This window comes from Trichosurus vulpecula, chromosome 6 (assembly GCF_011100635.1).
Source record: "Trichosurus vulpecula isolate mTriVul1 chromosome 6, mTriVul1.pri, whole genome shotgun sequence".
In the NCBI taxonomy this organism is placed as follows: domain Eukaryota; kingdom Metazoa; phylum Chordata; class Mammalia; order Diprotodontia; family Phalangeridae; genus Trichosurus; species Trichosurus vulpecula.
Genome location: NC_050578.1, coordinates 5,906,434 through 6,114,912, shown reverse-complemented (window position 1 = coordinate 6,114,912; position 208,479 = coordinate 5,906,434). Strand labels below are relative to the sequence as shown.

At 43.3% G+C, this 208,479-nt stretch overlaps 2 protein-coding genes across 3 annotated transcripts; one reads left to right on the top strand and one right to left on the bottom strand.

Moving 5' to 3' along the window:
- Positions 1 to 83,048: 83,048 nt before the first annotated feature.
- LOC118853904 (cysteine and glycine-rich protein 2-like) lies at positions 83,049 to 83,923 on the bottom strand. The gene has a single exon (XM_036764138.1). The coding sequence runs from the start codon at positions 83,921 to 83,923 to the stop codon at positions 83,342 to 83,344; it is 582 nt and encodes a 193-aa protein (XP_036620033.1). The 3' UTR covers positions 83,049 to 83,341.
- Positions 83,924 to 90,318: 6,395 nt separating this feature from the next.
- On the top strand, positions 90,319 to 206,877 carry SEC24D (SEC24 homolog D, COPII coat complex component). 2 transcript variants are annotated; one of them, XM_036762721.1, is made up of 23 exons: positions 90,319 to 90,474; positions 96,890 to 97,052; positions 101,756 to 101,885; positions 111,961 to 112,109; positions 123,656 to 123,931; positions 127,398 to 127,531; positions 132,732 to 132,843; positions 135,630 to 135,757; positions 158,406 to 158,544; positions 161,813 to 161,928; positions 170,579 to 170,703; positions 177,236 to 177,427; positions 178,199 to 178,292; positions 184,411 to 184,527; positions 186,401 to 186,571; positions 189,889 to 189,985; positions 191,820 to 191,965; positions 193,285 to 193,423; positions 196,258 to 196,376; positions 197,756 to 197,935; positions 199,230 to 199,421; positions 201,873 to 201,962; positions 204,832 to 206,877. In XM_036762721.1, exons 2-23 carry the CDS (start codon positions 96,932 to 96,934, stop codon positions 204,970 to 204,972), a joined length of 3,108 nt encoding a protein of 1,035 aa, XP_036618616.1. In that variant the 5' UTR covers positions 90,319 to 90,474; positions 96,890 to 96,931; the 3' UTR covers positions 204,973 to 206,877. The 2 variants fall into 2 exon arrangements, with proteins under 2 accessions (XP_036618616.1, XP_036618617.1); XM_036762722.1 differs by having other exon boundaries at positions 90,397 to 90,474; positions 189,892 to 189,985.
- Positions 206,878 to 208,479: the final 1,602 nt, after the last annotated feature.

Genomic DNA, 208,479 nt, shown 5'->3' with positions numbered 1-208,479 from the left:
CCCACTGAGAGATAACTTGACAGACCCTTCCTGGGAGATATCCCTGGGACTCTGTGACTCCACCAAGGAATGTAAATGAGATTATCCCACTAGTACGATAACCTGACTGAATCTTTTGATCAGCCAGGACCTTTGTTCCTCTTCCCCCCTACTCTGTACCCCCATATCCTATATAAGCCAAGCCATCACCCCAACACATTTGCCATTGATTTGTGGTGCCGTACCCCGATGGCCGCCGGCTAATAAATTCTCCACTTAAAACTTATACTCTGTGGTGTGTCTCGCTCGCTTCTGGTACAACAGTATAATATGTCTTGTTTATTTTTGTCAGCCCAGATCTGCCTTCTCACACTTCCCACTCCGATCCACCTCTCCCCGCACCATTGAGAACCCAAGGGAAAAAAAGCCTTTACTGACATGTATATTCAGTCAAAACAAATTTCCACAATTGTTATGTCCAAAAAAATGCTTGATTCGTTCTTCCTTCTGAATCCTTCACCTCTCAGGCAGGAGGTAGGAGGAATGTTTCATCATCATGCTTTGGAATCTCAAATGGTCATCAGCACAACAGTATTCCATCTCAGTTATATACCACAACTTGTTCATACATTCCCCGATTTGTGATCACCCCCTCAGATTCCCATTCTTTACCATCTCAGAAAGAGCTATACAGTTATCCCTTCCACATCATGACTTTCCCCATCATGGTTTTCATATATCGCAGGTTGGCATAAGAATTTCAATGGGAATTTGGGGGGAGTTTGCAGAAGCCACAGATGACACATGAAGGCCAGCAGATGACATAGAGCCTATGATCAAATACTTAACCCAAATTTCACAATAAGGTACTGTAAACACCGCATAAAAGAAAAAGAAAAAATTCGGACTTCTATCAGAGAAAGAGAGAGCCCAAAATCTCTACACAGATTTTTCCGATCTCAGGGGGCACTATACCCCTGACCCACATGTTGTGGAAGGAAGAGCTGCAAACATTTTTTTCATCCTTAGACTTTGTTTTACTTAGCACTAATTCTCCCCTTCCTCTCCCCTCCCTTTCATTCCCTCCTCCCACCTTTTCTCTTTCCCTCCTATTTCCCTGTGATTGGAATGTATTTCTGTACCCAATTGTGTGTATATGTATGTATATTCTTCCTTCTTTTGACAGGTTCAAGTGAGAGCAAAGTTCAAGTGTCAGCGTCTCCCTTTCCCCCACTTTGTTTGTATGTATAGATGTCTATTTGAGTACCATGATGATGAGAGACTATTTTCCCTAATTTCCCTCCCTCCTCCTTGGTTCTCCTCCTTTCCATTCTTTTTTTAAGATCATCAAGATATTACAGAATCACTCCCAGACTGCCTCTATGAAACCTGCTGATCATAGGGTTGAGGAGATATGTACCCTTTCACTGTATTTGAATGTAAGCAGTTCATTCTTATTTAGTCCTTTGTCACTGTTCATTTGTATTTACCTTTTTATATTTCTCTTCAATCCTGTGTTTGCACTTCAAAATTTCTCTGCAGCTCTGTTCTTTTCATCAGGAATGCTTGGAAGTCCTCTATTTTATTAAAGATCTATTTTTATCCCTTGTAGATTATATTCTGTTATGCTGAGTCAATCATTCTTGGCTGCAAGCCCATATGCTTTGCCTTCTGGAATGCCATATTCCAAGCTCCCCACTCCTGTGGTATGCAATGGTGGCTGCTAAATTGTGTGTGATCCTGACTGTGGCTCCTCCATACTGGAAGTTTTTTGCTTTCTGGCTGCATGTGATATTTTTTTCCTATGATGTGGAAGCTCTGGATTTTGGCTATAATATTCCTGGGAGTTTTCATTATGGGGTTTCTTTCTGGAGGTAACAGATGAACTCTTTCTACTTATACTTTGCCCTGTGGTTCTAAGAGTTCTGAGCAGTTTTCTTTTAAAATTTCTTGAGATATGATACCTAGGCTCTTTTTTGAGTCATGGCATTCAGACAGTCCCATAATTTTTTTCTCCTCCATCTGTTTTCTAGATCAATTGTTTTAGCTACAAGATACATTCTCTCTTATTTTGACTTTGTATTTCCTATTACCTTGTATATTAGGAAGGCAGAATTTATGATTTCAAAGAGAATCTCATATGTGCCTAAAAGGTCCGGAACCGCAGGATATAAGGAATTCTCTAGGCAGAAGGCACGAGATCTAAAGCATGTATTTACACTCCACAATAACAAGCCCACAAACCAGCGTCCCCATTTTGATATTTTCATCAAAAGCTTCCAGGCCCAATAGGTCCGCCTTATAAGGGTAACCAGGAGGCCACAGAGAAGCAAGATGGTATAAGGCAAAATCGTATACATGCTTCCCCTCTACGGTAAGAAGATTACCCACTAGCCTCTAGTCAGCTCTGCTACCGGCAGCTCAGCTTCGGCTGTAGGTGTCTCTGGCTCCAACCGGAAAAGGAAAGGAGGATCTTCAAGCTGTCCTCTCCCCTCTTATAGAGTTTTTGACATCATCAAGCACCGCCTGAACGACCAGGGCCGATTGGTTCTTGACTTGGCCCCTCCCCCAGCGTAGACCACGTTAACACACCTCCCCTCAGCCAGCGCCACGACTCATCACACAGGAAGCTCTGGTCCTGCCCCGGAAGAGCAAGCCCCCGCGTCCAGGGAAGCTCAACGAGGTGAGCTGAGTCATTCAAAGAAAACAAAGTCCATTCTGGCTACACCTTGTGGAGACATTGGCTTCTATTGTCCCATTCAAATGTTCAGAGACTTTGTTTCTTGGACAGATTCTATACCTCTTATGCCAACCCATTAACTCCCTTTGCAATTCTTTTTTCCATAGCTCTCATTTCCTTTCCATTGTTTCTCTCAGGGGCTCCCATTCCATTCAAAAAGATTGTTTTAGGTCTTTCTTTAACTCTTGCTTCATCTCTTATAAGAATTCTAGTAGAGTTTATGCCAAGCTGTGTTTCTCTGAGGTTTTGCTTGTAGATAATTTAGTGATTCTCTTCTTCTGTACTTGTGTCTTGAGTATCCCTGCCACCATAATAGCTCATTAAGATGGAATTTTCCCCATTGTCCCAGCCTACTTCCTGACTTTAAGACTTGATGTTAAGGTCAGGCTCTGCCACATTTCTGGAGGGAAGTCTTAGGCTGGTCTTCTTGCTACTTTCTTGGGGTACTGAGTGTTGTGTTATTCCAGGGACTCAAGGACAGGCTCAGAATGTTCAAATTTTCGGAACTGCCCACCTGGTCTGATCCAGGGTAAAGTCCGATAGCTGCCCCCTGGTCTGAGTTCTGCAAGGTTCTAACCTGAGTTTGGATCTGAGCTAGAGTAAATGACTGCTGGACTTCTCCACACACACACATTGGCCAGCTGGAAAGCTCTATTGGCTCAGAGCCGCACAACGGTAGGCTCCCCTTTGTTTTGGGATTCCCACTCTGACTATCCCTCCAGGCTGGGCTATCTGCAGAAGTTGAGACTTTGCTTTGCTCCTGACGTCTGAGCCCCCCCACTCCTGCTGTTGCTGCTGCCTCTGGCTTCTGAATTTCCTCCTTTGACCCATAGGCCTTTCTACTGGGGAATGCCAGCCCCCTATAGATGTCCCCTTCTCACTCCACACTGGATCTGGAACCTGGGTGACCTGGGACTGGGTAATGGGAAACCAAGCTGCCAGTCTGTACCTGTCTCTGTCACAATGTCCCAGTATGGGTCTGGAGGGGGCCCTGTTCAGATCTGGGACCAGCTCTTGCCCAGGTGCACAGACTTTCCCTTGGTGCTGGAGTCCTCTGCAGCCTTCATTCACCCAATATGTCCCCAGTATCCCCAGACCTTCTTTTATGTTGACTTATGCCAACCTGTGCTAGACAAATAACTCACTGGGACTTTTTCTGGATTTCCTCATCAGGATTCCATCTAGTGCATTTTTTAGATCTGTTTTAAGAAAGGGGATGTGGCTGTACTGCTTTCTCTCATTCCACCATCTTGATTCCACCTTCCTGAAATGGAAAAAAAAAACATTTTTTCTTAAAAACCAATTTTGCTTACTCATGCCTACACTCCACAAACCAGCTGCCCTTCTCATAGACCCCAAATGGTGGGTACTCAAACCCACTGACCACTCTCTGAGGGTGGTAGCACACTTGTGCAGAGATCTCTGAGTTGTGGCCCCCAGAATGACAAGGGGAAGGGAGCTCTTCTCAGATGTGTAGTTCCAATATGTACTATTCTTGTTTCATTTCTGAGGCTGCAACATTGGGGCAGTTGGCCTGGTTTTCGCAGCCTCTCAGAGAGGAGCTATTTCCCCACAAGCCAGGCAAGTATTCCCTCAATTTAAAAATCTCATTTCCACCAGCTTACACTAATGGGGGAGTCATTGGGAGATACATGTAAAGGAGACAACCACAACTGTATTTGATCCCAGAAGCCCCAGAGAGCCCCTGGAGTTGAGTAGAGGAGTGACACGGCCACCCTGTGCCTTAGGAATATAAACTTGACAGCCACACGGAGAATGTATTGGAGTGCCTGGAGGGAGGAAAACAAAGGAGGAGGCTATGGTGATAACACAGGCAGGACATGGGGAGGGACTGGGCCAAGGTGAAGCAGTTGCTTTAACACATTACAGACCTGCAAGTATTTGAAGACAACTAAAAGCAACAATTTCAGGCTATTCATCGGATGGACAAATACTGACACTAACAAGAAGACAGGATGCATTGGAAAGGACCCTGATGTTGGGAAAGATTAAAGATAAAAAGAAAAAGGGAATGGCAGAGGATGACATGGATAAATGGTGTCATGGAAGCAACAAACATGGACTTGGACAGACTTTGGGAGATAGAGGAGGAGAGAAAGGCCAGGCACACCATGGTCCATGGGGTCACAAAGAGTCGGAAACAACTGAACGATTGAACAACGACAACACCAAAAAGCAACGATTCAGAACCCAGAGTACATGCCCAACAAATGTTTCCTGAGGGGAGTTTGAACTGAACAGAAAGGTTGGAGGACTACACCCTAGGTTTGGGTTTGGGCTGAGTGTGGAGTGATCACAGGGAAGGAACACAGCTTCCTACTTCTCAAATTTCTTTCATACCATCTATCAACATATTGTTATCTATGGGAGAGGTCCTTGATACATTTCGTTGGTTCCCAAATCCCAAAGTGTCATGAGTGATCCCTGACTAGCCAAATCTGAGGACCTTCTAGCATCCTCATACTTTTCATCACATTCATAACATACCTGACAAGTGGTCATTTGGTCTCTGCTTGAGAGGGAAGCAGCTGGTTGGTGGACCTGGAGGCAGGAAGAAGTAAGTCCAAATCCAGCCTCAAACACCTCCTAGCTCTGTGACCTTGAGAAAGTCACTTAACTTCTGTTTGCCTTAGTTTCCTCATCTGTAAAATGGGGATTATGATAGCCCCTATCTCCCAGATAATACTTATAAAGAGCATTGCAAACCATAAAGTCTACAATTTTTACTTCTCAGCTACATTTCACATTGTTGACCATGCTCTCCTCCTAAATACTCTCACTTTCTGTGTTTTCATAACACTGTTCTCTCCTGATTCTCTTCCTACCTCTGTGATTTCTCAGTCAGCCCCTTTTTCTTAAAATCCCCAGCTTCCTTCAATGATTGGCTCAAATCTACCTTCTCCATGAGGCTTTCTCTCACTTCTTCCCTGCCCCTCCACCCCCTTGAATACATGTTGTCTCTCTAATAGAACATAAGCTTCTCTAGGGCAGAATTGTTTCATTTTTGTCTTTGTATCACCATGCCTAGCAATCTACCTAACACACAGGTTGTTGTGTTTGTCTTTCGTTTTCGAAGAGGACCATGGAGTCAGGGAAATGATGACATGACTTGCAGTTGACTGATTTGAGTGAGGGAGGGCTGTGCAAAGTCACCAGCCTCACTTTCTCTTCCAGAGCCATCTGGATCCAGTGACCCGATATTCACCAGGATGACTGGAGATGGCCCACACAGTGAGTGCTTAATAAACGTTTATTTAACTTCTAGCATTGAGGAACTATGGATAGGCCCTGAAAGGCTGGGCTGTTACCTCTACTCCCTTCTCCATAAGGGGCCTCTTTGCTCTGGACCCATGCACTTGGTCTGGATCATGTTCAGTCTTTGGAGAATCTGAGGTTTCGTATTCTCACATTCCGCTTGCTGTGTTTCCCACCCTGGTGCCCTAGAGAAAATCCACTTATAGCTTAAGTAGTGGCTCATATCTAGGGTCTCTCTTAGTGTGGTACTGAATGTACAATATAAATCAGGTATGAGCCAGGTATTTATTTCCTATGTGCAAAATCAATTCTAAAAGACAAAAAAGACTCATAACACATATTGACAGACATACTTAAAACAGGATTCAGCTTATAACTATAGTTACACACTCTCAGGAGGCTGATACTTAAACCTCATCAGAACACTAAGTATTTTGCGGAGCAACCAAATAGATAAACCCCATTTCACAGTGACTCTGGCTTGGGTCCTCTTGTTGGTGCTGGTCTTCTGTACAACTGCTGGAATACATGACAGAAATTCCTTCCTCTGCCACCAGTCAACTCTAACCTCAAAATATCTAAGACCTCTGGGCCTCTCAAACTCACAAGGTTGCCTCCAAGACTGAATATGTCCATCCCAGGATAGGTAGTTGTTAACCTAAGATTAGAAAAGGATAAATGCCAAAGAGGAAGCCCAAACCCACGGTTTGGTTTGCCAAGACAGGACATGTGTTTTTGAAGCCATGTGCTCATTGCCACATAGTGACTGGGGTGGGAGACAAGGCAAGCTGCCTGTCTCCTGCTCCTCATGAGAAGTAATTCTAAGTGATCTTGACACGCTCTGAGGCCAAAAGAGAAGGAAATCCTAAGGGTGGAGGCACTCTCTTTTTAAATATCCACTGAGTCATCAGCTTTTCCTAATTAGCAACCAATGAGATGGTCTCACAATCTCAATGTGCCATGTCTCCTCAGCATAAGTCAGTCATATGTCAGCTACAAGAATAAAGGTCAGATTTATGGATGACCTGTTGAACAACTGTTATAACTAATTAAAGTGCCTTCCATACATCAAACTTTATGACAGAGTGTCATATTCTAGTTAGAAAAAAGTCAGGTATCACACTGTGCTTGATATCAGAGGGAACTCAAGGGTCCACTTAACCTCAACTGTGACATAAAGGGAAAGTTACATGGAATTTACCCAGATGATTTTCTGGAAGCACACTTGGGCTTTTCCATGAATTTTGTTTCCTAGTACCTTGTCTAATCTGGTTTTAAGTGCCCCAAGAGGAGGGATTTCCTGTCATCTTTCTTCTTTCTATCATAAGTAATTCTGCCAATGGCTCATTGATTTCATCACCAAAAATGTTTTTCTAATAGTACGCAGCTCCCAAATCTCTTCCAAGTTTTCTTCCTGATCCCTCCCTTCCTCAGAGGTTCCATTGCTTCTTTCCTCCTTTGGATGAAAGATGGTTATGATCAAGACCACTGGGCCAGAGGGATTCTTTTTCTCCAACAAGCCCCTGGGCAATCATTCAAAAACCATCTTGCTTTCTTCTCAAACTGGTATATGGATTTGCTTGTGAGAACATCCGGAAGTGAGGTTATGCAGAAAATACAGCTGCTTGGCTGAGTTCCACTAGATTTTATAAAAACATCAAGAAATCTTGACATTTGAGAAGGAGCGGCCATCTATTATAAAGTATTCTCAGATCCCATCTTCATTCATTAGCCATGCACATAATTGAAAGCTCCGTTTTTTCCTTCATAGAACATTTTCTTTTGGAAACATTTTTAAATGGCCAAGACAAATATAAGGAATTCCAAGAACTTCAGGAAGATTAGTATGAACTGATACAGAGTGAAATGGGTAACATGATGGGCATAATGACCATATCAGTGTAAAGGAGATGAAAGCTCACTAAACCTGAGTGGCTGGGTGGGAGGCAGGAGCAGAGGAGGAGAAATGGTCCTGAACAACAGTTGATAAAACAATTTCCCTCATGTCAGCATAGAGGCAGGGGCTACAAGGGTCGGCATGGTCATAGAACTGATTTGTTTTGCTCGGCTGTTTTTCTTTGTCGTGAGGGAGGCTTCAGTGCCTGGGGGAGTGGGGAATTAGTACTCAAAATGGCTGTGTTATAAAAAATAAATTCGTCAATAAAATTTCATTTCTTAAAATGATTATAAAAGCAACACGGTATCATGGAAAGAATGCTAGAATTGACCTGAGCTCAAAATGGGAGTAGCTGGGCAAGTCATCACCTCTCTGAGCCTGTTTCCTTTTCTATAAAATAGGAAAAATAAAAAAAGTAAAATGAGGGGGAATAAGACTTGGGAGCATGAACCTCAGGGGCAGCACATGAGGAGAGTCCTTCATAAGCCTTTAAGTTGCTTCTCAGCCATGCAACTTGACTAAGCCCTACTATGTGCCTGGTACTGTCCTAGGTCCTGAGGAGATGGAAACAAAAAAATGGGATCATTTCAATGTGAATGTGACATTATTCAAGTACTAAATCTAAAAACTGAAAGTAAGGTGTCTCTGCCAGTCACTGGAGGGCCAGTTGTTTGTTTGTTTGTGGTTTTTGTTTCTAACAAATGGCAGTGAAAGAAAACATTCAATCCTAGCCAAGACTTATTTTGCCTTTTGACTGTGCTAACTCGAATTCTTTGCCCCTCTAAACCTGAACAGAAGAGATAGAAAAGGAGCCTCAGATGTCATCTGTTCCAACCCCCTAGTTTTGACAAATGAGGAAATTAAGGCCCAGGAGAGTCAGATGACTTCTGGGAGGACACATAGGTAATGAATAAGGTGGGACTCAAACCCAGGTCCTCTGACTGATCTTTCCACTGTGCCACATGCTACAATGGTCACTAACAACTCCCCCTATAATAAGGTATCTATGGAAAATGCTAGCATGTCTCTCATTATGCAAACAGCACCAAAGAGAGCAGACCAAGACTTAGCCCCTTCCCAAAGTCAAACATGGCAAAGGCTGCCCAAAGACATGGAGGGCAATTCTCCACACTAAACTCCAACCAGCCTGGCTTTACCTGGCTTGTTTTGGAATCTATTTAATCCTATCCCAGAAATCATTGGGATCCAGATGTGGGAATAATAAGCAAGCCTCTACTCTAAGCTTAGGATCACTTGCCACAAAGGATGATGGTCAGGGCCCTTGCTCTTGGAGATAATCCTTCCAGACCCAGGAAGGGGGACAAGGAGGAGAGGAAGGTGCCTTTGTTGTTGTTGTCTGTTGTTTTATGAGGGTAGCATGAAAGGTGAAGCCTAAATGATGAAAAACATCTTATGCCATGCAGAGATAAAAAAACATTTCCAGTTCCTGCCCTGAGATTCAGTAACAACTATCAAAGAAGTAAATCTCAATATTTCAAGATAATATAAATAACCTTTGCTTAGAGTTTGAGTGAGAAGTTTGGTGCGTTTTAATTGAGGTGGTGGTGGGGGTAGGGGCAAGGTAAACATTCTTTAGTATAAACTACATTGGACTAAGCCTAAACAATCCACTTCTGTTCCAAATTCTAATTATCACATAGATGATAAATTTAAAACTGCATGAGACCCTAAAAAGATCATCATTCGTCACTTTTGTTCAGTCTTTTCAGTCATGTCCAACTCTCTATGACCCCATTTGGGGTTTTCTTGGCAGAAATACTGGAGTGGTTTGCCATTTCCTTCTTCAGCTCATTTTACAGATGAGGAAATTGAGGCAAACAGGGTTAAGTGACTTGCCCAGGGTCACCCAGCTTGCAAATGTCTGAGGTCATATTTGAACTCAGGTCCTCCTGACTCCAGGGCTGATGCTTTATCCACTGCAGAGCCACATAGAGGCATAAAGAACCCAAGTGACTTGGCCACAGTCATACAACTGTAAACAACTGAGCCAAGCCTTGAACCCAGATCTTCCTGACTCCAAGTCTAACATTCAACCCAGTCCACCATTCATATGGGAGAACATTCTGAATTCAGCAGGACCAGGAGGCTCCTGGCTGACACAGTTCAAAGGATGAGGATCAGATGTGCTTAGGAGCCTTGCGATCCTAACGGGAAGGCATCCACTCTCCAGAACACCAGTAGCTGAGCTGGGGAGACTGCCAGTCCAGCTCTGGTCTATAACAATGATTCCTTTAAACCAATGGAGAAGCTGAGCCTGTTGTTACTTTCACGCTTGGCCTAGCCTGACCTTTATCGTTCCATTTTCAAAGGGTAGATAATAATAACTACCTGCCCCTAAAGCCTGCAGGATGTGTGACATTTAACACAAGGGTGATTGCCAAGGTTCAAGCAAAGACCTTTTCTGTCATCACAGAACTGAAAAGAGCTCCATCTGCTTGCCTTCCTATGTGAGGACTAGGAAGCAAGAACAACCAGAGAGATGTCCCATTGGCAAAGCAGGGCTCCTCTCCTCCCCCCACCCTTTGCAGAGCATCCAGTCTCCCTCAGGAAGAATTATTCAATCTGATCAGGTGGCTGGTGGGGATTGGAGGTGAAGCCTGTGGTTAGAAAACAGGCTGAAAAGAGCCAGTTTATCATGAGTTACCACAGGGATCTCATCAAAGGAACTTTCTGTTCATCAACAATCCTCAATAACAAAGAAGAATTAATATAGGAAGGAAGGCGCCAAGCACTCATTACGGATCTACAATGTGCCTGGCCTCAGTGCTTTATAAATATCATTTCATTGAATCCTTCCAACCACCCTGGGAGGTTGGGGCAATGACGATCCTCATCCTACAATTGGAACTTGACCCAGGTGACAACTGAAGTGAAAGCAATCCATTGCAGTTGCCTTTAGCAAAATGAGGGAAATCAGAGATTCGACCTATAGTATATTTCCAAGATTATGTGTGTGTATATATATATATACACATATACACACACATATGTATATATGTATACACATATGTGTTTATATATATACACATATATGTTTATATATAAATGTATATATGTATATACACATACACACACACCCAGATTATCTAAGATCTAAGGCAGCTAGGTGGCTCAGTGGATAGAGCATCAGACCTGGAGACAGGGAGACCTGAGTTCAAATATGGCTTCAGACACTTACTAGCTGTGTGACCCTGAACAAGTCACTTACTCCTGTTTGCCTCAGTTTCCTCATCTGTCAAATGAGCTGGAGAAGGCAATGGCAAACTTCTCCAGTATCTTTGCCAAGAAAACCCCAAAATGGGGTCACAAAGAATCAACAACAAAAAAGATCACAGAATCTTAGAGTGAGAGCTGGTTGGGACTTCAAAAACATTCCATAACAACAGAAAAAAATGAATCCCCACCATAACATAGCTGTTACAGAGGTAGACGCTTTTATTATTTCCATTTTACTGTTGAAGAAACTGAGGTTAAAGGAGATTCAGTGACTTACCCAGGGTCACCATTACTAAGGTTAATTTGAACCATCCTGGTTCCAGGTCCATCGCTCTATCCACTGTACTACCTACTCACCATCATTTTCTGGAATTTCTCTGTCTCCCAGAGGGCAAATTCTCAAAATTCTGGTCTCTGATCACAATGATGATAATAGCACTTATGTATACAATCTCACTTGAGCCTCACAAAGACCCCGAGAAGTGCATTCTTTAGGAATATTGTCATCTCTACAGAGGAGGAAACTGCTCACAATGGCAGAGCTAGCAAGTGCCCGAGGCCATATTGGATCTCAAGCCCCTAGTCTTCATGCTCATGATAACCCTCGGTCCTTTGATGCTGCTCTAGACACATTTTATATTCCCTAATCAGGGAAAGAGTGAGTAAGAAGAGGCTGACACATCCTACAAAGAGAATATTTATTATCCTTCGAGGTATCTCCAGAGTCTCCATGTTTACCAAGAATAGACAAAGCTTCTGAAGTTAATACATGAAACCTGTGAGGCATTTCTGTGATTGGTCACCTTAAAAATGACAATTCATCCTCACCAAAGTGATTGAATGGATAGGTTCAATTCCCCACCATTTTTGTAGTGAGTTGTTCAAGGGTATTGATTTTTTTGTTGTTGTTTTTTTACTGGTCTTAGGATTATTTTGTGTATTTGTTTATTTAAATGATCAAAATAGTCTAGAATTCACTTCAGTTACTGGAAGAAAAAATTATGAAACAACTGGGAAATTATTTAGTTTTAGAAATATGAATCATGCTCAGTGAACACACAGAATACCTTCTTTCTTTTTAAAATGCTACACTAGTGCCCCCACCTTACAGCATGTATGACATGGTTTCCATGGTAAGTTATACCGAGCATATGAGATAGTCCCAGCTGTTTCAGATCAATACTGCTTATCATTTTAAGGAATGCTCCCTTTATTCCTATGCTCTCTAGTGTTTTTAAGAGAAGTAAGTGCTGTATTGCCCTGCTTGTTTCAAACCAACACCTGGAGGCTTGGTGAGTCTTAGTCCTCAAAGGTAATAAGGGGCTAGTACTATGTGATGACAAGGAGAGCAGAGAAGGATAAATCTAATGCTAAGTTTTTGCAAAAGTGCACATGGCCTCAACATGAAGATGATCTGACCTTCTACCCCTGGGTTTTGGCTTCCTCTTTCTTCTCCTCTCTTCCAAAACTCTCTACCAACAATGTGAGAAGCCTTTACACAGTTAATGACCTCAGAGGCCAACTGAATCCTAGGAAAGTGTCTGAATCTATAGAATTATACTGATATAGGGCCAGTTTGCAACATTCACATGACTATCACTTCCCAGTGACTCCCTCTACTCCCAAATAGAATCCTACCTTGTAATAAATAATTGCTTTTGGTTGAATTCTCCTTTTGCCATTTTTGGTATTAGGAATTTTATTTCTTTCCTGTTTTTTTTAATCAAATTCATTAATGGTTTCTGCATGTTGGTTTGTTTAAAAACCACCCCCTAGTTTTATGCATTAATTAAATGTATTGTTTGTTTTCAATTTTGTTCATATCCTTTAATTTTTATAACTTCTATTTTTATATTTGATTGAGGAGTCTGAATTTTTTTGCTTTCCTTATTTTTGAATTACATATCCATTTATTGATTGGTTCATCCTCTCTTCAATTGATGAAAGTGTTCATTGAAATAATTTTTTCCCTAAGAACTATTTTGGCTACATTTTATCAGTTTTGGTGTGTTTTATTAATTGTCATCCTTTTCTTTAATGAGATCATCTATAATTTCTATGATTTGTTCTTTGACCCACCGATTCTTTAATATTACTTAGGCTCCATTTATGTTTGAATCCTTTCTTCGAACTCCTCTTATTGATTATAACTTCACTGGGCCATGACCCACTCAAAGATGTATTTAATATTTCTGCTTTTCTGTATTTGTGAGGTTTTTATGCCCTAGTACATGGTTGGCTTTTATAAAGGTGTCATGCACAGCTGAGCAAGAAGTATATTCTTTTCTATTTCCATTCAATAGTTGACAGATATTTATCATATCTACATTTTGCAAAACTCTATTTAGGTCTTTGACTTCTTTCTTATTTATCTTTTTGTTATTTGTTTTGGTCTAAAGGGAGCATTTTAAAATCCCATCCAGCAAAGCCACCTCACCCAAAGAAAAGCCCAGTGGCTGAGCTACCAATTTGATCAAGCCTGACAATAGCTGTCCAGTGACAAAGTAGCCTTCTTTGACCTTCCTGGAAGCTGCAGTCCATTAGAAGTGTGGACTACTTCTCATTGTCTATCAACCCACCACCCCAAAGCAAAGCTGCCTTTCTGGCTCAGTTCTGTAACAGCCAAGCCTGGTAATGACCCAGCCCATCAGTGCATTGGCCTATCCAGCCAAGATGTCATGCCTTTTGAAGAGGTTGCCTGGTCAAGAAGCAGAGCAACTCTTCCAAAGTCAACAATGTATTTGAGAGCAAACACCATGAGGGTATTGGAGAGTTGTGACTTGCTTTGGCCACATATGTTGTCTCTAGGTTTTACTCACTATTGTTGTATTTTAAGTTCATGTCTCCTCTTCCCACTCCCGGACTTTGGGTTTATTTGTGGGAGAGTTTGCTCCTTATACTGGGAGTGGGGAATGCTTTATAAATGCTGTTCTTGCTATACTATTTGAGTAAATGCCTTTGCTAAAGAATTTAGTCTACTGGTTGATTGCAAAAAAGAAGTACACTGTGAGCACCTCACACACTGGTTTTAGGGAGCTAGTTAATTATATGGATACCCCTAAAACCTTGAAATTAGTAGCAGCCACCATTCTGGGGACCCAACTTACCAGTGTAGGTGCTGTTTGGGGGAATGAGACCACATGGGATAAGGAGAATATTAAAATTTTAATTAGCAGTATACACATTTTAGCTATTTGTAATGGGAGGTGTGATGAAGGACCTGTTCCTTCTACCTCCTGATTTATGTTGACTGGTTAGAAAAGGCAGCTGCCTCATTTTAACAAGAAAGGTCCTCATTGATTAAAAATTAATTCGTTCCTGGTAAAAGGGAATCTTCTATTGACCTTCAGATCTGGCTAAGCTTGAAATGTAAAGATACTATATAATCTAAGCAGGCTTAGATCTTAGCAAGATGAAAGAAACATAACTGGATGTATGTGGTTGGCCAGAATAAAAACAATAAAGAAAGCTTAAGAACCAATCAATGTACTGAAGGCTCTGGTCTTGTCCTGCACTCTTTGTCATGGGGAAAGGAACAGGATGAGTCCTGCTTCCATCTTTTTCCTAGTATAATATGTAACCATTGGAACTGTGCTCTTCTCTGCTGGCTGCCAGTGGACCTAGCAAAGCCACATGCATTTAATGCTAAATAAAGTCCAGAGACATACTAGTTACCCAAGAAATACCACTTGTTCCTGACACCTATGGTGCACAATTGCATAATATATCACCCTATCTCCCCTCAGTAATAGGATCATAGACTCCGAGCTACAGGGGGACATCATGTCCAATCTCCTTAACTTACAGATGAGAAAACTGAGACCCAGAGGAAGGAAGTGACTTATCTATTCCCAAATTCAAACATAAGAACTTCAAAACTCAAGTCTCTTTCTTCTAGCCCAGTGGCGGAGCTCTAAGAAATAGTAGATGGCAAGCCATTCTTTCCTTTTATCAGTAAAACATTCCTAAGATATTTAGTTTTGATTTAATGAGAAACCCTATTGTTTCAACAATCTGGCTAGCAGCTGTTGTGGGGGTGAAAGACCAACACAAGCCCAACAACAAGAATGCTGCCAAAGCCCAGGTTCTTTTGATCTGCTTTACTAAGGAAAGCAACATTAAGGGGTTAACAAGCTTACTTTAATTCAGCATACAAATACCATTCACTTAGTTCAGGGGAAAAAGCCAGCACCCTGAACTTCAGAGCAAATACAGACAAATTACAAATATCAACAGACAGACCAAATACAATTCATAGTTGCCAACATCTAGGTTCAGTCCGGGAGCTCATAACAAGGGCTGGCCTAGAGTCACACTTACCACCATGACTGTGGTTCAGAGCTCTGAAAAAGAGAAAGCCAGCCCCTGGTTTTATATCTTTTTCAGGGTCAAGGGTGAGTCACACATGCGGCTCACCCATGTGACCTAAAATCGTCACAAAGAGGCGACTTAAACCCACGTGGTCTAAAAGCCTCTGATGTTCCAAACATGTCACTCAAACCCATGTGTAAACTAGGCCTTCCTGGAGGCAAGGAAGTCACCAAGGACTCCCAATCTAATCAAGGAAACAAAGGCCAAACTCTTCAAGGGCACTTGGTTGAACTGAGTGCTAAGAGCCCATTTTGTTTGCCAACACAACTATTCAAAAAGAAGTGGGTTTTCTATGAAAACCTGGGTGGTCATGCTGGCTTGCAGACTTTCAACTTCACAGAAAAGTAACATCTCACATGACTTCCAAACTCAGTTCGGTCATTGACGTCCATTTTGCATTGTTCCATCAAGAAATTTCTGAGTCTAGAATTCTCTAAGATGCAGCTCTATTTTTTAGACCTCATTCTATTTTAGGGGCCAATTGCTCAACTGAGTCCCACAAAAGCCACTTTAGCTGTTTCTAGGGAGGGCTCCTTTCTGGTGGGTAAACGAAAGCAGACCAATTCCCCCTGGTTACCTTGAAGAAATGAGGGTACTTTGCCCCAACATGCATTTTGGATTACCATTTATTTGTTTATTGTCCTTTATTCCCTGGGACTAGCACTTATCTGCTCAGTATTTCCATCTGGTTACCATTTCCAGCAGTTTCCTGAGGAGGGAGGAGTTCCAGGGTGGCTGGTGTCTACTAGTCTCTAACCTGTCTCTCCACAGCACTAATGATGCTGAAACAGCTCTTTGGCTTGCCCTGGCCACCCTCCCCCCCTTCTAGTCTTTGGTTCTCTTCACTGTATTAAATTACCCAGAACTCTGCAGTGGCATCTATGAAAAATGCTTGCCTGAACACCCATGTGTATCTCTTTCAGGTATAAACTTGGCAAGCTTTTAGCTAAGGGGAAAGAAGTTTCTACCAATGACATGAGTTAACATAAAGCTGAATTGTCCATATTTTCTAGAACATAGCTCAAGAGCTGGAAAGGATCTCACAGGCCATTTAATTAAACCATCTTACTTTATAAATTAGGAAATTGATAGTAAGAATCAGGGACAGATTTGAACCCAGGTATTCTGACCAGCGATTTTTCTACTATTCAATTCAATTCAACTCAATTTAAACTTATTAATTGCCTACTAAGTGCTATTAAGTGCCTACTAAGTGCTAGGGACCATGGTATTAGAGAATCAAAGATAAAATTGTTCTCTGCCCTGAAGGAACTCACACATATTCCTCCAAAAATGAGTAAATACAATAGATGTTGTATCATTCACAGTCAAGGGATTTCCCCTTTCCACAAAAGGGCTCCTCCTTCCCTGGACTCAAACAAACTGGATTCCCTGGGGTCCTAGGAGATCACAATAGGCTTTTTCTTGCACTCTTAGGCTCCTTTCCTCATGTCTGAGCCACCTCAGTTTATGCTGGGGAAATTCTCTTAAATATTAAGTGTGGCATATGTTTATGGTCTCCCTAAAAGGAATTAAGATGGCACACTTCTGGAATGGCACCCAATACATGAGGTAGTTGATAACGTAGGTTCACAGAATTTGAGAAGTGAAAAAGGATTTAGCAGCCATCCAGTCTGCCCAGAGCTATGCTAGTAAAAAAGTTTAACAACTGACTCTGCAAAGAGAAAAAGCATATGCATGAACAGACACATGTTTAAGTTTAATCTTCATTATTAAAATTTATTCCATCACTTTCTTAAATCTAAACAATCAATGCAATAAGCCCTGATGTGTAACAACTGGCAATTTCCATGGTGGAAATGCTCAACTTGAAAAATCAACAGTCCACTCTTGTGAGCCAATACAAGCAGGCTTCGGCAAACCTGAGTCCAATCCAACACACCAAAGGAATCTCCACTATCGATAACCTACCAAGTAGCCACTCCAGCCTCTGTTTGAAGACTTCAGAAGGAAGGGCCCACCACCTCTCAAAGTAGCTCATTTAATTTCCAGGCAACTTTAACTGTTAGAAAGTCTCTCTCTCTCTCTCTCTCTCTCTCTCTCTCTCTCTCTCTCTCTCTCTTTCCCCCCCGCCCCCAGCATCATCGTCTCTCCCTGTCTGTCTCTGTCTCTTTCCCTTCTCTCTTATATATATTGTTAAACCTGGTTGAAGGAAACAACAGAGCTAGGTGATAGAAAAATCCATGTTGTTAAATATTTTCCCTTAAAGCATAGCTAAGCTAGCTTACTTGTACGTACAAGGAGTCAGAGTATAAACTCTGGCTGCCTGAACAAAGCAATGAGAAAACTTATATACGTTACTTTAGCAGACCTAGCAAGCCTGTATTACCTCATTTTTTTATGACCCCCATGTATGTTTAACCATGATACAAGAAGAGGATTTTCCTTAATGGAATAGAGTTGTAAAGGATGTTGACAAAAGTCAGTTGAAACTACAGCCCAGCGTCTCTGTGTCTCATTACATTCCATAACATATATACTTATACCTGTAGAATATTAAGCAAGGTAATCTCTCTTGGGGTTAGGGTAATGTCCTTAATGATCCGGCCTTGTTGACAGAGGTAAGGGTATTGCCTGAGCAAACTTTTAGAGAGAACAAAGAAGCCCAGGTCCTGGATCTTCATCCAGTTACTCATTAATTCAGGCTTTGGGTCTGGTTGAAATTTAGAAATGATATAAAATGGTATAATATTTTCCACATTTCCTCCTTTTGGTCAAAGGTAAGCTGAAAGCTTCACCTAAAGACCAATTAAGGTATGGAAAAACCTCTACCTTAAAAGTTCTAAAAATCCTTACCTAGGTGGATTCAGGTTTTTTTTTCTCTTTCTGTGTTTGGACATCCCCAGAGATGGACAGTAATTGTAAACTAACTGTAAACAAGCAGGGGGAGCAAGTTGCAAGGGGCAATAAGCCAAAGACACCAAAAGTACAGGTAAACAGTCTTGGGAATGCAAGGGACTCAGAAAGAGAGTTGTCCTTTGTACAGGTTCTGGTCCAGAGTCTTGGGAGGGGCTGCCTGCATCTGATGCTGTCCCCTTCAGGCTCTTTTGAAACCGGAGGGCAAGGTGTCCTATGGGCTCAGATGTTCACTCAGGAGCACGGGCAATCATCAGATGTGATAGAACACAACATAGCACAACATAGGTCCCAGCCATGCAGGGCTAAGTTCAAACAGTACAATAAATGGTTCTGTATCCCAGCCACACAGGGCTGAGTTTTTTTTTTTTTTTTTCAGATGCCTGATTGTAGTTATCTGGTTCCTAGATAGTAGAAGAGAATTCTGCTTCTCTGGTTCAGATCTATAAATTCTCAAACAATTCTGACTTAATATAACTTAGTACAATCACTTAAATTTAGTTCTCCCTTTTTTTTTACTTCAGAGTATTTCAGTTTATATATCATCTACTGTTTCTAACCTTACCTAAATTTTGTACCTGGTATAAGAATCCTTTAAAGTGTGAAGGTCCAACCATAAATTGAATTCATCTTCCTTTTAAAATTATCAGACAGATATTTTAATAAAGGAGATATGATTTCACTTGTACTATCTCATACAATTTTCTTGTACAAAAATCCACATTTAAGATATTATTACCAAAACACACATATTAGCTTGAATTTCCATGACTGATAAATTTTGGAGCCAATCATACACATCTGTATATAATTCTTAGAGGAATCAATTTGATCCTATTGCCTTTTCCTCAAAATTTGCTATCCTATTTAATTAGACATTCTATCACATTACATCTTTGCCTTATTACTTTGTCTAATCATTTCCTCCTTTTGGAGGATGTTATCTCTATATTCTTCTAATCTTTATTTGGTCATGAACATAGGTTAAAATTGTAAGCTATTCATTCCTGTATCCTATTATAATAACTCAGAGATATTCCAATATCCATCTATTACCTAGTAGATTTAGCATTGTGCTTACAAAACTTCCTGATAATATAAATTTGCTATGAAAGGGAAGAGGGACAATTTCATATATCTTAACAGAAGGAAAGAACTTCCTTAGCTCTGTTTGATTCCAGGTACCAGTCATATCTGTTAGCCAATCATATAGCCATTAGATGCTGAAAGCAGGGCGTAGGAGTAACCAGGTGGGGATTTTCCTTTTCAGAAAGGAAATAGCAGAATTGGGAAATAGAGTCAGGAAGATCCTACCTAGGTTGTGTCCAAGGTCGTCTTCAAGACTTTCTCCCAGGCATAGATATCCACCTTTAAGAATTCTCAGTCTGTAATGCCTGTCATACCATTACCGGCTTCACGTGACCTATACCTGTAATCAGAGCTTAAAACAATATTAAATTGTAGTCCCATGAAATCTTAAATAGCAAATAAATATCCTTCAGATAGGACTGTCCCAAATTTCATTGAGCTAATAATTATCAAATCAAGCTACATAACTTTTCTGTCTTCTAAAATACTTTCTCACACTCTCAACTTAACTTAAACCATTCGAAACTAGTATTCCTTTGGGACAGGAGAGGCTTAGCTAACTTCCATTTGTCCCTAAACTTTCTTATCTGCCTTTCCTAATTTCCCTCAACCTTAATTTACCTTTCCAAATCTTTCAAACCCATTACTCAGTCTTCATTTCAGCCATAAGACAAAACAACTCATAAGTTAGTACTTTCATTGTCATAACTGTGTATACTGGAATCCCATCCCAGCTTCTTAAACACACAAAGACACACACAAAAAAATTGTTTTTCGTGATAACTCATTCTAAAAAAAAAAGGGAACACTTATTAAAAAGATCTGCCATCTCACCTCCCCCTGAGGGTGGGTTCTTTTCCATCAGATGGCAAGCTTCACTAATAAGAACTGTATCCTTAAAACCTACATCCTCCTCGAAACCCAATCTTATCCTAAAAATGCATCACTTTTGCTGACTTTAAAAAGCCAGGTTTTTTTTAGGCTTCTGACCCCTACTGTTCTTTCTTTCAGTAAAAACTCAAATCCCAGTAATTGTTGCCCCTCCCCCTTCCTTCTTAAAGCAAAATAACCTTTAAACATTGGGATTCATTCATATTCCCAAAGTGCCATCACCAATTAGTCCATAAACCTCCAGATTAACATATACATAAATATATATTTTCAAAATGATAGACATCTCCTTCTTTTTCCTTAAAGCCAATTAACCCTTAAATGCTGGAATTCATTAACTAAGTTGGTGCCAAATGTCCTCATTCTCAAATATTGCCCAGAATTCCTAGATATTACAAAGTTGCTTAGTCAAAAGGTATTATAATGGGAGGACACTTAGTTTCTATAAATTACATACCCAATTAAATTTACCTTATCACAATAATAAGGTTTACCAGGACTTTAAAAACTTTTTCCATAAGAATTTCTCTACACAGAAAACCACACAAGATTGATAAGAATTCATGACTAGATGGTTTCAAAAGTTCTTGTTTCAGTTAATAACCTCAATTTCTTAATTAACTACAATTCTTGATCTAACAACATCCAGATTATAAGAGGAATTATTTTAATCACTAGTGGTAACATTTTAATTTCTAAGGCCCAATACTCTTAGCATTGTAAAAGATTACCACATTTTTCAATATTGCTGATACATCTGTTTGTCAAATTACACAATTTAGAAATGTACCAGTGCCCTAAACATAATTATGCATTTTAAAACTTGAAACAACCCATTTATCAGTTAGGTGAACATATTCCTAAATCTCCTTGCACAGAGAATCTTTCATCTCATCATTTGAAACTATAACTTTAAATCACCAGATATATTCTCATAATAGAAAACTTTTTCACACAGAAAGTCTGTTCTTATGGTTAAATATCAGTATTATTAATTATTTACTTGTTATAACCAAATACAGTTCCAAATTTTATCACATCCCTTTGAAAACCCAGTTCACATATATCAAAATCAGCTTAAAATTGCTCTAATATCATTTCTTACCACACAATGGTCTTCTCAAATTCCACAATCTAAGAGAATATTGGGAACACAATGCAAGTTTAGAAATACAGAAACAATAATTTTCAGATGACATCTATTGCATTTCCAGATTTCCACATATAGAAATTATTCAGCTTATTACTTTTGGTATTTAAAAACCACTCCAAATTAACAATTACATTAAATCAGAGAGAGATAATAATAACGTTGTATCTATCATATACCAGACTTTATGTTAAGCATTTTACAATCATTATCATTTTGATCCCGTAACAACCATCATTATTATTTTCCCTTTAAAACTCAGGAAACAGGTCAAACAGATTAAAATACAGTTTTGCAATTGGAACAAGAAGTGTGAAGTTACCTAGAGCAGAAGCTAGTATTCCAGTGGTGACAATTCTGGGAGTCAGAAAGTCCAAATCCATCTACCTCACCCTTCCCCCACAACTGCAGAAGTTACTGAGCCTAGGGCGGTTTGCAGCTGCTGGGGACAGAGTGGGCAGAATGCATAGGACCTGGGTGACAATTCCAAATTTTGCCAAAAAGGATGAGCTACAAAGGTACCTAGGGGCACAGGACTGTCAGAATACTGTCAGTGTGTGAATTTCTGTCCTTCTCCTCCTTTTCACCAGGTGGGGAAGGATGATTTAAGTTTTCCCTACAGTTCTCCGGCATTCTCTTCTCCTAATCTGATCTGGGAGGAGAGAGGAGTTTGTTTTAGGGGCTCTAACTTTTACTGCAGCTCTGGCTCTGTCAGAGACAAGACAATGGTGAAAGATTTCAATGATTTTATCTCAAGTAAACTTCACCTAAGTGATCAGCAAGAGTGAGCTCCTGGAGGGATTTTACAGTCTCAGGAGTTCTGTATCAAAATCCAACTAACCAATTTCCAAACTTTTAATGAATAATCAATCCCAGCATATGCTAAAATGTTTCAGCTCTATTTTTTCCTTCAAGTCTGGTTGGCCAGGCCAAACAAGGAGAAAAAAAAGAGTCTCTGTTTCCCTAACTGCAGCCTTAGAATTTTCTGGCTACCTGCGTTTCAGATTTTACCCGGTATAGACATTTCACAGCACACGCTCTCACACAGACAGTTAACAGACAATTAACAAAACAAATACAGAACAAATACAGACTGAGCTCAGAGTTCAAACAACAGAGAATTAGAAGCTTTCATGAGTTAGCTATTAGCACCCCTATGGTCTTTGGGGAAGTCTTGGCGTTCCTGATTTTTCTGACTCTCCATCCCTTAGGAAGGGGGAAAGGGGAGATGGAGGAGTACTAGGACAGGTAAAGGAAGGCGAGGAGTAAGGATAAAATGCATTTATCCTCCCCATAATCAGGGCCTTCAAGGGAAGGAAGCAGGAATAGGGCAGAATGCAAATACAGAGCCCTTAAGGGAAAGGGGGAAAGGGGCGGGGAGGGAAGAGAGAGAGGAGGCAACTGTAGCAGAACAGAGTTACCTCCCTCTGGATCAGAGCCCTTCCTGGGAGGCAGAAGGGGAGGGAAAAAACAAAGTTCAGTTTTTCTCCCCAGGACCAGAGCCTCCAAGGGAAGGAAGGGAAGGAAGGGAAGGAGTGGAGGAACGGTTGGACTTCTAATTCTAGTTTTTGACTGATCCATAGTTAATTTTCTAGATCAATCAGTGTTTCCAGGGGATCTATGTGCGTTTGACCGCAGATCTGTGTTTTACCACAGATTTGATCTCTGCCCCCAGAGCTAGCTTAAAGGGAATTTCTAGACTTCAACCAATTTTGTGGGAGTTCTTTTTGGAAGCTGGGAAGAGAGACAACTTACCCCCACCTTGTCAAGGCCAAAATTCCAGGAAAAATTAATCCTATGGCACCCAAAGGCATTGGCAAGGTTGGGCTGCATTGTCCCGTTTCCATCATTTCCATCCGACAGTCATGGCACCATAACTGTTAAACCTGAAAATTTGGTTGAAGGAAACAACAGAGCTAGGTGATAGAAAAATCCATGTTGTTTATTATTTTCCCTTAAAGCATAGCGAAGCTAGCTTACTTGTACATACAAGGAGTCAGAGTATAAACTCTGGCTGCCTGAACAAAGCAATGAGAAAACTTATATACGTTACTTTAGCAGACCTAGCAAGCCTGTATTACCTCATTTTTTTAATGACCCCCATGTATGTTTAACCATGATACAAGAAGAGGATTTTCCTTAATGGAATAGAGTTGTAAAGGATATTGACAAAAGTCAGTTGAGACTACAGCCCAGCGTCTCTGTGTCTCATTACATTCCATAACATAGTATATACCTGTAGAATATTAAGCAAGGTAATCTCTCTTGGGGTTAGGGTAATGTCCTTAATGATCCGGCCTTGTTGACAGAGGTAAGGGCATTGCCTGAGCAAACTTTTAGAGAGAACAAGAAGCCCAGGTCCTGGATCTTCATCCAGTTACTCATTAATTCAGGCTTTGGGTCTGGTTGAAATTTAGAAATGACATAAATAGTATAATATTTTCCACAATATATATATATATATATATATATATATACTATACCTCCACAGCAGTTCTTCTAAACCTTTTCACCACTCCTCAAGACTCTCTTAACTGCACCTACTCCTGGCTTCAAGCCTAAATGCCAACAGATCACTCTTGTTGCCCTCCCCATTCTATCGCTTATCTCCACTCTCTCCCTGTCTATGACTGCTTCCCTGATGCCTACAAACATGTCCATGTCTCTCCCATCCTGAAAAAAACCCTCACTTGATTCTTCCAACCCTGCTATCATCCCACATTTTTTCTGCCCTTTGTAGCTGAGCTTTGTGAAAAGACTGTCCACGTTAGGTGTCTCCACTTTCTCTCCTCTCACTCTCTTCTTAACCTCTTACAATCTGGCTTCTGACCTTATAATTTCACTGAAACTGGTCTCTCCAAAATTGCCAAGGATCCCTTAGTGGACTTTTCTCAATCCTCATTCTCCTAGTATCAGGGCGGGAGCTAGGGATGAGAGAAAAATTGTAAAAGGATTATCAAACTAATTGAGTAGGGAAGGAGAATGACCTGGGGGTCTGAAGATAATAGCTACCAGAAGTTTGGTTGGTGGTAGGTATGAATTGCATGATCCTCAAAGGAAGGGTGGTTACTGAGTGATGGAGGGTGGAGGAAAACCTGGAAGTAGCAATGGGGAGCAAGGAGGATTCCAACCCTCCACCTCAACCAGTGAACTGAGGAGAATGAAGTTCAGTCAGCACTAGAAAGGGTGTCCAGAGAGGGTGGGTCATCTGGGGGAAGGCAGATTTCAGTGACAGCCAGTCCATGGAAGGAGTGAGAGAAGAAAAGATTTAGGATGAAAGTAAGTCTGTTGCCTATTGAACAGGCATTCCCGACCACAATGGAAGGGGAGGGTAGTATTTGGTTGAAACTTTGAGGTGGGAGAGGACTAAGGAATCAGGTGATGGGGATGGGGTTGAGATGCTCATCTACAGGGGTTCAGAATCTCTGGGATGGGAAGTATATGACCAGATGTGAGAAATCCTCCACTTGATCCAGCACCATCTCATTTGAAAGACTTTTGCCATCTTTGTCCTGGCAATTAACTAATTGCCAGTTCAAGTTCCCCTTCCTGCTCTCAATTTCTCTGTTTGGACTCTAGCTATCAGAGTCAAAGGGAGTGAGCCTTTAGCTGGGGGCGTGGCACTTACAGTTTACTGTTGGATTACTGATAGAAAGGCAGCATGGTACGCAGTGCTAAACATAGTCAGGGAGTCCTAGGTTTGATCTGACCCTGAAGCCTACTGATGAGGGCACAGTCTCTGGGAACCCCTTGAACTCTCCTTGAATCTTGCCACTCGACCTGGCCTTGGCCTGAGGCTATAACCATTAAGCCCAAATGCCTACCTTGCCCAGTCCTCTATTGTCCAGCTGTTTCCCACCCTTAATCCTATTTCCCATCCTTAAACCTGATCAAAATATCTATACCCTAGCTCTATATCCTAGCCCTTTATGGGTTGTCATTTCCATATAGCCTTCAGCTATTTCCCCCACCCTGGAGTCTGACCTCATCCCAGTCCCTTCAAGCTCCTCCTTAGACTCCTCCTTAAGTCTCTCCCTAGACCCCTCCTCTGGTCACCCCAGACCACCCCTCAATCCCTCCCACAACCTTTGTGTATATAATCTCCATCTTGCCTCCATGAAGGCGGTCAGAACCAATCTAGCTCAGATGGGTCTGGCCCTTTTTCCTTACAGGCGTCGCAAGGGGTGGGATCTCTCGGGGCAGGCTTATTTGGCTAACTCTTAATAAACTTTATCCCTTCCCTTGGCTGAGAAGGCTTGAGTCGAATTCTTTCAGCAGGACCCGGCGTGTCGGTACTTTGGGGTGTCGAGCACCTCTCACCCCAAACCCTCATCATTTATGGTTCCCTGAACCGGGAAGCACTGCTAATCTCAAGTTCTTCTCCAGCCAAGACTGAAGGTATGTGAGCCTCCCCCTCTCCCAATCTCCCTCCTCGCTCTCCAAACATTTTGGATGTGCTTCTCGGGCCTGACCTCAGCAGGTCCCAGTGGGTTGGACAGCTTGGTCCAGTGGTCTCAGTGAGTCGGACAGTCACACTGTCCTGGTCAACCTGACGCTCTCTGGTGGTTCTCAGTGGGTCGGACAGCTTGGTCCAGTGGTCTCAGTGAGTCGGACAGTCACACTGTCCTGGTCAACTCAACCTGACGCTATCAGGTGGTTCTCGGTCCAGTGGTCATGTCGAAGGACATGGACGGATGCCCCATCCGGAAGCATGTGCCAGATCCTTTCAATTGTTTCGGCGCTGGGAATTTGGGAAAGTTTCAGGTACCTTCTGTATATTTTGTTTTCTTGTTTTATTTTGTTTGTCTCCCGACAATTACTCCTAACTTCTCCTTTACTAAGGAGGAAGGAATTTCCAGCCGAAGGGACCCTATGCCCTGCCTCTACTGCAGACCCTGCAACATCTATCACCATGGGCCCTATCCCCAAGGCAATCCCTACTCAGGTTCCAGCCTCGGGCCCTGCCCCCACGGCAATATCTCCTCCCCTAGCCCCTCTCTCTGAGGTAGCACCCACTTGGGTCTCTGGGGTATCTTCCCCTCTGACCTCTACCCCTCCTCAGGTACTAGCTGATCTCCCTTGCCAGGCAGATGCCCTGGCCTTGCAGTCTAATCTACCTCAGCCGCAAGCTCCAGGTCCCACAGCGCCTTCAAGGCTTTTTCCCCTGAGGGAAATGCCTGCCTCCCCTGCTGGGACAAGGAGATTGCATGTTCCATTCTCCATTTCAGATCTCATCCAAATTAAAGAAAAACTGGGGAGATACTCAGAAGATCCCACTAAGTTTACTGAGGGTTTTAGGGATCTGTCCCTACAATTTGAACTTTCTTGGTGTGATTTGCATATCCTTTTCTCTACCTGTTGTACCGCTGAGGAGAAGAGGAGAATATGGGAACACGCTCAAAAATTTGGGGACAGTTTGGCTAGCAATAACCCCATAAAATATCCCCCAGGAACAGCTGCTGTTCCAACTAGTGACCCAGGATGGCATTATCAAAGGAGTGAGGATAGAGAAAAGAGAGACCATATGGAAATTTGCCTGTTAGAAGGCCTAAGAACTGCATTTCAAAAGCAAATAAATTTTCAAAAAATTAGGGAGATTACTCAGGGAGAAAAAGAAAACCTTGTTCTTTTCCAAGCCCGGCTAGTAGAAGCTATTAAGAAGTATTCAAATTTGGATCCTGATTCTATTGAAGGGGCGGCAATACTTAACATGTATTTCATTAATCAGTCTGCCCCAGATATTAGGAGGAAACTGCAGAAATTGGCAATGGGACCCCAAACACCTCAGGCCCAATTACTGGAGACAGCATTCGGAGTGTTCAATAATAGAGACTTAGTCCAGGCAGAGGAAAAAGCCAGAGACAGAGAACATGCCCAATTCTTGGCGGCTGCCATGGCCAGGAGATTGCCGGAGGGTGCTTCTGGCAACTTTGGCAAAGGGGAAACCTGCTTTCGATGTCACAAGGAGGGTCACTGGTCTAAGGAGTGCCCCTCTAGGGCGCCCCCCTGGAAGAAGCCTCTAGGATCCACGCCTCCGGGACCATGCCCAGCATGTCCCCGAGGTTGGAAAAGTGGTAGAGCCTCCTCCCAGCACCCTGTCCTCCAGTCTTCTCAAGACTCGGAAGGAGGGGAAAGCCTGGGGCTTGGCTGTGCTCCCACTTTCTCCACCTCTCTCGAGGAGCCCTGGGCAAAATCGAGGCAGAAGGTAAGGTTACCCACTTTATCACGGCTATGTTCTCTTGTTTTAACTAATTGCTCTGGCCCCACATGCCCCTCGACCCATCAGGTCATGGGCATCAAGGATCTGTTGTCTGAACACTCCTTCTCTGGCCCTGCCCCCTTTTGGGGAAGGGACCTGATGGTGAAGTTGGGAAGCCAATTTTCTATAGTTAAACCTCATAACTCCCTTTTCCCCCTGTTTCCCAGACCTCCCCATGTTCCCCCAGAGGCGTGGGAGAGGGTTGAGCCAATTGTTTGGGATCAGGGAATTCCTGGGCAAGCTACTTCTGCCACCCCAGCCATAGTTCCCCTCCATAGCCTTCAATATCCAATTAAGCCCAAGGCTTGGGAGGGACGGCAACCATTAATTGGCACTCAAGGCCCTGACTCACTGCCTCTAGAGTGGGGCCCCTACCCAGCACAAGCTTTTGGGACTTTGAAAACTAAACTGACCACCACTCCAGCATTAGCTTTACCTAATCTAGAAAAACCTTTCACTCTCTATGTTGATGAAAGGAGAGGACAGGCTTTGGGAATTCTAATCCAGTCCTTAGAATCTGACCCCTGTTTTCCAAAACAATTAGATTCTCTGGCTGCTACAGCCATTCCAATTGAGGAAGCTTCTAAGCCTCTAGCAGACCAGCCCCTAGAAGCTCTGCCTTGCCAGAGCACCCTGGAAGCAGAGGGCCACCAGTGCCTGGCTAACCACAGGCTCACCAAACATCAAACCTTGCTCTTAGATATCCCCGACCTTATTTGGATGTGCTACATACTCCTGAACCCCGAAGCAGAACAAGTGGTTAGGGGAGCTAGGTACGAAATAGTCATCTTTAATTCCCACCAGGGATATTGTCCTTTCTCTGTACTCCTGTACTGTCTGTTTTGTTGTTTGCTTAACTTCCTTGCCAGGTTTGTCTCCTCCAGTCTCCAAGCCATCAACTTCCAGATGACTGTGCACCCCTTGAACTGGACCCATCAAGCCAGCTCTACGCCCCTTGTCAGCAGGAAGCAATTCCACAAGCTGAGACCTTCGTCCCTGACCCCAAAAGAATTTGGGTCCCATTTGTTTGAGGGGGGAATGATGAGGGCACAGTCTCTGGGAACCCCTTGAACTCTCCTTGAATCTTGCCACTCGACCTGGCCTTGGCCTGAGGCTATAACCATTAAGCCCAAATGCCTACCTTGCCCAGTCCTCTATTGTCCAGCTGTTTCCCACCCTTAATCCTATTTCCCATCCTTAAACCTGATCAAAATATCTATACCCTAGCTCTATACCCTAGCCCTTTATGGGTTGTCATTTCCATATAGCCTTCAGCTATTTCCCCCACCCTGGAGTCTGACCTCATCCCAGTCCCTTCAAGCTCCTCCTTAGACTCCTCCTTAAGTCTCTCCCTAGACCCCTCCTCTGGTCACCCCAGACCACCCCTCAATCCCTCCCACAACCTTTGTGTATATAATCTCCATCTTGCCTCCATGAAGGCGGTCAGAACCAATCTAGCTCAGATGGGTCTGGCCCTTTTTCCTTACAGGCGTCGCAAGGGGTGGGATCTCTCGGGGCAGGCTTATTTGGCTAACTCTTAATAAACTTTATCCCTTCCCTTGGCTGAGAAGGCTTGAGTCGAATTCTTTCAGCAGGACCCGGCGTGTCGGTACTTTGGGGTGTCGAGCACCTCTCACCCCAAACCCTCATCACCTACTAGCTGCATGACCCTGGGCAAGTGACAAACTTCAGTGGGCTGCATGAAACAGAGAGCAAATACTCCCCAGGACACTTGACCTTCAGAGCTCTTGCAAAACACAGATCAGTCAACTAGCATGTATTAAATATGTTGTTGGGCTAAGAATTCTTACTCTAACTGATGAGGTGTTTGTGCTTGGACCCTACATCCTAACAGCCTCTGCTTGGGTGCCTGTGCCTGAACCCCAATTCCAAAGTGCATCCAGCTCTCATAAACACAGCTAGTTCCCAAAACATTCTATCCCAGGCTGTCTCTCTCTAGCCAAAGGGCAGCCTGCCCCAACTTATCTCTGCTTCTTCCTTTGTAAGCAGCTATGTATGTGCAACTATAGATTGAATTCCAGATGCTGATAATTGACTGTAAACTGAGTCATAACCCTATTTACTATTCACTGCCCTTTCTAACATGTATCTTAGAGATAGTATTTTATCTAACAAGACACTAGATGAGAAAATATTCCCTTTAGCCCCAACTAAGAGTGAACTTAGTGAGGTTTCACAGTAAAGACCCCCCCCCCACCCCCGTAATCCCCTAGTGGGTTATTTCCTAGAGAACTCTGGGTAATATGCCTGTGAGGTAGATACTAAATGTGCATGTTCCTTTAAGAACTGACCACTCCTTGAACACGCCCTAAACCACTCCCTAATCCCACCCCCAAACACTTAACTGACATGCCCCCCCCCCTTAATCCCCTATTAGCTTCTATAAAGATTCTCTCTGCACCCCTGTATGGTTGCAGGTTCCCTAAGAACTCTTGCCTGCTGAAAAAATGTAATAAATCTTTGCCTCCTTGACTTAAAGAATGCTTATGTCCACGCATTCATTCCAGGCGGCCTTGCCCTGGGAACTTTGGTTTGGGATCTCTGCATCCCTGGGTTTCTTCCCCCCCCCCCCCCCCACATAACCACAGTCATGAGAGATACACACACAATAATAATAATAACGCAATGGCATCAAGGCTCAAATGGAGGGGGGTGATGTTAACCCCTCCCTTTGGCAAATAAGTAATATTCGTATTCATAAACCACTTTGAAAACCTTAAAACAATCTATAAGATGTCAACACTATCTATAGTGGAAAGAACACTGGACTCAGGGCTAGGAAAGACAGGTTCAAATCCTGCCTCAGACATTCATTCACTTCTCATCCTTAAAAAGGGGATCATTGTGACAAGGGGGTCAATCTCCCATGGCTGTAATAAGAAATAACTGAGATCATATGCATAAAGTGCTGTATAAATAAATGCCAGCTATCCCTACTCCCTCTTTCTACTCTTGTCCCACTGTGTCCAGACACTCCAAAGCGTAACCTGAAGCAAGAGTCTTTGTTACTCCATGATGGAGTTCCTTCCTTTCTTCTCCTCACCCCCTCCCTGCCTTTTCCTTGCCTAGAAGGGAGGAGTTACATCTACTGAAAAGGGCCCTGAATTTCAAGTCAGAAAACCTGGGCCAAAGTCCCTGTTCAACCAGGGGCGCGTCCCTCTCCCTCCCTGGCCTGCAGCATCCTTATCTGTAAAATGAGGACTTGAATTAAGTGATCTCTGGGTCTTTTCTAGTCCTAATTCCTAAGATCCTAGAGCAAGATACTCTTTTCTTTATCTCTGACTCCTCCCCAAGCTCTCTGATTAGAGTTCACTGCTCTGCTTTCAAGGTTTCCCAAGCATTCACTTCACAGTGCCCTGGCTACTTTTGCTGACAAGAGAATGGGAACTTCTTTTAAAAATCCAACAGAGAAATTATGAAGGCAAGTGCACAAGTTTATCACCATACTCCTCCTTGGGAAGGTCCTTCCTCTTAGAAGAATCTGATTTCATAGCTGGTAGTAGCCCTGGGTACCTTTCGAAGTCAATTTCATTTTGTTGGTGTATTTCACTTTCCTGGACATGTCCAAAATGATCACGGGGGCATTTGTTTGGGTCACATTGGTTGTAATCAGTGTGAATGTGCTTGGCCGTATGTGTGTGTGTGTGTGTGAGTGTGTGTGTGAGAAAGCCAATTCCTTCAAAGTTATGAGGTGTCCCCAGCTAGTTTGTAAAAGGATTCAGATGAGTCAGCAGCAACCCCCAACAGTAATCTCACGTTCCTGAATCCAAATGGCCTCAAAGTTGCAGCTCTACCAGCCAAGGTCCTTCTCCAGCATTGGGCGAGGATGCTCACTATCAGCTGGAATCCTGACCTCCTGGCAGCTCCTTCTGAAGAACGCAGAAACCCAGCCCGGCGTAAAAATTCATGAGGTCAATCGGAAACAAACGGGACATTTTCTTCTAGAGAGAGCACCTCCCCACCCCCACTGCCAACTGACTTGTCCTTTCCTAGTATTTGGTGTGAACCCATCTGGCCTTACATCAAACCAGACTCTTTCCAATGGGTCTCAGAAAACAATTCTATTAACGGGATTTTATTATAGAAAGAACACTGGACCTAGAGTCAGGAAAACGTGAGTTCAAATACAGCCTCAACGCTTACTATCTGTGATGACCCTGGGCAAGTCACTTACTCACTTTCCTCATCTATAAAATGGAAGTAATCATAATTACTCCAAGGGATCAAAAGAGAGAGATAACACATGGAAACTTGCTTTGTAAACTTTAGAGCACTTTATAAATGCTAGCTAGTTATTATCATCTACAGCAGGAAAACATGGGATATTATTTTCATGGTGTTCAAGGGTTTGGAGGAAGCCACCACAGTCAGTAAATCTTCTACTAGGGTAGTGTTTCTGAAGAGATCAGGGAACTACATGCTTTTAGGGGTGCTTGAGACCCCAAATTACCAGCATGCCAGGTCCTGCTTGAAAGAATTAGACTCAAGCCTTCTCACAGCCAATGAGAGACAAAGTTTATTACAGGTTTGCCATATTGGGTTGCCAGATTCCATCTGAGGTAGATGGAATCTGAGCGCCTTAATGAAGGCAAGATGAGACTTATATACAGGAAGATTGTGGGAGGGATCTAGGGTGGTCCTGGGGTGATGGAAGGAGGTGTTTAGGGAGGGTCTTGAGGAGTCTAAGGAGGAGCTTGATGGGACTGGGATGAGGTCAGACTCCAGGAACCAGAGAATTAAGGATTAAGGGTGAGAAGTAACTGAAGGCTACCTGGAGATAACAGACTACATAGGGCTAGGCTACTTTAAGAGTAACAGATTTGGGCATAGACACTTTGACAAGATCAAGGGTGGAAACTAGCCTGACAATGGAGGGCTAGGCCAACCTAGCCTAGAGATTTGAGCCTGGTAATAAGGAAAGGCTTATGGCCTCAGGCAAACGCCTCCTCTAGTGGGAAGATTCAAGGGAAGTTCAAGGGGGCTCCCACAATCTAAACTTCATCATTTCTTCTCCATTTGACTCAGCAAATATCAAAGTGCCTACTATGTGCAAAGAGTTATGCAAGGGGTGCTGAGGATACAAAACAAAACAAAAACAAAAAGAAATAGTCCTTACCTGGAGGATGGAAGAGGAGGTGGCAGGCTATGAAGTGAACATAAATAAATAAATACAAAGCATTTGGAAAGTGATTTTTGGAGGAAATACAGTTTTAAAGACCCTAGGGCCACTCTAGAGAACATCAAATTTAACCTCCTCATTTAACTGGTGAGGAAACTGGGCAAACAGAGGTTAAGTGATTTGTCCAAGGTCACACAGCTAGTACCTGTTGGAGGCACAATTTGAACTCAGGTCTTCCTGCGTGTGCACGTTCTGTGCCTCATTCATTGTGCCATGGTCCCTTAGGGAAAGAACCATGCCACCCTGAGAGTCATACGACTTTGTATGGTTTGTGAAGCCATTGTGGGTGTCAAAGGAAGAAGAGAGACAAGTAGTTTTGTTGAAGTGTCCAAAAGCAAGAGGAATTTTTGTTACATAAGGAGATAGATGGAAATGTCTCTAGTCAAAAGCGTTAGATTCCATGAATAGAAATATAACTGGATGCTCCGCAATCATAATGACCAATCTTGGCCCCAGAGAAGAGCTGAGAAAATGACCCACCGTCCTTTTGTTGGAAGGGTGAAATACCCCAGGTGAAGAATGTTGCCTAGGCTATTAGAAGGTGTCCTTTTGCTCAAATAGCTTACTCTGCCTTTTCTTTATTTCAAGGAAAGGTTCATTGTGGAGAGTCTAGAGGAAGGATCTATTAAAAAATACCTATGGTATAAAAACAACAAAAGGTATTAATTAAACTTGGGAGGAAAAAAGAAAAAAATGTCTCAGGCAATTTTTTGATCCTGAAGGCAAGGAAAAAAGCATTTTAACTCCAGCATGGAAATTCCATCCCACACATTAGTTATGAGAATAAACTTGAGATTTAGTCATCCTCAGCTGAGAGAATAGAGAAGAATCCTGAGGTGGGGAGAAAAATTCTGTTCAACAAACACTGATTAAACATCTGCTTTAAGTGGGGAGGGGTACTGATCTTTGGAGGAGATACAGAGATCAGATACCACCAGGTCCCTGTCTGGGGGGAAAGAGGAGAGGAGAAGGATCAGTGAAGCATTTTAGCCTGTCCAGGAATTCTGAAAAACTGATTCCCGGAGTAGTTAGGAGACCTGTCTATGATCATACAGGTCATAAGTGTCTAAGCCAGGATTCATTCACATACATTCATCTTCATTCAGCAACCACTTTTTTAATAAAGCGCCTACGATGTGCCCAGTACAATGAAAGGCAATGGGATTACAGAGAGAAAATTCTACTGGAGGAAGCTCCATGTGCACATATAAGTAAATACCAAAGACAGGGAGGCATAGGGACTCTGATTCATTGGTAGAAGAAACTTATTCTACCAGGGAAGATCTATACCTACTTCACAACCCATACTCCTAGAGATCTGCTTGGGAACCAAGAGGTTTAGTGACTTGCCCAAGGTCACATAGCCAGGATGTCAGAGGTAGGATTTGAACCTAGGGCTTCTTCACCTCAAGGCTGGCTAATCACTTGCCTACTGCCCCTCAACCAAATATAAAATATATAAAAAATAAGGATAAAGGAATTTAGGAGGCTACTAACAACTGGGTTGATTAAGAAAGGTCTTGAGATGGCTCTTGAGCTGTCTGAATAGAAGGGCTAAGCAAAGAAGGAAAACATTCCTGATATTTTAACAAAGGCTTGGAGAGGGCACATAGAATAATGTGTATGTGTGACTCAGTGAGATTTTAGCAAAAGCTAAAGGTCTGTAAGGGCTAAGAGAAAGAGACATTGGAAGAAAAAGAGGAAAGACTTCAGCCAGAAAACTATTTTTTTCTACCTTAGTAAGGGGAGTATCAGAAGTAAAGATGAATGAACTAAAACCAATCACCCTAAGACAAGATGAGGTGGCTTAAGTGGGGAAGGGATTTTTGAGAGGTAAAATATTTGTTGAAAGGAGAGGCGAGCCTTCTCCCTTCTCTAGCCAGAATGTGACAACAACCTCAGGAGAGATATTTTAAGGGAGTCAGATGGTAAGAGCTTCTGGTGATACTAAGGATAACTCTCTCTGGCTGAAGGTATTGAAAAAGATTACCCTTGCCCCTCCCCCATTTTTTGAAAGAAAGAAAGAAAACAGTTACCCAGTGAAAAAGGCAGAAATATGAACTTTGGAGGACTCTCTGGAGAGAGAAAGCTCATTAAGGCCCCTAGGATTAGAGTTCTGAGTCACCTCGGTCATATGTGCACCCCACTACATGTGTCTAATGACTATTAAATCCAAAGTTCATACCTATTCTTCTCCCTCCTAAGCCCGAGGTGTGTTTATGAGAGACTATGCTCCTAAGGAAAGAGTGTTCTCCTGATATTCAAGCAAAACACTTTCCAATCACTCTCCTTGATATACCATTAGAAAATACCTTTGCTAAAGAGTTGAGAGGACAGTTTAAGGGGAGGCTCATGATCTAGCAGCAACTTCATCATTGTCATCAACATCTACAATATAGGAAAATGGGATGTTCTATTGGTTGTAGTCAGGGCTTTCCTGGGAGGGGCGATAACCATCCTTTTGGGGACTCAACCAGTCCATGGCATTGTGAATTGGGTGAGTGAGCTCCAAAACACTGTTACATGAGGAAAAGCAAGTACACCAGTTTGGCTGGACTATAGTGTTCATAAAAGGGAATAATGGAAAATCCATCCAGAAAGGCAAGTCAGAGCCAGATCATTAATGGTTTTAAATACAGAAGAGAGAATTTTTAAAAAAATGTCCTGGGGCAATTGGGAGGAACATATCTAGGTCACCTGACTTCGAAGCCAGTGTTCTTTTCCTGGCCCACTGTCTGTGCTGGTGCCAGCAGTGCCAACTCAAAACTCTAAAGGCAAAGGGGACTTTGCCAAATTACCGAAGGGGCGCCTCTAACAAATGAATGAATGTGTGTATGTTCTATAACCATTTCCTGTCCACTCATATGGAAAAACAAACAAACAAACAAACAAGAAAAGTCTTTTGGTTGGCTTCTGAGCTGGAAGTGAATGTGCATTCGGATGGCATGAACTGGCCAAATCACCTTTCTCTTTCTTGATAATGATTGTATCAATGTCTGCCTTAAGCCTCCAGGTGAGGAAAGGTAGTAATCCACTCTTCCCACCTGGGCTAATATGTGACCAAGAGCATGGTGAATATTTATCTTTGCTATATCTATTCTTTCCTGCTCTTTGGTGACAGAATATTTAGAATGGATCCGGCAAGGACCTTCTGAGCTTCAAAAGATATGGAGAAACCAGTAGCCATAGGTCCATACCAGAGTTTGCCAGCATCCACACCCCATGTGCCCTATGGCCCTAAGGAGCTGCCTTATTGGCCTAACCCAGCTGTGGGTCAACACTTTAACAGCATGACCTATGAGCAAGGGCACATTCCCATCTACCAACTATACTATTAAGAGGCAAAGCCAATGGGGCAAAGGCTTCATGGGAACCACTTAAAGTTCAAGGCCATTCTCCCCAGGGATGAAGGTGGTAAAAGGGAGAGTGTATCCCTGGTATTGGAGGGAAAATGCTTTGCAATTTCTGGTCCCACTATTTTTTCTAATAAATATCTTTTTGTTTTGCCAATTGATGTTCACTGGCTACAATGAGATCGGGACATTAATCACTGGGTCTATCACAGATAAAGGTAATAATAGATAAAGGTAGCTAGATGGCTTAGTGGATAGAACACTTGACTTAGAGTCAGAAAGGAAGGAATTTAAATCCTGCCTCACATACTTACCAGCTGTGGGACCCCTGTTAAGTCATTTAACCTCTGGCCCAGTTTCCTCATCTGTAAAGTAGAGATAATAGTACCTGCCTCTCAGGGTTGTTGTGATGATAAAATGAGATGATATTTTAAACTAAATTACAAAAATTAACAGACTCCATAAATACTAGATATTATTAGAAAGGAGAAATACTAACTGTAACTGATATTGATTATGCTGAGGAGATATTAAGTGACAATTGACATCGGGGGCAACACACTAGAATGAGGGCTTGAACCAATAACACTAGAAGAATCATTCCAATCCCTCAGGGTTATCCCTAGCATTTGGGTGGGTGGGTGGGGGGCAGTGGGAAGGACTGAGCTACCCTCTGGAGACTCAACTTGCTAGTGAGTGTGTAAGTTGGAACAGGCAAAAATAGGGAACTCTGCAGGCCTATATGAAGTCTTAACATCACTTATTAGCATGAATAATGTCTGAGTTAAGAAATTATAGTAACAAAGATTTTATTTAAGATAACAAAATCAACATATCTAAATTTATGATACATGGGCAAAATAATGAATATTATTTAATTAGTTCATTAAGACAAATTTGAGTCTGTGAAGTTTAGGAGGGGCAACATGGTGTGGTAGAAAGAACGCTGCATGTGGAGCTCAAAGACAGGTTCAAATCTAGCTGTGGCACACACTGCCTATGCGACCAACAGGTGAATCATGTCACCTCCTTGGGCCTCAGTCATCTCATTTATAAAATGAGGGAGATATGGACTAAATGATTTCTAAGATCTTCAAGCTCTAAATCTATAATTCTGTGAATTGTATTATTAAGAAGTAAAAAAGAGATTGAATTTAGAGAAACTAGAAAGCAAACATGTTAATAACTAAAAGCAAGCACCAAGAAGAAATACATAAAGTCAAAGAAGAAATCATCAAAGTAGAAAACAAGGCAGAGCCAAGATGGCAGCTGGAAAGCAGGGACTAGTGTGAGCTCCCCGCCAAGTCCCTCCAAAAACCTATAAAAAATGGCTCTGAACCAATTCTAGAACTGCAGAACCCACAAAACAGCAGAGGGAAGCAGGACAGCCTGGATGGTCTCTGGGTGAGGTCTATCCCACACGGAGCTGGGAGCTGGGAGCAGAGCAGAACCCAGCTTGAACTGCTTGGACCAACCAGACCAGAAGCTGGGGGGAGCACACCCTAGCGCCCTGAATCAGTGAGCTGCAGCAGTTACCAGACTTCTCAACCCACAAACACCAAATAAAACAGAGAAGGTTAGTGGGAAAAGGTGCTGGGGACAGAGTGTAAGAAGGAGTTCGAGGTTCAGCCACCACCCCAGGGGCAGCGGAGGTGGGGCAGCTACAGAACTACAGCTGCAGTTGCTTCCGGCCCCAGGCCCACCTGGTGGGAGGAATTAAGTGGTAGATCAGAGGAGGAGTACAGAGCCTGCTGAAGATCTAAGTCCAGTCTGGGTTGGGGGTTCTTGGGGAAGGAGGAGTGCTGGTGTGGCAGAGATGGCGCATCCCCCCAAGCTTGGAACATAGTTCTCTTAACTCCATAAGCAGTCATACCCTGCTGAAAAACTCAAGGGTCAAGTTAGTTGGCTGGGAACATGGCCAGGCAGCAAAAATGCACCCAGATTCAGTCTCAGACTTTGGAATCTTTCTTTGGTGACAAAGAAGACCAAAACATACAGCCAGAAGAAGTCAACAAAGTCAAAGAGCCTACAACAAAAGCCTCCAAGAAAAACATGAACTGGTCTGTTTCAACAACCTGGCTGGCAGCTTCTGTGGGGGTATAAGATTCACCCACAGCCAGCACCTAGAAAGCTGCCAACACCACAGGTTCTTTCGATCTGCTTAATTAAGGAAAGCAAGGTGAAGGGGTTGACAAGCTTACTTTTAATTCAAATATCATTCAGTTAGTTCAGGGGGAAAAAACCAGCACCCTGAACTTCAAAACAAAATGCAAACAAATTACAGACATTAACAGACTTTGTCTGATTCAAGTCCCAACAGATAGTTACCAGAGTTCAACAAAGTTTCAACATCCAGGTTTACAAGCTGGAGGGCTCCTTAACTACAGCTGCCCAGAGTCTCCTCATCAACACCATCTCCAGAGCCCCACACCAATGGCTCTGCCCTCCCTTCTTATAGGGCTTCAGACATTAAACATCATCTGAATCACCAGAGCTCAGGCTCTGGTGATTGGTTCTTGAGTTGGCCCCTCCCCTTAGGACCCTGGGAGGTTCACATCCACATGGATTACATTAACACCTAATGGGTTTTGGGTCTGGGGCTTAGCACCTAGTATAAAGTTCACTGAGATAAATTGAGTTACTCAAAGAAAACAAAGGCCATTCTGGTTACATGGTCTCAGGCCATGGAAGAGCTAAAAAAGGATTTGGAAAAGCAAGTTAGAGAAGTTGAGGAAAAATTGGGAAGAGAAATGAGAAGGATGCGAGAAAACCATGAAAAACAAGTCAATGACTTGTTAAAGGAGACCCAAAAAATACTGAAAAATACACTGAAGAAAACAATACCTTAAAAAATAGACTAACTCAAATGGCAAAAGAGCTCCAAAAAGCCAATGAGGAGAAAAATGCCTTGAAAGGCAGAATTAGCCAAATGGAAAAGGAGGTACAAAAGACCACTGAAGAAAATACTACCTTAAAAATTAGATTGGAGCAAGTGGAAGCTAGTGACTTTATGAGAAATCAAGATATTATAAAACAGAACCAAAGGAATGAAAAAATGGAAGACAATGTAAAATATCTCATTGGAAAAACCACTGACCTGGAAAATAGATCCAGGAGAGATAATTTAAAAATTATTGGACTACCTGAAAGCCATGATCAAAAAAAGAGCCTAGATATCATCTTTCAAGAAATTATCAAGGAGAACTGCCCTGATATTCTAGAGCCACAGGGCAAAATAGAAATTGAAAGAATCCACAGATCGCCTCCTCAAATAGATCCCAGAAAGAAATCTCCTAGGAATATTGTTGCCAAATTCCAGAGCTCCCAGATCAAGGAGAAAATACTGCAAGCAGCCAGAAAGAAACAATTTGAGTACTGTGGAAACACAATCAGAATAATCCAAGATCTAGCAGCTTCTACATTAAGAGATCGAAGGGCTCAGAATACGATATTCCAGAGGTCAATGGAGTTAGGATTAAAACCAAGAATCACCTACCCAGCAAAACTGAGTATCATGCTCCAAGGCAAAATATGGATTTTCAATAAAATAGAGGACTTTCAAGCTTTCTCAGTGAAAAGACCAGAGCTGAATAGAAAATTTGACTTTCAAACACAAGAATCAAGAGAAGCATGAAAAGGTAATCAAGAAAAAGAACAAGAAAAAGAAATTGCAAGGGACTTACTAAAGTTGAACTGTTTTGTTTACATTCCTACGTGGAAAGATGATGTGTATGATTCATGAGACTTCAGTATTAGGGTAGCCGAAGGGAATATGCGTATATATATATATATATATATATATATATATATATATATATATATATATATTATATATATATATGTTTATGTATATATATACATATATATGTTTATGTATATATGTATATGTGAGTGTGTATGTATGTATATATGTGTATATATATATATATATATATATATAGAGAGAGAGAGAGAGAGAGAGAGAGAGAGAGAGAGAGAGAGCGGGCACAGGGTGAGTTGAAGATGAAGGGAAGATATCTAAAAGAAATAAAATAAAATTAAGGGATGAGAGAGGAATATATTGAGAGAGGGAGATAAGGAGAGATAGAATGGGGTAAATTATCTCACATAAAAGTGGCAAGAAAAAGCAGTTCTGCAGGAAGGGAAGAGAAGTCAGGTGAGGGGGAATGAGTGAATCATGCTCTCATCAGATTTGCCCTGAGGAGGGAATACCATGCATACTCAATTGGGTAACTTACCCCACAGGAAAAAAGGAGGAAGAAGAAGATAAAAAAGGGGGGATGATAGAAGGGAGGGCAGATGGGGGTGGAGGTAACCAAAAACAAACACTTTCGAAAGGGGACAGGGTCAAGGGAGAAAATTCAATAAAGGGGGATAGGTTAGGAAGGAGCAAAATATAGTGAGTCTTTCACAACATGAGTATTGTGGAAGGGTTATACATAATGATACTCATGTGACCTATGTTGAATTGCTTGCCTTCTTAAGGAGGGTGGGTGGGGAGGGAAGAGGGGAGAGAATTTGGAACTCAAAGTTTAAAAAACAGATGTTCAAAAAAAAAGTTTTTGCATGCAACTAGAAAATAAGCTACACAGGCAATGGGGCGTAGAAATTTATCTTGCCCTACAAGAAAGGAAGGGAAAAGGGGATGGGAGGGGAGCGGGGTGACAGAAGGGAGGGCTGACTGAACAGGGCAACCAGAATATACACCATCTTGGAGTGGGTGGGAGGGTAGAAATGGGAAGAAAATTTGTAATTCAAACTCTTGTGAAAATCAATGCTGAAAACTAAATGTATTAAATTTTTTAAAAAAAGTAGAAAACAAAATGATTAATTGATTAATTAATGAACCCAATGAAGGTGTGTGCCAAATGAAGCACCACCACTCTGTCCAGGTTCCACCATTTGATGGTGCCAAATGAAACAAAAAGCTGGATTTTTAAAAGACTGTTTAAATTAATGGGTCGGACTAGATGCCCTCTGAACTTCCTTCCAACTCTCAGACTCTGCGATTCTATTGGCAAATTCTCTCAAAAGGAGAAGAGTGAAAAACAAAATAATCCAATTAAGAAATAAGCTTGGAATACTACAACAAAAGTGAAAGAAATAAACCCACAAGAAAAAATCAGAGACTTTACATATTACTACATGCCCCCCAAACTGAGAATGGAAAAAGTATAGATGAATATTTTGACAAAAATAAAATATCCTGATTACCAAAATGGGAAATAGATAACCTAAATAAATCAACAATAGGAGGGAAAATGAAACAGGCCATTAATGAGTCATCCTATAAAAAGCTACCAAACAAGACAAATTCACCAAAAAAAAAAAATGTTATCAATCAATGAAGAATAACAAACTATTTTCAAAAATACAGATTCACAGCATCCTACCTAATTCTTTCTATGAGACAAATACATTTCTGGCCATATTTGCTTAGCAAAGCAAAAGAAAATTGTAGACAAACATCCTTAATCGATATCAATATTATTGTAAAATAGTAAAGAAAAAGCTGGTTAACCAAATACAGCAATATACTTAAAATGATTTGTGATGATCCAATTGGATCATACTTGGAGCTCAGAGTAGCCAAGAATACAAATACATTTAAATATTTTGAGAAAGTCAGTTCAATATGTCATATCCATATGAACAAACAAAAACTGTATGATTAAATTAATGGATACATGAAAGACCTATTACGTATTACAATACTCAAATACATAAAAAGCACAGAATTATGTTTTTAAACATACTTATTCAAAGCCAAGAGCTGACATTGTATATAATAAAGAAGCATAAGAGGCTCTTCCACCAGAATAGCAGCAAGAGCATCCTGTTCTCAACATTACTATTAGACATAGCTTATAAAATGAAAGCTACAGTAATTTAGCAAGAAAGAGAAATTTAGGGAATAAAGGAGGCATAGAAGAGACTTGACAAAAAGAAATAACCGAAATGATAAATGGCAGTGTGATGTCAGGAATATGTTAAATACAGGTTTTTTGAGAGCCTTGGAAATCCACAAAGCTACAAATTAGAGTGGGGTTTACTATTTTATTGATTGCCTAGACTTAAGAGAGCTCTAAAGAAAGTATTATAAGTATTATTAATATTATTAAAGTATTATAAATAATTCAGATTAAACTTAAAGGTGTATCACAACATTTTTTTTTTACAGAAACCTGGTTATTAAACATTTACCACCCCACTTCAAGGTACAGAGGCTAGAAAGCCAGACTCAGAACCCATAAGACCTGATTTCACATCCCACCTCTGAAATAGGGGCTATGTGACCCTGAACAAATCACAACCTCTCCATGTTCCCGGTCATTTTCTAAGACTATAAATGGTGCAGAAGATGCTGACCTTCCTCATCAGGAATTCCCTATACCAGTAAAATGACAGGTCTAGTCCCCCCACCCATACCCCAACACACATGGAAACAGACACAGACACAGACACACACACACACACACACACACACACACACACACACACACACACACTAGCATATAAACAATTTTTTCTTTTTGTTTTGTTTGATGGTCTCCCAGAGGCCATCAAAGAACCTGGACAGAGTGGTGGTGCTTTTCATCTGGAAGGGCATCTATTTCTCATTGGCATAGGGAAGAGGATACAATTCAATGCCAGGAAGAAGATCTTTGACTTTAAGGCAGAGGGGAATAGTGGTGACGCAGAGTGCTTGAGGGGCCACGAGGGACTATAGCCACTAATCTGAATGCAGAATTTGTCTAGTTGGAGGTTAACTAGGGGAGAGGACACCAACTGCCATTGTGAGGATGCAGAGAAAGGGTAGCACAGATGGAGGCACACTGCCTTTTTATTTGCCTTCATTTACTTCCTACTTTCACCAGTGAGAGAGAAGAGAGTAAAGAGAGAAAAAGCTACCAACTAAGGGCTAACATTAGCTAGGTTATCTCTTTTAACAGGGCTTTTGGGGTTTCCTGGGATGCATTTGAAATTGTATTAACACCAGATAGCTAACCGAATCCATGCCAATTCTGCTTACTTAAAGGCCTGGGAAGAGATTAGGAAGGAAAAGAATAAACCCTTGGGGAAGGATATCTAAATTTATGAACAGTTTATAAATCCAAGTTGGAGATCCCACTGTAAACTGGCTTGGGGGGAGGGGGAGTCAAGGGCTATATGTGAGAGAGAGAGAGAGAGTGCTAGGAAACGTGATCCAATTCAGCTATAGAAATTATGAAGCAAAACAAGGTAACTATTTATTTCCCCCTTTTCCAGAGAAACAGCAGAACAGCCTCTTCAGGGCCTGAAAAGAAAGCCATATCTCCACGAAGGGAGGAGGGAGTGAATGTTCTTCCCCACCCCCACCACAGCATACGCACTAGCAGACGAGAGACTCTCTGGCTAGTATGATTGACAGTTCTGCCTACCTTGTTCACTAGCACCACCTGGTGGTAAACATTTATCTTCATTGATTATTTCAAGTCCAAAATAAAGGGATTATTTTGATACCGTGACTATTCTCTTCACCATAGTGCTCTTAAGCAGCAATTTGCCAATATTTTCCATTAAAGCACGGCTTGACACAATGTCCAAGGCTCCTGAAGTCGATTCAGATTTTGACAAGACTAAACCTGCACATGCCAGGCACACAACTTGAGAAGCTTTAGATAAGCTTCTCCATAGACCATTCCATACAAGACCATTCCGATGGCATAAGGTGCACTAAGTTCCATCCCAAAGCACTGCTACCACAACTACATCTGTACAATGGTTATTGACAGCAGAGATTCCAGACACCATCACTTCCTGATTCTGATTCTCTGGATTAGTTGCATTTAGGGAATTTGTAGGTAAGAAGCTTACCCAACCCGTCGCCATGCAATCCTCAGTTATGCTCAAACCAATGGCCAGGCTAACACTGGGGCACATTACTAAGTATGCCTAGAAGCCACCATGAGAGGACTTTGGCCACAAAGCTTACAGGATTTGTCCCCATCTAGCCTGATCCTTCATGTTCAACAAAAGGAGTCAGTTCAAATGAACAGGAGAGCATCTCACGTCTTGACATTTTCCATCCAGACTTACCTTTGGAACTGGTGAGAATGCATTCCAGATGGGGAAAAGAAATGTAACATAATGGTTGGAGCACAAGGTTTGGATCCAGAAAAACCTGGGTTCGAGTAGACAGATCTCAGTGACCTTCTATGATTATGTTACTGGGGCTGTAATAATAGTGAAAGAAGATTCAAGAAAACTTGCAAGAAACAGTGGCTGAGAAAGAAACTTAGCCAAGTGGTGCAGTGGGTAGAGCCCTGGCTCTGGAGTCAGGAAGACCTGAGTTCAAATCTAGCTTTAGACACTAGTTATGTGATCCTGGGCAAGTCACTTAACTTCTTAGTTTCCTCATCTGTAAAATGGGGCTAAGAATAGCATCTACCTTTCCTCCCAGAGCTGTTGTGAGGATCGGTGAGATATCTGTAAAGTGCCCAGTACAGCGCCTGGCACATTGTAGACACTAAGTAAATGCTTGCTCCATGTCCCCTCCTTCTTCCGAGAGAGTGGGACAGGCTCCCCAGTATGGTTCCAGAAACTGTGTGTTTGCTCCAGCTTCTGCATGGCCCTGAGAGCACAGCCTCGGTGTCCTGACGCTCATTCCCCATTGCCTCCTCCCAGTCCGGGCCGTTGCTGAGGTTCTCCCTGTCTCTTCTCTCCTTTGCTGCTCAGGGCTTACTTTTGCTCGCTCCTCTGCCAGCTCCACATTCTGCTTCCACTCTTCGTCTTTTGGATCTGATGGCAAACTGGTCATTCAAGTCCAACTAAGTCTGTCCCAGGGCAGGATGAACTCTCTAAGAGGTCCAAGAGAGGAGAATTGGGGGATTTCCATCCTAGCCAATAAGTATCCATTTCCAGGATACATATTTCCTTGGCATCCCCAAAGACCAACCATGCTTGAGTGCACCTGTAACAGTCCTTAAGGATAACCCTCCTATAACTTCTAGTGGTGAGTCAGTCAGTCAATAAACATTTATTAAGCACGTACCATATGCCAGACACTGGGCCAAGCACTGATAATGATGACCTGGTCTGGAATTGCCATTATAAACCCCTCCCTTTCCATAAACAAATCCATGATTCAAGTATATGCTCAGTTCTACTTCATTTGTGTAATGTTGGCTGAACTCATGTAGATATTGACCACAGAGGGCCTTTTGAACCTACTCTTAAATCCTGCCTACTTCATAGTCTCCAACTGGAGGTAAACCAGTTTCAGCTACATTTGACAAATCCACTGGTGGTATATACTTGTTATCAGCCCTTATTATTGCTTTGTGAAATTATGTCTGTACATTTTGGATGTCCTTATCATGTCTGAGAATGTCTGTCAATCACTTTCCTCCTTAAGGAAATATGGCGGAGGCTCAAGGGCTACAATCCCAAATTTTCATTCCAACACTGGCAGTCTGGCTCCCCAGAGGAGGCTGACTATTTCTCCCACAAGAGTTTTAAGGGTACTTTAGGATTGGACATATCTTTCCAGTTCTATCACTCTGAATTTCCACCACACTACTCCCTCCATTCATTATCAATCTCCTAATTAGGTATTACAAAAATAGTTGGTATAAAAACATTCCCCTCCAGCTGGGGTACATTCTCCCACAAGTACAAATAGATCCAGGCAAAAGTGGGCTTGAGCATAAAGAACACATGTGACAAAGGTCCTAGTAGATAGAGTCCTTTTCTCTCCTTCATTATGACCAGTTTTGATTTGTACCAGGGTTGAATGGATAATTCAACATTAAGAAAACAGATAACCTAATTAAACATATTATAAAGGCAACCAAATCTATATAATTTTGCCTTTGACAAAGTAAAAATGTCATTTATGCCAAAAAATTCAAAGCATACATATATGGAAAGTCCAATTTTTAATATGATGAAAAGAATATGTCTAAAATCATGTTACCATTTTTTCCAATGGAAAATACCAGAAACTTTCCCAACAAATAGAGAAGGAAAACATGCTCTCTTTGCTCACTGGTATTTGACATAGTTCCAGAAATATTAGTGAGAGCAATAAGATAAAAGAAATAAGCTAAAGCTATCAGCACTGAGAAAGAAGAGATCACATTACGCCTATTTGCAGATGACAGGATAGTTTACTCAGAAAACTCTAGAGAGTCAGCAAAGAAGCTAACTGAAATAACTTTGCTAAGGTAGAAGGATACAAAATGAATCAAAAAAACCACCACCATTTCTACAGAGCAATAGCCAAATACAGGAAGAAAAAAAACATACAATGAAACCCTACTTAAAATAACTACTAAATGCACGAAATGTATAGGAGTTAATTTACCCAAACACATTCAAGACTTATGTAAATATAATTACAAAACACTCTTAAAGAAAGGAATAATTGGAGGGATATTCATTACTCATGGTTAGGCTGTACTAATATAATATATTTAATGCTATTATAATCAAACTGCCAAGGTTTGCTATGCAGAGCAAGATAAAGTAATAAAATTCTTTTGGAGGGGAAAATATATTTAGAATGTCAAGGAAAAAAATGGGGAGGGGAAGGAGGAATAATGGGGCAATAAAACCTCCAGACCTCAAATAATATTGTAAAGCAATAATTCTTGGTATGATTTAGTATTGGTTTAAAAAATAGAAATATAGATCTCTGAAACTCAATAAATAAGCAAGAATTAGAAGGAATAAAATTTGGCAACCTACTATTCAATAAACCTAAGAAAACAGACTTTTGGGAAAGGATTATTTTACAAGAACTGCTTAAGAGCATGTAAAGCAATATGTGAAAAATATATTTGAACCAGTATCTTACACCAAATACCACTATAAACTCAAAATGGATAATACAACCTATATGTTAAAGTGTTGTGTGCTTTTTTTTTGATGGCAGAAAATGGATATATGTGTCATATACCCTCCAGGTTCATACTGCCAACTCCATTGGATCCTCATAGGGCAGCTGGAGTTCTAGGGTAACCTTGAGTGGCTGGAGTTTCTGGTGCTACTGTCCATGAACTCCCTTAAACTCCCTTCAGGTTTGCTCCCCTATATTGATTAACCAGCTGATATCAACAAACTTCTACAGAGGAATAATTACTGAAAAGGTATAACAAGAACAAAAATTATTTTCTAAAATCTGCCAAACTGGGTGTCAACTTTCTTTGAAGCACATTCTCGTTGCATGGAGAAAGTAGGTTCAAACTTGCAGCACAAAAATCTATATATGGAATCTATGAGGTTAAGGGGTTCCTCCTCGACCTGGGACTCTTTTTCTCCTTTTGTGAAGGCCTTTTCAAGTTGATTTCTGAATGTGGCACAGCTAATGGATGAGCTGTTCCCTTGCTCAGCTAGGGCTAGGTCTTTTGGGGTCTCAGCCACTTGGTCAATCTATTGTTTGACTGGCTCAGGTAGGCTGATCTTCAGGAATGGGTCCCTGCTGGCCTCAGCTACTGTTGTCTCTAGTTCTAGAACTCCAGTTGTCTGTGGAACCAGAGATGGCTTTCATGGATCTCCCAAGCTTACTATTCACCTGGGCACTCCCATTTCAGAATACTCATTTGACTAAGACCAGGAAAAAAAGAAACACCTTAGAGACAAAAGAAACAAAAGTGCCATGCATTCATGGTCACATGGCAGCCACGTGGAACAGAGGACCTCTGCTGTTTGCTCACCCCCACTCTCTCATCAATGATCAGCAAGAAGCACAACAATCCCCCCAAAAAAAGACTAAAGGAGGAACATATTGGCCCCTTTGTATGTGAATTCAGTTCCAGCTCCATTAGTCCTCCCAGCTTTCAAATCAATTTGAAAACTGCCCATTACAACACAGCATCTCTATCATTCATGGCTAGAAACTGGCTACTCACATTTCATATGTTAGGTAGGAATAAGGCAGGAATATTACACATATAATGTAAAAATAACCAGGGAGAGGAAGCCTCAGCATCCTCTAAAGACTGGGCCTTCATTGGCTAGTTTCGCCATTATATAAGGATCTTTTACAACTATGGCTAGGGAAGAATTCTTAACCAAATAAGCAGATAGAGCAGATAATTTTGGTTATGTGAGATTATAAAACTTTTGCCTAAAAATTCATGTAACTAGCATAATAAGGGAAACTGTCTACTAAGGAAAAATAATCTTTGCATCAAATGTTACTAATAAGGGTCTGATATCTGAGATACATAGGGAGTTAATACAAATAATAAAGACAGAGCCATCCTCCAATTTCTAATTGGACAAAGGATATAAGTGGTTTGCAAAAGAAAAGTTGTAAATGCAAAGATGTAAGACAACTCCAAAAGACTCATGATTGAAAATGCTGTCCATATCCAGAAAAAAAAAAAAAACTATTGAGTCTGAATGCAGATCAAAGCATACTATTTGCTTTCTTTTTTTTTCTTTCTTCTTTCTCAATCTTCCTCCCACTGGTTCTAATTCTACTTTACAACATGACTAATTTGAAAATATGTTTAATATGAATGTATATGTAGAGCCTATATCAGATTGAATGCTGTCTTGGAGGAGGGGGAAGGGAGGGAGGGGAAGAAATTTTGGAACTCAAAATCTTGTGGAAGTGAATGTTGAAAACTAAAAATAAATGGTTTTTTTTTAAAAAAAGAGAAGATTTGCAAGCTATATTAAAGGCTGTTCCAAACCATTAATAATAATAAATACAAATTAAAACAAGTATAAAGTTATATCAAAATGGCAAAGATGAGAAAAGATGGAAAAGTTAGTGCTGGAGAGGAAAACCAGAATGCTAATACACTGCTAATACATTCTGGGATTTTGTCTAAACATTCTAGAATGAAATCTGGAATTATGCTTTTTTTTTAAAACGGGACTAAAAAATCCATTCCTCTTGATCTGGAGATCTTATTGCACAGATCCCATATTACCCCAAGAGGTCAAAGATAGAAAGGTTCCATTTATATACCAAAATATTCACGGCAACTCTTCTTTTGACTGCAAATAATTGATGTCAACATAGGTGAAAAGGAAGCAGAACCAGAGAAACAATATATACAATGATTACAGAAATGTGAAAAAAGGACAATAAAATGAAACTGAATGTCATAAAATTAAAATGATTAAGTTGATAAATTGCGAAAAGGTGCAACTCTGTTTTTCAGATGCAGAAAACTATGGGCGTGAGGTATCAAGTTGTAGCCAGAATGGACTTTGTTTTCTTTGAATGACTCAGCTCACCTCGTTGAGCTTCCCTGGACACTGGGGCTTGCTCTTCCAGGGCAGGACCAGGGCTTCCTGTGTGATGAGTCGTGGCGCTGGCTGAGGGGAGGTGTGTTAATGTGGTCTACACTGGGGGAGGGGCCAAGTCAAGAACCAATCGGCCCTGGTTGTTCAGGCAGTGCTTGATGATGTCAAAAACTCTATAAGAGGGGAGAGGACAGCTTGAAGATCCTCCTTTCCTTTTCCGGTTGGAGCCAGAGACACCTACAGCTGAAGCTGAGCTGCCGGTAGCAGAGCTGACTAGAGGCTAGTGGGTAATCTTCTTACCGTAGAGGGGAAGCATGTATACGATTTTGCCTTATACCATCTCGCTTCTCTGTGGCCTTCTGGTTACCCTTGTAAGGTAGACTTATTGGGCCTGGAAGCTTTTGATGAAAATATCAAAATGGGGACGCTGGTTTGTGGGCTTGTTATTGTGGAGTGTAAATACATGCTTTAGTTTTCCTGCCTTCTGCCTAGAGAATTCCTTATATCCTGCGGTTCCGGACCTTTTAGGCACATATGAGATTCTCTTTGAAATCATAAATTCTGCCTTCCTAATATATTTGGCGACGAGGTGGATGGGATCGCTAGATATAAGATCTCTGTTCAGAAGCAGAAGAACTTCAGAGGAAGAGATGAATATCCCAGGGTGGGAGGATCCATTTTATTCCTCCTTAGCAAAGGAATTAGCTAAAAAAGCCAGACCCTGTGAAAACTGGGAACCAAGGCTACAGAGAGGAGATCCTAAGGATTTGGAAAGGTGTTTACAAGAGGTTGGGATTCAGTCAGGGGCATCACTATCTAGGCAAAGCTGGATAGTGTTATCAGCCTACTGGCTAGTATATGAAAGATTGAGATTAAGTGAAAGAGATGGGGGCACTCCTACCCCACAGCAAGAACGGGAATCTCAGATAGCAGGAGAACAAATTGCTGCTCAAGAACCCACTGACTCAGATGAGAACTTTTCTATTAATGTGGCTAGGAGCAACAGGAGGCCAAATAAGCCAAGAGTGCATCCCAACTCAGCCCAGACCAAGCCTGACTGCCTGCTTTGTCCTTGCCATGGTGGCAGGGGAAGCGAGTGGGGGGAAAATGAGACAGTGTTAGGGGCTGAGACAGAAAACGGTACTAGGGTTCAGGACATCCCTCGCACAGAGAATGGGAGATGGTTAAATACTCAGACAAGTGTTCGTCCCGTAGAGAGGAGGAGGACAGAAACCAGAGGTGGCAATTTAGTTACAAGGGAATTTCAGGAAGATTTCTCACCACAAGAGGTCACAGATATTTTGAGTAGATTCAGCCAAAGAGTAGGAGAACCATTAATATCTTGGATGGTAAGGCTCAGTGATCAAGGGGCCGGTGGAATATTAGTAGATAAGAGGGACTGTATGAGATTCATAGGTATCAGCCACGATCCTCTAGTTCAGCAAGCTTTTAGGGAACATCATCAGCAAGGAGATGATGCTAGCAGGACTACTCTGTTGGCATTAGCTGCTGCGGGATGCAATAAGACATATACTAATGATTCTATGTGGCCCACTGAGCACAGACCCTGGTATTCACTTAAAGATTGTATCATGAGACTAAAGGAGGAGGTAATGAAGACTGCTATTATGACAGGAACTGCAGGCAAATATTACAATGATCGTATAGGAATCCCTCATAGGAATTTAATAATTAGGACAGCTCCCCCTGCTTATAAACAACTAACTTTGAATCTGTTACTTGGGGAAGTAGGGACCCATCTTACAGAGGTGATAAATAAGATTTTACAGTTACATGACTTAGGAGACTGGGGAAGGGATAGATCTCGAGAGAGAAGGGTGAATAGCCAGCAAACTTGGCGCCAAAATGGAGTGACAAGAAAAGAAATGTTCACTGCTCTATTGAGAGCAGGGATAGGTTTTGAAATGATAGATGGCATTCCAACCAATGAATTGTACAGGATGTACCGAGATAAAGGACTCAATAACAGGAGAGATAGGGAAATAAGAACTGCTCCTGCAAATGCTACAGATGGTGAACCTTCATACCCAAGTGAATCACATGCCAGGGAATACTAGGAAACAGGCCAGGCCCCAGCCCAAATTAAGGAAATACGTAAGCTGGATTGCAGACCTCACATTAACTTGACCATATATTGGAAAAATGGGTCAAGTACAGTAACTAGGGCATTAATAGACACTGGGGCTGAGGCCACCCTTATCTATGGGAATCCAGACAAATTCAGCCATGGAACTCCTATTACCATCATAGGACTAGGAGGGACTGAAGTATCAGCCAGACAAGTTAAATTGATGATGAAAATTGGACAGTTGCCCAAGAAAGAATATAGTGTGGTTATTGTGCCTATTCCTGAATACATCATTGGAATAGACATTTTGAAGGGTATGACCTTAAATTTACCTGAAGGGAAATACCAATTTTCTGTGAGGAAAATAGGCATTAATGCAGTCTTAGTGGGGAAAATCAAGATGGATCCAATCACTTTGCCTGAACCTTCTGAAGTAATTACTTTGAGGCAATATCGTGTGCCAGGTGGGCAAGATGAAATTGCCAACACTATAAGAGAATGTGTTGAGGCAGGAGTGTTAGTCCCTACAACTACTCAATGGAACAACCCTGTCTGGCCAGTCTGAAAGTCAGATGGGACATGGAGGATAACAGTAGATTATAGACAGCTGAACAAAGTGACTCTTCCCTTGTATGCTGTTGTTCCAGACATGGTTACTTTAATACAGAGAATACAAAAACATGAAGGGACTTGGTATGCAGTTATTGATTTGGCCAATGCCTTCTTTATGATCCCAATAGACCCTAAGCAATGGAACCAGTTTGCTTTTACTTGGAAGGCCGACAGTATACATTTACACGCCTGCCACAAGGATATATTCATAGCCCAACTATTTGCCACAGGATTGTAGCTGAGCATTTGGATGAATTAAAGCTACCTGGTGTACAGCTTACACATTACATAGATGACATCATGATACAGGGAAAGAATGTAAAAGAAGTGGAGGAGAGTTTAGCATTATTAACTGACCATATGAAAAGCAAAGGATGGGAAATCAACCCCGCAAAGGTTCAGGGGCCAGCTCAAACTGTAAAATTCTTGGGGATACAGTGGAATAGAGGACTGCGAGAAATTCTCCCACAAGCTCGACAAAAAATCCAGGATTTTCCCACCCCTACTAATAAGAAAGAGGCCCAAAAGTTCATAGGGCTATTTGGTTATTGGAGACACCACATCCCACATTTGGGACAGATTTTAAAACCCTTGTATAAAGTCACCAGAAAGAAATATGAATTCGATTGGGGCCTTGAACAAAGTAGAGCTTTTGAGGAAGCAAAGGCTGCTATACAATTAGCTCTAGACTTATGGCCTATGCAAAATGGGCCAGTGGAGTTACAAGTGACTGTACAAGATGACTATGCAAATTGGAGTCTGTGGCAAAAACAACAGAGCCGAAGTGTACCTTTAGGCTTTTGGTCAAGGAAACTGCCCTCATCTGGAGTGCAGTATACACCTTTTGAGAAGCAGCTGTTAGCTGCATATTGGGCTTTAGTAGAAACTGAGCAAATAACCCTGGGCCATGAAGTGATATTAAGGCCTGGAATTCCAATTATGACTTGGGTAATGAGTACCCCAGCTTCTCACAGAATTGGACATGCACAAGAGGCGAGCATAATCAAATGGAAGTGGTATATTCAGAATAGGTCCAGAGCAGGCAAAAGTGGAGTTTCTGCTTTACATGAATCGGTGGCGAACATTGGCACTGAGAGAAATGAAAAACCCATTGAATCTAAGCAACAGATGGTGCCATCCTTAGTGAAATGGAATAATGGGTATGATGGACTAAGTGTAGAACAGAAGAAACACGCTTGGTTTACTGACGGGACAGCAAAATATTTAGGACAGAAGAGACATTGGAAAGCAGTAGCCTATAACCACTGTACTAGGCGAACTCTGGAAAGTTCTGGGATAGGGGGAAGTAGCCAATATGCTGAACTGATGGCAGTACATCAGGCCATCAGAATGGAGAAGGGAGGACAGTGTCATATATTTACTGATTCATGGGCGGTAGCTAATGGATTAGCTACTTGGATGCCTATATGGAGGAATCAGAATTGGGAGATTCATGGCAAACAAGTTTGGGGTAAAGAGTTATGGCAAAATATATGGGACATGTCTTTGGTTACGGATTTATCAGTTTTTCATGTTGATGCTCACGCGACCCTGACCACACCAGAGCGTGAGTACAATGCACACGCGGATCGACTAGCAAAGATTGCCACTGAATGTATTGTCCCTACTCCAACTCCAACTGATGACTCAGCCTTAGCAAGATGGGTCCACCAGACCGCCGGTCATTTAGGGGTCCAGGCCACCCACAGATGGGCACAGGATCGGGGTATCAGTATCTCTCATGCGTTGTTAAAACAAATAACAGAGGGGTGTTGTATATGTCAATTAGAAAAAGAACGAACTCTTCCTAGGATAGTAACTGGAGAAATAGCAAGGGGAAAAGTTCCAGCCCAAATTTGGCAGATAGATTATATTGGCCCACTACCCCAGGATAAAGGATGTAAATATGTATGTACGTGTGTTGACACCTATTCAGGTGTACTAGTGGCTTGTCCTTATAAGGACGCAACTCAGAAAAACACCTGTAAAACCCTAGATATTGTAAGTTTATACTATGGAACCCCAATGCAGATTCAAAGTGACAATGGGTCACATTTCAAGGGCAAAGAAGTGAAAAGATATTGTGTGTTGAATAATATAGAATGGATATATCATATTCCATATTACCCACAAGCATCTGGGCTGATTGAAAGAATGAATGGATTGTTGAAAGAACAGCTGAGAAAATTAAGCTCTAATAATTCATATCAACATTGGAAGGATAATTTGTCTATTGCCTTACGTAATTTGAATAATAGGCCCTTAGGGGGGAGTACACCTCTAGCCAGAATGATGACCCCAAATTTGCAGATTAGAGAACAGCAAACACGTGAGATCCAAAATATTGAATTTTGGACTGTGAGGGAAGATGCCCTCCTACCATGTCCAGGAACACCTGGTTCGGCAGGATATGATTTACATTGTATGGAGAATTTTAGGTTGAATAGGAAAGAGATAAGAAAAACCCCTACTGGAGTATGTATGAGAATCCCCAAGAATAATTTTGGACAGATATTACCTAAACCAGGATTAGCAGCTCAAGGAGTACATGTATTGGCTGGAGTGATAGATTCGAATTATCAGGAAGAAATTGTTGTGACACTCCAGAATTTGGGTGAAAAACCTGTACAATTTGGTAGGAATGATAGGATAGTTCAAGTGATTATTATCCCCTGTGAAAAAATACCCTTTGTGAAAACTGACCCTCCTCCCAAAATAACTACTAGAGGGGCAAAAGGGGCTTGCTCCATTGATAGAATAAAGTTGGGAGCTAAGGTATGGGTAAAACGGAAGCCAGATGATATTCCAAAGGCTCCAGAAGTCATAGCCCATGGGAAGAACAACACTATAACAGTTGTCTATTCAGGGGAAGATAACTATCAAATCGTGCCCCTGAACCATATATTTTACCGTGAATAGGGCTATAATATTAGATTCACGGACCCCACAGGTATGGCTGATGCTGGTAATTGACACAAGCCACTCAGAGGGAAGGTGACTTTGTGTGATTAACGGATGAAAGTTTGTACATCTGAGGAAAGTCTGGGAGCACAATCCTAGTCTATCTAGGATGGGATCCTCCTGGTTTCCCTTGTACATCTGGGGAAAGGCTGGGAGGACAATCCTGGTCTCCATCTAGGGTGGGATCTTCTTGGCTTAGTTTCCTCATTGTGTTCCGTTTAAAAAGAAACATTTCCCATCTGAGTTTGGCTCTGATATTGGATCTCTGCATAACTGAAATTTCAACTAAACTGGAGATGATTTTATTTAAAGGATAATAGCCCATACTTGCCTACTCTTTTTGTTCTCTGTTTTAGTTAACCTTGTCGCTAGTTCTGTCTCCTGCAGGTTTAAGCACCCTGCAGTTTCCGGTGACTGCCTAAGCACGTAGCATTCTTGGAATTCCTGCCAGCTCGCTAAAGAACTGAACTCTGGAATGGGACTCTTTGGGGCAGGGACACCTCTACATCCAATTTCAGCAAGAAGAAGCTATGGAAAATGAGACCTTCACCCATTACCCCAAGATTTTGAGCCCCGATTGTTTGAGGGGGGGAATGATGATAGTGTTCTGTGTACTTATTTTGTGTTATCCTTGCTATATTGTTTTATTGTTATGATATTATTGATCCTACGTAATGGATACGAAGATCTAGGGGTGGACATTTGAATTATTAATAATTATTTTGGGATGATTGATTGAAGAGATTATCTGGCTGGGATCTAGGGGTGGATCACATTTGAATTGTAAACCAATATTTGGGAATGTCACTGAATGATATGTTTTGCTTTATTGTGAATGATATGTTTTAGTTTCCTGCATAATTGGATCACAATGTTCTAGGATATATAATTTAATTTGAATTATGATTGGATTGTGCATCCTAGAACATTGTGAGGGGTGGAGCGTAGCCAGAATGGACTTTGTTTTCTTTGAATGACTCAGCTTGCCTCGTTGAGCTTCCCTGGACGCTGGGGCTTGCTCTTCCGGGGCAGGACCAGAGCTTCCTGTGTGATGAGTCGTGGCGCTGGCTGACGGGAGGTGTGTTAACGTGGTCTACACTGGGGGAGGGGCCAAGTCAAGAACCAATCTGCCCTGGTCGTTCAGGTGGCGCTTGATGATGTCAAAAACTCTATAAGAGGGGAGAGGACAGCTTGAAGATCCTCCTTTCCTTTTCCGGTTGGAGCCAGAGACACCTACAGCCGAAGCTGAGCTGCCAGTAGCAGAGCTGACTAGAGGCTAGTGGGTAATCTTCTTACCGTAGAGGGGAAGCATGTATACGATTTTGCCTTATACCATCTCGCTTCTCTGTGGCCTTCTGGTTACCCTTGTAAGGCGGACTTATTGGGCCTGGAAGCTTTTGATGAAAATATCAAAATGGGGACGCTGGTTTGTGGGCTTGTTATTGTGGAGTGTAAATACATGCTTTAGTTCTCCTGCCTTCTGCCTAGAGAATTCCTTATATCCTGCAGTTCCGGACCTTTTAGGCACATATGAGATTCTCTTTGAAATCATAAATTCTGCCTTCCTAATATACAAGTGTACTGTCAGATGCAGGAGATGTGTTGGTTGGTTTTGTTGGATTGTTTTTCTTTTGTCTTTCCTTTTAAATCTTGTTAGAAAGGGTTGGAGAGAGAGAAATTCAGAAACAAATGTGAAGAAAAGGTTTGGACATTTGTTCTTGCTGTACCTTTAAAGTAAATACACCTTCGTAAAAGTGGTTAAATGGAATTGGGGTGCTTGTCATTGGCCTCTACTAATAGAAAAAAAACACAACAAGCAAAGACTCAAGCCAACGTCAAAAGAAAAGAGATAACCCCTCCCTGCCTCCACCTAAACTACTCAGGGTAGCCTAGAACCCTAAAGGGCAAATGTAGCCTTCCTCTGGGAGTAGGAGCAATGTAAAGTCTCTACACATCTAAAACTGTTTAAATTATGAAGTTAGACTAGGTTAGGCATGACCTAGAACACAAGGGACAAATGGAGAAGGGGGTATGAGCTCCTTAATCCAGGAATCTGTGCCTCTCTTAAAATCCTTTTGGCTTTTTTGATTTCTGTTTCTCATTGCTAAGTCACAATCCTCTTTGTGGTCCACTAAAACCTTGGGGTCTTTTTCAGATAAACTGCTATCTATTTATTCTTCTCCCATACTGTACTGTGAAATTGATTTTTTGAACCCAAATTTAAGGCTACATTTTCCTCCTCTTAAATATCACCTTTGCTCCTGCCTGGCAGAGTCGTTATGGAGCCTGACTAGCTCATCCAATGTGTTTGTATGGTCACTGCCCTTCCCAGCTTTATCTCATCTGCTAACTTAATTATACCATCTATGTCTCCATCCAAATAATTTATAAAAATGTTAAACAATGTAGGGCCAAGCTCAGGTCCCTCAGGCACTCTTCTTGAACCTTTGAGACCGTGTAGTAGCCAGCCCTCCCAACACTCACACAGCCAGCTGAGGTCTCACGGCCTCTCACCTGGATGACTGCAGTAGCACTTCTCTGCTTCAAGTCCCTCCTCATGCCAATCTGCCCAGTTACTTTAATGATTTTCCTTGGGCTCAGAACTATATTATTATTCAATAAACTCTTGTGGCTTCGTAATGTCTCTAGGATAAAATCCAAACCTCTATTTGGATTTCAAAGCACTTTACCACTTAGACTCAACCAACTTTCCAGCCCCACAATGCATCATTACCCTTCCCTAACTTCAGCCAAACTTATCCTCTCCTTGTTCTTCACAAACACTCCATCTCCCATTTCCAGGCTTTTGCCTTGGCTGAATCTTCTACCAGGAATGAATGCCACCCTCCTCTTGGCCTCCTAAAATTGCTCATTTGCTTCAAAATCCAGCTTTCTACAAGAAGACTTTCCTGACCCACCCCGCCCCAGCTGCTTGTGCTCTCCACCCTTAAATTTACCAAGTATTTATTTTGTATTTATTTCATCTAGGCTCAGACAATATATACATATTTTCTAAACATAAGCTCCCTGAGGGAAGCTAGTGTTCCATTTTGGGGCTGTTGTTTTTGATCTTTGTATCTCTAGCATCTAATACAGTGCTTGGCACATGTGTATTGGTAAGTAAGGTGGGACATTTTTACTGTTTTAGAATGCTAAATTATTTAAGTGTCTTTGATTGAGTCTTAATAGGTGCAAAGCTCCAGGCACATACCCTTTTGCTTACTAGGTACTAAACCCCAGGCCCACACCCTTTTGCTGATTAGATGTGAATCCTTCAGGCCCTGACAAAGGTACATAAGATCCAAGGTTGGCCTTTGATTTTTGGGGCTCTCAGTCACTGGAAGAGTGGCATGGGACTCTGGGCAGCTGCTTTAAGAACCTCCCAGCTTGTGAACCCAGATGTTGATGCTTTCCTGGTAACTATGAATTGTGATTTGGTCTGTTTTTATTGAGCATGTTTGTAATTTTTTGTACTTGCTCTGAAGCTCAGGTTGCTGGCTTTTCCTCCTGAACTATGTGAATGATATTTGTATGTGTGATTAAAGTGAGATTGTTAGCCCCTTAATGTTGCAGTTCAAAGAACCTATGTTAGCAGCCTTCTGTGTGCTGGTTGTTTTTGGTTTTGCATAGCCACAGCAGCTGCTAGTAGAATTGTTGTTACAACAGGATAAACAATAAATGCAAAAGTGCATTCTGATTGGTCAATCATTATTATTGTCCAAGGTCACAGAAGTAATCAGATGCCAAACAGGCATTCAGGGTAAACTACCACAAGGTTGTGGCTGCCTCCAGCAATGTCCCAACCTTTCAGAGAGAGAGCAGAGAAACAAATCGCTACAGAATTTCTCTCCGCAGGGCTGTCAGAGTGACTGGCTTTTAACCACTTATTAAATTTAACTGTTACTACTTAGAACAGCAATTGAGGTTTAGCTCCAGCACGACATTAGCTAAAATAATCTAATTATTCTAATTCCAACATCTTTAGCTTTTGGCTATATCTCCAGAGAAAGCATTGCTGGCAGACAAATCATCAGTTCAAAGGACCATCTGACTCAATGCATTCCTGAAACGTGTCTGGTCCAAGCCCATTGGGATTTGTGAGCTAGGATCAAGCCAGGGATGGGGCAGGGGCAGGAGATTCAGTCACAAAGAGAGGTGAGGGGGTGGAGAGCCACTGAGAAGTTAAGAAGAGGATCAGAAAATCCCAGGGCCAAGGACCCTAAGGAAATTGAGGGATACCTTGGGGATCCAGGTGAGCCCAGGAGTTCAGCTTGGTCTTGGATCTCACTAAAAAAGAAAAAGAAAAAGCTTCCAGCCTAGGACCTTGCCCCCTATATATTCATCTATTAAATATTTTAATTGAAATGAACTGATTGATCTGGTCCGAATATTCATGGCATAAGCCACCCCCACGGCCCCCCTACACACACACAGACAAATTACTAAAACCTCGTAGAGTGAAAGAGATTTTAAAGCCAGAAGGAAAGTCACTGAGCCCAACTTTCATTTTACAGATTATGAGCTGGGGCACAGTTTCATGGTTTATCTTGTTCCCTGATACTGTGGCTCAGAGGGTTCAAGAAGGTGCATGGGAGGAGGAAAGCCTGGGGAGAGATCTTCCAGTCTGATTCATTTCAGATTTGATAAATGTGGACAACATGGAAAATTCATATACATTAATCATCTCTCACAGAATCTCAGCTACTAGGATTGACTCTATGTAAGCAGGAATCACCAGTGAAACAGATCCAACAATAGATCATCCAGTCTGGTAAAGAGATCTCCAGGGAGGGGGAATCAGTTCCCCTTATCCTACTTATTATTCATTCTAATTTTGTGGCATCTCTAATTGTTAGAAAAGTCCACCTCCAACTCCCCATCACTCCCATGCCCCAGTAGAACCTAAGCTTCCTGAGGGCTCCGGCTGCTTTTTCTTTTGTCTTTGAATCCCCAGGGCCTCCCTCAGGACCCTCCACAACAAACACTGGTTGGAGTGCATTCCTTCAAACCTATCTTTGCCTCTTTTCCAAATGTACCCCTGACTCCTACTTCTGCTCTCTGGGGTCCAGCAGAACATTGTCATTAAAAATGATAGGAACTGGACTCGTGATTTCTTAGAATAAGGACTTCCCAGAGGAGGGAATTCCTTCCACACATGCAGGTCAGCACCTTCTTTGCAGCTCAACAGTCTGGAGAGTTGCCTCAGGCACTGAGATGTTAGTTAGGCCATGAGTGATGAGTACCACAGACAGCGCCATAGTCTGGAACCCAGGTCTTTCTGATGCAGGAGGGGGAGCAGTGGTGAGAGAGAGGGGGGGGGGTGACGCTTTATCTCTATTGCTAAATGTTAGTTATTTTTATCCATTGTCACCTCTTCTCTTTTAATGTAGAAAGGGTTTAAATCCTAAAGGATGTATTCGATAGACAACATGAATTGCCATTATGGGTCCTTTGAGATCTGCACATAAATAATGGTAGCAGTGGAGATCTCTGAGAGCATTACAGATAATTAGTACCTAATTTGGCAACCTCACTTATCCCTCCTAGGGTAGGCAGCTGAAAGACTAATAGTTTAGCCTCCTTGTTTGCAAGGCTGCTAATTAGCTGTCTGACATTTCACCTCTGCTCCAGTATTGTCTAGTCCAACATCAAGCATAATCTGTTGGTGGTCTCTCTGCTGGTGACTCTCCCCTGCGGCCTGTTTGCTTCTGCCGCTCCAGGCACCACAGCTACTTGAATAACCTTTCCCTTAAAGCCTTACTGAGGCTTAGGGGCTCTCTCCTGGCTGTGGCTCAAGTGCTTTGGGAGTATGGAAGATGTCAGTTGCCTTTTAAGATCTCACAAGACCCTCTTCAATGGAAAGAGGACACAGGAGCGAGATAACCGAGTGCAAGACACCACTTTGCCTAGGCAGAGCATGTGCTCATAGCTTGGGACTTGGTTGGGGGATCAGATAGGAGCCACCCTGCCTCACTAGACAGCCCAGACCCATCCTCACCCTTGTGTTTCAAATAGCCACAGAGTTCTAGCTCAACAGGCAATCAAAAGCCTTCTCAACATCCCACAGTCCAACCCCTGAGTCATCGCGGCCAACAGAAAGCATATTGGTGCATGCTCTGAAACTGGGCGCAGGGATGGAGCTCCAAGCACTTGGCTGGAATGCCAAGTAGACCCTAAGGGGGTGCCACTAGGGCGAACTACACTCTAACCATGTCAGACATTATGTGTTCTTTTACACTGGTCAAATTAGCTTTTATGTTGCTATGTTTAAAACGACCAAAATGTCTAAGGACTAAACACTTTAAAATATATAGAAGTATGGTAAATATAATACGTTTTAAAATTGGCAAATATTTTCTGTGGCTGTAGCATCAATCAAATTAGAATTAATAAATGACAAAAGTTGTACTTTCAACTTGGAGAAGGGTTTTGTGAAAAGGCCTTGTTATACTAGCTTTAAAATTCTTTTGTGGGTTCCAGCCAATGCTTTTTAATGTCTCATTTCTGTATTTTTATACTGCAATCACTTCCCAGATAAACACCCATACATAGTAGAGATATTCTCACACCAAAAACAAAAAAAGGCAAGCAATCTGATCCAGAGACCATGAATTTTGAAAGCAGACATGACATTCTTTACTTATAGCTGCCCCCACCCCCTCTCTGTAAGGAAGATGAAAGTGAATTTCTTCACCAGCCATATGAAACCAATGTGACCCGAATTGCATCTCATCTGAATCTGAATCCTGTTGTCATTTTAGACTCTCTTGCAAAACTCAAATAAATCTTCTGCTTGTGGTATAGAAACTAAATTACAAAAGTGCTTCTTCCACATAAATTTATATATAAATCCACATAATTTATATACAAATTCTCATATAAGCAACTCCAGTTTTTCCAGAACATCAATATATCCACATAATTAAAGGAAATACCAAAGCTCATTAAAAGAAATGCCCATTGAATCTGTCAACTTCTAAATACCAGTGGAAAATGAAAAGGGCTTGGAGTCAGGAAGCTTTAGTTGGAATCCTAGCTCAAATGCTTACTGTGTGACCCTGAGCTAGTCCCCTGACCTCTCTGAGTTTCCCCTTTTGTGAACAGGGTTTCTAAGAATTTTACCTCTGAGAGATATTGTGAGAAAAGCATTATAAACCTTAACAGCATTATAGAAATGAGTTTGATCCTGTTGCTTCAGCCAATGGAGGGCATATGCATTTTAACAAAGGACAATTTGCTTTGCCATATTGTTTCTTTTAAAAACTCCTTAATCTCATTCCATCAATTTAAAAAAAACAACTTGACTTCAGACAGGAAGAAATGTGATCTTCCATATTGAATGGCAAAGTAAGTAGAGGGATCATGCGTTCTGAATTATCCACAGCTGTATGGTGTTAGAAAGTCAAAACTCAAGCCTCTTTCTGTCAACAAAATATCAGACATCATTACTTAACCCTATCAAACTATTCTACAAAAAAGGAGAATATTTGATAGAAAATAAAATCAATTTGAGGAACCACACTATTTTTTTCAAATGAAAAGCTGCAGCCAACTAAAATGGGTAAATTCATCTGTACCATCCTATTTCAAGTCTATCATCCTGTCTTCCCATAACAAACTGCTGAAATGGGCTAGGAAGATAAGCAGTAAATAGGGGAAAGCTCGGGGCTTTTCAGAATCAGTGAGCAGCCCATCTTTCTCTTTTAAAAATTCTCTTTCTTCCCAGCCTTATATCAAATTATTCCCTTCCCTGCAAAAGCCCTCCCTCCCTCAAATCCAATTAAATTGCAAGTCATGGCACCATCTTCCTAATTCCACGGTCCTCTTCCAGAACAAAGGACAAATCACAACCACACAACCCCAACCAAACCAGCCTTCCCTCCATCCTCCACCTGTGCCATTTACCTGGCTGCTTCCATCCCTTTCCCAGTGCTGTGCCTTACACCTTATGGTCATCAGTTGAATTTCAATCAGTTCTTTAACATCCAACTCAAATGCAAACTCCTTTAGGAATTCTTCCTTGATCCACCCAGTCATTAATGGTCTTCCCTTTAAGATATCATGGGGTGCTTTGTTTGACATCTCTCAAATGTCCATATCATCTAATGGAGAGTAGAATAGAAGTCTCTGTGGTCTCTTATCTCCCTACTAAATCCTGAGCTCCTTTAGGACAGGGACCTTTTTATCTAAAATCTGTATCTCCCCAGGCCCAACCAATATATTCCAAAAACAATAGGTAATTATGAAGTAATTGATGAATGAATTACTCCAGACTTCCATTCTAGAAACAATAAACAAAATCATCACGTCCTGAACTCCTGTTACATACAAGGCATGGTGCCAAGCATAAGGATTACAAAGATAAACCATGAACCAGTTGTTGGTCTAAAAGATCTTACAGTTGGGGGAGGGGAAGAAGGAATGTATGTATAGATGTAAGCATACACCTGTAATCTTTCCACTGTTTAAGTTTGGAGAGTTAAGGAAAATATGAAAGAAGGAAGTGGTGCTCACTCCCTCCTGTGGCCCTTACCTTTGGAATCTGAATGTTGCCAGACAGTACAGATGTTTTATTTCTCTTCCCACTGGGGAGTCTCTAATCTCTAGTTACCAACTTTGACTCCACCCCTACACAAAGCTTTGTGCATGTGGCAGGGAGAGGGGAGGGAGAAAAGGGGAGCAATGAGGAAAGAAACAAGACTAAAATGGAACCCTCTCCTACCAGTAGTAGCCTTTAATTTACTTTAGCTTAAGGGCAGTGAAAAGAATTCCCATTTCTAACCAATTTGGGTACATTTATATAATATATTTTAAAATTCAATATCAAACCATTATGAGGTCTATACCCCAAAGAAAGTGAGGAAAGACCCATATATACAAAAATATTTATAGCAGCTCTGTTTGTGGTAGCAAAGAATTGGAAACTGAGGGGATGCCCAGCATTTGCAGAGTGGCTTAACAAAGGTGATAGAATACTATTGGGCTATAAGAAATGATGAAGGGTATGGTTTCAGAGAAATATGGATAGATTTGAACAAACAGATGCAAGATGAAAAGAGCAGAACCAGGAGAACAATTTATCCAATGACAACAATACTGAACAATCCACTTTGGAAGTCTTAGGAACTCTGATCAACACAATGACCAACCACAGTTTCAGAGGACTCATGATTAACCAGGATAAAAGAGACTGCTCACCTCTTGATACAAAACATAGATTAATATTTCTTTTCCAACCTGACCAAGGCAGAAATTTGTTTTGCCTCACTCTACATGGTTGTACGGGGAATTTTGTTGTTCTTGCATTCTCTTTGCAGGGAGGGATTGTGAGGTGTAATGAGAATTTTTAAATTTTTTATTTTTGTTTACTAATGTTTATTATTTTGGGTTCAGAGCAATTCCTTCTGCAACTGCTGGTTAACTGGAAGCCTGTCTTCTGTTAATAGTAACCTCACCTGACCAAAACCTGTTCCATAGGATGAAAAACTTTACTTAATGCCTTAAACATTCCTTAGCTAGGAAGCCAGAGGAAGAAGCTCAACTGTCCCTGACTCCTTGGTGACATGTAAATGTTCCCCTTCTATCAGCCTATTTGTGAGCCGTCTAGATGTAGTTTAACTTGCAACCTGACTTAGTTTAACTAGACTAGACTTAGTTTAACTGTTTAACTAGATTTGTTTATGTGTGAGATTATGACTATTTAACTAAATTTGTTCAACTTTTACGACATTGAAGAAAGCATGGGATTATGAATCTCATTAACTTTTATGGCCTAAGAGGAATGTACAAGATTGCAATATGTAAAAGAATTATTTCTCCATCATTCTAATGTAATTTTGTCTATAAGAGACTGTGTTAGAATCCTTATAATCATTCAGGTTTATTTTTTTTTTGCTCTGAAGCTTGAACATATGCTTAATCAGAATAAAACCTAGGCTTCTTTTTGCCTCTATAATTTCTGCAGAGTGGTAAATATATTTTGGTGGCAGTTTCCTATGACATGAACTCAGAAAGGAGCTATTTCTCTCAAAACAGGGAGAAAGTAGATCTTCATTTGATTTTAAAAAATAAATTTTAAAAGTCAACATCAAATAAGTTTCTCTCTCATTTTCTTGAATCTCCCAGTCAAGATAGAATTCTGGTGTTTTAAAATGGAAGGCAAGTAGTTCTGAATTTCTATACATACCAACTCCAACCACTATTCCTCTCATTTGCAGCTCTGCTGTTCACAAATAATAAAATATATAAGTAAAAGCAGTTGTGACCAATCATAATTTTATATGGAGAGTAAGCCAGCTTTAAAGCAATAGCCAAAACCACAAGTAAATAACTTTAAAGAAAGGAAAATCTTTGAATTGAATATCCATCATATGAGACAGAAAGAAAGAGGAGAAAGGGAAGGAAAGACACTACAACATGCACAGGAATTCTCGGTCAGGTTAAAGTTCAGTACCGATAAGACACACACCAAAGCTGTGCCTCTGTGGACAAAGGCACCAACCACTACGAGATGCCCAGCTGCACTCAACATCAGTCATGGCAGTGGTCCTTCTTCACTATATCTCCTCAATGTCTGTCTGTCTGTCTCCTCCATTCCTTGCTCTTGAAACATATGAGCCACTCTTCCATCTCTGTATCTCTGTGTACATCTTCCACAATAATCTCTTTGTCTTTCCTAGGATTGGAAGAAATAGTATTGTCTGTTTCAGAGTATAGTTCCCAGAAATTTATGCAGCTGGGCTTTGAGAACCTTCTCTTCCTACCTGCAGAAAAATAAGTTTCCTTTAAAAAAAAAAGCAAGCAAATCAACCCTCCTACATACATACATACATGCATGCATACATACATAAATACAAGGTATTTAGGAGGGGGAGACACTAACGTCTGGGTGGATTGATCAAGAAAGGCTTCATTTGCAAGGTGGTCTTTAAGGAAGTAAACTATACATGAGGCAGAGGTGAGTGCATTCCAGGCATGACAGATGGCCAGTGCAAAGGCCTCAATGAATTAATCCCAAAGCATTTATCACATGTTTATTAAGTGTCAAGATCATGCTAAGCATGAAGGGAAACAAAAACAGAAGAGAAGGTGAACTCTGTCCTCGATGAACTTACATTATAGTGAAGGAGACAATAAATATAGGGACTTAGTACTCAGAGCACTGTTAGTATGGAAAATTACAGAGATATTGTGTGAAGCCATAAGAGAATAGATTATTGTACCCTTTATAATAGCAATCACGGTATTGATTTGATTATAGTTTCAGACAGAGGACCCAAATGTGGCAGCAAGAGAGTTGTTGGAAAAATGGCAGAGATTTCCAGGGGTGGAGCCAAGATGGCAGCAGAGAGGAAGCACTAAGCTGAGCTCTCCTAACACTCCCCTCTAAATAACTTTAAAATAAAACCTCAAGTTGAATTCTGGAGTGGCAGAGCCAACAAAAGGTCAGAGTGAGACATTCTTACAGGTCAAGACAACTGAGGAGATCGGAAAGAGAGATCTGTGACATGGGGTGGAGGCTAGACAGGAGCCCATGTAGATGAAACACCAGTGGTGGGACTAAGTAATGGTAACAGATGCAGCCGCAGCCTAAATCACTATTGATTAGAGAAATGCAAATTAAAATAACTCTGAGGTACCATATCACACCTATCAGATTAGCTAACATGACGAAATAAGAAAGTGATGAATGCTGGAGAAGATATGGGAAAATTAGAACACTAATGCATTATTGGTAGAGTTGTGAATTAATCCAATCATTCTGGAGAGCAGTTTGGAACTATGCTCAAAGGGCTTTAAAAATGTGCATAGCCTTTGATCCAGCAATACCACTTTTAGGTCTGTATCCCAGACAGATCATAAAAAGTGAAAAGGAACCACATACACAAAAAATATTTATAATAACTCTTTTTGTAGTGGCAAAGAATATGAAACTGAAGGGATGCTGATCAATGGGGCAATAGCTGAACAAGTTGTGGTATATGAATGTAATAGAATACTTTTGTTCCATAAGAAATGATGAGCAGGCAGACTTCAGAAAAACCTGGAAAGATTCATATGAACTGATACTGAGTGAAGTGGGCAGAACCAGGAGAACATTATACACAGTAACAGCAACATTATGCTTTGATAGACTTAGCTCTTTTCAGCAATGAAATGATCTAAGACAATTCCAAAAGGCTCATGATGGAAAATGCTGTCCACTTGCAGAGAAAGAACTATGGAGTTCGAATGCAGATCGAAACAGACCATTTTCTCTTTTTTATCTTTTGTTTTTCCTTTCTCATGAATTTTGTTCTGATTCTTCTTTCACAACATGACTAATTTGGAAATATGTTTAATATGATTACACATGTATAGCCTATATCAGATTGCATGCCATCTTGGCTGGGGGGAGACACTTAGAATTCAAAATCTTATAAAAGTGAATGTTGACAACTAAAAATAAAAATTTTTTTAAAAAGAAGCTGCAGCAGCTTCAAGAGCTCTCAAGCCACAGATGGTGAAAGAACCTGGCAATTGGTCAGAAAAGGATTAGAGGACTTGGTGTGCTAGCAATGGGCACAGGGACAAATGCCATTTGGTAACTCAATTGCCTATATCTACTTCTGAGTCATAGTTCAAGGGCAGAGAGAAGTACCTTCACTCAGGAGGAAGCAGTTAACACTTTTGGTCACAAGGGTTTAGAGATACTGAGGACCACTATCACTTCCAATATCAAGGGAGGAGGGGCCCTGAGGAGCAGTATCAACTGCAATCCTAAGGAAGCTGGAGCCCTTCCTAGGTAAGAACAAGAGTGAAGACCAGGAAAGCAATGACTATACCTCTCCCCAGATCGTATCACCTTAGAAGCACTGAAAACTTCCAGACCACCAGAACTAGCTCTGAAAACAGCAGTTAGAAAAAGCCTGAAGTTTGAGACAATATCCCTCCACCTTACCTCCAATTCTCCAGTGCAAGGAACAGAGATCAACTTTAACATAAAATTCAAAATCAAGAAGTAGGGTGGGAAGATGAGAAAAACAAAAGAACTAGACTATAGTGACAGTGGCAAGCCCCAAACTCAGAAGCAGACAATGAAGTTAAAATAGCTATGAACAAAGCCTCAAAGAAAATGAAATATGAATTGGACACGAATCCAATAAGAATTCCTGGAAAGCTAAAAAAAAATATTTTCGGAATCAGAATGGTAGAGGAAAAATTAGGTAAAGAAATGAGAGCAAAAAAAGAAAATTTTGAAAGGATAATTAACAACTTGGTAAAAGAGACACAAAAAATACTGAAGAAAATAACACCTCAAAAAACAGAACTGGCCAAATTAAAAAAGAGGTACAAAATTTCACTTAAAAAGCAAACTTGATCAAATGGAAAAAGTGGTCTAAAACCTCACTGAAGAAAATAATTCTTTAAAAATTAGAATTGGGCAAGTGGGAGCTAATAACTCCATGACACATCAAGAAACAATCAAAGTCAAAAGAATAAAAAATAGAAGAAAGTGCAAAATATGTCATTGGAGAAAACAATTGACCTGAAAAATAGATCAAGGAGAAAGAATTTAAGAATTATTGGACTACCTCAAAGCCATGATCAAAGAAAGAGCCTAGACATCATATTTCAAAAAAATATATCAAGGAAGATTGCCCCACTATTCTAGAACTTTTATCATGCCAATTTTTGCACAAGATTTTCCCTTGATATCTCTAATTTCCTTGAAGAGATCACTCGTTTTTCCCATTCTGTTGTTTTCTTCCATGTATCTGCTTTGTCGTTTTAGAAAATCAAGGAAAAGTTTCAGACAAAAAAATGGCCATGATAAAAGACAAAAATAGTGGAGATTTAACAGAAGCAGAAGGGACTAAGAAGAGGTGGCAAGAAAACAAAAGAACTTTACAAGAAAAATCTTAACATCACAAACAACCACAATGGTGGAATTCTAGCTGAGTTATTTAAAACCCAAAAGATGATGTTGTGAAAGTGTTTTAAAATATGACAGCAAATTTGGAAAACTCAACAATTAACACTGGATTGGAAAAAAATCAGTTTACGTCCCAATCCTAAAGAAGGACAACGCCAAGGAAATGTCCAAATTACTGAACAACTGCATTCATTTCACACTCCAACAAGGCTATTCTTAATATTGTGCAAGCTAGGCTTCAGCAACATGTGAACTGAGAGCTACCAGGACAGCACGCTAGTTTTCAAGAGGCAGAGGAACTAGAGACCAAATTGCTAACTTTTGCTGGGTTATGGAGAAAGCAAGGAAGCTCCAGAAAAACATTTACTTCTGCTTCATTGACTACACTCAAGCCTTTGACTTATGGATCACAACAAAATGTGTCAAGTCTTCAGAGAGATGGGAGTGCCAGATTATCTTACTTGACTTTTGAGGAACCTGTATGAGGGCCAAGAAGCAACAGAAGCAAACACGATTGGTTTAAGATTAGAAAAGCTGTACAACAAGACTGTATATTGTCACCTTATTTATTTAACTTATATGCAGAGGACATTATAGGAAATCCCAGGCTGCAAGAATAAAAAGCTGAAATTAAGGCTGCCAAGAGAAGTATCAACAATCTCAAATATGCAGATGATACCCCTCTGGTGGCAGAAAATGAAGAGGAATTAAGAAGCCTCTTGATGACAGTGAAAAGGCTGGCTTGAAGCTTAACTTCAAAAAAACTAAGATCTCGGAAACTGGTTCTGTCACTTCCTAGCAAAGAGAAGGAGAAGAAATGGGAGCAGTGTCAGATACTACATCCTTGACCTCAAAAATCACTGCAAATGGCAACTGCAGCCATAAAATTATAAGACACTTGCTCCTTGGAAGGAAAGCTATGGAAACTGAACAGCATACCAAAAAGCAGAGACATCACCTTGCCGACAAAAGGCCATATAGTCAAAGCTATGGTTTTGCCAGTATGGTGTATGGATTATAAAGAAAGCTGAGTACACAGAATTAATACTTTTGAACTGTGATGCTGGAGGAGACTTTTGAAAATTCCTTGGATGGCAGGGAAGTCAAGTCAGTCAATACTTAATTAATTCAGGCCGTTTACTGGAAGGTCAAATACTGAAACCGAAGCTTAAATACTTTGACCGCATAATGAGAAGACAAGACTCATTGGAAGACTGGTGTTGAAGGCAAAAAGAAAAGGTGACAGCAGAGGGTGAGATGGATAAATAGTGTCATGGAAACATGAGTATGAACAAACTTTGAGAGATAGTAGAAGATAGTCTGACGTGCTATGATCCATGGAGTCACAAAGAGTTGGACATGACTGAATAACTGAGCAACAATAACAAATTCTAAAACTAGAGAGCAAAATAGAAATTGAAAGAATACACTGATTGCTACCCAAACTCTTAGGAATATTATAGCCAAATTCCAGAGCTCTCAGATCAAAGAGAAAATACTTCAAGCATTTAGAAAAAAAACCATTCAAATACCGTAGAGCCACAGTCATGATCACACAAGAATCAGCAGCTTCCACATTAAAGGAGCATAAGGTTTGGAATGTGATATTCCAGAAGGCAAAAGAGCTGGGATTACAAGAAGTAACCTACCCAGAAAGACTGAGTATAATCCTTCAGGGGGAAAACGCATAGAAATGAAATAGAGGACTTTCAAGCATTCCTGATGAAAAAACCAGAGCTAAATAGAAAAGGTGACTTTCAAATACAAGACTCAAGGGAAGCATGAAAGGAGTAAATAAGAAAGAAAAATCATAAGGGACTGAGTAAGCTTAAAGTGTTTACATTTCTATATGGGAAGGTGATACATGTAACTTCTAAGAACTTTATCATTATTAGGGCAGTTAGAAGGATTCTGCACAGAAAAAGAATGTAGGAGTGAGTTGATTACAATGGGATGTTGTAAAAATGGATAGATTAGAAAGAGGAATATAATGAGAGGAGAGAGGAAGAGTGGGGGAAATAATCTCATATAAAAAGGCTGCAAGGAATAGCTTTTACAGTAAAGGGGAAAATGTTGGGGGTGGGGGAGGCAACACTTGAACCTCACATATCTAAATTGGTTCAAAGAGGGGGATACACACACACACACACACACACACACACACACACACATTGGTAATAGAAACCAACCTTACCAAATGGTGAAGTAAGAGTGAAGTAGCCAGATAAGAGAAATGGAAGCAATATAATGGAGGGCAGATTAAAGGAGGAAGAACAAATTTTAGAGGAGGGATAGGGGAAGGAGGGGGAGAGAGAGAGCGAGAGAAAGAGAGAGAGAGAGAGAGAGAGAGAGAGAGAGAGAGAGAGAGAGACAGAAGAATATGGAAGGAAAAGCACAGTTAGTAGTCATAATTGTGAAGATGAACGAGATGAACTCACTCATAAAACAGAAACAGATAGTAGAATGGATTAGAAACCAAAATCTAACAATATATTGTTTACAACAAACAGTTGAAACAAAGAGTTAAAATAAGGGACTGAATCCATTATGCTTCATTTGATGAAAGGAAGGAAGGAAGGAAGGAAAGGAAAGGAAAGGAAAGGAAAGGAAAGGAAAGGAAAGGAAAGGAAAGGAAAGGAAAGGAAAGGAAAGGAAAGGAAAGGAAAGGAAAGGAAAGGAAAGGAAAGGAAAGGAAAGGAAAGGAAAGGAAAGGAAAGGAAAGGAAAGGAAAGGAAAGGAAAGGAAAGGAAAAGAAGAAATATGAACAAAGGCAGCCTAACAATACCTGATCTCAAAAAAGAAAGAAAGGCAGAGGTAGCAATCATGATATCAGACAAAACAAAAGCAAAACCAGACCTAATTAGAAGAGATAAGCAGGGAAATTACACCTTGCTAAAAGACAATAGACAAAATGAAGTAATAGTAATACTAAGCATATGCTCCAAATGGCATAGCATCCAAATTCTTAAAGAAAAGTTAAATGAATTACAGGGGGAAATAGAGAGTAAAACTATATTAGTGGAGAACCTCAACTTTTCCCTCTCAGAGGCAGATAAATGTATTAAAAAATAAGTAAAAAAAAGAAGTTAAGCATATGAATAGAATCAGAAAAGTTATGTATGATAGGCCTCTGGAAAAAATAAATGGAAATAAAAAGGAATATACCTTTTCTCAGTTGTACATGGTACTTTCACAACAATTGACCATGAATTAGGGCATAAAAATCTCACAAACATGGAGAAAAGCAGAAATATTAAATGCATCCTTTTCAGACCTTAATACAACAAAAATTACATTTAATAAAAGGCAATGGAAGCATAGATTAAAAATTGGAAACTAAATAATCCTAAACAATTAGTGAACAAATCATAAAGACAATCAATAACTTCATAAAGAAGAATGACAATGAGACAACATACCACAATTTGTGGGATACAGCCAAGGAAATACTTAGAGAAAAATATATATCTCTGAACACATACATAATAAAAAAGAGAGAGAGAGAAAGAACAGATCAGTGAATTTGGCATGCAACTTTAAAAAAAAACTAGAAAAAGAATAAATTAAAAATCCCCAATCAAATACCAAAATGGAAATTCTGAAAATCCATTTAATTAATAAACCAAGGAGTTGGTTTTATGGGGGGGGAACACAATAAAATACATAAACCATTGGTTAATTTGCTTTTAAAAAATAGGAAAAAACAAAATTATCAATCTCAAAAATGAAAAAATGAATGCACCACCAATGAAGATGAAATTAAAGTAATTATTAGGAGTTATTTTCCCAACTATATGCCAGTAAAACTGATAACCTAATTAAAATAGATGAATATTTACAAAAATATAAACTTCCCAGATTAACAGAAGAGAAAGTAGAATACTTAAGTAACCTAATCTTAGAAAAAAGAAATTGAACAAGCCATCAATGAACTCTGCCCCCCAAAAATTCCTTAGGACCAGATGGATTTACAAGTGAATTCTATCAAACATTTAAGGAACAATTAATCCCAACAAACCATTTTTTAAAATAGATAAAGAAGGAATTGTACTAAATTCCTTTTATGAAATAAACATGGCTTTGATTCCTAAACCTGGGAGAGCAAAAACAGAGAACAAAAACTATATAGACCAATTTTCTTAATGGAAGGATTTTGAATAAAATGCTTACAAGAAGGTTACAGCAATATATCACAAATATCCTATAGTATGACCACGTGGGATTTCTACCAGGAATACAGGTCTGGTTCAGTACTAGAAAAACTATCAGCATAATAGACCATATCAATAATAAACCAATAGACATCATATGATTATCTCAATAGATGCAGAAAAAGCCTTTGACAAAATACACTTATTGCTATTAAAAACACTAGAAAGCATAGGAATAGTGGAGTCTTTCTTAAAATGATAAGTAGTATCTGTCTGAAACCAAGAGCAAGTGCTACCTGCAATGAAGTAACTTGAAGCGTTCCCAATAGGATGAGGGAAACAAGGATGTCCATTGTCACCACTAGTATTCAATATTGTGCTAGAAATGCTAGCTATAGCAATAAGACAAGAAAAAGACACTGAAGGAATAAAAATAGGTGACAAGGAAACAAAACTATCACTCTTTGCAGATGATACAATGGTATACTTAGAGAACCCTAGAGAGTCAACTAAAAAACCAGTTGAAACAATTAATAACTCTAGCAAAGTTACAGGATATAAAATAAACTCACATAAATCATCAACATTTCTATATTTTATCAACAAATCCCTGTAGCAAGAGAAAAAAGAGAAATTCAATTTAAAATAATTGCAGACAGTATAAAATACTTGAGAGTTTACCTGCCAAGAGAAACTCAAGGACTATATGGGCACAATTACAAAATATTTTTCACACAAAGATAGATCTGAACAACCAGAAACATATTCATTTTTCATGGGTAGGCCGAGCCAATATAATAAATATGACAATTCTAGACAAATTAATTTATTCAGTGCCATACCAATCAACCAAAGAATTATTTTGTAGAGCTAGAAAAAAATAACAACAAAATTCGTTTGGAAGAACAAAAGGTCAAGACTATCAAGGGAATCAGTGGAAAAAAAAATATGAAGGAAGATAGCCTAACAACACCTGATCTCAAACTATACTATAAAGAAGTAATCATCAAAACAATCTGGTACTGGCTAAGAAGAAGAGTGGTGGATCAGTGGAATAGATTAGGTGCACAATACATAGTAGTAAATGACCAAAGTAATCTAGTGTTTGTCTTTACAATTTTGTTGTTAAATTGTTCCCCCGGTTCTATTCTCTTTACTTTGTATCAGTTCATACAAGTCTTCCTTGTTTTCCCTGAAACAGTTCCATCATTATTTCTGGTGGAACAATAGTTTCCATTACATTCATATATCATAATTTGTTCGGCCATTGCCCAATTTTTAGACTCCTTTTTATTTTCCATTTCTTTGACACTTAAAAAAGAGCTTCCATAAATATTTTTGTCCACATAGGGTTCCACATTCCTCCTTCTTTGCCCCATATGTTGTATAGACCTAGGAGTGGTATCAGTGGGTCAAAGAGTATGCACAACTTAGTAATCTTTAGGGCACACTTCCAAATTGTTCCTTCTCAAGAACTTGGTTTCCCCCTGTCAAGTAACTTTTCCCATCCCTCTGTGGAGTATGACTTGCTTTTCAGAACCTAGTGTGTCAAATGTATCACTGCCAATGAAAAAGCAGAAAGAAAGGACTGTATTTACTTTCTTCCCTTGAAGCCTGCTGTTCTTACGGACCCATGATTTCACTTCTAGAGGTATCTGAATTTTGAATTTGTTGCCAATTTTGCACAATCCAGTACTGGGTTTTCCCCTATTCCCATCTGTTCTAAGTTTGCTACAAGCCTCCAGATCAGCTTCTGTTGATCCTGTAGCCAGGCTCCTGTCTTCAAACAGGGAATGCTCAAGTTATGTTGACCAATTTTTTTTCATCATGGCGAATATTTAACAAGACAGACTAAGCTTCTCTAGCCCAGAAGGAAATAAAGATGTTCAAGCCAGCAAACAGCCCTCAGGGCCATTTGGCTTCCTCTCAGGACAGAGAGGAGATGGGGAAAGAAGGAATTCTTGGTCTGTCATCAGAGTTGCTGGCATCATAGACTTCCTCTCTCCATGGCTCCACACTGTCATCTCTATGTAGATGACTCTCTGATGTACACATGGATAATGCTAATCTTTCTCCTGAATTCCAGTCCCACATAACCACATGCCAATTGGATATTTCAGACTGGATGTCCCATAGGCATCTTAAATTCAACATGTGTGACCCTGTCACCCAGCAAGTGCCTTAATATTTGTTGGCCCAAGTTTCTGGGGTTTTGTGAGTGATCAGATAAGACACTATTTGTAAATTGCTTAACACCTCGTAGGCACTTAAGCTTGTTTCCTTCATGACTTCCTCATTCCTCTTCTGCCACCATCCTTTCAGTCACCAAGACAGATTCACATTCTTGGTATTATCATTAAATCTTTTCAATTCAATTAGTAATCAAATTTTATCATTTCCACCAAAATATCTCTTTTCTGTCTCCCTTTCTCTACTTTCACATCATCACTGTGATGGGCCCCAGGGGATATGAATGATGATCCAACAGAGGACAATAGGTAAGAGAGGCTATGCCAGTAGGAGGGGAACCAGGAGAAAACAGTGTTATAAAAGACAAAGAGAACAGAATATCCAAGAGGGTAGGACATTTAGCAGTGTCCAATGCTGCACAGAGATCTCAGATGCATCTGTCAATGAAAAGGTCAGAAGCCCCCATTCTCCTCCTTTTATTTCAAGGATAATGTCATAGAATATGGATGAGGCTTTATTTCCTAAACAGTATGGAACATTGCCCATCCTTGCCAGTTTTCTAGAGGAAGAGACCTTTGGCTGCCCTCAGAGGGGGCATACTTTCCAGGGACAAGGTGATTGACCGTACTCCAACTTACTCCAATTCTTGGAGCACTATGTTCAATTCTGGGTGCCATATTTTAGGAATTCAACAAGCAGGGATTGAGGCTTACCATGTGCCAGGCACTGTGCTAAGTTCTGGGAATACAAACACAAGCAAAAAGACAGTCTAGTAAGAGAAGACAACACATAAAAGGAAACTGTAAAGTCAGGGTTGGGGGGAAGGTACCTCCACCTGGCATGGCAGAGAAAGACAAAGTTGAGAGAGTCAAGAGTACAGACTGGAGAGGAATGTTGGACATTTATGAGCTAGAGAAAAGCCAGAGAAAGCAACTGGGATGGTGAAGGTTCTCAAAATCAGGACATATGAGGATCAGGTGAAGGACATGGGGATACTTAGGAAGAGAATAGATTTTATTTTTTGAGGAGGGGGAGGGGAAACATGATGCCTGTCTTTAAATATCTAATGATGTCACTTGGAAAAGGGATTAGGATTTTCTGCTAGATCCCAGGAGACAGGACTAGAAGAAATGGACAAATCTATATTTTTAAATGTTTATAGCAGCTCTCTTTGTGGTGACAAAGAACTGAAAATTGCAGGGATGCTCATCAATTGGGGAATAGCTGCACAAGTTGTGCTAAGTGGTTGTGATAGAAACTACTGCACTGTAAGAAATGATAAGCCTAACGACCTTAGGGAAAAACATGGATAGACTTGCACAAAATAATGAAGAGTGAGATGAGCACAATCAAGAGAACACTGTATACAGTAACAGCAATATTGTTTCAAGAATGAATAAGTCATTTTGACTATTACAAATATCCAAATTAACTATAAAGCACATATAAAGACGCTATCTGCATCCAGAAAAAGAACTGATAAATAGAAGTACGTAGAGAATGGTTTTACACATTGTAATGTCAAGCAAAATGAGACTTTTCACTGTTCTTTGTTTGAAGGGGCAGGTAAAGTGAGATCTATTTTGCCTTGGAATGTTTCTCAGCACTAAGACAATTGAGAGTCATTGAATCGAATGTGATGTGGTAGTAGGTATTCCAGAGCTTTCCCACACCCTAAACGGTGAGCCTCCAGCACTCAGGGCCCTGAAACAGATATATAAGATCTGAGATGGGCTTTTTGTTTTGGGGGTACACTCACCGAAAAAATATGGGTGATGAGACTCTGGGCAAGCCATTGAAATAACCCCCTACTGGCTTTGCAACCCAGCCAGATAGATATCGGTGCTTCTCTGGTAACTATGAATCATGATTTGAATCAGACAAGGTCTGTCTGTTGATGTTCATAATTTCTGTTTGTATTTGCCCTGAAGTTCAGGGGGCTGATCTTTTGCCCCTGAACTAAGCGAATGATATACATTTGAATGATATATATTCGATTAAACTGAGATTGTTAACCCCTTAAAGCTGTTTCCTTAGAAAAGCAGATCCAAGAACCTGTGCTGGCAGCCTTCTGTGTGCTCTCGTTGTTGGTCTTATACAGCCACAGTAGCTGCTAGCTACATTGTTGCTACATACATATATACCTATTTGTGTCTGATGGCAGCCATCTCTAGGGTGGGGCCAAGGTGGAAGAAAAAAAAGAAAAAAAGAAATTGATATTATGACTTGATTATATATTTTAAAAAATAGCAAGTTGTGCATTAGTAGATTCGTAGTTTCATGCACAATCATTTTTTTTATTATACTATGTTATGGAAATGCTTGTTTTATTCCATGAATTAAAAATAACATAAGTAAATGTGAAAAAATTATAGATTAAAAAAAAAGAGATGGATGATAGTTGAGAAATGGCCAAAGAACAACATGTTAACTCCCGGAGTTCTCCAAAGTGGAAGATGCTGCCTTTGGGAATGGCTGGTTCTCCCTCACTAGAGAGCCACTTGTCAAATAGCCGGTACATGGGACGCATGCAGATTTGGATTTGTGGCCTCTGAAGCCCCTTCCAATTCAGGGATTCATGTGATACTGTGACACATTATGTCTGGATCAAAGAAAGAGGTCAAAAGAGAAGCCAGATAACCATAAGGATATGATTAAAACAGATCTCTCATTAAAACATCTCTCAAGTTGAAAAGATAGGGGAGAAAACTATTGGCTTATTGTTCCTTTTATCTTTGTATTCTGTGTGTAAAGAGACCATTTAGCAGGAAGGAAATTCATCTTCCTTGCTGAACCAGAATGAAATATGAACTCCCCAGCTTGGCATTCGGAGTCCCGTCCAATCTCATCCAAACCTACCTTTCTGTTCTTATTTCAACATCACTGCCTTTCCCACAGTCAGTCAACAAGGGTTTATTAAATACTTCCTATGTGCCAGGCACTGTGCCAAGGACTGAGGACACAAGAGTGGCAAAAGCAGTCCTTGCCTCTGGGAGCTCCCATTTTAGCAGTGGAGAGAACACGCCAATGATTATGTACATGTGAGAGAACAGAAAGAAAAGGGCATCCTAGGGGAAAGGTTCTGGCAGATTGGGGTGGGGGTCGTCTTCACGCCCTCGGCTCGGGGTGGAGACTTTCCAAATGTTTGTTGAAGGTGAATGTTTATTGTTCACATCCGATTGGGAAAAATTGCCCTTTTGTATGACCCCCATGTCACCCACTTCAATTGCGTGCTAGTGAATGTTTAACAACCAGCTTTCTAGATGGCAAAAGTATACCCAGCATGCTTTTAAATATGATCTGCATTATTAATATTTTCTCCACCACTTTCTTAAATCTGGACAATCAACAAAATAATAAAGCCTTAATGCATAACATTTGTTGATTTCTAAGGTGTAAAATGCTCGCACTGAAAATTATCAGTTCTCTAAAGTCAGCTCAGGTTGGTTCCAGCTTACTCTGCCCCACTAAAGCACTTCTAAAAACAGGGATTGAGACTCTGACTTCTTTGCTAGAGGGAAGTCCCAGGTGAGGAAGCTAACCCTACCAATTCAGGTTGACACTTTCCCTGCAGCTTCTAGTCTTCTTGTTGCTTAGGACCCGGTGAGACTCAGCCAGGGCCACACTGCCTGTATCTGTCAGAGGCGGGATCTAAACCCAGTCTTGCTCCTACTCTTCCAGGCTTCCTCTCATACCCTCCTTATCATCATATACATAGCATGTCTTCCTGTTCCTGCTTGAGACAAGCTTTAGTTCCATTTCAAGGTCACATGTGCTGTCTTGACCTTTTGTCTCTTGGTCTCTGCCTTGCCATGACCTCTTCTAGTACCTCTGAGGTCCTTAACGTCCACCTATTCACCCTGGCAACTTAATTAGTCACTAGGGCAGAAGATCACCGCCAGATGGTGATGGCCAGCTCAGAAGGCAACCCTAATGTTGGTAAAAGTTCACATTTATCCAGCCTCGTTAAATTGGCTTAGAGTGTGATCCTCAGGATCACTCAGGAGGTGGGTAGCATCATTACTCCCATTTCAGAGATGAAACCTAGGCTCCAAGAGAAAAAGTGGCTTCCCCAATGTCACAGCAGGGTCAGGTTCTGAACCTCGATCTCCTAACAGACCTCCAGGCTTTCTTCCTCCTTACCCAAGGGCAGAATGGTCTGTGAGACCAGGGCTGGGCTGGACCTTTCTGGAGGGTTGAAGAGGAGTTAGCTTTGAGGGGTGGAGGGATGCAGGACAGAGGAGAAAGTAGCTGTTGTATGGGTACCTGGAGTCCGAGGTTCTGGCCGGGCAGTGCTGGAAGTGTTTAATAACTCCTTGCGGGGAGGGGCGAGCAGAATGTGCATACGACACATGAAAGCTTAACCTGCATTATGAAGATTTTCCCCATCACTTACTGAAGTCTAGATAAGCAGCAAAGCAATCATCAGACCCTGGTTTTTAGTATCGGCCCATTTCCAAGGTTCAAGTTGAACAGTCTCTCTTGTGAGCTCTTCAGCAGTCTCCATCATTGTTGTCGCTGTTCAGTCCTGTCTGACTCTTTGGGACCCTGTGCACAATAGGACACCAATGCCGTCAATGGGGTCTTCTTGACAAAGATACTGGAGCGTTTTGCCATTTCCTTCTCCAGTGGATTAAGGCAAACAGAGGTTAAGTGACTTGCCGCAGTGTCACGCACCAATGTGAAGCCGGATTTGAACTCTGGTCTTCCTGACTCCAGGCCCACCTAGCTGCCTCTGTGCTCCATTGTACCCAAGGATAAATCCCAGATGTGTGACCTTGGATAAGTCACTTTACTTTCTCTAGGCCGCTGTTTTTCTTCAGCTACAAAATGAGGGGGTTGGCACAGATAAGGACCTCTGAGGTCCTTTCCAGCTCAGAGTATGTTCACAGCTCCCTACATACCTTTCTCTTCTAGGGCTCTGTCTCTCCCAACCTTGAGTTCAAATTGTAATAAAACTCTTACTAGTGCTGTAGGCCTTAAAACTTTAATTCAATAAATTTCATTCAATAGCACTGATTAAGCCCCACTTTGGGTAAAACTCTTCTTTTTATAAGTCAAACTGTTTCTTGGCTTAAGAATAAGGAATTCTTAAAGGGGGAGGGCAGTTATCAAACCTACTGAACATTTTAACATGTATGACCTTGGGCAAGTCACTTAACCTTGGTGTACTGAGAAACTCTCTTAAGACTATTAAGTCACAGAATTGATCATTTATATCACTCAAAGAAGTTTCCACACCAGAAGTCTGATACATTGATGAAAACATAGATAGTAACTAAACATTTTAAAATTGCAAATGGTTTAGAAAACCCAAGAGATCCAACCAAAAAAAGTAATGGCAACACAAAATGGTGCCTGTGTGGCATGTGGATGGAATATCAGCTGCATCAGCTGGAGATGAGCTCAGCTCCGTCCTCTGATGTTTGCCAGCTGGGTGACTGGGGGCCTTCCTCTCTGTGTGACCTTGGACCAGGCACCTAATCTTGCTTTGCCCAAGTTCCCTCACTAAAACAGAGGGGATGGACTAGACCCCTGAGTTTCCTTCCAACTTAAATCCATGACCCCCAAACACAAATTTAGACTGCAGCTTCCTCACATATGGCCAGCCACAGAAACGCTTAAACATAGGAAAGAGAATGGATTTCATAAACTATGAGCTCTATGCTCATTACAGGCAAAATTTGTTAAACACATGGCTCATGCACTCTAAGAAAGGGAAGCAGTAAACACACAGAGCCAACACACAGAGCCATTAAGACTAAGCCATGCTAGACTAATCTGATTTCTTTTTTTGACATTGTTCCTAGACAAGGAGATTAGCAGAATGCTCTGGGCTTCATCTATTTTGATTTCATCAAGACACCTAATAAAGTCTCTCACGATTTCTTTGTGAACAAGATGGAGAAATGCAGTGTGGATGGTATTGGTAGAAAGAAATTGGTAGAAAGAACGAGTTTGTTGATTAATAGATGAGAAATCTAGAGGGAAGTGTGCTTTGGCCCTGTTCTGTTAACATTTTTTTCAGCGTTAAATGCAGGGATAGGGGGCTATATGGAGACTTCCAAGGCCCTTCTCCTCTTCTACCCCAACCCTCTTACAGCCACATATACTCTAAGGTCCAGCAGGACCAAGACCCTGTCACAGTTCTTATAATCCAATTCTCATTAGGTGTTGGGGATCTTCAACTGAATGCTGACCTCTTCCCATCCACACCTCCAGAGGCCTCCTCCACTCCAGCCTTTGGGCTCACTACCCCCTTTCCAACTGTCATTAATTGGGAACATGACTGTGTAACCAGAATGACCTTTGTTTTCTTTGACTCAGCTTACCTCATTGAGCCTCTGGACACTGTGGCTTGCTCTTCCGGGGCAGGAAGCCCAAAGAGCATGCCAGGAAGCAGACAACTTCCTGTGTGATGAGTCATGGGGCTGGCTGAGGGGAGGTGTTAGCTCCAGAACCTGGTGTACCCTAGGGGGAGGAGACAAGTCAAGAACCAATCAGCCCTGGTCATTCAGGCGGCACTTGATGATGTCAAAAACCCTATAAGAGGGGAGAGGACAGCTTGAAGAGCTCTCTTTCCTCTTCCGGTTGGTGTGGGAGCAGCGGCAAGCAAGAGTGACTCTGGGCCAGCCCTTGCTCTCGGGCCGAGCCCAGATGTTGGTAACTATGAATTGTGTTGGGTCTGTCTGTTGATATTTGTAATTTGTTTGTATTTTGGTTTTGAGGTTCGGGGTGCTGGTTTGTTTTTTCCCCCGAACTAAATGAATGTTTTGAACCTCAGGGTGCTGGTTTTTTCCCCTGAAGTAAGTCAATGAATCTGTATTTGGTCTGTCTCTTGATGCTTGTCTGTATGCTCCCCTGAACTAACTGAATGCTAACTGAATGCTGGCGTTTTCCCCTGAACTAAATGATTGTTGTCTGTATGCTAACTGAATGCTGGATTAAAGTAAGCTGGTCAACCCCTTCACCATGCTTTCCTTGTTTAAGCAGATAAAAAGAACCTGTGCTTCCCCCCCCCCCCCGCCCCCCCGGCAGCTTCCTGGGTCCCGGCAGCTTCCTGGGTCCCGGCAGCCTCCTGGGTCCCGGCAGCTTCCTGGGTCCCGGCAGCTTCCTGGGTCCCGGCAGCCTCCTGGGTCCCGGCAGCCTCCTGGGTCCCGGCAGCCTCCTGGGTCCCAGCAGCACCCTGGGTGCCGGCTGTGGGGGAGGGATCTTACGCCCCCACCGAAGCTGCTAGCTGGGTTGTTAAAACAGACTGCTCACACCCCTTGAATGAGGAGGTAATCACCAACCAATTCTAACCCTTCTAGTAAGATGGAGAAGCACTGGGGCCTTACCATCTGCCCTGATTTTGAGCCCTCTAAACCCCTGGACACTGCCATCTGACCTGCTATGATAGGTCACACAGTGATAGGTACACAGTGTATAGAATGCTGGGCCTGGGTCAGGAAAACTTGAGTTCAAATGTGGCCTCAGACACTTTGAGTGACCCTAGACAAGTCACTTAATCTCTAAAATGAGGATCATAATAACACCCACCTCCCAGAGCAGTAGTAGTTGCTGTTTTTTTTTTCAGAAGTGATAAGAAACTTTATTTAAAGAGCAAAGGGTCTTTAAAAAAAGCTAATTAAACACTATGTCGTTAGATCAGAGTAAATACACACTAAAGCAGATTCAATGCGATGCTTTCTTCCTACAAGTTAGTGTCTCCAAATACATAGTAACAAACAGTACACATATGCTGGTATTGTTGGTATAGTTTTCACAGTAGTTTACTATTAAGAGATTCTCTGTGCCTTGATACAAAGTCTCAGTGCGTGGCGCTGTGGTTCTCATGGTCTTAGATGTCTTCGCCTTTACTGTGCATGGACAAGGGCTCCTGCTCCTTGGCCGTAACCAAAACCCTTTGGTCCAAAGTTCTTTGCATAGCAACCTTTGCAATAGATTTCCCCTTCTTTCTCGGTCAGAGTTGTTGACTCAAGGCTCTTTCCACACTTAGCACACCGGAAACAATTTTTGTGCCAAGGCTTTCCTGCTCCTATTACTTTCTCTGCGGCATACACTGAATCCCCACATCTGGAACACTTCTCAGCTCCTCCAAATTTCTGAGCAAATTTGGAAGTATTTGGATTTGTCGTGGGCCTGTGAGGTTGCACATTCTCAGGTTTGATGCCCAGCCTCTCTCCTCTGTCCATGTTAAGTGTGCCTGCTCCTTGGCCATAGCCGTACCCCTTGGGTCCATACTTCTTTCCATAGCAGGATTTGCAGTAGACCTCATCGTCATGAATTGCCACAGTTGTGCTGTCTAAATTTTTCCTGCAAACCATGCACAGAAAACAGCATCTGTGGAAGCTTCTTCCATCACATTGCACCTCTTCAGCATGGTACACAGTTCTTCCACAGGCCCCACATTTGTTACCACCTTCCCAGTTAGGCATTTTGATGACTCCGGTGGCAACTCCGTGACAGTGAAACAAAGGACCCGATTCCCTCCACGCCTCTCCCACTTTTCTGCGGCTGCGGCGGAGCGTGCATTCGCAGTAGTTGCTGTTTTAATAGTATTTTATTTTTCCAATTACATGTAAAGACAATTTTAACATTCATTTTTAAAAAAATTTTGAGTTCCAAATTTCCTCCTTCCTCCCATCTCCTCCCCCCTCCCTAAGACAGTAAGTAATCTGATATAGGTTATATATGTGCAATCATGTAAAACATATTTCCATATTAGTCATCTTGCAAAAGAGGAAATAGACTAAGAAAAGAAAAACCATGAAAAAAATAAAGTGAAATAGTCTGCTTTGGTCTGCATTCAGACTCCATCGCTTCTTTCCCAGAGAAGTTATAAGGATCAAATGAGATCATATCTGTAAAGTGCCTAGCACAGTGCCAGGCACATAGTGGGTACTTAATAAATGCTTGTTTTCCTTCCTTCCTATGGCATCCCAGGAATCCCTGGGCTTTGGCATCTAGCCTGTTGCTAGACCCTAAGGACCACTGACTGGGTCTTTCCATTTGCCCTGCAGGTGACACCACTTCTATGTGTTGTCTCCCCTGATTAGAATGTGAGCTCCCTCTGCTTGGAACCTCGGTGCTCAGCACGGTGCTGGGCACACTATAACTGCTTAATAAATGCTTTTCTCACTTCATCAGTATATCTATCGAGCAATCAATGACATGTTTTATTACATTTGAGTGATGCACAGCTGGCAGGAATAGCTAACAGTTTGCATGACAGAACCAAGGTGGAGAAAGATTTGGAAACACCAGGAAAATGGGACAAATTAATAGCATGTAATTTAATTAGCACAAATATGAATCCCTGCACATACACTCAGAAAAGTCAACTGTAGCACTCATCCTAAAGGAGGGAGCCCTGATTTAACAGCATTTTCGGGGGGGAAACCCCTAAAGTTTTTGGCAGCCTGCCTGCCAAGTCAACAGGAGTCAACAGTGTGATGCTGAGTTATCCCAAAAGGTTAGTGTCATCTTAGAATCACAAGATTGTAGGGCCTGACATGGGCTTAGAGATCTGCTCCAATGCCCTCATTCTAACTATAAGGAAACCAAAGCCCAGAGGGAAGGGTTTCATCCAGTCACAGGCTGGTCAGTGGGAAGATCTGGACTTGACTCCAGAGGAGCTATCCTTTCTACTACCTCGTGCTGAATTAATAGAATTACTATAACATTCAGAATGAGGGGATTCTTCTCCCCTCTGTCCAGCAGGCCATATGTGGAACCTCTCTGGCCAGTTCTTTGGACCACATTTAGGAAAGGAATGGACATGCTAGACCATGTCCAAAAGACAGAAACCAGAACGGTGGGGCAACTACAGACCATGCACCTATGAGCACAGCCCCCACATTAGGATATCGATCACCCCACCCCACCCCCAGCAGCACGGGAGGCTGATCCTCTGGAGTACAACTGACTATACTTCCTCTCAGTGATCTAGAGTTATCCTGAGCAGTTATAGTTCCTATTTTTGTTGTTCATAAGCCCCATATGATGTGTTCCTTTTCGATTACCAATTTGCTGACCCAAGTTAATTAATTTTTAGAAAAGAGACATTTGCTAGGAAAATATAGCAAGGGCAGTTGTTACATTTATAAATGTCATCCTCCCTACCCCTCCTCAAAAAAAAAAAAAAAAAAAAAAGAAAAATCATTCTTCCCTGGGGACAGACAAGGTCTCAGCAGAGAGCAGACTCAGAATTAGAGAGCCCTTTTGGGGAAGTGGGGAAGCTCACAGCTCCTGATTATTAGAAATTCTTTTTTCCCTTTGTGGAGTCCTCCTGAAATTCAGCTGAGGTGTGGTACAGTGTTGGGGGCTCAGAAGGCCGGTGTCCTTGTAAAATCTGGAAGCTGTCTTTCCTCAGGGCATTTGTTTGCCAGGCTTCTGATACAGGCCCTGCTGCTCTTCCTACCCATGACAATGGGAACTCCAGATCTCCCAACCTTGCCCAGTTCACAAGATCATCTCCCAATCAATGAGAGTGGGAAAGAAACTCCCTCCTCCCTCTTCCCTCTTCCCTCCTCTCTCCTTCCTCCTCCCTCCTCCCTTCTCCCTCCTCCCTTATTTCTCCTTCCTCCTCCCTAGGACTATTCCTGCTCCTTGACTCAGTGCTGCTAGTTCCTGCTTGGAATGCTCCATTCAGAACTGGCTTGCTTTGATGTACACAGGCCCAGAGGTCTGTTTGATCCTTTCAGCCAATTAGGAGATAATTCCTACGTGGTGTCATTTATTTTCATCCAATGATTAGAGACTCATTTGAACCTAGTTTCCACCTTTGATTGATTCTGAAGTTTGGACCTTGTGTGCTTTATATAAATTAGGAATCCCCCCCACCCCACCCCCACCTTTCATACAGAAGAACTGAGGGCATTTAGCCTGAAGAAGAGGAAGCTCATTGGGGGATCATGACTATTGTTGGATCTTTGAAAGGATATCAAGTAGAACAGAGATTAGATCTGTTCTGCATGGCCCCAACTGAATGAACCTGTAGTAACAAATGATTGAAACAGGGAGGGAAATTTTGGTTCAGTATAAAGAACATTTTAAGGATTAGAGCTTTCCAAATTGGAATAGGATGCCTTGTGACAGTGTGGCTTCCCCAATTGTGTAGATATTCAGGAAAAGAATGGGTAGCCATTTTTGCAAGATGCTATAGAGAGAATCATGGATTGAGTAAGATCCAATCCTGGGATGCCATCACTCTATGATATACTTACTCCGTATCGGTGGGGGCTGTTTCACAACCTTTAAGTATGTAAATAAAAGACTAAACAGGATAGTATGAAGGGATAAGTAGCAATAATGATGACTAGCCTTTGTATAGCATTCTAAGATTTGCAAAAACACATCAACAAAAAAGGAAAAGGACCTATACGTTCTAAAACATTTCTAGCAGCTCCCTCTGTGGTGGCAAAGAACTGGACATTGTGGGGATGCCCGGCAATTGGCTGAAGAAGTTGCAGTATGTGATTGTGATGGAATACTACTATGCTGTAAGAAATGAGGAGCTGGCTGCTTTTAGAAAGGCATGGAAAGACTTGCATGACATGATGAAAAGCGAAATGAGCAGAACCAAGAGAATGGTGGATATAGTGACAGCAATGTTGTTCAAAGAATAATCATGTATGGCCAAGTTGTTTTGAGTATTATAAATACTCGGGTCAGTTCTGAAGGACCTACAAAGGAAGATGCTGTTCTCCTCCAGAGAAGGAGCTGATAAAGGTACTTATAGTAAGGCTTCACATATATTTCTATGTCTGTGCCAAGTGGTGGCCTTCTCTAGGGCAGGGTGGGGAGGGAGGAAGGGAGGGAGGCAGTTTGGAAATAAAAGTGTAGGAAAAATTCATTTTAAAAGAAGATTTGCAAAACACTTTACACGTGCGATCTTCTTTGATTCTTACAACAACCTTGGGAGGTAGGCACTGTTATTAACACCATCTTATAGATGAGGACGCTGAGGAACAGCCAGGGAAGTCAGTGTCTGACCTAGTTATGAAGTGGCTGAGTCAGGAATTGAACTCAAACCTTCCACCATTTTAGCCACTGTACCCTTTCATGCTATGCTCACTATGTGAACACTGTTGGAGGAACTTCTCAAAGAGTCTCCTGACGGTGGGCTAAGAGCATCATCTACATTATACCATACACAGGATTATCAGGTCATAGATGGAGTTCATGGTACAGCAGAAAGAAAGCTACATTGGGAGTTACATGGCCCACCTGGGGCAATGCATTTCACCCTCTGGGCCTCAGTTACCCCATCTGAAAAATGAAGAATTCAGAGTAGATGGCATCTCGGATTCCTTCCTGTTCTAAACCTATGGTCCTAGGAGAGGTAGAAGGAGGGGTCTAGAGGCTATCTGGTCTAACTCTTCCGTTCTACAGATGAATACAGAGAGGTTGAGACTTTCTCAAGGATGGGAGATCCCATCTTCTGACTCCAAATCCCAGACTCTTTTCATGTCACATCTGTAGATCCACTGCATTCATTATATTGGATCCATCTGAAAATGCCACTTTCTATTACTTTTTTGTGCGTATATCTTCAGACAGCAAACAGAATTTGTCGAATTCCTTTAATGAGACTAATCCACAAACTCTTTTGTTCACCCAAATTTCATCTCCTCTTTCATTAAAGGAGATATTGGTATGTCCTAATGGTCTTGTAACTACCTGGCTGAAACACCCCCTGTAGAGTAGTTACCTATATCAACTGGACATGGATCAAAACCCAGGCTGGCCCAGATTCTAGAACAAGATGGAGAGATTAGTTCCTAAGTTCCACTTCAGCTCCCTTCATTTCCAATTTCTCAGCCACATCAGAGGTTGATGGTTGTGTGGCCCCAGGACTCACCCCTGGATCCTGCTTCTCAAACCTAGAATGTATGTGCATATTAACCCCTCAGCTGGAGGCCTGCCACCCATTCAGTAAGCCAGTCTTCACGCCTACAGTAGCCACGTGGTTTGTAGGTCGCTGAAAGGTAATGGCGAGAGCCCTGAGTTTGGAGCCAGAAGGCCTCTGCCTAAAAGTTGTGACTATGGCACTCACTTCCTGAGTAATACTGAACCAGTGTTGAACATAAAAGGGTTGGCCCACATCCAGCCAGTTCTGGTTCCATGACTACAGAAGCCTCCCTCCCCCACCTTGGTCCTGCTTGGGCCCTTCCTATGGGTGTACCTCCCATTCCTTCCGTATTTAGCTTGCATATACATGGCATGTTGTCTCACCACCCGAACAGGAGGTCCTGGAAGGCTGGGATCATCGTTCTGTCTGTCTCTGGTGCTTAGCCTATGCCCAGAACATAGTAGGCACTTAGGCAATGCTTCCTGTCGATGAGGTTTCTCACTTTCCTTGGTTATTCACTTCCCCCTCTGAAGAAATGAGGGGCTTGGACTGGACATTTTCTAAAAGCTCCTGTGCTACCATTCTCTCTCTTCGTAGGGCCTAGGGTTTGCGTTGCCCTAGACGCTGCCTTGACTCTTCTTAGGTTTATGAATGTTGCCAATCAACTCTGAGCCTCCTCCTGGGTGTAACAATGCCTCTTCTTGAACAGAATCTGTTTCAAAAGTAACTCCTTAGGAATACATGGAAAGGTAGCCGTGGGAGCTGTCACCCAAGCCTGTCCTGAGGGCGGAAGCTGGGTCTCCCAGAGCGGGAGCTGGAAGGGAACTCCAAGGTCATTTAGTCCAGCTTCTTTTTCCCTATCAGGAAACTGAGGCCCTGGGAGACAGAGGAATTCGCCCCCAAATCACATCGGATGGAAGATTTCGAGGAAGAGGGACCTTGGAGGGCATGGAATTCGTCCTCCTTCTTTTATAGATGATATGACTGATGGCCAGAGAACTTCAGGGAGGAGGAGGGGAAGGAAGGGGAGCACTACAAGAAAGAGGAAGACTTAGAGGAAGAAGAGGAGGGGGGAGGACTTGGAGGAGGAAGAGAAAGAAAAGGAGGAGAGGGAGGACTTCCAGGAGGAAGGGGGAAGAGGAGGAGGGGGAGGACGAAGAGGAAGAAGAGGGGGGGGGAGGACTTCGAGGAGGAAGAAGCGGAGGAAGGGGGAAGAGGAGGAGGGGGAGGACTTGAAGGAGAGAAGGAAGAAGAGGAGGAAGGGGAAGAGGAGGAGGGGGAGGACTTGAAGGAGAGAAGGAAGAAGAGGAGGAAGGGGGAAGAGGAGGAGGGGGAGGACTTGGAGGAGGAAGAGGAAGAGGAGGAGGGGGGAGGACTTCGAGGAGGAAGAGGGAAGAGGAGGAGGGGGAGGACTTGAAGGAGAGGAGGAAGAAGAGGAGGAAGGGGGAAGAGGAGGAGGGGAGGACTTGGAGGAGGAAGAGGAAGAAGGGGGGGGGAGGACTTCGAGGAGGAAGAAGAGGAGGAAGGGGGAAGAGGAAGAGGGGGAGGACTTGGAGGAGGAAGAGGAAGAGGAGGAGGGGGGAGGACTTCGAGGAGGAGAGGGAAGGGGGAAGAGAAGGATGAGAGACAAGGAACAGGATGGGGAGGAGAAGACGGGGAGGAGGGGGGAGAGGGGAAGTAGGAGAGGGGAGGGGGAGGAGGAGGAGGCGGGGGAGGAGCTGGAGCAGAAGCAGGAGGAGGAGCCGCCCGGCCCGGCCGAGGCCCAGAAGCAGGAGAGGGCGGCCCAGGCCCGCGGCTGCCCCGGCCGGCGCGCGCTCCCTCCCTCTCTTCGCTCCCTCACTCTCTTCGCTCCCTCCCTCTCTTCGCTCCCTCGCTCGCTCCCCTAGGTCCGCCGGCTCACGGCGGGCTCGCGCCCAGGCGCGCACACGCGGGCTCCGCCGGCGGGGCCGCGCGCCGGGCACGCGCGCGCTCTCCCGCAGCCGCGGCCTCGGGCAGGGCAGGCTTTGACGTGGCACTCCCTGCCCCGGCTGGCGAGCCGGCGGGCGGGCCGGTGGGCGGGGGCGCGAGCGAAGGAGCGCGCGGCAGCCGCAGCGGGCCGGGAACTGAGCGGAGCCGAGCGGCCGCACCAGCCAGGTAGGCAGCCCCGGCGGGACCCCCGCCCCGCGCCCGGAGCAGCCCGGCAGCCCGGGGCCCTCGCCTGCAGCCCGACCTCGATCTGCTGGGCCCCCGCCCTTCTCCTTGCGCCTGGGTCCCCGGGGTCCCGAGCCCCCCGGGAGGTGGGTACGTCCCGGGTCCTCCCCTTCTCGTTACCGCCGGGGAAACTGAGGCCCAGACACTTGCCCAAGGTCGAGCAGTCAGAGCTGGGATTCGAACCCAGGTCCTCCTTCCATGACACCCGTGGGCACCTTCTCCCCCCGCCCCCACCCCCAGCTTTTCCTTGGAATACGGGGCTGTTTGAGGCATTGTCAAAATCGGGAGTCGTGATGCCCTGAGATCTGCTGTCTAAACGGTTGCGTGGCTTTCGGGGTCCGAGGGCGCTCCGGAGCCTCCCTTCCTCCCGGGGGTCCCTGGGGTCCCGGGGGCTGGAGTCCACCTCCCTCCGAGGATTCCCTTTCGGGGATCTCTGCATGCCTATTTCCCTCTGAGTCAGGGCACTCCGTGTTAACTCGCTGTCTGTGTGTCAGTGTGCGTGTGTCAGTGTATGTGTGTGTGTGTGTTTGTATGATGCGCCGGGAAGTTTGACGTGGCAGACTGCGCTGGGCGACAGAGGAAGCAAGTTCCCCCACTTGCATTGGAGCGAGGTCTCAGCCCCTTCCTGTGCACTTGCGGGAAGCATCCCGGGCTCCCGGCGACAACTTTGGTCTGCAGCGGCCCAAGCCGGCAGGTGGACTGCCGGACGGGCGACCAGGGGTGTGTCCTGGCCGGCCCTGCTCGGAGGTGCCCCGTTGGGTAGGCTTGACCAAAGCTCAGGCTGCCACGTCTCCCTGTCTGCTAAGTAGTGGGAGGAGGGAAGGTGCTGTCCCCGCCAGAGGATGCAGCAAACAGGCCTTCTCCGGTGGAAGGGAAGGAAATCGGCTTGTAGTGCTACCTACCCGATCGCCGGGTTGGAGTGGAGAGGAATACTACAGGCAAACAAATGGGGGGATTTTAGGCTCCAAGTGTCACGGATGCCGGGCCCCCCACGGTCTCCTTAGCAGGGGTCTGATTTCTAAGAGCCTTCCCAGGAAGGTACAGCTGGTGATCTGGGCAGAACGCTGGCTTCTCCACACAGGGGTCCTTCACCATCTTTGTGAGGCCAGCTGGAAGGAACCTCTGGGCCCCTTCTCACCAAAGACGTTTTAAATGCAGTGAATTAGAAAGGCAACCAAAGGTTAGTGAAAATCAAGATGTCCTTTTTTTCCCCATCCCATCCCAAGTTCATTGGCATCCTCAAACCCCTTGTACCCCACGACAAGAGCCTGGAATCTGGAGCCAAGTGGCCTGACTTTGAAATCCTGCCTCAGCTACTTACTCTCTGAACAACCTTGGGCAATCCCTTAACCTCTCTGAGCTTCAGTGTCCTTGTCTGTAAAAATGAGGGATAAGGGGAGATCCAAATCCAAGGAAACACAGTTCAATATGATGGCTAGTGTTCCTGTTGTTATGACTATAGGTCATGGAGCCAGAGGAAGGAGAAGGTATTTAGAAGAAATCCATGATCTTGAGAGAGGAAAGAGCTCTGAAAATCATCATGCTCATTTTAAAGATGGGGAAACTGAAGTACACATGTGCGGGTTTCCTGAATGGCAGTCCAGGACTAGAACTCAGGCCTCCAGATGCCCTGTACACTTCTTCAACTACATGGCAAAATGGGTTCCTCATCACCATACAAATGGCTCTTATTTTTGTGAAACAGAAAAGATTTTAGGATCGCAGATTTAGAGCTGGAAGGGAAAACTGGCCCAAGCTCCTTATTCTTCAGATGCAGAAACTGAGACCATGAGCCGGGAAGTCCAACCAAGGTTGCACAGGTAGTAACTAGTGGCAGAGCCAAGACTGGCATCTTTCCAATGTGCCTGTTCTGCCCAGAGACAAAATTGAGGTAATAAGTGTTTGAGGCTGGATTTGAATTCAGGTCTTCCTGACTCCAGGCTCGTGTACCTTTGGGCAAATGTATACAGTTTCTTTATTGATAAAATGAAAGCGTTGGACTTGGTGAACCCCAAGGTCTCTCCCAGCTCTGAATCCTGTCAATTTTGATCTGAGCATCTTTAACTTCTGCCACATTCACAGAATCCCATAAATTCAGAGATGGAAAGGACCTCAGAGTCCATCTAGTTGAATCCCATGCTTGTATAAAAATCCCCCCTTCCACATACGTGCTAAGTAGTCATTCAGCCTTCCTTTGAGGACCATCCCCCATGGCAACCCATTCTCCTTTGGAACAGCTCTCATTGTTAGAAAGATTTTTTTCATGACTTGATCCTCAGTTGGCTTCTTTGCTGCTTCTACCCATCATTGTTCCTAGTTCTGCCTTCTGGGGCCCAGTAGAGCTAGTCTAATCTCTCTTGCACATCAGTCCTCCAAATATTGGATTTCACCAACTATCTTTTTAATAATGCATTCTCTAAGTTTGCTAGGAATCACAGTCAAACTCTTTGACCTACCATTTATAGACTCTATTCCCTTTCCCTTTAGAAAATCAGGTCGATATTTATTCTTCTGTCATTGGGTAACAACTGTCATATCCCACAGTCTTCTCTTCAAGTTAAAATGTCCCTATTTCGTTCCAAAGTTCCATGCACCCTTCTGGTTATTTTTCTGTGGATGCTTTCCAGCTTATCGATCCCGTTCCTAAAATGTGGTACCCAGAGCCAGATACAGTACTCTAGATGTTGTCTCATCGGGGCAGACAGTGCTATTTCTTGGGCCCCATTAAGGCCCCTCAGGTTGGGTCGGCTTTTTTTGACTTCCATATCACACTGTTGAGTTAGTAACCACCAAAGACCCTGAACCTTTGTCAAGTGATCTGCTGTCTAGCCATACACCCCGCCATCTTGTACTTGTGAAGGTTTTTTTTTTTTTTTTTGCACTCAAGGGTAATAAGTTTTTTATATTTACCTCTTCACATTCATCTTATTTGATTCAATTCAACATGCTAACCCAGGGGTGGGAAACCTGCAGCCTTGAGGCCACATGTGGCCTTCTAGGTTCTTCTATGTCCTCCTAGGTCCTAAGACTTCTAAGTGTAGCCTTTTGACTGAATCCAAACTTCCAAATCCAGATTTGTTCTGTGAAGTTTGGATTCAGTCTAAGGGCCACCTTGAGGACACAGAGGGCCACATATGGGCTTGAGGCTGCAGGTTCCCCTCCCCATAACCTCTCTGGATCTTTTTGAACGCTTCCTCTATCATTCAGTGTGTCAGCTCTCCAATGTGTTTTTTGCCAATTAGATGAATGTACCATCTAGTCAGTGCTTCTTAAACTGTGAGTTTAAGGATTTCAAGACCCACAGTTTAAAAAGTGCTGAAGGGGTCTTGAGTGGAAAATGTTTAAGAAGCCCTGATCTAGACCTTTATCTAGGTCTTCATCCGAGTCCTTGGTAAAAATGTTAAACCACAGAGCCAAGCAGACATCTTCAGGAGGTTCCAATGGAGGCCTTCTGAATCAACTTTGGCCCATTAACAACTATTCTTTAGCTAGCCAGTCAGTTGACACTGCATCACCCATGGTTTTTTTGGTGCCATTTGCCCAGGTTATAATTAGCTGAAAAGTTCTGTCAGTCTGTATCGCTCCACCTTGCCCCCAAGAATAGCATCGAGTTCGCCAAATGCCTGCTAAAATCCAGATAGACTGCGTCTATATGACTCTGCTGATCTGCCAGGCTAGCAACCCTAGGCTAAAGAGGAAGCAAGGTTAGTCAGGCATGCCTAGTTCTTGAAGCCATGATGACCTTGTTCTCGTCACTGCCTTCACCAATTATCCCTTTAGTAGTGCATTTTCTAAGTTTTCCAGGAATCAAAGTCAATGGCCTACCATTTATTGACTCTATCGTCTTTCCTTTTAAAAAATCTTCTCTGATTTGGGGCAGTGTGGGGGGAGGGACAGTACTTATCTGGCTATCCACGATCTTTTGGAGGTTTCTGACACTGACTCAGCAAGTACCTCTTTGCGTAGCAGTGGATGAAGTCAATTTGGACCTGTTTACTCCAAGCTCAAGGAGGGAAGCCGGGTGCCCGGGAATGATCTATTTATCTTGGGTGGCAATCTCCATTAGTCATTTTGATTCTGTCCCTTCTGGTTCAGAGATCATTCTTGTTGGCCGAAAAAATAATTAGTCCAAGAGGTGAACAGTTCTGCCCTTTCTCTGCCATCCAATTCCACCATGAGCAGGGGCCCTATCCCTTCTAAGAGCCTCCTCATACCCCCATTATGGCTACCCTCCAGCCTCTTCCAAGCCAGAATTCTCTAACATTCTGCTCACAAGTCTCCGCCACACTTCTTTGTTCACCCTCAGTTACTTGTCCTTTTGTACATCTTAAAAATCTAAGCCAATAGTAATAAAAAATAATAGCTAACATGTACATGGCACTTACCATGGGCCAATTATCTCATTTGGTTTGATCCTCACAACGACCCTGGGAAACAGCTGTTATTACCACCCCCATTTTACAGAGGCAGAAACTGAGGCAGAGGTTAAATATCTTGCCCAGGGTCACACAGGTAGTGTCTGAGATCAGATTTGAACTCAGGTCTTCCTAACTCTAGGCTTAGCACTGTAGCCAGTGGACCATGTTGCTACCCCTAATGATGCCTGTTGGTTGATGAGTCCTCTTTTTTAGGGGCAGCTACATGGTACATTGGATAGAGTGCTGGACCTGGAGTTGGGAAGGTCTGAGTTCAAATCAAGCCCCAGACACTTATTATCTATGTGATCCTGAGCAAGTCAATTCACCTCACCTGTCTGCCTCAGTTTTCCTATCTGTACAATGGGGATAATGATAGCACCTCCCTCCCAAGGTTCTAGTCAGGATTAAATGGGATAATATTTGTAAAAGTGCTTAGCATAGTGCCTGGCACATACATACATAGTACACAATAAATACTTCCTTCTTTCCTTCCTTCCTTCCTTCCAACAATTCCTGTTTTAGTCCTCTTTCTTGTGTGTCTTCAGAATTAAGTTCCAGAGTTTCCATCTCCTGACATCTCCTATAGAACTTTAATCCACTGGAGCCTACATAGGGTGCCTGTCAGACTGCCTGACGTTCTTCTTCATCATCACACGTTCTAAGCTGGATTAGTTACTTCTCCATGCTGGGAAAGCTCTCCTGCCTCCCAGAATCCTTGGCTTCCCTCAAAACTCAGCTCAGACACCACCTTCTTCATGAGGTTTTTCCTGGTTCTTCCAGCTGCTGGTGCCTCCCTCATCTCCCAGGTTACCTTGTAACAGTTTATACATACTTATATATCGTATGTTACATGGTATCTCCTCCACTAAAAGGTAACCTCCCTGAGGGCACGAGCTGATTTTACCTTTCTTTGAATCCCTAGCACTTAGTTCTGTGCCTGCCTGGCTCACGATTATAAATGCCTGTTGCTGAATTAATTGGATTAATTAATTGAAGATTCCCATTATTTATAAGCCAGCAGGCCTTTCCTTGTTTACTAGGATGAGATCTAGGCTGGCCTGATGCTTTCAATTTGGGCATTTTTAATAAACTCCTTTTTCATTTCCTTAAAAGAAAAGACAGAATGCGGTCCACATGAATGCGTGCCCAGATTGGCCTCAGGGTGATGACTTTTTGGGCACATCGTTTTCAGAGCCTTCCTTCTCAGCCTCAGTCTACATAAGAGGAGGGTATTTCCACAGTAATGAAATCCCAGGTCTTTGAACAATTTAAGAGACATAATTATCACTCCTCACATCCTCCCTTGGCATTCTTACCATCACTATTGTTGTTCAAGCACTTTTCTTGACCCTCTGTGTGGTTTTCCTGGCCGAGATCCTGGAGTGGTTTGCCCTCTCCTTCTCCAGCTCATTTTATAGATAAGGAAATTGAGGCAAACATAGGTTAAGTGACTTGCCCAGGATCACACAGCATGTGAGTATCTGAAGGAAGATTTGAACTTGGGTCTTCCTGACTCTAGGCCCAGTGCTTTATCCACTGAGCCATCTAGCCACCTTGAAAAATATGTGTTGGCCAGAATTTAAGCCTAGGTCCATTGCTTGGAAGGCGGTAGTGCTATGTCCCTGTATCTTCCCTACTAGCCTGTAAGCTCCTAGAGGGAAGGGACCTTAGACTGTGTATGTTCTAGGCACCCACAGAATACTCAATAAACTCGATAAACAGCAGGAACTCAATGCATGTTTGTTGTTTAGTAGCAGGCATTTAGCCTTTCTGCTCCACTGTAGCTACAATGAAATGGAGGTCGCTCAATGATAAAAGGATGTCATGATTGTCTCCCATGGCAGATGCCAAGGTCCTTAGAGCTTCTACAGAAGGTCCATTTCCTTTGGGAGCACGATGACTCTGTCCTTGAGTCTGACATTGTCTTTTTCCTCTTTCAGCCTTAGAAGAACCCTGTGATCTGGTATGAGATAACTTTGACCATGAGCCAACAAGGTTACGTCGCTACCCCTCCATACTCCCAGCCCCAGCCTGGAATGGGGCCACTCTCCCCGCCTCTTCGTGGACATTATGGTGACCCATCGCACTCAGCCTCTCCATCAGGTAACATGGACTATGTTAGTTCATTTTTGAAACGTAGTGATTTTGAAAAGGATCTGGGGAGTTTAGTGGACCTCAAGCTTAATGAGAGTCACTAGTGTGATGTGGCAGTCAAGCTTAGGCTCCACCAAGATAGAGACCTATTTCCAGGGATTCTGGAGGGGCTAGTTCTGCTCCACTCTGCTCAGATGCCATCTAAATGAAAAGATGTCTTAATCTTTTCCAATGTGCTAAGTGAGAGGCGGCATGACCTAGCGCAGGGCTGTCCAAAATACGGCCGGCGGGTAGCATATGGTTCACAGTATGATTTATGCAGCCCGCCTACAAGCGTGGAAATTTACATAAATGCTTTAGCAAATGAAGCCAAGCTACTGCAGAGCTTCAGACTCCTGCCATATAAGGATAGGACAAAGGAGGTAGATGTCTAGCTAGCCTGGAGGAGACCAGATTTCCAGGGTGACAGACTCACTTCTCTCTCACATGTTTGAAGGGTGGAGGGATTAGACACATTCTGTTTGTCCCTAGAGGGACCAGGATCATCAAATTTAGTCCTGGAAGGGGCTTCAGGGGTCATCTGGTCCAATTCCCTCATTTCACAAAAGGAGAAACTGAGGCTGAGATTCCCAAGGCCACTTCCTACCAATCTCCAGGTCACGTGTAGCAGAAGGAGTAGTGGTAGTGGAGGCAATCCCATGGAGACAGTGCTACAGTCAGGAGACCCGAGCTCAAACACAACCTCCAGCACTTACTAGCTGTCAGACCCTGGGCCAGTCACTTAACCTCTATCTGACTCAGTTTCCTCATCTGTGAAATGGCGATAGTCATTGCCCCTACCTCTCCAGGTTGTTGTGAGGATGGAATGAGATAATAACGGTAAAACTCTTAAGGTTTGTAAAACAGTATGAATGCTAGTTCTACGAACTGGCTGCAGAGACAATCTGTGCTCACCCCATCTTCAGATGCTCTCCGTTATCCTAGCCCAAACCCAGCCTTAGGCCAGGCTTTTGGGCAGGCTAGCCTGCCATGGCCCACATCCCTTCTCTCTTCTTACCTGACCCCATCCTCCAGCTGTCTCTCTATTTAAACAAACCTGCAGCAGCTTCCCAAGCCTTCCTTCGAGGCCCTTCTCAACACTCTGGCCTTCAGGGAAGTTATTCAGTTATGTTAGTCATGACCTATTTGGGGTTTTCTTGGCAGAGGTGCTGGAGTGGTTGACCATTTCCTTCTCCAGCTCATTTGATAGATGAGGAAACAGAAGAAAACAGGGCTAAGTGACTTGCCCAGGATCACACAGCTAGTGTCTGAGGCAGGATTTAAACTCAGGAAGATTCAGCATTCCAAGCCCAGTGTTCGTCCATTGTACCTCCTACCTGCCCAGAGTTCCTAGGCTCCCCTCTCTTCTTTTGCCACTGATAGGAAAGGAGATGTGATTTCACTGTTATAACAACTCCCAGGTGCAGGCTGACATGTTCTTTGCAATTTAGAGTCTTAGCAAATTGCTTTGAGCAATGAGAAGTTAAGTGACTTGGCTAGGGTCACATAGCAGCATGTGTCAGAAAAGGGGCTGGCCAATATTCAGGGATTCAGGTACTGACCTTGGCCTCCAGCTCTCCATCCATTCTGCTTCTCATCACTAAGAGAGCAGGGGTTAAATTCCATGCTTAGAATATCAGTGAAGCAAACCATTTTTATTTGCCTGCAAGGGTACAATGCTGCCATATTAAAATTAGCTTCCATGAACATATTTTTGTGGGACTTTATTTACATAAATGAAGCCAATCCCAGGAGAACTCGAATCCATGATCATGCTAATAAGAGGGAAATTTGCCAGAGACAGAAACCCCAAACTGCAGCAACAAACATGACCATCTCTAGCCCCAGCTCCCCTTCCTTTTTGAAGCCTTTTAAAAAAATATGTGGTTGGTACAAAGATCAGGGTTGGAAACAAGCCACTGGTGGATGAAAACTGTTAGCCTTAAAAGATTTTTATTACTTACACATGGCACCAGGTTAGGTGTACCACAAAGAAAATTAAAGAGATTTCACTAAACATTTAAAAGTACCAAATGTTTGCTAGGTAGTGGACACACAAAGATAACAAAGACTATGTCAAATGTAGGGTGTGCTCCATGGGGGTCAAGGGGTAGGAGAGGGAGGAAATATGAAACTAGCCTGGAACAGGTTGACTGAGTCCGGATTGTGAAGGGTTTAAAAATGCCTAATAGAAGAACTATATTTTAGTCTATAGGCAAGAGGGAGCTACTGAAGTTTATGGAGTAGAGGGTGGTGTGGTCAGATGCTGCTTTAGGAAGATCATTTTGGCAGCTGTGTGAGATTTGGGCCCTGGCCCCAAAGAGTCTCTGCTAGAGACTTATTTTAAACTGTGATTTTCTCCAGATCTGCTGGAGAATCACTAAGTATGCCCAGAGGTGGTGTGGCATGATGGATGAGAGAAGAACCGGGCTCCAGCACCAGCTCTGACACACACTGTGGCTTGATGTAGGCGAGTCACTTGAGTCCTCAGTGGCTCCCAACAAAATCAGTTACAAAATAGAAACTGATCTCAAATGGGAGTGTTTCCTCCCTGCAGTTCCCTCTTCCCATGAAATGATAATTCAAGCTTAAAAAAAAAATCAAGAATTCTTGGAGAAGTCAATTCCATTGTCTGCCATCCATGCATTCCTTTTGTATCTGTTTTAACAATGTTGTCGTGGAACGTCATCTGCTTTACCCACAGGAAGCACTTGATAAGTATTTGTTGACTGGCTAATTTTTGAGTGGAATGGCTGTGCAGGAGGGGGGCCACAAGGGAGACCCAGAACTGTCTCCAAGTTCTAGGTTCTAGGGCTTAGAACTTTTGTCTTAGGCTCATTTCTCTAAACTTATATTCAGATCTACCATGCGAATGTTTCAGCGGCTACTTCCATGGAGCCTAATACGCTTACTATATATAATATGTGTGCATATGGATATAAACATACATGTATATGTACAAACATATGTATTTCCGCACATATGTACATGTTGAAATATGACTCTAAAATAAATGTGTGCATATATACATGCATGTATATATAACAAGAATAATATGTACATAGACTATTCATCGTGTGTGTGTGTGTGTGTGTGTGTGTGTGTGTGTACATATGTTTGGGCAGCTAGGTGGCGCAGTAGATAGAGGGCTGGGCCTGGAATCTGGAAGACTCATTTTCCTGAGTTCTAATCTGGCCTCAGACACTCACAAGCTGTGTGACCCTGGGTGAGTCACTTAATCCTGTTTGCCTCAGTTTCTACATCTATAAAATGAGCTGGAGAGGGAAATGGCAAACTATTCCAGCATCTTTGCCAAGAAAACCCCAAATGGGGTCACAAAGAGTCAGATATGACTGAGATGACTCAACAGCAGCATATGTGTTGACATTTATTATATGGTATACTACTATGTAAGTACGTAACAAGAATATGTATTACTCTAGCATATGTGTGTGTGTACAAACATATGTGTGCATCCATGCACTTTTCAATTCAGCTAACATTTACTAAGTGGCTTACATGCAGAGCACCAAGCTAGGCTCTCGGGGTCACTCCCCAGAGATACAAGGTGGCCCAATGGAAAGAACCCCAAACTCTAAGCCCCCATGGACTTGAACTGGGATCCCAGCTCTGGCCCTTACTGGTTGTTGGGCAAATCATTTAACCTCTCTGGGCCTCAGTTTGCTCACCTGTAAAATGAAGGTCAGCCTTAGAATAGATGACCTCAAAGGTTGCTTCCAGCACTAAAGCTATGACCCTGTACCTGTGACATAGGGGACATCCTAAGACTTTCCAGCGAAGCACTATGCCAAGACTGAGAAGGGAAGAGTCATTTCTGGGCAATCAGGTAATCAAAGCTTCTTGGAAGAAGTAGCTTTATATCTGGGCCAGAGAAGGTTCATATGGAGATGAGGGCAAAAACTCTGAGGAGAAAAGCGCAGATGATGGGGAGACATTGGCTGCATGTGGGGGATGAGCAAATTTGATTCTATTCAATTCCATCCAGCGAATAATTATTAGGGTCTAGCTGTGGGGCTTCAAGACACTCCGGACCAGCCCCTGTCCGTAGAAAAGGAAGCTGAGACATTGAGATGGGGAGTGATTTTCCCCTGGTCACAGCTGTGGTAAGAAACTGAGCTGGGATTCGAACACAGGACCTTGGACTCCAAATCCAGGACCTTTTCTCTGCTTCTTGTTGCCTTTCTACAGTTAGTCCAGTTTGACTAATAGGAGGGAGGGAGGAAGGAAGGAAGGAAGGAAAGAAAGAAAGAAAGGAGAAAAGTGCTTATGCTATGCAAAGCACAAAGTTTGGCTGGCCTGTGAATTAGGTGGATGGAGAATATTCTAGTTATTTACCATTTCTTTATTTTATTTTTAGTATTTCTCATCCTCTTTCTGTACTATTCACCAAGGCAGAGCTCCCTCCCCCAAGACTAGAGCCTAGAATTACAGCACGGAGTGGCAGGATGACATCACTCCAAGCTAGAAACATCAGCTACTCCCTCATCTAATCCTTTCTACTTCAGAATGAGGCAATGGATCCATAGATTGTTACCCACTTTTTCTTCATTTATCAGCCCATGTTCTTGGCCTAAGGATTTTAGGTCATCTGATATAGTCCATGAATAACATACACCTGAATTTCTTTACCTGTACTCTTTGTTGCATTACAGGCATAATGAAGCCAGCTGGGCCTTTGGGACCTACTGCACCTGTTGGGGTGTTACCACCTGGACCCCCCAATTCTGGGGTCCATCAGTTTGGCCAGAATGGCCCTAATATCTCAGGGTATCCCCAGCCGAGGTAAGTTACCCAGACTCAATTTCTTTATGGTGCTACTTGATCAGAAAGTTGCTTCTAAATAACTGGAGTGTTTTGGGAGTGTGCTGGTAAATATTTCACAACGAGATATCTGGGTGGGGGGCAGGGGGAATGATATGCTCAACACAATTTTAAGGCTAATCTTCATTATTGATATTTCTCCATCACTTTCTTAAATCTAGAAACAAAGCAATATATCAGGTTTTGACTTGTAGTGCTTCCCGTTTTCTGAGGTGTAATCGCTCACATTGAAAAAATCACAATTGACTCTCTCAAGTGGGTTTGAGCTGGCTCCCCCACACCCCTGGTTGTAAATTTGCCCTCTGGATTGTTGGGTTTTCTGTGACATGTGTCTATGGGTAAATCCTTCAGATGAGCCACTTAGAATTTTCAGAAGGGTAAGGAAAAGGATCCAAGTCATAAAATTTATCAAGCATTCTATTTACCAGATGTCTGTCCCAGAACACTTGTTATCAGGATCATGAGACAATACTTGGATCATAGATTCAGAGCTAGAAGGACCCTTAGCACCATCCAATCCAACCCTTTTATTTTACAAATGCAAACACTGAAACCCAGAGGGATTAAGCCTTGTCCAAGGTTACACAGAGTAAATGGCGGAGATGGAATTTGAACTCAAGCCATGTGACTCCTAATTCAGCCCTCTTTACACAGTACCATGCTGCCTCTTTCGTTAGGCCTTCTCTTTCTAGAAGGCTTCCTGGTGTCACCTAATTCCAGAATGACTGCCTTGGTCTGCATCCATCCCCTTCAAATGAAAGTCTTCTCTCCTAAAATATGCCCAGAGCATTTTGGTTCTCTCATTTGCTGCCATCATTCACTCCCTTGTACTGCACTTGTCTGTGTTCCTGCAGCATCCCCCTGATAGAACATAAGCTCACTGAGGGCAGGGCCTGGGGCATTTTTCAGTTTTGCTTCTCTGGTTACAGCCCAGTCCCTCGTCCGTATGGATCTGCAGTCTCATCAATGTCTGTTCTCCTTCCGGTGGAGAGGACCACAACATTTCCAGCCCCCTCCTTCTATGTGCCTCTTCCTCTTGTACTTCCATAGATGCTTAGCAGAGGGTTCTTCTTGTGTGTTGGGGATCTTCTTCTGGTGTCCTTGATATTGCAGGGATGCCATAGGGATATCTTGGCTCTCTCTTGACCTTCACTTTAGCCCCCTAGATAACTGACCCTCTTTCCTCTCCTGTGGTACATCTCTCTGAATATATCCTTTCTGCTGAGTTTTCTGCAAAGTCCTTGGCTTGTAATGTGCTACAGCCTGGCCATTCCAATGAATAGGCCTTGCACAGAGTATGAATGAATAAATGAATGAATGGATAGATGGATGGATGAATGGATGGATAGATGCATGGATAGATGGATGGATGGATGAAAACAGCTGGTAGCTAACATTTATATAGTACTTACTTCTTTGGGGCCAAGCTTGTTCTTGGTAATTTCCCAACATTCCCTGGCCATTGTTTTGTGGCTGTTCTTTCCATTTTCATTGTTGTAGTTGTCATTTACATTGTTCTCTTAGCTCTGCGCACCTCATTTTGCATCAATTCTTGTAAGTCCTTCCAAATTTTCTCCATATTCATCTTGTCATTTTTTACAACATGTTAATACTCCATTACATTCATGGACCTCAGCTTGTTTAGCCATTCCCCAGTTGAGGGGCATCCACTTTGTGTCCTGGTCTTTGCTACCAAAAAGCCAAAATAAAACAAAAAACAAGAACACAAAAACCCTGGCACAATCTATTTTCAAAGATATGCTGGCTTTTTATTATAGCTTTCTTTTTCTAAATGTTTACCCACTGTCCCTTTGATAATAAATTCTATACTTTGACCAAAATCAAGGTCACTGGCCTAGATTTTGCAGACTCTACCATCTTCCTTTTCTTCAAAAATCAGCACATTTACAATTCTTCAGTCTTATGCCACATCATGCATTCTCCACCATCTTTGAAATATCTGACTGACTCGGCTCAGCAAACACACCTGCCAGCTCAGTCCATACCGTAGGATGTTGTTACTCTGGTCCCAGTAGCTAGAACTCTTCTAAGGGATCAAGGTGATCACTTACTATCTCCCAACTCATCATGTGTGTCCACTCCCTATTGACTATTATGGCTCTCGTCCTTTCTGTCCAAAGATGATTTGCCTTTGCAGAGATAACAGAAGAATTGACTAGCTCAGCCTTCTCTTCCATCTTTTATTGTTGCCCCATCTACACACGCACGCACACACACACACACACACACACACACACACACACACACACACACCTGTCCTGTTCTTTCTTTCAGCTTCCACTTTCACCCAGTGTACTAAAGTTTGTTTTTCATTTTCTTTGGCACGCCTTCCTAGCCTCGGATCATTTTGATTGTTGTCAATGATTCACGTCGATTAGCTTCTCAGATTTCTTGGCATAGAGCTGTGTATATGTAACTTTCTCTGATCTTTTTGATTTCTTTGCCCTTATTGTGATCTCTCCTTTCTCCTCTTCAATTCTGGTGATTTGGGTTTGTTCTCCCCTTTTTTCCTTAGATTTGCTTATTATTTTCCTTTGTTGGTCTTCTAAAAAAACCAGCACTTGGATTTCATTATGTGTCCATTGATTTTCTATTTTCAGTTGTACTGATCTTGATTATTTCTCTTCTGTTTTCCCTTAACTTGTTACTTTCTTTTTGCTAAACTGTTAGATTTGGGAGATGGGGTGCCCACTCATCTTTTATTGTATCTCTCTCTTTTGCTAACATAACCATAAATTTCTGCCTAACCACCACTTTGGCTCTCCCTCACAGAGTTTTATGTGGAATATCAATATTATCTTTCTCCCTGGGGTGATCTTTTGATCCTTCTTCAAACTCTCCTTTAACCCAGTTATATTAATAAACTGGTACTGATCTCTTATTCATGATGTCACTGTTTCACACCCATTGCATCATGGTCGTTAAATGTAGCGTATAGAATTATTTGTCTTCTTGATGGTTCAGTTTGTGATCAGTTTTTGTGTTGATCATGTAAAAACTTGGAAAACACTACATCCTTTCCTTGTCCTGGCCATTTCCTAGTCCTTTGCTCTTTCTCAGTTTCTATGTCCATAGGAGATTGATAAAGAGGTACATCGTTGTGAACTTTTTTAAGCTTTTGAAGTCGTAAGTAATTGTTCTTATCCATTTGTTTCAATTTCTTTGGATATCTTGAATACCAGATCTTTGCCAGAGATATTTAGTGGAAAAAAAATTTTTTCCCCCGCAATTAACTGCTTTTCTTCTAATTCTACTTGCATTGTTATGCAAAAGCTCTTCAATCTTGTGTAATCAAATGATCTTTTTAATCTTTACCTCTATCCCTTATTTAATTAGGAATTATCCCAATATTTATAGTCATGGAAAGTAATCCTTTTCCTTCTCTAATTTTATGACCTTTTGTATTTAGGCAATGTATTTATTTGTTAATTTATTCTGTTACTAAGTGTAAGGTGGAGGTCTAAATCTAGCTACTGTCCAGTTACTTTCCAGTTTTCCCAGCAGTTTTTGTCAAATGGTTAGTTGTTACCACAGTAGTTTGTACCCTTTGGTTTACTAAATACAAAAATGTGTTTGGTTTGTTCCTGGGTATTGCTTACCTAATCTGGTCCACTAAGCAACTTTTCTACTTTTAAGTCATTACCAAAGAGTTTTGATTGATCAAAACTCTTTGGTAATGACTTAATGTGATACTGACAGAACCCCTTCCTTCTCACTTTTCTTTTTTCTTTTTTTAAGATTCTTGACCCTTAGTTCCATTGGTTGCATTTTGTTAAAAGTGTTGCTGGCATCTCTTGATAGACTCATGTGACTTTTAATGTTTTTGTTATTGATATGGCCTGTTATGCCTATGGTTTTCATAACCAAACCTGCATTCCTAGTGTAAATTCACACTAGTTATAGTAAACAATCCTTCAAATATATTGCTATAGACCCTTCTGATTATGTTTTATCCATATTTTTTTCAGCGATATTCATTAAAAATAAATGTTTTAAGCTTCTTTCTCTGCTTTATCTCTTCCTTGTCTGGGTATCAGAATATTTGTCTCATGGAAGGGGGAAAAGGAAAGGAAGTAAACATTTATATAGCACTTATTATTTGGCAGACATTATGTTAAGAACTTTTTATACAAATATTGTCTCACAGAAGCTTAACAGGTTGTTTTCTTTCTCTTTTGGCAAAAATTTGTGTAATATTAGAGGTAATCATTCTCTGAATATGAGATAGAATTCACTTTTAAATTCATTTGGGATTGGGGTTTTTCCTTTGGATGTTCATTTATGATTTGTTCAATTTCTCCTTTTTTTTAGGTTAAGCTTTTTAAAATCTTTTCCCTGTTAGTCTGAGTATTTTTATTTTTCTTAATTATTTATGCATTTCCAGTAAGTTATCAGTTTTTTTTTTGGCATTTAATTGAGCAAAGTAGCTTTCTGACAATTTCTTCTTCTGTTATAAATATACGTTTTTCATTTTTTTATCTTGGTAATTTAATTTTCTTCTTTCTTTTCTTTTAAACAAATTAACTTAATGGTTTGCCTTTTTTGAAGCTCCCAATGTATTTGTTAACACAATGGTTTTGGTTTTTCAATTTTGTTCATCTCTGCTTTTCATAATTTTCATTTTTGTGTTTATTTGGAGTTTTTTAATTGGATGCTTTTCTTGGCCTTTTTTTAGTTCCATGCCCAATTCATTGATCTCTGCTTTCTCTCTTTTATTGATGAAACTATTTAGAGATGTAATTGTTCCATCGAGGATTAATTTGGCCACATCGCAAGAGTTTTCTTGCTTTATCTCATTGTCATCTTCTTTGATGAAATTATTTGTTTCTGTGAACTATTCTTTAACCCATTTATTCTTTAGGATTATATTATTTAGTCTCCATGTATGTCTTATTCCTTTCATAAAAGTCCCCATATCTACTGTAATTTTATTGTGTTGTGGTCACTAAAGAATGTGTTTAATGTGTTTTTGTCAGGATTTTTGTTTTGTTTTGTTTTGTTTTTTCACATTAATATGAGGTTAGTTTTTGTAGGGGTACTATGTAAAACTGGGTACCATGTGTTTTTCTTATGATTTGCATTCAGTAGTCACCAGAGGCTTGTCATATACAACTCTTCAAATTCTGTCTAGGTTCTTAATTTCTTTCTTGTTTATCTTTTTGTTAGATTTGTCTAGGTTTTAACAGGGCAAATTGAATTTCCCAATGATTATTGCTTTACTGTCTCCTTTTAGTTCAATTGGCTTTTCCCTAAAGTACTTAGGTGCTATGCCATTCAATGTATATATAGTTAATAGTAATAATTTTTCATTATCTATGGTGCCTTTCAAAATAATGTAGTTCTCTGGCTTATTTCATTTAACCTTGGGCATTTTTCTTGCTATTTTGCCTGAGATTATTATCACTACCCCTACTCTCTGAGATTGACCCAGGATATAATAGATTCTGCTCTAACAAATTATCATTTTAATTTTGTGCGAATCATTATGTTTCAAGTGTGTTTCCTGTAAGCAGCCTATAGTTTCTGTTTTCTAATTCATACTACTGCACTCCCTTGTTTTACACCAGAACCCACACCAATTAAACTCATGGTTACTATTGTTACGCATTTTTTCCTCCACTACACCCTAGTGTTTTCTCTCTAGGGTCCTTCTCATTCTTCCTCCATTAAAAAAAATAAAAAGGTGAGGAAGGGATGGGAATGGGATCAACCATAGTAATCTCTAATTATAGTTATCTGATCCTGCTCCTCTACTCTGTCTTCTTGAGGGCAGCTGGGTGGCAGCTAGGGGAGAATCAGGAAGACTTGATTTCAAATCTGGACAAGTTGCTTGACCATTCAGCCTCGGCTTCCTCATCTGTAGAAGGAGAATAGTACGCTTACCTCCCAAAGTTGTCATGAGGATCCAATGGTGTCATTCGCAAACATCACAAGCTTTGTGAACCTTAAAGCCCTGCATCAGTCTAGCTATTACTATTCAGTTTCTGTCTTATATAATCAACCTCCCATAGGTGAATTTTCTTTTAGTTGTCAGTTAGTCATCTAGTATTTATTAAGTGCTAGGCATTGTGCTAGGTGCCAGGGATACAGAGAAAGGCCAATGATATTCTGTGCCCTCAGAGAGCTCACAATCTAATGCCTAATGGGGAAAGAACTTGCAAACAACTAGGTACCAACATGATACAGAATGGGGAAGTTGGAGGCAGTCTCAGGGAGAAGCAGTAAGATTAAGGAGAATGGCAAAAGGCTTTCGGTAGAAGATGGGACTTTAGCTGAGGCTTGAAGCAAGCCAAGAACACCAGGAGGGGGAGATGAGGAGAGAGTGAATTCTAGTCAAGGGAAATGGCCGGTGAAAATGCTCAGAGTTGGGAGATGGAGGAAGAGAAGGGCCAGTGTCACTGGACTGCAGAATACTGGGATGTGACTGGTGGGAGGAGGAGGGAAGGTGTGAGAAGACTGAAAAAGAGGGGGGAGGGAGCAAGGCAGGAAGGGCTCAAACACCAAACAGAAGCTGGATGTTTGATCTGGGAGCCAATAGGGAGCCACTGGAATCCATTGACAATGGTCGGACATACTTTAGGGAGATTGATTTGATGGGGAAGTGAAGGAAAGGCTAGAGCTGGGAGAAAGAAAAGGAATAGGGGAATAAGAATTTATATAGCTCCTACTATGTGCCAGGTCCTACCCTAAGAATTTTTTTAAACAAATACTACATTATTTGATCTTCTTGACAGCCCTGCATAGTAGGTGCTGTTATTATGCATATTTTACCATTGAGGAATCTGAGGTGACAGGGGTGAAGTGACTTGGTCAGAGTCACACAGCTAGTGAATGTTTCAGGTCAGGATTTGAACTCAGATCTTCCTGACTCCAGGCTTGGTGCTCTGTGCTCTATGCCACCAGCTGCTGGGAGAGACTTGAGACAGGGAGACCAAGTGGGAATGGGGCCTGTACCTTCTGATTATTCTTTTCCTACGTCCACCCTCCCTCTTTCCCTTCTCTTTTCCCATCCCTACCTATTCCCAACTGACTGTAGTGTATTCCTATATCAGACATTGTGTATGTGCGTATATGTATGCTCACATGTGCATGTGTACACATGTATGCGTGTATGTGTGTGCGTGTATACATGTGTTTCAACTTCATTTTCCCATTCCATATGAGGGAAGTTCATGGGATTCCTTCTCTCCCCACCCCGGCTTCCATGTATGCATGCTCTTCTTAGATGTGCTCCAGTGATGAGAAATCTTAGGCTCCCAACTCTTCTTCCTCATTTTGTCTCTTTTCTTACTCTTCTAAAAGAAAGAGAACAGGAGGAAAAAAACCAGACCCAGAGCCTTTAGTTTTCCATCCTCCCTCCATGACCCTTGATGACAGTAGAATTCTGAAGAAACAGTGCTCTCTTTCCTTCTAATAGAATATAAACCTGTGATCATCATTTAATCCCTTCAAGTTGCTTAAATATATTTATCTATCTAGGTTTTTCTAGTTTCCTGTCATTGCATTTCAGAAATTCTACCTCATCTGGTTTTTTGTAACAGGAATGCTTGAAATTCATTTATTCTGTAAAGGTTCATTCCTTTCTCCCTTCCCCAACCCTGCATCAGTATTATTCTCAGCATTTTAGGTTGTTATACTTGATAAAAAGCCTTTTTTTTTGTTATATAATATTCCAAGCTTTCCTTTTCTGTGTAGTATCTGCTGCATATCTTTGTGTGTTCTGATGATGGTTCCTTGATGTTTTCTCTCTTTTTTCTTAGGTGTTTGTAGTATGTTTTCCCTGATCTGGAATATCTGAATTTGGGCTATGACATTTCTGGGTATATTCAATTTGGGGTTTCTTTCAGGAGGTGATCGAAGGATTCTTTTTCTTTTCACTTTGCCCTCTGGTAATGATAGTTCTGAGTAATTTCCCTTTATAGTTATAGGAAATATAATTTCTAGGGGTTTTCTATAGTCATGGCTTTCAGGGAGTCCAGTAATTCTTAAATTCTCTCTTCGTATCCAATTTTCCAGGTCAGTTGCTTTGGATAGTATGTACCTTATATGACCTTCTAATTTTTTATTCTTTTGGCTTTGTTCTAATATTTCTTGCTCATTGAATTATTGAGTTGTTTATTCTATTCTGCTTGGAAGTGTATAGCCACTGTTTGCCTAAGGATTTCCACCTTTGCTTCTAAACCATTCTTTCCAAATACTCTAATTTTATTATTTACCTCTTGTTTTAGATCTCTTTTCTGCCCACTCTTGGTGTCCTTGTGTCTTTTTTTCCAAGGCTGTATTCGTACTTATTGTGATCTTAATTTCTTCCTCTGGGATATTATCTTGGAATTCTTTTAATCCATGGTATTTATTTATTGTGTTGTGTTTGTTGTTTTACTCAACTCTTCAACCTCAGTTTCCAGATAGGGACTTTGTACCAGGGCAATGCCCTGCCCCTTCCTGCTTTCTTGGAAGGGGTGGCTAGGCCCTTTGTCTCCTACCTGGGGTGGGATGAAGCCACACTGGGGGTTGGTCCTCCCCACTTATTCTGGGTGCCTGGCCCTGCTGCAGATCTAGATGGGCCCCCCGCCCCTGCACCTGATGCCCCTCCCCTGGCTGGGGAATTGTGTGAGGCTAGTCTGTCCCCTTTCACAGCGCTGGCCTGAGATTGAACTCCCACTCTTTCCACCACACATCCTCTAGTTTCTTGGGACAGAGCTTTACTACTCAGGTGAATTGGCATTTTCACTGTCTGCTCAGAAACAATGGCCTAGTAGAACTAATGAGCTCAGAGAAAATGGAAAAGATGACAATCAAAATGAACACAGGCCAGCAAGGTAAGTGGGAACAAGATTCTGCAGGGCTGTGAGTGCAAGGCTGAGGCATTGGCATTTTAATCTTCATGGCATAATAGAGTGAGAGCTGGTTTGGGGGTCTGATAGATCCCAGATCTATCACTTACTAGCTGTGTGACCTTGGATACATTAGTTAGCCTCTCTGGGCCTGTTTCCTCATTTTTTAATTTTGTTTTTATTGTTTCGAGGGGGGAAGGCAGGGCAATTGGATTTAAATGACTTACCCAAAGTCACACAGCTAGTAAGCATGTTAAGTGTCTGAGGCTGAATTTGAACTCAGGTCCTCCTGACTCCAGGGCCGCTGCTCTACTCACTGCACCACCTAGCTGCCCTGCTGTTTCCTCATTTGTAAAAAGAAAAAGGTCAGGCTAGATGATTTCTAAGGTCCCTTCTATCTCTATATACATCTATGATCCTGTGGTCCATAGAAAGCCCCTGGAGCTTTAGGGTTTGGGGTTTTTTTGGTTTTGTTTTGAGCAAGGAAGTGCCAGGTCAAGGCATGTCTTAAGAAGGTGTTTTGGGCAGCAAACTGGCAAGGCAGCTATTCTGACAAACTAGGAGATGGTGGTGAGAGCCTGACCCAGAGCAGCTGGAGCATGAGTAAAGGAGGGCAGATATGAGAGATGCATCAGAAGCAGCAGCCACTGATTGTGGTCTGAGGTGGGATTTGGGGAGGGAGGGAAAAAAAGAGAGAGGGTGATTTCAGAATGATTTTCTCCAGTCAAGCTTGGGTGACTGGCGCATGGTGGTGCTATCAGCAGAAAGAAAGAAGTTAAGGGAAGGTTCCAAAGAAAGCGGATGAGGTCACGTTTCGATGTGTTGAATTTGAGGTCATTGCGCAATATATTTTGAGCTGAAATGGTCAGATGACAAAACTGAGGCCCAGAGGAATAAAAGCCATGCAGATCGTAAATAGCAACTCTGCCTCACTTCAATCCAGTTCACCCCCAAGTCAAGACATCGCCCCATGATGTCTTTGGTCCCCTCCGAAAACAAAGGACCAACAAGAAGAAGAAGAAACAGAGCTGGGATTCCCCCCACAATCTTCTAATTCAGATATAGTAGCATTCTTTTCAAGATATTGCCAGTGGTATCTGGGTTTCAGAGAACCTCCCATCCTTCCAGATGATGTTTGTGAAATCCTTTGTTATTGTCTAACCTCTAACCTCTCTCCTCAGGTTTCCAGGCCCTCCACCTGTCAACAATGCTGCCCCTCCCTACCCACCATCCTCTCATCTGCCACCAGCATCCTATCCCAGTCCGGGGTCCACATCTGCCACCAACCAACTGGGCCATCAACTCGGTGCCATGCAAATTCACAATTATGGTAATGGTGAACTCTTCCTTTTCAGTGCTCTTTCTTGTGCTTTGTTATCTTTCATGAGCAAGGGCAACAGTTCCTGGACCCTGGTCTATCATAGGATCCTAGAGCTAGATCTAGAAGGGGCCTTGGAGGCCACTGAATCCAACATCTTCATGTTACAGATGGGGAAATTGAGGCTCAGAGAAGTTAAATAACTTGCTCAGGTTCACACAGCCAAAAAGTGTCCAAGGCAGGATTTGAACCCAGCTCCTCCTTTCTCCAAATCCAGCACTCTATCCAGCATGCCGCACTGCCTCGTATGGGTTCCTAAAATAAGGAACATAAAGGTTTTTGGTATTATTTTCCACAGTGAATTTTAGCTCTGTTTGGTTATTAACTTCTTTGTAAAGTAGAGTAGAAGAGGGGGAAAAGCCATTTATTATATATAATGATACCATAGGAACATCTCATTCTCAAGACGAAAGGGACCTTAGCCTGACACAGTGACCTATAAATGGAGGAAATGAACCTCAGAAAAGTAAGACGTCTTGCTCATAGTTGGCCATCCCAGTTCCCACATTCCCATGCTCAGCAGCTCCCAGATCAACCTGGTTTGTTTCAGTCTTATGATGGCGGAGAGATGTCCCTCCCCTTCTTACCCCTCACACTACTGGGAAGTATTATTAGTCAAGGCTGAGGAGCTAATGGCAGAGGGTTGGAAGACCCAATTAACAGGCATGGCTTTTCACTGAGGTCTTCTAAAGACGATAAGGGAGGTATCATGGTTTAGGAGTATGAATACTGGACCTGGGTTCAAATTTGGTTTTGCTACTTCCATATGACCTTGGGCAAGATACCTCCTCCCTCTGGTTCTTATTTCCTCGTCTGTAAAGTGGTAGTATTAGACTAGATGACCTCTAAGGGTTTCTTCTATCTCTAGAGCTTATGATTAGCTCATCTTAGAACTGTATCCTAAATGACTGGGAATCTGATCCTTTCCAATCATTCAGGAGAGATTGGGTCCTGCACCAAACAACATCAGCTTTGTCAGGCCACCAGTTCTCCAAATATAATATATTGTCTGCTTTGTTCCTAAAATGAGTTAACTATTTAGAGTATTTTCATCTGAAAAGATCACCCCACTGCTGCCTTATCCACATCAATTGATCGAATTTCCAACATCGAAAATAACAGGGTTATTTTTCTGAGTAAAGAATTGACTCTCTCCCTGATCTTATCTCCTCCTTTTTTTATAAGAACAAAACTAAAAATTAGTCCCCAATGAATCTAAGATTGTGAATTCCAAATTTTACTCCTTCCCTCCTCTTCCCCCATATTAGGAAGGCAGAATTTATGATTTCAAAGAGAATCTCATATGTGCCTAAAAGGTCCGGAACCGCAGGATATAAGGAATTCTCTAGACAGAAGGCAGGAGAACTCCACAATAACAAGCCCACAAACCAGCATCCCCATTTTGATATTTTCATCAAAAGCTTCCAGGCCCAGTAAGTCCGCCTTACAAGAGTAACCAGGAGGCCACAGAGAAGCGAGATGGTATAAGGCAAAATCGTATACATGCTTCCCCTCTACGGTAAGAAGATTACCCACTAGCCTCTAGTCAGCTCTGCTACCGGCAGCTCAGCTTCGGCTGTAGGCGTCTCTGGCTCCAACCGGAAAAGGAAAGGAGGATCTTCAAGCTGTCCTCTCCCCTCTTATAGAGTTTTTGACATCATCAAGCGCCACCTGAACGACCAGGGCAGATTGGTTCTTGACTTGGCCCTTCCCCCTAGCGTAGACCACGTTAACACACTTCCCCTCAGCCAGCCCCACGACTCATCACACAGGAAGCTCTGGTCCTGCCCCGGAACAGCAAGCCCCAGCATCCAGGGAAGCTCAACGAGGCAAGCTGAGTCATTCAAAGAAAACAAAGTCCATTCTGGCTACACTCCACCCCTCACAATGTTCTAGGATGCACAATCCAATCATAATTCAAATTAAATTATATATCCTAGAACATTGTGATCCAATTATGCAGGAAACTAAAACATATCATTCACAATAAAGCAAAACATATCATTCAGTGACATTCCCAAATATTGGTTTACGATTCAAATGTGATCCACCCCTAGATCCCAGCCAGATAATCTCTTCAATCAATCATCCCAAAATAATTATTAATAATTCAAATGTCCACCCCTAGATCTTCGTATCCATTACATAGGATCAATAATATCATAACAATAAAACAATATAGCAAGGATAACACAAAATAAGTACACAGAACACTATCATCATTCCCCCCCTCAAACAATCGGGGCTCAAAATCTTGGGGTAATGGGTGAAGGTCTCATTTTCCATAGCTTCTTCTTGCTGAAATTGGATGTAGAGGTGTCCCTGCCCCAAAGAGTCCCATTCCAGAGTTCAGTTCTTTAGCGAGCTGGCAGGACTTCCAAGAATACTGCAGTCACCGGAAACTGCAGGGTGCTTAAACCTGCAGGAGACAGAACTAGTGACAAGGTTAACTAAAACAGAGAACAAAAAGAGTAGGCAAGTATGGGCTATTATCCTTCAAATAAAATCATCTCCAGTTTAGTTGAAATTTCAGTTATGCAGAGATCTAATATCAGAGCCAAACTCAGATGGGAAATGTTTCTTTTTAAACGGAACACAATGAGGAAACTAAGCCAAGAAGATCCCACCCTAGATGGAGACCAGGATTGTCCTCCCAGCCTTTCCCCAGATGTACAAGGGAAACCAGGAGGATCCCATCCTAGATAGACTAGGATTGTCCTCCCAGCCTTTCCCCAGATGTACAAGGGAAACCAGGAGGATCCCATCCTAGATAGACTAGGATTGTCCTCCCAGACTTTCCCCAGATGTACAAGCTTTCATCCGTTAATCACACAAAGTCACCTTCCCTCTGAGTGGCTTGTGTCAATTACCAGCATCAGCCATACCTGTGGGGTCCGTGAATCTAATATTATAGCCCTATTCATGGTAAAATATATGGTTCAGGGGCACGATTTGGTAATTATCTTCCCCCGAATAGACAACTGTTACAGTGTTGTTCTTTCCATGGGCTATGACTTCTGCAGCCTTTGGAATATCATCTGGCTTCCGTTTTACCCATACCTTAGCTCCCAACTTTATTCTATCAATGGAGCAAGCCCCTTTTGCCCCTCTAGTAGTTATTTTGGGAGGAGGGTCAGTTTTCACAAAGGGTATTTTTTCACAGGGGATAATAATCACTTGAACTATCCTATCATTCCTACCAAATTGTACAGGTTTTTCACCCAAATTCTGGAGTGTCACAACAATTTCTTTCTGATAATTCGAATCTATCACTCCAGCCAATACATGTACTCCTTGAGCTGCTAATCCTGGTTTAGGTAATATCTGTCCAAAATGATTCTTGGGGATTCTCATACATACTCCAGTAGGGGTTTTTCTTATCTCTTTCCTATTCAACCTAAAATTCTCTATACAATGTAAATCATATCCTGCCGAACCAGGTGTTCCTGCACATGGTAGGGGGACATCTTCCCTCACAGTCCAAAATTCAATATTTTGGATCTCACGTGTTTGCTGTTCTCTAATCTGCAAATTTGGGGTCATCATTCTGGCTAGAGGTGTACTCCCCCCTAAGGGCCTATTATTCAAATTACGTAAGGCAATAGACAAATTATCCTTCCAATGTCGATATGAATTATTAGAGCTTAATTTTCTCAGCTGTTCTTTCAACAATCCATTCATTCTTTCAATCAGCCCAGATGCTTGCGGGTAGTATGGAATATGATATATCCATTCTATATTGTTCAACACACAATATCTTTTCACTTCTTTGCCCTTGAAATGTGACCCATTGTCACTTTGAATCTGCATTGGGGTTCCATAGTATAAACTTACAATATCTAGGGTTTTACAGGTGTTTTTCTGAGTTGCGTCCTTATAAGGACAAGCCACTAGTACACCTGAATAGGTGTCAACACACGTACATACATATTTACATCCTTTATCCTGGGGTAGTGGGCCAATATAATCTATCTGCCAAATTTGGGCTGGAACTTTTCCCCTTGCTATTTCTCCAGTTACTATCCTAGGAAGAGTTCGTTCTTTTTCTAATTGATATATACAACACTCCTCTGTTATTTGTTTTAACAACGCATGAGAGATACTGATACCCCGATCCTGTGCCCATCGGTGGGTGGCCTGGACCCCTAAATGGCCGGCGGTCTGGTGGACCCATCTTGCTAAGGCTGAGTCATCAGTTGGAGTTGGAGTAGGGACAATACATTCAGTGGCAATCTTTGCTAGTCAATCCGCGTGTGCATTGTACTCACGCTCTGGTGTGGTCAGGGTCGCGTGAGCATCAACATGAAAAACTGACAAATCCGTAACTAAAGACATGTCCCATATATTTTGCCATAACTCTTTACTCCAAACTTGTTTGCCATGAATCTCCCAATTCTGATTCCTCCATATAGGCATCCAAGTAGCTAATCCATTAGCTACCGCCCATGAATCAGTAAATATATGACACTGTCCTCCCTTCTCCATTCTGATGGCCTGATGTACTGCCATCAGTTCAGCATATTGGCTACTTCCCCCTATCCCAGAACCTTCCAGAGTTCGCCTAGTACAGGGGTTATAGGCTACTGCTTTCCAATGTCTCTTCTGTCCTAAATATTTTGCTGTCCTGTCAGTAAACCAAGCGTGTTTCTTCTGTTCTACACTTAGTCCATCATACCCATTATTCCATTTCACTAAGGATGGCACCATCTGTTGCTTAGATTCAATGGGTTTTTCATTTCTCTCAGTGCCAATGTTCGCCACCGATTCATGTAAAGCAGAAACTCCACTTTTGCCTGCTCTGGACCTATTCTGAATATACCACTTCCATTTGATTATGCTCGCCTCTTGTGCATGTCCAATTCTGTGAGAAGCTGGGGTACTCATTACCCAAGTCATAATTGGAATTCCAGGCCTTAATATCACTTCATGGCCCAGGGTTATTTGCTCAGTTTCTACTAAAGCCCAATATGCAGCTAACAGCTGCTTCTCAAAAGGTGTATACTGCACTCCAGATGAGGGCAGTTTCCTTGACCAAAAGCCTAAAGGTACACTTCGGCTCTGTTGTTTTTGCCACAGACTCCAATTTGCATAGTCATCTTGTACAGTCACTTGTAACTCCACTGGCCCATTTTGCATAGGCCATAAGTCCAGAGCTAATTGTATAGCAGCCTTTGCTTCCTCAAAAGCTCTACTTTGTTCAAGGCCCCAATCGAATTCATATTTCTTTCTGGTGACTTTATACAAGGGTTTTAAAATCTGTCCCAAATGTGGGATGTGGTGTCTCCAATAACCAAATAGCCCTATGAACTTTTGGACCTCTTTCTTATTAGTAGGGGTGGGAAAATCCTGAATTTTTTGTCGAGCTTGTGGGAGAATTTCTCGCAGTCCTCTATTCCACTGTATCCCCAAGAATTTTACAGTTTGAGCTGGCCCCTGAACCTTTGCGGGGTTGATTTCCCATCCTTTGCTTTTCATATGGTCAGTTAATAATGCTAAACTCTCCTCCACTTCTTTTATATTCTTTCCCTGTATCATGATGTCATCTATGTAATGTGTAAGCTGTACACCAGGTAGCTTTAATTCATCCAAATGCTCAGCTACAATCCTGTGGCAAATAGTTGGGCTATGAATATATCCTTGTGGCAGGCGTGTAAATGTATACTGTCGGCCTTGCCAAGTAAAAGCAAACTGGTTCCATTGCTTGGGGCCTACTGGGATCATAAAGAAGGCATTGGCCAAATCAATAACTGCATACCAAGTCCCTTCATGTTTTTGTATTCTCTGTATTAAAGTAACCGTGTCTGGAACAGCAGCATACAAGGGAAGAGTCACTTTGTTCAGCTGTCTATAATCTACTGTCATCCTCCATGTCCCATCTGACTTTCAGACTGGCCAGACAGGGTTGTTCCATTGAGTAGTTGTAGAGACTAACACTCCTGCCTCAACACATTCTCTTATAGTGTTGGCAATTTCATCTTGCCCACCTGGCACACGATATTGCCTCAAAGTAATTACTTCAGAAGGTTCGGGCAAAGTGATTGGATCCATCTTGATTTTCCCCACTAAGACTGCATTAATGCCTATTTTCCTCACAGAAAATTGGTATTTCCCTTCAGGTAAATTTAAGGTTATACCCTTCAAAATGTCTATTCCAATGATGTATTCAGAAATAGGCACAATAACCACACTATATTCTTTCTTGGGCAACTGTCCAATTTTCATCATCAATTTAACTTGTCTGGCTGATATTTCAGTCCCTCCTAGTCCTGTAATGGTAATAGGAGTTCCATGGCTGAATTTGTCTGGATTCCCATAGATAAGGGTGGCCTCAGCCCCAGTGTCTATTAATGCCCTAGTTACTGTACTTGACCCATTTTTCCAATATATGGTCAAGTTAATGTGAGGTCTGCAATCCAGCTTACGTATTTCCTTAATTTGGGCTGGGGCCTGGCCTGTTTCCTAGTATTCCCTAGCATGTGATTCACTTGGGTATGAAGGTTCACCATCTGTAGCATTTGCAGGAGCAGTTCTTATTTCCCTATCTCTCCTGTTATTGAGTCCTTTATCTCGGTACATCCTGTACAATTCATTGGTTGGAATGCCATCTATCATTTCAAAACCTACCCCTGCTCTCAATAGAGCAGTGAACATTTCTTTTCTTGTCACTCCATTTTGGCGCCAAGTTTGCTGGCTATTCACCCTTCTCTCTCGAGATCTATCCCTTCCCCAGTCTCCTAAGTCATGTAACTGTAAAATCTTATTTATCACCTCTGTAAGATGGGTCCCTACTTCCCCAAGTAACAGATTCAAAATTAGTTGTTTATAAGCAGGGGAAGCTGTCCTAATTATTAAATTCCTATGAGGGATTCCTATGGGATCATTGTAATATTTGCCTGCAGTTCCTGTCATAATAGCAGTCTTCATTACCTCCTCCTTTAGTCTCATGATACAATCTTTAAGTGAATACCAGGGTCTGTGCTCAGTGGGCCACATAGAATCATTAGTATATGTCTTATTGCATCCCGCAGCAGCTAATGCCAACAGAGTAGTCCTGCTAGCATCATCTCCTTGCTGATGATGTTCCCTAAAAGCTTGCTGAACTAGAGGATCGTGGCTGATACCTATGAATCTCATACAGTCCCTCTTATCTACTAATATTCCACCGGCCCCTTGATCACTGAGCCTTACCATCCAAGATATTAATGGTTCTCCTACTCTTTGGCTGAATCTACTCAAAATATCTGTGACCTCTTATGGTGAGAAATCTTCCTGAGATTCCCTCGTAACTAAATTGCCACCTCTGGTTTCTGTCCTCCTCCTCTCTACGGGACGAACACTTGTCTGAGTATTTAACCATCTCCCATTCTCTGTGCGAGGGATGTCCTGAACCCTAGTAGCGTTTTCTGTCTCAGCCCCTAACACTGTCTCATTTTCCCCCCACTCGCTTCCCCTGCCACCATGGCAAGGACAAAGCGGCAGTCAGGCTTGGTCTGGGCTGAGTTGGGATGCACTCTTGGCTTATTTGGCCTCCTGTTGCTCCTAGCCACATTAATAGAAAAGTTCTCATCTGAGTCAGTGGGTTCTTGAGCAGCAATTTGTTCTCCTGCTATCTGAGATTCCCGTTCTTGCTGTGGGGTAGGAGTGCCCCCATCTCTTTCACTTAATCTCAATCTTTCATATACTAGCTGGTAGGCTGATAACACTATCCAGCTTTGCCTAGATAGTGATGCCCCTGACTGAATCCCAACCTCTTGTAAACACCTTTCCAAATCCTTAGGATCTCCTCTCTGTAGCCTTGGTTCCCAGTTTTCACAGGGTCCGGGTTTTTTAGCCAATTCCTTTGCTAAGGAGGAATAAAATGGATCCTCCCACCCTGGGATATTCATCTCTTCCTCTGAAGTTCTTCTGCTTCTGAACAGAGATCTTATATCTAGCGATCCCATCCACCTCGTCGCCAAATATATTAGGAAGGCAGAATTTATGATTTCAAAGAGAATCTCATATGTGCCTAAAAGGTCCGGAACCGCAGGATATAAGGAATTCTCTAGGCAGAAGGCAGGAGAACTAAAGCATGTATTTACACTCCACAATAACAAGCCCACAAACCAGCGTCCCCATTTTGATATTTTCATCAAAAGCTTCCAGGCCCAGTAAGTCTGCCTTACAAGAGTAACCAGGAGGCCACAGAGAAGCGCGATGGTATAAGGCAAAATCGTATACATGCTTCCCCTCTACGGTAAGAAGATTACCCACTAGCCTCTAGTCAGCTCTGCTACCGGCAGCTCAGCTTCGGCTGTAGGCGTCTCTGGCTCCAACCGGAAAAGGAAAGGAGGATCTTCAAGCTGTCCTCTCCCCTCTTATAGAGTTTTTGACATCATCAAGCACCGCCTGAACGACCAGGGCAGATTGGTTCTTGACTTGGCCCTTCCCCCTAGCGTAGACCACGTTAACACACTTCCCCTCAGCCAGCCCCACGACTCATCACACAGGAAGCTCTGGTCCTGCCCCGGAAGAGCAAGCCCCAGCGTCCAGGGAAGCTCAACGAGGCAAGCTGAGTCATTCAAAGAAAACAAAGTCCATTCTGGCTACACCCCCTTTCTAAAATAGCAAGCAATTTGATATAGGTTATATGTGTGCAATCATGTAAAACATATTTCCATATTAGTCATGTTGTGAAAGAAGAAACAGACCAAAAGGAAAACACACACACACATACACACATAAAGAAAGTGAAAATGGTGTTCTTCACTCTGCGTTCAGTCTCCATAGTTCTTTCTCTGCATGTGGTTAGCATTTTCCATTATGAGTCTTTTAGAATTGTCTTGGATCACTGTATTGCTGAGAAGAGCTTAGTCTATCAAAGTTGGTCATAGAACAATGTCGCTGTGACTGTGTACAATGTTCTGGTTCTGCTGACTTCACTCAGCATCATTTCATCTACAACATCTTTCAATTCCATCCCCTTTGCTCTGCTCAGAGAGTTATCACCCTGGTTTAGACCTCCACCACCTCCAACCTGGACTATTCTGATAGCCTCCTGATGGTCTTTTTATTGGCTTCCAGGCTCTCCCTTCTCCAATCCAGAGCAAATCAATATTCCTAAAGCACAGATCTGATCATGGCATACTCCTTCTGAAAAGTCTTCAATGCCTCCCTCTGCCCTACAGCAGAAGATACAGATTTCTCACCTTAGAATTTCAGTGCCATCCCAATCTGGCTCCAGCCTACCTTTCCAGATTTTTTCACCTTAGGCCTTCCTCACCTATTCTGGGTTTCAGAGAAACCGAGCTACTAGTTGCGGTCCTTTGCACGAGCTGTATGTATATATTTGATTACTTAAATGCATTCCCTCACTTCCAATAATAATAATAACTGGCATTTATATAATTCTGAAACAAGCAACAACCCTAGGAGGAAGGCACTGTTATTATCTATTATCCCTATTTTGTTTGGAAACCAAAGCAGACAGTGGTTAAATGACTTGCCCAGAGTCACATAACTACTAAGTATCTGGGGCAAGATTTGAACTTGGGTCTTCCTGACTCCAGATCACTGTTTTATCCTCTGCTTATACATCTTCCTAAGTATATTCAAGGCACATCCCAGGTGCCATCCATGGAAGCCTTTCCTTATCTCCTTGGTTATTAGGGTTCTCTCTCCAAATTATACTGTATTTACTAAGTCTGTGTACATGTTCTATCTTCCCCAAAATCCTTGAAGGCAGTGACTGTTCATCATTTTGCCTTTTGGTCTCCAGCACCTAGGACAGCTCCTAGCACATAATAGGTACTTTAAAAATACTCACTGAATTGAACTGAATTGAGTGGTACCTCTTGCTTTTTTGGTGTCTTCTAGTTTGGTTTGTGAAAACCAAATGATTTTTCACAACTTTTGAAATATATTTGCTCATGAGATAATTTTAGATTGTGTTGAATTTTTTTTAGTCTCTGACTCATGAAATTCAGTGACAGATATGCCAAAGTCTCCCTGCTGTTATTGAAAGGGGATGAGATTGTCGGTAGGAAGTCATTCAACCAGTAAACCCTTGGAATATTCTAATCTAGAAGAAACACAAAATGACTTTGCTTCCTGGTTGGCCTTGATAGAGACTTCACAGTCTTGAGTGGCTCAGAATACGTGTGTCCTTATTCCCACCCGATGCCCCAGCAAGCTGCTTTACATCTGGAGGGTTAGTCCACAGGAAAGGGGAGGGATTGGAGGTGAGAGCAGAAGCTATTCAGAAATGAACAGAGATCATAGGTTAAGAGTTAGACGGGCATGTCAGAAACAGAGGGGTTGTTTGGATTGTACTCGTTAGAAGGCTACAAGGGGAGGCTGAATTAGTTGATTAATACCTGACAGCTGAATGTAACTGGATTTTTGATTATGGTACAAAATAAATCATTTCATAGATTTAGATCTGGAAGGGATCTCAGGGCTGTCTACTTTAATTTACAAAAGGGGAAACTGAGTCCCAGGAAGGTTAAATAATGTGGTTAAAGTCATGCTGCATGGCCAGGTCATGAACCTGCCTCCTCTGGCTCCACACTCAATCCTTTTCTCACTCTGCCTTTCCATTCCTGCAGGTGGTTTTCTTCTGTTAGGATTTCCAGGTAGTGTAGTGAAAAGAACCCTGAATTTGGGGTGAGAGGAGCTGATCCCTGGCTCTGCCCTATACAGCCTATGGGACTTTGTTTCTCAGCCTCAGGGTCTTCATCTGTTAAACCCAGGGGTTGGACAACAGACTCATCGTTGTTCAGCATCTGGCACAATGGGTCATTTGGAGCTTGAAGGTTCCAATAATCAGTCCCTTTAATAAATAAATATGTGGATGTAGATGTAGAGGTACATACATACACAGACACTGAGTACCCAGAGGAGTGCCCAATGCAGTTTAAGAGTAGTACGTGAAAGGAAAAGCAAGGAGGCTCCCGGGGTCTGGAGATCTCCCCGATGAAGTTCTAAGAACTGCTTTTATGCTCTTTTAAGCCAAAGGTCCCATGGTCAAGGGAGACTCACCCAGGTCTGCACCCCTGCTTCCTTGCTCACTTCAGTCCTGGCTCCAAGCTATGTGGGGGCTAACTCACTCCTCCCAAGCCCCCCCAGGATCCTGATCAAAGCAGACTAGCTGGCCATGCTTGCCTCCAAGGGGCCTCCAGTATCAATGTTCTATGATCACATGAATGGTCCTTTTCGGGTTTTAGAGGATACACAGCTCGGTCATGCCGAGTCCACCTGGGCTGCTGTAGAAGACACGATTTCTGCTTCCAGCTTCCTCCTGAGATTGCAGGAATCTAGAGTTCTTGCTCTGGAGATGTCGTGAGGGAGGAACACTTTGTGTAATACAGGCCTTCAGCTCATCCTGAGCACATGAGGCTCACAAGGACTCGGGCCTTTCTGCTGCATGACTAGAGAAGGCAGGCCTTTCATAAAAGCTTCAGACTGCTGTAGGCTCCTCCCCAGTCCCCCTTCACATTATTTCTGATGCCTTTGCACAGGTCCTGGCATGGCTTCGGGTTCCCTGGGCATCCCAGCTGCACCCTCAGCAGCATCTTTCCAAGGGCCTCCACAGCCAGCCCAGCCGGCCATTCTACAGCCGGGCCCCCGGATGCTCCCGCCCCCACCGAGCACGCACAATGGCCTTGGCCCCGCACCCTCATTGCCACCAGCAGGGAGGCAGGATGGACTCCCAGGATCCGGCCCTCCCACTGCCAATTTTCCATCTCTGCCTCTTCCAGGACAACCTCCAGGCCCTGGATATCCTCCTCAACAAGGTAAGAATGGCATTGTTTCTTTTGAGGGAAATACTGAAGAAAAGCGAAGTGCTCTCTTATGTGCAGTCATGGCCCAGCCACTGAAGCAGTGTAATCCATGAGCAAAAAGTCTGGCATTATATTCTATGTTCCACACCCAGGGACCATCCTGCCAAGTTCTGGAGGGATCAGAGGTTCAGGACAGGGGGAGAACAGAGGCATCTTCTCATATATCCTTTGGGACCAAGTTTATTCTATGACACCATTAACTCTTCAAAATGAATCATTTACCAAAAAATAAAGGAAAAGCGGTAATAATTAGAATATTTACACATTAGAAAGCGAAAGCAGGAATAATCATAACCTTTACTTTATGAGACAGTGTAGCCTAGTGGGCTACCATGAAGGCTGACCATGAAGCCAGGTAGACCTGGGTTCAAGACTTACCTCAGCTACATCTTGGCTGTGCGACTCTGGCCTAATCATTTAACCTCACAGTCCTCTAGGCAACTCTCCAAGACCCTCAGTTTCCGAGAAGATACCTACCTGCAGCAATTTTCCCCACCTGAAAGTTCTCTCTGGCAATGATTCCCAGGTCCAGTTCTTGTTCCTCATTTCTCTTCAGTGTGACCATAACAGCCATTTTATAACCTTCCCATAGTCTACAAACAGTTGTTTGATTTACCCTTTCTCAGTTAAAGCCCTTAATACTCTGAAAACAGTGGCATGCAAATGAGATGATGGACCACAATGCCCTGCTGCCAACATTTCCTCCATCAATGCTCTTGCTTCCCCTGGGACATTTCCCTGAGGGGCAGTCCTCACAACCACCACACAGTCTGTGTCTCTCTTCAGCATTTTGTCTGACAGTCTTTGTTTCTTCTCAAGCTGATTTTATCGGTTTTCCTTACACGCAGCCTCTATTTCTGTCCCTCTCAGCAGCCAGAATGCCCATATATGAAAGGGGCAGCTGATTACATGGAGAAGAAAGCTTTGTGTTGGCTACATTTGATGCCTCCAGAACTTTGAAGCTGAGGTTTCTTTCACAGCAAAAATAGGCTAGACGACCTTATATCCTACCATTTCTCCTCGGTCTTTGGAGCTGGGCTATTGCTCTGGACTGGTTGCCACAGTTGTGAAAAGGATTAAGTTAAATGTGTAGATAGCTACACATGTTCTCTGCATATACTGCTGAAAGAAAGACATGATAACTGCGTCTCCTGCCTGTCCCCAGGCATTCGACAAGGTCATGCAAAGGAACCCTTTCATGAGAATTTTGCAAGGCCAATTTGTGGTAACCATCGCTGTCATTACAGGACCATAGATAGAGAGCTGGAAGGAATAGGGAATCAGAGCCCTAGCTTCAAAGGGCCTTAGAGGTCATTTAATCCAACCCCCTCATTTTACAGATCAGCCCACTGAGGAATGGGATAGTAAAGTTTCTTGCCCATAATCACACAGCTGGTAAGTGTCAGAGCTGGGATTTGAACCCATGTCCATTGACTCCAGAACCAGTGCTCTTTCCATTATAATTGCTAGAATTCTTGTAGGACTTTAAGATTTGCAATGAGCTTTACAAACACTATCTCCTTTGATCCTTAGGACAATCCTGGGAGGTAGCTTCTATTATTAGCCCCATTTACAAATGAGGAAACTGAGGCAGGCAGCAGTTAAGTAATTTGGCCAGTGTCACACAGCTAGTAAGTGTCTGAGTCAGAATTTGAACTCAGGTCTTCCTGACTCTGGATCTGCAGCCCTATCCACTGCGCCACTTAGCTACCCCTCTGGAAAAGGGGCTGCTGACTCATTTGACAAAGAAGCAGGAATGTCACATTTATCTTTGACTTTCTTCTGCAAGGTAAACCTTGACACAATTTTCAGCTTCTTGTAAAAATGTAATTTCTTTTCTCCTCTTCTGGAAACAAATGTAAATATTAAAGTTGATCTTTTTTTTGGTGATCACTTTTTAACAGTTGAAAATTGACATTTGTGTCTTAAAATGTTTTAGCCAAGCCCTCCCTCTAGTTGTCTCTAGGAAAATGCCCCTTTACTAAAGCCCCGGTTCCACGGGGGCCTCTCCCCCTATTCTCTTAGCTGGACGCTCCCAGAGATGTGTCTGTCTTTCTGACTTGGAGCTTCATCGGAACAGTATCCAATAAGCTTGGCCCACATTCCATTATTTTCACTTACGAATTCATTTTATTGAACATTTATTTTGATTTGGCATTGTCTGTTTTACAGACATGGCTTAGTATGTTGGAATGAACGTTGACTTTAGAGCCAGATGACCTGAATTTGAATCCTGCTCCATCACTTACTGCTGGTGTGACCTCAGGCACTTCATTTAACTTCCCTGGGCCTCAGTTTTCTATCTGGGAAGTGAGGGGGTTGGACTAGGTGGCCCCTGAGGGTCCGTGCAGCTCTGCCACTTGGCTCCCATAATCCTAAAATAACTAGATGTTCTTACCAAGAAAGACAGTTGATGTCAAATCAGCAAGAAATTTCCTTTATTCTGAAGCAGGACACCACGTGGTCGCCGGTGGCCCTGGGATGGTTATCTTCCAAGGACAGATGTTGGTGTTTCTGAGAGGACAAAAACTGTCATAACTTCCTTAAGGCATCCACACCTTATCTCTATGATTAAATGCTGTTGTTGTTCAGTCATGTCCAACTCTCCATGACCCTATATTTGGAGCTCTCTTGGCAAAGATACTGGAATGAGTTGCCATTTCCTTCTCAGGATTTGAATTTTGGTGCAATACAAAAGGCTGCAGACCTGGAATCAGGAAGACTTGAGTTCAAAATTCTCATTTTACAGATGAAGAAACTGAGGCAAATAGGGTTAAGTGACTTGCCCAGGGTCACACAACTAGGAAGTCTCTGAGGCTGGATATTAACTTCCTGACTGCAGGCCCAGCACTCTATCCACTGTGCCACCTCACTGCCCCATTAAAGGAAGGCTCTTAAGCATGCGTAGTACCAGGCCATATGCGTATATTAGAATTAGTGGGGAGAAGGTGCACACTTGGTGGTTAGAGGTTATTTTTCATTTTCTTTGTTCCTGGATTCCTTTGTTGGCAACAAGGTGTGGTGGGTAGAGAGCTGACCTTGGGGGCTGTGATTATAATTCCCTGCCAGGGAGACCTGGCAGGCTCAAGTATCATCTTGGACATTACTGATTGTATGACCCTGAGCAAGGCACCTAACCTCTTACTGCTCTGAGTCTCCAAACTATTAGAGAGTTTGGTGGAGGCAATTTCCTCCCCTGGGAGTTCCCCCTACTAATAAAATCCAGATCCAGTCCTTCTCCCTTCCCTTTTCTGTGTTTCTTCGCTTCTGGCAGGTGTTGGGGTACTGGGAAGTTCCAGCATTAAGGGACAGACAGAAGGCCAAAGGCAGCTTTGTTCATACCTGTAGATGACAAAGGCCATCCAGTGGCCAAGTGGTCTGAGATGGTCAAAGCTGACATTTATCTTTGTTTTTAAAGGGGCCAACTATGGCCCTCCCCAGATGCCTGGAGCTCAGCTGACTTCTCCGGCTGGATTTCCTGGTGGTCCTGCACAGATGGCTGGGCCAACGCAGCCTACAAAGAAGCTTGATCCGGACTCTATCCCAAGCCCAGTAAGTGATTGAGACATTTGAATGTTTTCCTAAGCAAAAGCTTCTGAAGTCCATTTTGGTGCATTTTGCAATCTCTTCTGGGTAGACCCTTCTTCCATCCCTGGTGTTCCTTACAGGATCTACCCAACATGCTGGGCATCTTCATCAAAGTCATTTCATACTTTCTGAATACAAGCTTATTGGATACCCCTACCCAAATTGACACTCTTAGTCTGATCTTGGTGGCTATTATCTATCGTCCCTCCTGCGTATTCTTTTTCCTTCCTTGATGAATTCAATGGCTGGCCCATGGTTTTTCTGTCTTCCAGTCTCTTGCCCTTTTCTTAGGAGACTTCAGCATGGATACTGATGCTCCTTTGAATGCCCCAACTTCCCAGTTCCTTCATCTTCTCAGTTCCCACGACCTCCTCCTCCTCCTCATTTCCTCTTCCACTGTACACAGAGATGGGCATATCCTTGACCACCCAGAAGTGTTCTCTTCTGAAATTCTTGTACCTTATCACTGTCTTTTCTCATTCCATCTCATCTTGTGTCATACAATTCCTATCCTCCTTCTTCTTCCTCACTGTTACTTCCATCCCCTCAGTTCTTTCCCAGGTCATCCCTTTGAGGCTAGACTCCTTGAGAAGGCTATCCACATGAGGTACCCCCACTTCTTGTCCTCCACTCCTCTCTAAAACCTCCACAATCCAGCTTTGAGCCCTGAAATGGCTTCCTCCAAATCTGCCACTGATCTCTCATTACCCAATCTAATCGTCTTTTCCCATTCTTCACTCTCCTTGACTTCTCTATGAAGTCATCTCCTTTAACTCTGCTGCCCACCTTCTCCCCTGGACACTCCCCTTTCACTGGGTTTTTGTGATGCTGTTTTCTCCTGGGTTTCCTCCAGTCTCCTTTGAAGGTTCTTCATGCAGGTCCTACCCACTAACCATGGGTGTTCCTCCAAGACTTTGTGCTCTTCTCCCTCTATTTTATCTTGCTTGGGAATCTCAGCTCCCAGCTAACCTCAGTTGGCATAACCATCCTCTTGCCTCCTAGATATATATATATTCATCCCTAGTCTGTCTCCTAAGCTCCAGTCCCATGCCACCGAAATCCTTTGAACAGGTTGAACTGAGATAGGATTTGAATCCAGATGCTCTTCAGTCCAAGCCCAGTGTCTTCTTCAGTGTGCCGTGCTGCCTCCAATCACTTCATTTTACAGATGAGGAAATGGAGATCCAGAGGAGCTTAGTAACATGCCCAAGATCATACAACTGATCTCCGAGGCCAGTGTTCTTTTCATCAAATTCAGTCAAAGTTTTTGTTGTTCAGTTGTTTAGTCATGTCTGACTCTCCATGATCCCATGGACCATAGCACACCGATGCTATCCGTGGGTTTGTTTTTTTTTTTGTTTTTTTTTTAGCAAAGATACTGAAGTGGTTTGCCATTTCCTTCTCCAATGAATTAAGGCAAATGGGGTTAAGTGACTTGCCCTAGGTCACACAGCTAGTAAGTGTCTGAGGCCACATTTGAGGTCAGGTCTTCCTGAGGCCAGGCCCAGTGCTCTATCCACTGGGCCATCTATATGCCTCCAGTCAAAATTGAAATTGCTCGATTCTATAACAAGTAGTCGAAATTAAAATATTCCCCGGGCATCTTTATCATTGTACTCTCATAGTTACACACAATCCTGCTCTCATTCATGCCAATTAAAGGCCATTGGACTTTAGCCAGATTTCATTTTTAAGGTCTTTTCTTTGTTTCCATTCCAGACAATCTTGGTTATAGGAAGAGCAGCATTAAGTCCAGCATGAGCTGGGATTGGGCTGTAGTCTTTGTCGTCATAGAACGAATTGCATCGATGATGTCGCAGATGCATGGGCATAGTGGTGTGAAATAAAATTTTGAAAAGGTGGTGGGAAATAAAATCATAGACCAATGTTAATGTTTGTAGTGGAAGAAAATCACCTGCACATAAAGAGCCCAAGGCGCCCATCAGGGCTCACTGGGGCTCTGCTTGGCAGCTCCACATCTTCCTTGTGTCTTAGGATCAATCCACAAGCATCGATTAAGTACTTCCTACATTCTTGGCACTGTACTAAGTACTGGGGATAGAAAGAAAAAGCAAAACCAGTTCCTGTCCTCAGGAAGCTTACATTCTGATATTGAAGATGCCATGTATAAATGAGAACATGAATTGTAAGCAAAGAGTGGATCAAAGATAACCTTAGCAGGGTTGGCACCAGCACCTGGGCAGGGGAAGAGGGGGAAGCCAGAACTGGCCTTCTGAAGGACGTGACACCTGAGCTGGCTCCTGAAGTCAGGAATTCTCAGGGTCAGGTTTGGAGGGAGCACTGGACCAGCCAGTTATTCCAGGATCACTGGACCAGCCAGTGCCAGCACTCAGAGGCAGCAGGTACAGTGTGGAGTTTAAGGAAAAGCAGATAGACCAGCATGACTGACTCGTGGAGTGTGTGAAATATAAGAAGACTGGTACAATGATCTCCTAGCTCTTCTTGCTTCATTTTGCATTGGTTCATATTGGTCTTGCCATGCTTTTTTTTTCTGAAATTTCCCCTCCCCCGTCATTTCTTATAGCGCAATAGTATTCCATCAAATTCATATGCCCCAGCTTGTTCAGCCATTCCCCAATTGATGGGCATGCCCTAGATTTCTAATTCTTTGCTACCACAAAAAGAGCTGCCATAAATATTTGTGTACATATGGGTCCTTTTCCTTTTTCTTTGATCTCTTTTAGATACAGACCTAGTAGTAGTATTTTTGGGTCAAAGAATATACACAGTTTTATAGCTCCTTGGGTATAGTTCCAAGTTAGGCCAGTTCCCAACTCCACCAACAGTTTGTTAGTGCATCTATCTTCCTTCATCCTCTCTAGCATTTGTGACTTCTGATAGGTTGAGGTGATACTTGTTTTAATCTGCATTTCCCTAATCAAGAGTGTTTTAGAGCATTTTTTTCAAATGACTCTAGATGGCTTTGATTTCTTCTTTGAAAACTTCTTGTTCATGTCCTTTGACCATTTATCAATTGGGGAATGGCTCTTATTTTGATAAATTTGACTCAGTTCCCTGTATATTTGAGAAACGAGGCCTTTATCAGAGAAACTTGCTGTAAACATTTTTGATGTAGCTTTATTGTCTCTGGTATCTTCAAGCAAACTGCAGTTTCCCTGATTACCTTAATGAGATTTCTTTTGGCTTTTGCTTTGTCTGCAATCATAGTTGCTACCCTGCCTTTTCTATTTCAGCTGAAGCATGATAGATTCCCCCTTAGCCCTTTATCTTAACTTTTTTGTGCACATTTCTGTTTCAAGTGGCTCTCTTGCAAACAACATGTTATTACTGGATTCTGCCTTCTAATCCATTATGCTATCCATTTCCATTTTATGGGTGAGCTTATCCTATCCTCATTCCCATCATGATTACTGCACATTTCCCTGCATCCTATTTTCTTCTATTTATCCTTTTCTCTCTCTCTTTTTATCCTGTCTCTCTTCAGAAGCCCATTTTGATTTTGTCTACTGCCTCTCTTAATCCATCTTCACTTTTATCATCCCCCCTCCACCACATCTCTTATCCCCTTCCTCTCCTATTTCCCTATTGGGTAAGATGATTTATTTGCTCAACTGAGTGCATGTGTGTGTGTGTGTGTATTCTTCCCTCTTTGAACCAATTCTGATGAGAGTGAGGTTCAAGAATTATCCACCATCCCCCATTTCCTCCTCTACTAGAAAAGCTCTTCCTTGTACTTTTATGTGAGAAAATTTACCCATTCTACCTCTCTTCTTCCCCTTCTCTCAGTGCATTCCTCTTTCTTCATTTTTTATTTTTTTATTTTTTGGAGATCATCTCAACATAATTGACTCATATTCATGCCTCCTGTCTGTGTAGGCTCCTTCTAACTGCCCTAATAATGATAAAGTTCTTGGGAGTTACATGTGTCATCTTTTCATATAGGAATATAAACACTTTAACTTTATTGAATTCCTTATGATTATTCTTTCATGTGTAACTGTTTATACTTCTGTTGGGTCCTATGTTTGAATGTCAAATTTTCTATTCAGCTCTGGTCTTTTTATCAAGATTGCTTGAAAGTCCTCTGTTTTATTAAATATCCATTCCACCCCCCTTGAAGGATTATACTCAATTTTGCTTGCCAGGTCATTCTTTTTGTAATTTTAGCTCCTTTGCCTTCCATAATATCATATTCCAAGCCCTCTGCTCCTTTAACATGGAAGCTGCTAAACGTTGTATGATCCTGACTGTGACTCCCTGGTGTTTGAATAGTTTCTTTCTAGATGCTTGTAACATTTTCTGTTTGACCTGGGAGCCCTGGAATTTGGCTACAATATTCCTAAGAGTTGTCATTTTGGGATCTCTTTCAGGAGGTGATCAGTGGATACTTCCAATTAGTTTTACCCTCTGGTTCTAAGATATTGGGGTACTTTTTCTTTATAATTTCCTGAAATTTGATGTCCAGGCTCTTTGTTGACTTTCAGGTAGTCTAACAATTCTTAAATTATCTTGCTTATATCTGTTTTCCAGGTCAGTTTTTTTTTCCAATGAGATATTTCACATTTTTTCTATATTTTCATTCTTTTAATTCTATCTTATCATTTCTCAATATCTCATGATGTCATTAGCTTCTACTTGCTCACTTCTAATTTTTGAAGAATTATTTTCTTCAGCGAGCTTTTGTACTTATTTTTCCATTTGGCCAATTCTGCTTTTTAAGGTGTTATCTTCTTCAGTATTTTTGTGCCTCTTTTATCAAACTGTTAATTCTCTTCTTGTAATTTTCTTGTATTACTCTCATTTCTTTTCCCAGTTTTTCTTCTACCATTCTTATCTTTCTTTAATTCTTCCAGGGATTCTTTTTAGACATGAGTCCAATTAGCATTTTTCTTTAAGCCTTTGCTTATGGCTACTTTCACCTTGTTTCATAAGTATAGGAGATTCTACATGAAGAAATATACCTTCTCTGCAAATTATTGTCTTGAAGAGTTGACTGGGCACTGATACACAACCTGTATATGGCAGAAGGAGGACTCAACCAGGTCTTCCTGGTTCTGAGGCCATTGGCTTTCTAGCCATTGGACCATATTCTTTTCTATATATGCAACAAATTAAATTACTGAATCTTTAAATAAAATGAATTAAGAGAATACTTACCTTTTGGTGGTTTCTCATTTGTCAGATTCAGGTGATTGAGAATGACAGATCCACCAGAAGCGGTCAAGTCTATACTACCAACATGAGAGGCCAGGTTCCTCCTCTAGTAACCACGGACTGTGTGATCCAAGATCAAGGTATTTCTTTTCAATGTCATTTTTATTGGACTTCTCAGAGTTGGGAGAGCTTGCTAAAAGCAAACACCCTGGAACCATACTATGGTCCATACTATGGGACCAATTCCTGAGTAAAACAGCCTTGTAATGACATCTTTCTTTCTGCTGTGCCAGGAACAAAGACCTTTTGGGATCCTCGATGCTGAATTCTACCCTATGACAAACATTGTTAAGCTAAAATTGAATGTAATAAAATATTCATTTTAGGGAAACTTTCCAGGTCTTACTTCCTTAATTTAAAATTTCTCCTTTTATATTTGGTATGTTTTCGCCTGTGTATTTCCAAAGTAAATTCCTTAGTCATGGAAAACATGGTATAATATAACAATTAATGGACTGGAGTCAGAAAGTTTGAATCCTCATCTGAGACCTGCCACAGATCCACTGTGTGACCTTAAGCAGTTCAGTAAACTGTTCTGGTCCTCGGTTTTCTGGCTTGTAAAGAGAGGAGTGAATGAGTTTCTAAGGTTGTTTCTAGCTTTAAACTGCTGATTTGCTATTTGAAATTCTTGCTACCTTGGGCTGCATTAAGAAAATGTGAATTTAGGGTATCAAGAATGGAGGAGGGCAGGGGCAGGGGCAAGGATAGTCTAACTCACTCTGCCCTACCCAGGCCACATCTAAAGTTTTGCATAGTTCTAGATAGCACATTTTATGAAGAACATGGACACACTGGAACCTAAGCAGAGGACAGTGCCCAGGATGGTGAGGGGTCTAAAAAGTCTTAGAGGCAGAGGAGAACAATAGTCAAGGATTGGATGGATGTCCTGTGGAAGGGGGATTAGCTTTCTTCTGCTTGGCCCCATTAGGCAAACCAGACACAATATGGTAACTCTGATTACATTTGTAGGAATATGATATTTTTTTAAAGTACTACTTGAAGTTTTTCTCTTTTTTCACATAGAAAACCAAAAGTAGTTTTTAAAATGTAAGCTTTAAGGTTATTCTGATACTTCAGCGGGTCTGTGATCACTGGATGTGGAGACGCACAACTGAGGCATTAGTCACTTTCTTGGCTTACGTCAACCTCCTCTGTTTCTTTCAATTGGGCCAGTGATCCTCCTCTGGGGTTTAAATGTTGTAAGGAAGTCATTTCCTCCATTTCTTGTACTGAATTCATGCTGGTTACACCCCTCCCTTATCCTTCTCTGCAAACCTATCTTTATTCGCTCTTTAAAAAATTAATAATTTTATTGGTAGTGTTTGTTTTTGTTACATCACCAAAATTTCCCCTCTCCCTCTCCCATCCTCTCCTAGGGAGCAATCCCATATAATAAATAATATTTTTAAAGAGAAAAAGAGAAAGAAACCAGCAAAACTGATTAATAATAATACCAAGCATTTATAAACCATCTGCAGCACATATTTGGTTATGTGTCACATTGTATAATATATAAGCACATGTAATATATAAATAGATATGAATGTTGTATGGCATATGCAGTGCTGTACTGCCCGTCTACAGTGCCTGTCCAAGGCAGGAATCAGCTTAAGTGCTGCCTCCTACAAGAGGTCTTCCTTAACGCCCTCCCATTTATCTGTATATGTGTAGGGTGTAGTTTTCCCCCTCCCCTGCCAGTAGAATGTCAACTTCTTGAAGGCCGGTGTTGTTTCCTCTTTGTGTTAGATTCCCCAGTACCTAGTATGGCATCTGGCATGTGGTAATTGCTTAATAAACACTTAACCAAATTGAATTAAATCAAACTTTTGGGCTCTCGATGGGTTGGCCATTGAGCAAATGTTACAATCTGCTTAATATTGTTGAGCTGTTTCAGTTGTGTCTGACTCTTCATGACCCCATTTTGGGATTTTATTGGCAAAGGTACTGGACTGGTTTGCCATTTCCTTCTCCAGCTCATTTTACAGATGAGGAAACTGAGGCAAACAGATCTAAGTGACTTGCTCAGGGTCACATAGCTAGCGAGCGTCTGAGGCTGAGGCTGGATTTGAACTCATGGAGATGAGTCTTCCTGGTTCCAGGCCAAGTACTCTCTTCACTGTACCACTTAGCTGCCTTCTGTTTAATATACAGGCGGCCCTTTGAAATTAATTATATATTTTGCTTTGACACAGCAGATAACTTCTTAGCCAACACTCAGATAAAGCCTCCTACAAAATATTTCTCCACAAGACAGTTTATTATTATTAATTAAATTATACATGATTGTTATTTATTTGTTATTCATTATTGTTTTATATATTTATAATAATTAATATTGGTTATTATTAATGATTATTAACAGAAATAAGAGATGCATTCATTAACTCTGGCAGTGAATATCAGTATTGTTGTATCGGACCAGAATTTTGCTGCCTTTCCACAATGATTTTATTGGCATTGTTGTAGTCCTTATATATGACAATATTCACTCCTCAGAGCAGCTAGGTGATGCAGTGGATAGAGTGCCAAGCCTGGAGTTCCTGAGTTCAAATCTGGCCTCAGCCACTTTCTAGCTGTGTGACCCTGGGCAAGTCACTTCATCCTGTTTGCCTTAGTTTCCTCATCTGTAAAATGAGCAGGAGAAGGAAATGGCAAACCCCTCCAGTATCTTTGCCAAGAAAACCCCAGTGGGCTCACAGAGAGTCAGACAGGACTGGAAACAACTAAACAGCAACAGTATGCACTCCTCATGCAGTTGGTTTTTCCCACATGGATGGCTAGGTCCATTCTGTTATTTTGAATGTGAATATTTTGGGATGTATTTCTTCACTGGTTTTTTTTCAATGAATCTTTTTGAATGTTTCAGGGAATGCCAGTCCTCGTTATATCCGGTGTACAACATACTGCTTCCCATCCACTTCAGATATGGCCAAGCAATCTCAGCTCCCATTAGCTGCCATCATCAAGCCATTTGCCACCGTTCCTCCAAATGAGGTAAGAGAACCGGACACAAGCATTTGGCAACTTAATAACTTCTCTGATGGACCTCTTCCATCCCATCCTGCTTTGCAAATTGGGCTCTAATGTCTACATGGTACCTAACCATTTAGTCAAATCACTCTATTCAGTATCAAAGCAGTCCCCTAAAATCAAGTTTTGGAGACTCGTGTGGACAAACCCTTAAGTGACCAACCCATCTTCATCTCAGGTTTTTTTAAGCCATGTATTTAGAGTAATTAAGTAACTTGACATAGCAGCTAGGCCTAGGGGAATGTCTTAGTCTGGATAACTTTACTGCAGCCATCTTGCCCTGTGCAATCCCAGAATTCCCACATGCCAGTTATAATGCTGTGGTAATGAAGGCAGGGTCTAAAATCACTTCCCACTGGACAAAGGTATTCTTTCACTTGGGTTCCAAACTCAGTCTCCAGTTTAATCCAACAGAGCTTTTCAGGAAGCATCTGCTAGGTAAAGGGCACTGTGATGATCGGTCATGCCAAGCTGCTATTGGCCCTGGGCCCTACCGTCATGGAGCTCACATTCTAGTTGGGGAGATTGTGGGACTAGATAACCACGATGCTTGATGGGTGGACCCAGTGCCATCATATGTCTCATAGGGGACTGAAGGTTGGAAGTTTGGATGAGATGGAGTTGAGGAGATAGGGAAGGAGGAAGAAAACACTGGGGAATGTGGACATTGCTGAAGGTGCAGTTTGGTGAATGTACCCGATGGGTGCGTTCCCAATGTATTTCTTCTTGGGTCCAAAAGGAAGACTAATAGAGGTGCTTACTTCAGGAAGACGTCTATCATCATAGCCCCCTAGGCCTCAATTTCTCATCTATAAAATGAAAGAAGTGGACTAGATGACGGGATCCTTGGATATTTTCTAGACCAACCATTCATTGAGAGGGCCTCGATTCACTTCCAGGTTGATGAAATAAGAGGGTCATAGAGCGCATCTGTATACAGTGTACATATTAGAAACATAGACTTTCAAAACAGGAAAGTGCCTTGGACACTATCTAACCATCCTTTTCACTTGCCAGAAACTGAGGCAAAGGATGATTTTTACAATTTGCCCAGTGGGGAAAAGATGGACATCAGAAGGATATGAACAATGTAGAGTGTGCGATGGAGGGGAAGACTCTGAACACTTGGGGAAGCAGGGAAGGCTTTAGGAGGAGGTGACCCTTGAGATGGGATCAGATCCCACCGGGCTGGGGTCGGAAAATCTTAGCCTTTTTACTTCCTGCTCCCTGGGGCACTGGGTGAGTCAGCTGCCTTTCTGAATCTCCTTTTCCTCATCTTTAACTTGAACTAGCTAGTCTCTACAGTCTGTGCCAGCTTTAAATCCCATGAAACCCTATGCCTGGATTCAATTGTCACAATGGAAGAGGCAGAGGAGGGACATGGCAAGCACCACACACAGCCTAAGCAAAGGGCCAGTAGTGGGAACAGACAGTAGTAATGTTTGACTGGAGATGAAGTGCATGAAGAAGAGTTACACCAAATGAGTCTGGAAGTGCCAGATGTGGCCAAATTGGACAAAGCCTCGAATGCCAGGATGAACTTGCCCCGGTGAACAATAGGGAGTTGTTATGGATTTCGGAAAAGGCAGTGTGAGGACACAGCTTTTAAGCAGCTATTAATAAAAGAGAAGCGGTATGGCCTAGTGAATCAAGCTGGCCTTTTAGCTGAGAAGACCTAGATTCAAGTCACGTATCTGAGATATACTGGCTCTGGGACCCTAGGCAAGCTGGAATACCTTTCACTGCCCAGGCAACTTTCCAAGACTCGAGGTTGAAAAGAAAGTGCTGACCTTCATTGATAGAGGGAATCTTCTCACTGGGAGTTCCCAATACTAATAAAATCACATGTATGGTTAGAAAATAAGTGCTGTCTAGTTGCTGCCGCTGACCCATCATCTCTAGGGCACGTCCTTGACAGGACTGGGCTTGCTCTTCTAGTCGTGGCCATAGATCTTCCTTGTCCTCGCTCCGTCCTTCCGCTTGGCCTGCCTTGTAAGAAAACTCGCCAGAGAGGGGCGTGATCCATGGGACCAGACCAAGTCAGCTTGGCCCATGCTTGGGGACCAGACCTACGCCCTTCACCTTCATCATCACCATCTCATATAGCAGAGGTTGCGGCATTCAACAGCTTCTTTACTAAAATGCACCGATATCTACCATTTTCAGGTGAAAGAAAGTGCATTCACAGGTCCCAGACAAAGGTAATAATGTGTATTTATGTTTTTCACCATCCTGCTTCCATTCAAAATCCGTTGGGTCGGGTTGGCTGAAAAATCAGGCCTGGCTTCCAGGCCCCTGAAGTTTGTCCTGAAATAAAATCAGCGTGGGTGGCAACATGGTATGGTAGCAAGAGAGTGCCAGCCTCAGAGGCGGGAAGGTTTGGGTTCAAGTCCCACCACTGACCCATTCTGGCTGTGAAACCTCCACACTTAGCAGCACTCCGCATGTAAAGCTCTTTGCAAACCCAAGAGCTATAAAAATGTTAGCTATAATTATTATTCAATTATTTAATTCAAGGTAGTTGTCAGCTGACAAGGATAAACCTTTTCCTGATGAAAACTGTCTAAATTTTTAAAAGAAAAGGTCAGGGGGAAGGTGACAGCTCGTCTGTCATCCTTCATAGGGACAATCTTCATATCAAGTTCTGCACATTTTTCTTCTTTGGCACAAGAACAGCTGACCGGGCGCCCCCTCATTTTTCTTCCTCAAATACCTCCCTTTTTGATTTATTGACATTCCATTGCCTCTGTAACACCGGGGGCCAGGAATCCTCGTCTCACCATCCTCCTCGGACCTCCAGATTTGGTCTCTGCCGAGGAGGTTTGTTTAGGGCAGTTTCTATAACATCGGTGGCTGTTGGACAACACCTCCTTCTAACTCAGCCTTGTGTTAGCAACAGCTCTGCCAAACAAACCTTGCTCAGCTGCCTCAGCAGCTGCTTCTGGCCAGTCCTGGCTTAGAATGAATGTCCCACGGCTTGGGGACATTATTTTTTATCACTTTGTTTTAATTTTCAAGCTGCTTTTGGAGGTTTGGAAATGGCCCATGTTGCCATGTTTCAAATAATTGGAAATCAAATCTCTGTGATTTTCCTGTTAGGAAATTGATGATTTGGCTTTGATGTTCTATCTGAAGAGGTGGTGCAGAAATCATGTAGAATGTTAGAAAACCAAGGGCTGGCAGAACTTTCCAGCTGGGATTTTTCCTAATTGAGAAGCAATATGGTACCCCAGAGGACTAGGGCTCAAATCTGGCTCAGCCACTAGCTAGCTGTGTGACTGTGGGGAAGTCACCTCATCTTTCTGGAGAAAGGGGTTATGCTCACTTAATACTCTCAAAGTGTGGTCCTTAGACTCATGGGAGACCCTGAGAACCTTTCAGTGGGTCTGTGAGGTCAAAACTGTTTTTATAATAACACTAATATGTTTTAGTTTCTGATCAGGTAAATATTGATAGATAACCCATATAAACAAAGGCTCTTAACAGGGGGTAGGGGCCCTGATAATTTTTAAGAGTGTAAATGGGGTCCTGAGACCAAAAACTTTCAGTACCGGTATGTTAGAGAATCTCTTTGGGTCTCATCTGGGGCTTCTTAGAGTGATTTATAGTTTCTGTTCCCACCAAACAAAGAGAAATCCTTATTTGGTATAAGTGTGTAGTGAGAGCACAATGCCTCAGAATTTGGATAGGAATAGGGATTGGACCCATGATTTTGTTGGTGTAGAGAATTCCCCGGTAGGCAAATACACCCTACCAAGGCAAGTTGACACCTTTTCTACAACTTAGTCATAAAGAGTTGCCTGGAGTCCTGAGAGGTTGTGGCCTAAGGGTCACACATTGAGTATGCATCAGAGGTAGGATTTGAACCCAAACAAGCACTCTTTCCACTACCCCATCCTGCCTTTCATCCCATCCATGGGAGAAGTGCCTTTGGGGTGGGGGCTATGGAGCCCTTTCCAGGGCTGCTCGTCCACTTTTGGTGTCCACCTCACCCAATTCTCATGTGTGGCTCCAAGAAGCTGTATGTAGCATGTGCAGTGACCACACCCCAGTAAAACTATCTTGGCAGGCAGGCTAAATCAGGCTGAGGGTAACCAACAGGCCTCAGACTCACTGGTGAGTTAGTGAGGGTGATTACCCCAGACTTGTGAAGACTTCCCCCAATGGAATGGGAGGATGAGGACAGTTTGTTCCAGTGGCCATGAAGGTGGCCAAAGCAGGCTCTATTAAGCCCTTAGAACTTGGTCAGACATCAAAGACACTGAGGTCATCTGCTGCATCCTGGGCCGTCTCCGTTTGTCCTGACTCTTATCTCGCCACTGGACTTTGATGACTCTGGAAGGCAGAGAGAGGCCAAATCCTTTGTGCAACTCTGCCTCACTTAAATCCAGTTCACGCACGAGTCAAGGCATTGCTCACGACATCATTGCTCCTCTACAAAAAGAAGGGTGAACACCAACATAAGCAGTAAATACCTTTTTACCTGAATAAATGGAGCGAGGAATCACAGATGGACAGGCTGAGTCCTGCTCTGCTTCTGTCACATGTTAAAAACAAACACAGGAGGTCTCCGGTACATTGGCTGGACCCCATATGAGGATATAAGGGAGAAGAAAAGTTAATTACACAAGATGAGAAGGTGGAGTTGGGGGCCAAAATGTTGCTGACATCTCTGGGCTTCATCAGCTTCTTCCTCTCTAAAATGAGGGTCAAGGAGCCAGTGAAGCAATTATGTTCACTGTTTTTAGTCACCAAACGATCCTCTTGGTGATAGACTGACGGCCTGAGTCCGTCGGGCTACCGGCCAGGGAGAGGCCTAGCAGCCAAGAGCCAAAGGACAACATCAAAGCTGCTGGCCCAAAATGAGATTCAAACCTATGACCCGCCGTCACCCTGGCCCCTATTCTAGCCTCCCAAGTGGACGTGCGAGCGGAGTAATTTCACTATTCACTTTCTGGGATACAGAAATTAGAGACAGGTGTCCTGGGTGTCCAGGTCCCTTTTTAGAAGGTTCCAATTCATTGTTTCTCTCCTCAGTTAGGGGGATGCCCTTTGTTTGGGACATTGATGTGAGAAAATTACCAGATACCGATAAAAATAGCTTTGTTTTCATTTACACTTTTATTATAGCGTGGCAGGCTTTTAGGGCTGACCACACTAACTCGTAGCCAACCTGTGGTGGTCGGCCCTCAGCCTGCTACATGAACTGTTACCTTCATTCGTTCTCATCCTGGGTTTAGGGGAAATCTAGTGGCACATTTATCTATTTCCTTATTAATTATAAAAATTGCAACCTTTCCCTCATTAACTAATCAGAGCCCCATCTCAATTTATTAAATATACATTATTTATTAAATATAATTAACCACTTCCCATAAGCAATTGTTCTTCTCTTTATGTTTATATATATATATGTGGATGTATATACATATATACGTACGTATGTGTATGTACAAATACACATCCTAATCTTCTAGATGGCCACCTAAGTGGGACCAGAGTGGATAGAGCACCAGGCCTTTTAATTGGGAAGACTCATCTTCCTGAGTTCAAATGTGGCCTCAGACACTTACTAGCCGTGTGACCCTGGGCAAGCCATTTTAACCCTGGTTGCCTCAGTTTCCTCATCTGTCAAATGAGCTGGAGAAGGAAATGGCAAACCCCTCCAGTATCTTTGCCAAGAAAGCCACAAATGGGTCATAAAGAGGCAGACACAACTGAAATGACTGAAAAACAGCAGTCTTTTAGATATAAATAAGTTATAATCTATACAAAATTTAACAAGGTTAACACATAAGACAGACATATAATAACAAAGACATGTAAAGTTATTTACAATGTTGTGGGAAAATCAGAGTCCTAGTCACCCCAAACTATCACTGTAAGTGCAGATGACGTGCAGTTAAGTGATTTACCTGTGTTTAGATGCCTAGCAAATGTCAGAGGTAGAATTTGCACCCAGATCTTTGTGGATTCTATTCTAGCCTCTTCACCACTATCTGTGCTACAGATAAAAATCATCCTTATGCTAAGCTTTATTTTACTGATTATACTTTTTAATAAAAATATTAAAAACAAAACTTGGAGAGAAAACATAATAGACATACAAAGAACCGCCCTCCCCCAAGTATTGGGAGAATCAGCTGTTAACCCCTCCCTCCGCCACACCAATTGCCTCTATCTCCTCCTCAGGTACTGTCCTGAGCACCAGGATCCCTTAGGAGCTGCACCATGCCCCTGAGGGCCAGATCTCCTGGTCTGCGGCTCATCTGAAGGCTCATCTGTTGCTATTGCTATGGTCACATGTGGCAGTGGTGACAAAGACAGAATCGCATCTCCTTGTAGATCCAAGTGACAGATGCATGGGGAGATCCCCATCTGTCAGGGAAAGAATTATTCAATTTCTCTTTTGGTCATATATCTGAAGCTAAATTTATGGCATTTCTATTCTCATCCTACAAAACTGCACATGCTCACATTTGGGAAATGCATTATGGGTAAAAATTTAAGTTTTTCAGTTTCCCAAATGTTTTCGGTGTCCCCAAGACATAACTGTAGGGTGGTTAATATAAGATGCCATGGCCGCTCTGCGTGAGAAATTGAATTCTTAGAGATCCAAGGAGCAGCCAGGAGCAGGACTGGGCATCACACTGTTTGGGGCATTCCCATCAGTCATTTCTTCCCTTCTATCTCCCTCTGTAAATGCTTGGTTAGACCCTTAAATGGTAGAGCAAGAGCCTATGAAAGTGTCCTTAGTCTTCTCCTTAGAGAGTTGGACAATAGGAAGAATAATGGTTCCGGCCTCTGAGGACCTGGGCTCCAATTCTGACACTCACCAATTGTGTGAGCTTAGACAAGTCTGTGAGTCTCAGTTTCCTCATCTCTAAAATGCAGGAGTTACACTGAATAGGTTCAGCTCTATAGCTGGGTTCCAATGAATGTAGGGGATGTTCCCTTTCTTATTCTTAATTTCCTGTTCTGTAAAATGAGGGGCCTGAATGAGATGAACTTCCAACTCTAATCCTATGAACTCTTGATGTTTGGGCCATTTTGTGATTCTGAAGCCGTGGAGTCCGTCAGTAAAAAATGTTTGAGCATGCACCGTCACAATGTCAGTCAAGGTGGGTCAAAAGCCCTACTTTGGTGACTAGTCCTCTAGAGCAGTGGTGTCAAACTCAAATGGAAAGAGAGGCACTAATCCATACATAAGGATCCCTGCTGCATTGACTGTTCTGAAATATGTTATCTGTATTGGTTTTTATTTTAATTTTAATTTAATATTTTAATTTTTAATTTTATTTTAATATAATAATTTGTTTTATTTTTATATTTAATAAATTTATTAAAATATTTAATTTTAATTTAGTAAAATATTTTATTTTGTTTCATTTTAATAAATATTTTAATGGTTTTATATTTATTTTAACCTTGTATTTTATTTTAACGTTTTATTGTATTTTTATTGATTTATTTTGTTAAATATGCCCCAGTTACTTTCTGCCCTGGCAGTGTTATGTAGGTTAAGAGGCTTGAGAACACTAAAGTATACCCTTGGGGACACCATGTAGTGTGACCCATCTGAGATCTTGGGGAGTGTGCCAGGAAGAAGCTTCAGGCAACAGAAGTAAAATCTGGGCTGATTAGAGTCTTAAAAAGCAGCCTATGTTATCCTTGTCAGGAAGCCTCAGAAAAACATATGGCCTTGACATTATAGGCTCCTCAGAAAGCCTGGAAAGGAAAATGCCCTTTTAGGGGAGCGAAGATTACACATTTCCCAAGTTGAAGTGACCTTTGGAGCAGCCCATTAGAGGAATCCTAGGAATTGCGGTGATACTGCAGAGACACAAGACAGAGCTTTGTCTGTGCTTTGTCTGTTCAGACCAAGGTGAGCTTTGGAAAGGGGACTGGCCAAGGCAGGAGGGTGCAGGAAAGAATTCTAGCTTTGCTGTTAAGGAACCTGGGTCCAAACTCTGCCTGTGCCATTCATTCCCTGTGGCCTCAGGCAAGGCAAACAACATCTCTGGGCTTCCGTTTCCTCACCTGTAAACTGAGGGAGGTAGACCAGACTAGAGGTGTCCAGCCATCTGCTCCAGTGGCTACAGAAGTCCAGAATGCTACTCAAACCACAGTGAAATGCAATTGACAATTTTTTTAACAAAATAAATAAAAATACAATAGAACAGAGATAACATTAATATGTGGTTTTCTGAGTCAATATGCACCCACAGGGATCTTTATATACCTGTTGAGTTTGACACCACTGTGATGGCCTCTCAAATTCCCTCCATTCGAAATCTATCATTCTATAATTCTGCGGTTTCTGAAGTTCCTTGTAGCTCTAGTGATCTATGAATTAAAACCTGGATGAATATGGACAAGTGCCATGTAGAGAGGGCATCACCAAACCTCTACCATGAAGTTTAACTTGATCAGTTGTGGAACACAAAAGAAATGCATCTAAAAGTGGGATGACGACCACCAGGATCTTTTGGGAGTGGTTCCCCATAGGGGTATCCGGCTCAGAGCACTACACTATTCTCACCCTCATCCTTCTTGTGAGTCATAATCTGGCCCCGTCTGTCATTTCCCTTCATTCATTTCTTTACTTTTGGAAGGATGAAATTAGGAAGACAAGCCAAGAGTCGAATGAGTGTACTGCTTTTGGCCCAGTGGGACACCAGCAGAAATTCTTATAGCTCACTCCCATCCATGTGCCCGGTGGTCTCAGGACATGGCCTTCCCTGCTGTAGCTCCCAGTAGACAGGCCTTCTCCTTACTCGGCATTTTCCCTGGCCACTGCCCCCGTTGCCTGGAATGCTTTGCCTCCTTATCTCTGCCTCCTGGCTTCTCTCCTGCCCCGGCTAAAATCTGACCTTTGGCAAGAAGCCTTTCTGCATCCCCCTAATGCCTTCGCGCCTTCCCTCTGTTGGTCAGCTCCAATTTAGCCTGTCTGTAGTTTGTTTCTTCATGATTGTTTGCGTGTTGTCTCCCCCATGAGACTGTGAGCTCCTTATGCAAGTACTATCTTTTGCTTTTCTGTTTATCCCCAGCACTTGGCACAGTGCTGGCACATAGTAGGTGCTTAATGAATGCTTGTTGACTGACATTCCAGATAATAAATACCTCCACTGTTCATTTCTTGCCTTAGGACATATTTCTGGAGCTCTTCCTCTGAGTTCTGTTCCTACACAGATGGTCAGGGGCATGCTCCGATGACATCACTTCTGGATGTCCACCTCTCCTCCTTGCCTCCTCCCTCTGGTTCTGGGATTTCTTTACATGAGAATAGCATCTTAATCTACAATGCCACTCTGTCCTCCACTTCACCTCCACCCTCTTTAACAACTCTGTTTCTTTGGAGTCTATTCTTTTCACATAGTCAGTTTCTTTTAAAGTATATCCTCAGAGCCACATTGGCCTCATAGGTCCCACTTCACCAAGTCAGGTTCAGTGAGTTTCAAGTTTGAATTTTCCTCCTTTACATTAGCCTCTCTTATTTGTCTTTCTTATTCTTCGTCTGTGTGGAACTATCTGTGGCTCAGGCTTTTATTGCTGGCTCCTTTGTTGGATTTTGCATAAAAAGCTGGGGTGGGGGGTGTCATTTTTGTGACTCATGCTAACATTTCTGACTGGGGTGGGGGCGCTATACTTCTTTGTCCTTCAGAGCACTAAGTTTTGGTTGGAAAGCTGCAGTTTTGTTTTTTTTTTAAATCTTATAAATTCAGGTTGAGAGATCTGGGAACTCTTGCCTATCCACTGCAGATGAGTGGAAATCATAGCTGCCAGTGAATTGCCACAAACCCTTAAATCAAACATTATCGTTACTCTTTTGAAATTCAAATTAATGCCTCATTGGGAATATAGAAATGAATTGCACACAGTGGGCTATAAATTCATTTGACTGATTTTTAAATGTATTTTTGATATCTTTTTATTTTATACAACACCTGGATTTCCTTGCCATCTAGGGAGCCATCTCTCATAACAAAGCATTTTTTAAAAAGAAAAAAGAGGAAAGAAATGCAGTAAAACTGATCAGCACGTCAAAAAAAGCTGACATTCTATGCAGCATTCCACACCTGTGCTCCACAACCCTGTCAAAGGAGCAGGGGGAGGGGTCTTCTTACGTGACTGATTTTTTTTATCAGCCTTAGAAGAATGTCTGCCTCTGAATGAAATATTGACCTTCCATGTGGAGTGTCTTGTTCCAACAGTGTCAACACTGCTCACATACTTTTGGAACGTCTTCTTTGCAATTGCCTTCAGGGCCAGGTTTCAAACCACACAAGAATACCAATCTCGTTACTTTATAATTATAATTTATATTTGACAAAAACCTTTATTCCCTCAATGTGACTGCTCCCTATATTTGGCAGACTTGCCTCTGAATGGTTTTTACTTATTTGTTTGTTGTTGCCCCCACCCAAAAACACAACAAGAAAAGCAAATCCAGCTTCCAAGAATGAAGTCTTGCTAACGTTGAGGACATTCAAAAGAAGAATTAGGGAAAAGGATAGCCAACTGTCTTCAAATTTTAAGGGATGACATGAGGAAGAGAGAGTATATTTGTTCTGTTTTGCTGCACAGTACAAAATTAAGACCAAATGTTGGAAATTTCAAAGATTCAGAAGTTCAACCTAGAATTCTTTATTTTAAAAATGTATAGCAATTAGTCTTGGCAAAATAAGTAAATAAAAGGACCTGTGGGGGGAGATGGGCTCACATAAGGGCTCAGTAGTGGGGTAGAAGGCAAGTTTCCACATGAGAGAAGGAGGTCATTAGATGAGAATGCCAGGAGATAGAAACATGGCAGATGGTGAGGTCTGGAAGAACATAGGAGACAGGAGAAGGACAAATGGTTAAGCCTGTTGGCAGAGAGTTGTTGACTGCCGTCTCATCCAAGCTCTGTGAACAGTCAAACAGTTAGGGTAAAGGGGGAAGAGAAGAGGGTAGGATGCCGCCACCTTGCCCCAACCCCACCATAAGTGGTTTCACCAATTCAGGAAAGATTCTGGACAACAATATGGGTAAGGTGTCCCCAGTGATGGTGATAGTTCTGCCTGTTGCCCAGCCAATCAGTGTAAAAAATAAAAGACATCATCATAGGTATTTATGACTGGAAAAGAAGCTGGATTGACTGTGTATCAAGATGAGGGAGGACAAATAGGCCCACACTAGCACTCAGAAAGTAACCAAAAGGATGATGATATGGCCTCTAGGGCTTTGTGGAAATCCCCAAACAGGAATCACAAAGGGAAAAGGGGGAATAAAAAAAATGGGGGAATGATGCATCCCTGTGGAAAGAATGCCACACCACGGGGGCCCCTGATCCACCAAAGCATCAAAGAAAGCACTTTTTGTCAAAGAATTCATTTTGAACAGTGCTTTTGTGGATAAAATGTGCCAGACAGTGAAATACGCAGACAGAGATGTCAATCAATTCTTAATCCTGAATAATCAAGGAGTATTTAATTCCTATCCTGTTACTTGTCTTACCCCTCCTCTGTCCCATCTTTAGAGTCAAACGATGCCCAGCTATTTTCTGAGAAAGCCAAGTTTACTAACTATGGGTTGCAAAGAAAACTTCCTCATTAATATCACCAAAAGTTATTTTGGTCTCAATGAATATTTTCGTTCAGTTTCTCTGGGACACTATCCACCATAAATGCATGGACTTAAGATCTCCAATGACTGGTAGTCACAATATCATTGAGTGAATGTTAGTGTTAGGAAAAAAAAATACTGAAGAAGAGTGTTGTTTCAGCTCAAAGCTTGGGGTCATTAAAAATACCACATGATTTCCCAGGTGTGAGACACTCTGCTCTCCCTCTTCAGTGCTGGGTCCAAGTCTAGGGCCTGGGTCACTTTCTGCATCTGTCTGAGATAGTGATTGAGTTACACTGTGACTTCAGTGACATAGGTCCCTCTTAAAAAACGCCTCTAATTAGTTACTGAAATGCGATCCTCATGGGAACCAACATGAACTGAAGAAGAAAAAAGCCCTCCAAGTTCATGATACAATGTGGGGAGGTGTCTCTGGTCCCAGGCGTTGTAGGATGTGCTCCGTCACTTCAGCAGTTCCAGACTTTTCTAACAGCTGCTCTAAGAATGAAAATATATTGCTGACCTTTAGAAATATGCCCATCGCCTGGAAGTCCGCATCAGCAAAAATCTAAAATAAATCCAACCGGTCAATTATTATTTAAGACTCATTAACAGTTGTTGATGCAAGAGTCACGGATCTGGCCTGCTGTGCCTGACAGCTGATCCATCAGGGAGCTCTGTGGCCCACACTGGGTTTTGGAATTCCCTTTTAGAACTCAGTCCTGAGGCCCTCCCATTCAGAGTGCTGTCCAAACTAGGGTGCCATCAGCAATTCAGCTCCCAGAAACCTCTCATGGAAGCACCCAAAGGGAACAGCTGTGTTTGTTTTGAAGAAGACTTTGGCCCGCTTTCTCATAGAACGCTCTGCCGACATGGCTCTTCTTTCTCACGTACAGAGGTCGACTTGGCAGGTGGGATCCATCACAGAGACTCTTAGCTCTCCTGGAGGGCCGGGGGTGCTTGCATTTTTCTCTTCGTGCTCCCACCCCCTACCGCAGCACCCTGATCATATAATGAGGACTTAATAAATGCTTGTTTGATTGAATTGAGTTGCGCAGATCGGTGATTCCCTCTGAACGAGAGTGATGAAGATGAATAAAGTGCTTTATAGATCTTCAGGCTTAAAGAAGAAATCATTTATGAAGATAAGAAAGAGAAAACATCTCACTTTCTTCAGAGAAACCTGGGGAAATGCATAGGGTTACAAGCCACCCCTTGTAATCCACACTGTGTTTGCACAGTACAAAAGTAATTCATTCTTGACACGAGTTATAAAATCCTCTCCCAGCGAGCCTTCCTCAGAAGGAGTGACAGTGCTTCGTGTTTTCTTTGTCTGGCATTAATGAAGAGAGAACATATCAGCGCCTTCATACTTCCCAAAGAGCAGCAGTTTGGGGTCAGGGCTGGATGCTCCTCACATCAATGCAGATTACAGCTTCTGGCAGCTTGGCAGTAGACAGTCTTGGGAAGTGGCTTTTTTTCTGGACCAGGCTTAGCTTAGACAAGTCCAAGGATTCAGGCTGGAAACTGGCACATGATGAAGCGCTCATGGAACGTAAAATTCAATGTCAATTAATTGATTTACAATAAGTTTTGAAGGAGTGCAGGGACTAATTAAAATGGTCACTTCCTTCATGCTCCACTTTGGCACGGGCAGCAGCGCAGAGGAATTCAGACAGATCCAGAAAAGACCATAAAATTTGGCCATGAGAAGACCGTAGGTGCCTTTGGAGAGAGCAGATTCAGTTGGACGATGGAGGTTGCGAACCAGATTGCAGAGGATTGAGGAGTTATAGATCCTTCAAGTTTGGCTATGAGAGAGAACAAAACGTGAGATGAGACCTCAAGGGGATGGTGGGTCTGGCAGAGTTTTTTTCTGGATGGAGAGATGAGCATTTTGAAGGCAGTAGGGAGGAAACGGGGCTCTAGGTACTGCAGCAGGTAGAGTAATGGGCCAGGAGTAAGGAAGACTCAGCTTTCTAAGTTCAAATCTGGCCTCAGATACTAGCTGTGTGATCCTGGGCAAGTCACTTAACACTGTTTGCCTCAGTTTCCACATCTGTAAAATGAGTTGGAGGAGGAAGCAGCCAACTACTCCAGCATCTTTGCCAAGAAAACTCCAAATGGGGAAACACGCAAACAAAAACAACAAGAAGGAAAGGGATGAGTAGCCAGGGAGGGACGGAAGATTAGAGAGAGCAGTCAGGGATAATGGTTGGGTCTTAGAGAGAAGATGCGATGAGACGTCATTCAATGCACAGGTGAAGGGGCTCTGCATGGAAAGGAGAAGGGCCTCCTCATAACCAGGGACTGGTAGAAAGAAGGAGAGGACCAGGGACGAAGTCAAGGGGTTTTGATGTGAAGTGACCCAGGCCCATGGTAAAGTAGGAGACAAAAATCCTCTGTTGAGAGGGGGCTGTGGGAGAAGCTTTGGGACAGTTTCTGCACAGGGTGGGATTCACTCCTCATTTAGGAGGAGTAAAAGGATTTCTGTGCTGTAGGTAGGACCCGTTTGGAGCTATATAGTGTGAATCTGTAGGGGCAGCTAGAGAACGCAGTAGGTACGGTGCCTGGTGGAGTCAGGAAGACTCCTTTTCCTGAGTTCACATCCAGCCTCAGACCCTGGGCAAGTCACTTCACCCTCTTTGCCTCAGTTTCCTCATCTGTAAAATGAGCTGGAGAAGGAAATGGCAAACCACTCCAGTATCTCTGCCAAGAAAACTCCAATTAAAGCATATTTTCAAAACATTCAGGAAAATATTCCAAGGTGAGGTGTAGCTTTTGATGCCTGCACCAGGTGTCATTTTCCAAGCACTTTCCAAATATAATCTCATTTTATCTTCACAAAAACCCTGGGAGGAAAGTGCCAATATTGTCCATTTTACAGGTGAGGAAACCGAGGCTGTGGTTAAGAGACTTGCCCAGATTCTAGCTCTGTAAAGCCACATCTCTTATTTTATTCCTCTCCAAACACTCTTTTGATGCTGTTGGTTTGGACATCCCATCTTTACTGAATTAATAAGACAGAGGACAGTACACGAGAGCCCCCGTTGCAGGTGGTGTGTGGGGGGGGACATCTCCAGAGAACCCAGGTGACACTCCTCTCAACTGTCCTACGATCAGATCCCCCTTCCTGGCGCTTAATTGTTTAAATCCTTCACGTTTTCAGGCGTGGTTGTCCAGCCCAGGACCTGGATTGTCTCTGCACGTGGCTGGTTCATGTTTCTGCATAGAATATCCATCTGTCCTCACCGCTGACAATCTCTTAGAGTCAGGTGCACCAGGAGATCCGAAAAAGAGTTGGCATGTTCGAAACCGAGGTGTAGTGGGCTCCACTGTCTCACTGATTTGTTTTGTAGTAGAAAGAACCATGTACTTGGAGACCTGGGCTCGAAGTCTGGCTCCAGTGTGTACTGGCTTTAAGACCTTGGCTAAGTCATTTAACTCCTCTGAGCCTGTTTCCTCATTTGTCAGATGGGGATAATACAACTACCAAATTCACAGGGTTGTGGTAAGGCAAGTGATTTGTAAGCACAAAAGTTCTATAGAAATGGGTATTATTACTGTACTGTAAGAGCTTATGGGAAATTAAATAGATGGACCTTTAACGTTACTGTACGATGTTGGTTCTTTCTTTGCTAGTCTCAGAGCCAGCTAGGTGGCATGATGAATAGCACTAAGTGTGGCGTCAGGAAGACCCGAGTTCAAATCCAGCCTCAGATACTAACTAGTTGTGTGAGCCTGGGCAGGTTGCTTAACCTCTGCCTCAGTTTCCATAACTGTAAATTTTGGATCACAATTACGCCTACTTCCCAGAGTTGTTGTGAGCATCAAATGACATAATAAGCGCAGTGCCTGGCACATAGTAGGCACTTTATAAATGCTTATCCCTTCCCTCTTACTGCTTTGATGCCTTTTTTGACTTAAACTCCATTAGAGTTCACTCCTACAAGCATTTATTTAGGGTCTAAAGGGAGCCCTACCCTGAGCAAGGCACTAAGTATACGAACACAAACAATGACGTGACCCCTGCCCACAAGGAGCAGATGGCTCTGTCTTCCTAGAGGTGACCAGCATCGTCACTGCCCGTGGCTATTCCTTTCCGCTGTGTCATGTAGTAGGTGTGTCATGGGTCTGTAGGTACCGCCATTGTGCTCAGAGGTTATGCATCCCGCTATAACCAAATGGCTTCCTTATGAGCAGAACAAAAAGAATTAAAAAGAGAAGGGGGGAGTGAACAAGTCAGAGAGAGAAAAGGAGACTCTTTTTCTGAAATAACTGAGGAGAAATTAGAAAGGAGGTGGACAAAAAGTATGTTTCTCACTGAAGAGGCATGGGAAAGGACTACAATGTAAAAACAAAAGGCATCCATAAAACGGGGTTTTTTAATTGAAAGAAAGGAGATGAGGAGATAGAATGAGTCACAGATTTTATGTGTTCATGTGAGAAAGAGACTGCCTAAGATAGAATTAAGTGCATTGTAGACCGCAAAGGCAGCAGAAAAGTAAGGCAAATGGCACGTGCGTGGGGGGAAGAGAGATTGGAACAGACAGTCCTCTTCACAGGCCACTAGCTGACACGGTCAGTTCATTTCGGTGTGCTTCCTATCTTCGAGTAGTATCCTAGAAGATGGAAGGAGAAAAAAACCATGCACATAACATATTTAAACATTTACAATTCAAATGTTTATAAATCAAGGATAATCTATACCCTGAGACGCATTCACTACGTACGTTTCTGTAATCTTTCAAAACCAGTGTTTATGTGCTATGTCCTAGCCCCAAATAGGGTGAAATTTACTGCTTTATAAAAAATAGCCTCGGCATCACACGATGCTGTCGACCCCAACACTGCCTGTCAGTTTGGAATTTTTAACCTCTTAGGGCTCCCTCCTAGATCTCAATGTTTACTCGTTACTTACAGACCTCATCATAGACACTAGAAGTCATGAGACTACGAAAGGAATTTTTTCTGGGAATGATTCAAATGCGGCTAATATTCTTCCCTTAAATTTGGGGAACCGGAAGAAGTTGGGGGGCACAGGTTCTAGGTCCGGTTTGGTCACTGACCTTGGCCAGAGCATTTGCTTTCTGGATCTCAGTTTCCTCGCCTGTAGAATGTGAGGTGGGATGGGGGAGGGGATTAATAATGACTCTGATCCCTCCCAGTCTGAGACCTCTGACTCCATCGCTGGAGTTCACTTCTGAAGATGCACCCCTCCCATCTCCCCAAAGAATGGGTCTGCTTGTGACACCCCCTCCTCAGGGATCTGTGTCCTGAAGGATAAGATGAAATCTCTCCTGTTTGGAATTTAAAGTCCTTCAGAGACCGGCTCCCACCTATTCCTCCAGAATCGTGTTGTTCTTCAGTTGTGTCCAGCTGTACGTGACCCCTTGGACATCGTCCATGGGTTTTCTTGACAAAGATGCTGGAGCGGCTTGCCATTTCCTTCTCCAGGGTGCCGTTTTATAGATGAGGAACTAAAGCAAACAGGAGTTAAATGACTTGCCCAGGGTCACGCAGCTGGTGAGTGTCCGAGGTCAAATTCGAACTCGGGTCTTCTCGGCTCCCGGCCCAGGGTTCTCTACACTGCGCTGCCCTGACTAGCCATTACTCTCCATCTTACACTAAATTCCTACCAAATTGTCCCTCTTGCTGTTCGTGGTGTAATGGAAAGAGCGCAGGCTCTAAAGGCGGAGGGCCCGGGTTCAAATCTCACCTCTGGCATCTCCTACCTGTGTAACTTGGAGCAAGCTACTTAATCGCTCTGAGCCTTTTTCTGTATTCCTGAAATGAAAGTGACAGACTAGCTGGGCTCTGATGCTAAATCTATGATTTTGTGACATTTTATCTCTGACTTCCACACCTTTGCCCAGGCTGTGCCCTGTGCCTGGTAAGCTCTTCCTTCATACTTCCGCCTGGAACATTTGTTGACTCTTGGAATCTGTAGTTCTGAACACAAGGCGATGAGGCTTCTAGGTGGCAGGTTCCCAGTCAAATGGACAAATTGTCAAAGGTAAGAGTCAGAAGGCCTTTTCTGAATCTTTTATTCTGTCATTTAAAATATATCATCCCGCTCAAGTTCATACCGTCTGCCATTTTTATAAGCATACCTGCTATCCCTTCATCTGAATCATTGATCAACATGTGATATAGCTGTGGGCCGAGGACAAAAGCCCAGGGCTCTCCTATCTGGCCAGAGGGGGCCAGAACCTCTGAGAGCCTACACTTCCCCGTGTCATTTGCACAGGCCACTTTGGGCCATTCTTGGGCCCGCTTCTGTCTTCTGACTACTCTCCTTTGGGTTCCTCTTCTAAGCCCTGGTGATGCTCATGGATACCTGTCAAGGAATATTAGATAAGGGGAGAGCATCTCATCCCAACACGGCCCCTGAGATAATCTTTGGTTATACTTTGTGTGAGTACAGTGATCATAGCTCAGCTCCCACAAAAGAAAAGCCACCTAGCTATAGGTCACAAGGCTTTTAGAGCAGCCCTCAGGGCTGAATTCACCTTTCTATTTTGGAATTCTTTGACTCGTAGTCTTTGAAAATTGTTCAAGACCACATGGTGCTTTCCAGCGGCATTCGGTGGACCTTTTATGTAGCAAAGTACATATTTCTTCTGACATTATTTTAGAATCAGCATAAAAGCAAATCTTTCTTCTCTCTCCTTTCCAAGAATATTGAGACTCTGAAAGCCAGACTTTTAAAGTTTCTGCCAACTAGCTCCCAAGTTCATATTTTCACCTTGTCCAAATTGGTTCGTTCCAAGGTGGAAGGGACTGATGAGGGAACCGAGGCCTAGGGGGAACCAGGATCTCAGAACTGGAAGGACCTCACAGGTCAGCTTGAGCAAGATGCCCAACAAACAGTCATCTGGGCTTTGGTAAAGGGACATGCGGTACGGAAGAAAGCACCATCTTTCCAGGCAGTTCCTTCTAGCTCCGGATAGCTCGAATTCTCGGAAATTCTTCCTTATAGAACATTAAAATTTCCCTTGTGACTTCCACCCAATTGTCCTGGTTCTGCTCTCTGGCCAAGAAAGTCATCTATTCCCTCTCTCCCCCTGCAGTCCTTGAGGTACTTGAAGACAGATCAGGGTCCCTTCTCCAGGCTGTACACATGGCCAATAGATTCTCAAGTGTCACCATCCTGAGGCCCCTCCCATCTTTATTTTGTCCCCCATTTTGACCATTTTCCAGCTTGCCAATGTCCATCCTAAGAATGAGGCACCAGGACTGAGCCTACCACTCCCTGCGGGGCCTGTCCCTTCCGTGTTCTGGACTCTACACCTCCCTAAACACACTCTACAGTCATAGCAGCCTTTTTGATCATGATGAAGGTGCATTGAGTTCCAATCTGGCCTCAGACAGACACTAGCTGTGTGATCCTGGGACGAACCTCTCCACTTCAAGGGCCGAGATGGCACCTCATTAGGAGGCGGTACAAAGGCAGTGCCAGCCTCTCCCGGGAGGAGCTTCCTCACTTGGGAGTTCCCAGTATCCATGAAATCACGCCCCCACCCCCAGCCCCGATACCCTGCAGACCAAAAGTAGGCTTTAGATTTGAACGTTTTTGTCCTCTTATTTTTCTTCCAATCAAATGCATGTAATTTTTTTAAAGGGGATGGGGATTGTCATGCAGGCAGATGGATAAAAGCTTGGTAAAATGGGGGTAGAATGGAGCAGAATCATGCCATTGTCTACAGTGGCACTCAGCAGCAAGCTGGGCTGCAATCCCTGGGGGCACAGTGCCCCCTGGAGGACCTTTGCTGTAAGTGCCGTCTTCCTGGCTCGGCTCGGCATGTCTGAGGGCAGAGACTCTGGTCTGAATGCTTCTCCTCGGTTAATGCAACTCTTTCTCGGGGTTCACCAGTCTTTCCAGAAACATTTAAGTACCTGCTGCATGTAGAGCCTGGTGGCCATGTAGGCACCGGAGGAAGACGCACATGCATCTCCTGCCTCACCGTAGTCTTGTAGGGAAATACAACACAAACCCTGATCATGTAATACTGCCCCCCTCCCCATTTTATAAAAAGAGCTTTATGGGGAGTCGGGGCACATGGGACAAACAGAGTGCCCTGTGGGGACCGAAAGGAAGGTCATTACTGACCGGGACATCGGAGAAAGCTTCCTCTGGGCACTGGCTTTTGACTTTGGCCTTTGGAGTGGGGGGGGGGGGTCTGGACCTAATAGTCAGTCAGTTACCTGAGATAAGTCTGCATTCATCTGCTCTATTTAGGTCACTAATAACCTGGTTCAACAGCCCAAGGCCAAGCACAGATTCTGCAGGAGACCCTCTGCCCCATTGACACGGAACTTAAGAGATAGGTGACTTGTCCAGGGTGATCCAGTATCAGAGGCTGGCTCTCCACATACTGCACCATGTTCAATCGATCCATCAGCAAGGGTTTATTAAGTTTATTATATAGGTTTCAGGCCCTGTGCTAAGTGCAAGGGATACCACAAATAATTAATGAGAATAGTAAGCATCCATATAATGCTTCAAGATTTACCGAGAGCTCTTACCTTATTCCGTCCTCACAATAACCCTGTGCGTGGGGTGCTATTATTTGCGTCTTACGGGGGACAGGTAAGTGACTTGCTCACAGTCACGCAGCTAGTGTCTGATGTGGAATTTCAACTAAGGGCTCGTCTATCCCATTGGAACATAAGCTCCATGAGGGCAGGGCCTACTTAGAACTTAGCACAGAGCTTGTCACACAGTAAGCGCTTAATAAATGCTATTTGGTTGATCCATTGCCTGAAAATGATCTGAAGGTTTTAGTGAACCACACTCGGTGTGAGTCAAGTACGTGGCACTGGCATGGCAGCCAAAGACCTCTGGTGATTTCAACCTGCCTTGAAAGAGGGAGGCCTTCTGTCATGTGGAGGAGGATCCAGCCTCTGCTTGCTTCCCCTTCTGTCCCCCAGGGCAGAGTGAGAAGCAATGGGTGGGACAGATTTCCTTCAGCAACCTCTGGAATGGAAGAGCTTCCTTCTGAGATGTGACCTCTGTAAATCCTTCCCTGATCATCTCAAAATTCCAGTTAAGCTGTCAAGTATCCAAACCCTGCTTGTCCCCCCAGTGGGAAGAGGGGAGGTAGGCCAGGAGAGCCCTCCATGCAGGAGGAATGGGCTTGTAAAGGGCCATAGGCAGAGATGGCTCCTCTCATGGGCCAGGTTTCTTCAGGCCACACAAATCTAACCTGTGTCAGGCCTCTCCACTTACCTGGGCCTCAGTTTCCCTTTCTGCAAGATGATGCTCTGACCTAGGCTTCTGAGGCCCCTTGCAGCCCTCACTCTGTATGCTCTGAGTGAGCTCTGGAACTATTTCATCCCAGGGTCCCCACCAGGAACAGCTGGTTGGAGATGTTGGGCTCAGGGGCCCCACTCTGTCACTTTCTGCCCCAAACCTCTGGTGTGACCGAGGCCAAAAGGGCAGAGGACAAAAAAGAAGTATCGGGGGACCTGGAAAACATTCAGAAAACCAACTAGAGAATGTGAGCCCAAGTCCCTGCTAAGAGCACAGAGACTGAATCTCCCCAGGGAAGAATCGGGGGCTGGGGAACGTGTGGTTAAAAAATGACCAAGCTGCCTTCAGAAGGAAAGTGAGAGCTGGCTGTTTATAGATGGCACAAACTCCTGCCTTCTGCAGATGGCGGCTGCTGTGAGGATGGTCCGAAAGATGAGACAAGGCAGGACCCTTGGGAAGCCGAGCTCCTGGTGACTGAAAACAGAAATCTAAACAGCTGAAAAGCTCTGCACATTCCTGAGCTTGGGGAGTGTCACCTCCCTTGTCTAGAGACCTTGCTAAGCTCTCTGTCCTTGAAGTTCTTAAGAGGGGTGGAAAGAGGCATGTGAGCACGCTTTCCCACCTAGGGACACACTGTTTATTCGCAGTGTTTACTTTGTGTTCTGAAAGGGTCACCATCCCCAGAAGGCATCAGACACTGGGTGGGGGAGGGGGCTCCTTCCCTGAGGAGGTAATGGAATGCCATGGCGACATCCGTGGATCAGAGGATGCACGCTAAAGCACGACCTGGTGATTTAGGTCAGGACACAGTGTGTGCTCCAGAATGGTCAGGAGAAAAAGATTCAGACCAAGTCCCGCCATCCGTTGTGACCAGTGATCTGCCTTCCAAGGAGTACTACCAGCCCTGGTTTTTTTGGGGAATCCGTTACCAGCCAAACACGGCCTTTTTCTTCAGCTGACAGGACATGGCCTCCAGCTCCCTCCCCTCCTCTCGACCTTCTCTACTGGAGCCAGGCCTTTCCTGAATTGTGGTGCCCAGTGGCCTGAATGAGATCTGACTAGGGCAAAGGAACAGGTGATTGCTTGACCACCTACTATGTGCCAGGCACGGTGCTTGGCACTTGCAAATATTTCACTTGATCCTCACAATAACCCTGTGAGTAAGGAAATCCCAGCTCTAGCTCCTTGTCCTGAGATGATGATGGAAATGAGGAAAAACACATGAGGAAACTGAGACAGCCAGAGGTGGAGTAGCTTGTCTGGGGGCCTATAGCTAGTAAGTAACTAGGGCTGGATTTGAACTTGGGTCTTCTGGATCCAGGCCTAGCACTCTCTCCACTGTACCACCAGCTGCCTCTCAATTACATATAGGCAGATTGAAGGCAGCCTTAGAAGGCAGTGGGTTACCTCTCATTCACAGACTCATACAAAGGCTGGACAACCACTTTTCAAGAAGGGATTCTTACTTAGGTGTGGTTTGGACTGGCTGGCTATGAGGACCCTGGTTACTCTGAGAGTCCAGGCTTCTGGGATAAGCCTGTATGTAGGCCCAACCCACAATACTGGAAATACCTGTCACTTAATTCTGTGCTAACTTAATGCAGGAATTTGTTTTGCTTGACTATGCGGATTTGTTGTAAGGGTTTTCTTTTTCTTCTAAATTTGGGGAGGGGCAGGAGAAAGAGAAAAATAAATGTTTATTAATTGAAAAATAAACTAACGTGAAAAAAAATTCTGTCTTGTCCTACCCAGGTGCCTCTCTATCTGGTAAATCACGGTGAGTCCGGACCGGTCAGATGCAACAGGTGCAAGGCCTACATGTGCCCTTTTATGCAGTTCATTGAAGGAGGAAGGAAGTACCAGTGTGGATTTTGTAACTGTGTAAATGATGGTAAGTGGAGACCTCGCACTGTCATTTAGAAAGTGGATCCATTCTGAAACATTCCACTTCTGACTTTGGAAAGCCCCCAACAAGCATCACCTTTTCAGTTTTTTTAGCAGTGTTTCGGGCATAGCAGGAAGAAAATTTGGGTTTCTCCAAAACATGGCCCTTAATCCAAAATATAAGGTCAGTGCACCAGCAGGAGACCCACCAAAGGACAACACAGAATCCCCTGCAGTGTCAGAGGCTGCGCACATGCCTGTGGTCACTGCTCCGGGCTTGGGGACAGCCTGGGTCTTCTGCCCCAGCAAGCCCCCAGGTGACCTCTCTCTCTTTGAGACCTCCCATATCAGAAGAGGGAGAAGACAAGCCATTGTCTACAGATGCAGCCCTTTCCCCCTGGCCACAGGCAGAAGTCTTCTACAGAATGAGGCAGCCTGGGAGTCTCCTTTGTTATTGTTTAGTCACGTCCAATTCTCTGTGACCCCATCTGGGGTTTTCTTGGCAAAAATACTGGAGTGGTTTGCCATTTCCTTCTTCAGCTTATTTTACAGAAGAGGAAACTGAGGCAAACAGGGTGAAGTGACTTGCCCAGGGTCACACAGCTAGTAAGTGTCTGAGGCATATTTGAACTCAAGTCCTCCTGACTCCAGGGCCAGTGCTCTATCCACTGCAGCACCTAGATGCCCTTTTTCTCTAATTCCAGACCCACACTGTTGTGTCCATCACAAATCTCCTTTTAGGTTCACTCTTCCTGGTGATATGACCTTGCCCAGATCCGGTGACCTCCTGGCCCCTGGTGGTTCTGGCCTCCAGTTCTACTCTTCCATCCCCCATAGCCCCATCTCACCAAACTCCTTTTTTGCTCCCCTCTTAGAGGACGAGGTGGCCCTTCTTCCTGCTCATCCTTTGTTCCTCTGATCCCATCCCCCTCTGTCTCCTCTGGCCCCTTCTCCCCTCAGTCCTCTCTCTCTCTGAATTTTCAGTCTCTCCGTATCCACTCATACCTAACCTGTTACATGGTAAGATCTTTCCCACACTTAAAAAAAACAATCTTCATGTAACCCCAGCAGCCATCACTCTGATATGCCCTATCTCTACTGCCTTTCACACCCAGACACCAAGAAAGGACAATATATGCCTGCTGCCTCCGCTTTCTGACCTCCCGCTTAAATTTTCTTGCAATCTGGTTTCCAACTTTATCACTTAAATGAAATTTCTCTCTCCAGAGTAACCTTAGATGGTTACATGGTGAGCAAGGATCTCATAGCGGCAGTGTGCTGTGCTCTTTCTCAGCCTGCATCCTTCTGGCTCTCTCTGCAACATTTCACACTGTTCCCTGTTGACTCCTTCCACATTTTCTCTCTTCCCTGGGTTTCTGTGACACTGCTCTCTCCCCATTCTCCTCATATCCCCCCAGCACTCCCCAGGCTCCTTTGCTAGATTAAACCTGAATCCTACACCCTACGTGTGAATGTGCCCCAAAGTTCTCTCTGAGCCCTCCACTTCTGTCTCAACATCCTGTGATTGTGATCTTATCGACTGCTGTGGGTTCAGCCAAAACCTCCATGTAGATGACTTCTACATCTGGACACCCTAACCCTAGACTCTCTCATGAACGCCAGTCTCACAACACTGACCGCTTACCAGAAACTCCCAACAGGGTAGCCCACAGGCATCTCAACTCAAACTCATCATGTCGAAAACAGAACTCATTATCTTTCCCCTAAACCTTGCCCTCTTCCTCACTCTCTGATTTCTGTTGAATGGGGTCACACAGGCTCACAACTGTGGAAGTGTGCTGGGTTTCAAGAGAGGACTTGGGTTCAAATCCTACCTTGTGCACTTACTACGAGTGTGACCTTGGATAAGTCACTTACAGTCTTTTGGCCTCTGATTCGTCACCTAAAATGAAGTGGTCAGACTAGTGGGCCTCTAGGGTTCCTTCCAGTTCTGAGTTTTTGATCCCCTGCTCCTTGGACTTCTTTCTCTAAATTCTGACCTAGCTGACCTGGATCACTTCTCTATAAATCCTACAGCAAAAAGGCAAAAGAATTTTCACCCAGGGCAAAAAAAAGTTGTGGGGAATGGGTAGAGAGGGCAGAAGCAACGTAGGCACACTGAGATATGGGCAGAGGGGACAGTCTGATCCTTGCTGCCATAAAAGGGCAACAGAGGTCCAAGAGAAGGACATAATGGATAGGTGGGAACAGTTGACAAGTCAAGCCAACAAGCATTTATTAAGCACCTACTGTGTGCCAGGCTGGGGATACAAAGAAAGCCATGGCAGCCCCCTATAGCAAAGCCCCCACTCACCATGCTAGTCACAGCTCACTGGGGGCCATGCCAACTAGTCAAGCTTTTAATAATCAAATCACCAAGAACAGAAAAGCCTTTTAAGTCAAGTGTTTTTAAAATATATCCTGAGATAAAAGAGTTTTCTTCTGTAGTTCAGTTCAGATTGGAGGGTCCTGGTCTTAAAAGAAAAGCTGCCCCCTTGACCTTCTCCAAATGAAAGTTCTCTTCCTGATAACGCTCCAGCTGCAGCAGCTGGACAAAGGTAAACAAGGGGCACAGTGGCCAGCCATGTCCACCTTCATGTGGCCAGAGTTCCCTTCCCTATCAAGAAATATCACACCGTATTGGTGCAAGGGTTCAGCCCCTGACTCACAGTGCGGCGGATCTGTGCTCTTGGACGCCATCCAAGGATTTGCCAGAACTAATCCTCCTCCTCCATGACAACATTTGAATCACATTAGATTTGGATTTCCCCAGCCAGGCTCATGGAGAGGGAATCTTTTCCCTAATACAGTAATCTTCTCCCCCGTAAAATGCAAACATGTACCCTGAGTCAAAGGCATCAGAGGGAGGCTACAGATAGTCAGGCCCTGCTGGCTTGTGAGGACGCCCTTTGGGTAATCAAGCTGGCCATATCCACAGCTTAGAAAGGTGCTTTCACTTATAGAAACATTCAATAAATAACACTAGGGTTCAGTCCGGCTGGCCCAATGCCAAGGATACCACTCGGTAAATTTCCTTGGGGTAAATTGCAATGAATCTAGCTGGGATCTTCAAGGGTGGAATGAGATAAAGTCAGATGCACACGGTCAAAGCCCCTTCCCACAATGCACTCGGAGCTTGAGATCTCACAGGTGCGCTCGGGCAGCCTTCAGGGGTGCTGGCCGCCATCTTGATGGCCTCTCTTGATGGTCATTGAGGACTTGCTTCTCTGTGTTTATGAGAACACACAAGTGACTTTTCTTTTTTCTTCCCTTAGTTCCACCCTTCTATTTCCAACATCTGGACCACGTTGGTCGGAGGCTCGACCACTATGAGAGGCCAGAGCTCTCTCTGGGATCTTATGAATACATTGCTACGTTGGATTATTGCAGAGTAAGTGTCCCCAGCATCACAGATTAAGTGTTAGCTTGTGATCGTCAGAGACAGCAGAGCCTCACCAAGGAGCAGTTGGAGGGCTGGTCTCAGAAGCAGTAAAACCCTGGTTCAGATCCTGCCTCTGACAGGCCAGCCTCTCGGTTCTCTAGGGAACACCTAAGACTTGCAGAGAAGTGGATTGGTGGAGGGAGTTCCCGGATGGGAAATCCCAGCTCCAGCTCCTTGTCCTGAGATGATGATGCCTAGATTGTGACCCAACAAGAACTGAAGAAGCGACATCGGTTTGTGGGGTGAGGTGGGGCAAGGCTTGGCCTCAAAAGCAGGAGACTGAGAGTAGAGGCGCAGCTCCCATCCAGCCCACAATACAGCCTTGACCTTGTTCACCTCCTCTCTCAAGGGAGGGCTTTCACCCCATCCTAACAGAAGGGCCTTCCTTCCAGTGATTGATTAAAACTGTTTTCTCCAGCCTCTCTATCATAGAGCTGGGCTTTCGATCTAACTCAATGAGCATCATTGAAGGGCCTCCTCCTGTATTCGAGGTTCCGGTGCTTTGTCTGTAGGAGGACACAGAGACCAGCAATGCTACACAGTTTTCAGGCTGCTGGTTGCTGCAAACCAATTAGGAACATTCCCAGGAAAGGATGGACAGGTATCTATCAATATGCATAACGGCTGGAGCTTTGTCCCAGGGTGCAGAAATGTACAATGATCTTTTAAAAAAAGAACTATGCATTCTTTATTCTTGTTTTAACTCCATGTTGACTGCACATACCCCCTTTTCGGCCACGTCAAAATGAGTGAGCCCTACTCATTATGGAGTGGAAAGAGGGTTGGAACTCGGGTTCCAAGAACCTAATTCGAATCCTAAGTCTGACACTTAGTAAATGTGTGACCTTGATCCAGTCATTTAACTTCCTCTATAAAAGGAGGGGATTGGACCCTTCTGTCAAGCTCTTTGATCCCATGGTCTATCCTCCCCCCCTCAGCTAGCAATAAACATTTATTAAAATAGAAAGCAAAGGTACCTGATGGTGCCCTTTTGGCAATAACATACAGCTTTATGGTCCTCTAGTCACCGATTCCCCACCCTTGGCGCTGCCCCCCACCCCTGAATCGGTTTCAGTTCCTTCTTGTGTCACTTGAAGATGTGAAGTAGAAAGCTGAGCGGAGGATGCACGTATGGTAGCTTGCCCCAGGCATGCCGAAAATGCTGGCAAAGGGGAAGAGGTGGGAAGGAAGAGGTTATTAGTGAGAAACAATTAACAAATTCATAAACTCTGCCTTAGCTGAGATGTGTTTCCAAAGATAAATTGACTGTGCCGAATGAGGGCTTTGTTTGCACTTACCTGCCTGGCATTTCCTTTGGGTCTGGCGTCTTCCCCACCCCCACTCCTCACCTAGCCTCTTGGGGTTTTCTAGTTCCACAGAACTTTAAAGGAGTTTACTGATTCTGGCTCCATCCATTTTACCACTGAAGGGTGTTGAGATATACCTGACTTTCTTCGGGTGAATCAGTTTCCCAAATCACATAGAAGCCAGTAGAAGGCCCCAGTGTCCTTTTTAGCGGATTTCAATGAGATTCGCTATATGGACAGAAGTTAGAAAGAGAGTGTCTTACAGAGATAAATTCAGAAACATGTTGATAATTTTTCATTGTTCCAGTTTAATGTTAAGTTTGCCTCAGTGCCTCTGTATTCCCAGTACCCAGGATTCCTGGAGAATGTGAGCATGGAAAGGGACTAGAGAGGGGTTTTTTTAGCTTTGTGTGAGTTCAGAGGAGAAAGGCCAGGCGGCTTTCCTCGTCTCATGGCTTGGGCCCAAATGGCCAGTTTGGCCTAGGTGGCTAATTCCAACTTACCAGATGCCTTTGGGGTTCTCCTTGACCCTGAACCTCAGCTCTGTTACTTAACCCAGCATGGGTTGAGCAAAGGAGGAGGGGAGGGAGGAGCAGAAGTTGAAATAATCATCAACCCAGATGTGTTTCCACAAACAGGTGAAATTTCCTAAAATATAAGTTTTACCAATGGCAAGTTGGCTTTCTTCATGAAAAGAAAATTCCCAGCTTTGTTTTAGTGAAATTCACTTTGCCTTTTGACAAATGCTATGCTTAATTCTCTTTTTTTATCTTGGAAACAATAATTTAGTTGATGGGGTAGTCATCATTTTGCATGAGAGAAAGCTGTGCTTCAAATCATGGGCTCAGAACGTGGGGTGGGTTTGCTTAGAAAGTAATAATGGGAGCAGCTAGGTGGCACAGTGAGTACGGCAGCAGCCCTGGAATCAGGAGGACCTGAGTTCAAATTTGGTCTCAGACACTTGACACACTTAGCAACTGTGTGACCTTGGGCAAGTCACTTAACCCCAATTGCCCTGCCTTCCCTCTCCTTAAAAAAAAAAAAGGAAAGGAAAAAAAGAAAACAATAATGGTGAATTCACTTCTGTGGGTCCAGAAAACCACAAACTTTTATTAGGTTTAGACACAGAATAGTTTAAAGGCTTAGCACAATATATTAACATTAGTTGTGTTATTTATGTAAATAGCAAGAGGCAAGCTGGGTAGAGTGGAGAAGAAGCCAGCTTTGGAACCAGGAAGATCTGGGTTCAAGTCCCGCCTATGATACATGCTGGCTGTGTGACTTTGGACAAGTCACTTAACCTTGCGGGAGACACAGAAAAACAAAAATATGGTCCCTGACTTCAAGGAATTCATGTTCTAATGAGACAAGCAGTATGCAAATATCTATGTGCATACAAGCTATACCCCTGGGGGACCAGGAAAGATAGGGTTTGAGGTGAATTATGAAACCAGAGAAACCAGAAGTTGAGGTGAGGAGGGAGGGCAGACAGCCAGGACTGAGGCTCAGAGTCTGGAGGTGGAGGGTCATATGTGAAGAATAGCAAATAAGTCAATGTCGCTAGATTATATGGAGGGGAGTTAAGTGTAGGAAGACTGGAAAGGTAGGAAGGGGTCAGGTGGTGAAGGATTTTTAAGACCAAACAGAGGTCTTTTTAATCCCAGGGGTGATAGGGAGCCAGTAGAGAAGGTTTTTGACTAGAAGTGGGTAACAGGATCAAACCTGCACATTAGGAAAGTCACTTTGGCTCTCCTAGGTTACTTCCCAGAGACCCTTTGGCTAAACAAAGCACAGATTGGCATGAGGAGACACCCAAGCCAGGCAGACCAGTTAGAAGTCACGAGGATCTGTCCTGGCATAGTGGATAAGTGGGAAGGGGGCTGAAAATGATTTGGCAATGAATTGGACATATATATATATACATACATATATACATATACACGTATGTGTGTGTGTGTGTGTGTGTATACTGGATAATAAATGGGTGAGTGCAGGCGAGAAGCTGAGGATGAACCTTGCTGTGAGCCTGGGTGCTTGGGGAGCTGGTGATGTCCTAACTAGACAGTAACAGGCCAGTTGGGAAGAGGGGAAGGTTTGGGAAGAAGGACAGAGTTCAGTTTGGGAAATTGTGAGTATGAGATGCCTATTTGTGTATCCAGTATGAGATGTGCACAAGGCAGGTGGGGATGAGAGACTAGAACTTAGAGACAGGTCAGGGCTAGATCTATAGATGAGTGAGGTATCTGCACAGAGATGATAAGAATGGATGAGATCACCAAGGTAGATAGTATAGAGAGAAGAGAAACAAGGGCCTGGGATTTGAATAGAAGAGACCGTGTCAAGGAACGGTGGGAAATAAAACTGAACATTTAGGGCAAAGCTAGATGATGGAAGACTTTGGAATCCAGGCAGAAGAATTGGGATATTTGCTCTTAGGAAAGGAGATTTTTGGCTGAGGAAGTTACATGATGCGATCCATATGAGGATGGATTTAAAGAAGATTTATATAGGAGCAGGGAGTAAGCAGGATAATCTAGAGCGGGGAGGGCCTGCAGTCAAGAAAACCATGTCAGAAATAACTCCAGATATCTGGGTGTGGGTCACAGAGTCGGAGACTATCAGATCTGGCAGGGGCCTCAGAGGCTGCCTCGTCCAGTCTGTGTGGACAAGGAGTTTACCAGAGACATGATCCTGCAGTATTTACCTGAAAACTTCTACTGGCAGAGACCTGGTGCCCCAGCAGCAGCCCATTCCAATGCTGGGAGAGCACTGATCTTTGGGGTCTAAACCTGTCTCCCTGAAACTTCTTCCCAATGCTCTGTGTCTATCCTCTGGGATTAAGAAAAACAAATCTAATTTCCCTTTCTCATAAAATCCCTCCAAATGTATACGGATGTCCTGGAGATATCTAAAATGCAGTATACTAAAATCTTGGGGCAGCTAGGAGGCAGTGGATAGTGCAGTGGCCCTGGAGTCAGGAGGACTTGAGATCAAATCTGGCCTCAGACACTTACTAGCTTGGTGACCCTGGGCAAGTCACTTAACCCTGTTTGCCTCCAAGAGAGACAGAGAGAAAGAGACAGAGAGATGACTAGTTAAACAAAAGACAAGTAAGCGAATGAATAAATAAGTGAAATAAGACAATACCTTCCCCCTCCCCCAAGCCTCCCCTTCTTCCAAATGTCCTTCTCTCTGTCCAAAGCGACGCTGTCTTCCCCTCTGCCCAGGTCTTTCACATCACTATTATTTCTACCTCCTCAATCTCACCTTAGATCCAAGTCCCTGCTAAATCATGTTGAGTCTACCTCCACGGAATCTTGCGTCCAGACTCTTGTCTCCACGCACAGAGCCACCATATTAATTCAGACCCACATCACCTCTTGCCTTCTCCTTGATGTCCTTGCCTCAGGTCTCTTCCCACTCTGATCCCATCCTCTCCACCCAGCCACCAAAGGGATTTTCCTAGCCTGCAGGACTGACTGCGTCACTCCCCTACTCAGTCACTTGCAATGGCTCCCTATTCCCTCTAAGATACAGTATATACTCCTCTGTTTGTCTTTTAAAGCCCTTCACACGCTCCAACCTACCTTTACACATGTGTAACCTACCTTTCCAGGCTGCCATACTACAGGCCACGGTCCAGCCAAAGTGACCTTCCCTCCGTTGCTCACACATACACACCATCTTTTATCTCTGGGCCTTCCCATTGGCCAGTCTCCTTGCTCTCCCTCAGTCTCCTAAGCTCCAGGGCTTCCTTCAGGATGCATCGTCATCCCCATCTTTAACATGAAGCCTTTCCCAGCTGCCCAACTGCCTGCCCTCCCTCCTTAAACCATATGTCTGTATTTTGTATTTCTTCTGCCCTCCCTCCTTAAACCATATGTCACTATGTTGTATTCCTTCTGTGTGTACTCATGTGTGTATACCATCACCCATAGAATGTCAGCTTCTTGAGGGCAGGTGCTGGCTCACTTTCGTCCTTGTACTGCTGGGGCCTAGCGCAACGTCTAGCACATGGAAGACGGTTAATAAGCATTTGTTGATCGTGTTTTTGAGGGCCAAGGCTGTGTTCATTCTGGAATATACTGAGTTTGAGCTGATTGGAAAGGCGGTGGGTGGGAATGTCTACTAGACATTTGGTGATATGGGTCTGGGACTGTGAGAAGAGGTGAACCTCACCACTCAGTGGTCATCCAAATTAACACAGGCCTACATTATGAAACAGATTCTATGGAAGTCAGGGGGATAATAATTGACAGCTCCCACTGGTCTCAGTTCATCTGTTTCTTCAGCCCACCATTGATGTGATCCTGCTTGAGAGGGAAAGCTAGATTCATAATGTTTATATTAATAAGAGATTGTTTTGGGGTCGCCTTTTTAAATGAAAGCCAGATTCACAATGTTTATACTAATAAGAGATTGTTTGGGGTCGCCTTTTTAACTGATCCTGTTTCTTACTGGGAGCTGTGATTGCTAATAGAATAACAAGAAAGACTGTGCTTCCACAATGCTGTCCTCCCAACCTCCCTAGGAGGCAGGCATTGCCAGTATCATTCTCCCCATTTTACTTATGAGGATACCAAGGCTTGCAAAGATGACAGTCTGCCCATGATCACACAGCTAATAAATGCCAGAGCCAGAACCCAAGACTAGAGTTATAGCTAAACTTACCACAGAATCTCAGAGGTCATTTAGATCAGCCTGTACCAGCAGAGGGATCCCCTTTACAATGTCCCTTAGATGTGCAATCAATTTTTAAAAATGATTGAAAGATTTTTATCATTCATAATTATAATAAAATGCAGAATTTGCTTTGTGAGATCCAGGTTTGTCCACTCTCATAATGTTGAGTGAATTTGGTGCTTCCTTCTCTGGCCGGAGTCCATAAAGCTGCTCTGAGATTTTTTGTCTCTCCTAAATATTTTTGTAGGAGCAGAAGTGAAGCCTCTTTTCCTCCGTGTCCTCTCAAACAGCAGTAAGGACTCACAGCCAGAGTTCTGAGGGGCGGCAGCTGGCCCGTGTTATGGGGTCTCTGCTAAAACGGATGGAAGGCACAGCAGCATTTAATTTTTACCAGAAACATGTCCGGATTTAGCCAAAGCCCTTACTGACATGCTACAGGCTGGGGGAAGAAAAGGAAGAAATTTAATTTTCAAGTGTAAGGATATCATATTCTCAAGAGTAGTAGTAATACCAATGATAACAGCTGATATAGCGCTTGGTCATGTGCAAAGTGCCTTACAAATACCATGTTATTTGATATGCATAATAACCCTGAGAAGTAGAGGTTATCATTAACCCCATTTCACAGATGAGGCTTATAAAGGTTAAAGTGACTTGCCCAGGGTCACACAGCTAGCAAATGTCCGGTGGAATTTGAATTCAAGTCCTTCTGACTCCAAGGCTAACATTCTATCTACCATAGAAAGGCATGCAAAGTAAGTTGGAGTGAAGACGGACAAAATGCAACATGATTCAGATGTTTATCGTGCCATTTAACTCAATGCAGCAACTATCTGTAGCCTGTGATGGGTCCCACACAAGTCCTTGCCCTCAACGAGTTTACGTACAATATATATGTAGATAAGTAAATAACAAAATATCTCCAAAGTACATTTAAAATAATGGTAGGAGCACAGTCTGGTGGGGGGAAAGGACACAGAGAGATGGAAGGGGCAGGAAAGGCTTGAAGCAGGAGGTCTCACCAGAGCTAAGCCTTAAAGGGAGCTTGGATTCCAAGAGAGAGAGGTGAGATGCATTCCAAGTAAAGGCTTGGAGGTGGGAGATGAGATGTGGGATACGGGAAGTAGAAAGTATGAAAGTTTGGATGGAAAGTTGAACGTACAAGTGGAAGTTAAGAAGAGGTAAGCCTGGAAATATAACAACAAACAGTAACAAACTGTTTAATATAATAAATAAATAAAATATAACAATGAACAAAGTAAGCCAACTAGCTATCCTGGGACAGGCATGCTAGAATAGCTCTGCCTGCTTCCAGCCAACCACCTGTGCTAAGTCCGGGCTTGAGCACTCAGAGGAGAAGGAATCTCCTGGTGGCTCCTGGCTGGTGAGAGGGAGGGCAGCTTCTGCCCGGGCCCTGGTACGGAAGAATTCTCCAGGATTCTGAGCCAGTCTCTCCACCATTTGTCAGAGAGAATCATCTTGGGATGCCATGACCATGAAACCACTGGGAGGTGGGAAGAAAGACTCGGCTCCTCAATTGTCCTAGGCTCATCCATCTGGAGGCCATCTAGTCCAAACCCCTTATTTCTACAGCTGAAGAAACTGAGTCCAAGTTGGTTAAATGACTTCTTACATGAGTAGTTAGCATCTGAGGAAGGATTTGAATCCAGGTCATCTGACTCTAGATCAAAGACATGCATATTAGAACTATGAGTTACCATCTCATATCCATCAAATTGGCAAAAAAAAAATAGTTCAAAGCAGTGAAACCCAGGTTGCCAGGGTTGTAGCTAAACAGGCACCTTGATTCACTGCAGAGCAATATGGCAGGATTCAGGAAAAGTTCTCCCAGTAGTCATGCCCTTTGACTCAGTAATTCTATTGTTGGGCATATGTCTGAGGGTGTGGAATGATCAAAGATGCCATGGTCACCCGCTGCATCCCAGGCCATCGCCAGTCACCCTGACTCTTGTCCTGCTGCTGGATTTCGATGACCCTGGAAGACTAGAGTGAGGCTGATGACTCTGTACAACTCTGCCTCACTTCAATCCAATTCACACACTTTTTTAAAAGCAGAACCAGAGAGAAAAAATGGAAGAGTGGGAACAACCAAAAAATCCTGGTATATAAGTAATAAGAGCCAGTATTTCTGTAATGCTTTAAGATGTGCAAAGCATTTTATATGTGTTATCCTATTCAGAGGGGTGATGGAGAAATCATCTTTAATGCATATATTTCATACAGTAAAATGAATTAACTTAAATGTTCATGGTTATTAAGTAAATTTAATTAGTTATTCTGATTTGCAGCCTAAAGTTTATGACAAATCATTTTTTAAAACTGGGATTGGTGGTTTGAACTGCAAGGACTCCCCAGTGAGTCAGCCTTGGGCTCGCCCCAGGATCAGGAACCTGTAATGTCAACATCTTGGTCATTTTTTTTTTTGGCAGAAGTAGCCACATCATGGGGTCAGTTGTGTGCTGTAGTTGTTAGGTCTGAATTATTAGATGACACCCCTGATGACCACCTAGAGTCTTTTGGATGCTGTGATTGTTCCACGGATAGATCTGCGCCCGTATTGATACACTCCGTGTGCTTCTGTCCTGCAGAACAACAAGCCTCCCAACCCACCTGCCTACATCTTCATGATCGATGTTTCCTATAGTAATGTGAAGAATGGCCTGGTCACACTCATCTGTGAAGAACTGAAGACCATCCTGGAAAATCTTCCAAAGTAAGGGGCCGCAGTACATTTTATACCATTAGCGATGTTGCAGTAGACAATGGTTGACTAGAAATTAAATTCCCAGAGTGAGAACTCCATCCACCAATACCGGTTATAACCCTTCAATGATTTCGGTAGAATAAAGTGACTTGCCCCCAGTCAAGGCTCTATTCAAACCCAGGTTTTCCTACCTTCAAGTCCAGAGCGCCTTCCATTATATCATATATCTATATATATATCTATCTATATATATGTATATATATCTATATCTATATAGAAAGCAAACTTCTTTTTTCTAGTAGAAAAAAATTCAGACTAATATTTTAGAAAGCATGGGGAGTCAATGGGGTAGGAAAATAGGCTGGATTTGGAGGCAAAGGACCTGGGTTTCTGCTGCTTACTACCTGCATGGCCTTGAACAAATTAGGCCTCTGGGCCTAAGTTTGGAACTGAAATAGCCAGTCAGAATAGGTGGTGCTTAAAGCTGCATCCAGTTCCCAATCTACAACCTCATGATCTTAAAATCAGACCCACCCAACAGGCCCTGTCTCCGTCTCTCCCCAGAGCTCTACCATTTCAGCACTAAGGACAGCGGAGCTGGCAGTGGCTTCCATTCAATCACCCCTTGCTTTTATTCATGAGGCCATTCATTATTGGGCCACTATGGTCTGTAGGGCATTGTGCTGGGTGCTGAGGAAGACCCAGAACTCAGCTAAGCCCTAGCTCTCACCCTCATGGGGGGGCGGTGCTCATTCTCAGGCTGGTAGAGGGAGAGGAAACACACAGAAAGTGATGAAAGCGATGGCGTTAGATGGCGAGTGGCTTGGAGAGAAAGCCAACCAAAGGCGTTAGGAAAAGTTCCAAGGAGATCACAGAGACCCCAGTGCTCTTTTTCTGGTGGCCACCCAAGCCATTGGACATATTTCTGGTGTGCACAGTGTATGCCCATCCCTGCCCCCACCACCAGCCTTTACTGCTCCTGCCTCCTGTAGATGGTTAGCCATCAGCACATTGGAGACTCTAGTTAAGCCAGATTACATAAAGAACGTGATCCCATTCATAGTGTGCTCCTCACAAGTTTGTTCTGGTGAAATCACTCTGTAAACTTTAAAGGTTTTTAAGGAGGCAGCATGGCACCATGGAAGAAAGCCATGAAGCCTGAACTCAGATCCCAGCCTTGTCACTTGACAAGGTTAAAGCTTCTCCAGGCCTCAGTTTCCCCATCAGCAAAATGAGGGAATCAGCTGAGTGAACTTTTCCCAGACTAGAATCATAGACCTGGAGAATCCTTGAGTGGGATCTGGGAGGGGTCTTGGAGGGCATCGGGCCTGGCTGTGGAAGGGGAGCCCCAAATCAGCTCAGCTCCTCCATCCATAGTGCAGCCTTCAGCTCTTCATGTAGGACCCAATAAGCTGGGTGGTATTGGTATTAGAACCAATTAGCAGACAAAGCTGTTGTCCATGAGGAAGCATGTCCTACCACCATGTCTTCATGGACTCTGGGCCTAGAGGATAGAGCCCAGTGTGTGCCCCAATTGCAGCCCCTCCACCCTTACCCTTGGCTTCTGCCATGCGCTCTTTCTTCCACCAGCCTGTTCTGGTAAGTGCCTCCTTCCATCAGCTGAGGTCATGGGCCTGGGTCTGTGGGTCACACGAGTTCCACACATATCTCCTGTGCTGTGCACATGGGACAACAACCCCTGGACCCTGGCCCTGTTTGTACCTGAGAACCTAAAACTCTGATATGGCGAGAGTGGATTCAGAGGCAACAATCTCAGACAGCTCCTGAGTGAGCAATGCCAGGTGAGGGAGGAGGCTCCAGAGGCCACATGGCACCCTGGTTACTTTCTTTTTGTCCAAGCTAGGCTTATGGGTCAATGATAGCCTTCCTGCTGATGGCATTTCCCTTCCAAGACCAGACATAAAGAAGGTTCATGACCTTCCCAATGTCAATAACTATCCTCTCCCTACTTCTCCTCTACTCAGCCTTGCCTGAGCGAAGTGACCCTAGTAATGCCAGTGTCCCCAGATTCTCATTGGGTTTATCCTAAAGAACATGACTGTTCCTTCTGACACAATGGAGAAACCAAGTCTGCAGCCTGGGGGTTCGATTCAGTCAAACTTGTGCTTATTAAATGCCCACTCTGGACAAGGCAGTGACCAGGCTCGATGCTGGGGGTACATGAAACAGTGTGAAACATGCCATGGCTCCTCCCTGCACGGATCTGGGGATAGGGAGGAATCGAATCTGGCTGCAGATGAGTGCAGTGCTGGGTGAGGCCTGAGGAGGCCAAAGGAGTCCACTGGACAGTGGCTTCTACAGCAAGCTGAGTAGACACAGGTCATTTTCTCTGCGAGTGGGACTGGATGGGGATCATTCCTGGAACAGGCAGCATCTGATTTTGGGTTTTGAAATATGGGCAGGAATTCCACAATCAATTAATCAATAAGGGCTTTCTCTGTGCCAAGCACTGTGCTCACCAGAGGGGATTTGGGATGGGGGTGAGATTGCCCCTGACCTAAGGGACCTTATATTCTAATGGGAGACAACAGAAATGTGGATAAGAATGTATGGAATAAATACAGTCAAGTCTAGGTAGTCAAATACAAGATAATTAGAAAGATGGAGATGCTAATAGCTGGCAGAAAGGGAGGGCCCCAACAACTGGGGAAATCAGGACGACCTTCTGTGAGAAGTGGCATTTAAACTGAACCTTGCAAGTGAGGAGGGACTGTGTTCTAGGCATGAGGGACCTCCTATACAAATACATGGAGGCTGGAAATGATAGTTCTTGAAAAAGAAACAGCAAGTATGTATGCCAGACTGGCAGAAACATGGAGCATGTGGAGTGATGTGGGCAGGGGCCAGATCATGCAGGATTTGAAATGCCAATGGGCCAGCCCTCAGATAGAACATCCAAGCTGTTGTTAATGCAGGGGTATCTGATTCATTTGCACCTTGGAAAGCAGAAGAAAAAGTTACTCTTCGAGACGTGTCTTAAGAGTTCAAGTAGGGGCCAGGTTTGTTCACTCAGCTGCTGCTTGGTCCTCTCTGGCCCACCTCACCCTCTCCTCCTCGCCTCTGGGGAAGCGGCTTGCTGGGCAGTGAGCTGGTCAGAAAGCCTAGGACTTGGGTTCCACCTCCCAGACTGATGAGCTGTGTGGAGCTTCACTTTCTTCACATGTAACAGCGATGATACCTTTACCGCAAGGCTTGCCGAGTTTGTGGGGTGGTGTGATTTAGAGCTGGGAGAAACTTCTGGATGGTCTGCTCAGGGCTCTGGTAAGTGCTGGAAGCATTTTTTGAACCACACCATGTTCCCTAAAGCTTTTCTTGTTTTCAGTCTGTAGGGACTAAAAAGTGGGCGCCTGTGTGTCGGAGTGGATAAACAGCCCAAGAGGCGTCCAAAGAGCCAGACCCACATAGCCCCCAGCCCACCTCCCTTTGCCAGACCCCCTGGAGTTACAGCAGAGAAGAAGAGTCTAGGAATTGCGAAACGTGTTCCTTAGATGTGTTTTAATAGTTCAGTCTGTGGAAGATTAAATCATTTTAGGACAACGTTTCTTTGTTTATCAAGGTTCCTCAAATATGTTCCCATGGAGAGAAGCCTGATGTTTTGTAATAATCTGAGACATTCAGATTAGATACTTTGAAATCATTAATTCTAGCTCTTAAATGAACCCAGATAACTCCAGGCTACTTCCTCTTTCATATCATTGAAAAATAGCTGAGTCCAGTGGGCATTCATGTTCCACATTCTTCAGTGGGGTCATTTCTTTAGTTCTCTTCTTCCTTTCATCTACCCCTAATCAGCTGTGGCAAACAAACATGACCCCTTGTTTGCTTCCTTCCATCTTGAGGAGATGGGGCATCCAGGAGATGCTCTAGGCTTTACTATCCCCTCAGAGCCAGAAGGAGGGAGGGGCCACCGGGGCTCTACCTACAGGTGCCAATATGGCGGGCGGGTCATACCTCCTGTCTCCTCTGATGCAGACACACTTCTATGCAGTTGTAGGATGGAGTTTCACATTCTTCCACCAGCCTGCACTATACAACACAATCTGGCTCCCTCTCACCCTTTCCCCTTGCCAACCCCCTTAGGGGCATAGATGTCTCCCTAGGGGACAAGCTGCTCCATTTCTTGGTTGATCTCATGGTTGAACTCTCCTCTGGATCAATGCTTCTGATTCACCCCTTCACACCCCACACCCCTGGTGAAGGATTTCTAATTATGGAGCAACATATAGGATTCTAATCTTCAATCAATAATAGATGGATCTCTTGATGTATAGAGAAAGGAGCAAAGAATGGTAGAGTAGGGAAGGACCTTTGGGACCTACCTCATTGTACAAATAAGGAAACTCTGAGAGGGGCAGGGATGGCTTACTCAGTGGCCTAAGAAGGTTCATGTGGCAAATCTCCTTCCTCAGACTCACACTTTCAAATACAACAACCAGACACAGTCTGTCTGTCTTTCTGTCTGTCTGTCTCTCCCTTCCTTCCCTCTCTCTCTGCTATTAATGTGAATTAAAGTGTGTGTGTGTGTGTGTGTGTGTGCCTGTGTCTTTATGTCTGTGTTCTAGACCAGGACTACCCCAGGCCACTATTATAATTCATGCTTGGGATCAGGACACTGAGAAACACTCATGAACCATAGAAAATTCAATAAAAGGAAATTAACCTAATGATTAAAGACATAAGCAGGGTGTGCTCACCAGCCTATCCAGGTAGACGTTAATCCCCTCTGTCTTCGTCTTTGCTCTGGCAACAGCACCTGGTTGAAAGAGAAATGGGCTTGTGGGGCAGAGGGGTAAGGGGGCTCTTTTCAGGGCCAGAGGAGCACTGACTCCTAGTCAAGGTGCCCAGGAAACCACACTAATGCCTCCAAGCCCAAACTCCAGGAGCAGGCAGGTCCCAAAGGCAGCTTCCTCTGCCCCTTTGAAATTTCCCAGTACTTACAGACCAGATACCACTCCTGTCACAATATGTCATCATAACCACCACAGAATACAGTATTCCAAGGGCAAAAATAAGTTTAGAGCCAAGAATAATTAACCCTGTAAAGTTAAGTATAATTCTCCGGGGCCAGGAGAGGGGAAAGGGGAGCGGATCTTTAATGGAGTAAGGATTGCCAGGGCCATTGCAACATTTTTTTAAATGCATAGGAGAGAACAGAAGAAAGCACAGATAAGCAGGACAGTTCTGAAAGTAAAATGTAGAATTTAATATATATGTGTATATATACACAACCATATATACATATATAAACAGGATTTTGTATTGTATATACATATACATACATACACACGTGCACACACACACACACATATATATATGTATGTATGTATGTACGTATATATATAAAAAATACAAAATCCTCTGTTTCAATGCCCTTCTGGACCTTCTTACCATTCCAGGCTTTTTACACCTCACTCTCCACCACACACTCTTTGACCTGGTGATCCCGGTCCCCTGGCTGGTCTACAAACAAGGCGCTCCATCTCTCTGCTCTGGGCATTTTCACCGGCCATCCCCTTTCCTAGGACACTCTCCCATCTCCATTTGGACTTCTAACCTCTCTGGCTTCCTTTAAGTCCCAACTGAAAGCCCACCTCCAATAGGAAGCCATTCCCAACCCCACTTAATTCTGTTGCCCTACCTCTGTTAAATATTTTCTATTTATCCTATATATTGCTTGCTTTGTATGTTTGCATGTTGTCTCCCCATTAGACTGTAAGCGCTTTGAGGACAAGGACTCTATTTAACCTGGTTTTGTATCCCCAGGGCTTAGCACAGGGCCTGGCACATAGTAGGTGCTTAATGAATATTGATTGTTTGGTACATATATGCACAGAAATGTGTATATATTTCTATTTCATAAATATATATATACATATATTTATAATACTTTAATGCTAGTGGTACGAAGTAGAGATTCACATTTTCGTAGATAGCATTCTCTTTGTGTTCTGCTGTATGGAAAAATGCTCTTTTGGTGTTTAAGGTCACAATAAAAATTTTAGTTAAAAAAAAAGAACAAAATTGAGGGGATCATTATCAGATTCCTCCAAAGAATCTCTTTCCTGTCATGGCCCTGATGCTGTGGTTCATTGCCTTCCCTTTTTCTACGAGGAAGCAGTTGGCCTCACCTCTAACTTCAGCAGACAAAATCCCTGCTGGACAAGTGTCTTAGAGAGGGGGAGAATGCAGGACTCTGTGCAGAGTCAGAGGGGGAAGGTCATTACCGTTGAAAAGAGAGCAGGACCCCTTCCAAAAGCAGGTAGCATTTACTCGGGCTTTAAGGGAAGGGTAGGAAGAGAATCAATGAAGCGGGACCAGATCATCATAGGAAGCTGCATTTGAGAACTACAAAGTCAAATGCTTGGAGCCATCTAAGGGAAAGACCATTGGGGGAGGGGAGTGGAGAGGAGGCAGCCTCTGTTTTGTAGGCAGCTCCTGTGAACAATCCCAGACAATCTCTTCTCATTCCATGACTGAACTTGCGGAATAATCCCTGATTCTTTCTTTGTTTTGTTTCCAGGGAAGAGCAAGAAGAGACTTCTGCCATCCGGGTAGGATTTGTCACCTATAACAAAGTTCTCCACTTCTTTAATGTCAAGAGCAACTTGGCCCAGCCCCAGATGATGGTGGTGACAGATGTGGCAGAGGTTTTTGTCCCTCTCTTGGATGGCTTCCTGGTCAACTATCAAGAATCTAAGGCCGTCATTCACAAGTAAAAAATGGCTCATGGTTTTCAATGGAGATCTAATTTTTAAGCATTGCTGTGTCTCTGGCTGAATCAATGCCGCATAGCAAAAGGGGCCCAAGATATAGCATTGGCAAATCTAGGTTCAGATCTGGCTTGGCCATTCAGTAACCACAAGCCTTTGAGCTAGTTGCTTTATCTCTCTGGGACTCAGTTTCCCCATCTGAAAAAGGAAGGGGATAGAACTAAATGATTTCCCAGCTAGAAGGGACCTCTGAGGTCTTCTAGTGCTATCAAAGGCTTGTTGGTAAATGTTAAACAACTGGCTTTCTGAAACAAAATAGCGTGTGCATGACTCTCTTTTTAATTTAACCTGAATTAGCATTTTCCCTTCACTTTCTTAAGTCTAGACATTCAGCCAAACAATAAATCAATTTATAGTGCTTGCCAATTCCTGAGGCGAAATGTTCTCATCCATAAAACCAGAGGGCTCCACCAGATGGAGTAGGACCCTTGTCAGCTCTCAGTGTTCTGATTCTATAAACTTACAAGATGACTGATCTGTAATGGAGTAAATAAGGAGGCCTAAGCTTCATTTGTGGGGCTCTTCTACCAGAATCCTTGATTTCACTGTCTAAGATCGTGGCCGAGGAATGCAGACATTCCCTAAGGGATCGGGACCCATCAAACGGGCCATAGTTGAAGCTTACCTATGTTGGGTGTCAAAATGGGGCTGTTTTGGGGAGCTGAAAAGCTAAGGATTTCCTTTGGTAATGACCCATAACTCTTTTCTTGTAGCTTGTTGGACCAGATTCCAGAGATTTTTGCTGATTCCAATGAGAATGAGACAGTCTTTGCTCCTATTGTCCAAGCTGGCATGGAAGCCCTAAAGGTTAGAACACTCTTCGGTCTGTGATCAGAACGTCTTTGCTGCATATGCATCTTTAAGGCCATTTGCTGGGGTCTGTGTGGGACTCTAGATCCTCAAGTAATGGGGAGAAATCACTTAAAACTCCCAAATTCCTCTAGTCTTTACCTTCCAGCCTGGAAACCAGCATGTACATTTCCTTCCCGGTTTTTATATGAACCTTATTTTTTCCAGTTTAAAAACTGTTTGAGCATCATCTCCTGTACTGGGTGAGTGGGGCCAAATGTCTTGATTATTTTGCTCCTGGATGCTCAGACCTATCTTGAGCCTTTGGACCCCTGAGTAATAAAAAGGGAAATTCTCTGCCTGGAAAGACAGGCAGCTTAGTGTGGTGGAGAAACTTGTGGATTTGGACTCAAGAGAGTTGGATTCAAATTCCATCCTTCAGTAAATAAGCATTTATTAAGTACCTACTGTGTGCCAGGCACCAAGGATGTGACAGTGAATGAGGCTATCTCTCTGCTACTTGTTACCTGTACGTCCTACTGATGTCGCTTAGTTTGTTTCTGTCTGCATAAAGTGTGGTCATTAAAATGAGATGACCTTTGAGGACCCCTCCCATTCTAAATCGTGAGAGGGGGCTGCCAGCTCATCTTGACTTCCCTAGTAATGGGAGCTCCAGAGAACCTTGGAGATCATCTGATCTGGGGGTTCTCACCCTTTTTTTTTGTTCTGGACCCTTTTGTCAGTCTGATAAAGCCTGTAAACCCCTTTCTCAGAATAATTTAGCATTCATCACTGACAGAAGTGTTAAGTTTCATTTAGAGATTAGTGAAAATAAAAATGTAGTTGTTCCTCTCCATGTTCATGGACAACCCCATGTCACCCCCAAAATCTACCTGTGGAGCCCTTAGGGGTCCATGATCCCTGGGTAAATAACTCTTAATCTAATCCAAACTCCTCATTCTTTAGATGAGAAAACAGAGGGGAGGGGGAGGAATTGCAGAGCCATCCAATCTCTGGGGCCAGCTTGCTGATGTGCCTCTCTCTCCATGCCTAGCGAGACTGGACCCTGCATGGCAGATCTAGAGGCCCTTCCTGAGGTAGCTCTCAAATGCTGTCCTGCCCGGGAGAGTCTGCCAGAGCTTGTGATTTTCTCCCATACCTTTCAAGAACACAGGGTCACTTCCACACCACAAGAAGGCATTGGAGGAGGGCTTTTTGGTCATAGAATTTCTGAGAGAATATACCCCCCAAATCAACTTAAACTGCCTCAAAGACACAAACTGACACTTAGAAGAATTTGAAATGAAAGTAGCTAAGTATAGGAAAGCTGCCTGTTTCTTTCATATGTTAAAAAAAAATAAGCAGAGGCATGCCCTTCAAAATGTCAGGCCTGGGGCTGGTAAGGGGACCGTTAATAAGCCCAGGGCTGAAGGCCAAGGAACCCAAATGGAAGAGCATAAAAGTGAAGGTTTTATCCTGGAGGAGCCAACAGCAGTTATTTGGAAACTTTCCTCCCCCATGGGAATGATATCTTTGCTTGCTCTTTGATCGCTGCCAAGGAAAACCTCTCTGTAATCATCAGAAGTAATAAACTTCCCAGGCCCAGCAGATGGGCTAGAAACAAACAGAATCCACATGCAAATGGACTTGTCAGAAAGATAAAGAGGGGCTCTTTGGAAACCTCTTGTGCAGGTTTTCTCTGAAAGTCTCTGGAATTCACCAGTGTGGCTCCTTGACACTGTGCTTCCTGCTCTAAATGCTTCCATGCTCACAGAATCCGCTACTTTTCATAGGCATCTTATTTCTTCACATCTTATGCAATCCTTTCAAAATCGGACCCTGCCATGAGTAAGGAGATGGCATAGCCACTTCATTTTTGCAAAAACAGATCTTCCAAGTCACCAGTAAATGACTTTCTCCACGACATTAGGGGAAGATAAAACTCCAGGCAGGAAATAAGTTCAGCAATAAATTACCTTTGTACTGAGGCCCAAAACATGTCACATTTTTGCAGGCTAAAGGGACTTCTCTTTAAATTATTTACAATACATACTTAACTTTCAGTTTGGGGGGAAGGAGATCAGTGAGAAACAGACAAGTAATTGTGTTGATAGAGGGAATTCCCAGATGAGAAAACTCCCTCCACCAATGCATAATAAAGGCCTAATTAAGGCCAGGTGAATGGAGAGCCTGCCTCAAATTCACTGAATGCAAACCAAAGAAGAAGTTGGGAATTTCTAACCCTAAATCAGCCGTTTGTCTGGGAATCTCTGGATCAAGATACAGGGTTTTGGAGAAAAGACTAAATCTTAACCTGGGGGCATTCTCCCAGGATTTTAGTAACTGGATGTGGCATCATTTTGCCTAAAGAGTTCTAGCCTGCCGTTATTATGGAGAGCTTCATAGCCTGGCAGATAGACCCCCAAAGAAGCAAAGCCCAGAAGCTGGTGTCAGGGAGCAATGCCCAGCCAAGAAGATAGGAGTGAAACACTCAGTGAAGAACCAAGATGCCTAGGAATGGAAACACAGAGATGCAGCCCTCGTTTGGGAAGCAGCAGAGATGTGATGCCCAGGTGCAGGCCCAGCAGGGAGCAGTATAATGATCTCACCAGTGGATATCAGCCACCCTGCCTCTGACTGCTCTGGTCACCTTGGACACCCACATAATCTCTCTGGGTCTCATTTCCCTCATCTGTAAAATGAAGGTGTTAAACTAGATGTTTCTGAGGTGCCTTTCAGCTCTCAATCTGTAATCTAGAATGCTATAGACTTGATGTTTCTTGGCTCCCTACTTAGAAAAAGTTTGATCTGTGGGTTTCATCTCCAATTCCTGATGGGGTAAAATGAATCTCAGAGTACAGATGAATCCACTTATCTCAGTTAAACTGTTCTGAAATTGACCTTGAAATCACAGCCATCTGGCCCCAGCTGCTTCTCTCCAGCCCCATGTTCCAAGTCACCTCTGTACTCTCCCAGACTGTCTCTTCCTTTATTCAGTCTCTAACGAAGAGACGACCCTCCTCCTCACTTAGAGCCAGCCCTTCCTATCCCTTCTGACTGATCACCTGATTACCTCCGGCACTTCCACCTCCATCTCCAATCTCTTTCTGCTGATCTCTACGAACGCAGCCAAGCCTCCCCTCTCCTTAACCCTCATTTGGTTCTGCCATCTCTCAAGCTATCATGCTGTGTCCTCCTGCCATCTCCTGGAAAACCTGTCTGCATGCACTGCCTCTACTGCCTTTCCTGTTACTCACTTCTCAGCCGCTTGGAGTCTGGCTTCTACTCTCATCACTCAATTGAAACTTCTCTCTGCAAAGCTGCCAATGATGCTGTAACTACAAAACTCAGTGACCTTATCAGTATTGTTGTCTGCAGCGTTGGCCACTGTTGATGACCATCTCCTTACTGACACCTGCTCCTCCCTGGGTTTTCATGACACTGTGCGCTTTCTCTCTCTCTCTCTCTCTCTCTCTCTCTCTCTCTCTCTCTCTCTCTCTCTCTCTCTCTCTCCCTCTGTGTGTCTGTCTGTCTCTTTCATCAGTTCTAATGAGTTTAAATATCAGCTCTATCCAGATAAATATCTCCAACCCTGGTCTCTCTCCTAAACTTCCTCTATGTCCCCAGCTGCCTACTGGACATCTCCAACAATAGTCTTCTCAAACTCATCATATTTGAAACAAAACTCATTGTCTTTCCCCCAAGCTGCCACCTCTTTGTACCCTCCCTGTTTCTGGGGAGGGTCCCATCTTCTGTCCAGCTTCCCAGGTTCACTACCTTGGATTGATCCTGGACCCTTCCTTTTCTGCCAAACTGATGTTCCTACCACACGTGATCAAGCAGCACCAGTTGTCCCGGCTTCCTCTGGGAGAAAATGCAAACTTGTGTTTGCTTTTCGAGCCCTTTGCAGCAGGTCTCCAGCATACTTTTCCAGGCATGTTGCCTCCCGTGTTCTAGTCAAAGAAGCTGCCTTGCTGTTCTCTTTACCCAACATTCCATCTCCTATCTCAGTAGCAGGAGTGTACGTCCCTCCTCATCTCCACCTATAGGATCCCTGTTATTGTTGTTGGGTCGTTTTTCAGTTGTGTCTGACTCTTTGTGACCCCATTTGGGGTTTTCTTGGCCAAGATACTGGAGTGAGTTGCCATTTCCTTCTCCAGCTCATTTTACATATGAAGAAACTGAGGAAAACAGGGTGAAGTGAAGTCATTTAAGTGACTTTAAGTCAAGTGAAGTTAAAGTGTCTGAGGCCGAATTTGACCTCAGAAGATGAGTCTTCCTGACTCCAGGCCCAGCACTCTCTCCACTGAACCAGCTAGCTGCCAATGGGATCCCTAGCTCCCTTCAGAACTCAGCTCAGGGGCCACCTCCTGCGGCAAGATCCTGATTCTGATCCAGATTCCCCCCAGTTGCTAGGGTCCTCCCCTCCCTGAAGTGGCTTTGTACTTTGTGCATATGTATTAGTTTTCTGTGTACTTGCTGCATCACTACCCTGCAAGAGAATGTAAATTCTTTGAGGGTAAAGATTGTTTCGTTTTTGTCTCTGTATCTCCAGTGCCTGATACAGTCAACATTTATTATTTCTGTGTACCCAAGTATGAAAGTAAGTCAGTTGCAGCCAATTTCCAGTGTCCACCTACATACAAAAGTGGGATGTCATCCAGGAAGCGTCTGCTCAGAAAAGGGGATGGCCAGGTCAGGGGCAAGGCCAAGCCAGTGAGCAGCCCAGGCACTGCCCAGGGAATGAGGAAAGGCTCCATCATGTTGGGAGGAAGACATGGACAAGTATCATATAGGAGGAGGCATGAAGGGCTTGTGATCTGCACCGCTGGAGAGAGTGCCCACAATCCAAGAAATCCTAAACCCATGGACTGCCCAAGTATTGATGGCTAGTCTTCTGCTAATCACAGGAGAGCAGGAGGTAGAGCCAAGCTTTGGGGGACGATGACCTGAGATCAAAATCTAGCTCTGCTTTGGGATCTCACAGTCTCTACAATGAAGGGACTGGACCACATGAAATCCAGGCTCCCTTCCAGAATTCATACCCCATGATCCTATGCAAACCTTACTCTGGTGCCGCCTGTTGGTGTAGAGCTAACTTGGAATTCTTCAAGGTTGTGCCAGCAAAATAATTCCTGCCCAACAAGAGAGGCATTGGGGGTGGACCCAGCAAAGCGTCTCGGTGTCCAGTGTTCAAGGCCCAGCCTGGCAAAATGCAGAAAAGCTCTTTCTCAGAAAATTAGCCCCATGGTGTGAGTTGGGTTTCTTTTTTCAGCCACAACAAATCCCTAATGATAAATACTGCCCATTCAGGTCAAATGACCATAGGCCTAGAGCTGAAAAGAACCTCAGGGTCCCGCTGGTCCAACAGCCTCCACCCTCATTTTATAGATGAAGAAAGTGAGGTCCCAAGGGCTTAATTTATTGCACAAGGTCTCACGGGTGAGTTGGGAGGGACTCGTTCCAAGCTGTGAAGAGGCTGTGTGGTCTTCCTCCAGAAAGAGGGCCCCTACACAGCTGGACATACAGATTTCTGAAGCTTCATGGTGAGGAGTTAATGTCTGTCTCAGATCCTTTTGCCTTCTGGCTCTGTGATCCTGTGTAGAAATAGGACATTCCCAGGCCAGTTTCTCTTCCTAGTAGATTCTAAGCTCCCTGTGGGGAGAGGATGTGTCATTAATCTCTATTGTCTAGTACCTAGAACTGTACCCTGCACGTTTTTGTGGTCAAGTTTTTTCAGTCAGGTGGGACTCTTCGTGACTCCATTTGGGGTTTTCTTGGCAAAGACACTGGAGCGGTTTGCCATTTCCTCCTCCAGCTCATTTTACAGACAAGGAACTGAGTCGAACAGGGTTAAGCGGCTTGCCCAGAGTCACACAACTAGTAAGTGTCTGTGGTCACATTTGAACTCACATCCTCCTGACTCCAGGGCCAGTACTCCATCCACTGAGCCACCTCGCTGCACATTACAGGTATTTAATACATGTTTGTTGAATTTAATTGAAGTGAAGAATTAATAGTAATTAAATACCTGTGCGCTCTCCAAATTTACAGAGCTGCAGGACATGAAAGTTGATCCTGAAGGTTTCTAAGTAATCACATCATGACGGAGGCATGTTCTGTGTCCTCATACTAGGCAGCAGACTGTCCAGGGAAGCTATACATCTTCCACTCATCATTGCCGACTGCCGAGGCCCCGGGCAAACTGAAAAACCGAGATGACAGAAAACTGCTCAACACAGACAAAGAAAAGGTATTTCACCTGCAGCTGCCTTTTGTAGGTTCCACATTCCTTCATTCTTTAAAGAGGCAGGAACATTCTTGGCCCTCCTAAACTGAAGGGGAGGGAGGAGGAAGGGGACTCGTATTCCCAACCTCAGATTTTCAAAAGTATCTTTGTTCCCCAGTCGGTGACTAACTGCAGCTTTGTTTCTTGATTCCGGTGTAAACTGAGTTGCCTCCACCTCAGAGCCTTTGACCAAATGATCCTCCCGATCTAGGTGCCACAAGGTCAGAGGGTCCCAGTGCCTTTCCTCCAAGTCTGGGAACGATTCACACTTCTTACTGCATCCAACCTGGATGATGTAGGACCACCCCCATACTGCACTGACTGTCCCCTCCTCTCTAGCCTATGTTTGGGAATCTTGATGCTTTATATCCCCAAGGAATTTCCTGCCCTTGGCTGGGCCCAGAACCATGTATCTGTGCAGAGAGTTCCCAGTTCGCATTTGGTTTCTAGACATATTTCTAGGACCACTTGTTTTGTTTTGTTCTGCCATTGATACTTTTTAATGGATACTTGTATCCTTTAGGGAATAGTTTTCAGAGCAAGGAAATTTTGAAAATTAAAACATTTATATTCAGACCACAACAGAGGTCTAAGTATCACAAAATTTTCTGTATGGATAACATTGTAGAGAGGAGGAAAGAGATTGCATAGTGAGGATGGCATGGACATGTTCTAATGGGGATGGTGTAGATTTACACTAGTGGGGATGGTGTGGACCTATATTAATGGGGATGGTGTAGGCCCGTACTCATGGGGATGGTGTAAATTTACACTAATGGGGATGGCGTAGACTTGTACTCATGGGGATGATGTAGACCTGTACTAATAAGGATGGTATAGACCTGTGCTAATGGGGATGGTGCAGACCTGTACTAATGAGGAAGGGGATGGGAAGAAGAGAAATGTCTGAGTCTCACAGCTCCATTCCCCTTGGAAGCCAGAGCCAGAAGGAGAGGGGGAGCCAGAGGATCCCTGAGGTTCTGTAATGGCTGCCCAAATCCTTGGGCTCGAGGCATGCCTACTAACGAGCTGGTCAGGGGAAGCTAGAAGGGCCCTTTGAGATAAGAAACTGAGGCCCAGTGTTCTGAGCCTCAGGCCGTTCCCTCCTGGGCAGAGAAGTGTCCTTCTGTGACTTGTCCTTTCAGCCTCCCCTGCTCTGCTCACTAGGAGGGGAACCAGATGTGCTCCTTCCCTACATAAGGCACGAGTCTTTGCCCTCCTTTGAGCCTCATTTTCTTCCTCAGTCAGGTAGAGGGCTTGGTCTATAATGGCCCTCTCAGGCTCCCGAACTATGAACCCACATGCTGGTTTAGTGTTCAGCTACTTTCAAATTCAACAATCATTTATTAAGCACCCTCTCCATACCAGGTGCTGCACTAAGTAGTGGAGGTACAGAAGACAAAAGCCAGTCCCTGATCTCAAGGGGTGCGGTCTGATGGGGGAGGCAGCTTTCTAAGGACCATGTACAAATAAGTTATAGACAGGCTAAACTGAAGATGAGCAGAAAGAAGGCAGTGGCATCAAGGGGCATTGGGAGAGGCTTCGGGGAGAAGGCGGGCTGGGAGCTGGGACCTGCAGGAAGCCAGGAGGCTGAGATGAGGAGGGATGGGGGACACCCAAGGAAAATGCCTCAGGTCGGAGGAAATGGAGTGGCCTGGCAAGGATCAGAAATTAATTAGAAATAATTCGTTAGATTATATATGTTATTATACATGATATACAATATGTTAATACATATATTAGATATATACTTAATAATAATTAATTAGAAATAAATTAATCTAAGGAGTTAATTTTTCACATGTGTGTGAGTTTTCTTTTTCATTTCTGCCTTCAGACCCTTTTCCAGCCACAGACAAACATTTATGAAGCCCTGGCTAAGGACTGTGTGTCAAATGGCTGCTGTGTGAATCTCTTCCTCTTCCCCAATCAGTACGTGGACGTGGCCTCGATGGGCCTGGTGACCCTGCAGACTGGAGGCACGCTGTATAAATACAACAATTTCCAGGTAGTCATCCCAACAGCAGCCACATATTTCTGAGAGATGCCATCTGCTTCTTCTCCCACTGTACAAGTTTCTGGCTCCTCATAGGTGTGCAGGCTCTGCCCCCTTGTGGACAGAACACAAACCACAACCGCATGGATGGGTGGTCCACTCCAAACCTCTCCTTTGACATGAGAGAATGATGCCCAGGGAGGTTGAGGGAGTGGTCTGAGGTCACACAGGTGATGAGCAGCACAGCTGGATTTCAAACCTAGGTCCTCTGACCCCAGGTCCAGTCCAGGCCCCAGAATATTAGGCACATATTGTGTTCACTTAGAGTTAATGGAATCATATTCACCAACAGGATGGAAAGGAATTTAGTATGCTATCCATTTATGTAGATTTTGCCTACTGTAACTGAAGAAAATCAGAATCAAGTCTCAGAGGCAGAAAAGCCTGGGTTCAGATCCTGCCTCTGACTCATGCTGTTCACGCCCTAGACGATCACTGCACATTCAGTGCTCCAGATGAGTCTTTAAGACTCAAATTTGCAGAGAAGGTGTTGACTTACGTTGGTAGAAGAGTGTCCTCAACCAGACCTCCTTCAGCTAATGAAATCACAGCTGGGGGGGGGGGGGAGGTGGGAAGAAGCAAAGCTAGAACCATGGGGTCATAAATTTGACTGGAAGGATTTCTGGAGTTTGTTAAGACCAGCTTCCTGACTTTGCAAATTAGGGAGAAAGGTTAAGCAGTTTCAGAGTCTCTCCCTGTGTCCACAGGAAAGCCACTCTATCTCTTTGGGTCTCAGTTTCTTCATCTGTAAAATTAGGCATTGGCCTGAATGATTCGAGGTCCTACACATCTCTCAATCTAGAATCCTATTGCACCAAAGCCTCACAGGTAGTAGGGAAGGAGCAGAGGCAGCACTGACCTCAGGTCCTCTGACCCCCTATCCACTGGCTAAAACATAAACATTGGCTTCAGTAAGACAACTATTCGTTATCCAGTTTTTATTTCACTAGAGATACTTTGGGCAAATGAAAACCCAATGTACTAAGGGACCTGCGATTCAATCGATGTGGACCTTGCTCCAAAGAGAGATCACCGTTCATACTTGGGTGTATCAGGAGGGCCGAGTTTATAATCTCAAAGAGGATCATAAACATGTCTGAAAGGTTCGGAACCGCCGGATATAAGAAACTCTCAAAGTAGAAGGCAGAAGAATCAAAACATTTATTTAGGCTCCACAGTAACCAACCCATGAACCAGAAGCCCCATTTTGATATGTTGATCAAAATCTTCCAGGCCCAATAAGTACGCCTTGCAAGAGTAACCAGGAGGCTACAGAGAAGCATGATTGCGTAAAGCAAAATCATGCTTCCCCCTCGATGGTAATAAGATTACCCACTGGCCTGAAGTCTTTGTTCAGCTTCCTCCCGTAGATCAGCTCTGCTACTGGCAGCTCCTGCCTCAGCTGTGTCTGTGTCTGTAACTGAATCTGCAACTGTAACTGACGATGTAACTGTCGCTGTAACTGACGATGTAACTGTCGCTGGCTCCAACCGGAAAAGGAAAAGAAGGCTCTTCAAGCTGTCCTCTCCCCTCTTATAGGGTTTTTGACATCATCAAGCACCGCCTGAATGACCAGGGCCGATTGGTTCCTGAGTTGGCCCCTCCCCCTAGCATAGACATTAACACCTCCCCTCAGCCAGCCCCATGACTCATCACACAGGAAGTTGTCTGCTTCCCGGCATGCTCCCCGGGCCTCCTGCCCCGGAAGAGCAAGCCACAGTGTCCAGAGGCTCAATGAGGTAAGCTGAGTCATTCAAAGAAAACAAAGGCCATTCTGGTTACATTGGGCACGCTCATGTCCAATGTTCCTACAGCCCTTAGGGTTGAAGGACACTTGAACAAGGCCTTCCATTCATTGGCTATAGTTTGCCACAGCACATCCCAAGGTACTAGAGGCCTTCCTCAATGTCTCCTGAACATGTGAGAGCCAACAGAAGCCTCTGGCCATCCATGTGTCCTCCCCTCACCACATGATCGGCCTGTCTTCTTTTTCTGTCCCACATTTCCCTGATGACATCTTGTACTTTCATTTCTTAAACTTCCTCAGTCATCCTGTTCACACCTACCATGTGTTCCCTTCATTGTAATTTGTATTGTTGCTGAGTTGTTTCGGTCATATCTGACTCTTTGTGACCCCATTTCAAGGTTTTCTTGGCAAAGATAGTGGAGTAGTTTGCCATTTCCTTCTCCAGTTCTTTTTACAGATGAGGAAACCTAGGCAAACAGGGTGAAGTGACTTGCCCAGGGTCACACTGCTAGTACGAGTCTGAGGTCAAATTTGAACTCATGAAGATTGAGTCTTCCTGATTCCAAGCCCAGCACTCTATGCACTATGCACTAGCTGCCCCATTGTCTTCATGTTCTTCCATAAGATCTCACTCATGACATGGAGGGGATCCTGGATCCTCAGAGGCAATGCCAAAGGCATATAAGCTCAGGGAGGCTCCACCATGGTGGAAAAGCTTTGGGGACAGTCCTAGGAATAGACTAGCCGAGATAAGTGGAGAGCCTGAGACCCAGCGCTGGGTCGTTGGATCATGAATTCTTTGGCCATGGAAATACATGAGACAAAGAAAATCACCAAATGGGCAGTGGAATAAAAGGTGAATTAAAGTTCTTAACACATCCAACAACCGACAGCAAAGTGAATATCCAAGAACCCTAAGCCTTGGAAAGAAAAGGCAAGGTCAGGCCGGAGTCAGCTGCACCGAGTCTCCAGAGCAATTGTCCATTGTTTCACCTTGGAAATTGGCAACTGCTACAGCCGGGGCTTAATGTATTGTGTTGTTGGTTGTCTGGACTTAAGAAAATGATGGAGGAGATGTTGATGATGCTGACCAAACCGATAAGTGCATCCCCCATTTTCAGAGAGCCATTTGCCAGGACACCCTTGAGAAAAGGCTTTGATTTCCTCACCTAACAAATGAAGCGGTTGGACTAGCCAACCTCTCGGGTCCTTTCTAGTTCTTATGTTTGTGAAAGGTAGAAAACATCCCCGGAGAAGAGGGCCCAAAAGGGCATCTTCCCCCAGCACCCCCAGGCCATGCATCCCAGACAGTACATGGTCAGAATTCTCTCCCTAAGATCTGCGGAAGCTAATTGTTTTGTCTCTTAGTTTCCCTGCCTGTAAAATGGAATCATGGTGCCCATTCTGCCCCCTACCTCCCTGGAGTATTGTAAATGTAAACATCTGTGTGTTGGGTGGGGTCTCTTTTCTTGTGCTTTTTCCACTCTCCAGTGGACAGTGACAGGCAGAATGTGTTTTTCAGAAGCACCTGGACAGCCAGACATTCTTGAACGACCTCAGGAACGATGTCCAGAAAATGACAGGATTTGACACTATCATGAGGGTACGCACCAGCACAGGTAAGTGTCGGAATCCCAAGTTGAGGGGTTACTCAGCCTACGCATTGACCTGATCTCTGAGCCTCCCTAATGGCCGGAAGGGGGTGGTGTGTGTCCGGATCATCTCAGTACATGGGGCCTACAGGGTGGAGAGTGTACGGCAGACCTGGTCTGACTCCACTTTCTTCCCTGTAAATGGACAGCGTCGGATGAAGTGATCTCAGAATCAGTGACCCCCTAAGATGAGAGTCCTTGCTACCTGTGTTTGGCAGAATCGATTCTGTGCGATTCAGGCTGACTCAGTCCCCTGCAGTGACAAGAGTCTCTCTTCCACCAAAATGAAGGAAGGAGCTGTCAGAAAAGACAAATTTTGTCTTCTCTCCCCTCCGAAATTAACTTAAAGATGTTTACATCATGGCATTTCAAGTTCGAAAGGCTCTCACCAGCATGGGATAATGGACTTAGAGTCAGGAGGGCCTGGGTTCAAATCCCTACTCAGACACTGGGCGGGGCAGTGAACTTCCGTCTCCCTCGGTATTCTCATCTGCAAAATGCGAATGATGGTAGCGCCTACGTGAGTTGTTGTGAGGATGATGCGAGGTCATATTTATAAAGCGCTTTGCCAGCCTTGAAGCGTTACAGAAATGCTAGCTATTATTAGATAATAATAAAGCATTAATAATAACAAGAAGCTATGACAAAAAGGAACGAGGAATAGATGTCGGTGACTCAACATACAAATAATGAGCTCTACAAAGTCTTAAAAGTTACATTCTTGGGGCAGCTGGGTGGCACAGTGAGCAGAGCACCAGCCCTGGAGTCAGGAGGACCAGAGTTCAAATCCAGCCTCGGACACTTCTTGCACTTACTAAGTCACTTAACCCCAACTGCCCTGCCTTCCCCCCTGCAAAAAAAAAAAAAAAAAAAAGTTACATTCTTTGTTGATTCAACCGCTATATGTCTGTTGTGGCCTCAGTTTCCTCCTCTGTAAGATGAGGGAGTTTGGATTCTGTGAGCGCTAAGGTCCATTCTAACATTAAATCTGTGTTCCTATGATCCTAGGCCAACCCCACCCCCATTGAACAAATGAAGAAATTAGCCTCTGTGGGGATGGGAATGATTTACAAAGACTGCACAGCTAACACATAGCAAAGGTGGGATTCTAACGCATGGACTCAGGCCCCAAATCCATCTCTCCTCTACACATGAAACTCACTTTTAACGGAGAAATGAGCCCCTCAGTCGTGAACTGTATTGTGTCCCTTATTTTCTGAGCCTGGAAATAAAGAGTCATGACATGCTGGCAGTGTGGCCGCTGGAGGAAGGGAGGTGTAGACGGCCAGCTGTTGTGACCACAGTGATTGCAGCCGATGCCACTAATGACCTTCACCTTCTCAGAATGTTCTCTGTGCGGGCAATTGTGTCTTAGGAGAACAGGAGCGTCGCCTCCGAGGGACATAAAAGGACAGCCAAGACAGTGACAGATGCTCCCATATGTCACTGATTCAGTGAATGTGGAAGGGGAATCCACATCCTCCCGCATGTGGCTATATCTCCCATTATGCCACCCATCCATGCTTTCTCCAACTATGCAGCTCTTGCCCATGTTCTTTCAGTCAGTCAACAAGCATTTATTAAGTACCTACTGTGCGTCAGGGACTCTGCCAAGGAATCAAAGGCAAAAATGAAACAGTCCCTGCCCTCAAGGAGCATAGATTCTATAGAGAGAAACGTACATCAGTAGGTCCATCAGTCTCCCACGGAGACTCCACCCAAAGTGCTGGAGGCTCAGAAAACAGATAAAAGCAGGGAGCTGTGATCTGCTCAGCCAAGAATTCCTGTTTCCTGATTTCAGGCTTCAGAGCCACGGACTTCTTTGGTGCCATTTACATGAACAACACCACAGATGTAGAGATGGCGGCTGTGGACAGCGACAAAGCCGTGACGGTGGAGTTCAAGCATGATGACAAACTGAACGAAGACATCGGTGCCCTCATCCAGGTGAGAGGCTGGCTTGCCAGCTCACATCCCTCTGCCCCTCACTCAGCATATAAAGAGAAGGGACAAATGACCCCGACCCTGCTAAAGCTTAGATTCTCCTGGTTACCTAGTGTCTTTAAAAAGGAGAAAAAAAATTGTATTGCTAGGTCTTGGGTTTGGCTCACCTAGATTTCCCACTCTCCACCTCCCCCCTCTCCTGGGAGCATACATTTTACTAAAGTTCTGTCATTGGCTTTTAAGGCCAGTCTCTGATTTTTCTCCATTCACAGGGTATTTTCTTCCCCAAAGTGTCTGAGGCTAGATTTGAACTCAGGAAGATGAGTCTTCCTGGCTCCAGTCCTGGCACTCTATCCACTGAGCCACCTAGCTGGCCTGATACTGGGATTACTTGGGGTTACAAAGACTAAAAGGAAACAGTCCCTATCCTCAAGGGATTTACATTCTATGAGGGTATACAGCTAGGTACCAGACATGCTGGGAAATGTTTTACCAACCAGCACTTGGGAGGGGAGGATGTGTGCACAGTTTGTGTTATTAATATCATCTCTATCACTTTCTTAAGTCGATAGTCAACAAAATGATAAATCAAGCCCTAACTTGTAGTATTTACCAATTTTAGAGCTGAAAATGCTCACACTGAAAATTTAACAATCAGCTTTTGTGAGCCTCATCACACTCCTATTACAACATATAAACAGACAGGTAATCATCTGAGGTGGGAGACAGTTCTCAGGGGATTAGAGAAGGCTTCTTGTAGGAGGTGGCTCCAAGATCCTAGCCTTAGAGGAAGATAGAAATCCTAAGAGATGGAGTGAGGAAGGCAGGCATCCCCATGATGTTAAACCAGGAAGACTTAACAAGAAGGAAAGAATTTGCTAATTGTTCTTCCCTTACTTCACATAAAACACTGAGTTCTGAAGGGTGTCAAGCAAACCAAGCTGTACACAGGCACACTATGAGGGGATTGGAATAGAATTGACTAGCATCTATTAAGCACTTACTGCATGCCTTGCACTATACTGAGCACTGAGGGGATGAATGGAAAAGTGGGGCATTCCTGTCCCCTTAAGGAGCTTACATTCTAATTAGGAGAGGCAACACAGTGCATGCAATGTGCACGGTAGGCACCTAATAAAGCTTTACTGAACAAATAAAAGAAAGAATAAATGAATGAGAGAATAAGCAAAAGAAAGAGGGGGAGAGAGAGAGAGAGAGAGAGAGAGAGAGAGAGAGAGAGAGAGAGAGAGAGAGAAAAGAGAAAGAGAAGAAAAAACTCTAGACCAGCGCACTAAGCCTGTGGCTTTCCCCTTGGCCTGTAGTGTGCTGTGCTCTATACAACCATCAGCGGGCAGAGAAGATTGAGGATCCACAACATCAGCCTGAACTGCAGCAGCCAGCTGGCAGACCTGTACAAGAGCTGTGAGACAGACGCCCTCATTAACTTCTTTGCCAAGTCAGGTAAAACTTTTCTCTCGAATCGGGGAGCTACACCAGCTTGGGGGGTCAGGAGGTGTTGAAAGATACTCTTTTCCCTAGAATCCTGCACTTGGGTGAATATGCTCTGCAGCCCAAAGTGAGGGACCAGCCTATCTCAGTGGAGATACAGGGAGGCAGCTGGATCTATGCCTTCCATAACACCGGCACTATGCTGGGCACAGCTGCCCCAGCCAGTGTGCCCATGGGTCATGGGCTCTCCTCAGTCCTTCTCATTGCCTGATTGGGATCTTCCTTCCCCAGTCTCCTGCTGTCTCAGCCTGTCCATCCATGAGTTTCTTCATGGGAAAAAGAAAAGAACTCACTGGAAGGGCTGCCCAAGAGCGAAAAGGCACAGAGAACATTTGGTTTGAAGTTAGGAAGACCTAGGTTCAAATTGCACTTCAGACCCTGGACAAATCACTGACCCCTCTCTGTTCCTCCTTTCCTTCAACTATAAAATGAGGGGGTTGGACTCAGTTACCTCTAGGGATCCTTCCAGCTGTAATATCTATGATCCTTTGAACTGGTAGGAGGCCCTGCTTCCACAGCAAGCTTAATAGATAAGAGACCTAGACCTGGAGTCAGAAGAGCTGAGTTCAAATCTAAGCTCAGAAACTTACTAGCTGTGTGGCCCTGACTCAGTTTCCTCAACTCTCAAGTAGGGATGATAATAGCAGCTGACTCCCAGGATTGTTTGAGGATCAAATTACATTTGTAAAGCGCTCAGCGCAGGGCCAGGCCCTGAAGAAACGTCTGTTTCCTTCTCTTGTTCTCCATCTCCATGTCTCAGCTATCCCCCAGACCTTCTTTCATTCTCCATCCCAGAGATCTCCCCAACCCCCCAGCCCCTCCTTTGGTCCCCTTTTCCCTAAGAGAACGGAACCACCCCCAGGAGCTTAGACCTGGACCGCAGGCTCCTGGCAATACCAAGTGGAACCCTGAGGGCATTTTCCCCTAGAAATGCTGAATACAATTCAGTTTCTTTGAAAATAGAAGCATTTTTATGTGTGACTGGTCACTTCTACGGTATCATTCTTGGAGAGCGTTCGACCCTACTAGCTCACATGCCCTGTCCCAGAAGCCTAATCAGCCTTTAGGACATTGTTTCGATGGAGAAAACAGGCCAGGGGTCTGAGCCACAGTTCAGCTAAGTTGGGACTGTCTGGACAAGCTTTCCCTGCCAAGGAATAATAATACCTCCATTAACTGTTTCACAGGGTAATTGGGAAGCTCAAATGAGAACAAGTAGGTAAAAGTGCTTTCTAACCCTCTGAGCACTAGAAAGCAGAAACTCAGCCTGGGAACTGGACCTAGAAGGACCTATAGAAATACAGTTGCCGAAATGTTTTTTAAAAGCGAGTTCACAGACCCCAGGCTAAGAATCCTTGGTCCACAGCACACTGGCCCTCTCAGAATCCAGGTCCTCTAGGCAGACAGGCCCAGGAGAAGGCCTCAGAGACACTGAGCAGACCACGCTTCATGGAGGGTGAGCGTTCCGAGTCACAGGAGCCACACAGATGGAAGGTCTGTCACCTGCACCAGCAGACAGGGCCGCAGGGCTGAAGCAGGAAATTTTTGCGGGGTCACAGGAAATGAGCTTAGGGGCCATCTCATCCTGTGCCTGTAGAGTCCCTTCCCCATCCCTAACAGCCTTCTCAGCAGCTTTAACTGTAGGACATTCTTCCTGACCTCCTGCTGGCATTGTGCCCACCTTGTTCCTAATTCTAGGGACCAAAGAGAACAAGTCAAATCGCTCTTCCATTCAGTAGCCCTAAAGATATTTGAAGACAGCAACCACGGCCCCTCAGTCTTCTGTTCTCAGGCTAAATATGCCTGGTCTCTTCAGGCAGGCTTCACCCAGCAGAGACTTGAGTCCTTTTGCCATGTGGCTGCCCTTCTCTGGGAGCTCTCCAGCTTACCATGACCTCTTACAACATGGTGCCCAGTTGTTGTTCAGTCGGTTTTCAGTCATGGCCGAGTTCTCCATGAACCCATTCGAGGTCTTCATGGCAGAGACACTGGAGTGGTTTGCTATTTCCTTTTTCAGCTCATGTTACAGATGAGGAAACTGGGGCAAACAGGGAGAAGTGACTTGCCCAAGGTCACACTGGCAGGATTTGAACCCAGGTCTTTCCTCTGATTCCAGAGTCAGTGATCGTTCCGATGGGCCCCACCACCTTGACGTGATACATAAATGTGAAGTGCTCTAATCACCCTAGCACTTGCAGGCCCAGTGGTTTCATCATTTCCACATCCACAGACACCTTCCATGCTGTTCCAGAAGATCTTTGTGAGATTCTGTGGCCCCATTTTGATCACCTGGTAGCCACCCTTTGGGCACTGAGCCACTTCTGAGTTAATTAGCTCAGACCTGAGCTAGTAGGCGTACAGCCATGAGGGTCCTCTGCCCAGCCTTTCCAGCTTGACAGAACCCATAGGAGCTATGTACTGCAGTACCACCAGAGGACTGGGAGGGGGTCTTGGGTGAGGCTGCCCCTCCGGTGGCCTGTGGCATCATCTCGATCAAAAACTGTCATTTCATCTTCCATCAGTATGCTAAAACTGACACTGTTTTAATCGTTGGGACAATTGAGGTAGCCAAGCATCCATGTCTAGGGTTCCCTTATCACCTCCCCTCTAAGGAAAAGCAGACAAGGAAGGGCAGGAACATGCAAACCCAGTCTCTCTGGTTCAGGGATGATGGAATGCTGGTCTCAGCTGGAGCTGGCAGAGCTTAATCTAAATGCTTTGGGGTGTTTTCTCTGCCCCTGGGAGCCCGTCTCTAAGTTTCGTGTCCTTTTCCCTATTCTGTCTAGCTTTCACGGCGGTTCTCACGCAGCCCTTGAAGACAGTGCGGGACATCCTGGTGCATCAGACCGCTCACATGTTGGCATGTTACCGCAAGAACTGTGCCAGCCCCTCAGCTGTCAGCCAGGTGAGGAGGACCCTGCCCAGTCTGGATTCAGAGGAACCGAAATGTTCGTTTGTCTGTCCAGTCACCTAGAGAATACTCAACCTTGCACAGCCCGAAACAGCAGCATGGCCATAAAGATGGAAAGGCAGTTTCAGTGTTCCAGACATGTCCTTATATCATAGACCTGATCCATGTAGTTTCATTAAATGAGCAAGACAGTCTGAGTGGACAGTCAGCCGCTTAGCCCAAGATACTGTTTAAGCATGCCCAGCTTGCTCCATTGTCCAGGCTTCCAAGCAAATCACTGTCCCACTGTCTCCATGCCTCCCCCACCTCCTAACCCCCACTTTGGCAGGGACATAGTTGTCTTTTCAAACCCAGAGTACACTGCTTTCCCAGGGAAGGAAGAAATGACACTTTCCCGACCTTGATCATTCACTCCTGGGTCTTTCCTAGGAGTATCTTGACTACAGATTCTTTGCCAAGCACGTAAACTCTAACACCTTCCTCCATACTTTATTCTAACAGTTTCATCCCCCAGCTCCCACATCCGAACCAGATAATCCCTTATCTCCAGAAAGGTGAATCTATGCCCCGTAGGCAGCTAAGTGGGACAGCAAATACAGCTATACCTGGTGAGTTCAAATGTGACCACACTTACTAGCTGTGTGACCCTGGGCAAGTCACTTAACCTTGTCTGCCTAAGGTTCCTCAACTGTGAAATGGGGCTACTAAGAGCACCTCCCTCCCAGGGCTGTTGTGAGGATTAAATGAGAGAAAATTGTAAAGCACTTTATCACTGTGCCAGGCACACAGTAGGCGCTTAATCAATGTTTCCTTCCTTCTATCCTATCTTCAGATCCACGTACTAGGTAAAAAACAACAGCTTGGGTTTCCCTTGGCCAAAATTTTCATCACAAGAGCTGTAGAAACAAAAGCCTGCATTTAGGACAATGGTTAGAGCTTCCCAAACTGAGATGGAAGCAGGGGTCCAGAATGGATAGCTATTTCCACAGAGCATTTCGATCTCTCCCTGAAGAGGAAGCAGTGAGGAGAAGGAGAGAGGGCGTCACTCACTTAACAGTACCAATTTCATCCAGAACATAGATTGTCCTTTTGGGGGTTGTTGTTGCTCAGTCGCGTCCAAGTCTTCACTGGACTCATTTGGGGTTTTCTTGACAAAGACGCTGGAGTAGTTTGCCATCTCCTTCTCCAGCTTATTTTACAGATGAGGGAACTGGGGCAAACAGGGTGAAGTGAGTTGGCCAGGGTCACACAGCTACCAAATGTCCTCATAAAGAGTTTTCCTGACTCCAGGCCCGATGCTCCATCCACTGCACCACCTAACTGCCCCTTCCAAGGTCCGAAAAGACCATCGAACAATAATGTTCTCTTTTCAGCTCATCCTGCCTGATGCCATGAAGGTGTTCCCAGTGTACATGAACAGTCTGCTAAAAAACTGTGTGCTTCTGAGCAGACCAGAGATCTCGATGGATGAACGAGCGTATCAGAGGCAGCTGGTTATGTCGATGGACGTTGCAGACACGCAGCTCTTTTTCTACCCGCAGCTTATACCGATAGTAAGTATGCAGCATCAGCAGGAGGAGATGACACTGTCTGCTCTGTCCATAGACCATTCTGAGTCACATGTACCAAATAAGGAAGTCGGGGTCATGAATGCCTTCCAGGCATGTTTTGGGATTTGGAGAAGCCTGTTTACCTGCACATCAAGACGTGGTCACAAAAGTTGGGAGAGGGTGATGGTTCATTTGGGGGACTTCTTTTCCTGAATAATTCCATAGGATTCATATAATTTCTTTCACCAGGTCCGAACTCCTCAACCAATTAAGTACTCCGGTTAATTGAACAAACATTCATTAAGCATCTACTTTGTGCTAGGCACCAGGGATACAGAAACAAAGCCCCAAGTAAGCCCTATGCTTAATTAGGGAGCTCACATTTTCTTGGAGGGGCAGAGTGGGGTACAGCATGTACTTAGAAAAGTAAATACAAAGTTATTTCAAGAGCGAGACGATGCTGATAATTGGGGGGGAAGGAGACTTCTAATGTAGGAAGGGGCTGCTGGACGCTGCTCCGAAGGAAGCTTTCAGTGAACTTTAAAATTCCAGACAGGCGAAGTCCAGCTCTGTTGTGCAGGAGATGGCATCTCTACTGTTCACACTGGTAAAAACTCCTGCGTGTCAGTGATCACACACGCATGGTGTGTGATGGGTATTTGCCCGAAACCACAGGTCAGGCAGGAAATCAGCCTGAGCAGCCTTGCCTCTGCAAGACAAGCATCCCTAGGGACCATTCACAGCCCAATGGGAGAGCATCACACTTTAAAAGAGATCCTTTAGTAGTATAAATACTTGACCTTGGGATGAGCAGAATAAAGAAAACCATTGTAAGGCACTTAGAGAACAGTCAGTTCTTGGAGGATTTGGCCTGGGTGAGTTCAGCTGAGAATGACTGAAGGATGGATTCACCTTTGATCCTGGAATTTTTAATGTGGAAGGTTGGATCAGGGGTTCAAACAAAAGTCATCTAGCCTTTTCTTGAATGCTTCCAGGGATGGGTGAGCTCACAATTTCATGAGGGCATAAAACTGGTTATGCCCAAATAACTTTCAGATCATTGGTTCTCCAAGTGTGGTCTGGGGTTCCCCTGGGAGTCTCTGAGACCCTCAGGGGGTTCTCAAGGTTAAAATGACTCTCACGATAATACTAAGACATTTTAATACAGGAAATGTAGACTGATGTGACCCACATAAACAAAAGCTCTTTGGAGGAGAGACCTCAGTAATTCTAAATAGTACAGAGGGTGCCCAAGTTCAAAAAGTCTGACGCTCTGGCTCTGCTATTGTTTCCACAGCACACAATGGATGTCAAGAGTGAAACTCTCCCAGCTGCCATTCGCTGCTCTGAAGAGCGTCTCTCGGAAGGAGGAGTGTTCTTACTGGCTAATGGGCTCCGGATGTTCCTGTGGCTGGGAGTAAGCACACCACCAGAGCTGATTCAAGGAATATTTAACGTACCCTCCTTTACACATATCAACACGGAAGTAGTAAGTTCCATTTTTCCTTTTGGGATGTGATAGATATGGAGGAGCGAGGAGAGGGTTGTGGCTGAATTCAAAACAAAAACTCCTTCGCTTTTCTCCGTTTAACATCCATTTATGGACTGCAGAAAGGAAAAACCAACAACACCCAAAGTGCTACATAAGAAACAGATTGTAATACGTAGGCTAAGGCTGAGGGAGGAAGTGCAGGGGAACGAAGTATTCAATAATCTTACATGATGACTATGCCACAGATTTTGGTGCATCACATTTAGATGTCCCAAACAACGTATAACGGAACACGCAGTTGTCCTCTTGTATTGGAGAAACAAAGTTATTCTAGAGAAAGAGCACGTGGCTCTCTAGACAAGATGTGGAGATGCCTTTTCCTTGGAGGAAACTGCGACAATCTGACCCGTCACTTCCAGGCATTCTGGTGAGGCACTGCAAAGTACAACAATTATTACGGTGGACATGACATCGAACTGTTCCAAGCACGTGCCCCAGAGGAGGGCTGAATCCACAGCATGTGGGGAGATTTGAGGCTGTCTCATCACGTGCATGGGAGTGACCTTAACATCATTTGATGCTACGATGACTTCCAGATGTGGGGTGGTGTCAAGCCACACTATCTCATCCTGTGAGATTCCTGTCCCATAAATGCGCAGTATTCTGAAGGCCTCCCTCCGGGTCTCCTCAACTGGCCCATCCAGCCATTAGCCTTTCTTTTCACTCTGTGAATGACTTTCTTCTTCTAATCATGTGTTTCCTGGAGGATATCCTTTCCGCCAATTTTTGTGCACCGATGAGCATATGTTGTAACCCATTGGGGCCCAGGATGCAGCTATCATCTTTGAATAACCTGCCATTTTTATTCTGTGGAGATCATGGCGTTCCATGGCTCATCTTATCACCAGAAGAACCCTGGCTTTTTCACTATAAGGATGTATAAGCTCTATAAATAGTTAGTGCTAAAAAGCTTACCAATGTAGTTCAGTAACAGAGTGCCAATTCTGGAGTCAAGAGATCTGGGTTCAAATCTCAGTTCAGTTACCGTGTGACCTTGGGCAAGCCCCTTAATTTCTTCAGTCCTCAGTTTCCTCATTTGTAAAATGGAATGTGGCTAGATATATCTCATGGGGACAGATAATAAACTTTAGGAAATCTTAAGAGCATGTTTTTAATCATAAGAAAAGGAAAGATGATTGAAAAGGAAACTGTCTCCCACTAAAGAGACTGAGACCAAAAGAAAAATTCTAGAATGCTGCCTGGAAAGGTAAATGAACCTAGGAAGTATTTTTATCCAGTTTAGAGAAGAAATAATACAATTTCCTCATTATTCTACAAGTGTTTATTCATTGCCTACTATAGGGCAGGCACTGGGAACAGAAAGCCCCCCCCCCCCAAAAAAAACCCTAAAACAAAATAGACCCTGCCCTCAAATAACAGATGTTCTATTGAGGGAACCACATGTACAAAGTCAACTCGTGGCGGGTAGGGAATCAGGCTAGGCCTCTGTGCGAGGGGCCCTTGAACTAAGCCATAAAGGAAACTAGAGTTGTTATATTCAGGTTTAACACAGGTGAAACTAAGATATGCTGATTGTCCAGGAAGTTAGCAAATGAAACAGACTGGGCTTGATTTATTTAACAGATGGCTACCACCCTCAGGAGTAGTTAGTACTCTCAAATAGAATGCCAGAATCTCGGAGCTGGCAGGGACCTCTGGGGTCCCATCCTATCCCACCCATTCAGACCAGGATACCAGCCAGTGGGCATCCAGTTAGAAAACATATGTGTAGGAAGTACAGGGACTTCCCAATATTTTCAGATAAAAGCCTATCTTAATGGCTCATACAACACACGAAGTAGGAAGTAGTGCTGCATTTCCCGCCTCTCTTACAGCTTATTTCTGAAAACAACATTGGCCATTGTTTTGCCTGTGAATTGTAGTTCTGGGATTCATGTTAAATGTTCCCCAGGACACAGTTCACAGGTGTCTGTGCTCTTGGCATCCTAAACTAGGGGTCAATTTTGGGATGGTTCTTAGTGTTAATGGAAGAAACCTGGGCAGTTTCCTGTTATCCTTAATGGAACACATAGGGATAGATTACAACTCCATAGTCCACTAACCAGATCAAAGGACACTTTCAGCCCCATTTATCCAGCTGAAATTCAGTCTGGCAAAGTTTATGAAGTATAACAGAGATCACTGGAGAGAAGTTGGCATTTCTAGAAAGGCAGTCATTTTACCACTAACCCCACACCTGTGAAAGAAGTCACAACTCCACAAAATGGGAATAAAAGACCTTTCCCCAGCAACATAACTTTGGGTTTTTCCACCTAGAAAAAAATGAGTCAATGGATGAATGGAATAAGCCTTTATTAAGTGGTTACTCTGTGCCAAGTGTTGGAGATAGGCCTACCTGAAACTTCAATTTAAATTCTCTTGATACAGACATCACTGCCTGAGGTGGGGAGCCCATACTCTCAGAAACTGAGACTAACCATGAGTCACATCCAACAGAAGAAACCGTATTCAATGAAGGTAAGCAATCAGACTTGTTCACTCTGTATTTCACTACTTTTGAGCAGAACTCTACTAGACAGTAAACCAATCAATACATCCAAAAATCTGATAGTATTTGCGATGTTCTGCACCCGTGGACCCCACCCCCTACTCTGCAAAGAGCGGGGTGTGTGTCTTCTCGTACCTTTTCATTGGGTCAAGCTTGTTCTTTGTAACTTTTGCAATATTCATTTTGGATTGGTTTGTGGCTTTTCTTCCCACTGCCTTTAACATAGCAGAACCATACCTCCCCACTGCCCCAGACACTGTGCTGATTTTTTAAAACTGATTTTTCTTGATAGCCTGATATTTTTCCTCACGTTGCTCTCCCCTTCCAGAGAGCTATTTCCTATAATTTTTTTTCAAAGAAAAGAGGAAGATAAAAAAAATTCAGCAAAACTAATGAATACAGTGAAAAATTTATTGTATACAGTATTCTACAACCAAGGACCACCACCTCCCCACACCTGCAAATGAGTAGAGGAAATGTTCTGCTCCATCCCTTCCTTGGGGCCAAGCTTGTTCTTTCCAATTTCATATTTATTTTTTGGTTGTTCATGGTAGTCCGTCTTCCCTTTGACATTGCTGTGCTCACGCTCCTCTTTATCAAGGTGGGATAGCAGACTCTGCTCTCCACATCACACTTGGCTCCTACCGACTGACCTCACAGTTAATTAAAAACCATGAGGTTTTTGTTTTGTTTTGTTTATTATGAGGAAATGCCATCAAGCCATTTCTTCCCCATCTTGTACTTCGGTAGTTGACTTTTTTTTTTAACCTAATGACGAGGCAGCTGGGTAGTGCAGTGAATAGAGCACTGGATCCATAGTCAGGAAGAGCTGAGTTCAAATCCATCCTCAGACTCTTGCTAGCTGTGTGACCCAGGGCAAAGTGGTTAACCTGTTTGCTTGTTTCCTGATCTATATAATGAAGATAACAGCACCTACCTCACTAATCAAATGAGATAAGATTTGGAAAGCACTGAACACACCACCTGGTATACAGTAGGTGCTTAATAAATGCTTGTTTCCCAGAGATCCAAGCTTTTGGGGTAAGAACTCAATCTCTGACAAAAACTGCTGACAAAATTGAAAAGCAGACTGAGAGAAACTAGCCATAGACAACATCTCGCACCCTATAGCAAGATAAGGTCAAAATGGGTACATGATTTAGACATAAAGAGTGACATCATAAGCAAATTAGGAGATCATGGAAAAATTTACCTGTCAGATCTATGGATAAGGGAAGAATTTATGATCAGACAAGAGATAGAGAGGATCACAAAGGGTAAAATGGATAATTTTGATTACATGAAATGTACTTAGTTTTGCATAAACAAAACCAATGCAGCCAAAACTAGAATGAAAGCAAGAAACTGGAGAATAAAAATTTACATCAAGTTTCTCCAATAAAAGCTCAATTTCTGAGATACATAGGGAACTGAGCCCTACTGATAAAGAATAAAAGCCATCCCCAATTGATAAATGGCCAAAGGATATGTATGAACAGGCAGTTTTCAGAAGAAATCAAAACTATCCAGTCATATTAAAGAATGCCCCAAATCACTAATAATTAAAGAAATACTAATTAAAACGACTCTGAGGTAACACCTCATATATATCAGAATGGCTAGCATGACAGGAAAGGAAAATGACAAATGCTGGAGGGAATGTGGGAAAAACAGGGACAGTAATGCACTGTTGGTGTTGTGAACTGATCCGACCTTTCTGGAGAACAATTTGGAACTAAGCCCAAAAGGCTATAATATTGTGCATAATCTTTGACTCAGCGATACCACTACTAGGTCTGTATCCCAAGAAAATCAAAGAAGAGAAAAGACCTATATTTACAAAAATATTTCTAGTCCCTCTTTTTGTGATGGCAAAGTACTAGAAATTGAGGGAAAGCCTTATCAACTGGAAAATGGCTGAACAAGTTGTGGTACATGATTGTGATAAAACATTATTGCTATAAGAAATGACAAGCAGGTTGGTTTCAGAAAAACCTAGGAAGACTTATGTGAACTGATGCAAAGTGAAGTGAGCAGAACCAGATCATTGTACATTATTAGCAGCAATATTGTAATGATCAATCATGAAAGATTTACTCTGATCAATACAATGAACCAAGACAATTCCAAAGAACTCACAATGAAAAATACTATCCACCCCCAGTGAGAGACTGCATGCTCTTGATTGCACACTATTTTTTCACTTTTTCTTTCTTTCTTTGCAATGTAGCTAATATAGAAATATTGTCCATGACTTCAGATGTATGATAGGTATCAAATTACTTGACTTCTCAACAGGCAGGGGAGGGGCTGGGGAAAGGAAAGAATTTGAAACTCAAAAAGAATGAACATTAAAAAAATTAACAAATGATAAAGAAAATGGAATCAAAAAATTAATTAAAATACAATAGAAAAAAAAAGCATATTTCCTTCCTTCCTATTTGATGTCATCCTGTTAGACTATTAAGCCCTTTTTGATACCAACATAGTGGCTAGCCCGACCAGCTCTACAAAGAAAAGCACAGGAAGAACAGGAAAGAAGAAAAAAGAAAAAGGAGGGGGATATAAACCATTGAAATGGGGTAGGAAGGACAGGACCAGCACAATGGCTGCCACCTCTGCCTGATCACGTCTTCTGGGCTTCATGAGCAGTTAGGCCTTTCCGTCTTTCTCACACTCATGAAGATAAACTGGCATGTCACCCAATTAATTTTTTAAATTAAGTAACCATTTGCCATTTTTAAAACTCTAGGCGTCCTTGTCAGGATGGGGGTGGGTTATTTTTAAGCTTACGAACACTGCCTGAGGCTTCTGGTGACTGGATATTCTTTCTTCCAGCTTACCATCGTGAAGCAGCGAGAGCAGCCAGAGGTGGTTTTCCGACAGTTCCTAGTGGAAGACAAAGGTCTTTATGGAGGAGCATCTTACGTGGATTTCCTTTGCTGCGTCCACAAAGAGATCTGCCAGCTGCTGAGCTAGAGGCAGCTGGCCTCTCCGTCTTTTGGCATCTCCCCGTTTCGAAGGGGATGATACTCCCTTGGTCACTGTCCTGAAGGAGGTTTTGCATCAGGCTTTCCCCAAGGCTTCCTTTCTGTACAGTTTCTGGTTTCTGAATCTACATTGCTCATCTTCTCTATCTAGTAGCCTACAGAGCTGTGTTCAGGTATCCAGCTTAAGATGGACAGGATGGTCAGCCCTGAAATATAGGGAAAGCACCTATTTCTGATGGCAAATTTTAAAACTCTTATCTAAGTCTATGCATTTCATATGAGGCAGTTTACAGGACTCATTCTCAATTCTTTCTTTTCTATTCCTATAAATTATAAAGATGTATAGATGTATGGAGGGAGAGGAGACCCTGGTGCCTTTCCCACTGACAATATAGGAAGAACCACCTTCATTTTTATATGGTACTTAATTTTGTAAGACTCATCTTTCCATTCAATGACAAACATTTTCACAGCCAATCTAAACAAGGATTAGACTCTGGTAGAGAATCTTGTGTGCATTCAACAACTTTTCAGAATTACCTATTGTGAGTTGGACCTTTTTCCTTCCATTTCTTATTTTGTCCATAAAACTGTCAACATTCTTAATGGTTATTTGTACAATTTTGAAGGTTTCTACCTGTATATAAAGGGATCTTAATTAATGGAGATAAATCACTTCGTATGAATCTTATCCATCAAATAGAGGCAGCATTAAGCATTTTCTCAAAGTTAAATGAACCTTGGGATTTGGAAAACAAGAAAGAGAGCAGCAGCCTGGTATAGTGAATAGAGTTGGCCTTTGGCTTAGAAAGATCTGGGTTCAAGTCCTAATGCTGACACATACCAGCAGTATGACTCTGGGTGGGTTACTTAACTCAAAGCTCCTAGGCAATTCTCAAGATTGTCACTAGTTAAGAAGGTACACACCAGCATGGGTAGAAGGACTTTCTCCCCAGAATCCTTGACCAATGAAATCACAGATCAAAAAAAAAAAAAAAAAAAGGCAAGGAAAGGAACTCAAAGTTATTTGGATGGATAGACCTAACATAGAACTTGCCATTTACTTCTTATAGAACATTAAGGGTCTACAGTTAAAATAAACTCTTCCTAAAAGTATTTTTTCCTTAAATTCTGTCAACATTTTTTTAAAATTCTTCACAAAGCCAAAACTACTTATTATTAAACTGCCAGGTTTGCCTGCCAGGGTTAAAGGATTTACTCTTTTAAAACCCAATCTTCCCTCTGTCCCACTTGGAGCCAGCCCTCTCTATTAACTGGCTTGACAGAGGTGCAGGGGTGCATCTTCACCCCGCTCATGTTCGTCAGATACATGTAGATCAGAGACTTCTACCAGCCAGCCTGCCCCAGATGCAGATGGAGCTCCATTAACCCTGGAGGAGCAGCCACAAACTGGGCCTATTCCACATTCCATGGAGAACCATTTGGACTTCACTTGTACATCTTGTTTTGAAGGGACTTGTGATCTTCTGAAAAAATATTTTATCCAAACTCCAGGGGGAGAATCAAGTTGCCTTCAGTTCCTCCTTAGATGCTAAGGTCTCCTAATTGGACCTGGACCGCAACCCGTGGAACACCTCAGGCATCTGCACTGCCTTCTTGTTGGGTGCTGGTGTTGCTGATGTTAACAGAAACACGGCTGCCTCTCTACCACCCTATCGCAAGGCAGCTCCATCCCTGCAGTTGGTTACCCATCCCAACTTAAGCCAACCGCAGAGAGTAAGCCTTAACAGGTTCATTCCATGTGTCTAACTGAGGGAAAAACATTTGTTGTGTTAAGTGCAATTCATTACGTACTAAAACCTAAGGGATTTTTACCAGCAGTTTGAAACATAACCAAAATGAAACGAATTTTATTAAAAACATTTTCATCGTATGTTTGTGCCCTTTCTTTTTGGTCCCTTAGGCATAAGGAAGATCTCTTTCCTGCTGTGTGGAGGACAGACTGGAGCAGGTAGAGAATTGAAACAATAAGTGTTTCTACTACTAATGTGGTAGTTCTGGTGAATAGTAGAGTAATGCAGGGTCATGGTTTGGCAGGACAAAGGATTCAAGAATGAGGGGCGACGGGCAATAGTGTAGAGTTCAGAAGATGATAGCCGCCCAAGGTTCTTCACCTTTGTGTCCTGTGTGTTCCCTTAGTAGTCTAGTCTCAGAAAAATGTTTTAAAGAACATAAAACAAAATTCCAAAAGGAAAAATACCCAACAGCCCACAACTATATTGGAATAGTCATCAAACAGTTTTAAAAATGAGTTGCCAGACTGAGGGTCTGGTGTAGCCAGGGCAGAGGTGATGGCCTGGAAAAGTCCTGCTGTTGGGGGAGGGATGCTGAAGGTAATGTAAGGATGAGTAGATCTAGGAGGAGTAAGGCACATGGAGAGAAAGCTACAAAAGCCAAGGGAAGTGAGACCTGGAGAGGTTAAGTAACTGGTAGCCCAAAGGCGACAGAATTAGATTGGAACCAGCATCCTGACTCCAAATGCAGCTGAACTCGGGTTGATGACTCTAGCCTGCTGCCTCCTCTGCAGCTGCTTCTCAACTCACCCCAAATTTTACTTATTTCTAAGGTTTCTTGGGTAACAGGGGAAGAAAGCGAAAGTGTTAGTGGGAGCAGGATAGAGTTAGAGCAGGATAACTACCTTTCCCTAATGATTCAAAGTGCCACTTTGTGCCTAAACCCGAGGATATATCAAATTTGAATTCAGTCTGCCTACAGTAGTAAAACAAGATATTCCATTTAAGATAGAGTAATACTTCCATTAACGAAACAGATGCAAAGACAAACTTCCTCATAAAAACTATGTCCTGAGATGTAGGAATCCCAAGAATCTCCACCCCATCCTTTCCCTCCAGAGCACCCTTCCTCCAGAATTTCTAGAGCTTGAACATCTTACAAAACACAGAGTAGCACACCTGAAGGAAGAAAAGAGTGGAAGCCGAAAGAAAAAGCATCTAAGCTCGTATAGGTGCCAGGCAGTGCTCAGCACCAGGGATAGATCCAAAGTTAAGATCGTCCCTCTTTTCGGGGCTTTCTCTTCTACTGTGTAAAGACAGCACAGAGGAGAATGGGGACTGAGGGGCTGTTCCACAGGGCAGTCAGGGGGCAGCTCTCCAGAAGCACTTATTTGTATACTGCACTCAGACCAACAGGTGGAAGGGGGCTTCTCTTTCCTTTTTCTCCCTCTCCTCTCTCCCCATCCCAGCTAGACCCAATGCACTGTGGAACAATGGCAGCACAATGCCCAAGATGACAGCCCTTGCAAAAGATTGATGAAGGACGTGGAAGAAATCTATAAATGCGGAATGCAAAACCTCCAAAGCATGGAAACTGATGAAACAATTTATTGACTGGCAGGGGTTTATTGCTTCTGACAACCCCCCTGCCACACTATAGGAGAGCCTTCAGCATCTAAGTCAACTTCCCCGCAGAGCACCTATTCAAATCACCTAAGACAGCATTTCGAACATCCACAGTA

Coding starts and splice junctions, on each gene's coding strand:
- SEC24D (XM_036762721.1), top strand. CDS start 96,932: ATGAGCCAACAAGGTTACGTCGCTACCCCTCCATACTCCCAGCCCCAG. Junction 97,053..101,755: donor GCACTCAGCCTCTCCATCAG/GTAACATGGACT, acceptor GTTGCATTACAG/GCATAATGAAGCCAGCTGGG. Junction 177,428..178,198: donor TCTAAGGCCGTCATTCACAA/GTAAAAAATGGC, acceptor CTTTTCTTGTAG/CTTGTTGGACCAGATTCCAG.
- LOC118853904 (XM_036764138.1), bottom strand. CDS start 83,923: ATGCCTAACTGGGAAGGTGGTAACAAATGTGGGGCCTGTGGAAGAACT.